Genomic DNA, 208,185 nt, shown 5'->3' with positions numbered 1-208,185 from the left:
TAGATGCAGGGAATCAAGGTATTCCTAGTGACTGGGTGACAACAGAGTCTGGGGAAAGGAGATGGACTAAAGGTAGAGTGGCAAGGAGGTTGGGGCAGGAACCAGTGGAAAACAGATGGAGCAGTGGCAGATGCTTTTGGCTTGAGTCTGTCTTCTACATTATCAAAGCAAAATTCAGGGGATTGTCCTTCTCCCTTGTACATATGTCATAAGCTGCTTGTTGTGACTTGGTTTCCCTTAATAGGATGATTAGATGTACACTGTAACTTAATTATACCTGAATAAAAATTTTGGAGGTAAGCAGGGATAATGTGCACAGAATAATTTGCATAAGACCAGAGGTATAATTAGGAATATTTTCAGCTGGGGCAAAAGTCTGGGGGCGGGGGGAGTGGTGGCAGCTGTGCAGGGGACAGTCCCATTATAGATCTAGTCATACTGGGAGAGACAACAGTTCAGTTCTCACCTGCATTGGGTCTGGGAGAAGGGGAGGTGGCCCCAGGGGAGGCACCCAAGCAACAACACCTAGGAGAGCAGGGATGATTTTGGCATGGTTACATCTCTGGCAGCTAAGCTAGTAGGACAATTCATGGGGATGGCAGTCACACTAGAGAGAAAACATGTTCCCATGGATGAAGCATGCCTCCCAGGGGAAGAACCACTCCTCATCCTAGATCTTGGTACCCCTTTGCCCTGGGATAGTTAAGGTTCTGCATAGGACCCAATGCCTCTTGAGAATTTTTTTGGTCTTCAAATTACTGCTAGGGATGACCCTACCTCACACCCCTGTCTCTAAGACCAAAATGACTCTGGGAATCCAAATTTTCCAATGTCATCATCTCTCCATGATAATCTTCTCAACCTCCAAATATGACTTTGTTTTGAGGATCTGGTGCTGAATGCTCTGGCCAATTTTATTCAGTCAGGCATCAGGTAACTTTCACTCCTTAGAAGAGGGGTGATGCTGTTTGGGTTACCTAACATTTAACCACTACTTATTTGTTTTTTCTTCCTTTCATTTAATTTTTTTCTTCTTTTGTTTCATTTACAATTATCTTCCTTTCATTTAAAATTTAATTTAATTTTTAAAAATGAACAAAATTATTATTTGTAATATGGATGACTTTCTTGGAGGGAGAGAGGGAGGTATGTTGGAAGAAACTCTGGTGATGTAGAAAAACAAAAGACATCAGTAAAAATTCATTTTAAAAAAACAATGAATAAAATAAAGAAAAACAAAATATAACAAATATGAGTAGTCAAACAAAACAAATTCTACATTGGTAATGTCAAAAAAAATGTTTCATTTGATACCTGAGATCATCACATCTCTGACAGGAGGTAGGCAACAAGTTTTATGACTGGTCCTCTGGAATCATGGATTGTCATTACTTTGCTCAGAGTCCTAAGGTCTTTAAAAAGTATGTCTTTATACTGTTAGTTGTTTTACAAATTATTCTCCTAGGTCTACTCACTTTACTCTGCATCAGTTCATACAAGTCTTTCCAGGTTTCTCTGAAACTATCCCTTTCATCATTTCTTTTTTTTTGTTTTTTTGTTTTTTTGTTTTAGTGAGGCAATTGGGGTTAAGTGACTTGCCCAGGGTCACACAGCTAGTGAGTGTTAAGTGTCTGAGGCTGGATTTGAACTCAGGTATTCCTGACTCCAGGGCCGGTGCTCTATCCATTGCGCCATCTAGCTGCCCCCCTTTCATCATTTCTTATGGCATGATTACATTTTTATGTGGTGATTTGTTTAGCCATTCTCCAGCTGAAGGGGACTTATAGTTTCTAGTTCTTTGCGAACTATAAAAAGAGCTGCTACAAGCATTTTTGTATATTGGATCCTTTTCTTCTTCTTCTTCTTCTTTTTTTTTTTTTGATCTCCTTTGGTTACAGGTCTACTAGTGGTATATAGGTGGCTCCAAGGGCACCTTTGTTTAGGAAATTTGGGAGTATAGTTCCAAATTGCTTTGGAGAGTTGCTGAATCAATTAATTCATAGTACCATGCAGCCCCTCCAATATTTGTCATTTTCCTCTTTTGTCATCTTTGCCAATCTGATGTGATGTTTGATTTCCCTGAACCTCAGAGCTATTTTAATATTTTCTCCTAATTATTAGTAATATGGAACATTTTTCCATAAAGCTATTGCTAACTTTAATTTCTTCCTTTGTTTGTTTGGGGTTTTTTTGTTATTTTATTTTTTTGGTGAGGCAATTGGGGTTAAGTGACTTGCCCAGGGTCACACAGTAAGTATTAAGTGTCTGAGGCCGGATTTGGACTCAGGTCCTCCTGAATCTAGGGCCAGTGCTCTATTTAATTTCTTCCTTTGAAAACTGTTCATATCCTTTGATCATTTCTCAAATGGTTCTTATTCTCAAACATTTGAATCAATTTCTTACATATCTTAGAAATTAAACTTTTATCAGAAGAACTCGATGCAAAAGAATTTTTTTTTACCCAGTTACCTATTTCCTCTCTGATTTTGTCTACATTGGTTTTGTTTCTATAAAAGCCTTTCAAATGTATGTGATCAAAATTGCCCATTTTATCTTCTGTGATCCTCTCTGTCCCTTATTTGGTCATGAAATGTTCCCTTATCCATAAACCTGAAATGTAATTTATTCCTTGTTCTGCTCATTTATTCAAGATGTCACCCTTTATGTCTAAGTCATGTACCCATTCGAAGCTTATCTCTGTATACAGTATGAAATCTGCCATAGTGCTTTCCAGTTTTCCCAAAAGTTTTTGTCGAATAATGAGTTCTTACCCTAGGATTTAGGGTCTTTGGACATATCAAAACACAAATCCACTAAACTTATTTTCTTCAATTTGCTGTGTACCTGAGCTGTTCCTCTGCAACTTCTCTATTTCTTTTTATTTATTTATTTGTTTGTTTGTTTGTTTGTTTATTTGTGGGGCAATGGGGGTTAAGTGACTTGCCCAGGGTCACACAGCTAGTAAGTGTCAAGTGTCTGAGGTCAGATTTGAACTCAGGTCCTCCTGAATCCAGGGCCGGTGCTTTATCCACTGCGCCACCTAGCCGCCCTGTTCTCTATTTCTTAATCAGAAGCAAACCATTTTGATGATTACTGCTTCATAATATAGTTTGAGATCTGGTCCTGCCAGGCCCTTCCTTCCCACTTTTTTCATTATCTCTCTTGAGATTCTTGACATTTGTCCCATCCAATGAATAATTATTATGGTTTTCCTTAGCTCTGTAAAGTAATCTTTTGGTAGCTTGATTGGTATAGCACTGAATAAGTAAATTAATTTAAGTACTATCATTTTTGTTATATTAGCTTGGCCTACCCATGAACAATGAATATTCCTCCAATTATTCTGGTTTATATTTCTGTAAAGAGTGTTTAGTAGTTGCATTCCTTTGTGTGTGCATCTTGGTAGGTTCACTACTTGTTTGTTAAAGCAGGTCACCCCCTTCTGTGAAGATAGCATTTGTTCATTTATTGACATCAAGATGGCCCTGATAGGGGCCTTCCTAGATAATTATCTGAATCATCTCAACTCCTTCTGATGGACAGAAGTCATCCTTATTTCTTCCTCTTTTAAAACTCATTTGTTTTGGTGTCACCCAAAAAGTTCCCATTTCTTTTATGAAGGACATCTCTAGCACCTAGTTCCTTGGCAGATATAGTATCCACCTCCACCTGTTTATGCAGCAAAACCTTCCAGAATATGACAAATGGTGGCATTGAAAACCTACGTATTCTGGGGCAGCTAGATGGCGCAGTGGATAGAGCACCGGCCCTGGAGTCAGGAGTACCTGAGTTCAAATCCAGCCTCAGACACTTAACATTTACTAGCTGTGTGACCCTGGGCAAGTCACTTAACCCCAATTGCCTCACTAAAAAAAAAAAAAAAGAAAGAAAACCTACATATTCTGAAGAGAGTGTAACCCTGTCCCAAGTCCTTTGGCATGCAACTTCCTGCTGATTGGTGGAGAGGAATACCCTCCCCGATGTAAGGGCAGGGCAGAGTTGGCAAGACCAGGAGAGCTCCATACAGTCTTCTTTGGTTTTCTTTGGGATACCTCAAGCTTTAAGTCTTCAGGTTTTGAGTCACTTTGGGCTCTCCTGGCTTCCAGCTTTTGGAGAGAAATTGGAAGAGGCCAACCCCACTTCCTGTTGCTGAAGGAAAAGACTGGCAAGACTTGAAAGGAGGGGGCAGTTTTCATCATGACATTATTATCAGCTTGTTACACTAGAGACTTTGGGGATTTTCCCCTTGGGTGAGATCTAGGACTCTCTCTCTTGGTTGAGCTGAGTTATCTCACTCCCAATGAGAGAGCTCTTTTACTCTATCATTTGGCATCTAATTTTTTTTGTATACCTTCTCTGATTTCTATTCTGCTATGGTTTGGACAAATAGGTTTCTTTGCAATTCACTGTATGTTCATTGTGGAACTGGTATTAGGTAGGAAAAGGGTTAAACCCAGGATCCAGAGCTTGGGGTCTTTTACCCCCAATAATGACACAGCAATCAGGAGTTAGATTAAATCCATATCCCCTAGACTAACAATATCTAAAGGAGTAGGTAGATATAACTCACCTCTCTCTGAGAAAAGCAGAGCAGCCTCTGGTCCTAGCTTCCTGCTTCCCTTCCTGGCAGGAATTAAAAGTCTACCTTGGAGAAAGATGACGGAAGAAGAGACTAGAAATGGCTACTCTGCCTCCCTTTGAGCCATACAAGGACATTTCCTTGCTACATATGAGGGTCAGCCTCTAGCCACATATGGGGCCCCCAATCTGTTACAAAATCCTAGCTCATTAGGAACCACTGGGGACAGAAAGATGAGGACTGGAGAGATCCACATGGGACCTCTGAGAAACAGCCACCATGCCCAAATGCCATGGTATACATAATGAGAGACTGGCATTTTAAAGGAAGATTGGATTTGGTTCTGTATTTAGGTCAGCGGAAAAAAATGCTATTAGCCCTAGATATGGTATCAGGTTCCTAACACCCCTCTAGGGACATCTGAAGAGTAAGAAGGTGTCTCCAATGAGGATAGTGGAGAGATATATGACTGAGATGAGCCAGAGGTGGAAGAAAGTGTACCATTTGTTTTGTTAGAGGTCTTCTCACCTAGACCGCAGATACTTGTTACTGTATCATCAAGAGCCAAATGGAATGTTATGAAAATGGCCATTTTTAACTGTCTATTTGGAGAGACAGTTGAGAGGGGGGCTTAGCTGTAAGCTCTTTGAGGGCAGGCACTGTCTTTTCCCTTTATTTGTTTCCCCAGTGCTTAACTCAGATCCTGATAGTAGGTGTTTAATAAATGCTTGTTGGTTGAGGAAATCTAGAGGTGCTTTCACTATCATGGCTGGAGAGAATTTGGAGAAGACAAAGAGAAAGCAGATTGGAGATCCCTCCTTTCTGGATGAAACTGAGGATGAGGAAAATTATTGAAAAGAGATTTTGTTTAGCACCTTGAATGACTGAATGGTGATCTGTTTCCAGAAGTGAGATGTCATATGCAATAATGGTGATGGTTAAAGGTGACGCTGACTCTAACTTTTTGCACAGCCAAAAGATCTTAGTTATTTATGGCTTTATTAATTATATTGTTAATGTAGAGCGATAACTTTAATATTGAGTTAATCATAGGAGATTAGGGATTTTGATAGAGAGATATGAGCAACTACTATTAGGAAAGGAAGTTTATCCAATTTATTAAAGAAATAATATTTGAAAAACTGAAGGTTATATCATTGACTTCCATTAAGAAATTTGTTATAATCATATTAATTGATCAGAAAACATACAACAGGGGGCAGCTAGGTGGCACAGTGGATAAAGCACCGGCCCTGGATTCAGGAAGACCTGAGTTCAAATCCGGCCTCAGACACTTGACATTTACTAACTTGTGTGACCCTGGGCAAGTCACTTAACCCCCATTGCCCCGCAAAACAACAACAAACAAACAAAAAACTCATACAACAGGCTCTGGATTACCCTACATCTTGGCATGAAAAAGATTAAATATTGGAATGAGTCAAGTAACCTAAAAGGCAGGTTGGTGACATATATGACTAATTCTGTTGCACAATGAAACCATGCCTGCAGCAGGGAGTTGAAGGGATGCTAGGTGCTGACACCAGCATGGTTGTTGGAAAGATAATTTTTAAAAGATTTTTAAAAAATTTAATGATCCCAACAAACACAAATATTTTAATATACAACAGAGACCAAGAAAGAAACTTGTACAAGAAATTATGAACTATTATCTATAGTTTGTCTTTTAGAAAGTATAAACAATTGCTGCTGGGACCAGGGGGTTGGGCTAATAGCCCATTCCCTCTCCACTAAGGAGCTCTGCTAAATTCTACATTCATTGGACATTATTAACTCCTGGAGGAGTCTGGTATCTATAGAGGAAGATTAGGCTCTTTCTCAAACTCAAACTACCCCAGAGGGCTAGGGGAAAATTACATAAAATTTAATTGTCTTGCTCATGTCTGGGGTCTCTTCCAAAAAAAAAAAATGATTCGCAAAAGTACTTAATTTATAATGTATAACAAGTATAGGGCAGTTATTTCTTCCACACAAAAGATAGTCTAACATGAGACTCATAATTAGGCATTAAAAGACTTAAACAAATAACACTACCATAACTATGGTTACACTTCTGGGAATATAACAAGAACAACAAAGGGACAAGTGAAATATTATGTTCACTTTGTCTTTTAAGAAGTATTTATAGGGGCAGCTAGGTGGTACAGTGGATAGAGCACTGGCCCTGGATTCAGGAGGACCTGAGTTCAAATCCGAGCTCAGACACTTGACACTTAGTAGCTGTGTGACTCTGGGCAAGTCACTTAACTGCAATTGCCTCACATAAAAAAAAAAAAGAAAAGGAAAGGAAAAGAAGTATATATAAAGTACACAAACTGCTTTGGGGCCCAAGGGGCTAGGAGCACTTCACTTAAATATTTCAAAACATGAAGCTTTTTGTGGGACTTCTGAATTAGCATTTCACCTCAGCTCTGCACTGTCCAAACAATTTTCTTCACTTCTGTGTCTTCTGGAAAGTCAGACTAGGGCTTGGCTCATCATCCTGCTGGTGATTTGTCTTGATGAGAAAGATTGTGTAATAATCCTGCTCCTGCCAGTCAGCCATTACTGAAGGACCCAGAATCTCTCAACCTTTTGAACACACAAGGTTATCTCTAAACCTAGATACATACTGTGCTCAGAGAAGGATCACAGAAGCCCACATCCCAGGCTCAGGTTTACCTTTTCAGGACTTGTGCCCACTGCTACGTGTTGGGGTGGGGAAAGGTGCCTACCCTTCCCTAACGTTCCTGGTACTACTCAGAAAGAGAGTCTTATACATTGGATGGTCCAGAGATAGGAAGGAAGAAATAGAGAGACACAGGGAGATAGAAAGAGAGAGAGAGAGAGAGAGAGAGAGAGAGAGAGAGGAAGCAGAGAGTGGGAGGAGGGGGGAGACAGAAATAGACTTAGAGAGCTTTCTTTTCTTTTTCATTGATGTAGAACCCTGCCCCCGCCCCCCCCCAACTCCTGCCATTGACATGGGATGGAGGAGAAGAGCAATAGACCATCCAGGGTTGCCACATCACCTCAAAGGTCAGGCCTCTTCTAGGCTGATCCACATGGATGCCTCAAAGTTGTCAGGGGAACTACACTTGTATTGCATAAGACATCCCCTACAGATCCATTCCTATGTATGTTTTGTGGGCTATATTCCAAACCATCTCCCGCATTATGTGTGTCTATATCTATCTGTGTGTGTGTGTGTGTGTGTGTGTGTGTGTGTGTGTAATTTAACAAGATGGTAACAATACTTCTTTACCTGGAAAGTGTCCTCTACTATGTTTTTTGTTCTGTTCATTTTTTGAAGCGTTTTAAAGATGCTTTTTTTTTTTTTTGCATGTGGCTACCCATTAACCCAGCATCTCCACCATCCAGAAGAAACACTTTCTGGTGATAGTCATATATAGTTCAGCCAAACAAACCAACACAACAACCTTATGCCCTGGTGTTCCTGAGGGTTAAACTGGTCTTCCCATGGGGGATCAAAAAGTAGCTGGAGGTGCTAGCTCCCTCCATGACCTTGAACACAGGTAGGCACTTAATAAATGCTTGCTAACACATCATCATTTGTGTCAGCTCACCCCCTACTTCTAGATCATTCATTTTCCAGAATCCTATCTTATGGTCATTTTTTTTAGCAGACTCATGACTTTATTAGTGATTGGTGATTTTCCTTGCAGTGAGGAAACTAATTCTACCAACACAAATCAGTATGATGGCACAATGGATAAATAGCTGAACCTGAAGTCTGGAAAACCTGATTTCAAATCTGCCCTTAGACACTTACTAGCTGTGTGACCCTGAAAAAGTCACTTAACTTCAATTTCCCTATTTGTAAAATGGGGATAGAAATAAGACCTGGGGCAGCTAGGTGGCACAGTGGATAGAGCACTGGCCCTAGAGTCAGGAGTACCTGAGTTCAAATCCGGCCTCAGACACTTAACATTTACTAGCTGTGTGACCCTGGGCAAGTCACTTAACCCCAATTGCCTCACTTAAAAAAAAAGAAAGAAAGAAGACCTAACTCTCAGGGTTGTTGTGAGGATCAAATAAGGTAATAATTATAAAGCACATAACACAATGCCTGGCACCCAGTAAATCTTATATAAATGTTAATTCTCTTGCCTTCTTCTTCTGACTACAGTCTTTTTTTTTTTTTTGGATGAGGCAATTGGGGTTAAGTGACTTGCCCAGGGTCACACAGCTAGTAAGTGTTAAGTGTCTGAGGCCAGATTTGAACTCAGGTTCTCTTGACTCCAGGGCGGGTGCTCTATCCACTGTGCCACCTAGCTGCCCCCTGACTACAGTCTTAAAAGAGAGTTACCTGGGGGCCCACCCTCCCTTCCCCACTCCTGAAGCCAGTAAGCAATTTTATATAGGTTATATATTACAATCATGTTAAACATATTTCCACATTAAAAAACACAAGAAAGGGGGCAGCTAGGTGGTACAGTGGATAAAGCACTGGCCCTGGATTCAGGAGGACCTGAGTTCAATGCCAGCCTCAGACACTGAACACTTACTAGCTGTGTGACCCTGGACAAGTCACTTAACCCCAATTGCCTCACCAAGGCAAAAAAAACCCCAAAACAAACAAACAAAAAACACAAGAAAGAATAAGCAACAACAATAACAAAAAAGCAACAACAAAAGTGAAAATAGCATGCTTCGGTCTGCATTCAGACTCCATAGTTCTTTTTCTGAATGTGGAGAGCATTTTTCACCATAAATCTTTTGGCATTGTCTTGGATCATTGCATTGCTGGGAAGAGCCAAGTACATCACAGTTGATCATCACAAAATGTTGTTGATACTGTGTACAATGTTCTCTTGGTTCTGTTCATTTCATTCAGCATCAATTCATGTAAATATAGAGGAAGGGTTTAAATCCATTTACCTCTGGTTCCAAGGCCAGATCTTAATCCCCTTCCTTAGGCTGCCTCCCTCTTAAGTTTTATGATATCAAAACTGCTTTTAATATACAGTAAAAAGAAGAGAAATGGGGAGGGATGTCATTCCTTCACAGAGGGAGGTAAGATCTAAAGGCTGATGATATACACATCCACTTTCCTTCCCTCTTCCCTTCCCTTCTCTTCCCTTCCCTTCCCCTCCCCCATAGGCTGCCTCTCTCCAAAGTCATTTTCAGTTCAGGTTAAAAAGCACTTCTGAATTTGTGTTAACAACTTAATGGGAAATCCTTGAGTACAAGCATGGTGTTTTCTGTGGCTCTGTATTTTTCAGCAGACCAAGCACAGTACCTTATTCACAGGATCAAATGAGATAATGTGTGCAAACCTTAAAGGATATATAAATGTGAACTATTAAGAATAAATCACATTCTTTGGTAGCTAAATAATCTCATGGGCAGCTAGGTGGCACAGTGGATAAAGAACTGGCCCTGAAGTTGGGAGGACCAGAGTTTAAATCTCATCTCAGACACTTACCAGTCATGTGACCCTAGGCAAGTCATTTCACCCCAACTGCCTTAAACATCCTGGGCCATCTCCAGTTGTCCTGATCTAGATCTAGATCTTGCCACTGGACCCAGATGGCTCTGGAGGAGAGAGTGAGGCTGGTGACTTTGCATAGCCCTCCCTCACTTAAATCCAATTCACTGCAAGTCATGACATCGTCTCCCTGATGTCATGGTCCTCTTCAAAACTGAAGGACAAAGGGGCAGCTAGGTAGCATAGCGGATAAAGCCCTGGCCCTGGATTCAGGAGAACCTGAGTTCAAATCCAGCCTCAGACACTTGACACTTACTAGCTGTGTGACCCTGGGCAAGTCACTTAACCCTCATTGCCCCCCCCCCAACAAAGGACAAACAACAACCAATAATCTCATGCTAGCAAAGAGATATGGAGAAATCAACGAGTGTTGCTGAATTCAGTCTTTTCCACTAGCTTCCTGACCTGAGATTAGTAGGAAGAGAGGGTGAAGCTGAGACATCCATTTCCCCTGCACATGAACTTGTCCTGGAGGGAGAGATAGACAGCCTAGCTTTCTCTGCTTCTCTGGTGAGGCAGCTCTGTCCCTTGAAACCTAAAGCAGTTTGCTTTGTTCTGGGCAGATCTGGTTAAGACATTCATGAGGGGTGGCTCCTTTTCAAACCCTGATTTGGGGAGAGGGGACAGATGTCAGGAGCATTTAGGGAAATCCTTTCCTCATCATTATTAGAAAAGAGGGACTGGAGAAGAGCAAGAGAATAGGAGCTCAACCTTAGTAGCTTCATCACCCAGGGAACCCTATCAGTGGAAAGCAAACACAGGTCAGGTGGCACCTACCTGCCCTGGTCTTTCCTGTTCAAAGGGCCACCCCGCCCCCACCCCGCCCTGCCACTAAAGAGATAACATCCCAAGCAGAGAATTAAAGCACTAAAGACGGTGTCAGCTTTTGTATATTTTGTGTTCACTCCTCTGCGTCATGTGTTATGGCCTACCAGGGCGGGTGTGGGCTCCTTCTGGACTCATCTGGTTTCTCTTGATCATCATATGTCTTCACTGAACAGGTGCTTCCCAGTGTTTGTTGTATTAAATGGAATTGACTTAACAGCATCTTAGGTAAACAGGGGATAGAGTAGAGACTCCATCTTTTCTCCTTTTCTGCTCTAACCAGAGATGTTTTGGAAGGCTGGCCAGGAAACACAAGGTTCTCAGGGTTCCTGTTCCAGGGATACTGGGTAAGTGATTTGGCCTAGCAAGGGGAGGTAAATGTTCTGATAAAGCACAGGGAGAGAGAGAGAGGAAGGCATGAAGCCTGTGAAAGGGCCAGAACAGGGCTGCAGGAACCCAAGGACCTAAAGGCAGACTTTAGGTGCCAAAGCAATATATTACTAACAAGTAATCATTATCTCCTTGTCATCTTTTATGAGAAAGTTCAGGTAGAAATGGTCCCAGAACAAGTCATTATTTTGTTCTGGACACTACTGGAGTAGAATGACCAGATTTGTGTTTCTGGGAGAAGGAAGGAAGGAAGGAAGGAAGGAAGGAAGGAAGGAAGGAAGGAAGGAAGGAAGGAAGGAAGGAAGGAAGGAAGGAAGGAAGGAAGGAAGGAAGGAAGGAAGGAAGGAAAAGATGCTGAGAGGGAGGAAGGAAAGAAGGGAGGGAGGGAGGAAGGAAGGGAGGGAGGGAGGGAGGGAGGAAGGAAGGAAGGAAGGAAGGAAGGAAGGAAGGAAGGAAGGAAGGAAGGAAGGAAGGAAGGAAGAGTGGGAGGCAGGGTTACTGGAAGGATGGTGGTAACCTCAGTAGAAATGGGTTAGTCTAGAGGAAGAGGGTTTTGCAGGGAACATACTGAGTTAGAGATGCCTATGAGATGTCCAGGTAGAGATGTCTATGAATTTCTCTTGCTCCTTTTCTCACATTTTCATCCACAATATATAAAATAAATTCATTGAATATTTTCATCACGATTTTCCAAAAATGCTAAAGGTTATGTGTGGGTCAGCAGCTGCTGTTGTTTTCTCGGGGGCTCTTTTGAGATAATAAAACTATCAATGTTCTCCCCACCCCCATTTTTCTGGTACTTTCCCCTATTTAACAGATCCCCTTCCACAAAAGGACTATTTTGGGGGCAGCTAGATGGCACAGTGGATAGAGCAGCGGCCCTAGATTCAGGAGGACCTGAGTTCAAATCCAGCCTCAGATACTTAACACACTTACTAGCTGTGTGACCCTGGGCCAGTCACTTAACCCCGATTGCCTCACCACCCCACCCCCCAAAAAAAAGTCTAAAGAAAAAAAAAAGGACTATTGTGGCTCTTCATCAAAGCACGGGTTGGCTTCTTGAAGGCAATCCAGTGAAGTTCAGATTCTGGTAGATTATGCCACGCTGGGAAGATTGATTAGGATCTCCGTGGTGAACAATCTGTGTTGGATGCCTGAGGACCAAGCATTCTCCCAGGTGTGTTGTTTTTAAGCTTTACTAACTCCTTTTGTGTTTCTGCTGGTCTTCCTGAAGAATAATTCCATTTCTTGGTGGATCCCTTGTTTTATTTATAATCCCCATGGGTATTTCCAAATTGCTAGGTTTCATGTGCATTTTAGTTTTGTTCCTTTGCTACTAATTCATTTCCTCCTTTATCTCTTTCTGTGTATTTATCCCCATTGATATGTTTTGCAATAATTCCAGGTTTGTTTCTGGTCTTACGATTAGTGTTGTTTATTTGTACTATTTTTTTTACCTACTTTGGCATCTTTAAATAAATATTTAAAAATTCATTGTGTTTTAGCCTTTCTCTCATTAATTTCTTCCCTCATTCCTTTTCTGAATATACGTTCTCTTTTTGCAGCTACTTCTGTTGCCATTTTTGAAAAAGTCAATGAAAAATTATCTCCTCTCCCCCTCCCACCCCCAATGACCTCTGCCATCTTACTAGAAGTTACCATTTTGGTTTAGATTTCTTTTTCACTTTTTGTGTATTTAACTGGGATGAAAGAAAACAGACACACAGATAATTAAATACTGTATGTGTATATATAACATATATATGTTATACAAACACACACACACCACCACCACCACCACCACCATCACAACCACTGAGAATAGCTTTGAAAGGTAGTTGTCTGGCTGACACCTGGAAAGGTACGGAGATTCCCTTTCCAGACCCTGACTGTCTCCTTCCTGGGGGTGGTTTGGGACATAATCTTTTCTTCCTTCACTGCCCTTTTCTCCATGCCCCTCTCCTCTCTGTGATTTAACTGGCCACTCCACATTAGAACAATCAGTTCACTTTTAGCCCAGGGGCAATATAACAGCCTTCAGGTCTCTGTGATTCCTTTCTCTGTTATTTAATGGAATTCACATTTAATAAAATTAGTAATACGATCGCAATATCTCAGAGCCCACAGTGGGGGGGGGGAGGAAATTCCAAACATCCTGGCATATTTAAATTATCAGCCATAAATTAATTTTTTTTTTGGATTTTCAGGTAAACTCTGGCTTTCTCCATTCCCCTTTTCTCAAGACAGACTCTACAATATATGCCTTCCTAACTGACCAATGGTTTCTTTACACATGAGGCAAAATCAAGATAGAGAAAATGTTTAAATAAAAAAAATGAGAAGAATATAAAACAGTACTTGTAAATGGAAAGAGATGGGGAGGGTAAGTTGAGGAAAGGGTAGACTTCCTGGAATTTCCCTGACTACTTGAAGAGGTGATTCACTTCTTCAGACCAAATTGTGTCTTCTAAGATGCCTGCAGGGACTCAATGACCCACCTCAATCTCTCCCTTCTCTCACTAACCATCTCTCTCCTCAACCCTTCCCTTCTTTCCCTTCCTTCCCTCCTCTCCCTCCCTTCTTTTTTCTCTTGCACTTCCCTTTCTCTTCTCTCTTTCTCTCTTCCCCCTCCTCTGTCATTGTCTCTCTTTCTCTTCCTTCCCTTCCTTCCCTCCCTCTCTCTCTCTCCTCTTCTCTCTTTCTCTCTATCACCGTTCCCTCCTTCTATCTCGCGATCCTTCTATCACCCTCTCTCTACCTTGCCTCCTTTCTTTTTTCTCTTCCTCTTCTCTTTTTTTCTCTCTCCTGTTTCTTTCTCCCCTCCCTTTCTCCATCTCTGCCTCTCTTGCTTTCTCTCCCTCCCCTTTCTTCCCTCCCTCTCCTTTTCTCTCTGTCTCTGTCTCTCTCTCAGAAGTGTTCTCCCCTACCTAGTCCCAAAGTCTATGTGTTCCTTAAAGTAGCCTAAAATCCCATGAGCTTTCTTGGCTGCCATTTTGGAGAAGATGATGCAGCTACATTCTAAAGATTAACAATGGGGTAACTGGGAAGAAATGGTTTAGATGAGCATGGGGAGGAAGGGAAAATATGATGATAAGAAAGAACTAAACTGTCAAAGGGATTAAATGCAATAACAGCTAGATGTGAACCCAAGGTTGAATATATCACATGAGTGAAGATCAATTTTGCCCAGACAGAAAGAGGGCTAGGCTGTCCTAATGATACTTGTTAATGACCTCATAAAGAGAGTCAACAATAATGAAGGAGAGATATCTGGGACTCACGATTGATAAACATTGTTAGCACTATAGTGCAATGTGACTTACTACATATAATAGCTGCTAGGGATATTTGGACGATGCATACCCACAAAGTCCATTCCCCAGAACTTTACATCAGAGCTATGGAGGCTCAATAAAGCACTTAGGTCACTGGGTTTGCTCTAAGTTGCTCTTTGGGTGAGGCCACAGTGAAGGGAGATCACGTATCCTAAACTAAACTCATCTCTCCCCCTCAACTTACCTCTCCTCTTCATTTGTCTATTTCTTTTGAAGACCCCCATCATCCTGCCAGTCACTCAGACTCAGATCTTTGGAGTTCTCTTTGACTCTTCCTTCTGTCTCATCTTCTCACCCCTAATTCTATTATGGCGGAGTCTATCTCCACAACACTGCTGGGTCTCATCTTGACCCACACTACCCCTAATTCAGTACCTCATCACCCTTGTGGACTATTAGTAGGAAAACCACCCAATTGGTCTTCCTTGTGTCTAGTCTCTCCTCTCTCTATGTTGTTCTCCTGCTTAAAAGTTTTTTGTGCCTCCTGACTGCCTATGGAATAAAGTAAAACTCCTCAGTCTTGCATCTCAAGGCTCTATGATGGGGTTTCACTCGATCTTTCCAGCTATATTTCACATCACCCCACCTCCTGTATTTCATGCTCCAACTGAAGTGGATGCTCAAATTTCTCAGTAAAGGCAGAGGCAAAGCCATTTGCTGGGATGGAAGGGGTCAGTGATGAGGACTTTAGGAGAGATGAAGAGTCTTTTAACAGCTACTAAAGAGACCTGGGTAGATAATCAATCAAAGGAAAATAAAATCATTTCCCTAAGGCAGTGTGGGTCTGGTTGAAATGGGATCACATTCATTTGTAGTGAATTCAGTTGTCATGGTTGCACTTATTCTGGAAGCAGTAAGCATGGGAATAAGAGAAGAGAAAGTGGATGGTGGGCGTAAGGGAGGGTTAAGTATTGTGAGCTTGTAACCAGCAGAATGACAAAGGAGCATAGATTCAAGACTGTGAAGGCAGAAAAGTGAGGCCAGACAAAGGCCTGGGAGAACAGACAGGGACTGCAGGTTGTGGCAAGGATAAAGGAAGGAAGGAATAAGCACGCATGAAGTGCCTACTCTGTGGGTGCCAGGCCCTTTACAAACACGATTTCATTTGATATCCACAACAACCCTGTGAGGTAGGTATTATTGCTATCTCCAATTTACAGAGGAGGAAACTGAGGCAGACAGAGGTTAAGTGACTTCGTCCTGGGTTGCATAACTAGTTAAGTGTCTGAGGTTAAATTCTTCCAGGCTGAGTGCTCTGCCCACTGTGCCACCCAGCTGTCCTCATGAAAACATGGATTTAGGAGGAATGAGGCAAGGAAAGAGGTAAAAAGTTAGGTGATTATGATCACAGAGGAGAATTTCAGAGTTCAAGATCATGGAGGCAGTCCACTTATGGGTGATGGCTTGATATAAATTTAGTCATGCTGAATCATATCCGAAGGTATCTGGAGCCTCTTTGGGTCCATTTTCCATTCATCACAAGTCCTTATTTTCCCTCAGAATCTCAACTATCCAGAGTTATACATGACAATTTATACTGAAGGATATTCAAGTAGAAATGCATGGAAATGGGGCAGCTAGGTGGCAGAGTGGATAGAGCACTGGCCCTGGAGTCAGGAGGACCTGAGTTCAAATCTGGCCTCAGACACTTAACACTTACTAGCTGTGTGACCCTGGGCAAGTCACTTAACCCCAATTGCCTCACAAAAATAAAAGAAAGAAAGGAAGGAAGGAAGGAAGGAAGGAAGGAAGAAAGAGAGAGAGAGAGAAAGAAAGAAAGAGAAAGAAAGAAAGAAAGAAAGAAAGAAAGAAAGAAAGAAAGAAAGAAAGAAAGAAAGAAAGAAAGGAAGAAAGGAAGAAAGAAAGAAGTGCATGGAAACAATAAGAAAATACTAGCTAACATTTATGTAGTGTGTACTATGTGCCAGGCACTGTGCTAAGTATTTTACAATTATTATCTCACTGGATGCTCATAACAGCCCTGTGAGGAAGGTGCTTTTATTATCTCCATTTTGGAGTTGAGGAAACTGAGGTAAGCAGAGGTTAAGTGACTTGTCTAGGGTCACACAGCTAGTAAGTTATCTGAGGCCAGATAACTCAGGTCTTCTTGCCTTCAGGACCAATACCTCAATAACCACAGGACTGGAAAAATAGCAGAGGACTGAGACCCACACTCTTGAGTGTCCGCTGATGATGATGATGATGATGACGACGACGATGATGATGATGTAGGGTGTTAGATATTTGATATAGATAGATAGTTGATATAGGTGTTAGATACTCAAGTACCAAGGAGCTGGGAGTAGAGATGGTGGGAAGTTCAGGTCTGGGTTAGGAAGACTGGTTAGAGAATGAATGAATGAATGAGAAGAATTTATTAAGCACTCGCCATGTGCCAGGCACTGTGCTCAAACAGCTTACATTCCACTAGGGAAAGACAACAATCAGGGAGCTACATTCGGGTTTGGCCAGGAATAGCAAGGTGACCTGGTTTGGGGCAGGACAAGGTGAGAGGTCACCTCTCGGAGCCATGGGCTCCCAAGGCCAGAGTCTGAGTTCTGGTTGAGATTTGCCTGGGAAGGGTGATTAACAATGGGGTAACTGGGAAGAAATGGTTTAGATGAGCATGGGGAGGAAGGGAAAATATGATGATAAGAAAGAACTAAACTGTCAAAGGGATTAAATGCAACAATGGCTAGATGTGAACTCCAGCAGCTCCCCAAACTCACACAGGTGCTGGAGTTCAATCTCAATGTGGGGAGAGCTGAGGTGCACCCACCTACCCAGAAAATAGCGTGTAAGTGGAGGTTGGGCTTAGCTCGTGGTCAAGTCTGGAGTTTGGGGTCCTGACCCTCTCTATGCACCTGCTGCCTTATGCCTTATTCACTTCTCAGCTCTTTATACCAGACCTGACTATACTCCTCTGGGACGTTACTAGTAATGTTAAATCCAAAGACCTTTTCTCATCCTCCTTTCCCTGTCAGCTACTTTCAACTAACAACCACCCCCTCCTCCTGCACACTGTTTCTTCCCTTAACTTTCATTAAATTAGGTTTTTTTCCTATTTTCCCTCCCACTTGTTTGACGGTGTTTGTTTCCCTTGTTGGTTCTTCATCTATTTCCCAACCCTTTAGGGTGGGAGTCCCTGAGGGCTCTGTGCTAAGCCATCTTTTCTTTTCCCCTCCACAATCTCTTCAGCTCACATGGGCTTAGTGATGACTTCCAAATCTATCTATTCATCACTAATCTCTCTATGGAACCTCAAGTTCTTTATTATCATCTGCCTTCTGGAATCTCCAGGATATCCCATCTGCATTTCAAATTCAATATGCCTGAGACAGAACTGATCATCTGACTTCCTCAACTTCCCTTTTTCTTTTGAGAGAATGACTGTCCTCCCAATCATCTTTATTCTTCCTGCTCTCTCATCAGTCCCTCTCTTTATACTTGTATTACCAAGAATTGAGCCAAGGTGGCAGAAAAAGGGAGCATTTTTGTCAAGTTCTCTAAACATTCCCCTCTAAACAACTTTAAAAGTGTGTCAAACTAAATTATTTTTTAAAATATTTTATTTTCCCCAATTACACATAAAAATAATTTTTAACATTCATTTTTTTTCATTTTAAAAAATTTTGAGTTCCAAATTCTATCCCCTTCCTTGTTCAACTCTCCTCTTCCTGAGATGGCAGCAGCCTGATAGAGGTTATACATGTGCAATCATGTAAAAAACTTTCATTTTAGGCCATGCCAAATTTGAAGCTGGATAATCCAAAAAAGTCACAGCAGGTCATTTTTCTAGCCCAGGGCACCTTAGGAAGACAGAAAGAGGTCTATAGACACTTGGAGGTGGGGAGGTGGGGAGGAGCTGGTCAGGAGCATAGGGGTGAAGAGGAAGGGTCACTGGGTATGTGCCTTGGAGGAGGCAGCAACAGTGGCTGCAATGGTGGCAGAACAGCAGGAGCAGGAGCAGAGGCAGTGAAGATGGCACATGACACAAGCACTCAGTGCTTGAAAGAGGATTAAAGACTTATTCAGGAAGGGATTCCAGGGGACCCTGTGCTAGCACTGGGTGCAGGACAGGGACCCATTTAGAAACTCCATTGCCTATTACCCAGTTTTAGGTCACATCTCCGGGGCAGAGAGGAACACTTGTAGTCCCAAGTGAGAAGGGGCTCTACCTGGTTTACAGATTGAAGTCCCAGGGTGAAGAGGAGACAGAAGGGGACATATCTGAATAAGGACCAGAGTACAGAACAAAAAGGCAGTGATCAGACCTCTCCCTGGATCACACCACATTGGAAAACTTATAGGCCCCCAAACCTACCTGAGAAAGCACCAGGACATAAATATTAGACCAGGCAAGATATCCCTTCCACTCCCAGAAGTGAGCAGAGCCCAATTCTAACACAAAGTCCAAAAGTCAAGAAATAGTCTGTGGGAACAATGAGCAAACAACAAAAAAGGAACCTGACAATAAAAAGCTACCATAGTGATAGGGAAGTTCAAAACACAAACCTAAAAGACAATGACTTGAAAATAATGTAGATGACACAAGCCTAACAATAATTCCTAGAAGAGCTAAAGAAAGAGATTTTTTTTTAAGAAGAGCCAAAAAATTATTTTAAAAATCAAATAAAAATGGTAGAGGAAAACTGGGAAAAGAAATGAGAGGAACATAAGAAACTCATGATAAAATAATTAACAGCTTGGCAAAAGAGGCACAAAAAATACTGAAGAAAATAACTCCTTTTTAAAAAACCACTTCTCTTCTTTTCTTTATTTTTTCCAGTTATATATAAAGGTAGTTTTCAACATTCATTTTTATAAGATTTAGAGTTCCAAAATTTTCTCCCTCCCTCCCTTTTCTTCCCCCTCCACAAGACAGCAACCAATCTGATATAGGTTATATATGTACAATCCACAAATACTCTTTTTTTTTTTTGAGTCTGTGTTCAATCAATATCAGTTTTTTCTCTGGAGATGGATAGTATGCTTCATCATTAGCCCTTTGAGATTGTTTTGGATCATTGTATTGCTAAGAGTAGTTAAGTCATTCACAATTGTTCATAGAACAATATTGTTGTCATTGTGCATAATGTTCTCGTGGTTCTGCTCACTTCACTATACATCAGTTCATATGAGTCTTTCCAGGTTTTTCTGAAATCATCCTACTTGTCATTCCTTATAGCACAATAATATTCCATTACAATCATATACCACAGGTTGTTCAATCAATCCCCACTTGATGTACATTCCTTTAATTTCCAATTCTTAGCTACCATGAAGAGTTGCTATAAATATTTTTGTATGATTTTTTCCCTTTCCTCTTTTTCACAATTATTATTGTTAACTGTTTCCCTCCATCCTATTCCCTTCCCCATGATATTTACTCTATTATCTATCTTCTTTCACCCTATCCCTCCTCAAAAGGGATTTGCTTCTGACTGTCCCCTCTCCCAATCTGCACTCCCTTCTTTTGCCCATCCCTGAAAATAACTCCTTAAAAATCAGAATGGGGGGGGGGCGGTGAAGCTAGGTGGTGCAGTAAATAAAGCACTGGCCCTGGATTCAGGAGTACCTGAGTTCAAATCCAGCCTCAGACACTTGACACTTACCAGCTGTGTGATCTTGGGCAAGTCACTTAACCCCAATTGCCTTACCAAAAAACCCCCTAAAACCAAAAAAACCCACCTCACTACTAGGTGGTGCAGTGGATAGAGCACCAGCCCTGGAGTCAGGAGGACCTGAGTTCAAATTCGGCCTCAGACACTTAACAATTACTAGCTATGTGACTTTGGGCAAGTCACTTAACCCTCATTGCCCCACAAAAACAAAGCAAAAACAAAACAAAAACAAACAAACAAAAAACCCCAAACACCTCACTGAAGGGGGCAGCTAGGCAGCACAGTGGATAAAGCACCAGCCCTGGATTCAAGAGGACCTGAGTTCAAATCCAGCCTCAGACACTTGACACTTACTAGCTGTGTGACCCTGGGCAAATCACTTAACCCTCATTGCCATGGGCGGGGGGGAAAAACCTCACTGAAGAAAAGAACTTCTTTTTTAAAAATCTGCTAACATTCCCACCCTCCTAATCCAGACCCTCATCATTTCATGCCTGGACTACTGCAATAGCCTTTCTTTCTTTCTTTCTTTCTTTCTTTCTTTCTTTCTTTCTTTCTTTCTTTCTTTCTTTCTTTCTTTCTTTCTTTCTTTCTTTCTTTCTTTCTTTCCTCCTTCCTTCCTTTCTTTCAAGGCAATGGGGGTTAAGTGACTTGCCCAGGGTCACACAGCTAGTAAGTATCAAGTGTCTGAAGCTGGATTTGAACTCAGGTCCTCCTGAATCCAGGGTTGCTGCTTTATCCACTGCACCACCTAGCTGCCCCCAACAAATAATATTTTTAAACAAAAAAGGAAAAAAAGAAAAAAAAATCAGCAAAACCAATCAATACCTCCAAAAACAATCTGAAAATACTGGCAGTTGTCCAGACTTGTGGAGAAAGGTGGCTTCTCATATCATTTCTTTGGGTTCATGCTATTTTGCAATAGCCTTCTCATTGGTCTCTCTGCTATGAGCCTTCCTACCACTTGTATGTAAAGTTGTTATCTAGCTATACTGTCTAAAAATCTAATGAGTGGTCGCCAATAAATTAGAAGCTTTAGCAAGAGCTTAGACTTTTAAGCATTTATTAAGGAGTTTAAGAATTTGGTGAAGAGAGAGAAAGAGGTCTAGATGCCTACATCTATCTATCTCAGGTAGCCAGCATTTCTAGCTCCACTCCCCACGAGGTCCTGACGAAAGAAAGAGCCTCACCCCTTCTTCATCCCACAAGCCTCCTGTCTAAACCAGAAATATCAAACGTCACTTCCTGATGCCAAGGAACTGACCTTCCAAGCCACATGCCTTGCCCTCAGATGCCTTCTCTTCATGGAGGAGCTTTCCTACAGTAACTCTCCAGCAGGTGGCGTCACTCCAATTGTCACACACTCCAATCCATCCTTCACACAGTTGCCAAAGTGAGTTTCCCATATCACTTTTCTATAAATGCCAGAGGTTCCTTACTATAACTAGGGTCAAATACTGGCATTTATACCTTTTATAAATTGTCCCCTTCCTACCTTTCCCATGACCTTATACATTTTAACCTACTTTCAGGTCAGTGGTTGTTGAATCATTTCAGTCACATCCAACTTTTTGTGAGCCCATTTGGGTTTTCTTGGCAAAGATACTGGAGTGGTTTGCTACTTCCTCCTCCAGCTCATTTGACAGATGAGGAAACTGAGGCAAACAGGGTCAAGTGACTTTCCCAGGATCACACAACTAGTAAGTGTTTGAGGATGGATTAAACCTTCAGCTATTCCTCTCCAGACCTGCATTTGCACCTGCTGTCATTGATGCCCCCAGTGAACTCTCTTCTCATGTCAGCCTCTCAAAATCCTGGTTCTTCAAGGATTCTCAGATTTCACTTCCTCTGAGAAGCCTGCCCTTCCCCCAATCACTAGTGCTCTCTATAGCCTCACATTAACTAGTGTTGTCTTATTTGTATACACATATCCCCCAATAGAATGAAAGATCCTTAGAGGCAGATACTATTTTGGTTTTTGTCTTTGTATGCACAGTGCCTTGCACATAGTGGGCTTTTTTTTTTTTTTTGGTGAGGCAGTTGGGGTTAAGTAACTTGCCCAGGGTCACACAGCTAGTAAATGTCAAGTGACTGAGGCCAGATTTGAACTCAGGTCCTCCTGAATCTAGGACTGGTGCTCTATCCACTGCACCACCTAGCTACCCCATATGGTTGGCTTTTAATCAGTATTTATTAAACCGAATTGAAAAATCAATGTGGTACAGTGGGAAGAGCACTAGATCTGGAGTCAAGGAACCTGGGTTTGAATCCCACCTCTGACAGCTTCTGTGGGACCCTGACAAATCACTTTCCCTTTCCAGGTTTTAGCCTCTCTCTACTGTAAAATGAGGGGTTGAGGTCCCCTGCATCTCTAGATCCAGGATCCTAAGGTATAAATGGAGTGATCACTGATGGCTACAGCGTAAGGATGCAGTTAAAAGATGTGCAGAATATATTACACCAGAGGGCACTATCGGTATGTATAGAGGCTAAATAAAACACACATGCCATGTGATCACAGTTCATGCTTTGTGCTGGGGCTAATGGCCAAGATATTTCTGGGGACTAATTAAATTTTACACAGACATTATTTATTTTCATATCTCCCATCAAGGAAACTAGACATAGAGAATATTTTATTATCTGTATCTTACAAATGGGAACTCCAACGTCCAAAGCTCTAGACAACATAATTCCTTGAGGGGCAGTTAGGTGGCACAGTGGATAGAGCACCAGCTATGGAGTCAGGAGGACCTGAGTTCAAACCTAGCCTCAGACACTTGACACTTACTAGCTGTGTGACCCTGGGCAAGTCACTTAACCCCAGTTGCCTCACACACAAAAAACAAAACATAATTCCTTGAGAGAAGTCAGGTTTTCATCTTCCCCTCTTCTCTGAAAGCAGCCCCCACCCTCACCCCAGCTAATCAATAGAGTTAGATTCAGGCTAGAAGATTTCTCTCAACACCTCCATCAGTGCTTTTCTGTATTCTATTCCGATTCATCCTGGATATAGAGGGGGGGAAATAAAATTGAATTAATTCAGTCATGCCATTAAAATTCTGTTGAAGGCCAGCCTCAAAGTTAATAAGGTGAAGATTGTATGTTTATTTTTAGTTTCTTGCCCGGCAATGAGGATTAAGTGACTTGCCCAAGGTCACACAGCTAGTAAGTGTCAAGTGTCTGAGGCCAGATTTGAACTCAAGTCCTCCTGAATCCCGGGCCGGTGCTTTATTCACTGTGCCACCTAGGTGCCCCAAAGTGAAGATTGTTAATGCCTACTTCTGGATGTCAAGGAATTGTCCTTAGTGGGAAAATACTGAGGATGAATATGTGTTATTCATTTATTCAACTAAGCATCACCCCCAACATTCCCTCTTTTAAAAATATTCAGGGGTGGCTAGGTGGCACAGTGGATAGAGCACCGGCCCTGGAGTCAGGAGGACCTGAGTTCAAATCCGACCTCAGACACTTAACACTTACTAGCTGTGTGACTCTGGGCAAGTCACTTAACCCCAACTGCCTCACTAAAAAAAAAGAAAAAAATCCAGAAAGTATTTTTCTTCATATCCTGATCTGAAGCCTTTGGATTAATTTGTATTTGACTGTGGATTGAATTCAGTGGAAGATAATCAAATTGGATTGATTTGAATTGAACTTTATCCGTCTTTCTTTAACTATCAATTCTGAAACACTCTCTAGCACTACAATATTTATATAATATCAAAAGCCTAACCAGTTTCCAAATCTACTCCTAGACTCCACTTTCCTAATCAGCTCAGGAAAGGCTCCTCCTCAAAGTGATTAAGCAATGAATGATCTGATTGTTGTTCAGTCATGTACAATTCCTCATGACCCCATTTGGGGTTTTCTTGGCAAAGACACTGGAGTAGTTTGTCATTTCCTTCTCCAGCTCATTTGACAGATGAGGAAACTGAGGCAAATGGGATTAAGTGACTTGCCTGGGGTCACACAGCTAGTGTCTGAGGCTGGATTTGAACTCAGGTCTTCCTGACTCCAAGCCAGTGCTCTACCCACTGCACCACCTAGCTTCCCCCAAAACTTTATCAGTGACACAGAAAAAAAGGACAAGAACCTAGTAAGAATGATAGGACAACAAGTTAAATGGTTAAGAAATATATAAATATCACAATAAATTGTGGTGGCATCCACAGGCTCAGGCCGGCATTGGGTCTGCACCCAGGCCCACAAGGAGTACACCGGGCTGGCAAAGTTGATGACTATGGGAGAGGGGACAGCCTCAGGCCAAAGGTCTAGCACATTTGGGTGGAGTGCCTGAGTATGGGATAATCCTCTGCTCAGCGCTCTTACTGTACCAGAAGACATATATTACTTTATTTTGAAGAAGAAAAAAACCCCTGAAGTTTGCTTGTGGAAGTGGGCTTCAGATGGGCTGAAGCTTTTGGTTATACCATTGTGAAGTGGTGCAATTTTCAGCATTTTCGCTTTTTCAAAGACAAAATTGAGCATAAATAACCCCAAATTTGCATTATGTTCATGTTGTTCCCTGATATATCAATCATGCTGGCACAAATTTGAGTTTTTGAAATAAGCATTATAGCATAGTCAAGGGTATCTCCTCTCACAGAAAAGCTGGCCCCAGGCTAAAAGTATTCTGATCCACTCCCACTCCAACACATAGCTAAGGAGCTACCTACCATCAATGGTTCATCTTTACTAGTCAGAGAAAGAATTAGATCAAAGCAAAGTCATTTAATGTCATAGAATAGGAAGAAAAAGTGTCAATACTTCAATAAGCTTGGGGCATACTCGCCCACAAATATACATGCCGTATGTGGGAAGAGTGAACAATCCTAGGGGAGAACAATTATGGGGGGTGGGAAGGGGAAGACTCTTGTGTCAGGATCCTGCATGGCCAAGGCACCCAAGTGAAAGAAACACTCATGCCCCTGATTCTGGAGCCTAGTGCTTCTGTTCTGGTGAGGAAACCCGGCTATTCCACCCCAATGGGCATCATGTTTCAATATCTCCCTCACTCAGGCATACCATGTGTTTCTGGGACTTCCCATCTCTATCTGCATTGGACTATTCTCCCAGCTGCTCCCTATAGACAGCTGTAGTCTTCAGCTGAGATGCTCCCTCTTCAAGTCAAAGGAGGCTATTGACTGCCATCTCTGTCTCTCTCTCTCAGATAAGAGACTTAAACTTACTCTGGTTGTATGTAAAAAAAAAAAAAAAAAAAGCATTTAACTGTGAACTGAAGCCCTGCCAAAGACCAAAAACTTCGTTCCAGAGGCCAAGTCTTTTTGGAGCTCAGGGCAGCCAGAGGGCAGCATGGCCCCTTGGAGAGAGGCCTGACTTGGGAGACAGTAGCCCCGAAACCTATCTCTCCTGTTTACTACTTGTGTGAGTTTTGGTAAGTCATTTAACCTCCTGGAGCTCAGTAAAATGGGGTTGGACTAGACAGTCTCTGAAGTTCTTTATAGTTATATGGCTATGATTAGAACCCATACTTTTGTTTTTGATGTGACTCCCATTCAAAGTCTGTCCTGAAATAAGAAAGTCCCTAATTGGGGTCTGACCAGAGTTAGAAAGACCCTTTGAAAACATCATTCAGTTATTGAATGTCAATTTGCATTTCCACTTGTCACTGGGAAGAGGTGGTGGTTCTTAGGTATTCCTCAATAGAGAATTTCATGGGGCTGCTAGGTGGCGCAGTAGATAAAGCACCGCCCCTGAATTCTAGGAGTTCCTAAGTTCAAATCCGGCCTCAGACACTTGACACTTACTGGCTGTGTGACCCTGGGCAAGTCACTTAACCCCCATTGCCCCGAAAATAAAGAAAGAAAGAATTACATTCTCACACACAGTCCAATTAGAATTAAAGTGGTCTTTTATTTGGCACTAGAGAAAGTGGAAAGTCAAAGATTTCACCCCTGGGGAGAAAAGTTTAGAAACATTCTCCTCCTCCAACAGAGAGAAGGCAAAAGCTTGTGTAGAGGATAGATGGGTATCCATTTGAAAACTGGAATGTTCCCATTTGGGGCAGGTGGGGAAAGCTTGGACGCTTTTAGTGTTCCTGAGAATCAAGGGGGATTTTTTTTATAAATGATGGTCTCTGTCTCATAGTCTGGTCAGATAGTAGCCACACCTAATTAACTTTTCTGCTATAGAATTTTATTTCCCCTTACTTCTTAGGTATGTCGGTCCTGTTATCTAGTTGAACAACCTAAACTTTAATAGTTCCTTGATTTCTGGATGTCTGTCCTGTTAGCTGGTCATTTTTGGTTTTGCTTTTCACAGGAGAAACTTCTTCTAATTAGTCCTGAGCCCCATGTCACCCACAAACCATTTGGGGGGAGCTGCATTCCAATAAGGACAAAAGTTTGTAAGGGTCTAAAGCATTAAGCACTGGGTAGCTCAGTAAACCGGCCTGGAGTCAGGAAGACTCATCTTCCTGAGTGCAAATTTGGCCTCAGACACATACTATCTATGTGACCCTGGGCAAATCACTTAACTCTGTTTGCCTCAGCTCTTCATCTGTAAAATGAACTGGAGAAGGAAATAGCAAACCACTTCAGCCTCTTTGCTAAGAAAACCCCAAATGGGGTCATGGAGAGTCAGACACAGCTGAACAGTTGCAACAACAAAGCATTAGAACTTCCCCCAGCACCCTCTCCTCTCCCTCCCCCAAACCTCTGGGTAAGACATGCAAATGAATAGATTGGGGGAGGCGAGCTGGATCTCAGATACTCCACCTCAATCCTTTGTCCTAAATTCTTGCCTTTCACATGTAAATGTGGTTTGCGGCCGACTTCCTCGGCTTTCTGCTGTCCTGAATTAGCTTCTACATTTATTTAAGAAGGGAAACACGGATTTAAAAATGAGAGAGGAAGTTGCAAAGGGACAACTCGTAGGTCTGTATCCCTGGTTTTACTTGCAATGACATTAGACCCCTTAATCATCAGCCCTTATTAACTCAAACAGTTTGGTTTTTCTGTTCTTGTTCTTAACCCTGCCTGGACTGAATGGTAAAGCCAAGCTATGAGATTTATTACCCAGTACTGAGTCCAAGGGGCACCATTGCTACTTTGGGTGGGATCCCCAAACCTTTAGAGAACTTGCTTTCTAGGTGTCTAAGAAGGTATCAAGGGGCAGCTAGGTGGCGCAGTGGACAGAGCGCTGGACCTGGATTCAGGAGGACCTGAATTCAAATATGGCCTCAGACACTTGACACTAGCTGTGTGACCCTGGGCAAGTCACTTAACCCCAATTGCCTCACCAAAATAAATAAATAAATAAATAAATGAAATAAGAAGGTATCAGAGGGCAGCCAGGTGGCTCACTGGATGTCAGGGAGACCTGAGTTCAAATTTGACTTCAGATACTAGTTGGGTGACCCTGGGCAAGTCACTTACCCCTGTTTGCCTCAATTTCCTCATATGTAAAGTGAGTTGGAGAAGGAAATGGCCAACCACTCCAGTATCTCTACCAAGAAAACCCCCCCATAGGGTTAAGTGACTTGCCCAGAGTCACACAGCTAGTAAGTGTCACAAAGAGTCAAACCCAACTGAAATAAGACTTGACATTTATCCTATCCATCTTCAGTCTCATGTTATTAGGTTCATTCAGCACAATGGTTTAGCCTGTCAAGATCTTTTTGGATCCTGACCCTGTCATCTGGTGTGTTAGCCATTTCTCTCAGCTCTTTGTCATATGCATTTTTGCTGAGCATACCACAAATGCCTTTATTCAAGTCACTGATAAAATAATTGAACAAATCTTTGCAGCAAATTTCTCTTATAAAGATATCATTTCAAATATACACAAGGAACTTATTCCAATTTCTAAAATAAGAGCCATTCTCCAATTGACAACTGGCCAAATGATATGAACAAGTAGTTTACAGAAGAGCTCTTTAACGGATCAATGCAAATCAAAACAACTTTCAGCTCCTTCCTTCCACCCAACCTTGATAAACTTGACAGAAAAGGTGTGGAATCCAAAACTGACTCCATTTTGCTTGGTTCTTTCCATTTTATCATTGTCTTCTACTTTGTGAGCTAGGCCTTGCTTAGCTATAAATCACACGATTACGGGGAATTTAGGTACAGTTAGATGGTACAGTGGATTTCAGGAAGATTACTCTTCCGGAGTTCAAATCTGGCCTCAGATACTTCCAAGTTGTGTGGCTCTGGGCAAGTCACTTAATCCTATTTGCTCCAGTTTCCTCATCAGTAAAATGAGCTGGAGAAGGAAATGGCAATTGACTCTAGTATCTTTGCCAAGAAAATCCCAAATGGGGTCACAAAGAATTTGACACAACTGAACAACAATAACAAATGGGGAAATTGAGATGTTGGTAAAATTCTGGGAAATTGGGGTAGCAGGTCTGCCACAAGATGATCCATACATCTTGTGGTATGTTTTTGTAATAACCACAGAATATACCAGGATATTCTTGAAATAACCACAAAATTTGTTAAAAACTCTGACCAATCAGAAGGAGAGAATGCCCATGTTACTCAAGATTATAGGGGCAGATAGGTGGCACAGTGGATAGAGCACCGGCCCTGGAGTCAGGAGGACCTGAGTTCAAATCTAGCCTCAGACACTTGACATTTACCAGTGACTTACAAGTAACAACCTCAATTTCCTCACCTTCTCCCCCCCAAAAAAGATTGTATAAGATGATTGGTTCCTCATTATTGATAAGAAAGCTTTGTTAAGTTCCAAATGATATCTGTGTGCCTACTGAGGGGCCTTGGACCCAATTTGCTATGCAACTGCAAGTCTAGCTAATAAATCAGTATCCTCAGATTTAATTGCCTCAGCTCTTATTAGTTTCATTCTGGACAAATACTGGAGGGGTTACTAGGAAATAGATACATTAAGGGAGCAGCTAGGTGGCCCAATGGATAAAGCATCAGCCCTGGATTCAGGAGGACCTGAGCTCAAATCCGGCCTCAGACACTTGACGCTTACTAGCTGTGTGACCCTGGGCAAGTCACTTAACCCTCATTGCCCTGCCCTCCCCCCCCAAAAGGTACATTTAATAAATTGTTGGTGGTGCTATTAACTAGTTTAGCCATTCTAGAAAGCAATTTGGATCTATGCCCCCCAAACTATTAAACTGTGCATACCCTTTGACCCAGTGAGAGTACTACTAGGTTTACACCCCAAAGAGATCAAAGAAAGAGCAAAAGACCTTATATGTACAAAAATATTTATATCAGCTCTTTTCATATTGATGGATGGGTACCCCTTAACTGGGGAATGGCTGAACAAGTTATGGTATATAAATGACAAGATGCTATTGTGTTATAAGAAATAATGAGGGAGGGTGCAGCTAGTTGGCACAATGGATAGAGCACTGGCCCTGGATTCAGGAGGACCTGAGTTCAAATTCAGCCTCAGACATTTGACACTTACTAGCTGTGTGACCCTGGGCAAGTCACTTAACCCCAATTGCCTCATCAAAAAAAGAAAAAAAGAAAGAATGAGGGAGATGGTTTGAGAGAAACCTGGGAAGAAGTATGAATTGATACAAAGAGAAGTGAGTGAAACCAGGAGAACACTGTCTACAATGACTACTGTTATTACTATGTTGTTACAAATAATTTTGTAAAATTTACTCTGATCAACACAAGAACTGAGGATGGAATTGATAAATGGCCACAGGATGTAAATAAGTGGATGTGAATCCAACAATCCACAGACATGTGAAAAAATGCTCCAAATTCCTAATAATTAGAGAAATATGAATTAAAACAATTTTCAGGTACCATCTCATACCCATAGATTGGCAAAGTTGATAACAAAGGAAAATGATAAATGCTAGAGGGGCTGGGGGGAAACAGGTACATCAAAACAGGTACCTTATTACATGATGAAACATGCTACCCACATCCAGGTAGAAAGGTAATCTACATGACATAGCTAATGTAAGACTCTTTTGCTTGACTGTAATGATGCCACCTGCTGGAGAGCTACTGTAGGAAAGTTCTGCCATGAGGAGAAGGCATCTGAGGGCAAGCCATGTGGTCAGTTTCTTGGCGTCAGGAAGTGACGTTTGCTCATGGGTACTGTCTATCCAAGCTACCAGCCAATCAACTTGAGGAGCATCCCATTTCTGGGAGGAGGACATGAAGTGGGAAGAGGATGCTGGCAGAGGGGTTCTAGCTCTTTTTGGTTCCTGACCTCACCATGGCAGGTCGGATGATGGGGTCTCTTAGAAATAGTTAAATTTTTACCTTTCTCTCTGATCCTAATGCTCTTTAATAAATACATAAACACTTACTCTTGCTAAAGCTTATAATTTATTGGCGACCACTCATTAGATTTTAGATAGTATAGCTAGAATTTTAGCCCCTTACATGACTGTACAAGATTGTAATGGGTTCCATTTTTCTTACTTTCTCAGTTGGGGGATGGTGGTAGAGAAAAAGGTGGGAGGGGGGAAATGTGAAGCCAAAAATAAAATTGAATATAAAAAATAAAATTGTTTAAGAGCACAAATCCCTGGGATTTTTTGCCAGAACTCCCTTCTAAGGCAACTAGGTGGCACCATGGATAGAGCACTGAACTTGAAGGCAGGAAGACTTGGGTTCAAATCCAACCTCAGGCTCTTATAGCTGTGTGCCCCTGGATAAGTTACTTAACCTGTTAGTCTCAGTTTCCTCAACTGTAAAATGGGGATAACAATAGCACCTACTTCCCAAGATTGTTGTGAGAATCAAATAAGATAAAATGTGTAAAGCACTTACCATATCTCTTGACATATTGTAGGTGCTTAATATTGATTGATTGATTCCATTGAATCATTCATGACCATTATTTGGGTTTGACCATATTCAAACAGTTTCAAATCCATCTAGTTATACTATAATCTTGCCTATATCACTCTTGTCCATCTTTTCCTCAAGACTAGCATACAATGAATGCTCTTCTAAAGTCTACATAGTTGTTTGGGTAAGTGAGCCCCCATTCACCATGCCTAGTTTTCTTTGATTACAATAGACTTCTGTTCATCCTTCCATTAACCATTACCTGAATGCTCCCAATCATGCTTCCCTCCTCCAGTTCCTGAAGTTTTTTCACATAATATTACCCCAACCCACCTCCCTTTACCTATACTGTTTCTTTTGAATAAGGTAGAGCCTATAGGAGGCATTGTCCATTCAGGGCTCTAATTCTATCAAGTCTGATTGGTTCCTAAGAAGTAAAAAATCCTCTCAGTATTTGTTAGAATTTCCTCCCCTTGATTATCACTGTGTGATTTAAGATGATGGGTTTTATGGCTCCTTCCTTTCTTAAATTTTCTCTCCTCTCAATTTCTGGGCATCTCTATGGTGATTTTTCCTACATTGGAGGTATTCTTTAAGTTCCCTCCCTCCCTCTCTCTTTTTCTTTTCTCTCTTCTTTCCTGTTTTCTCTGTCACACACACATCTTTATCTATATATGTATACATATGTATATACACACACATATAGGTATATATACAATTAGTTCCTCCTTCCTCTGCAGGGAAAAATTCTTTTGATTAGATTTGCGAATACACAGACCTCTTTTTACTGTTATCAGATTAATTTGCTCCTCTAGAATGCTTCTTACTTTCTCCTCTGTACCATATTATTCTACCCTTTAACCTCCTGACATAGATTGGGATGCCCCTCTACTTCTTCAGATTGTTTTTCCTTCATTTTTTTAAAAAGAAAAACTTGGGGGCAGCTAGGTGGCTCAGGAGGACCTGAGTTCAAATTCAGCCTCGGGCACTTGACACTTACTAGGTGTGTGACTCTGGGCAAGTCACTTAATCCTCATTGCCCCACCTCCAACAAATAGTGTCGCAAAAAAAGAAAGAAACACTTGGGCAGCTAGGTGGCACAATGGTTAGAGTACCAGCCCTAGAGTCAGAAGGACCTAAGTTGAAATCTGGCCTCAGACACTTGACACTTACTAGCTGTGTGACCCTGGGCAAGTCACTTAATACTAGTTGCTTAAAAAAAAAAAAAAGGAAAAAGAAAAAAAGGGAACACTTCATTTTCTTTGATAACCCACTACTACTATTCTTATATTATAGCTATCCTTTATGGAGAGTTGGAGATGTGCTTTTTAATCCTCTTTACCTAGCCTATCTTACTCATCCACATGAGACCATGAGCTCCATGATATCAGATACTGACTTTGCTGCTATTTAAAAAAAAAAAAATTTGTCATTACATCCCCATTGCTTCACACAGTGCCTGGCACAATAAATGCTTGTTTACTTGACTTCTAGGAGGGAAACCAGGCTGTATTTTGAATACAAATAACAGTTACTTGACCACTTAAGAAAAAAAGCTTCATACACTCTAAAAAGTCACTGAGGGGGCAGCTAGGTGGCGCAGTGGATAAAGCACTAGCCTTGGATTCAGGAAGACCTGAGTTCGAATCTGACCTCAGACACTTGACGCTTACTAGCTGTGTGACCCTGGGCAAGTCACTTAATCCCCATTGCCCTGAAAAAAATAAAATAAAATACAGTTTTTAAAAAATTAGTTTTTTTTAAAAAAGTCACTGAATATGCCTTTTGCTTTCCATACTTGCTGGAAGAGAGATACTCAGTCCTGTGTCATTTTTGTTAGCATCTCTCTGGGGAACTCCTGTGGGAGGCTGCTGGAGGTAGGGGTGGAAAGACTCTGGAGAGGAAACTCCATTTACCTTGTTAACATCTTACTAATCTCTTACCTTATCATATCAACTTCTCTAGTTTTATCTTATCCTAGAAGCTTCCTTTCTTCCTCTTTCTTCTGTCTATCTACATGAGTAGCCTCCTCTCTTTCAGTGTAAGACCGTTTCTTTCTCCTTTAGTTCCCTTACTTATGTCTCAGGTCTTTCCACATTTCCCATTAATCTGTGATCTTCACAAGTCTAAAATACATTAAATTTCTTCTTGAATTCTTTCCTTCTTCTTCGAGTCCTTCAGCTCCCTTTCCCATACAACTTTCTCCCATTAAAAATGGTCTTAAATGATGAGCAGGCAGATTTCAGAAAAACCTGGAAAGACTTAAGTAGACTGATGCTGAGTGAAGTGAGCAGAACCGGGAGAACATTGTACACAGTAACAGCAATATGATGTGATGATCAACTGTGATAGACTTGGCTCTTCTCAGCAGTGCAATGATCCAAGACAATTCCAAAGAACTCATGATGGAAAATGTTCTCCACACCCAGAAAAAAGAACTGTGGATTCTGAATGCAGATTGAACCATACTATTTCTACTTTTTGGTGGTTGGTTCCCCCCCCCCTTTTTTGAGGTTTTCCCCTTTTGTTCTGATTCTTCTTTCACAACATGATTAATGCAGAAATATGTTTAATGTGATTGTACATATATAACCTATATCAGATTGTTTGCTGTCCTAGGGAGGGGGGAGGGACAAGAGGGAGGGAGAAAAATTTGGAACCAAAAATCTTAAGAAAACAAATGTTCAAACTATCTTTACATGTAACTGGAAAATAACAAAATACTTTTATGAAAATATATATATATATATTTTTAAAAAGATGGTCTTAGAAGATCACCAGCATCAGTGAAACTCAGTCTGGTTCATGTGGTTCTTTCAATCACCTCTTCAAGGGAACAGTTGAAGGTGGCTGGGTTCCAGCTGGATGCTCTATTCCTTTACCTTTATTTCTAAGTTGACAGATTTTCTTTGCTGTCATGGGGGACTTGACCAGCTTTGTTTAATAATGCTACGCAAGTAAAGCCAACAAACATCATTATTATGTGCCAGGCACTGTGCTAACACTGGAAAGACAAAGAAAGGCACAAAATAGTACCTGCTTTCAAAGAGCTCTGGGTCCAATGGGGAGACAGCATGCAGCCAACTGAATGCAAAGAAGACAACCAGGCAAGAAGGTTTATTGAGTCTATGCACATCATCTTTGGGGCCTTTCAAATCTATATTACCTCTAGCCGGCAGCTAGAAGGAGACTGCTACTTCTTCCTGATTCAACACCGGGTGGCGGCCACAACTCCCAAAGAATTCTGGTTTCCAGTCTACAGCAGTACTACTAGGTCGCTCCTGTGCAGTGATTTTCCAAATACCTGTTATGGTCATGCACATTCCACTGCCCCCCAACCCCCCAAAAAAACAAAAGCCCTCTGGTTTTTCTGGGTCTCTTGGTGGTCCATAAGGCTCATTTGTGACAAGCTGCCTCTGCTCTAGATATCCCTCTTCTGCACCTCTCCACTCCTATCCTTTCTCTTTTTCTGCAACCTCTTACATCTGGACTTTCTCATGCTAGAATTACCTATGCTAGAAAATTTCACTGAGAGGATCTATCTCTTAGACACTCACTAGTGTCACCTTTTATGTGATAAAAGGCAAGAAGTCAATAAGATGTGGCTGAATGAGACTCCACCCCTTCCTATAAAACCCAAAGGGCAACAGAACTGGGAGGAATGACCCATCAATCAACAGGCATTTAATAAATCACTGCTGGGCAGCTAGGTGGCGCAGTGGATAGAGCACCGGCCCTGGAGTCAGGAGGACCTGAGTTCAAATCCAGTCTCAGACACTTAACACTTACTGGCTGTGTGACCTTGGGCAAGTCACTTAACCCTCATTGCCCAACCAAAAAACAACAACAACAATAAAATAAAAAAATAAAAAATAAATCACTGCTATGTGCCAGGCACTGTGCTAGGTACTAGGGATGCAAAGACAGAAATGAAATCATGTTTGCTCTCAAGGATCTTACATAGTATACTGGGAGGTAGCGTGTACTTATATGGGAATTTTCAAGATGTAAACAAAATAGGGGCAATTAGGTGGCACAATGGATAAAACACCAGTCCTGTATTCAGGAGGACCTGAGTTCAAATTCAGCCTCAGACACCTGACACTTACTATCTGTGTGACCTTAGGCATGTCACTTAACCCTCATTGCCTCCCCCCCCCAAAAAAAAGATGTATACAAAATAATTGCAAGGGGAATGTGAGGTAGAGCACTAGAAACTGGGGGATCAGGAAGTGCTTCACGTACAAAGTGGCACCAGCAGTTGTTGTTGGGGTTTTGGGTGGTTTTTTTTTGGGGGGGGCAATGAAGGTTAAGTGACTTGCCCAGGGTTACACAGCTAGTAAGTGTCAAGTGTCTGAGGCTGGATTTGAACTCAAGTTCTCCTGAATCCAGGGCCGGTGCTCTATCCACTGTGCTACCTAGCTGCCCAGCAGTGATTTATTAAATGCCTGTTGATTGATGGGTCATTCCTCCCAGTTCTGTTGCCCTTTGGGTTTATTTACTGCACCACCTAGCTGCCCCTCACCAGCAGTTTTGAGGAAACAAAAGCTTCTAAGAGATGGAGATGGGATAGGAGTGATCCTGGGCATGCGGGACAGCCAGTGTAAAGACTTAGAGATGGGAAACAGAATGTGGTATGTGAGAAATAGTCAGAAGGCCAGTGGGGCTGGACTCTGGTGGCCAAGAAGGGGAGTAAAGTGGAATAATGTCAAAAACAGAGGTTGGGACCAGTTTGCAAAGGGCTCATTTTCCATACTAGAGGCAATAAGGAGCGACTGGAGTTTGCTGAATAGGGATATGAGGGGCTCACAACTGCATCTTGGGAAAATCAGGAGGGCAGCTGTGTAGAAGACAGATTAAAGAAGGAAAGGCTCGATGCAGGGAGATCTATTGGCTAGAGCTTTCCATAACTGAATGTGCCAGGTCCAGAGGGGAGTCTCTTGCATGATCATCAATTCTCTTGTCTTCTTGTTATGATTTGAAGAGCATTGCACTATCTCCCCTCACTGACTCTAGTGACTGAGATCTAGTTGTATTCTTGACTCTGTTGACTGAGATCCAGAGGTATCTTTCCCTCCCTTTATCACCTCCCCCACATGCTCTTGGCTGTCTCCGATTAGGCTTTATACCCTTCCTTTGTGTGAGTTCCAATGGGCCCATAGGAAAGATCTACTGCTTTTGAGTATCACTGGGAAAGCTTTAAAGCCTCAAAGCAGCTGCAACAGAATAGGACACCTGTCCTAGTGGTTTTTCAATAGACACAATTTACATATCCATAATAAGAGCCAGTCGTGACCACAAGTAAAAGGGCAGGGATGCTCATCCTTACACCATGCTAAAGAAGTTACTTATATAACTTGTTTGGGAATGCTTGTGCCATGAGCCCTTCCTGCTATATGGATAAGCTGAGATTCTGCAGCTTGGGGGAGCCGGTAGAGATTCCTTACAACTGTGTAGCAGTTTCCCCCTCCTTTTCTCCCAGCTGATCCCAGGAGTCCAGCCTCTGTTCCTTTGTTATCTTGGGAGCTGAGCCACAAGGCCACATTCCAGGGATGACCTGTATGCAAGAAGTGGTAGGAGGAATTTCACCCAGGAAACGTGGGATGGGATAAGGATGTGTTCTGGTCACCAAGCAAGAGTGAGGGGGAAATGAATGGAAAGTCCAAAGACTGTAAAGACACCAGTAAAATACAAGAGATTCTGAAGGCCTGCAGCACACAGAGAGAATCCTGGGGGAGAATATGGACAAGGACAACACAGGAAGAGAAGGCACGCATGGCTTGAGATCTGCACTCATGGATGAAGTAACAGTATTGATGAGATAATCACAATAACCAGCATTTATCTAGTGACTTAAGGTTTTCAAAGCACTTTACAAATGTGACCTCATTAGATCCTCATAACAACCCTGATGGGTAGGAGCTATTATCATCATCGTCATCTTTCCTATAAGGACAATGAGGTTGGAAGAGGTTACATGATATCTCCAGGATCACACAGTCTGTCTCTAAATCAGGATTTGAATTCAGTTCTTTCTTTTTTTATTATCATTTTTTTATTTTTATTTTTTTGCAGGGCAATGAGGGTTAAGTGACCTGCCCAGGGTCACACAGCTAGTAAGTGTCAAGTGTCTGAGGCTGGACTTGAACTCAGGTCCTCCTGAATCCAGGGCTGGTGCTTTATCCACTGAGCCACCTAGCTGCCACAGAATTCAGTTCTTTCTGAACCCAAGTCCAGAACTCTATCCATTATTGGATATATCTGCCTATACTACAGATCCATTAAAATATTAAAGTACTTGGGGCAGTTAGGTGGCACAGTGAATAAAGTACCGGCCCTGGATTCAGGAATACCTGAGTTCAAATTCGGCCTCAGACACTGGACACTTACTAGCTGTGTGACCCTGGGCTTAATTCCCATATCCCCACCAAAAAAAAAAGTGAAGGAAAATATTAAAGTACGATTATTTATAATAGTAATAGCTTTGCCTATGTTAGCTCATTTGATTTAATCCTCAAAATAACCTAGCAAGGTAGATATTGTTATTATGCCCAATTTATAGGGGAGGAAATTGAGGCTCAGAGAGGTTGTAATATTGTTTCTCTCATTCTTCTCATCTTTATGTATGAAATTCAGATAAAAAAGTCATAGGACAAATTGCTATCACATGATTGTTATTGTTCTGCCGACTGTTAGCAGGTTAGGTCAAATGTTCTTGTTAAGTCGTTTTTCAGTCATGTCCAACTCATTGTGACCCAATTTTGCAAAGGTACCAGAATGTTTTGCCATTTCCTTCTCCAGCTCATTTGAAAGATGAGGAAACTGAGGCAAACAGGGTGACTGGGTCACACAGCTAGTGAGTGTCTGCAGACAAATTTGCACTCAGGAAGATGAGTCTCTGACTTCAGGCCTGGCGCTCTATCCACTGTGCCACCTATTTACTGTTAGGTCAGATGACAGCAGCTTGAGTAAAATGTAACATTCTGTAGGCTCACTGAAAGTTTCTTGAGGATGACTCAGTAACTCAGCTGACAGGGGGATACGGAGGATGATTATGTGGTCCATCCTGTCACCATTGTTTTAATTTCTTCTGCTCAGTCTCTCTGTTCTGAGAGTTTTTCATTCTGTATAGCTTGAAGATCATAAGCCATTGGAATTTAAACATCTATTTGAAATATTGTTCTAGGGGGCAGCTAGGTGGGGCAGTGGATAAAGCACTGGCCTTGGATTCAGGAGAACCTAACTTCAAATTCGGCCTCAGACACTTGATACTTCCTACCTGTGTGACCCTGGGCAAGTCACTTAACGCTCATTGCCCTGCCCCCCCCCCAAATATTGTTCTAGAAGCAAGATTTTAAACTTTTTATTACAAATTCAGCGATCTTCCAACAAACATTCTAACATATGCAAAGAAGGACAAAAAAAGAGCAAAGAATTTGAAACTATGAGCCTCTAATAATTATAGTTTGTTTGGTGTATTTTTTTTTAACAAGTATCTGGTAAAATTAACCAAGTGGCAACAAGATTGCCCTTATAATTTGTGTCCCCTTATGAACTGCTTTGGGTTTTCTTTGATGTATTCATGAGCTATTGATGCTTTTTTCTTCTTTCTTCTTGTGAATCATTATCATTTTCTATTAATTTGCCCCAACAAACAAGTATCATCAAACAAAATGATCAATATTGGTTGTATCTGAAAACCTAAGTCTCTTTCCTGCCCCTCTCCTGCTGATGCTCCTCTTCCAGTACTGGGTCCCTCTTTTGGGTAGTTACTTTTAGTTGGTGAGCCTTGATTTCCATCAAACTGGCAGAGTGATTAGTACTAAGTCCAACTCCACCAAGGCAATTGCACCAGATAAAATAAGAGAACACAAGCACAGAAGAAAGGAAAGGAAACCCTTGCAGGAAGAGCCTAATTAACTTTATTTTTATTTTTTTTTAATTTTATTTAATTTTATTTAATTTAATTTTTTTTTTGCAGGGCAATGGGGGTTAAGTGACTTGCCCAGGGTCACACAGCTAGTAAGTGTCTGAAGCAGGATTTGAACTCAAGTACTCCTGAATTTAGGGCTGGTGCTTTAGCTACCTAGCTGACCCCCTAATTAACTTTAAGTAAACTAATCAGCAAAGTCAATCACTCTCATTTAATTCAATCAGTTTAGATTAATCTCCAGGTGGACCTTTGAGTATCTGCTAAATCCCATTATTTTATCACATTGGCTTAAGTGACTTGCCCTGGGTCACACAGCTAGTTAAGGCCCAATTTGAACTCAGGTCCTCCTGAATCCAGGGCAGGTGCCAGTGCTCTATCCACTTCACCACCTAGCTGTTTGTTTGTTTGTTTGCAGGGCAATGAGGTTAAGTGATTTGCCTAGGATCACACAGCTAGTAAGTGTCAAGTGTCTGAGGTCAGCTTTGAACTCAGGTCCTTCTGAATCCAGGGCCGGTGCTTCATCCACTGTGTCACCTAGCTGCCCCTAACCCAGATTTTATAAACCAGATTTCATACTGTGGTCTTGAGTGTCATTTCACAAAGTCTCATGTATCCCTATGAAGTCAAATTTGTTTCCTTATATTTGGCTCCCTTGTTCATCCTAATTATCACCCCATACTTCATGTATTTGGATAGAGACATCTGAGATGATATACTAAATTGCTGGTGTCTTCTTGAGATGTTTTCCTATGAACATCAAACTTCCTAGAAAAAGAAAGAATAGGAGGATTAAATTTCTTTGGGGGGGGGCAGCTAGGTGGCACAGTGGATAAAGCACTGGCACTGGATTCAGGAGGACCTGAGTTCAAATCCGGCCTCAGACACTTGACACTTACTAGCTGTGTGACCCTGGGCAAGTCACTTAACCCTCACTGCCCCACAAAACCAAACAAACAAACCAGTTTCTTCCTGTGCAAGGGAAGTAATAGCACCTCAGATATAGGACCCACAGAGTAAGATGACAGAGTTGGAGCAGGAGGGGACCTTAGAGGCCATCAGGACATTTTACAGGTGAGAAAATGTGTTCCTTGATTTGTCCGAGGGCATTCAACTACAACATGTCTTTCTCTGAAACTGTAGGAAAGAATGGGTATAAAGATTGATGTATTAGTGTTAAAATGCAGCTTGGTGGCCCAGTGGGTAGAGCCTTAGGCCAGAAGTTAGGAAGACCTAAGTTCAAATCCAGTCTCAGACACTTACTGGCCATGAGACCTTGGGCAAATCACTTAACCTTTGATAATATTTGTAAAATGCTTAGCACAGTTTTTGGCACATAATAAGTGCTTAATAAATTTGTTTCCTCCCTTTAAAAAGAAAGAATTGTCTTGTCTAATGTCTGCCTTGCACGTAGACAAAATAAATATTTGTGGAATTGGCAGTAGAGAGCTCAGTTGGGACTGGAGACTTGAGAGCATGTAGAAGGTTTGCAATAGTTACTAGGCAGAGTGCACTAGGCAGTCAACAGGAGGTCAAGTAAAAGGAAGGAACAAAAGATACGGTATTACAATACAAGCACAGCTAGATGGTATGGAGGATAGGACTTGGAGACATAAATTCAGATACTTCCTCAAGTTGCTTAACAGCTATATTACCCAGGACAAGGCACTTTGCTTGGGTTTCCTCATCTGTAGTTTCTTATCTGTAAATGAGCATAATAATAGCAGCTGCCTCATAGCATTGTTGTGAGGATCAAATGAGATAACACATGTAAAAAGCTTTACAAAACTTAAGGTGCCATGTAAATGCTAGCTATTATTATAAATCAGAAAAATGTTCATATTCTTTCATTCTGCTTTCCCATTATTAACTTTTTTCCTTTTTTTTTTTTTAGTGAGGCAATTGGGGTTAAGTGACTTGCCCAGGGTCACACAGCTAGTAAGTGTTAAGTGTCTGAGGCCGGATTTGAACCCAGGTACTCCTGACTCCAGGTCTGGTGCTCTATCCACTGTGCCACCTAGCTGCCCCAACTTTTTTTTTTGCAAGATAAAAAGACCTATTTTTACAAAAAAAATAGAGCAATACCATTTGGAATAGCAGAAAGCTAAAAACAAAATGTGTCCAACACTTGGGGAATAGCTGAAGAAACTGTGCCATATGAACATTTTAGGCTAAGAATGCTCCCCAAGAAGCTACAATCCCCCCAAATTCTAAGCTATATGGGAAGACCTCTATGAAGTAATTCAGAGCTAAGGGAGTAGGAGCGGAGGAGCAATGTACATATGTTGATGACATCAACATCAAATAGCAACAAAACTCTGATGAATTCGGATGGCAACAATGATGTTACAACGTGAAAACAAAAGCCCAGCCTTGCTGTTTATAGCTGAAGTCTATGGTTGCAGACACAACTGTTGGTGATTTTTTTTTTCATGTTGTCTTTTCCAGGATTGTAAGTTTCCTTTTTGTTTCTCCTCCCACCCTGCCCCACTTGGTACTGTTTTGTTGAAACAAAATTTTATCAAAAAGGAAAAAAGGGAATTGCTGAGCGAGGCAGGGGCAGGTCCTTCCTTTCCTCTTCTATTCCTTAACTGGTCATAATGTTGCATGGAAACACTGTTTAGCTTTTATGGAATGAGGCCTTATGCTCCCTTAATTTCAAAAAGCAGCCAAATCTAACATTTTATATGTTTCTTTACGAAGGAAATAAATTAAATTTCCCATTTATTGAAGGACTTAATTTTCCTCTAATAATTTTTAGTCTCGGTATTGATAATAACTTCTATTATAAAGGGGCTTTAAAATGTGCAAAATGCTTTATGTTCAATTATCATCCCTACTTTAGATCATGGCTGTTTGGAGTACAAATGAGCTGAAATTTTAAGTATGAGAGAAGTAGACAGATACCTAATGGCTCTACACAAAAATGCAGAACTTCCCCTTCCCAAGCATTTTAATAATTAATTAACTAAGCTTTCCCTTTATTCTTAGTGATCTGTGCAAATAGGGTCATCTGTTCCAAGGTGAGACTCCTCATGCCCAAACTAACTAGAGATAAAACAAAGGGGAAAGGATTAAAGGCCTGAAGACAGCTAAAAGTGAATTGAACTGATAACTAAAGAGTTACCCAAGCCATGTTAAGTACTGTGCTTGAAGTAATGATTTAGTTTTTGTCTTTATTATCTGACTTCCTCTTGTAAGTCATTGGCTACTCTTATTTGTTGTTATGTGGTCTTAAGTGAGAAGACCTGGGCTCTACACAGAGTGCTACTAACTATGTCTATGCCTTTGGGTGACTGACTTTATTTCTCTAGGCTTTGTTTCCTCATCTGTAAAAAGAAGGGTTGGGGGAAGCTAGGTGGCACCGTGGATAGAGCACCAGACCTGGAGTCAGGAATACCTGAGTTCAAATCCGGCCTCAGACACTTAACACTTACTAGCTGTGTGACCTTGGGCAAGTCACTTAACCCCAATTGCCTCACTTAAAAAAATAAAAATAAAAAGAAGGGTTGGATTAGCCCCCGCTTTGAGGTCCCTTCCAGCTCTAAATATATAATTAATATGAGATAATAACAGACAGGGGCATTCAAAAAATGCCATATAGCCTCTTCTGTCCCTTATATTCATAATGTTTTATTATACAGTAATCAATACATTGGCAGTTTACTTAGATGTCCCCTAACTAGGTGTTATTACATTCATCACTCTTATGAAGGTTGAACACATCTTGAAAAATTGGTTTGTTCATTCATTCATTCAATCAGTCAGCATCAATCCTATGTAATGCACTACTCTAGGGAGAATATAAAGAGAAATAAGATGAAGCCTCTGTCTTCAGAAAGCTTACAGTTGCTGAATATTAAAATATAGCTTTTGTATCTGCCTGTCTCCTACAAACAGAATCAATAAACAGATCAGAGAAATTATAATATCTTATTATATCTCCTACAATTTGTTCCTATACCTGTCCTCCTACAAAATATAATAACAGATCGGAGAACATGGTTAAGAACCAGATCTTAGAATTCAATATCTACTATGAGACAAAACCAGATCAGAGACAGACAGAAAAAACATAATATCAATTTAATATTTTATCCCAAGAAGAAAGACTTAACATATGATGATGTGAGACTTCCCCCTAAGAGAGAGAAGCTCAAAGCTCCCTTCTTTCTATGGGTTTTTAAGGTTTACTGGTTATAGGATGATGTCAGTTTTATTAGTATGATACAAATTAAACTAAAGCAAATACTATAACAGGCAGCTTAAAGACATAGGAAGGGTTTACCAAGGACAAGGATGTCTAGATATTTGCTCTATTTTACTCTTTGGGGGAAAGAAGATAGTGAATGGGGACTCATTAGTTGAAGTTTAGTCAAAAGGGGCATTTTGATTTGTTTACTCTCTTGGGGAAAGAAGTTAGTAAATAGGCACTTATCTGCTAGCTATCTGGGTTCAGCCTGAAGTTTTAGCCAATGGGCATTTTCCAGGGTCTCATAAAATCCATTTGGATAGTGTAGGGACCAATTTTTAATTGGGGAGTGTTAGGTAGGCAGCTCGCCACAATATGGGGGCAAGGAAGGAGACCAACAGCTTCCCTCAAAACAGAGCAGGATTTATTTAACAAGAATGAACTTAAAAAACCACAAACAGGATTAAGGGAAAGGAAATAAACTGAGGAAAGGGAAAATGATACAACATGAACAACACCACTGCCCAGGAATCAACTGAAAACACACAGCAGCATCCTGTCGCCTTCCAGCTTCAAGCTAGAATGGTGAAAAACCTCCCTTCTTCCCAGCAGACCCCAGGCTGACCACACACACACACAGCCCCCAGCCAATTGGCTGGCCGCTCTGACAGTCACATGACTGCCCTCACTGGGCTTCCAATCATTATAATTTTGCCAGGCCCATGTAGGCGTCCGAGAGTGGTGATGACATGAGGTACCAGCGCCATGGCAACAGCTATAACCAGTGGGTGGAGCACTGTGCAGTTTGCAGAGCCCCAAACCAGTGCCTGCACCAAGGTTTTAAAAAATTCTAGCCAAAAGATTGGGTCATAAAAACCTCAAATAACAATTCTTTACAATAGTAAGGTATCTCCATCAAATCCAGGTGATCCATATATTCATATTAACACAGTTTATATTTTATTATACTTACTTTTATATTATAGTTTACTATTACTTATATCTATTATAGTTTAATTGACCTGATAAAACAGGTACACAAAATACGTGTGACATGAATATAATAAGAGCATTTGAGAAATTAAAAGTATTTAAAAAATCTTAACATTGAACGTCAACAATATAATTGATAGTATTTTGTAGTAATATTGTTTTAGAGAGTGTTTCAATTTTTATTTTTATTATATATTTCATGTGTAACAACTGGACAATAATTGTAAAATCACTAAAAGATTCTAAATTTCCTTAGACATGTTTTTGAGAAGTCTCATTGTTTGATTTGGTTATTGGCAAAGCTATTTAAAGTTATGTTAAGATCAATTTTGTAGGAAACTTTCCATATGATTACCAGTATCTGAAACACCTGAGAGACTTTACAATCATACCTGAAATGCTACAGCTGAGGCTTGTTAGTTAATCATCAGCATCCACACCTGAAAGACTTTCACTCCACAACTACACCCAGAGGACATCCCAAGAATCATCTGAGAAAAGACTTCTCAAAGACTTAAATGGACATTTTCCTGTTTTCCTTTTCCCCATTGCATACACTGTTTATAATGTCCACTTACTAAAGGGGAGTGTCCCCTTTAGTTTTTCTCTGTTTGTAATGTCCACCTGCTAAGGGGGAGTGCCCCCTTTAGCCACTGTTAATGTGTCGCTCTCAATTTCTTTTCTCTCTTTTCATTCCCTTTATTTTGTTAGTCATAAGTATCTGTAATGTTATGGCTTCATGTAAGGAAACTCTGTTTCTTCATGAAGCACAGGGGAGAGTGTGAGAATCAGGATGCCACCGCCTGCTGAGAAAGACATTGTGAGAACCATGGCGACAGCCCCCTGCAAAGAAAGCATGTGACTAGTGTCCGGAAGCTGCCTGGTGTCTGGAAGTTACCTCTATTCGTAGATCATGTCAATTCATAAGTCATGTCAATCAATGGACCAGCCAATTAGCTTGGAGCTGTGTGTAGGGACTGCCTTGCTTCCTGTTCCACAGGGGACTTGCGGGAGAATTGGCTGAGAATCTCTCTTTGGTTTGGAAAGGAGTTGGTGGTGGCAGAAAAAGGAGGAAGGTGGCCAGGTTTCCTAACTTGTGGAAATTCACTTTCTTGGATAGCTAGGTGAAGGTGGCTTTCTCTTTCTCTTTGCTAACCCCTAATATACTTTAATAAATGCTTAAAAGCCTAAACTGTTGCTGAATTTAAAAGTAAACCTTAGCTAATTCTCCCCCTACACTGGGGGGGGGGTAGGTAAAGACACACACATTAGATTTTAAACATCACAATTTCTATAATGCTTTAAGGTTTGGAAGATGCTTTACAGATATTATCTCATTTGGTCTTCAACCCTGAGAGATGGGTGCTGTTTTTAGCTTCATATGAGGAATCTGAGAAGTGACTTGACCAGAATTTACTGTTAAATACAGTTAGTTAGGTGGTGCTATGAAAAGCCAGGCCTGGAATCATTAAAACTTGAGTTCATATCCATTCTTAAGCACTTACAACCTGGTTGCCTGTTCCCTCATCTGTCAAAATGGGGATAAGCACCTTATTATCTGTAACAACAACAACAACAAAAAGTGGTGGTGGGGAATTAGAGGACTATAAACTCCCAGGGTAGAAGAGAGGATGAAATGAGATAAAATTTGTAAAGTTCTTTGCAAACCTTACAAGACTATAGAAGTGCTAGCTAATATTATCTTTAAAAACAGTTGATGTGTTGGTTAGTGTAAGGAAAATTACCTCAACAATAATTTTCTGGAACTCAGCCATGGCGATGTGTCAAAGGTTCATTTATTGTCATTCTCTGGAGAATGGGTCACCCTGTGTGCAGCTGGTGGGTGACCAAAAATGGAAGCTGGAAGGCCACTTTTATCTCCTAGTCCCTAATGTGAATGGCCCATCCCCTTTTTCATCATTGGTCTGATTACTCAAGGGTTACAAGCTATGTGCAAAAACTAGCTAATTGGAATGAAGGATTTCTTAGCCAATGGGGGAGGTGATATGGGGACAATTCTTCAATTCCTCCCTTATATGGACATAGCTCAGGAGCAGACCTAATCTGGACCAGCTCAGGGTTTCCCTGAATCATGTGATTTTGTTTGCCAGATTTTAGGGGGGTGGGAGGAGACCTTTTTCCTCAAACAGGTTTTGATGAGTGTAATTTGAATGGTGACTATTATATTTTTATTGAGAGGAGACCAATCCCCATTTCCTCACAGTTAGTTTTGTAGAACTGATTTTTTTTCCTTTCTTTTTTCTTCCTTGGCACAAAGGGATGTTTTGTAACATATTTCCCATTCCTAAACCTTCCCACCTTTGCCTTTGGAACCCCTATTTCCTTTTAAGATTTAGCTCAAGTGCCACTTCCTTAAAAGAAGTCCTTCCTGGATCTATGAGGTTGGGTTTTGTTTTTTTAATGAGTGTTTCTTCTAAATCATTGTGTATTTATTTTATATTGAACCTGTACTTACCCTTCTGTGAATATGTTGTTTGCCCTTCATACAGAAGTCCTTAACTTTTTGGGGGCCAGTGGATTTCTCTGGCATTTTGGCAAAACCAAAGAATCCCTTCTCAGAACCATGTTTTGTCACCTGAATTTAATATGGGAGGAAATGCTAAATTTCAGTTAATGGGGAAAATAATAATTTCCCCCCCCCATCCAAGTTCATGGACCTCCTGAAATCTATCCATGGATCCCTCTGCCACCCATGGAACTAAAAATCCTATGAAAACAAATGTTGAAAACTATACTTATATGTAACTGGAAAAAATAAAATACTTTTATGATAGAAAAAAACACAAACGAATCCTAGTCTTAGGTGAATGTAAACTCCTTTGAGAGCAGATTGCTTTTGCATTCTCAGTGCCTGGCATATTAAACTTGGTGCTTAATAAATGCACGTTGACTGCTATCTGACCTTAATGTTTCATAGTTTATATGCATTATTTCATTTTATCTAGCCTTCCTGGCAAGTGTGTAGGATGTTTCAAACACTCAATACATGCTTATTGATTAACCAGAGGAGGAAGAGACTGGAGGCAAGGACACTGGTTGGAGTATTCTGTTAGTCCCCCCCCCCCCCCAGTTATTTGGATATTGTCTCCCCCATTAGAGCAGAGTTCTTGGAAGAGTAGGAACTGTTTCCCAGCTTTCTTTGCATCTGCAGCACTTAGCACAGGGCCCAGCACAGAGTGGGAGCTTAATAAAGGTTTGTTGGCTGGTGAGAGTGAGAATGAAGAGGAGACAGATTCATGAAACATTCCAGAAATTGAACTGCCAAGAGTTAAACACTGATTGAAAGTCTGCAAGGAGGGATGAAGGTTCAGGGACAATCCCCCAGCTTCTAAGCACTCATTTGAGAGTAGGGAAATGACAGTCTTACCAGCAGGAACAGGAACAGCAGGAAAAGAAGCAGGTTTTGGAGGGAAGATGACAAGTTCAGTTTCATAACAAATGAGGTTCAAGTTCAAGTTTTTCAGGTGGCTACTGCCAAAGACCTCACCATTTAGTGGTAAGCAGATGGGCAATGAACCTCTCCAAACTTAGCTGGGGTTGGGGGGGGTGTCTTTGGAGAGAAGTCTATCACCAGGGTTTTAGGACAAGCTTTTAAAACAAGCTTTTAAGATAGAACTGGGTATAGTTGGGTATAGGATCCACTTGCAAAGCTTCTCAGATCTAGGGTTCTTTTTGCATTCAAACACAGGATTTAAGGACACATCAGTGGTGGAAATGTCCAGGGGGATATCTTTATTGTCCTATCCCTAGTACTGTACTATTTTTTTTTGGTGGGGCAATGAGGGTTAAGTGACTTGCCCAGGGTCACACAGCTAGTAAGTGTCAAGTGTCTGAGGTCAGATTTGAACTCAGTTCCTCCTGTATCCAGGACCAGTGCTTTATCTACTGCACCACCTAGCTGCCCTGAGTACTGTACTATTGTAGAGTCAGCAAGACAACAAATATTTATTAAATGCCTCCTCTGCCTTAGGCTCTGTGCTAATCACTGGTGATACAAAAATCAAAAGACACTACTCTCTAGGAGCTTACAATCTAATGGAGGGAGACAATATGCAAACAAATAGCTGAGGGAAGGCCCTAACTTCTAGAGGAGTTGGGAAATGCTTCCTATAGGTGGGGTTCTAATTGGGACTTAAAGGAAACCAAGGAATGAGAAGAAGGACCTGAGGAGGGAGAGCATTCCAGGAATGGGGAACCAAGAAAATACCAAAAGCCAAGAGAAGGAAGCCTTTCACACTCAGTAGGAAAGCAATTGTTCTTTTCACCTAAGACTCATATAAGGTCAAGTGAAGTCATTCCCAGCTTCTTGCTACTTTCCCTCAGGGATCCTACTTAGCAAGAGATGAAAAGCTCAGGGTCAGACAGAGCAGAGATGTCCTTTAGGTAGATAGTTGAAAAATATGGTTCTGCAATCGAGGAGAAAGATTCAAGGCCTGGAAGCTAGATAATGCTGCTAATGCATAACTTTTTTTTTTAAGCTAACCTAGCTAACCTCTCAATAAACTGTTCATATAAACTTTATTGAGCCATTCCCCAATCATTGGGCATATACTTTGCTTTCAATTCTTTGCTATGACAAAAAGTGTTGCCATAAAGATTTTAGTGTGTATGGGGCTTTTCTTATCATTCCTCTCCTTGGGGTATAAGCCTATGGTCAAAAGGTATGAATATTTTATTAATTTTATTTGTAAAACTCCAAAATGGTGTACTGATTCACAGCCCCACCAACGGTGCCTAAGTGTATCTATCTTCCTATAATCCCTCCAAAATTGGACTTTTCCTTTCTTTTGTTATCCTTGTCAATTTGCCAGGTATGAAGTGAGATCTCAGGGTGTTTTTTTTTAATTTCCCCTTATTATTACAACAAATGCTTTTTCATTGCTTGATTAACTATAGGGAGAGGAGCAGAAGAACCTTAGACTTAGTTCAAACTCCTCCTCTTGGGTTGAGGCAGCAGAGTTTGGGATAGGGATCTTGACGTAAAACCATGTTGACCTGGGTGTATGTTAAGTCAACAAGTAAACAAGCACTGTAGAAAGGCATAGTATGTGTCAGGAAATGGGTGAAGTGCTGGTAATACAGATATGAGCAGAATGATAATTCCTGCCCTCAAAGAGCTTACATTCTAATGGAGAAAAAATTCTAAAAAAATTTTTTAAAGCCAGGCATTCCAGTGTTTCTGATAAAGGCCTCATCTCTAAAATATATAGGGAACTACATCAAATTTATAAGAATACAAGTCATTCCCCAATTGATAAATGGTCAAAGGATATGAATAGGAAGTTTTCAGATGAAGAAATCAAAGTTATCTATTACCATGTGAAAAAATGCTCAAAATCACAATTGATTAGAGAAATACAAATTAAAACAACTCTGAGGTAACACTTTACACCTATCAGATTGGCTAATATAACAAAAAAAATGTTGGAGAAGCTGTGGAGAAATTGGGATATTAATGCATTGTTGGTGGAGTTGTGAACTAATCCAACCATTCTGGAGAGCAATTTGGAACTATGGCCAAAGGGCTATGAGACTGTGCATACCCTTTGACCCAGTAATACAACTACTAGGTCTACATCCCAAAGAGATCATAGAAAAGGGAAAAGGACCCACATGTACAAAAATATTTATAGCAGCTTTCTTTGTGGTGGCAAAGAATTGGAAATGGAGGGGATGCCCATCAGTTGGGGAATGGCTGAACAAAGTTGTGGTAAATTAATGTAATGGCATACTATTGTGCTATAAGAAACGATGAGCAGGCAGATTTCAGAAAAACCTGGAAAGACTTAAGTGGACTGATGCTGAGTGAAGTGAGTATAAGCAGGAGAACATTGTACACAGTAACAGCAACACTGTGTGATGATCAACTGTGATAGACTTAGCTCTTCTCAGCAAGACAATTCCAAAGGACTCATGGTGGAAAATGCTCTTCACATACAGAAAAAAAAAAAAAACCTGTGGAATCTGAATTCAGATTGAACCATACCGTTTCTGCTTTTTGTTTGTGGTTTTTTTTTTTTTTGAGGTTTTCCCCCTTTTGTTTTGATTCTTCTTTCAAAATGTGACTAATGCAGAAATATATTTAAGGTGATTGTGTGCCTGTACACACGTACACAATCACCTTAAATATATCAGATTTCTTTTTTGTTGTTGTTGTTGGGTTCTTTTGTGTGTGAGGCAATTGAGGTTAAATGACTTGCCCAGGGTCACACAGCTACTAAGTGTCAAGTGTCTGAGCTCGGATTTGAACTCAGGTCCTCCTGAATCCAGGGCTGGTGCTCTATCCACTGTGCTACCTAGCTGCCTCTATCAGAGTTCTTTCTGTCTTGGGGAGAGGGGAAGGGAGGGAGAAAAATTTGGAACTCAAAATCTTATAAAAACAAATGTTGAAAACTATCTTTACATGTAACTGCAAAATAACAAAAAAGCCAGGCATCCTCTGACTGGAAGTCCAGTGTTGTTCATTCATGTTGCTTTTTTTAAAAGTAAGGAAGTAAAAGTGAGGAGGAAAACAAGGAGGGAGGGAGGGAGAGAGAGAGAGAATAGAGGTAGTGGGATCCAGGAAGGTATTTATTTTCTTTCTGTATGGGAGATTTGATGTTATGTGTAGGCAAAGAGGAAAGAACCAATGGAAAGAGGGGAGATTGAAGATTGCAGCAAAGGAGTGATGACTGAGCAAGCTCCTGAGGAAGATGGTTGGCCAGGGAATTAAGGGCATAGGCATAGTAGAGGATAGGAAATATGTTCCCTCCCTTCCTCCTTCAGAGTCGGAAAGAAGACACAAAGTTCTGAGATGAAGATTATAGATTTAGATCTGGAAGAGACTTGCATAGTTATCTAGTACTATTCTCTTTATTTTACTGGTCAGGAAGCTGAAATGTAGAGAGATTAAGCAGTTTGTATCAGTGGATCAGTGGTAGAGTCAGGATTTGAACTAAGGTCCTTTGCTCCTATTCAGTTGCTGCATGACACTGCTCAGACTTCTTCATAAATTAATAAATACAATTTAGATACAGTGCTTTAAGGTCTGCAATACAACAACTCTGGAAGGTAGGTGCTCATTTTCTTTATTTCACTGATAAGGAAACTGAGGATATGTCTTGCCAGAATCACACAGCTAGTAAGTGCCTGAGACAGGATTTGAATTCAGGTCTTCCAGACTCTAGGTTCATCAGTGTATACACTGTATTACCTACCAGCCAATAAGTGCTTCTGGTTGTTGTTGTTTAACATCACTGTAGTTGGGGCAGCTAGGTGGCGCAGTGGATAGAGCACTGGCCCCGGAGTCAGGAGGACCTGAGTTCAAATCCAGCCTCAGACACTTAACACTTACTAGCTGTGTGACCCTGGGCAAGTCACTTAACCCCAATTGCCTCACTAAAAAAACCAAACAGACAAAACAAAACAAACATCACTGTAGTTTCCCCCAGTATTCCTCCTCCCTCCCAGAGAGCCATGGTATATAACAGAGAATACTTTTTTTAGAGACAAAAAAAGAGAAAAAAGAGAGAAAACATATCAGTAAAACTGATTTTGGAAAGTCTGAAAACATGTGCAATATGCAATACCTGTGAACTCCCATCTCTGCAGAGGGTTGGGTAAGTGTGTCTTTTCATATCTATTTTTCAAGACATGCTTGTTATTTATAATTTTGCAACACTGACTTTTTTTTGCAGTTGCACTTATCATTTACATTGTTACAGTCCTTGTGTATATTGTTTTCTGGGCTCTGCTCCCTTCATCTGCTTTAGTTCAAGTAGACCTTTCCATGCTTCTCCAAGTCATCATTTCTTGCTACATAGTTGTATTCCATTACTTTTTTTAGCAACAATTTGTTTATTCTCCTATCAATGGACATCCACTTTGTTTCCAATTTTCTGCTGTCACAAAAAGTGCTGCTATAGGGGGCAGCTAGGTGGTACAGTGAACAAAGCACCAGCCCCAGATTCAGGAGAACATGAGTTCAAATGCAGCCTCAGACACTTGACTGTGTGATCCTGGGCAAGTCACTTAACCCTCATTGCCCTGCCCAAAAGAAAAAAGTGTTGCTATAAAGATTTTGGCTTTTCTTTGTATAAATGGTTTCCTAGGGTTATTAAGTTAAGGTCAAAGAGTGTGGATATTTTTTATTCCCATTTGCAAGACTCCAAATTGTTTTCCAAAATGGTTGTACTGATTCACAGCTCCACCAACTACAATGAATAATGGTTTAAGTCAAGAAGTCAACAAACATCATGTGTTCTCAGTTTTGAGAATACAAATGCAAACAGAATTGACAGTCCCTGACCTCTAGGAGTTTATGTTCAATGGGAAAAGATAATACATAAAAGGAAGCAATCAAGCTGTGGAAGGAGATGAAGGTGATGGTTACAGGCTGGGGGTATGGCAAAGAAAGTCTGGTGAGTCATCAGTTGTAGCCAGAGAAGGAAATAGGACATGGATAACTTGGGCTTCCTCCTTATAATTCCATTAGAAACCAGTCCCTTGGAAGAAGAGGCTGCTCAAGGGAGAGGTGCTTCCAATAAGATCGAGTTGAGGGGGAGGGGGCACTTCCAGGTAGAGGGATAGAAATGTCACTTCTACACACCTCTCAGGGATAACAAGTTGCAAAGAATGTGCTAGCCGATAGGGCTAGAGGGAAGGAGTTGACTTTGTCAGTGAAACCATAGTCTGGTCCCTAGCTTTAGTGACACAATTTCTAGATGCTCAAGGGCTGAAAGGAGAAAAGTTGTAATAGAAGCATCAGGGACTTTAATAGTGATGGATCGATTCCTAAAAACACTGGCTTCAGCAGGTGTGGGGCTCCACCTGAGAACATCAGCATAAATTTATAATAGCTAAAATTTTATCCCATTGGTCAGAACTTCCATTTGTTTCTTTAGATCCTTCCATTTGAATGAATAGGATGAATGAATGAAAAAAAATATTTTCTATGTGTCTGTTACTCCACTAAGTGCTGAGACCTATTTACTAAAAAATAGAGAGTCTTTGGCCTCAAGGAATTTACATTCTAATGGGTAGAAGTGATTCATATAGGGAGTTGGTGCCCAAGGAAGGGAGTTTTGGTTTGGAGTGGCACAAGGATGGTGAACTGATTGCATTCAATTGATTGAAACCAATACCTCTTCTCCTTCCATCCCCATTCCCAATGGCAATTCTTCCTGTGGTGTGCTGGAAAGCCACACATGTTCCAATGTTTGTATAGCCTTCCAATCTACCTATTTTGATCCATTTTTTAAATACAGGATCTAGAGGGTGTAATAAAATCCCATGGCCAATTACAACATGAGTTTTTATATTGTTATTCCACTTCAAGTGACTTTTAAAGAATTTTCAAGCTCAGTCTAAGCTTGTCTGATCCATGCATGGTTCTAATGAAGGCATCAAGGCACATAAAATGTGGTGGTGGTGGTGGGGGGGTGGTTTTAACCTCAACCATGCATATCTACCCACTTATTTTGGTTTTTTCCATTCTTAGTTTTGACTACTCTTCCTAATTTGGAGGTTTTTTAGTACCTAAGCTAGAGTTATTTACCTTGTTACTATAAATTTCCTCAGAGAGGGAAATTCCTTACTCCTGAGGTATAAGTATAAGACATCTACATTAGGGAATCACAAGAAATGTGAACATTGAACGAAGTTTTTTTGTTATCTCTTCATGAGTCTACTTTTATAATACTTTTAGAATAATGAAAATGAGACAACTTTCAATTTGTTAACTTAATGCTTGAGAAAAGGAAGATGGAATTTAACATCTAAGTGAGAGCTTAAAAGTAATCTACATTTTCCTATATATTTCAAATTGATCAGTTTTCTTCCTTGCATATTGAAATCCTACCCACTCTGGCTAATTGATTTTTACCTTATCAGTGGACCTTCCCCTCTGAAATCCTATAGCAATTGATATAGTGGCAAGAACTGCAGACTGAGAGTCAGGAGATAGGTGGGGGTCTAATCCTATTTCTGTCAGTCACTAGCTAGGTGACAAATCACCTCTTTAAGGCAGTAATTTGACTTTTCTCAGTGCAAACGACTATTTTGTCATCTTTGCCAATTTTCTGGGTGTCTGAAAAAAACTTCAGTGATGTTCTAATTTGCATGTTTCTTATTATTTGGAACAAATTTTCACACGACCATTAATACTTTGCAATTCTTTTGAGTCATTTGTTTATATCCTTTAACCATTTATCCACTTTAGAAGGCCTCCTAGTTTTTTTTTTCTTGTTTTGTTTTGGTTCTCTTTGTATCATGGGTATCAGATGCTTTGCAGATATTTGACTCCAAAATTATTTTTCCTGAATGAACAGCATTCCTTATTATTCTAGTGGCATTATTTTAAATTCTGTACAACTAAAATGATCTATTTTATCTTTTTATGATCAGCACTATCCCTTGTTTAGCTAAGAACTCTTCCCCCTAGCCATATGTCAAAGTTACTTTACCAAGTTCTCTTTTCATTTTAATGGTGTGACTTTGGGTATTCATTAATATTAATTTTGAACTTCTTATGGAATAACTACAGGTCTACACTTATTTCTGCCAGATTCTCTTCATTTCCCCTGGAGTTTGTCAAATGGGGAGTTGTTCCCCAAGTACTTTGTGCTCTTTAGTAAGCACTAGCCTATTTTTCCTGATTCTCCTCTTGGCCTGTAGCACTAATGCTCTTTAATTCTTTTTTGGCTAGCACCAGGCTGCTTTGCTGATTGTTACTTCACATTTAGTTAGATACACGGTCTTGTCCTGTAAGGTGTGCGCCCAACAGCGGCCCGCTGGTGGCAGGGTCATGCCTCTTTCCTTTGTCCTTCAAAATCAACTCCTTTCCCAATTGACTCCCATTGCATCATCCCGGTTACCCCCAGCCTTCGCCTGTCCTGCCCAATGCCACTCTCCCGAGGATCTCGCCTTTCTGCTTCCACAAACAAGTCCACTGCACGACACGGACTCAAGTTTGCACGACTCTGCCCTTCAAACGCCGCAGGCCCCACCAGGGCTTGGCCATTCTTCATTTAGCTCAAGATGGCGGGCCGTACACGTTCCAAGACCAGAAAGCTACGTATGCGCCTGCGCCCCCGGACGCCACCTGGCTCAGCGGCCTTCGCTCGTGTCCCTGTTCCGCCCTCACAAAGCCGGGTGCGCTTGCGCCGGGTCCGCCCCTCCGGACCGGGCTCACTCCGCCCTCTTTCTGAGTACGCCTGGAACCGCACGTAGAACTCTTCCCCGGCGGCTTTCCCCTCCCCCTTCCGAGATCCTTCCGCCCCCTGTGAGGCGCGTCCTTGATCCTAAAGAGCAAAAGGGATTAGCCCCTAAAACTTTATAGGTGATTCTTCCCTGGGGGTACCACGACTTCCTTTTCTGCTTTCCACAAAGTTGAACGTTTCTGCAGGGGAGAACTCCTTTATATAGTCCTCGGGTCCCCGTAGGGAAAGAATAGGCCGCTGGCGGAGGGATCTTTCTCACTCCGCGCAGTCAGTCTGACGGAGAAGGGGGGGTCGTACTGGAGTTGGGAAGGGAGGGGGCGGGAGGGACGCGAAGAGGGGTGGGGGAGCCAAGGAATTGTTTTCCCCTTCGCCCCGCCTCCGGATTCGCGACCAGTAGCAGGAGCCGACTCTCCCCGGGGCCCCGCCCATCCCCCTCGCGCCGGCCAATAAACGGAGGCAGCGGCTGGAGGGGGCGGGCACGGGCTCTGTGCGTGTCTGGCTAGAGCGTTTGGACCGAGCCGAAGGGAGATCACGGTCGGAGGCTCCGCCGTTCGCGGAGCGGGAGCACCGGCTAAGCGGCCCAGCTTCGGGCGCCGGGGGCAGGCGGGAACACGCGGCCCGAAGAGGCCGTTGAGGAGGGCGAGAGTGCGGGACGCCGGCCGGTAAATCCCCGGCGGAGCCCGGGCTCGGCCGGGACCGGGTGGGGCGGGAGGGACTGACTGGAAAGGGCGGGGTGCGAGGGCGGGGCAGTTGGGCCGCCTCCCCCGGGACCCAGGGGCCGCCGCCGTTCCGCCGGATCGGTTTTAAAGCCCCGCGCGGCGAGCGGGGGCCGCGTGGGCCGGGCGGCTCCCGGGGCGGGGGCGGGGGCGGTGCCGCCTCCTCCGGGCGGCCCTCCTGACGGCCGCCTCCCCTCCCCCCTTCCTCGGTCCGCCCCTCCCTGCGCCGGCTCGGGCCCTCCCCTCCCGTCCGCGCCCGCCGCCCCCGCGCCCCCCCGCCCCCCCGCTCCCCCTTGTTTTCCTTTAAAGGGAGGCGGCGGCCGAGCCCGCCCTCCGCACGCGCCCGCCCGCCCGCGGACATGGTGCTCACGCTCGGAGAAAGTTGGCCGGTCTTGGTCGGCAAGAGGTTCCTCAGCGTGTCGGCCTCCAAGGAGTGCGGGGGCAGCGGCCACAGCTTCGACGTGGAGCGCGTGGACGAGTGGCCCTGGGTGTCGGGCACCATCCGGGCCGTGTCCCACATCGACGTGTCCAAGAAGGACCTGAAGGTGAGCGGGGCGCGGGGGCCGGGGCGCGCGCTGTCCGGCCGGCCCCCAGCCGAGCCCCGAGGGGCGGGGAGAGCCCCGACTCTGCGGAAATGCCGCCTTCCTAAAAGACGTTTAAGGACGTTTTTCTGGTTCTTTGGGGAGGGGGGGCGCAAGTGGTAAACTTCAGAGGCGTGTTCGAGATTAAGCATGACTTTTTTGGGGCGGAGTTTGGTTCTGCTCGGTGTGTTGGGGTGGGCGTTTGTCCATATATGGTGGGTCAGGGGTGGGTTCCTGATTGCATAGGTTGAGTCTATAGGTGGGTGTGGAATTTGCCCACATATGGTGGAGTAGGGGTGGAGCTGTCCTGGAGATGGTAAGCTGCAGAATTGGCTTTGAAGTGCCCTACTTTGAGATCTTCTGGCTAGGGCCCTGGGGAAAAGGGGAGCCAGGAGTCCCCGTGGTATTTACCAGGACCAGGCTTTGACCCTTTTATCAGTTCGAGCTCTTCCAAGATGAGTGAATTCTGGCATTCTCTAATGGAATCATTGGTGTGAAAGGATTCTCTGGAACACAACAGAGTCGAAGCCATTGTACCAACAAAGACTCCTTTGTGCAAAAATAGCTTGCAATAAGTGCCCATTACGAGCTGCCCAAAGTGATGACTTTGGAAGAAGCTTCTATCGAAAGGAAAGATAGTTTAATTTTCTCTTCGCTTGGGCATCTAAACCTAGCTTTTAAAATTGTTTTGAAGATTGATTGAAGGCATACAAATGAATTTAAGGCGGTAACGATTGAGTTTTCAGTATGTTTTACCTGGTAGACTAATCAGAAGATAACTTTCATATCGTCAAACCAGTATTATTCAAAGAAAAAGTGTTTGAATAAATGGACGCTGAAAATTCAATCAGTAGTTATTAGGTCCCTACTATGTGACAGGCACTGTGCTAGGCATTGGGAATGGAAAAGACCAGGGTATAATCCATGGGGAGAAACAGTCAACATATACTAAATGCCTGCTGCAAATATGAAAAAATCCGTGCTCAAAAGGAGTTTATATTCAAATGAAATAATGTGTAAAATGGTTTGCAAACTTGAAAACTTCATGGGGTTGCACATACATATGCTTACAGCATAGATATAAAGTGAATAATTACAAAGGAGTTAAATGATTGGGTTGTTAGGGAGAGAAAAGGCTTTTAGTGCTTGGGGGATCTGGAAAGGTTGGTGCTTGAGTTGCTTATCTGGAAATAGAGCCTTGGTTTTGGAAGGTATGGACTATTATTATGAATATCAAAGAAGTGGAGTTGGTTGTGTACCTGAATGCTAGAGATTGGAGTACTAACCCTTTCAACTGGGAAGGTAGGTTGGGGCCAGGTTGTGAAGGAAAGGCTTTAAAAGTGAAATGGAGAGTTCATACCTTACCCTAGAGGCCATTGGGAGCTTGTAGGGAAGTACCTCCATGTGGCTGCAGTAGGGAGGATGGGTTGTAGTTAGGTGGATGCTGTCTAGAAGTGATGGGAACCTGTGGTAGCTGGATGTCAGAAAGGGTCAGATGGGAGAGATGTCGTGGAGTCTACTGGTTGGCTAAGTGTTGAAGTTACAAGCCTAGGAGATTATCTTCAACAGAAATAGTGATGTTTGGAAGAGGGGAGGGTTTTTGAGGAAAGATAATGGCTTTGGGTTGGACATGTGAGTTTTAGGTTTCTCCAGGACATCCAGTTTGAAATGTTCTATAGGCAAGGACTAAACTTAGGAGGGAAATGGGGCTGGGTATATATATAGATATGGATATAGATATAGATATAGATAGATAGATCTATGAGTCATCTGCATAGAGAGGAGTTAATAAACCCATGGGAGGTTATGAAGTTACCAAGGGAGAAGAGAGTCTGTAGGGTAGTGGGTATGATGTAGATGATGAACTACTGAATAAGACACAGAAGCAATCAGACAGAAGGAAAGAAGAGAGGGGTGTCAGGAAAACCTGGTCGAGACGCTTAATGGTTGTCTTGTGGTAGGAGGACTGGGAATTTAAGTTTGCAATTGAGGCTGTTGATTACTTTGGAAAGAGGAGTTTTATTTGAGGTTTGAAGGCGAATTATAAAAATTATAAAATATATAAATTATAAAGGAGTGTGATAGGACAGGAATCAAAGGCTGCAAGTGTAGACATTTTTCCAAGGAGTTTGAGAGGAGAGACATAAAATAATACTATTCCTAAATGTTATATAGTATGTAACTATATGTATATAGTATAAGTAGATATATAGTATAACTATAAAGTATATAACTAATACCAAATGTTATATAGTATATAACAAATTAATATAATAACAACGACAGTTTGAGGGAATGGTAACAATCTAGAAAAAATGAATTGGGGAGATGTGGGCATGTTTTGGGGTTAGTAAGGAAGGAACCAGTAGATTAGAAGAGATTGATTTGAGAGGGTGGATGGATAATTGAGTATGCAGTCTATTGCAGAAATTGAATGGGATGAGATCAAGGGCACATGAAAGTGATTGAAGGGGGTGATCCATTTGTCAGAGACTAGAGGCAATGAGTAAATTGGGAGAGGTATCTTGGGCTTTTGAGCTGAGGAGAATGGAAGAGTTAGTTCTGATCAACTGTCCTCTTGTTTTCTTAGTAAAGTAAGATGGTCCTTATCTTGGCAGGGAAGTGGAATAGCGATGGTTGGAGTCTTTTTTTTTTTTTTGCAGGCAATGGGGGGTTAAGTGACTTGCCCAGGGTCACACAGCTAGTAAGTGTCAAGTGTCTGAGGCTGGATTTGAACTCAGGTACTCCTGAATCCGGGGCCAGTGCTTTAACTACTGCGCCATCTAGCTGCCCCAATGGTTGGAGTCTTAAGGGGAGAAAAAAAGATTTGTATTATCCTTAGTGGGAAGTGAGATAGGGAATCTATTTGGGTGGAATAAAGTTTACCTTGCTGCATATACATATATAATATGTAAAGTACTTGGGGGTGGAATCAGATGCAACCAGGGTGGCATTTACGCCCAACCTTGAATAAAACCTCCTGATTTCAAGAGGTGAAGGTGAGGTAGCAGGGAGAGCCCACAGAGAATAGCCTTTCGTGCCAAACAGAGGCATTTGTTTTGGATCCTAGAGGTAATAAGGAGCCACTGGAACCTTCTAGTCAGGGGATTGGCCCAGAAAGTCATCTGTGCTTTAGGACTGCCCTTTGGGCAGTTGGTTGGAGAATGGATTTTAGAGGAAGATATACAAAGCTAGAGACCACATAGCCCTTGTCTTCAAAGGGTTAGAGTATATCAATCACATGTCTTGTCCTGTACCTCTTGGTTTATTTTTTTTCTCTCTGTCCCTTTCCAAACCACTTATTCTGATTCTGGTGTGGAAGGTAAATTAGTTTAAGCTGCCTTCCCTATGTTATAGTATTGAATGTAAAACAGAGGTCAGTAGTCCAATACATTTGCTGTCTCCCATCTGTCCCTTGCAGTAGACTGTTTAGAAGACTGCTGAGCACTGTCTTGATGCTTAGCTGTGGGGGGGATGTCTTTGAAATTAAACAGCTGCCAAAGTACAGCATCTGTGTGGATCAAATTGATTTGATCAGCTGATTAAATATCAGAAATCTAAGTGTAAGGCTATGTCTGGATGCTCCCTCAGGTGGGTGAGAGCTGCAGTTGATCTCACTGAGCTTTCAGCCTTGTGTTTTGGTGGATTCAGTTCTCTAGAAGGGCTTTTCATTGTTCAACAACATAGTGATGGGAGGTTATAGTTGAATAGGTTAGATAGTTTACTGAACAGCTTTACTGGGTTAAATATGTTGATACCAGTTTTGATCTGTGTATTTGAGCTAATTTTGCACACAGTGTTTCAAAGTAACAGATACTTAATGACCATGTCAAGACCAAAATGTTACACTGGGGGCTAGATGGAGGGTGGGCTTGGATGAGCATCATAATCACTACTGAAAAAACAACTTAATGGCTACTAGCATTTATGTAGTGAGTGCTTCAAGCTTTGCCTAGTACTTTACAGATTTATTCATTTAACTGTCAGAACATCCCTGGGAGGTAGGTGCTGTTTGTCCCCATTTTACAAAGGAGGGTACTGAGGAAGGCAGAGGTTCAGTGAAATGCATGGATCACAAAGCTGGTGCTGAGGTGAGATTTGAACTTGGCCTTCCTGATTTCAAGGCCAGGGTTCTATACAGTGCACCACCTAACTACCTTCAAATTTTGAATCCTACCTCTCCAACCTCAATTCCCATCCAAAGAGAGAAGAAATTCTAGGTTTGGAGACAGAGGACCTCAAGTTCAAGCACTATCCTTGTGACTTTCATATTGTGAATGAGCAGGTCACTTGTTTTTTTTTCAGCCCTAGTTTATTCATTTGTAAAATAGGGCTAATTGTGTTTGCAGGATTACAGATACCCAAGGGGGTGGGTAGAAATACACATGTATAAAGTTAGCTGTCAGGAAGACTACATGGAGTGCAAGTGCCTGTGAAGAGTGGAAAACGAGTTGAAATTGCAGAGGGCTGTGGAAAGACACATGGCTAGTATGAGCAGAAAGTTAACTTGTTGTTGTTTGTCCTTTGTTCTTGAAGAGGCCCATGACATATGGTGGGGGTGGGGATGAGGGGGTAATATCATGACTTTCAGTGAATTGGATTTAAGTGAGGCAGGGCTATGCAAAAGTCATCAGCCACACTCCTCTAGAACCTTCTGGGTCCAGTGGCAATATATATATCAGGATAACTGGAGATGGCCCCTGATGTTTGAGGCAATGGGGTTAAGTGACCCATAGCCTGATAACAGGGTGACACCCTCTAGCAAACTTTTGGGAGGACTTGGACAAGGGTCTTACAAAATGGGTTTTGTGTGATCTGCTTTATTAGAGAAAACTTCCGAATTGATGAGACCATAGACTTAGAGTTGGATAGCAGGAGTCTCAGAGTCTGTCTAGTCCAATTTTCTCATTGAACAGATGAAGAATCTGGGGCTAAGAAGAGTGATGTGACCTGACCGGGGTCACATGGCCATTAAGTATCAGAGGTAATATAGCTTGAACTTAGTTAAACCTGCCTCTCATAGACCACTAATAGGACAAGCTGTGCTCTCTTTCACAACTATTCCTTGGATTCTGTTTTGAGACAGAATCCTGGGCTCAATGAGTCACAGACTAAGAGCTGGAAGGGACCATAGAAGTCATTTGATCCTACCCCAAGCCCTCTTGTTTCCAAAGTCAGTTTTCTTTTTTAATCATTTGGTGTTTCTTTCTGAGAACTTGGGATTTAGTTTTTCTGTCCAACTAAATCTTTTCATACTTTTTCTTTGTGATCAATTCTTGAGGCATTCATTTTGTGACTTATGCATGTAACTTCACTTTGAGTTATTTGTATGTGTTAATTTCATACTGTGACTTTGAAATATGAGAGTGAATTTATAAACAATCTGGAAATTCTGTTTTCTTATCAGTTCACAGGATTAATAGCCTGGAAATTAAAAGCATCCCACATATTTAAAAGGTTTCACTAACCTTATTTAGGTTGTTTTGAACATCTGGGTTGGGATCCTTTTGTGATTTTTAAACCTGTTTTGTATTATGTCCAGCATATAAAACTGCTACTCACCAAAAGCTAAATAATAATTGAACTCAATGTGAAGATAGTTTAAAAAAAAAAAAAGATGTGTGCGATTAAGAATATATTGTCTGGTTAAACTGTAAAGTAATTCTAGAGATGACAGACTTTCAAACAGTTCAAATACATTTTTCAATTTTATGTGTATTTAGAATATTTTCAAATACTCAGGCATATGGGTTTAGGTGTTCTTTCCAGTAGTACAGATCACTGCCCATCCTTGCTTGCCTATTCTGTATGAATTTGGTCCTTGCCCATAGCAAGCCAGGCCCTTTTGTCTTCTGTCTCCCAAAGTCTGTCCTAGCTCATGTTTGTCACTTCCATGACACCATCTATCTCATCTTTTGCCATCTCTTCTCCTTTTGCCTTCAATCTTTCCCAACATCAGGGTCTTTCTAATGAGTCCCACCTTCTCATTCATCTGTCTCCCTCCTGTCTAAGAGTTCAAGCTGCAGCCCAAAGAAGTGGGGAATTTAAAGTCTTAAGTCAGACCTTCTAGTGTTAAGTAAGTCTCAATCAGTGATACAGAATAAAGTAGGGTATTAATTTTCAATTTCATAAGGATTAGAACATAAACTGATCTTTTCCATAGTATTTAAGTTTCAGCTTCAGCATTTGACCTTCCAATGAATAACCTGAACTAATTTCTTTAGGAATTGACTGATTTGATTTCCTTGCTGTCCAAGGGACTCTCAAGTCTTCTCCAGTACCACAATTCGAAAGGGTTGATTTGCAGTTCTCTGCTTTCCTTTTATAGTCCAATTCTCACAACCATATATTGCTACTGGAAAAAACCATAGGATATCTCTGCTTTTTAGTATTTTGTCCAGATTTGCCATAGCTTTTTTCCCTTTATACAAATGGGAGTGTATTTTATTCCCTCCCTAAACCAAATCTGATGAGAGTAAGGTTGAAACAATGCTCAACCCTCCCTTCTTTCCCTCTGTTGTAATGGGTTGTTTTTGTGCCTCTTCATATGATGTAATTAACCCCATTCCATCTCCCCCTCTCTCCTCCCCCCCTAGTCTTCTTTTATTCTGCCCCTTAAGTTTCTTTATATCATCACATCAAAGTCAATTGTATAACAATACCTTAATAGATACAGATCCCAAGAGTTAAAAGTATTATCCTCCAAAAAAAAAAGTATTATCCTCCCTCATAGGGATGTAAGCAGTTTAACCTCATTGAACAACCTTTTTTAACCCCGTCCCACCCCTCTCCCCTCCCTGTTTACCTATTTATACTTCTCTTGAGTCTTGTATTTGGAGATCAAATTTTCTGTTCAGTTCTGGTCTTTTTCTCAGGAAACCTTGGAGGTCCCCTGTTTCATTGAATGTCCATCTTTTCTCCTAAAAGAGAATGCTCAGTTTTGCTGGGTAGTTTATTACTGGTTGTAGTCCAAGCTCCTTTGCTTTCTGGAATATCATATTCCAAGCTCTGTGATCCTTTAATGTTGAAGCTGCCAGGTCCTGTGCAATCCTGACTGTGGCTCCATGATATTTAAATTTTTTCTTTCTGTCTGCTTGGAGTATTTTCTCTTTCACCTGATAATTCTGGAGTTTGGCTACAATATTCCTTGAAGTTTTCCTTTTGGGGGTCTCTTTTAGGAGGTGATTGGTGGATTCTTTCAATGATGATTTTATCCTCTGATTCTATAATTTCAGGGCAGTTCTCCTTGATAACTTCCTGGAATATGATGTCGTTGTTGGGGTTTTTTTTTTTGTTTGTTTGGTTTTTTTTTTAGATGAGGCAGTTGGGGTTAAGTGACTTGCCCAGGGTCCACATCAGCTTAGTAAGTGTCCAAGGTCTGAGGCTGGATTTGAACTCCAGGTCCTCCTGAATCCAGGGCCAGTGCCTCTATCCCACTGCGCCCCCTTAGCTGCCACCTCTGGAATGAAATAGTCTAGACTCTTTTCTTTGATCATGGCTTTCAGGTAGTCCAGTAATTCTTTAGATTATTCCTCCTGTATCTATTTTCCAGGTCAGTTATTTTTCAATGAGGTATTTCACATTTTCTTCTATTTTTTCAGTCTTTTGATTCTGCTTGACAGATTCTTGGTGTCTCATGGAGTTATTAGCTTCCATCTGCCCAATTTTAATTTTTAAGGCATTATTTTCCTCAGTAAGCTTTTGCACCTCTTTTTCCATTTGGCCATTCTTTTCTTTTTTTTGTTTTGTTTTGTTTTGTTTTGTTTTTTAGTGAGGCAATTGGGATTGACTTGCCCAGGGTCACACAGCTAGTAAGTGTTAAGTGTCTGAGGCCGAATTTGAACTCAGGTACTCCTGACTCCAGGGCTGGTGCTCTATCCACTGCGCCACCTAGGCTGCCCCTATTCTTTTTCCTCCCATTTGGCCAATTTTCTCTCAAATTTCGCGCAATTTGTATTTAGGAATTGTTTTCCTCAGTCAATTTTTGTGCTTCTTTTTCCAACATAACTCATTTCTTTTTCAGTTTTTTCTTTACCTCTCTCATTTGTTTTTTTTTAATACTTTTTTGAGCTCTTCAAAGGAGGCTTTTTGGTCTTGAGACAAGATCCTCTTCCACTTGAGTCTTCACTTGTAGGGCATTTTGACAAACTCATCTGAATCTGAGTTTTGGTCTTCCCTTTCACCATAGAAGCTGTCAATGGTAAGGGTCCTTTTTTGTTTCTTACTCATGTTGTAGCCTATTTTTAAACTTAGAAAGTTGAAGTCTGCTCCTTGCGCACAGGGGTCACTGTTGCTAGCTTCTTAACAGCTCTGAGCTGCCCCACTCCCAGCTGTGTTGAGCTGCTTGCTGAGCCAAACTGTGCTGAGCTGCCCTCTCCTTTCACTCAAGTGAGACAGACCTTTCCTGACATTCTCTAAATTATCTCAAGTAGGAGGATTGTGTCTCTGTCTTTTTGTTGTAGGTTCTGTAGTTCCAGAATCTGTTTAGAGGCTTGATTTAATGTTGTTTTTGAGGGAAACATGGGAAAGCTCAGGCAACTTCCTGGCTTCTCTCCCATAGCTTTCTTCCCAAGGAGCATCTTTTAATTTTATGACTGCATTGCTGTCCACAGTGATATTTGAGCCCAAGGATATAAGATCTGACTCTGCTTCCATTTCTTCTCCCTCTGTTTGCCAGGAAGTGATGGAACCAGTTGCCAAAAATCTTTGGTTTTTTGATGTTTAGCTTCAAGCCAGCTTTTCCATTCTTTTCCTCCCCTTCAAGAGGCTTCTTAATTCTTCTTCACTTTCTGCTATAGGGGTGGTATTGTCTGCAAATCTGAGTGTGTTGCTATTTCTCCCGGCAACCTGAATTTTGGCTTTTGATTTGTCCAGTCTGGTATTTTGATTGATATACTCTGCATATAAATTAAATGAGGTGACAGTGTACAGCCTTATTGTATTCTTTTTCCAATCTTAAACCAGTCAGTTGTTCCATGTTCAGTTCTAACTTGCTTCTTGGCCTGCATATAGGTTTCTCAGGAGACAAGTTAGATAATCCGGTACTCCCATCTTTTTGAGGACTTGCCACATTTTGTGATCCACACAATCACAGGCTTTAGTGTGAGTAATCAGCGAAGCAGAAAACAATGTTTGCTTTCTCTGTAACCCAGAAAATGTTGGCAATTTGGTTTCTACTTCCCCTGCCTCTTCAAAAACCAGCCTGGTCTTCTGGTAGTTCTTGGTTCACTTAATTGCTGAAGCCTAGCTTGCAGAATCTTAAGCATAACCTTGTTGACGTGGGAAATGAGTGCAATGAACATTCTCTGGTATTGCCCTCCTTTAGGATGTTGTGTTAAAAATCTTCCAAGGAAGAGAAACTGAGGCACAAAGTCCAAGCATGATCATTTATTAGCAAGGCTAGCAGTTGCCAGTAAGTGAAATCCTGAGTCCCTCGGTGGCCAGGGATGCATAAAGAGCAGCTATAAATATTTTTGTACATGTGGGTCCTTTTTCCTTTTTTATGATTGATCTCTTTGGGATATAGACCTGGTAGTAGTATTGCTGGGTCAAAGGGTATGCAGTTTTAAAACCTTTTGGGCATGGTTCCAAATTGCGATCCAGAATGGTTGGATCAGTTCACAGCTACAGCAAGATGTTTTCCCTACTTTCTTCAATTTAAGTCTGAATTTTGCAATAAGAAGTTCATGATTCTGAGCCACAGTCAGCTTTTCAACTGACTATATGGAACCACTCCACCTTGGGCTGCAAAGTATATAATCATTGTGATTTGGGCATTGACCATCCGGTGATGTCCATGTGTAGAATCACCTTTTGGGTTGTTGAAAAAGAGCATTTGCTGTAACTACTGAGTTATTTTTATAAAACTATTAGTCTTTGCCATGCTTCAGTTTGTACTCCAGTTATCTTTTGACTTCCTATTTTAGCATTCCAGTCCCGTGATGAATTTTTTTGCTGTTATTTATAGACGCGTTGGTCAACTTTGGCCTCTTCAACACCAGTGGTTATAGCATAGACTTGTATTGCTGTGAGGTTGAACAGTTTGCCTTAGATTTGAACAGATATCATCCTGCCATTTTTGAGAGTATACCCAAGTATTACTTTTTGTACCCTTTTATTTTATTTTATTTTATTTTATTTTATTTTATTTTATTTTATTTTATTGACTTAGCTACTCCATTTCTTCTTCTTCTTCTTCTTTTTTTTGTGGGGCAATGAGGGTTAAATGACTTGCTCAGGGTCACACAGCTAATAAGTGTCAAGTGTTTGAGGTTGGATTTCAACTCAGCTCCTCCTGAATCCAGGGCCAGTGCTTTATATCCACTGTGCCACCTAGCTTCCCCTACTCCATTTCTTCTAAGGGCTTTTTGCCCACAGTAGTATCTGTAATGATCATTACTCACCCATTTCCATCCATTTAAGTTCACTGACATTCAAGATGTTGATATTTGGTCTTTCCATCTCCTGTTTGACCACATCCAGCTTACCTTAGTTTATAGATCTTACATTCCAGGTTCCAATGCAATGTTGATCTTTGTAGTGTCAGACTTCCTTCAGTGCCCAGACACATTCACAACTGAGCTTTTTTTGGCTTTGGCCCAGTCATTTCTTTCTTTCTGGAGCTGTATGTCCTCTGCTCTTCCCCAGCAGCAAGTTGGACACTTTCCATCCCAAGGGACTTATCTTCTAGTTGTCCTATCTTATTAGTATTTTAATACTGTAGATGGGGTTTTCTTGGCGCTATTTACTTCTCCAGTGGATCACCTTTTGTCAGAACACTCTACTTCATGACCTGTCCTTGGGTAACCCTGCACGGCATAGCTGATAGTTTCATTGAGCCCCTCCACCATGACAAGGCAGTGATCCAGGAAGAGCTGGTACCATTAGGTCCTATAAAATTGCATATCAATTATGTCTTGCTTCCTACATGACCTGCCTTCTTTCATTTCCTATTATGAGACATTCTTAAATGCCTTACACTGCTTCTTCTTGAACAGTTGCTCACATCAACCATGGGCTTGACCATTGCCCTTTGGGGGAACCTATAATTTAAGTCCCAGTCCCCACCCCGTCCTCGTCCCCTACTGCATCATCTTGATATTAAATTTAGGCTTTTGTTTGAGGGAGAAGTTTGGGACCACTTAAAGCACTGTGATGTTTTCCAAAGGCCAGCCTAGTCCTCCTTTTTAGTTTTACTTATTTTCCATTTTCATTGGTGGGTGTGGGTGTGTTTAGACACAGCTCTCTATATCTCTCTCTGCTGCTGGAACAACTCAGTGGGTTGTCCACCCAGCTGCTTATCGTAATCTTTATAATAAACATTATCCATTTTTTCCCCTTCATGAGCAACTAGGTCAAACAAGAGTTGTCATTATAGATCTTCTTTTAAAAAGCCTTGTATTGTTGGGGACTTGATACAATTAGCCAGAAGTCATGTACAATCAGCCTAGCCTGTTGTTGTGTAGTCAGGAGGTGTGCAACCTGACCATCCCACACAGAGAAACTTTTTTATTTGGTCTCTGTGCAGGACTTTGTGACTGTTGTGTGTGTGTGTGTGTGTGTGTGTGTGTGTGTTGGGGGGTGGGGGGAGGCAAATATATGTCTCTGATATGTGAGCATTTCACTTTATTTTGTCTGTAACTAGGCCTCTGTGCAGCTTCCTGGCCATTCCCAAACCCACTCCCCACCCCCTTCTACTTCCTCTTTGTGTTGTCTTCCTCCATTAAAATGTAAGCTCCTTGAGGGTAGAGACTATCTTATTTATATTTGTTTCTCCAGAGCTTGGCACATAGGAAGCATTTAATATTTGTGTTATCTGTTTATCTCCACATCTTCCTGTTTTACATCTTAACTTGGTATTAATAATAACCACAGGATTGTCTGAACAATGCTATGTCAGCTACATCTTGCAGGCCTTTTTTATGATTTTTTGACATGTTCGTGGGAGACAGCTTATTTGAGCAGAGTCTTTTGCTCTACCAAATCAAATGGTTATTTGTAGTAAGCAAGCAAGCACAGTAGGATTGGTGTTCTCTAAGCCAGGCAGCGAAGTGTTGTTGAATTAGATGTGGTTTGCTATAGAATATCATTGGGAAAAACCCAATCAAAGATACCCCTTCCATGCTTGTATCAATTTCCTTAAAGTCTTTTCTAGGAACATTCATATCAATTTGCATGCTCTTTCTAATACTTGCAAGGATCATTCTGTGCAGCTTTTGTTCCTCTCTTCCCACAAGTCCAGTGGGAGCCTTCTCCCCTTTATTGAACTTGCTCAGCCCATCTTTTGTTTTAAAACATACATTGCCTTAATATTATTTTAGAGTCCTGCTTTTTGAAGTTTTGTTAAATGCTACTTGCCTGTTTGCATCCACTATATGCCTCTTTATTGTCCTTTGAGTAATATATTCATTTCTCCATAGTTGAAGGTTGTTGGGTTCCCTATCTGTTTCCTCACATCTGCCTGGTGACCCTTTTTTGTGGCAATACTGTAATTAAATAAGGTAAAAAATGATATTTTAGAGAAATGCTCTGATGCCATTATGTAATTTCTAGTCCAATTTCTTCATTTTACAGATGAGGCAGCTACAGGTCAGAGAAATGTCATTTGATGTAGGCAAATAATTGACAGGAGTAGAACTAAAGCCCAGAAAGGTGTCCTGACTCCTGTTCCAGAGCTTTTTCTGCTCTTTGTGTGTGGGTTGTTTTTTTTCCCCAGGGCAATGTGGGTAAGTGACTTGTCCAGGGTCACACAGCTAGTAAGTGTCAAGTGTCTGAGGCCAGATTTAAATTCAGGTCTCCTGAATCCAGGGCCTGTGCTTTATTCACAGCACTACCTAGCTACCCCCTTTTCCTGCTCTTTCTATACGCTGTTCTAGTAAATCCAAATCTGGCTAGACCCAAAGCTAAATCCAAAGGCTTTTTCAGACCTCTGAATAGCATTTTGACACTGAATATTTTTTCATTGTATCTTCTTAATACTATAGTAATTTTTTGGTTTTTCTTAGTACCCTAAAAGACTTCTTTCTCTGAACTCACCAGGTATCCTAGAATTTTGTTACATATATGTATCTATCAATTTAAGACTTCGCAACAGTAAAAGGTTACGTATGCCTATTTTATATACCTCTATTCCCTGTCCGAAAAGGGGAAGCCCTGTTCTAGAGAGTTACCTGGAGCATGAAAAGGTTGAATGATTTGCCCCAGGTCACATGGCCAGTGTGTCTGAGTCTGGACCAAGCTCCCAGGCCAGTTCTTTAGCCACTGTGCCCTGCTGCCTCTCTAGTTAGAGCAAATATTATTTTTCCCATTTTACAGGGAATGAAACTGGTCCAGAAGGCTGAGGGCTCAAGGGATTCTGGATCGGAAGCTTTTTTTCCTTTCTATTTCTGAAGTCTTTGTCATGATGCTTGTGTGCTACTTGGTTTTTATCTATAGGCCTAATAACTTCATTCTTTTTCCATCTGCCTGCAGGCTTCTTCTTTGGGGCGATCTTGGGATCAGATCCTGTCCTCTTCCACTTCCCCCTTTCTTTTACTGGCACTAACAGCCTTTTAGGCTCGAGGCATTGGCAGGATGGTTTTGAGTATCCCATTTCAAATGCCCCTTCTATTCCATCAGTCCAAAGTCTGGTGTTTTTCCTTTTAGATGGACGCTTTTCCTTTGATGCACTGCTTCAGTCATACTTTGGCTCCAGATCCTTAGTAGATTCCTGTAACAGACTCAATTAAAGTGACTAGCAGGGTTGGGGATTGCTTAAGAGGCCACACTGTCCATCCTGCTTGCCTCCTATCAGTTAGCGTGCATTTGTTTGTGAAGTGCTTCTTGTGTACAGTGCTGAGGTACAGAGATGAAATCAGATCAGTCCTTGCTCTCAAGAAGCTTACATTTTAACGAGGGAAAGTAACAGTCACATTCACAGACATAATTGCATAAAATGTACAACATAAATACAATGGGATTTAGAGGCTCTCAGCAGATGGGAGTGAGGGTGCAGGTGGAGAAGATAAAAGGAGAAGTATTTAGGAGGAAAAGATATTTTGTGATATCTTCTAGGCCTTACTTGAAAAGCTTAGAGAGAGAGGGAACAACTTCTTCCTTAGGCAAACTGCTTTGGGGTATTTGGTTGTTAGGAAGCTTTTCTTTACAGTAAGCTTAAGTGTAGGGGTCCAGGCACTTGGTACCCTTTCTTCTGAGTTTGGGTGGGTCTGTGCAGAACAATTCTAATTCGTCCTCTGGGTGACAGCCCTCGGATGAGTTTGGACTAGATGGCCACCAAGCTCCCTTCGATCTCTCAAATTCCCTGTTAACTGTGCTTGGCAAGTTTTCATGCCTTCTCCCAAGGTTTTTTTTCTCCTTCGATAAATGACAGGCATTTTACCAAATCGACACTTAAGGACTGTCATCCTGGTTACTCTACTTATCCTGAATGATTGAAAACATTTTTGAGTAAAGATTTATGAAGTACCTCTATGGACCAGGCATTGCTAGACACTGGGAATAGAAGGCAAAAGACAATCCCTGCGCTCAAGGAGCTCACAATCTAATGGGGGAAGAAAACACATAAAGAAGTTGAAAAGGGGGGTGTGGAGACAGAGAGGAGGGAGGGGAACAGGAAAGATGAAAGGCAATGTAGGTGCCAAGCAAGGGGTATGATGAAGTCCTGTAGTCAGGTGGGAAATGATAAGACGGCTTCCCTGGGCACCCCCATTTAAGAATGGTGGCTCTTTAATGTCTACCCAGTCAGAGGGAGGGAGGAAGAGCAGGAGGGAGCCGTCCCAGGGTCATGGGGTACATGCTGCTTATTAAATGGTTACTATGTGACAGATCACTGTGTTAAACGCTAACAATACAAATAAAAGCAAATCCCTGTCCTCAAGGTTCTCACATTCAAATAGGGGAAGACAATGTGTATAGAAGAACTGGAGTAGAAAAAAGTGTGTATTGAGCTGGTTAGCATAGTTCAGAGAGGCCAAGTTGTTGTGTGGTGGCCTGGTTTCTGGGCATGTGAAGTGAAAGCTCCCATCTCTCAGAACTTGGGGCCCCTGACATGTAGTGCTTAGCACTGAATATAATAATCTTGCTGTGCTCCGGCTAGGGCAGCCATGACAGGTCACCTTCCTGAGACAGCTCAAGATGGCATTGGCTTTTTTGGCTGCCTCTACAGGCACATTGTTGTGATTAAATTGCCAAGTGCATACAGATGACAGCCAAAGGCAATACAGATTTAGACTACAAACTTGCTTTTAAATTCTTCTGAAGCCTGATGGATAATGCATAGTATCATCTAGTAAAATAGATCCATCAGAGAGTAAAACTAGCTTTTTAAAAGTTTGGCAACTCTTACTAAGCAGCAGCATCTCCAGGGTAACAAAGGATGAATATGGAAGGCCAACAAGCAAAGAAAAATAGAAAAGATCTGTAAAGTTTTGTAACAAACATCAAGCACCAAACAATGAAAGTACCACACTGGACACTAACATCGCAGTCCTGTATGGAAGAAACAGCCGCTGGGGCAGACATTTCCTATGTAGAGGAGGGAGGAAACACAACTGTAAGACATCAAAAACATTGTGGGCAGTATCAACAACATTGTATATGTTGATCAACTGGGATGGACTTGACTCTTAGCAATACAGTGGTCCAAGATAGTTCCAAAGGACTCATGATGGAAAATGCTTTCCAAATCCAGAAAAAAAGAACTGCGGAATCTGGATACAGATTGAAGCATACTATTTATATATTTTTGTTGTTTTTCTTTTTTGAGGTTTTTCCTTTTGGCTCTGTTTCTTCTTTCACAGCATGACTAATGCAGAAATATGTTTAATGTGATTTTACATATATAACCTATAGCAGATTGCTGTCTTGGGGAGGGGGGAGGGAGAAAAGTTTGAAACTAGAAATCTTATAAAAACAAATGTTGAAAACTATCTCTACATGTAACTGGAAAATAATAAAATACTTTTAAGAAAAAAAACATTGAGGGATTGATATGCAAGGTAACTTAAGGAGGCGAAGCTATCAGAGCATAGAAAACACCTTGGACCTTACTAATACCAAAAAAAAGTGACAAAAGAGAGTAGTTGTAAATAGTTTTTTGTGCCTATTCTCTCACACATTAAACTATCAAAATAATCTATATATGAATTGAGCACATCCTTGATTCATATATGTGGGGGAGGGGGAATGGGCTTTTGTAATGAGTATTGAAAAGTGGACCACATTTTTACAGTTTCACAGTTGACTGAAGGATATAGAGATTATCAAGTCTCATTTGTGTTTACTGCTGATTATGGGAAAAGTATCTAATTTGTTATAATGAAATACTGCCTTAAAGACTTTTTTTTTTAAGTATCTCCCATTCATATATCAAAATCATTCAAGATTCCTTGAAAGAGCAGAAATAACCCTGTTCAATGCTTTGGCATCAGACGCTAGGTGTGTGCTCACCAAACATGTGCAGAAAAGCTAGTCTAGACTTCAAGCTGAAGAGTGATTCATTCCTAGTGCAAGATGGGGTCTACCAAATGCCCCTATGTGTGGATATTTTCACTGGTTGCATTAAGCCCTGTTATCTTGCAGAAGATTCTGGAAGAGATTTGTGACCACTCAAGTGTGGGGGCTGATCATCTACACAGAAAAGAACTAATTGATGAAGAATTGCCAAATTGTGATGTTCATTTGGGTGGACAGCCTGTTAAGATTGTCTATTTGTGCAAGTGTAGGTGAGGTATATATATTGGGGGACAGACAGAACAGATGGACAGTGCTTACTTAGGTTCAGAATTGAAGATGAGGATGAGGAGAGCAATCTGGATTGCCTTTAGGAAATGACGGAGTTGGCTCTTTTGTGATTCAGAAACAAAATACCCAACATTCCTTGCTGTGTTGCTGTAGCAATGAGACAGAGGATAATACAATATTTTTTGGAGAATTAAAAATGAATGTCATATGGTGGGACATTGGGGAGGTACATGATGGGTGTGAGTTGGCTACAGAAGAACAGGAGTAACAGGATAGATCATCAGGAAAATATGATAGGATGATGGGGTGATTGTGTACCGAGGGTGTGGTAGCATCTAGATTTTGCCCCTTAAGTTTGATAATACCCAGAGCATTGTCCTAGACCATCTTTTCTTTCTGTTCTCTATCTTGGTGATCTCATCAACTCTTAGGGATTTATTTTTAATCTCTATGAAGATGATTCATCATTATATCCAGTCCTATTTCCTGAGTTTCAGTTCCATATCACCAGTAGCCTATTAAACATTTCAAACTGGATGTGCCATAGGCATCCCAGACTACAAAACAATTCATTATTTCATTCTACCCCCAAACTTTCCTATTTTCTTTTGAAGACATGAACCATCTTTCAGTCACAAAGGTTCACAACCTCTGAGTCATCCCTCACTCATCTCTTCTAGCCTACATAATCAGTTTGCCAAGTCTTATTGATTCTACCACTACAGTAGCTTTTGGATCTATCTTCTCTCTACTCATATTGCTAACGCTCCAGTTGAGGTCAGTTTTTGCCTTGTAGGCTTCCTAAGCTTCTCTGCTCAAAACTCCTCTTTCCAATGTCTTTATCAGTGAGTCTAAAAGCACAGGCTTGATCCTGTCATTTCCTTGTTCATTGAATTTTTTTTAATTTAATTTTTTCTCAATTACATGCAGATAAAAAATTTAACATTCTTTTAAAAAAAATCTTTGATTTCCAAAGTCTCTCCCTCTCCTCCCTTCTCCCCCTTCTTGAGAAGGCAAGCAATTTGATATAAATTATAAATGTGTGGTCATGCAGAACATTTCCATATTACCCATGCTGCAAAAGAAAATGGTGACCAAAAAAATCCCCCCAAATAATAAAGCCCCCCCAAATGCTTCAAATCTTCATTCAGACTCCATCAGTTCTTCAAGTCTTCAGAATTGTCTAGCTAAGTCAATCATAGTAGATCATTTGTACAGTATTGCTATTATTGTATACAGTGTTCTCCTGGTTCTGCTCATTTGACTTTGCTTCAGTTCATATGTCTTCACAGGTTCTTCTGAGGGCATCCTGCTTGTCATTTCTTCTAATACAGTATTTCATCACAATCATCTAACAGAACTTGTTCAGCTATCCCCCAATTGTTCGGCATCCCCTTGATTTTCAATTCTTTGCCACCACAAAAAAGCTATTTTGTATATATAGGTTATTTCCCCAAAAAAACCTCAAACAAACAAAAAACCAGCCATATAGGTGCTTTTCCTTTTATCTCATTGGGTTATAGACCTAGTAGTGATATTGCTGGGTCAGAGGGTACACAAGTTTTATAGCTCTTGGGCATAGTTCCAAATTGCTCTCCGGAATGGTTGGATCAATTCACAACCCTACAAACAATGTGATAGTGGCCCTATTTTTCCATATCCCCTCCAACATTTGTCACTTTCCTTTTCTATCATATTAGCTGTTCTAATAGGAGTTAGTACCTGAGTTGTTTAATTTGTATTTCTCTAATAGGTAGTGATTTAGAGCATTTTTTTCATATGACTATAGATAGCATTGATTTTTTTTTTTGTCTGAAGACTGCCTGTTTATGTACTTTGATCATTTATTAATTGGAGAATGAATTGTATTCTTATAAAACTGACTAATTTCTCTATTTGAGAAAGAGGCCTTTATTCTATAAAATTTTTCCCCATTTTCCTGTTTTCTTTCTAATCTTGGTTGCATTGGTTTTATTTGTGCAAAACCTTTTTAGTTTGATTCAATCAGATTATTGATTTTACATCTTAAAAGATTTCTATCTCTTGTTTGGTCATAAATTCTTACCCTATCCATTAATTGACAGGTAACATTTTTCATGCTTCCTCAATTTGCCTATTACATCACCCTTTATGCCTAAATCATGTACCCATTTTGACAGTATCTTGGTATATGGTGTGAGATGTGAGTTTCTACTAAACTGCTTTCCAGTTTTCCCAGCAGTTTTTGTCAAATAATGATTTCTTGTCCCAAAATCTTTGTTCTTTGGGTTTGTCAAACATTTTGCTCAGTGAATTTCAGTAAGTTTTTTACCTTTGTGTCACATATGTGTATTATGTATGCATGTATGTTTGGCAGTTAAAACCTTTCACTCTCTGCTTCCAAACTTAACCTTTCTAGGTTTATTGTACATTGTTCCCCTTAATACTGCCATCCTGACCTATTTATTTTGATCTCTCCTTCTGCCATTTCAGTGCCTTTAAGGCCCTATTTTTAATTATTAAGAACCAGATATACTTGGTGTACTGCTAGGTGCTGAGGGTGTGAAGACAAAACGTGCAATAATTTGAAATTTTCAATAATTGAAGTTTACAGTCTGGCTGGGGGATGGAGAGATGTGTACATATAGAAGTACAATAAAAAGGCCTTTTTAAAGTGGAGTGTACAGCCTGTGGAGAAGAATAAGGCTCAGAAGCTAGGCTGGGATCAGCTCGTGAAAGACTCCAAATACCAAAGGCATTTCTATTGGATCCTGGAGGCAGTAGGGGAGGCTGGAGTTTGTGTAGGTGGGGTGGGAGGTGGGCATTGGCAGGCTGCATTTTAGGAACATCACTTTGGCACCTGGGTGGGAGATAAATTGGAGTGGGGAGAGAAGGATGGCAGGCAGAAGACCAATTAGGAGGCTCTTGCAATAGTTTAGGTGAGAGGTGATGAGAGCCTAAATAAAGTAGGGTGGGCTGTCAGAGTGAGTGGTCACATACTTTAATAGATATGTGTTGTTTCTCTCTGCAGGGAATGTTTCACCAACATAGTGCCTGGCACACAGTAGCTGTTTAATTGGTGCTTGTTTAAGGTGATTGAGTTATGTGCTCAGTGGAATGCTTAGGTTCAGGTATATGGACAGTTTAGTTTTTGTGACTTTCCTCACTTTTTCAAATCTAGAATGGTCGAACCATTTTGCTGCCACCAGTGGCATTAATGTACTTATCTTCCTGTAGCCCTTTGTCTTTTACCAGTATTTTCTAATTTTTTGGGGGGGGTTATAACTTGATTTTCTTATTAGCGTTTGGCATTACCCCCATACCCACCTGTTTTTAAGACCTAGCTGAAGTATTCCTTTCTTATAGAATTGAAAAATTACAATATCCCCATTGCTTGTTGATCACTGTACTCACTTTTTTCACTCGTCCCTTGTACAGTTGTAACATGTGACTAGTTGTAGTAAAGAGGTCAGTTTTTGTCCCATCCTACACACTGTTGGGTTGACCTGGGTGGCTAAACAGTATCTGCAACACTTAGTTAAGTGATTGTTGAGGTCTTTCCCTTTTCCTTTTGCCATTTTTGTCATGCCTCCTCAACTAATGATTAGGTGCCCATTAGGGATTAGAGGCAGAAGTCAAGAAGACACGGTATCACGTCCTGCATCAGTCATTTAAGAACTTTGTGGCCCCGGCCAAGTCACTTCCCTTTCTGAGCCTCAGTTACCCATCTGGAAAATGAACAAGTTGGCCCCTGATGTCCATAATCATGTGACTTCCACTTTGAAGTCTCTCTGGGCTTCATAAATGTGTCTTTGGGAAATGTTTGATTCAGAAGGAACATCAGAGATTTAAAGCTGGAAGGGATTTGATGGGTCACAGAGGAGGAAACTCTGGGATAGAGGTACAGTGACTTTAAGTTATATGATAACTAACTGGTTTTAGAAATAATAAGTAACATTTACATAGGGCTTTAGTTTTTCTAAGGCATTTTATATCTACATTTGATTTGATCCTCACAGTAATTTGTTATAAAGTAATAATTAGCTCACACATTTTTCAGCATTTTATTCACGGCAAAACAAATCCTTGTAGGTACAAGTATTCTCTTAATTTTTTTTTAATCTTTGCCAATTTACTCTTCCCACCTACATCTTCCCAGAGAGCCATCCCTTAAACAAAAAATCAGTGGAGACAGAGACAGCTTTGAACACCTAGTGCTGCTGCCCCTCCTTCCCAAATGCAAGTCTTTTCTTAGGCCCTCACAAGAAGCTCAGGCCCCAACAATTGGGCCCTCCTGACTCCAGGGTATTTTCTTGCACCGTGCTTCACATTGAGGTTGGTGGTGCAAATACTGTTGGCACTTTTTTTACATGAGGGAATTGAGACCCAAGGTGATTACCTACCTTAAGAGGCTCCTCACTAAGGGTGAGCCTTAGGAAGTGATTTGTCCACAGTCACAGCTAGAGAATGGCAAAGAGAGGTCCAGAGACTGTGCTTTTTCTCCATTTTCAGCTCAGTGAAATTAAACATTGGAAGATTCTGAAAACCAATGGCAGTTAGACTGTTAACATTTGCAGGTTTGCTTCAGCATATTCCAAACCCTGCCATATGCCACGTGATTCTGCTTAGGTCTAAGGGAGGAAGAAAGGTGAGATTGGCCAGTAGCCTCAAGGAGTGTAGAAAGTCCTAGGACAATCTCATGGTACACCTAACTTGCAGCACTAAATTAGACCATGCTTTTTTTCATTTGATTGACTGTGAAGGGACTTGGAGTTATTTTCCCTAGTTTGAAGGTTTTGCAAATCAGAAAGCCTGGTTTGTTTTCCTTATTCATCATGATCAGGGAGACATACTATAGTAGTAGTAAGTGGGGAAAGAACTAAGAAAAAGGAAAAGTGGGGAAAAAGAAACTGAGATGTGCGTGTATGTGTATGTATAATTTTAGGGTACAACAAAGGGCCAGTACCCATGGGGTCTTGAACTTTATATTGTTGATTGGTTTATATTTGGTTTTCAGTTAAATTTTTTCTTCCCCCCTCTTTCCCAGGTATGTGTGGAATTTGATGGAGAATCATGGAAGAAGAGAAGATGGATAGAAGTATATAGTCTTCAAAGGAAGGCATTTTTGGTAGAACATAACCTGGTTTTGGCTGAGCGGAAATCTGCTGAGATTGTGCAGTGGCCTGCAATAGTGAGTAAATCTTACGAACCTTCTCAGTTGACATGTAACAAAATAGAATTTCTTTAGTGTCTCATAGATGTTGTCACTGTGCTGATTTTGGAGGGGAAAACAGATATTTGAAATCACCCTGCTATCCTACTTGATTACTCAAGATACATTTCTTCTTAATTGATAATAAATGAAATTTAGGGATCAGGTACAAAATCATTAGGAAATATTTTAATTAAGATTTTCACTAACTTTTCTTCCTTGTCTAAAATAATTTATTTTTACTTTATATAGCTTCTTAAATCTAAGGTTTAAGTCTGAGAGTTTCTTGAAATCTGGCAGATCTTCATAATATTCTAGACTAAAAAATATGAAGCCTCTGTTGGTTTATGGAACCTACAAATTTAGGTAGGCTTCTATGGCCCATTCTCAGGAATGTCATTGCTCAAGTGTGTATTCTTGTACCCACCCCTGCCTTTTCTGGACAAGGATGTAGAAGAGGTAGAGAATAGGGCTCCCTTTGAGCTTTGAGCTTTTTTTGTCTTTCCAGGGAGCTCTGTGACTCTGCCACAGTTGAAGTGAATGGAGTTAGTTGTGTGATTTCAGAGGAAGGTCATGATTAAGTCAGATCACCAGTGTCAAAATTGGAAGAAATTTCAAAGGTCACCTTGTTCATAGGCTGTCTGGTCTGTACTGTTTAGCTCAGGGTTTCTTAAACCTTTTCCACTCAAAACCCCTTTTCACCTGAGAAATTTGTACATGACCCTGGGTATGTAGGTCTATATAACCTTTTGTTGTTTGGGGTTTTTTGTGGGGCACTGGAGTTAAGTGACTTGCCCAGGGTCACACAGCTAGTAAGTGTCAAGTGTCTGAGGCCAGATTTGAACTCAGGTCCTCCCGAATCCAGGGCCAGTGCTCTATCCATTGTGCCACCTAGCTGCCCCCCCTGTATAACCTTTTACTGTTGCCAAATATGGCTTGAGTCCCACATTCACCCTCACAACCCCATATGAGGTTCCACAGTTTAAGAGTCTTTGGTCTAGCTAGTAATGAGTGGTTCAGAAAAAATGGTGAAATTTGTGCTAGGCCTTGAAGGATAAATAGAATTTAGATATTATTGGTGGTGTATGGGGATGGCCCTGGAGAATAGTGAGTCAATAGAATATGCTGCAGTAGAAATAGCATCTGTGTCTGTCTGTCTCTGTCTCTCTGTCTTTCTGTGTCTTTTTCTCTATGGAGCAAGAGAATTACTGCAGTCTGAAGAATTGGGTTCATGTTAGAGAAGGTGTTTAATAGAATGTTGAAAAGGGTAGGTTGAGAGAGCAGATTGTGGAAAACTGTAAAAGTGAGGTAGAGATTACAAAGGCAGACTCAGTAGGAGCCAGTTAAGGACCAGGGGAAGGGCTAACAGAGACCCAGGAGAATACAATGTTAGGATAGTTCCGATTTCTACAAGGATTCAATAAATCTAAATAAAGATCCCTCTCCTAAATCCTGTAAACATAACAGAATCAGAAAATTGACAGAAAAAGTCAAAGGGGGAAAATAGCTAATGGGTCTGTTTTAGAGGGTAGCATATGCAAATAGCTATGTTCTAGTTGGGTCTCCTTAGAAGTCTGAAGCTAGGAATTTGGACCTCAGCTTCTAGAGACTGGGAGCTCTATGAGGACAGCATCGCATATCCTCATGGACCTCTCATGGTGTTGTAGCCATGGTGTTGTGGCTAGGGGATGAATGTTCAGTAAGGTTAACTTTGCTGATGGAGACAGTAATTGTGCATGGCATTGTGGGAGGAGAGATAGGGAAATGATGCCAGAGAAAGCAGCCAGTCAGCTGCCTCTTTGAAAGACTGTAGTAGTAAGTGGAAAGAATGAAGTGAGCGGGAACACGCTTTACTGGAATAGGTGAGTTGGGAAAGGAAGATGCGAAAGATGGTGTTGGGACAGCTTATGGAGGGACCGCGTGGGCCCGAGTACAATTCTATGCCTCTTCTCACTTTTCTTTTTTCTGAAACTCCAGGCTCATTCCCAATAGAGAAGCTTCAGCACAGAAGCTTTACCCTGCTCTGCTTTTCCGACCTGGGCCAAGTGTGACCCTCCTTAGGCTTTTTGCCTTGTTAGCCTTCTGATCCTGCTCATGGGAACAAACTATATTTGTTCTAGAATTGGTGCTGACACATTTATCAGCTTTAGCCAAGCTGCAGCTCAGGACTCGCCAGCTTGCGATAGGTACCAGCCCCAGCCTCTCCCAGCAGCAGGGATTGCAGGCACAAACCACCATCTCCCCATAAGCCATACCCCCCAGCCACCTCACCAGGTACCTGCTTGTCTTGTCAACTTAGCTTCTGCCTATTTGAAGCTTTCTGCTGTCACCTACTGCTGCCGTTCCTTGTTAGGACCCAAATTCTCAAGCTATGTCTCCAGGGTAACTGTCAGCTGGTTGCTAGTCGGCCTCTGAATGAAACAAATGTAGTAATTGAACCTGAGGTGTGAACAAACAAGACATAAGTAGCCCTCAATATATATATATATATATATATATATATAAAACTATTTTATTATTTTCCAGTTACATTTAGAGATAGTTTTCAACATTTGTTTTTGTAAGATTTCTAGTTTCAAATTTTTCTCCCTCCCTCCTCCCTCCCTAAGACAGCAAGTAATCTGATATAGGTTATATATGTGCAGTCACATTACACACTTCTGCATTAGTCATGCTGTGAAAGAAGAATCAAAGCAAAAAGGAAAAGCCTCAAAAAAGAAAAACAACAAAAAACAATAGAAATAGTATGGTTAGATTTGCATCTAGATTCCACAGTTCTTTTTTTTTTTCTGGATTTGGAAAACATTTTCCATCATGAGTCCTTTGGAACTATCTTGGACCACCTCAATATATTTTTCATGCTCTTGGGGGGTGGGGGAGACAATATGGGTTAAGTGACTTGCCCAGGGTCACACAGCTAGGGTTAAGTGTCTGAGGTCAGATTTGAACTCAGGTCCTCCTGAATCCAGGGCTGGTGCTTTATCCACTGTGCCATCTAGCTGCCCTAACCTCAATATAATTTTAAAAGATACTGACCTAAGGTGAGTCTTGAAGAATATTTGGGATATCTTTTTAGCTGGTGGAACAGGAAGCTAGCTCTTGGTAGAGAGAGGCTCTTGAGTTGTTCCTTTGTCCCTAGTCCTAGATTGCCTTACATTTGCTGACCCCTTCCTTAGAGAAGGTGCTAATTGAAAAAAGTTCCTAGGGCAGATGGAAGGGAAATTGTAAAGCTGGTGAAAGATGGAGGGAGGGTTTTTCTTTTTCTTTTTTTTCCCCCAGGGCAGTGAGGGTTAAGTGACTTGCCCAGGGTCACACAGCTAGTTAAGTGTCAAGTGTCTGAGGCCAGATTTGAACTCAGGTCCTCCTGAATCCAGGGCCGGTGCTTTTTCCACTGGGCTACCTAGCTGCCCTCTTTTTTCTTATTTTTGACAAGAGGTGAGATCATCTCTCAGACATACAGGATTAGGAGATGAAATAGGGGGCTTAGTGACAATTTGAAGCAATATCTAGAGAGTCCAAATGAGAGAAATCAAAGAATTTTTATACTGTGGGCACTTAATATTTGTTTTAATTAATTAAAAGGACTGCTAAGCAGTAGCTTTTGGACCCAGCAAAGTTGGAAAGCCTGATTCCCCCCACCCCCATTTTTTTAGTGAATAAATCTTTATAATTTTGTTAACTGTGTTCTAGCAAGGCCCTCCAGGAATTGACAGAGAAAGATGGGCACTAAAGTTGGTAATCTTGTTTGGGATGTATGAAGTAGACATGGCACAAAGTTGTAGTCTGTACATATAGCTAAAAGGGATCTTTAGAGGTCCTAGCCTCCCCTCCCCCAGTCCCTTTATTTTACATGTGAGGAAATTGAGGTGCAGAGAAGTTAAATGAGTGCCCTAGGACCTTGTGATACAGGAAGGAAGCAGAAAAGCTGGTATTTTTGAACCCTGGCTCTCTGCCTCCACATATTATATTTCTTTTCGTTGAGAGCATAAGTGAGGACAGTATTGAAGTGGGTGCCCAGGAAAGGCTAGGGGAGGGGGAGAACTTGAAGATGAGAGACCAAGTTCAGAGGAATGGGGGGAGGAATGGGACAAGGAGGAAAAGGTAACAGGTAAAGGTAGTCCAAGAAAGGGAGCATCTCATTGTAGACCACTTGTTGGTGTAATGGCTGTCTTCCAAATGTTAGGCTGCTGCTGGTGGATGCACAAAATAGGTGTGGAACCCACATATTGAATGGGTGGTAAAGTGAGGTGTCTGATGCTGTATCTGTGGGCCTGTTGGTTTCATGATATCAGAAAATGGAGGTGGAGAGGAAGAAGAAGCCAGGTGTCACCCAGAAAGAAGAACACTTACATTTGTGAGCTTGAAAGCATTCCCCAAAATGGTTGTCATGCAAATTGAAAATTTGAAGCAGTTCATAGGCTGGCATGGCCCAGCCATATGAAAATCCGACTAAGTGGCCATTTATTTACTAAGAGTTATTTGAATCTGTTGGAATTTGTTACAAGAAGGAAACTACATTATATCGCGGATTGTTTTTGCTTTTAAAAATTTCTTCCTGTTTTCTGGGGTTATGGGCACATTAAAATGGCTTTAGTTTGTTTTTATATATATATATATATTATAAAGGCGTAGTTATGCTTTGATCCTCATAGCAGCCTTCCTAAACAGGTAGCTCATTTTCATCCTCTTTTTGCAAATGGGAAAACTAATTCAGAAAAATGGAGTTGTTTGTCCAAGTTCACATGACTACAAAGTGGTAGACTTGAACTTGGGTCTTCTGCACACTCTTAGTATCTCTTACTAGCTTGTTATTGCTTATTAGGAAGTAGTGGCATCATATGTCACCTTTACATGATAAACTTGCTTATGTCTCTCCCTCACTATCTTGGGTAATTATTTTTATTGGAACTTTTATAGACATGTATATCATTCATATATATATATATATATATATATATATATATGGACAAAAGAAAAAGGGGAAAACCCAGATTTAAACTTTGTGAAATATTTCCATTTCTCTATCATGTGTTTCTTTGTTCTTCTGTACATTTCCATAAGTGCAGCATCACATTTTCCATTAATTATAGTCCTAGATTTAGAGTTCTAAAAGATCTTAGGTCATCTAGTCCAGGGCTTCTGAAATTTTTTCCACTCACAACCCCTTTTTGCTCAAGAAATTTTTTTGCACCCCTGGGTATATAAAATAGGTATATGTAATCTTTTACTGTTGCCAAATTTTTTGTGACCCCTACAATATGGGGTCTCAACCCACAGGTGAAGAAGCTTTGAACTACTCCAGTTCTTCATTTTACAGTTAGGAAAGCCTAGAGAGCTTGCCCAGCATTATACATGTAGTCAAGAGCAGAGCCAGGATTCCATTCCCAGGTCCTGGAATGACAGATCGGTGCACTCTATCATGCCTTTCAGTAGCACCAGTCCTGCTTGGGGTTTTTTCCCCTTTGGGAGATAACTACACTCATGTTGTGGTTCCCTTTCCTTTAAAGAAATACTGTTGATTTTTAGGGTAGTCTTTTTTTTTGGCGAGGCAATTGGGGTTAAGTGACTTGCCTAGAGTCACACAGCTAGTAAGTGTCAAGTGTCTGAGGCTGGATTTGAACTCAGGTCCTCCTGACTCCAGCGCCAGTGCTCTATCCACTGTGCTACCTAGCTGCCCATAGGGTATTCTTTTTCAGATGGATTTGCCAGGTTTTCTAGAAGCAACATTTTTAGGTTTTAGAAAAGACTTTTAGGAGAACATGATTGCTGTCTTCAAAATTTTTTTTTTTTGGCACATGGCAATGAGGGTTAAGTGACTTGCCCAGGGTCACACAGCTAGTAAGTGTCAAGTGTCTGAGGTCAGATTTGAACTCAGGTCCTCCTGAATCCAGGGCTGGTGCTTTATCCACTGCGCCGCCTAGCTGCCCTCTTCAAATATTTCAAGGGCCATCCTGTACACTCCCAGGAAGGCAGGTTTTTTTACTCCATATATGAAAGAAGTTCCCCCAAATTCTACTTAATTAAAAATAGAATGGACTGTGTTTTGCTATTGGGCTTCTTGGTTGCAGGCAGTATGTGTTGACAAAGTCTGCATCAAGAATGATCATTTTAGAATAGGAAGGGATGCTTTAGTTTTCCATAATTTAAAGATGAGGCCTTAGGGAAATGTTGTGACTTGATTAAGTTTACATGACTTGTTAATGGTAAGAGAACAAACTCCTGACCTCTCTTTCCTTTAATTCCATTATAATATTAACAAATCAGCACTTCATTTTTCAATTCCAGCTTATTCTTGTTTTCTTTAGAACTTGACTTCATTGATTTGACTAATTGTAGTTGTATCTCAGGACTCAAGACAAGCCCTTTCATCAATTTCACCTAGTCAGTAAATTAATCAATAAACATTTATTAGGCCTCTACCATGTGCCAGGCTCTGTTAAGTACCAAGAATACAAGAAAAAGCAAGAAAGTCCCTGCTCTCAAAGAGCTTACAGTCTTATACCCTTGCAACATTGTACTTCCTTCTCTCCTCTGACACTGCCCCCACTCTAGTGCAGCCTCTCATCATACCTCAATGACTGCTGTAGCAACTAGTGGATCGGCCTGCCTGCCTCAAGTCTCTTTCCATTCCACTCCATTCTCCATTCAGCCACTAAAGTGATTTCCCTAAAATTCGGGCCCGATCGTGTCACCCGCCTCCCACTCAGTAAACTCCAGTGGCTCTCTGTTGCCTCCAGGAGCAATACAAATCGCTGTTGGGCTTTCAGAGCCCTTCCTAATCCAGCCCTCTCCTACCATTTGAGTCTTCTTACACCTTACTCCTTGACTTTCCTCTTCAATCCAGTGACACTGGTCTCCTGACTGCACCACAAGCAAGACCCTTCATCTCTTTGCTTTGGGCACTTTCTGGCTATTCCTCATGCCTGGAACACTCATCTTGTTTTTTGGTTCCTGGACTCCTTGGCTTCTTTCTTTCTTTAAAACAACAGCACCAAAAACAAAAACAAAAAATAGTATGGTTCAATCAGCATCCATTTTTGGGGGGGGGGCGGGGCAATGGAGGTTAAGTGACTTGCCCAGGGTCACACAGCTAGTAAGTGTCAAGTGTCTGAGGCCAGATTTGAACTCAGGTAACTCCTGAATCCAGGGCTGGTGCTTTATCTACTGCACCACCTAGCCACCCCCAATCAGCATCCATATTCCACAGTTCTTTTTTTTCTTCTGGATTTGGAGAGCCTTTTCCATCATGAGTCCTTTGGAACTTTCTTTTACCATTGGATTGGTGAGAAGAATCTAGTCTATCACAGTTGATCAACACATAATGTTGATGATACTGTGTACAATGTTCCTATAGTTCGGCCCATCTCACTCATCATTAGTTCATGCAAGTCCTTCCAGGTTTCTCTGAATTCCTTCTGCTCATCGTTTCTTACAGCACAATAAAATTCCATTACATTCATATACCACAACTTGTTCAGCCATTCCCATTGATGGGCAGCCCCTCAATTTCCAATTCCTTGCCACCACAAAAAGAGCAACTATAAATATTTTTGTACATGTGGGTCCTTTTCTGTTTTTTATGATCTCTTTAGGAAAAAGACCCAAAAGTGGTATTGCTGGGTCAAAGGGTATGCACAGCTTTATAGCCCTTTGGGCATAATTCCACATTGCTCTCCAGAATGGTTGGATCAGTTCACAGTTCCAATTTTTCCACAGCTTCTCCAACATTTATTATTTTCCTTTTTTGTCATATTAGCCAATCTGATAGGTGTCAGAGTTGTTTTAATTTGTATCTCTCTAGTCAATAGTGATTTAGAGCAATAGTTAGCTTTGATTTCTTCATCAGAAAACTGCCTGTTCACATCCTTTGACCATTTCCCAATTGGGGAATGACTTGGATTCTTATAAATTTGATTTAGTTCCTGATATATTTTATTTTTTTATTTTTTTAAGTGAGGCAATTGGGTTTAAGTGACTTGCCCAGGGTCACACAGCTAGTAAGTGTTGTGTCTGAGGCCGGATTTGAACTCAGGTCCTCCTGAATCCAGGGCTAATGCTCTATCCACTGCGCCACCTAGCTGCCCCTTGTTCCTGATATATTTTAGAAATGAGGCCTTTATCAGAAGTACTGGCCATAAAAATTTTTCCCCAGATTTCTTCCTCCCTTCTAATTTTGGATGCATTGCTTCTGTTTGTATGTAGCTCATTTGTGCTTATTTTTCTTTGTTGCCTACCCCATTAGATTGAGAGCTCCTCGAGGGTAGGGACTGCTTTTTTTGTTTATTTTTTGGGGGGTGTGGGATGTTGGTTTTTTGTTTTTTTTTTTTGGTGAGGCAATTAGGGTTAAGTGACTTGCCCAGGGTCACACAGCTAGTAAGTGTTAAGTGTCTGAGACCGGATTTGAACTCAGGTCCTCCTGACTCCAGGGCCGGTACTCTATCCACTGCGCCATCTAGCTGCCCCGGGAGGTTTTTTTTTTAATATCCCCAGTGCACAGTGCCCAGAACACAAAGAGATGCGTAGTATTTATTGACTGACTCTTTCCTGGACTCCTTTTTCTGTATATCCTCTCAGTGACCTTCATATTAATCCCTATGCAGGTAACTCACAGGTCTGTTTAGCCAGCCCTAGTGTCTTTTTAACTTCATTTTTACATCAGGTGCTGACTGCCTAGGGGACATTTCAAACTGGATCTCCTGTAGGCATCTCAAACTCGATGTGTATAAAGCCCAGCTCATTATTGATGTCATCTTCTTCTCTTTACTCTTATAGATCTCACTGTTTTTTCCACATCTCTCTTCTATATCCCTTCCTGTCCACTCCTATAGTCACCACACAACTTGATTCCCTCTTGATTGGTTGCCTAGACTACTCACAGTGCCTCCTGGTTCATCTCCTTTCCTCAAGCATGCTCCGGTCTGTTTTCCACACCGCTGCTGCTCCTACTGAATAAATTTGAGTGGTTTGGTTTTGATTTTGCCTTAAAGATGAAATAACCATAAACTCTTCCGTTTGTGAGGTAAGGGTCTTCCCATCTTGCCCATCCCTGCCTGGCTAATTTTTTCCATTTGACTTTGTGTCCTAGCCACATTGGCCTATTGGCTTTTTTGCACACATATCACTTGACTCCCCTGGCTCTATCCTATGCCTGAAATACCTCACCTCCTCATCTTGGAATCCCTGGCTTTTCCAAGAGGCAGTTTAAAATGCCAACTTCTTGATGAAGTCTTTCCAGGCCCCCCACCTCACCTCCCCAACGGCCTTGAATTTAGTTTACATGTTTTCCTTATTATACTGCTGTGAGGTTCACATCCTCCTAACAATGTAAGCTTCTTAGGGGCAGAGACTTAAAACTCTTCACTTGAGTTTCTGTAGCCAGAGCACTTCAAACATTTGGTAGATTGATTATATCAGCCTAATTATACAGAAGCAACTTGGTATATAGTGAAATTTGAAAGCATTGAGTTCTCATTCAGGCTCTTCTAAGTAGCTTTGATACTTTTATAAAAATCTGTTTCTGTGATTAAAAATGAGGCTAGAATTTTTTTAAGCCAGTAGGTAAATGGTAGACTTTTGGAACCAGAAGACAGTGTTTCAAGTTTGCTGAGTGTTTTTCATAATAAAATAATTTCTAAACTTTTCATACATCTTCATTGAACCTCACACCCATTTTAGAGAAAGCAGCATGCTGTAGTGGACAGAGAAGCTGGTCTCAAGGAAGAGAAAGCTGGGGGCAAAGTCACTTAGTGCCCTAGATAAATGTTGTCAATTTCAAATGTTGCAGGCTGCATATTGACTGAGAAACAAATTAACACTAGATTGTACATTTTCCTGTTGCATTGTAATCTGGTCAAAGCAGATGAGTTTGATACCTTTGAGACTAAAAAGAGACAAGGAAGGTGCCAACCTGCATTAATAGGAGAACCGTCATATTAGACCAATGAAATCACAGGTCCGTTCTCTATCCTTTATTTTACAGGAGAGGAAATTAAGGATTAGGTTAAGTAGCTTGTCCATTATCACAAAGCTAGTACCTTATGAGGTGAAATTTGGGCCCCTTCCCCTTAAACTCATTTCTCCATCACACTACATAGTTTTCTGTTTTCAAAAGTCTGCCATTTACTTACTAGTTTAAACTTTATTTTAAAAGTCATAATTTTTCCTTTGATCTTATTCTGGTTTGGAATACATGTAGACATATGCACATTCATGGTTTGTTATGTTTGGCTCCATAGACATTTATTGCTTTTGCAGTAAATAAATTTGCCATAAATAAAGCTATAAAGATTATATAAAGATTTTCTCTTAGTAGAGAATTAGCACTTGTAATTTTCAGAGTTCTGCTGATGTCATTTGTATTGATGCCTAAATAAAGAAGTATATGTGTGTGTGTGTGTGTGTAAATTTTGCTTTGTTTTTGTGTGGTTTTAGCTGTACAAATCCCTATTGGACAAGATTGGTTTAGGATCTGTTACCTCTATTCGTTTTCTTGGAGAAGACAGAAGAGTATTCATTTCTAAAGACCTTCTGAAGCCTATACAGGTAAATTTCAAACCAAATCTACTACAAATATGTAATATTAAAAAGGGGATCTTACTACTAGGTTCTAGCAGTGGTTTATTATCATAATTAGTTTATAAAAGTCAAAGCAGTCCTTAAGCTTCAAGGCTCGACAAGTAGAGACTTTGCTTATGGGTTCTTCCCCTCAGCTGCTGCTATTATTTTGGGAGAGAACAGATGGGAGTTAGGGGAGTTCGTTTCCCCAGCTAGTGAAGACTACAGGCTCATTTACATGTAACATATATAATTCCACAGACTTCCCTTTCTCCCAGTAAAATGGAGGGTAAGGATTATTTCCTGTATCTCTTATGTTTCATGCTGCCATTTTGCTTTTTTTCCCTATAAGATTGCCATGTTCATTTTCATTTGACTTTACCTATGTGCTAATATTAGAAGAACTTGCAGAACCCCTGTGATGTGTCAGTCCTTGGGAGAAGTTTCTTCATTTACAAAATTCAATGGTTTATTTTCTAGTTTCCAGCAGTTTTGTCGATATGAATGTCAAACTGCGTTAACTCTTTATTTTTGGAGGTTAAGAATGCTAACATAAACATATAAAACCTACCCAAACTCAGTGATCCTTTAACATGGCAGAAGCAAGCAAAGGAATCATGGAGGAACCAATAAACACACAAGATGCTTGCCTTTGGGCTTTGTCTATTTCCATGATGGTTGACAATTTCCATCCCATCTTCCACCTCTGCCCTTCTTTCACTTCATCCTCCCTTCTCTTTGCTACTCATTTCTGGTAAGTTCTATTTATCCAGCCAGTGAAATTCAAATACCTGAGATTCACGGCCCTCAGCAATACTGTTCACACCTTCCCTCATTATTACTAGCGCTTGGTTTTGGACCCTGGAGTTTTATCCAGTTAGGGGACTCCTATTGCCTTTCTCCCCTTAAGTTGATTGGCAGCTCATCTGTCATTTCCAGTCTTAGGAAGTGCAGAGACCCTCAAACAGCCAGTGTATGCCAGAGAAAGGACTTGAACCCAGGTGGTTTTTTTAACTTAATTCCACTGTACTGTATCTCACCTATTCTTTCTCCTATGACTTTGGCTCCCAGCCCATTTGGGCTGTTAATCCTCCCTCAGAGATTCCTTACCTCTTCTCCCTGCCCCCCAACTCCTCTTTGTTCATGTTGTTTCCTTGAATAGAATTTTTCCCTCTCTTGTCCCAGCTCTTTAGACAGCTTTCTGGTATCCTCCTAAGTTCACCTTTCCAGATCTCCCATGGTACTTTTTTATTTAAATGTTTTTATTCGAAGCTTAGTCATTATCAGTACCAGTGTTCAAATAAAATAGATGATCATTCATGATACCATAAGTCCCGAATTCATTTTTTAAACAAATATATATTTATTTAAGAAAAATAGTCCATTTGCATCCTCACTCCCTCTTTGCTTGTACATCTCTTATGTGTACTTGTATTACTTACTGTTATTCTCCTTCAAGACTAGATATTCCACAAATGGAGGAAGTATGTCTTATGCCTTCCTTTCACAACAACATATAACCTGTTGTTCTCAGCTGCTTAATTTTGGAAAAAAATTTTTTTTTTAAGTTGAAGAAAAGATTGAACATACTGTGTACTTTCCACATGGGTGTGACTAATGGTACAAATATCTGAGCAGTACTACTTCTTTTTTTTTTCTTTTTTTGTGTGGGGCAGTGCGGGTTAAGTGACTTGCCCAGGGCCACACAGCTAGTTAAGTGTCAAGTGTCCAAGGTCGGATTTGAACTCAGGTCTTCCTGAATCTAGGGCTGGTGCTCTATCCACTGAGCCACCTAGCTGCTCCCTTGTCCTGCACTTTGATGTTAGAACAGAACACATCACCAATTTAACACTACCTTAGATTTGATTGAACTAGACTTTGGTTATTGTTTTCAGTCACATTTGATTTGATTCTCTGTTACTATGTTTTCTAGTCTTAGCAATTCCATATTGTCAAACTGTAGGGTATCCTGTAACTATTTCTCATCTTTTTGCCTTGTGGCAGTCCTAATATACCTTGCTGTGATGTGGCTAAGGAATTTGATGTCATCTCTTCCCTTTGCAATTCATTTCTTTTGGTCTGCGCAAGAAACATGCTAATATCCACAAGAAGATGAACTTTATCCTCTTAAGAGTCCTTGTTTGCTTTGAAGTAGGTAATGTAGGAAGCTGTAGGAAGTAGGTAATGAGTATTTATTTCAGAGATCTCTATTTTCTCAGGATGTAAATGGTCTTCGACTTTCTCTTATGGATCATCAGAATATCAGTAAAGAATTTCAAGCCTTGATCGTGAAACATTTAGATGAAAGCCATTTATTACAAGGTATGTATATGTATGACTTGGATGTTATGAAATGTTAAGTCCAAGCTCATCTTTTGTGGTTTTGTGGTTGACCTCTCTCACCATGATAGACTTATCAAAAATGACATTGCAGACCGCATCTTCTTTCTTCTTATGCTTTATTTGTCTCACATTACTTAGCAATGTCTTACCTGCCTTTTTGGATGCAGACTTAAATGTTCTGTAGTAAAACTTCAGTAATTCATTATTACTAGAAAGGAAATTGAGAATATTTGAAATTGTCTCATTTAAGTAGTTAGAAAATGAACACATGGCTAGTCTTGGCTCTGTAGCAGCAAGATGACACTCAGTTTTAGTCCTGTGAAATTAATTTAATGGTAAGAAGTTTGGTGTGCACAATGGTATATTCCCAATCACAAAAACACAACTATCTTGTTCTAGCAGAACCCAGTGAGATCCCCTAGATCCTTACCTTTTCCTCAGTAATCCAACCAGTCAGATTTGCTCATTTAAACAATTCCTCAGTGTTGCAGATACATCAAAATGATCCAGATCAAATGTGTCTTTAGGATGTCAGTGGGAAAAGGGAATTCAGTAGAAATTGTATGTACCGATGACCAATTTTACCAGAACACACCCATCTGTCGCATACATCCCACATCTGGGGGGATTTATATTACATTTCACTCCATTTTTCTTACATTTAAGGCCAAGGAAAAGATTATGCTGAGAAACTATTAATGGAATAAATAGACAGATTTGAAGTTTTAATTTTTCTTTTTCTCTTTTTAAGGTGATAAAAACTTAGTTGGTTCAGAAGTAAAAATTTACAGTTTGGATCCATCCACCCAGTGGTTTTCAGCAACTGTCGTAAATGGCAATCCCGCCTCAAAAACACTGGAAGTGCGCTGTGAAGAGGTAACTTTAAACCCCTAGATCGGGACCTTCTTCCCATGCATTGAAAGAAATGCAGGGGGGCAGCTAGGTGGTGCAGTGGATAAAGCACCGACTCTGGATTCAGGAGGACCTAAATTCAAATCCGGCCTCAGACACTTGACACTAGCTGTGTGACCCTGGGCAAGTCACTTAAACTCTCATTGCCCAAAACAATACACAGAGAAAAAAGAAATGCAGACCCATTGTGGTGGGAGGCAGGCTCCTGTTCCAGTGGTTTTTTCATTCAGTAAACATTTGAGCTCCCCTAGTGTGCTAGGCCCCGCTAGTAACTTGAGGAATTAGGCTTGGTTCTGCACTCTCAGTAAGCTCCTAGAATCATTTGCTAGATCTTGTTCCTGCCTTCCCAGCACTTCTCAGCTGAGTCACCACCTTCATTTATTCCCTCCTCACCTCTCTCAGACCTATTTTTAAAAAGAGTCTCATACTCGTCCAGCCCCCAAAGCGGTTTCCCTAGAGCAGAGATCAGAGATCAGAGTGCAGCACTCCTCCCCTGTGGAGCCCTGGATCTAAAACCCTTCACAGCCAGCCTCACTCTTCCCTGCCTGTCCAGCCTCATGTTACCCCTCCTTTTACTCCCCTCATTTGTCTCTGTGCTGGCACTGGTCACACCCTCTCATGCCACACTCCCCCTCTGCATCTTCCCTCCTCTTGATTTCCTTGGAGACCCACCCCAAGTGCCACTTAGCACACCAAGCCATTCCTGGCCCACTTCTCTCCTCACTGGTAGCCCTCCTTCCCAAGTCACTTAGATGCCCGTCATTCCCTGAAAGACGGGGTTTCTGGGCAGGGACTGCTTCCTTTCTGTCTCTTCCTGTCACTTCCCTGCTCCTTGGTTCATGATTAGGAGCATTTGACTCCTGCTTGAGGATTTCATTAACAGGGAGTTTCCTAACAATTTGAGATGCCATTATCGTGGACTGTGAGCTTAAAGATCATTATTGGCTCCCTGCTAGAGTTCCACAATTGGCATTTGCCCTAGAGTAAAAAGGTTTAGAAAATTTCCTCCAAATAAAAAACTTGCTTTAAAATTTCTGCTTGCTTACTCTTTTTATTCCTTGTTCAAAGATTCCAGCTCTAAAAATTGTTGATCCAGCACTGATTCATGTTGAAGTTGTACATGACAGCCTTGGGAATTGTGGTAAGAGTTATTTCATTTTTCCCATGCATGACTTGCCTTCATTTCTATATTAGAAAAAAAGGAGACTCACAGTCTTATTTTTTAATATTTTATTCCCTTCCCCATTACATGTAAAAAAAATTTTAAAGTTTTGAGTACCAAATTCTCCCCTACTTGCCATCCCTCCCCCCCCCTTTCCCCCCGACATAAGCAATCTGACAAAAGTGTTGACTTTTTTTCAGGAAAAGCTAAAAGAGTAAGTGCTGTAAAACGAAAGTCTTCTGAAAACAAAGGAGTCCTTGTGACAAAGCATCCAAGATCTTGCTCTGAGGTAACCCAGGATTTCTTTTTACTAGATATTAAAAATGGCAAGTGCCATGAAGTGCTAATGTTTAGGATTTCTCTTTTGCCCTCTTATTTACCAGGCACAGATTGTGGCTATAATTCTTCAATACCTTTAGGTGGTGATAACACAGATTTCTAGTTATTTTCTTTGTATAAAAAGGTCTTTTGCTGGCAGGTCTAGTATCACATAACACATGCCTGTCCTCAAGTCAACTAACTAAAATTCAAGCTTGAATTGCTTAAAACTGTACTATGACTTTAGGACTACCCTGTATGTTAAATGGTTGGCCCTGTTTTGCCTTGTGTCCCATAACAGCACAAGGGCTGTATCAGAAGCCTCCCTCCAAATAACTGGTGATCTTGAGTCTTGAAATTTAATAAGAACAATGATCAAATCCAGTTGGAGAACACTCACAAAGTTACAAACTACCCTTGTAATTAACCTGTACCAGAGCTCAAAATTCTCTTTTGTGTTCAACTAGCTTTCTGTTTGAACTCACAATGCTTGTTCTTTTTTTTGGGGGGGGGGCAGGGCAATGAGGGTGACTTGCCCAGGGTCACACAACCAGTAAGTGTCAAGTGTCTGAGACTGGATTTGAACTCAGGTCCTCCTGAAACCAGGGCCAGTGGGTGCTTTATCCACTGTGCCACGTAGCTGCCCCCTCTTTTTTAAAACAAGAAATCATATAATGCCAAGATTTCAAAAAACATTACCCCAGTACTAGCTGTGTTATGTGGGTAATTGCTTATAAAGTCATTATCAGAATCACTTTAGTGCTCATGGTGTTTAGCTGGGTTTGATACAAAGTCCCATCCTATAGGAACTTTGACCTATAGCTAGCTACACTGATACAATTAGGACTGTTCCTTGGGTAACAGCCAGAGTTTGAATGAAGGGCGAGGAGCTGTGTCCAGACAGTCTAAGGAAGGCCCCAGGAAATGGTCAGGTGTGGAAGTGGAGATGAGAGCCCCAACTCAGACCTGCATGTGAACCTAGGGCCATTTTAAATGGTGGGATGCACCCTGGTATCAAAAGTTAGAACCAGAACACAGTGGGGTATAGAGTTGAAATAATATCAGTCTGGCTATTCAGACAGGACATCAGGAGCCCAGGACCTTTGGCAAGAGAAGAGCCAGGAATTCCTAATTTATTGATCTGAGTGTGATTGAGTCTGACTGAGAAGTTAAAGGAAAGTAGGGAAATGTGAAGGTTAAATATAACAATAGGGGTGAACAGTACAGTTATTGACAACTGAATAACACAAAACGTAGAGAGAATAAAGAACTGTCCAACAGTCTAAGCAAGCAGTTGATGATACAAGGAAAGGTATATGTCTCATAATTAGAGGATTTTTATATTAATACTTTTGAATATTTTAATTAGGTGCTTAAAACAACTCTATAAATAGGGTACATATTTTTATCTTTATTTGGTATGAAGACCAAGATCAGAAGAGGTTATGACTTGGAAGATCACACCAGGAATGGAAAAAGCATTGACATCCAGCAATTCATTTATCAAGAGTAATGACATGGGCAGCTAAGTGGTGCAGTTGTTAAAGCCCCGGCCCTGGATTCAGGAGGACCTGAGTTCAAATCCGGACTCAGACACTTGACACTTATTAGCTGTGTGACCCTAGGCAAGTCACTTAACCCCAAATGCCTCACCAAAAAAGAAAGAAAGAAAGAAAGAAAAGAATGGGGGAAAAAGAGTAATGACACTAATTTCATTAGGGATCTTAATGAGGATGGTTTTTATGGGAATAAGTGGCATCATTGGTATAATCTGGTTGCATGTATTTGTTTAGGGGAAGGAGTTGGTGGGAAGCAATTTCATAGAAGGTTAAGGAGTGAATATGATAGTCATCTTCCCAGTGTGGTATTTTTATTTTGTTTTCATATGTTAAGTTGCAAAATGAGATCCTTACCTGAAAGTAAAGTTGATAGTGTGAAGAGTCAATGTCTTTTGGCAAAGGGAGATCATGAAGAAAGTACAATTTGGGTCTTAGATTATAAGATTCAGTAAAGAGTCTGTAGAGGTATTGTGAATGAAAATAGATAACTAATAACATATTTGAAGGAGGGTTAGTAAGATGTAGAATTAAAACCAGCATGAATTTTGTAGGGGCCAAATTTAATATGGGGAAAGTTAATTGGGTGGCTCGATGTAATATTGGAGTTCAGAAAATAATGAAAGGGGCAGCTAGGTAGATAAAACACTGGCCCTGGATTCAGGAGGATCTGAGTTCTAATCCAGCCTCAGACGCATAACACACACTAGCTGTGTGACCCTGGGCAAGTCACTTAACCCCAATTGCTGCACAAAAAACAAAACAAAAACAAAAGTCCTAATAATAAGATAACCCTCATTGCCCGGCAAAAAAAAGAAAGAAAGAAAGAAAATAATGAGGGACCTCTAGGTCCAAAGTTTCCTCCCTTCCAAACTGCCTTTTTTAGTTATTTCTCCCAGGCCAAGAAGAAAGGAGCTTCACGGCCTCTTTTACACCAACAAGCCAGGCTTTATTAATGGGGATAAAATATACAGCAAAGGTGAAGTTAATAAAGCCCGGGACAAGGGAACAGGGGAAGAGAAAACTGGATAAGCTCCCTGGCTCTAGCAAAGACTGTCTCAATTCCTAAACTTGCTTTCAGCTCAGCTAATTTGAAGAGCTGGCCTTGTTAACTCACCACCTGGGGTACTAGTTTCTATGGGAGTCAGCTGTGCAGCCCCTTTCCAGTCCGGTCCTTCAAGTTGTATGGCTACGATTGGTCTCCCTGCCTCAGGGCAGGCCAGGTGTGGCCTATATCTAATCATCCAAGTAGTTACTTAGTTTCTCAAACAATACTAAATCAATTAGGTGGGACCCCTGGGCATCTGCCAAATTCCATTATTTTATCACAATTTGTTAGGTGCCTTAAGGTGACCTCTGCCCCCCACTTTAGTCCAATTTAAAACAAGTTAAACTAGATCTCTGATATCATTAGCTTAGGTCAGTGGCAGGCTTTGTGCTCTCACAGTGGAAATTATGGATATCTGACCTCCGTGGAAATAGAGTAAATCCTTTCATTGTACATGTATGGTGAGTGTGCAGTAGAAATCTGTCATCTTTTCTCTCAAGCAGATTTTGTTGAGAGTTTGTAGGTTGAGAGGACCACGTGGGGAGAACTTATAGATCTAGTATGTTAGAAAGCACTGACTGGAGGCTAATTTTTGATTTAGTTTGATGATTGATTTCAGTGCCATATTATATACTGTAGTGAAACTTGTAGTATGATGGAAGTTACTTCCCCTAAGGTGTTTCTTTTGGTGTTTAAGATAGGATCTTGAACCCTTTACACTATTTTGAGGAGTTCCAGCATCAACTTTTCCTGAAGGTCTCCTGCCATTCCTCAAATTGATCAGGTTTGCTTGGTTACTAGGGAAAGAATCTGCTGAGGAATGTGAGCCAACAATTTCCTATTTTTAAAAGTGAGATCATGTACTCGCATTGTGAGTCTCTGTGTGCTGGCAGGGCTGAACTATTGTCATGAAAAGTGTAGAAGACCACCAAGAAAAAAATTTCAGGTAATTAACCCCTTCACTAACCAGAGACTAGTGCTTCGGTTCTTGTTAAATGTATATGAAAAATGATTTGGGGATTGTCTGCCTGCCCTTGTTGATAAGCCTGTGGAAATGTGAATATTACTTTAGTCCATTTTCTGTTTAAGAGAAAATCAACCAGTTTGGCTAGATCTGGTCTATGTTAGCAGAATAATATTTTTACTGCCTTTTCTTGTCCTTGAATCTCATCCAAGGTCAATGGTAATTGACTCTTCCACTTAAAAACGGCTGAGCTCAGTGATGTCCATCTCTTGGGAAGTTTCTTGGGAAGAGATTATCCACAATTGTTTCTCAGTATTGACCACTTGTAGCTTTATATTGAATAAGCTCAGTAAAAGTTTGTAGTTGATCTTTCTAGACATGGCAGAGGCCTGGAAAAAGAAAAGCGTTGGAAAAGATGAATGGCGGTCTTACGCTAATTGTTAGGCATCCAAGTTGTCATTGCCAGCTCTAACAAACTAGGGTGCTCAGGACAGGCGAGCCTTCTTGAATAAAGAAACATTGGAAGTGACTTGATGTCATCCTTAGGTGGCTTATTTAGTTGGGTTTGGGGGGGGGGGCAATGAGGGTTAAGGGACTTGCCCAGGGTCACACAGCTAGTATGTGTCAAGTGTCTGAGGCCGGATTTGAACTCAGGTCCTCCTGAATCCAGGGCCAGTGCATCACCTAGCTGCCCCTAGGTGGCTTATTTAGGAATGAGTAGCATCCTAGAATCATTGGAATCTTAGAGTGGACATAATTCCAGTTCAGTGAATACTGTCCTTTTATAGGGGAGCACCCTTGAGGCCAGAGGAGGTGAGTGAGCCACTCCAGAAGCACACAGTTAGCCAGGGACAGATCTGCCACTAAAATTCAGATTTTGTAGCTCCTAATTCAGTATTCCTCCCTTGTAGGAAAGTAATAACTAATTAATTAAAAGGTTCTGAGAGGAAACTTAGCAGTTGTGAAGAACGGCTCCTTCAAAACATAAAAGGACTTGATTCCCTATTAATGTTAAATAGGAACATGTCAAATGTTTTTAACAATGAGAAAAGATTTGATGATGATTTAAAAAGAGAATCAGGTGTAAAAAAAAAAAATCCATATACTTCTGAGGTTTATTTACTAAGCAGCTGCCAGGAAGCTTTTCTTAAGACTGGAATAGATGGTACCAGCAAAATATTGATTGTCTTAGTCAACATTTGGTTTAAATTAAAAATATTCTTTAGTACATTTGTCGCGAAAAAATTTTTAAGTCCGACGGAAGAATGAAAATAACAAAAGTTTCCAGGCTGAAACAAATAGGTTTATTGAGAGAGGGCCAGTCCCTCAACAAAACCGGTCATCCAGGCTTTGGGCCTGAAAGACCCAGAAATACAAACTACATAGGTTTATATACCCCGGGGGGGGGGGGGGTATCTAAAATTAGGACATAGTCTTGAGTAATAACGAGGGATCAGCACTATTATATCAATAGGGTGGATCATTGTTAGGCCAGTGTAAAGCGGCATGAACAGTAGGCCAGTGTAAAGCGGCGTGAACAGTATTACTGACCACCTACAGACCCTGTGACATTTCCTAGGGCGGATATCACAAGATGTACTACACTATGTCATAGGAAAATTGAGAAACATGGAAAAAGGACTTGACCTACTAACCTTATGCAATCTATATGAATCACAATTATTTTTTTGTTAATATATTGAATATTATTTTAATTAAAGCACTTAAAACTATAGTAAATCTCTTATAACTAAGGGACGGGGAAAATCTCACTCACACATTAAAGTTTTCTTAATGTAATCTTGTAGTTAAGAAATAGCAGGGGCAGCTAGGTGGCGCAGTGGATAGAGCACCAGCCCTGGAGTCAGGAGGACCTGAGTTCAAATCCGGCCTCAGACACTTAACACTTACTAGCTGTGTGACCCTGGGCAAGTCACTTAACCCCAACTGCCTCACTAAAAACAAACAAACAAACAAAAGAAATAGCTAGCCCACTGAAGACTCTCGCCATCATTTCTCCTTTAGATTTATTCCATCACAAAAAGACACATGAAATGGTGGGTTGGGGATAAAGAGCTAAGTGACGGTGGCAGAAGAGAGCTTTGTGAGACTTCTGGTCACTTAAAGCAGTCAGAGATATGGGGTATGTAGCCGTCTCTGCTTTAGCCACAGATCGCGCAGCTGTGGCTTAGGACTCACTTTATTCTCTTACTACCAAGTTCTTTGGTGCTGGGGCATATTTAGACTGTGTCTGAGTTCATTACTAAATATAGAATACTTTTGTGAAGCCAAGTGTACCCTACTTTGGATCGGGCAGCTGTCGCTGTCTTTGTTGGCTCTAGGCCGCTGAGAACTAATATCTCTACCAGGGTACACATCTTTTGTGAACCAGGGTTCTTCAGAGCTGTGTCCATTAACTCTTTGTGGATCCTATTCTAGTTTTAAAATTTTTATTTATTTATTTAGGATTTTCCCCAAGTTACATGTGGAAAAAAAACAAAAAACGAATTTTTTTTCCACATCGATTTTTTTTTTTTTGTTTTGTTTTTGTTTGTTTTTTGTTTGTTTGTTTGCAGGCAATGGGGGTTAAGTGACTTGCCCAGGGTCACACAGCTAGTAAGTGTCAAGTGTCTGAGGCCGGATTTGAACTCAGGTACTCCTGAATCCAGGGCTGGTGCTTTAACCACTGCGCCATCTAGCTGCCCCCTCACATCGATTTTTTTAAAACTTTGTGTTCCAAATTTTCTTCCTGCTCACCCCTCCCTAAGAAATCAAGCAAGTCATTATAAGTTATATATGTGCAGTCATGCAAAATATCTTCACATTAGTGAGGTTGTGAAAGAAAACAGACAATATAACTTTAGAAAGAGGAACTAACAGGGGCAGCTAGGTGTCAAAGTGGATAGAGCACTAGCCCTAGGTTCAGGAGGACCTGAGTTCATATTTGGCCTCAGACACTTGACACTTACTAGCTGTGTGATCCTGGGCAAGTCAACCCCAACTGCCTCACCAAAAAAAAAAAAACAATTAACAAAAAAATTTATGCCAATCTATTCAGATACCATCAGTTCTTTCTGTGTAGATGGTTTACATTTTTCTTCTTATTTTTTTTGGGGGGGGTGAGGCAATTGGGGTTAAGTGACTTGCCCAGGGTCACACAGCTAGTAAGTGTCAAGTGTCTGAGGCCGGATTTGTACTCAGGTCTTCCTGAATCCAGGGCCAGCGCTCTATCCACTGGACCACCTAGCTGTCTCCAGTTTGCATTTTTCAAATGTCCTTCTGATAGCATCCTGCTCATCATTTCTTTTATATCCTATTCTATTTTTTTTTAATTAATACATTTTTAAAAACTCAGTATTTTAAAAACTCAGTATTTCCAATTACATGTAAAGATAGTTTTCAGCATTCATTTAAAACATTTTTTTAAACATTTTAACATTTAAAACATTTTTTTTAATGGGGCAGTGAGGGTTAAGTGACTTGCTCAAGGTCACACAGCTAGTAAGTGTCAGGTGTCTGAGGCTGGATTTGAACTTGGGTCCTCCTTAATCCAGGGCCAGTGCTCTATCTATCCACTGTGCCACCTAGCTGCCCCCAGCATTCATTTTTATAAGATTTTGAGTTCCAGATTTTTCTCCCTCCCCTAACCACTCCCGAAGATATCAAGCAATCTGATAGGTTATACACGTACAATCATGTTAAACAAATTCCCACATTAGTCATGTTGTAAGAGAAGAATCAGACCAAAAAGGGAAAACCACAAGAAAGAAAAAAAACAACAAAAAAAGTGAAAATATGATTCAATCTGCATTCAGATTCCATAGTTCTTTCGATACGGAGAGTATCTTCCACCATGAGTTTTGGAATTGTCTTTGATCATTCTATTGCTGAGAAGAGCTAAGTCCATCATAGTTGATCATGGCACAATGTTGCTATTACTGTGTACAATGTTCTCTTGGTTCTTCTCACTTCAGTCAGCATCAGTTCATGTATTTTTTTCCAGGTTTTTCTGAAATCTGCCTGCTCATCATTTCTTATAACACACTTGTATTCCATTACATTCATATACCACAAGTTGTTCAGCTATTCCCCAGTTGATGGACATTACCTCAATTTGTGGGTCCTATAACTTCTCTGCCTTCTGTTATCTTATTTTTATAATGTAGGATGTAATGAGCATGTGATTACTTTTTTCCAGTTGCCCAGGGGGAAACCTTAATTCATCATGATGTGTATTGTGGGAAGATTTAAATGTCATAACAATCTGAAAAAATTTTAAAAGCTTCTGGAAAAAGATTCTTGCCATCAGATGATAGCACTTGATCAGTTCACAATCTTTGTAGGCTTTGACTATTTCTGTTGCTTTGAGATATATTGCAGTTTCTGTTTGTAACAACTTCTGGTTGTCAGTATTGATCTGAGGTAGCATTTTGCTGAAAGTTGGAGATCATTTCCAGAAAAGTCATGCTAGCGTGATTGTTTGTGTTGGTATCTTTCAGGCGTCTTCCAGTCCAGGTCCTGTGCAGTCAGTTCCCACGACAGTTCTTAGGGAAGTACTTCCTGGGTGCACTGCAACAACTCCACCTAGCAAGAACCTCAGACAAAGCACTCCGCGAGCAGCTAATTCTCCACCTAATGTTGGAGCAAAATCTCCTCAAGGGTAAGTAGGTTAAATATCAACATTTGAAAAACAGTGGTTCCCAGTGCCCTGATCTTATTTTGACTGAGGAGGCCACAGAGGAGATAATACCCAAGGAACTGTCCAGTGTTCTGAAGATCAGGGAGACTACAATAGCACTTGAAAAATGCTAGTCTTGGGCTCTTTTATAGCCATTCCCTAGGTTGCCTCAAGAGAACCATGTTCTTGGGTTGGGGAGTTGAGTTTTAGGAGCCGTGCTTCCATTTATAGCTTTTCTGGTTCCTGTTCTGTATTTATGTCCTTCAGAGATCACGCACAGAGTTTACCTGAAGGGTTTTCTTCCTGTTTAAACATAAAGACCAAGATAGCGAGAGAGAGCCCAGACGGAGAGGCACTTTGTGAGCAGTCGGCCGACACTGGAGCAGAGGACCTGCCAAAACTGAGCGAACCCACAGTGAACTATACCCAGTTGAAGACTTTGAACCGACTTCCTTTGACCAGTACACAAAATTATAATGAAAGGGACAAGAAAAACACAATTGACTCCTTGGTCCAATCCTCTGTGGATTTTCATTTGGAGGATTTACCGCCCCTCACACAGAAACTACAGGAGTCTTCCCAGGAAGGATCGGAGGCAACAGAGACTTCTGAATCGCAGAAGGACCTGGACTGTAAACCTTCCACATCGGCTGTTTGTGCTGCCCCTGCCAGTGAGCCTGCAGGGAAAGCCCCTCTGCCTGGCCAGCCAAACAGCCCTGAGAACTCTCCCTTTGTGTGTCCTTCCCTCTGGGGGACACCCAAAGAAACTCTGGCCAGTGGGAGGCAGGAGAGTGATAGCGGGCATATGGGAAGTGGCAGCAAAGTCCACAATGGTGAGTGTTCGCTCGTCCACTCTTGGGGGATGGACCTTTTTCACCTCTTACCTCTCTGACTCCCTTAGCCCAAGCAGCCTTCCTTAAGTGAACTGCAAGCTCTTTTAGGGCAAAGACAGTCTTACTCATCCTGTTCATTTTTGTGTTTCCTCTTCCTTGTACTCTTGATTACTGTGAACACCAGTGAAATGTCTCTGGGAAGACTGACCACATTTCACAATCCCATTTAGTTCAGCACATTAAGCTCTGAGTGCTATGCAAGGGAGATGGGAGATAACAGGAGGAAATTATCCTGAAATACCAAAATCATAATAATTTTGGAGTAGTGAGGTAGAGTAGAGTGTGGGTTCATGGCCCAGCCTTTTCACTTAATACCGTGGGCTCTTGCACACTCTCTTTCCTCTTTGGGTTTTCAAAATGATGTCATCTCCTAGTTCCTCCATTTAAAACTTCCCATATCATTCTTCTTAGCTGGTTCATCAACCACAGCATGCTCCCCAATTGTTTCTCAAGGCTTTGTTTACTTTAAGATACACAAAATGTATTGAAATACAGTTAATAAAAATATTTTTAAAACGATTCACTGAAAAAAGCCAAAAACCGATTCACTGACACTAGGATTAGACCCATTATTCTGTTCTCTGATTAGCTCCCATGGGTGTAATTCTCTGTATGCAGATGGTTCACAGATCTAGACGTCCGGCTCTACACTTCCCTCTGGGACAGTCCCAGAGACATCTCCAGCTCACTGTGTCTCCGCATAAACTTCTTGTCCCCACTGTTCCCCCGGCCATCTTGGCTTCCACTCCTCACTTTTCCTCACCGCTTCTCTCCTGCTAGTTGTCACATCTTGCTGTTTCTACTTGGACACATACCCTCCTTCCCCCATTTCTCTCCTTGTTCAGCTCTCACTTTAGGGGAGGCCTGTTTGGTTTAGCAGGAGGCGAGAGGGAGCAACATTATCTGCTGCCTCATAGGTTGAGAAGGAGGGTTTGGTAGTGGAGAGCTAGGGGTGGAAGGAGTGACTCAGAGCAGCTGAGAAAATCAAACCCCAAAAACACTCATTAAGCACGTACCATGTATTGGCTGAGCACTGAGGATAGAGACAGGCACAACCAGTCCTGCCCTGAAGGAGCTCACCCTCTAAGGAGAGGAGACAAACCCCGGGGACAAACCAGGGTCTAGACAGGATTGATTCATGAGAGAATCTCAGAGGGAGAAGGGTTTGAGCTGAGCCTTAAAGAGAAGCGGGCAGGCAGAGATGGAGAGGGAAGATGCTTCAGGTTGGGGAGGGGGGGCGGGACAGCAGGAAGAGGCCAGCGTAGCTAAGCTAAGTCTAGAGCAGTCGAGGATCTAGAAGGGGATGGAGCTGGAGGGGTCAGCGTCAGGGCTGATGAAGACTCTTATTGAGGATGGGGAGATCCTCTTTGGAGGCAGCAAGGAAGGAGCCACTAGAGAGGGGGAGGGTGAAGATCTGAGTTTGGGGAGGGTGAAGATCTGAGTTTGGGGAGGAAGACTGGTTGAGGCTGTAAAGCCCCCTTTGGGGCAAAGAGATCAGCACCAGGCTCCCCCTCAACCTCTCCTCTCTATGCCTGTTCTTATATGAGGGGCCCAGAACATTCACTCCAATCCTGGTGCCTCCTTGAGCCCAGTGACTGTCCTTCACTCCACCCCATCTCCATGTGTGGTGATCATCACCCCTGCATTTCACTATGACTCACAAGTGTTCTCTCTTCTTCCCTGGTCACCAGTTCTCACACTGCCTTCGCTGATTAGAACCCACCACTCCACCCCTCTCTGACTCAGCTCTCTTAACCCTGTACTCTCTCCATCCCCACCTCAGGCCTGCCGTGCCTCCACCTGCCTCCCTTTCCAACCTCAATTGCATAGCTCACTATTTGAACTCCAAACTGTTCCCTTGGCCTATTGTTGGTCATCACTTGCCAAACCCCTCACCCCTCATTCACTCCCACTATTCATGTCATCCAACTCCCAGCAGGCCCTCACTGGGGCGAGGCCCTCCCCCAGTGTCTCCCTGACAGAACCAGAGAAGCCGCGTCACACTCTCTTCCCTCTTCAGACCTCCTCTCTAAGTCTCCCTCTCTCAGAGGAGGCCTGTGTGAGGACATTCCACAAACTCCCTCATCTCCAAAGTCTTTGGCTTCCTTGGCTACTCTCAAGTCTGATGAATGACTCACCCCAACTCTCTTTAGCTGGGGCAGTGAGGGTTAAGTGACTTGCCCAGGGTCACACAGCTAGTAAGTGTTAAGTGTCTGAGGCTGGATTTGAACTCAGGTACTCCTGACTCCAGGGCCAGTACTCTATCCACTGCGCCACCTAGCTGCCCCCATGGTGATCATTTTTGACCTGTATTATTTTATTTGTTAACTTGGAAGTTTTGGATCCATAATATATGTTAAGGACATTGGTCTATACTTTTTCAGCCTTTAATTGTAAGGTTTGAGACTCATACCATACTTTGCCTGTGTTTATAGACAGTCTGTGTAACGGGTTAACTGTTACTTGAAGGTTTGGTGAATCCTTCTGGTGCTGGTCTTGGGGAGGGGAGGGGAAGATATCCGTAACAAACGATCTGAGCTGTCCTGAGCTTCCTCTGTTTGTTACCTGTTTCCTGTTTTTTGAGCATTAGAATCCCCTTTTCCTGGATGTTGTGTACATTGCAGTCCCCCTTTTCTTCTTTCTAGTTTATATCCACTTGAGCTCTTTTATTAAAAAATTAAGTTTGCTAATGGTTTATTAGTTTTGATTGGTCTCTTAAAAGCCACTTGTAGCTTTTATTTCAATTCTTTGGGGGCTTTGTCCTATTTAATCTTTCATTATAATTAGCATTACCTTTTTCTGCTTTCTTTGGGTTATTTTATTCCTTTCCTATTTTAAATGCAGATTGAGTTCATTCAGTTTACCTTAGAATTTAGGCATTCCCTGCTCACCAAGGCAAGAATGTCTTATCTTGATCTTGATGTGTACTATTCATTGTAATATTTTCTTTTTTTTTTTTACACTCTATAATTCAGAAGCTTAATCCTTTTTTTTCCTATTCCGTGTACCTCTTTATTCTTGATTTTAATGTATTGTGGGCTGACAACACAGTATGTAAATGTTCTTCCTTTAAAATTTAAGTGGTTTTAATATTCTGTATAGTTGAAAAGAAGAGTCCTTTCTTCCGTTAAATTTTCTATATGTCTCTAAGTCTAGCTTGTTAATTAATCTCTTCAAGTCTTCTAATAATGTGTTTGAGATCTCCTACAGTGATTTTTATGTAGCTTGCAAAATTATAAGTTTTGCTCTTATTTAGCAGGCAGAAACTTAAAATAGAAATTTTCATTTTTAACATTTCATAATATGCTTGAGCTATTAATGTGTTCTGCTTTGAATCCATGGGCCTCAGTTTTTATCATTGCTATCTCTGAGGCTGCAGGATCTGTATTAGACCAGTTTTTCAATTGAAATATTTTTAAAGCTTTTTGTCTTAGCTTGCTTCCTGCTGCTGGCAAAGAGTTGTATTCTGTTTTAATCAGTATCCTCACTGTTTTTTCCTGTGGGTGAATTCAGTTCACACTTAGTGTTACAATTGGTAGAATTCAATGTCTGCCATTCAATTTTGTTGAAAGGGAATGTACATTTTCTTTTGTTTAAAAAATAAGCACAATTGCTATACTTTCTACTGTTAAATTTTAGGTTTTGACACTCCCTCACTGCTACTTCTCCCGTCTCCAGTTAACTGACTTCTTCTTTTACACTTTTCTTAACACTTCTTTGTTTTATTTTTTAAAAACTGGCCTTTTAAATTGTCTGTTTTACTGTCTTTTTTCTCTCATGGTTCATCTCTTCTCTCCCCCCCCCCCATCATATCTGATACATTTTATAGTTTTAATCAGTTGCATTCTTGGTTTATTTCCAATCTCCAGGGATTTGGATCTCAAGGATTATGTTAACAGATATTAAGTAGTTCTTATCTCTTGGGATGGATCTTTAAGTTAAATATAGATCTGAATGCATAGTTTTGGGAGACAATCTGGAATCAGTCATTAATTATGATTTATATATGTTTCAGCCTTTTGTCCTTTTTCTAAACTTTAGTGTAGAATTGTTTTATTTCTGGTGACTTGAAGGGTTTCTTTTTTTCCTTTAAAGTGTGATCACAGCTGACATGGCATAGTATGTGTGTGTGTGTATATATATATATATATATATATATATGTGCTAAGAGAGTTGAATTGTAAATTTCTTTCTTGATATTCTGTGGTCTTTTCTGTTTGCAATATGTTCTAGATGAGTCTGGTAAGAATTCTAACATTCCTTCTTTTAGTTGGAATTTATTTGTATATTTCTGGAAGACTTTTTTTCCAGTTCAGCAAATTTCTAGACTTGTCCTTCTGTTTGGATTTTATTGGAGTCTGTTTTTTGCTGCGACCTGAGGGTCAGCTGTTGTAAATCTTCCCTGAAATGTGTGTGTGTGTGTGTGTGTGTGTGTGTGTGTGTGTGTGTTCAGATATTTAATTCAATTTAATTCTTATCTAGTTGACTAAATCTTGTAAGACAGTACAATTATGGCTTCAAATGTGTGGTTATCCATGATGTATCAGATGTATCTTGAGTTTGTTTATTGTTTTTGTTGACATTTCCAGGAAATTTTTTGTTTATTTTATTTATTTTTGTGGGGCATTGATGGTTAAGTGACTTGCCCAGGGTCACACAGCTAGTTAAGTGTCAAGTGTCTGAGGCCAGATTTGAACTCAGGTTCTCCTGAATCCAGGGCTGGTGCTTTGTCCACTGCATTACCTAGCTGCTCCCAAAATTTTATTTTTTATGTTCTGTTTGCTTATTTTGAGGAGCAGTGTACCTTTGGCTTTCTTTAAGTGAGGCAATTGGGGTTAAGTGACTTGCCCAGGGTCACACAGCTAGTAAGTGTCAAGTGTCTGAGGCCGGATTTGAACTCAGGTCCTCCTGACTCCAGGGCCGGTGCTCTATCCACTGCGCCACCTAGCTGCCCCGTTTGGCTTTCTTTTTGAAATGTATGTGGGGTTTTCATCTTTCTGGAAATTCAGAATAAGAATCTTGATATTATTAATTTTAGCTTGCCTTAAACCACTATATTTATTTATTTTTTTGTTTTTATTTTAATTTTTTTTTGTGAGGCAATTGGGGTTAAGTGACTTGCCCAGGGTCACACAGCTGGTAAGTGTTAAGTGTCTGAGGCCAGATGTGAACTCAGGTACTCCTGACTCCAGGGCCGGTGCTCTATCCACTGCACCACCTAGCTGTCCCCTCCTTAAACCACTATAGATTGAGAGAAAGTAATACACCTGTACTTTCAGATTAAAAGTTATTTCTTTAGGTAGCCCTGTTTTTTCACATTAGCAGTATATGAGAAACCAGGAATCACACAGGGCTGAAAATGAAATTGGGTGTTCAAAAACAGAAGAAAAAAGTTTGACCTCTGCCCTCTCCAGCTCCCTTGGTCTTTGAAATTCAGGATGGCATGGACAATTTTCCTACAATACCCACTTTCTTTAGAATATCTACGATACTGGCTCTTGACTGTGTGGAGCCTAAGCACCCATGCTGCTTGGCATGACTTAGTAAAGTTTTCATCAGTTTAACTTGTTGCTACACAACCCCGATGTGCCTAGGCTTGTGCCTGTCTTGTCGAGAAGGGCTTTCGTTTTGAGGCTTTAACTCTAGGCCAGATTCTTTCTAAGCTGGCTTTTGAAATGAACAAAGCCATTTAGATTCAGGGTGATTGCAGACACATATGATGGAGGCCCAGCCTGGCTGTATTCAGGTGAAGGGGCCCAGTCCCTTGCACTGCTTTTGTGTGTCTCCCTTCTTCCTCCCTTGATCATAAATAAGCAGACACCCAGAGTAGGGAAATGACTTGCCCAGCCTTGTTTTTCTTGCTTCCCTTCCTCTATCTTGTGTTATCTTGTTAGTCTGTCCAGTTAGTTAATCTACCCCTTCTCTAGATAAAGTTCCTAGAAAAAAGGCCCTTCCCTCTTTGGTTTCCAGGTTTTGCCCTTTAGAACTCAAGACAAAGGGGTCATGCTTTCTGTGTGCTTGGCTGGAAATAGAACCAGACCAGGTTGTAAAATACTTTTAGTCTCTTCATTTCTAAATAGGCCTTTTCCTGTAGTTGGCCTGAACTGTTTTCTATTTTTCTCCTTTTTCCTTATTTTTAATGCTAAAAAAAGTCTCAGTTTATCCTTCTTATTTTGAATCTATAGTTGTCTTTTCTTAGAGGAAACCCCTTAAACACTTAAATGGTATGTATTTGGGCAGCTAGATGGAGCAGTGGATAGAGCACCGGCCCTGGAGTCAGGAGTACCTGAGTTCAGGTCTGGCCTCAGACACTTAACACTTATTAGCTGTGTGACCCTGGGCAAGTCACTTAACCCCAATTTGCCTCACTAAAAAAAATTAAATTAAATTAAAAAAAATAAATGGTATGTATTTACATGGCATCCAGACACAAACACCTCGAATAAACACTATGTGAAGGAGGAGAGACAAGGGCCTTGAGAGAAGTTTAAAAACAACAACAGCTGTTTTGAGTTTCAAGCAACAGTGATACTGTATTTACACTTTTATTTTTGTTTTTGTTTTTTAGTGAGGCAATTGGGGTTAAGTGGCTTGCCCAGGGTCACACAGCTAGCAAGTGTTAAGTGTCTGAGGCTGGATTTGAACTCGGGTACTCCTGACGCCAGGGTTGGTGCTCTATCTACTGCGCCACCTAGCTGCCTCATGACTTATTTTTGAGGCAGTTGGGGTTAAGTGATTTGCCCAGGGTCAAACAGCTAGTATAAAGTGTCTGAGGCTGGATTTGAACTCAGGTCCTCCTGACTCTAGAGCCACTGCTCTATCCATTGCACTGCCTAGCTAGCTGCCCCACACTAATTGTTTATATATGGGGGAGACATCTGTAGAATGAATGTTGTGGTTAGTTTCTATTGGAATAATGTGGTACTTGGAAAGTGTTTTGGAAAGTATAAGTTCTTAAATTTGATTTTTTTTAAAGATTGTTCTATCGTTTACAAATAAATTAGCCAAACTCATAACATGTCATTTCTAGCTGCTCCAGTGTAGTCCAGCCCCCTCATTTAACAGGTGAAGAAACTAAGATTGAAGGGAGAAGTGACTTGCATAAAGACTGCACCAGTGATAAGTGCAGAGCCCAGTTAGAGCCTGTGTCCCAGTGTTGTTGGTGCCACACCTGATCTTCCTGACAGGCCATTTTTGTCCTAGAACTGTCACGCTGAGACATCCTTCCAGTCTCAAGCTGTGAAAAACCCTGGTGATAGTCTAGTGCTGTGTGTAAGGAGTATTGATTTTCAAGTAGTATTGGATCCAATGGTGATTGATGGGTTTGGCTCTATAAATGAATAGTGGGGAAATCAGAAAGAGACAATATCGTTTCAATAATTAGACTCCCATGGATCATGTAAAAGATTTTTAAAGACTGATGCTCAACATCTGAAACTTTGTTGTGAGGAGTTGGCTGATGCACAGAGCCATCTGTCTCAAGCTAGTGCTTAACTGACTATGTCAATCATGGGTCCTCATTTTTGTCTTTGTTTTCCTAGTCCCTGCTCGGAAATCGGTGTTGATGGACCCAGCCAAGGTCAAGAAACTACAGCAAAGTGGTGAGGCCTTTGTGCAGGATGGCGCCTGCGCAGCTATTACCGCAAATCTGTCCAAGTGCCGGGAGTGCCGTCTAGATAGCTTCCGGAAGGACAAGGACTCCCCTGTTTTTTGCCGATTTTTTCACTTCAGGAGGTGAGTCCTGTTGGGAAGTAGGCTGAGCAACCTGGTATCTATGGTACTAATACATGGAAGATACAATTCTAGAAATTAATTAAAACAAAAAATAGACTTTAATCTATCATCTGGGGAATTTAATATTTGGCTACATATTCTTTTTCATCTTTCCTTTTCTGTTTTTTTGTTTTTTAAAAAAAATTGCTCCTGAGTGTAAGATAAAAGGTTACCTTGTTCATTGATGGAATTTTCTAAGGCCGCTTTCATCTCTTAACTCCTATGCTTTCTATGTATACATTCCTCAAAAAAGACTATCCTTTATCTTGATGTATTTGACAAGCAGAATTCTTTTTACTGATTTTTCCATCAAAGCACACAATGATTTACATCTGTCAAAAGGGGGCACTAGGGGTTTTAGCTGAGAAATTATTACAATTTAATGGTATAGCAAGCTTGCACAAAGATCGGCTACTATTTTCCTTTCTGAGAATCTGTATAGTAGTGTTTGATAATTAAATTTGATCATGTAAGGCCAGAGGTGACTGTAGGGACCTTTTTCAATTTTCCATTTTTCCTCTTTCAGTTCCCCTTTTAATAGCAGTCCAAAGTGCCAACTGATAAAGAGCAGGAGCCAGAAGTCATCAGTGTCACTTACCAGAGGATCATATCAGCCATTCACTCAGAAAGTGTCATTCCTCTTGCTTTTGAAGTCTTCGTCTTCTACCTGTTTTCTTGATTTAGCACCATTTCACTTCCTCTAGGGTCTTGTCCTGTTCATTTCTACCTCCTTCCTCTAGCAGCATTAATAATCTCTTCTTCTATTAGCTTCTTTCCTCTCTGCTTATAGATAGGTTTAGGTCTCCTAGCATCAGAAAATTCTTAGTTTAACTCTTTGTTTCAGCGCCCTCATTTCTCTTTCCTTTCTGTGAGGGGTTATTACTCAGTTTTTCTCTGTATCCCTTCAGATGTCATCCTCACAATTAATTGTCATCTCTGACAGTTTATTCTGAAGTTCTGTGTCCCTCCTTGCTGAATACTGCCTTCTTGGATTGCTCACAGATTCAGCACATCTAGGACCAAGACTGTCCCCTTTTCTCCTCCCCAATCAGACCAGGTGCCTATCTTAATTTATTGGTTTACTTTCGGTGGTACTTCATCTGGATTCAACTCATTGCTCTTCTACCCATCCTCCCAGAAATGTGGGCTAAACCTTAGTGATTCATTTCTGGGTAATGCCTTTTTTTCCCCCCCTTTTCAGGGCACTTGGGGTTAAGTGACTTGCCCAGGGTCACACAGGTAATAAGTGTCAAGTGTCTGAGGCTGGATTTGAACTGAGGTCCTCCTGAATCCAAGGCCGGTGTTCTATCCACTGCGCCACCTAGCTGCGCCCCGGTGTAATGTCTTTTCACATTCATTTATTATTTTAACTTTTCTTCTATGGAAACTTCTTTTCTCTTAAAACCTTCAAAACTATCTATCCCACTCTACTGAGGAAACAAAGGAAAATGTGACTCATCATCTAGTCACAGGCAGCCCCTCCATCTGGAGCTTGAGCTTGCCCTGTTGATCATCTTTCTTCTTCCAACTTCTTTCTCTGCCTGTAAAGATGCTTAGGTATATCATCTTCCTTGAAAACAAAACAACCCTCATGTGGACTGGCAGTCCTCCTCTGTGTCACTCACTTGTGGGTTTTACACTCCAGCACTTGACTAAAATGGTTCTGAGGTTTTAATAGCATCTTTGAGTTTTAAGCTTCCTTGACCTCTTCAGCTCTTGCCTCCTTTCTCCACTTCTCCTGGTCTGAATTTGCTCCTTGGCTGGGAAGCATCATCTATCTCCCTGTTCACTTGACTTATGTTGTCATCTCCAATGGGTATGAGTGTTGTTTTTCTTCAGGGGACTCCTTGTTTACTGTCTTTTGGCTCGAGCGCTTGCTCAGTTATCCTGGGCTCCTGAAATCGAACATGTTCTATACAGAGTTTCTCTCTTTGCTAACTCAGCCCAGACTGTTGAAAGTACTGCTCATGACCCACAGCGCCTGTTCTCCAAAAGATGTTGCCCAAAGCCAGTCCTCTCTCCTTCTGGGCAGGCCCACAAACTGCTCTCATGCTGGAGCAGCCTTTCTCCCCTTTGTCCTCTATACAGTTGTCACTTGACTCCTCTCTGTGTGTACATGTTGTTGGCTCCCAGTATAAGGTAAGCTCCCAGAAGACAAGGAGTGCTCATTTTCCCTGGGCTCTAAGTAAATGTTGAATTGAACTGAAAATAGACCTGCCTACAACCTGATCAAGAATGACTCAGATCTCTGTTTGCCTTCTCCAAGTGCTACAGATCACCTTCAAAAGGCCTTTTTTGTGGGTGTGGTTCACCATTTTCTACAGGAGTGATGTCAGATTCAAATAGAAAAGGGGCCTCCCTGCAGGCTGCTTTTTGACTTCGTTCTCAATGAAGTTATCTATGTTGTTGTGTTATTGATTTTGTTAAATATTTCCCAATTAGATTTTAATCTGGTTTTGGGAGTATTGTAGGCCACATGGGCTTCCTTTTCGACACCTCTGGCCTAAATGAAGAACCCCTCCCACCCTCCAGCATTTATGGCGTGGCACAGTAACCATCAATGTAGATGTGATTTTCTGCCTTTCAAACTCATTTAGAACCTTAAGTGGTGATGCATCTTAACCCTTTTACATTGGATGTAATTACTGCTAATTGAATAAAGTACATCAGAACCTTTGGTAATGGTAACATTTTTCTTTTATTTCATGCTTCATTTCAGGGGACTAAAGAGTAGGGGTGACTGTCCCTGAAATAGACTCTTTCTCTGTCAATATAATAGGCTACTTACCAGCTTAGTTCTAAAGTCATTTGCGTATCTCCTTTTGTTTACTGTCCACTTTCTTCTGTGATAATTTTAATTCTTTATTAACCTTCTACTAGAAACCTGATCAGAAAATCTAACAACTTTGTCTGAAAAAAATTACATGATCGTCACTTGATATTATATGAACTCAGAATGAGTTAAAATGCATAAAATAAAATGTAAAAGATCACAAAGTAAACCAATTAATATAGAAAAAGTTATTGAAATATTTTTTCCAAATTAAGTTGTCAGTATCTTTTTTTTAACCCCCTTCAATGTAAGTCACCAACAGACTTATAAACAAACTATTGAAGGTTAGGAAACACTTAGAAATTGGAGTGTATTGTAAAGAGGGATAGCAGAATGTGCACCAAGATGGCGAACAGGCTTGATATAACTGCTTTCAAGTATTTGATCCTGTGATTAAATAATCCTAAAAGGCTATGAATTTACTAATTTTATTGTCTCTCCCCATAGGTTACAATTTAATAAACATGGTGTGTTGCGTGTAGAAGGCTTCTTGACCCCAAACAAGTATGATATGGAAGCCATTGGTCTGTGGTTGCCTTTGGCCAAAAATGTGGTGGGTACTGATTTGGACACTGCAAAATATATCCTTGCCAACATTGGAGACCACTTCTGCCAAATGGTGATATCTGAAAAGGAGGCAATGTCAACCATTGAGCCACACAGTAAGAGCATCTTTTAGGGAGTAGGGCATTTTGAGATGCCTTGACCCCCACTTTGATAATTTATCACTAAAAATAAATAGCCAAAGTTCTAAGGAGAATATGTTTTATTTCAATTGAGTGTGACTTCTTGCTTGGATTACTCACTATCAGTTACCAGTGAGTTATGTGTAATTGCTTTGTTAGATTCAACAAGGGACAGTAGTTCTGTTTTCATGAGAAAAGGTACTGTTGCATAAAGAAGCAGGCTGGACCCAGTTAGAAGTCTGGCTAAGAGTCCCATCTCTGCATCTCCAGAGCTGTGTGAACTTGGGCAGATCCTCTGAGCTTTAGTTCCTTATCTCTGAAGTGGGATTAAAGGCATAATTTCCTGCTCCTCAGTCTCTCTTGGGTTTATCTTGAGAATGAGGTGAATCCTTTATGTGAAGGTGTTCTGTAGAGTGTATAGGATTAGACCAGTGTAAGTAGCTGGTTTATTCCTCTCTTGAGGAATAAATGCAACGAAGGGAACAGAGAAAACATTTTTCATCTGGGATAGCCAATGTCTGCTTTCTCGGGCTATGGGGAAAGCCAGACTCTGGGAAGAAGCCCTCAGATTCAGATTTCAAGGGAGAGTTTTCTTTTTTTTTTTTTAAATAATTTGTGGGGTTTTTTGGCTTTGAGGTTTTTGATCCACTTGACTTTTATGAATGGGAGTATTGATGTCAGACAAATAGGAAAGCTGGTCCTAGAGCTGCATGAGATATAGGGAGTTTCCGAATTCATCAGAGAACCCAACAGAAGAGTAGAAATAGCAACCTGAAGCAAGCTGTCTGTTGTAACCTCAGATCCAACACGTAGCAGGTGCTTAATAAATGACTGACTAGTGTGACATGATAATAGTCAACCAAATCCCACATGATTTTAGGCTTTATTTGAGGTCTGATGATCAGAATGGGGGAAGAGGGGGACAGCTAGGTGGTGTAGTGGATAGGGTTCAGTGGCTAGAGCTCTGGCCTTAGACACTGATTAGCTGTACAGTCATGGGCAAGTCAATTTAACCCCCTTTGCCTTAGTTTTCTCATCTGTCCAATGAGCTAGAGAAGGAAATGAGAAACCACTCCAGTTCCTTTGCCAAGAAAATCCTAAATGGGGTCATGGAGAGTTGGACAGAATAACAACATTGATCAGAATGAGGTGGTCACTATACTCTGCCCCAGTCAAAGACACATGAAGATTACTGTGCTCAGCCCTGGGTGCAGCAGGGAGGACATTGACAGCTGGAGACTTACCCAGAGGAAATTAACCTCAGAAGTCAAAACTGGGGGCAGCTGGGTGGCGAGGTGGATAGAGCTCGGGCCCTGGATTCAGGAGGACCTGAGTTCAAATCCGACCTCAGACACTTAACACTTACTACTTGTGTGACCCTGAGCAAGTCATTTAACCCCAACTGCCTCACCAAAAAAAAAAAAAAAGTAAAAGCTGGAATTGCCTCAAGAGAAGCCCATCTCCTTGAGGGAAGGTACTGTTCCCTTTTTCCTCCCCATGGCTTTTGGGTGCTTAATATTACTGTTAAGCTCATTGACTTGTCATCAATGCCATATGTGGCTTGCTGAGAGGAACTGCTGGAGTCATTAGCCTCAAGTAGACAAGGGTTTGGAGAGAGGGCAGGGCTTGGTGAACAGAGCAAGGTTTTGATTGGCATAATCAAAGACTCGATGTGCCTGCTGTGCCACAAAATGGAAATGTTCTTATTGATGTCAATCTCTTGCTAAATGGGGGGCCTGCTTTATATCCGGTAGTTGAATGAACATTTCTAGGTGTCCTTTATCTTCCACTTCACATTAAAAAAACTGTCTTCAGTCTCAGCTGGAAATGTGAAGAAATATATAATAAGGTCAGTCCAGTGTCTTACCAAGCACCAGCTTGGCCAGCTGGCTGCCTTCTGAGAGTGCTGGACATGAAAATGGAGACTAGACTGGTGGAGTCAACCACAAATAGAAACAGATCCCCCTGCACACTGACTTAGAAAACTACAAATGAGCACTCCTTGTTCTGTTATCTTGTTTGTCTTGTTAAACATTTCCCAGTGATGTTTGGTTTGAGTCTGGTTTGGGCCCTGCGGGAAGAGCTCACAACCTCTCCCCCTTTAGTAGTTTTCAGGGGACTGAACTGAGATGAAGGACACTCTTGTATCTTCTGGGTGTCTCATGGCCACATATCCTTACTGGGGTTTTTTAGTAGGGATCCAGATTAGTCACACAGTTTTGGAAGATAACCCTGCTCTTGTTTGCTGAGTCACTGTAGCATTGACAGTGCAGAAATTCAGATGATAAGATCACCAACCCTTAACTTTAAGTAAAAACAAACACACAGTCACACAGAGAACTCACCTGCTAAATTAGTGTTGAAATCCTGAATTTCAGGAAGCTTTGACAAAGCCGCTACTAGGTGAGGTGCCAGTCATTGTACTAGGCACTTGATTGCTTAGAAGCTCTGGAAGAAGAGATGATATGGGAGTGTTCTCAGCACACCGTACTTGCAGTTAGGAATGACCTGGATTCAAGTCCTTCCTCAGACACTTAAGACTTTTCGTGACCCTAAACTGTGTCTTACTTTCCTCCCTTGAAAAATGAGAGAGTTGGTTGGACTTGATGAAACCTCTCCAGGATTTCATCTGGCTCTAAATCTGGGTGCTGATAATATAAAGAAGACTGGATAAAAGGGTTGTTCTTGCTAAGGGCCACTAAAGTTCTAAAATTCTGATAGCCATAAAATGTTGGTACTAATTCTGCAATTCTGCCTCTGTGCGGGACTTTGGGCAAGGCACTTTTCCTTTTCCACATTTATAATTTTTCCAGGGGGGGGGGCACTTGATTTAGGGCCATTCTTTGGAAATTTCTTGTATTTTTCTATGAACAAAAGGAAACCAAAACCTAATTAAAAGATAGGAAGTCCCTTTGCCTAATGCCTTAGTCATCCTCCCTACTCGTTATTTTAATTCTAATGTTCTTTTACCTATCTCAACCAATTTGGAAGGTTCAGAGAGGGGAATACAAGGCATCATTCTGATTTTGATGAAATCACGAGCCTAAAGACATTAAATGCTTTGGTTTAACCTAAACGAGAAAATTACTATTACTATCGAAACTGACAAATTACAGATGTTCTAAAAAGTCCGTGTCTACTCTGGAAAACCAAAAAACCAAATACTATCTGTTTGGTGAGTTTCCTGTCCCAGCCTCTAAACCTAATGAAGCTGGGTTTCCCCCCCCCCACCAGGACAAGTTGCTTGGAAGCGTGCTGTTCGTGGAGTTCGAGAAATGTGTGATGTGTGTGACACTACAATCTTTAACTTGCACTGGGTATGCCCTCGCTGTGGGTTTGGGGTTTGTGTAGACTGCTTCAGGATGAAGAAAAAAAATGTCCAGCAAGGTAAGGGCTTGTTTTTTGCTCTTAAAATTTTTCATTTTTGCCTTCATTATTTTCTGAGAACATTCGCTATTATTTGAGGAAAGGTTTTGAAATGGTGATGGAAAGTTGCAGTGTCAGATGCGTTACTAAGAGTTGATTGCTTGCAGGTGGCACATACAAGACGTTCTCTTGGATTAAGTGTGTGAAGAGTCAAATCCACGAACCAGAAAACCTCATGCCCACACAGATCATTCCTGGGAAAGGTACTGCAATGCACTCATTTTGGAAGGCTTGTTAAGGTTTATGAGTCATTATAGTGGGTAATAATTGACTTGTGGTTTTATTTTGTTTTTAAAGATAAATCCATATAGTGCTTTATATCAACTTGGCCTCAATAGAACAAATGAGTTAGTCATGTCTCTGAAACAATTTGACTCTAGGTCAAACATGTTTTGGGCCATCTTGGCAGTATTGGGGGTGTGTGTGTGTGTGGGCGCGCAGAACATAGACATATACCTGGAAGAAAGATGCCTTGTTAAATGCAACAAGATTAAAGATAGAAATGTCAGTTTCTGTTTGCAGTGCAACCCCCTGGAATATCATTCATTGCTCGTCATCTTGTCTAACTTTCTCTGTAGCTCTGTATGACGTAGGAGATATTGTTCACTCTGTGAGAGCAAAATGGGGAATAAAGGCAAACTGTCCTTGTTCAAATCGGCAGATTAAACTCTTCTCCAAGCCATCCCCAAAGGAGGACACGAGACAGGTACGGCTGCTGTCCCAGGCCTCACCTTGGCCCCCCTGTCTTTTCAGACAACATGAGATGCTTTGCTGCTGCCAGAGGGGTTGGGAAAGGAGCACAGGCAAAGAAGGATCATCATGTTTTGTGTAAAAATTCTTACACGGGGCCCAGGAAGGAAACAGCTTTTCAAGCCAGAAAATGGGTTTTTTGAAATGTAATACTGCACTTTGGAGACAGAAGTTCTCTTTGAAGTAATAAAGCAAGCCAGTAGTATGTGAAAAAACGAGTGAAAAAGTCATCTGCATTCAGTATGGGATATAGTATGAACCCAAGACTTCCTCACCCCAAGGCTGGTGCTCTTGTCAGCTGAGACACCTCTACCTGGCAGAACTAGGAGGAATGGCTGGGAGTTGCTGGAGTAGAGTTAGGCTTGACGAGAAGACAAGATTGCTAACAAAGGGCAGTGGCCTGTCTTGGCAGATGACGGTGGGCTGGGACATCAGTGTTTGGGGTGAGGTCTACCATTCTGATCCTTAGGTTTGTTTCCTTGCCTTCTCTTCCCATAAGTCTTCATTTTTCTTCACCCTCCTCACTGCATTTTGCCTCTAAATCGATGTAATATAAGCAGTCTCCAATTTTACAGACTGAGCCAAACATTTGCCTGTGTGTCAGGGGTTTGCTATAGAAACAGTGCTTTAAAATGTACATGGTGGGGTGGGGGAGAGTATTTTTAAGGGGTGGAATGGGTAACAACATTTTCAGAGAGTTGGTTTGGAGTCCTCCTCTCCCCGTGCCCCAGCCCAGGTCCCGTGTTTATATTTTCTTGAAAGCTAAAATTAATCCCTCTCTTTTTGCTTATAACGTCAATGCCAGAAAGCTTTGCTCACTTGCCTTGCATTGGCCGACACTGTTGGACAGCTTGTTGGACTAGTTTGAAGAGGTGGCGAGAAGAAAAACCTTACTTTGGAAATTATTTTCCATTACTTTTCATATGTTTTTTTCTTAACAGAATTCTTTAGCCGGAGAAAAGCTTAGTCTAGGAACAGCCCTCCAGCGAAATAACTGTGTATTAGACCCAGCAAATGGGAGCAGTGACCCTGCTGCAAAGCCAAGCTGCGGCACCAAGCCTGTCTGTCCAGTTAGTCCTTCTCCTTTAAACTGGCTAGCTGACTTAACCAGTGGGAATGTTAACAAGGAAAATAAGGGTGAGTAGAGTCCCATCATCTAGGACTTGGAAAGGACAACTGTGCTGCAACATCCTTATTCTGTCGATGATTTTTGAAATCCAGAGAGATCAAGTGCCCGCGGTCCCATTGCCTTTGTTTCCTACTTGTAAATGTGTAAATGTGGCTGTTTTGGCCATGAACCTGAAAATCCCTGTTGATGGCTGAATAGACTTGTTTCAAAGGAAATAGTTGTTTGCTACAGCCATGCAGGAAAGGAGCACCGACTTGCCAAGGGGGAAGACTACAGTGGCTCTTAAGTCGGTAGGCCTGCCACATTTTGTCCCCTTCTTTCCACCTTTACTTATCTCTGAACATAATTAGCATTGTGTTCATCTGAATTGTTGTCCCCAAATCTGTGGAATGATCCTTGGTATTTTTGTCAAATTTGGTTTGAATGCTTAAACTTTTACTTGGCTAACCTCATGTAAAGTTGTTGTTATACTTTATCCCAGAATCTCTCCCTCTCCTCATTTAAAATATGTAATTTAATATGTCCCATTTAACTTTGTTCCTCTGTGCAGGAGGAGTAACTCCAGCCCTTCAGCCCCATAAGTAAGCTGCTCTCTGAGGGGCCTTAAAGTGTTAGAGCCATGATTTGGGAGCACAGGTGCAGCTGCTTTTCAGCAGCTACATGATACAGGCAGTGGAAAAGTCAAAAGTCAAGTGGCCGGGTGCCCCCTTTTGGGGATTGGGCACGGTTCAGGGCCTTACTGTTCTCCTTAGCTCTCCCCCTTCCCGCTTAGTCCACTACGCAGAAAGGCCATGAGCTATTGGACTGAATTCATAGTGCATGCCCCAGCGTCTGAGGGGGCTAGGAGAGGAAAAAAGACTATGGGCTGAGAACTCTTTCTGCCATTTTGGTTTTCCCTGTGCTTTTGAGACACAGAAATTAAAATTCCAGAAGTGTGTGGGAGGATTTTTGGTTTTGATTTTAAACTTTTAATTTGTTTTGGGCAGGGTTTTTTAATTTGAGTATAATCTATACACTTTTTATTTCAGTCTTTACATTACAAATGAATTGTATTATTAAGAGGTTGGTATGACTTTTTGAAATAGATTGCTTTCTAATTTAGGTTTGTATCTTTGTTTTTAGAGAAACCACTCACAATGCCAACTTTAAAAAATGAAAACAAATCTCTCCAGTCTCTGCCCACCTTGACCAAACCTCCTACTGTTCTGCACACCTTTAATAGCACAATATTAACACCTGTAAGCAACAACAGCTCTGGTTTTCTCCGGAATCTGCTGAACTCTTCTGGAGGGAAGGTATGCTTAACTTTTAGTTGTATCAGGAACAAGAAATAAAAAAACGACAGAGCATGTACATGGTCACTGGCTGCTTCGCAGACCTTCACTGCTCAGGATCTAGCAGTAGAAGATAATGGATCTGCAGTGGTCTCATCTGAATTTATGCTACCTGGGCTAGAACCAGTTCTGACATTTTACATCATAATCTCAATTAGTGTGGACTTTAATGCATGCAGACCACTTCATGGGGTTTGTTCACACTCGCTGTTGACCTTTAGAGGGTATAACTGATGAGAGTTCAGGATGGGCAGGGTCCCAGGTAATGGGAAGCCTTTCCAGACTAGTCTAGTTATCTGGCCAGTGACATCAGAGTGGGATAGATCCCTTGCTGTGGATCCTCAGTATCCTTTCCTAACCTCAGCCTCTAGGTTTCGGGCTTGATTATGTCCACACTGGACACTGCATTTGCCATACAGTACACCAGGTTCCTTTGGAGGCAGAGAGCTACATATTTTTAATCCTTTTGTTTTTCTTTCTGTAAGTTTAGACTGAAAATGGCCTCAAGAACACACCAAAAATCTTGGATGACATCTTTGCCTCATTGGTTCAAAATAAGACTTCCTGTGATATCCCAAAGAAGCCTCAGGGATTGGTCATCAAGCCCAGCATTTTGGGATTTGATACCCCTCACTATTGGCTGTGTGATAACCGCTTGCTGTGTCTGCAGGATCCTAACCATAAGAACAACTGGAATGTCTTCAGAGAGTGTTGGAAGCAGGGACAGGTAGGGCGGCCTTTGCTCTGCCCCTTTTCATGTGCCTCTTGTTTGACTGAACCCTCCCCTGGAGCCAGCTGTTAATAGCCCAGTCCACACTAAGGTGTTCTCTTCTAAGTGGAGACCTTTGGTACCATTAATTTTTGCACTTGGTTATATGAAATATGTAGAATTGATGTGGAATATAGCAGCATTTGTTTTTCTTTTTGCCTTCAGTACTAGGATTTAGACTTCCAAATGAACACTGTTCACTTGAGATTAACAACTTTGGGTGGTTCTATACTTAATCCAAAAAGATCATTTCACCAATGTACAAATCATCCTTAGAAAGCCTTTTTGAGAATTTGCTTTTCTTGAGCCTTTGGTTCACACTTTATCCTATCATTGGGGCAGCTAGGTGGCTCAGTGGATAGAGCACTGGCCCTGAAGTTGGAAGGACCTGAGTTCAGATGTCACCTCAGGTACTTACTTGCTATGTGACCCTGGGCAAGTCACTTCACCTCAGTTGCCTTAAACATCCAGGATCATCTCCCAGTGTCCTGGAGCCAGATGGCGTTGGAGGAGAGAATGAGGTTGGTGACGTTGCACAACCCTCCCTCACTTATATCCAGTTCACTGCAAGTTATGACATCACCTTTTGATGTCAGGAGAACAAAGGACAAGCAACAGCAATATCATTAATGATGACACATCTTTGTCTTCTAATGGGTAAATTTAATTTTAATACACAGCCAAAAGGCAAAATGGTTGGTTGACCAACTCTAGCACCATTTTTGAAGAGTCATAAATGAGTTGGAACTAGGCTTTCTTTTCTTTTCTTCTTTTTTTTTTTTTTTTGGTGGGGCAATGAGGGTTAAGTGACTTGCCCAGGGTCACACAGCTAGTATCAAGTGTCTGAGGCTGAATTTGAACTCAGGTCCTCTTGAATCCAGGGCTGGTGCTTTATCCACTGCACCACCTAGCTGCCCCCATTGGCTGGCTTTTAATGGCAATGTGTGGAAAAGCAGCACCCCTTAACTATCTAGATGCCCACTTTAAAACACAACACAATGCTCATTTACATATATAAATTTTTGCAATGCTTAAAAAAGTAAGTTTGAAGATAAAAAACTTAGATTCTTTACATAGTGATCACACAGTTGTTTGTGCCTCAATTCCATCCACTTCTTAGTGCTATAATTATGATAGCTTCATTAAAGGAGCTTGTGAAGTATCTCCTTCCCTACACTCCATATATAAGCTCCTCAAATAAATGAGGGGAAATTTTTTTTTCTATTGATTTATAGAAAACTAAATACACTTAGGCTGTTTTGATGCAACTTGCTTTTGAATTTGTTTATGGCCAGAGTTGCAAATACCATTTTAATTGTATATAATAACTGAAGAGAAAGCCTTAGCAAACAGGGTTATACCATTGGATTTCAATACTCTTCTTATAGCAAAACTTCTTTTGTACTGAGTAAAGGTTTGGGTTAGTTTTTGTTTGAGTAGGGTTGGACATCAGATTGCATCATAAAAGTAGCTTTCTCACACTTGAAAGTAAATTTCATTGTGCTTAAATTAACTTTTATTTCTTTTGCTCATGACTGGTATTCTTGAAGATTCATGTGTGTGTGTCTAGGACAAAGGGAGCTTTTCATTTTTTTGTTTGGGGCAATGAGGGTTAAGTGACTTGCCCAAGGTCACACAGCTAGTAAGTATCAAGTGTCTGAGGTCAGATTTGAACTCAGGTCCTCCTGAATCCAGGGCTTAGTGCTTTATCCACTGTGTCACCTAGCTGCCCCCAGAGCTTTTTCATTCTTTTTTTTTTTTTTAGTGAGGCAATTGGGGTTAAGTGACTTGCCCAGGGTCACACAGCTAGTAAGTGTTAAGTGTCTGAGGCTGGATTTGAACCCAGGTACTCCTGACTCCAGGGCCAGTGCTCTATCCACTGCGCCATCTAGTTGCCCTGCTTTTTCATTCTTTAGTGGGAAGTTAAGGCTTTTTGTGTTTAAAAATCAATTCAGGATAAAGCACTAAAATTTAGAACTATCAGTAAGCGAATATTAATGAATAGGATACAAAGTATTTTGGAGAGAGACTTAGAAGACTCTAAACCTACAAAGATAGTATCAGGCCCATAGATAGATGCCAATTTAGTCATACTCATGGATGACAGTTCAAAGCAGGGAGATAGTATTCTGAGATGAGGTAGAAAAAATTGTTTTAAAGAGAAGATTATTGAACACTCTTTTCTTTTCCCTTTATAGCCAGTGATGGTGTCTGGAGTGCATCACAGACTGAATGCAGAGCTGTGGAAACCAGACTCCTTCAGGAAGGAGTTTGGAGAGCAGGAAGTAGATCTAGTCAATTGCAGAACTAATGAGATCATCACAGGAGCCACAGTGGGAGATTTCTGGGATGGATTTGAAGATATTCCAAGTAGGTATCATAGGGTCCATCTGAAGGAAGATGATGTAGTGCAGTCATACAAAACCTGGTAGCCTTATATTGGGTGTGGTGTTGTTGTTATTGAGTTGTTTTAGTTGTATCAATTCTTCATGACCACATTGGGGGTACCTAGCTGCTCTACTGCTATAGAGGAATTTTCAATACAATTGATGCATTTTAAAAATAAAAATGATTTCATTGTATTATATTAGATTCTGCATTAACACCACTTAATTGATGTCCAGATGAAATATGGGCCTAAAAAGATCTAGCTGAGAAATAGCATCTCATTCAGTTAAAAATATAATACATGCTTCACTTCATTTACTAAGTTTGACACTTAGTAACTTAAGTTACTAAACTTAAAGCAAGATATTTGTAAGAGGAGCTGCATAGTTTTTCCAGTTGTTAAAAGTAACCAATTTAAAGATAACAGACCATTAAGAGAAAGGCTCTTTATGAAACTGATAGTGTCAGAGCATAATGTATTGCTGTTTTCGTGGAAAACACCAGCAGAATGTGAGGTCCCTGAGGACAGGAATATGTTAGGTTTTTCTCTCTCCTCCCCCCCCCAATATCTTTTGTGTGTGAGCACATGTCTGGCACATAGTAAGCAGGCAGTAAATGCCTATTGATTGGATTAGCTTGTGGCACACAGGGTTGGTTTCATGCTCTTATCTAGAAAAGTAAAGTGACAAATTTATAACAGAGATAGAACTGTTAACATTTTTTAAACACATCTGCCCTGCAAATGAAATAGAAGAGACTTGTTTATTAAGGATCATGTGACCTGTCTACAGAAGTCATTTTCATTTTAAAGATAAAACTATCATAAAATATGAATAGATAAGGAAACTCAATTTTCCACAAACAAATAAGAAACCCTTGGTCTTATTTCTTGAATAAGTATGGTTGTTTAAAATTGACTTGTTTTGTGAGAGCTCCTTGAAACAAGTGTTTGAAGCTGAAAGTTAATTATGACATTGTTAGGGCTGGTTTTCTGATTCATGAAAGTGATGAGACTTTTCTCCTGTTGATGACATTTTATTATAGTATCAGTGATAAGAAGTAGTGTCCCATAGTGGTGTGAGGGGGCCCTGGACTGGGAACCAGACTTGGCTGTTCTTCCTTCTAGCATTACCTGATCCAAGCAGGGAGCCTGTCTTTGTGCTGGTATCAGGTGACTGAGCACTGACCACCTGTGTCATTGAACTAAGAAGCGCTGTTCCACTCTTGTGTGTCAGTGTTAATATCCTGCTGATTCCATAGTATCAAGTGGGGCTTGATTTCAAGGAACATCAGAATGAAGGGCAGACGGGATCTGAGGAGAACCTGTTTGAATAAGACTTATTAATTGTCGAAAGTAGCAAGAAAAATAAAAATGTGAACTAGCTGGTAGTTTTATCTAGGAAACTTAAGGTTATAAAATCTCTATGATACAGTTTGTTAGAGGTCCCTCTAGAATTTTGCTTTCTGCTATTAAAGTGTTAGAGACAAGAACAAGGATTAGGCAAGCTCAGTGTATAAAAGAATGTGCTTCTGGTGTCAGAAGCTTGGTGTTAATGAAATTCTGGAAAGTTACAGAATACGGCAACAGTGAATTATTGCTTTTATTTCCCTTAAGGTCGCCTGAAAAATGATGATGAACCAATGGTATTGAAACTGAAGGACTGGCCTCCAGGAGAAGATTTCAGAGATATGATGCCTTCTCGGTAAGATTAGAGGTGCCAGCCCAAGTTCTGTCAGTATATTTAGGGCACTGAAATAATTGTTTGGAGGATGGGGAAGATGCTTTTCACTTAAACATGAGTCTTTGCTGGAAAAATGCCAACTCCACAAGCATTTATAAATAAGTGCTTGTTATGTGCCAGGCACTAAGCTAAAGTGCTGGGCCTCCAGAGGAAGACAGAAAGAGCCCCTTCCCTCAAGGAGCTTACAATCTAATGTAAAGCAAAAGATAGGGCATAAAATGGAGATAATCTCAGAAGGAAGGTGCTAGTAATAAAGAGGAACAAGAAAGGCTTCTTGGAGATGTCGGGATTTTAACTGAGACTGGAGGAGATGGAAACCCTGCCAGGCATATGTGGGTGGGCAGGGGGGCCAATAATTAAAATGCAGAGAGGGGGATGGGAGTGTGTTTTGTGAGCAACAGTAAAGAGAAGCCTGAGTCACTGGATTGTTGAGGACAATGAAGTGTGAGGAGACAAAAAATGTGGGAGTTGTAGGATTGCTTCAGGAGATGGTAGGCCCTAATGAAAGTTATTCTTTGTAGGATAGGGAGACTTTGGTAGTAGGGAAGGAACTAGCAGATAGGGATAGCTTGTGGATTAGTGAGGGAGGGCATGCTTGAGGTTTCAGTCTGTCAGAGAAAGGAAGGAAGGAGGGAATGGGACCAAGGGCACCGTGTGAAAGGTTTGGCCTTGGCAAGCAAAAAGGGCCCCATCTTGTCAGATACCAGAGAAGAGAGTGCTAGATGATGTCAGTGGGGTTTAAGATGGAGAGAAGGGAGGGAAGGTCATGACAAATGGCCTCACTTTTGTAAGAATGAAATAGAGAGGGGCAGCTAGGTGGCGCAGTGGATAGAACACCGGCCCTGGATTCAGGAGGACCTGAGTTCAAATCCAGCCTCAGACCCTTGACACTTACTGGCTGTGTGACCCTGGGCAAGTCACTTAACCCCAGCTGCCTCACCAAAAAGAATGAAATAGAGAATAAATTAACAAGGAACTAAAGGACTGTCTTATTGCGATATGAATTTGTAACGTAGCCTGAAGAGGCAGGTGGTTTGGCAAGAGGTTCTCGGTGATGGGACAAGGGAGTAGAATGCAGAGAACAGCATAGTATTAACATGGCTAACTCCAGCTTCAGGACCAGAGAGGAAGTGAAAGGGAGTTCTGACCTAGGAAGGTACTGAGGGGTGGAGGAATTGTAGGTCTTGAATGAGGACTGTGGTTAAGGGTGAGGTGTAGGGAGGGATGGAGTTTGTTGGAGATCACAACTTTTAATTTGGGAAAGGGAACACGTCTAGTTAATGGATGGTGAGAACCAGCATGTGACTGGTGGAAGTAAAAGGGAAGGATCCCAGGATGCAAGAAAATGTAGCCAAATTGGGAGGTTAGAGATGGGGTTGAGAAAGTGTCTCTTGCTCTTAAAATCCATGAGTAGAAAGCAGGTATTGGAGGAGAAGAGGACAGTGAGACAGTCAGTCAGGTTGTCTTCAGACAAGAAGAAGGAGAAGACATGAGAAGGAAAGACATTTACATCATTCCAGTTATCTGGAAAAGCTGTAAATTAGCATCACTGTCCCCTTCCTTGGTAGAGATTTGTTGGCATTTTACAAAATTAGAAAATAGAAACCAAGCGGCTAAATTTAGAAATTCACCACTGTCCAACACTAGGTTTGAAGACTTGATGACAAACATCCCACTGCCTGAGTATACCAGGAGAGATGGCAAACTGAATTTGGCCTCCAGATTACCGAATTATTTTGTGCGTCCAGATCTGGGTCCCAAGATGTACAATGCTTATGGTGAGTATCATTCTGATCCTTTCTCTGTCACATTAAGTAAGTTTTAGTCATGTTCCTTCTAATTTCACAGCAGTGATTTTAAAAGGACAACTGGTGCCACCTCAGCAGTTTTTCTTTGCATTGTTTCAGATGGGGTCATATGACCCCACTGGTCTTCTCAGAATAAAGGTTGTTTGTCTTCCTATCCCATATTATCTTTTTTTTTGGGGGGGGGGTGAGGCAGTTTGGGTTAAGTGACTTGCCCAGGGTCACACAGCTAGTAAATGTTAAGTGTTTGAGGCTGGATTTGAACTCAGGTCCTCTTGACTCCAGGGCCAGTGCTCTATCAACTGTGCCACCCAGCTGCCCCTATCCCATATTATCTTAGCCACAAACAAACAAAACCCCACAAACCACACTTAAGAGTTGGAATTGTTCAATGGCAGTTTTTGCTAAGGAGCAGCAAATGGTATTCATATACTCCCCAAGCTACAAATGCAACATACCCTACTCAAATTGACAAATTAAAAATAATGGATTTTATTTGTTGAAAATAGTGAAATTGAATTTTGGGGATAATGTCACTCAGCTTCCTGAACATATTTACTCATGTTTTTCAGCAAAAGGGGGGCAGTTAGAGTTGTTGAAGGGTAGTCAATGATGCTTTGTGATTTGCAGCCCCTGCCTGCAATGCTGCCACTTTGGAAATAAACTCCTAACGGGAAGCATCCCCTTGCCCTAGCCTCGGCACTCACTGTGGGACAGACCCTACGAGGGCTTCTTGTTCTGGCTTTACCTCAGTCTGGGCTCTGCTCCCATGGAAGAAGAAGGGGTCTAGAGGAGATTCTGTAAGGGCTTTGCAGCTGTCGAATTGTATGCACTCTTCTTGAGGGCAGGAACACCTGGATTTTCTAGCTTTTGTTCCCTCCTCTATAGCAGGGACTTGAATGTTTGGGTTGGACTTAGGGGCAGATTTCAATCAAATACAAAAAATATTTGAAATTCATGTTGGAGAAGGTATATGAACTCCAGGTTAACTTCTCTGCTGGAGTTAATTTGTATTTCAGCAATGGAAACTCAATCTTATCGACAACACAAGGCATTGCCAGGCCTTGGGATGACATAGTTATGGCAACTTTTATGTGTAAGCTTTGAGCCCACTGAATCTCATGAGTGGGAGGTGAGGTTGGGGGAGGTAGTGTCTGTGAGGAACATTCTGGATTTAGTCTTTGATTCCCAGGGGTTGGGGTGTTCTGGCCATCTAATTCAACCCATACCTAAGGAAGGGGCCAACCAAACTTTAATTAAACTACCCCGTCAGAGAAGCCAGAGCATCCTGATGCCCGTTTTTGTTTTTGTTTTTTTTGGTTTTTTGCGGGGCAATGGGGGTTAAGTGACTTGCCCAGGGTCACACAGCTAGTAAGTGTTAAGTGTCTGAGGCCGGATTTGAACTCAGGTACTCCTGAATCCAGGGCCAGTGCTTTAACCACTGCGCCATCTAGCTGCCCCTCCTGATGCCCGTTTTTATAGTTGTAATTGTCAGGAAATTTGTGTTGACATCAAGCCTGTGTTTGCCTTTTTGCATCTTCTACTTGTTCCTATTTCTGCCTTCTGTGGCTAAGCTGAACAAGTCTGGTTCTTTCTGTATGCATCAACCGTTCATATACTTGTAGACCAACCACAATTACATCCCTTTACTCCCCCAAGTCAGTTCCTATTCCTTACAGATGCTTAGATGGCCCCTCCCTATACTGGTTCCCATCTTCTGCACCCTCTTCAGCTTACCCACTGTTGTTCCTAAAATATGATATAATATCTAGAACTGAACCTGAGGTTTCAAATGGGTTCTGATCAGGACACAAAATTCAACTGGACTGTCTCACAAGTCCTACACCCAGTACTTCTCATTACATTAGCATTTTGTACTGATAGACTGTTGATTCAGTGAGCTTGCAGCTAGCTTACTGAAACTACGAGGTCTGCAGGCACACCGCTATCTAACTAACCCACCACCTTCTTGTAAATGGGAGGCTGACAGTGTTGACTATCAAGATAGATAGATCTCTGGATCCTGACTCATGGCTCCAGTTGCTGAGCTTTGTGTCTTCTTCAAACTTGCCCTGTGTGTGTGTGTGTGTGTGTGTGTTTTGGCGGGGCAATGAGGGTCAAGTGACTTGCCCAGGGTCACAGCTAGTAAGTGTCAAGTGTTTGAGGCTGGATTTGAACTCAGAACTCCTGAATGCAGGGCCAGTGCTTTTAGCCAGTGCGCCACCTAGCTGCCCCCGCCATTTGTGCTTTTTAGGGCTTTATATGCAGGTCATCATTGATAATGTTACATAAGCCAGGGCCAAACCGAGGTGTACATACTGAGGCACATCCCTGGAGCCCTCTGGATGGAGGACCACCAGGCCTTCCTCTGTCCTCCTGGCCTTTATCTTATGCCTCTGTGCCATAGCGACCTCCTGATGTCATCTGCATATGCCCGGCATTGCCATTTGCCCCTGCCTCCACATGCTTAGGACTTGCTGGCCTTTCCAGTCATCTGACAACCACACTTCTTTCTATGGGTTGTCTCCTCTAATTAGAACGCAAGCTCCTTGAGAGCAGAGGCTGCCTCTCCTTTTCCATGTGTGTGCCCAGCACACAGAGCAAGCTCTCAAACACTTTTTCGTTCATTCTCTTGTGACATCAAATTATTGGCTTTTGGGGTCGGGATACTCAACTCATTTGGGTCTACCCAACATCTCTGATGCCCAGGAAAGGCCTCTTTAATCTTACAGAATTACAGTGCTGAGAAACAAGCATGTTGTGTGCTTCCTCTGTAGATTTATGCACATTTCCCACCCCCATCCCCACAACAGAATAGAAATGTGGTCCTGGTGAAACAACTATTCAGAAAGTGAAGTGTACTCCAGTGTAACTTTACACAGGCCTATTGAGAGAGTTTATTAATACAAAATTGGCCTGGTTTTATGAGCTTATGTACTAATTGGGAAGGCCCAACTGGTTAGGGAGACCCTAAGATGTTGTCCTATTTTTATTACTACAAACAGCCTTTATTAAGATTAACATTTGGCCAATCCTTTAAAACCTCAACCTACAGGGAGGCTAAGGAGCCAAATTTTGGAAACCCCTGTATAATGTGTACCCAGGGCTTGTGAGATCAGAGGGTGGGTGCCCTCTGCTGGTTGAGAGCTGGGTGACACCTTCAGGCACAGTTGGGGCCTGAAGCTTTGTGGCCACAGGGCAAAGCGGCCTCTCTGCCTGCCACCCAAACGCTGACCGAGGATGAGGATGGCTAAGAGCAGAGGCAGGAGTATCTGTGTGTGATCTTGGGTCACAACTGAAGTTACTGATGAATTTCTCTGGGGACAGGGATCACACAGCCCAGTGACCTTGGCCTAAATGAGGAGTTCTCTTCCGAAAGCTTTCTTCTCCCATGAGTGCGACTTCTTTTTGTCTTCTCACAGTGATTTCTCTTCTTCTCAAATGTCCCCCTTTCCGTCTCACTCTTACTCCGCTCACCTGTTTCTATGATCTCCCAAATATTTTTATATGCATTTATCTTGGTTGCCAAACAAGCATGTTAAGGGTGGTGGGCAGACATAGTTTTGCTGTTTTACAGATAAGTGGCACGAAGGTCCATGGGGGTCATACCAGGAGACAGTAGTGTTGGGATTTGAACCCAGATCTCACTAACCTACACTTAGGAGAAAACAAGCTTATTTCTTTCCTCATAGTTTGTCGAATGAAGTGACAGGCTAGCCCCTCCACCTTAACTTGGAAAGGTCAAGTGAGGTGAAAATGGCTAGAATGTTCCAGAAGAACACAGCTTGTGTGTGACTTAATGGCTTTGCCAGCTGCTGCTGCTGTAAGGCAGGCACATGCCTAGAATCCAGCAGAGGGTGGAACACATAAACATTCCCTTTTCTCCCCATCTTTGGCTTAGAGCTGCCTGTATCAGGAGTAATTTGGTGGCTTCCTAGCCACCCAGCGCAGTAAAATGTTGAGACCAGTTAGATTTGTGTTTTCCGGAGAAGTTTCTCAGTAAGCACAGACTGCGTGCCCAGCAGTGTGTGAGGTGCCCTCTCCCTGAAGGCAAGGCAGCATGGACAGTCATCTGTGCACATGTCTACACAATATGAGGTAAAGGATCTTCCTGGGGAAGAAAGCTTGAGTGAGCAAAGGGTTTGTGTAGAAGGCCCTGCTCAAGTAGCATTTTGAAGGAAACGAGGGGTACTGGGACACAGAGGTTGTGGGGTGGGGGCGGCAAGTGCACTTGAGGCACGGTAATAGCCCATACACAGGGATAGAGATGGAAGTGCTGGGGCTTGGTCTGCCCTGGAGTGTCTGCACACAAAGTAGAGTAAGAAACGCAGAGCAGGAGTTTGATGTGACCTCAGAAATGACAGGGAACCACAGAGCGCATTGAGGAAGGGAGAGGTGTGGTCAACCCTCTGTTCTAGGACAGTAACTTTGGTAGCTGTGTGGAGGGGAGACTGGAGATGGGGGAGACTGGATAATTAGTTCCCTTACCCCACCTCCCGGACAAAGGAGATGAGAGTCTAAATTAGGGTGCCAGTTATGGGGCGCTCCAGCAAGCCTGAGGGAAAGAGCCCAGCAATCCAGCATGCATCTGGGCCAGTTCTGTCATCCCCCAAACCCCTAAGTCACCTAAATCAGGCTTCTTACCTGAGCATTGTCCAGCTCGGGAGACGGCTGACATGCTTTGAGACCCTGGACACCGTCATCTGACGGGTCAGAAAGTGAGCATTAGGAGGGAAAAGGGTAAATTGGCTGATGGGACAGAGGAGAGCACCCTAGAGATGCTGAGACAAGAAAATGGGTGGAACAGAAAGCCTCCCCAAAGAAACAAACAGGAGAGTAACTGATTGGGATGAAAACAATCCAGAAGAAGCCAAAAACAACGTCATGAAAAGAAAGCTTAGAGTTCCTGTGATCACCTCCCAGTGAAGGTTTGGGACAGCCTCTGCAGGCAGGAGGACAGGAAGGAGGGAAGGGATTGGCTCTGAAGCCTTTTTAGGTTAGATAACGTGCTGGCCTGGTCACGTGATGCCCTCCAGCTTTGTTTAGCAGTACCCAGGTAGGAATGGAAGAATCTGAGGAGAGTCCTGCAGGAGTAACGCCTCTGGGGTTAGGGCTTGCCTGAGCCTCAGTGGGACCTGAGCAAAGGGTTGGAGAGCAGAAGCCATCTGGAACTGGTCAGCAACGAGGAGAAAGGGGCATGGGGAAGGCAGGAGAGCCTGGGCAAGTACTGCAGGCTGGAAAGGTTGGTGTGGCCTGACGTCCTCTGGATGAGGGAAGCATATGGCTAGAGGACTGAACGATTGCAGGTTATGTACGGCCTGATAAAGGGATTGTGGGTGATGATGAGACCCACTGCTGCGAGCCAACGGGTCATGGGAAAGACAGAAGGAAATAAAGATTAAACTCCTACCCACTATGTGCCAGGCACTGTGCTAAGCACTTTTTACAAAAGTACTTGATCCTCACAATCACATTGGGAAGTAGTGACTGTTACGAAGCTCTTAACCCTCATTACCCTGCAAAACTAAAGAAATAAGTTGCAGTCCTTACTAGGACAGGCTTGGCAGGGAGGCTATGGTAACAACAGGAGCTGACATAAGGACACAAGCAGCTGAGCCTGAGTATCTGCTTAGAACGTGTTGCCTCCACCTTGGAGTTGGGCTGAAAAAACTGTAGTCACGTGAGGCTGAACTGATGCTGGGTCAGTGGTTGAGTGTCCGCTTTTCATGTAGCATTAAAAAAGTTTCTCTCTCATGCAGGGTTAATCACACCAGAAGATAGGAAGTACGGAACGACAAATCTTCATTTGGATATATCTGATGCAGCTAATGTAATGGTCTATGTGGGCATCCCTACAGGACAACTCGATCAGGAAGATGGTAAGATAGATGATCCTGTACAAACATGCGCAATGAAGCTTCTTGCCTCTGCAGTACAGTGTCCTTTTACATCTCTTTCTCGTCTCTCCCCCAACAGAAGTACTTAAAACTATTCAAGATGGAGACTGTGATGAACTAACAATAAAGCGGTTTATCGAAGGCAAAGAGAAACCAGGAGCACTTTGGCACATTTTTGCTGCTAAAGACACAGAGAAGATCCGATCCTTCCTTAAAAAGGTATTCTTTAATTGTCATTATCATAAACAGAAGGCCAGCTTTAAAATGTTTTCGAAAACTAACATGGCCTTCTCCAGGTTCCCGGTAGGAACAGGCTCAATGCATCTCTGCTTCTGCAGTCACTGCTTGATGCCTCATGCATTGCCCTTCTAACTGTGGAAGTGGAGCAGGAGAGAAAGGCCTTAGGATGTGCTGGGGCTTTCCCGAGGCCTTTGGAAAGGTTGGCCAATAGGGTTTTCTAAGCTTTGTCAGCATCAGCTTACAAAGCAAAAAACTAAGGATGAGTGGTTTGGGGCAATATTTATCATGTTACTATCTATTTAAAATAATCATATCCTAGGGAAGGCACTATTGGGTAGTGGATAGAGCTGAGTTCAAATTGTGCTACTCTGTGATCCTAAGCAGATATTTTTATTTCTCAGTGGTCTAGGCAATCCTTCAGTCTCTAGTTGGAGCGAAGGGCCTAAGCTGTACTGGTCAAGCTATTGACTCACCTGGCAGGGGAGGACCCTCCATCGATGGTTCTTGGTGTTGGCCCTCAAAGTTCCATAGAAAACCAACGTACGGATAAGGCCCATGGTGCTCTTTAATTTCCTCTGAGATTTCACTTAGTCGCTTTATTAGAAGCTAATATCAAACTTGTTGGAAAGGAAACAAAACTGGTTATCTCATTGGACTCCACAGGGATTCCCTCTATAACAGGCAGACCAGGAAGGGCTTTCTTGTGCATTGGAGAGAATAAGAATAGTAAGTGGGGAGGGGTAATATCTTTTTGACAGACCAAAAAAAATCTAGAAACACCATCAAAGGTAGTCTTAGAGCTTGCTTTTTAAGTACTAAGGCTACTTTCTAGAAACTATATCTTCGCCCTTAGTGGTCTCGTGGAAACAATCTGGTTGAGAATCATTCACTGTCAGTCACAGCCTCCTACATGACAGCTGCAGTCTGAAGCCTTAAAGGAAGCTGTGCTTGGACCAAATTAAACTGTACTACTCACTTTGAAGGACAAATAGGACTAATCATAGTGGAAAGAAGTTTTTTAGTAGAGTTTTTCTTGTCCTGTTAAAGCATTAACCTTTAGAGAAACCTTGTCCTGAAGGATCTCAGACATAAGAAATTCAGCTGAAAATAAAACATTCTACAAGGAGCAATGATTTTTGCAGTTAGCTATCGCCATTCAAGAGGTACAAAGCACTATTAGGCAATATCTAGTTCCCTACACTCCAGGCCAATAAGGAACTACAGTGAGGGAAGGCTTGAATTACTGACCACAAAGTGTGGATTTCATTACTTTTAGAGGCAACATTAGTGTGAGAAAAGATATTTAAATTTGATTTTGGAGAATTTTGCTTATGGTCAAGCACTCATTTTGGGTTTTTTGCTCCTTGTTGTTTTTGTTGTTTTCCTTATTTAGAATTTTATTTTTCCCCAATTACATGTAAAACATTTTTAACATCCATTTTAAAAACTTTGTGTTCCACATTTTTTCTTCCTCTCTCCTCACCCTTCCCTTTAAGAAGGCAAGCAGTTCTCTGGGAATGGATGGCATTTTTTATCCTAAGTCCTTCAGAGTTGTCTTGGATCATTGTATCACCAAAAATAACTGTCATTCATAGCTGATCATCTTATAATATTGTTGTTACTTTGTACACAGTACAGTTCACTTTGTATCAGCTCATGTGAGTATCTTGCTCATCATTTCTTATAGCACAATAGTATTCCATCATAATCACATACCAGTTTGCTCAGCCATTCCCCAGTTGATGGGTATCCCCTCATTCCAATTCTTTGTCACCAGAAAAGAGCAGCTATAAATATTTTTTGTACATATATGTCCTTTTCCTTCTTTTAAATTTTTTTCCTATCTTTTTGGATACAGACCTAGTAGTGGTATTACTAAGTCAAAGACTATGGATGCTTTTCTAGCCCTTTAGCCATAGTTCCAAATTGCTCTACAGAATGTTTGAATCAGTTTACAACTCCACCAACTGCATTAATATCCCATTTTCCCCACATCCCCTACAAGATTTGTCATTTTCCTCTGCTGTCCTATTATTCTAATAGGTATGAGGTAGTACCCCAGAATTGTTCAGACTTGCATCTTAAGTATTCATTTGTTGAAAGGTATTCTGGATGTGTTCCAGGTCTCAGAAGAACAAGGTCAAGAAAACCCTGCCGATCATGACCCCATTCATGACCAGAGCTGGTATTTGGACCGCCCGCTCAGAAAGCGTCTTCACCAAGAGTACGGCGTCCAGGGCTGGGCCATTGTACAGTTTCTGGGTGATGTGGTTTTCATCCCAGCAGGTGCCCCGCATCAGGTTCATAACTTATACAGCTGTATAAAAGTGGCAGAAGATTTTGTTTCTCCAGAGCATGTCAAACACTGCTTCTGGCTCACTCAGGAATTTCGCTATCTATCTCAGACACACACTAACCATGAAGATAAGCTACAGGTGAGTTTGGAAGATGGGGGAATGGGTTAAACTTTTTTAAGGATTATAGAATATTTTATGGAATATTAATGTTTGGAATATAACTTGGTTTTTCACTCAACCTAACTGTTACATACATCCACACCTAGAGAGACACTTTTATTGCTGTGTCATCCGTGAACTCAGATGATCACACGTCAACATTTAGGCATTAAGACCAGGATGAAGGACAAAACTTGGGAGTCCTGACCATATCCATTCTCAATTTATCTCCTCAGATACTTTTCAGCTTAGTGTTGTACACAGGAGACAGTGTTGTGAACAGGAAATGGTTGTTCGTAATGGTGGAAAATATTAATGGCCCTCAGGTGCCCCTGAGACAAAGCACCTGCAGTTAGAGAACTGTGATTTAACTAGTTATATTTGTGTTTGAAGTGAGCTCACATTGCAGGCTTAGGTTTTGCTTTTTATCGATTAAAAATTGTAGGGGGATAAGAAAGAACGTAACTTCCTGTCACTTATCAGAAACGCGAGCACGTGCACGTGCGCGCGCACACGCACACGCGCACACACACACACACACACACGCTGAAATCTTTTGGTACTGTTCAAGTGCCTATGAGACATCGTATGTCTAACCATAGAGAACATGGAAAAACCAATTCCACCTCCTAGGTGTACATTTGAAGCTGATCTTGGGAACCCTAACCTATCAACAAAACAACTGGGAACCAACAGGAACCTTAAGATACTGTCAGAATTTATGCACTGGGAGTGAGCTCCAAAGTCCTTCCCAAAGTCTCGGTCTCCTAGGCCCGGGATAGCCCTGAGTGTTCACTAGACTCACCTCTAGATACACACAGCGTCTGCACCTACTTCATGAAAGTGGCTACAAAAATCAACTACATCACGCCTTAAAACAGCATTTAAATGTCTCCTGATGGTGGGAGGGGAGGAAACCCTTCAGGCTGGCTTGGCTGCCTTCCTGGACATCACTCAGCACTTTAAACGCGGTGCCTTGCACTGACCACAGCTCTCTAGACAGCTGTGCACTGTGATCCCACTCAGCACTAACTCATCCATTGAGCTTGCTGTCCATAAAACCCCAGGTCCTCTGTAGAGCTCCTTGTCTCTCCATATTCCTCCCTCATCTTCTATGAAGGAAGCTTTTATTTTTTTAAACCCAAGTATAAGACGTGACTTACTGAATGTCAAACCATCAAGATCTTTTGGGATCCTGACTGTGTCTTTGACAGTCATTGTCACCTGCAAATCAAGTTTGTTTTAAGCTCCTTTAAAAACCATTTAAATTCAGATGGGATGGGGCACAGTGGAAGTACTGGCCCTAGATTCAGGAGGACCCGAGTTCAGATCTGACCTCAGACACTTGACACTTACTAGCGTAGGGGCCAAATTTTAATTGGGGAGTGTTAGCTAGGCGGCTCGCCCCAATATTGGGGCAAGGAAGGAGACCAGCAACCTCCCTCAAAAACAGAACAGGGTTAATTAACAAGAACAAACTTAAAAACATAAGCAAGATCAGTAGAATTAAGGGAAAGAAAAAAAATGGGGGAAGGGAAACAATACAACCTTAATAACACCACCGACCAGGGATCAGCTGAGAACACATGGCCACATCCTGTATCACTTTCTAGCTTCAAGCTAGAATGGTGAAATTCCTCCCTTCTTCCCAGCAGACCCCAGGCTGATCACACACAGCCCTGGGGCTTCCAATCAATTGGCTGATCTTGCTTGTGTTTTTAAGTTCGTTCTTGTTAATAAACCCTGTTCTGGGTTTTTTTTTGGGGGGGGGGTTGGGTTTTTTTGTGGGACAACGGAGGTTAAGTGACTTGCCTAGGGTCACACAGCTAGTGTCAAGTGTCTGAGGCTGGATTTGAACTCAGGTACTCCTGAATTCAGGCCCAGTGATCCATTGAGCCACCTAGCTGCCCCAACCCTGTTCTGTTTTTTAGGGAGGCTGTTGGTCTCCTTCCATGCCCCAATATTGCAGCGAGCCACCTAACTAATACTCCCCAGTTAAACTAGCTGTGTGACCCTGGGCAAATCACTTAACCCTCATTGCCCCACAAAAAGAAAAAAAAAATCAGATGGGAGCCAGAAAAGTGATAGAAAATTATTATAATAAATCGAGTTTTAGAGTGGCTGTCTTAACTTGCTGTTTGTTGTTTTAGGTGAAGAATGTGATCTACCATGCGGTGAAAGATGCGGTTGCAATACTGAAAGCCAATGAATCTGGTTACAGCAAACCTTAAGATCCAGAACCTAACTGGACTGAACTACTGGCAGCTGTTGGGAGCAGACCTTCTGAATTTCTGTGGACTTGGAATTCATGTTACCTCATCCTCCTTTTTAAGCAGTGCCTGCCTTGGGAAGGTACTTTGTCTAATGTACGTTTCTAGTGTTTACAAACACTCAGTGTGTATATGTAGTGACTATTCACTGACACCGCGGCATCCTGAAACTGGGACTTCTTACCTGCTACAGAGTTTTAAACCAAACTGTAAAAAAATTACCTCTTATCGAGCTCTGGAAAACATCTACGACTGTTCCCCACCTGTCTGTTGAGCTGTCAACATGGATTTGTAACTACTACTCTTAGGAATCTTTTTTTGGGGGGGGAGCGGATTTTCTTTTATGAATATTGGGGGATTTTTTTTTCCCCTAATGAGAACAGAGGAGGAGCCAAGAATATAGTGGCTGATGCAGTTCTTAATGCATTACCATAGGACTTGCATTAAGCGACAACAACAAAAAAAATCTACTGTATAATTCATGGGATTAACCATCTTTAAGCAAATGAAATCTAATTTAATTGAGGCTTTGCTAATTTCTATGTGTTAAGCATTTTACATTAAACAATATTCATTTAATATTCCGTGTTGTCTTCTCTTGGTGATAAAACTTACACTTTTGTCTACTCAACTTCCTCTCCTGCTATCAAATTAAACAAGAAAGAGTACAGGAATAGGATATTTTGGTGAACTGTAAAAAGGTAACCACTACTTCATGGAGCCTATTTCCTTGGAGTTTGGGCCCAAGTTCAGACATTAGCCTTTCTGGATGGATGTTAACTAGGCAGAAGTGAGACACTGAGAAAAGAAGCTACTTCTAGAAGTGACTGAATTGCTACCAGAGGGGCTCACTTAAATGCTGCCTACAGCTAACTTTATAACTTTGTAATTGGAGGAACTTTACAACAGTAATGGCGCCTTGTTCTCACCAAAAGCCAGACTTTGGAGAAGTGGGTTATGATTGAAGCACAAGTGATTCGTAAGTGTTAATTATTGAGGCACACACTTGACTGTTCCAATAGAAGAAGAATCCATGGAAATCAAAATCAGTTATTAAACACCCGGGACTTGAAGAGCCATCTGAGAAAACCCAAATAAAACCCAAACTAAAAAGAAGTCTAGAGAGCCAGAAGAGATACTAGAGGGCATCTGGTCCAACTCCTGCTCCCTCATTTTACAACTGAGGCCTAAGGATATAAAATAACTTAAGGTCACAGTAAATAAAGGGTGCAGAGCTGAGGATGATCAAGGAATTCCAAGTACTTTACTTTGGGAACATGTTGCTAACTTAAAACTGAATCCCACCAACTCAAACATAGAAATTGGAAAGTCTTTGTAGATGAAGAGAACGTCAAAAATGGCAGCAGAGCCGGGTATGATGCTTATCGCATAGCACCCTGCCTCCTCAGTCATTCAGGAGTTCTCCAAATTAAAAGGTGCATCGTAGGTATCACAGACTTATTAAAACTCTAGAGATAAGAGTGCCCTGTTAGCCCAAACGTTTCTTGTCTCAACAGGTAGAATTTTAGAGTGATGTTTTGGGGGGCAAAGGAAGACTTGTCTGAAGATCAATTCCTTTAAGCCGTTGTTTCTATTGTACTGTAAAACTCTGAGATTCTAGGCAAGAGCTCCCAAAAAGATGTGTGCATAGAATATTAGCTAGCATCTTATCTAGTTCATGAGGTTTGCAAAGCACTTTACAAAGAGCTCACTTTAGCCTTACAATAAAGCTTGGAGGTGGATGCTATTTATCCTCATTTTAGAGATGAAGAAACTGAGGCCAGTTATGTAGTTTGCCCAAGGTCACAGTTCTCTCTAGTGTCTGAGGATTTCAACTTGGTTGTCTGGGGGCAGAGGGGGGCATTTTATTTTGTAATTTTTGTGTGGGGGGGTGTTTTTTGGTAAGTGCAAGTTCAGTGCTCTCTAGGGCTCATCTATCATATTCCATGCCAATATACACATATACACACACCTATACACATAAGCATTGAGGGAGTGCTATGGAAGATCCCTATCACGTTTGCCTAGGGAACTGGAGAAATAAGAGAAACATTAGGAGAGACTGGGGACAGGGCTCAGATGAGTAGTGGGGCTCAACCCAACTGGATGTGTGTCATACTTCTTCCACACCAAAATGACCCAGGTCAGAAGTGGGCCAGGTCAAAGCTGAGCCCATTGGCAGTGAGAGGTGTCAGGCCACAACCGCGCTTGCAGCCTGGATGTAAAGTAAGACAGACACAGATGGAGTATAGCCAGACTTTTGGATAGTGGTGGGTGGGGAAAGAGCTCCCAGCCTGACTTGTTGGAGGGGGTAAGGGGTGGCAACAGCAGTAGCTCTGGTCCTGGGTGTCTACCTCAAGGAAGAGCTACATTCTGACTCCCGTGGGCACCAGTGGTCAGCACTTTTCTCCCCGGCAGTCTGTGATCCAGTGGCCAGGGCCCAGCTGCTGTCTCCCTTCAAGTCTCAACTAATTATTTGCAGGCAGGTCTTGCTGCAGATTAGTGTGAGCTCCCTGAAAGTAGTTTTCTTTGCCTTTCTTTTTTGAGGGGGGAGGTTTGGGGTTTTTTTGGCAGGGCAATGGGGGTTAAGTGACTTGCCCAAGGTCACACAGCTAGTAAGTGTCAAGTGTCTGAGGCAAGATTTGAACTCAGGTACTCCTGAATCCAGGGCTGGTGCTTTATCCACTGCACCACCTAGCCGCCCCTCTTTTTTGCTTTTCTTTGTATGGCCAGTGAATGCATCCCCAGTGGCACTGGTAGAGCACAAACCAGGCACACAGTAGCTGTTTGACCTCTCTGGGGGAGGATATGGCTGCAAAGGAGCCTCAGGTTGCTTAGGCACACAGATTCAGTGTCCCAAAGGGCCTTAAAGGCTAGCTCAGACTTCTCATTTAACAGAGAAGGAAACCAAGGTTCACAAAGGGTAAGTGGCTTGCCTGGGATCACATAGGGACTAATATCAGGAGCAGGATTTGAACCCAGATCGTCCTGGTTCCAAGTCCAGCACTCTCCATTATGCCTGCATGTTCCCTAGAGAGGAATCCTGCCCCCTATTACAATGTCATTTGTCAGTGTAAACCTTCCAGGCTCTTGACAGATGATACTACCTACACATCTGGCGGGCATAGATGAATGGACTGGAGATTAGCCAAGTCATCATGTTTCCCTTGAGGGATGGGGGGAGGAGGAACCTTTCCCCTTGGCCCCCAGACAGCAGGATTTCACCCTAATTCCATATAGCTTTAAGACCAGAGAGTGATGAGACTTCGTGTCGCACACAGCTCTCGATTCTCACAGGTGCCCAGGCAAGGGACTGCCTGGTCAGAACAGGAGGTTGCTGGCCTGCTGCTGTCTGTTACCCAGTGAAAGGAGTCCTGGGCTCACCAGCTCTGGCAAGTCGGAGCAAGGCCTCATACACAGGGCAGGGCAGCCCAGCCACATCCAGAAGAAAAACGAAGCCCAACAAACCCGACCTCATGGACCCCAAGGCTGGAGAAGGGACCTGAGCACCCTGGCAAAAGCCCTCCCACTTCTGCCCTGCCCTGGCTGTTCCAAGGTGTAAAACCCTATTGACTCCACACTGTGACAGTGGGATGAGCACGGGCTTTTGGACTGGAGGCTCAGCCAGTATTCCACCCGTGACGCAGAAAAGCAAGCTGATGGCAAAGTCAATGACGAGAAGCCTGGATGTTCCCTCTCTGTGCAAATGCTAACAAACCAAACCCCTCCTGTGACTGATTTCTGGCTGTATTTGAAGACCTTTGTTCACAGCAGCTATTCAGAATGGATGACTACATCTCACCTACCAGCTTGTGAGCTCCTAAGGAGGCACTGATAAGTGGCACTCTATCCCTCTTCTGCTGGAGATTGCAGGCTATCACGATAGGGAGAGTTCAGAGCAGAAAGCAAGCCACCTATCCCAGACAGACAATAAAAGCAAACAGCGAGGTAAATTCAAGGGCAACAGCCAAGCCAAGCCTGCCCAGTGTCCCACCTCCGCCCCGCCCCCGGGTGCCAGGAAAGGGATCCTGCCGATGTCGGAGTCCCTCAGGCACAACCAGCGGGTCCCAGACTGCCGACTTCATTAGCAGCAGCAATTAGCTTAGTGTCCTCACCATGCCATCACCCACAGAGAAGCATCCCTTCCCCTTTCAGGGTGAACTAGCCCGAGGAAACAGCTTGATAGCTTTTCACAAAGGACAGAAGAAACAGTGGGGTTGGGCTTAAAGCGGAAGTTTATTAAAATCCATTTATAGTGTTTTTCAGAAAAATCTACAGAACACTTAACATTCAGGCAGCAAAATACTTCAGAGTGCTTTGTGGGAAAGACTACTTGTTTCAAGGGATTTTTCTCCACTCTAAACACTTTTATATCTGGAAATTATACACTAACATAACAATCACCTCAGGTTAATTATCCCCTCTTCCACACCTGGGACAGCCCCCTTCCCCTCTGTAGGGAGTTCAACAGAAATGAGTAGAAAAAACCCTGTGTAATGCAATAACAAATGCAAAAAGTATTACAGGGGACGTCCTAGCCGGGGTGTCCACTAGGTGGCCAAACAAGCCCTTGCTGACAGGACAGGCGCACCCACCTAGCTTCGGAGGGTGGCTAATCGGGACTGCATGGCTTCAAGATCATCCTCCTCTTCTTCTTCCTCCTCGGCAGCAGCTGTCGCCCCCGCAAGCTCAGGCTCTGGAAGAGCATCCGTCACTTTGCTGGGTGCTTTGCCTAAGGCCCCTGGGAAGGAAAGAGATTGTGAAGAAAAGGGCAAAAGATCCTGACTTGGGCAACAGACTGATCAAAGACGGTGGGGACACGCAGTAGGTTGAGTAAGAGGGAAAAAGGAGATGAGAAAGGATGCACGGAGGTCCTTACCTGCTGTAATCTCAAAGAGAATTTTGTCGATCTCCATTTCTGCGGCTTCCTCCATTTCCTCCTGATCGTCCATGCTTTCAAAAGTGTCTTCTAACATCTCCTCTATGATCCCCGCCTGAACACCAAAGGAAGCACATTCCTGACCTCGTCTGCTAAAGCTCTGCCCCACAGCTCCAGAGAAGGATCCTGAAAAAGCTTAGTCTAGGCACTGGGACACGGTGAGCCATTCACCCACTTAATCTCTGGGGTCTTGGTCTCTTCACATATAAAATGAGATCCCTGAAACACTCTGCAGTTCTAACATTCCATGTTAGCCTATAGCATACCAGAGGACCTAAAGGATAAGTGGTATCCCACTGAGACTAAGTTTCACCTTAAGTGCTAGTAAAATGCTAGAAATCCACTGTTCCCTGACAAGCAGAAATCAAGATATACCTGGTATCCTTTTTCTTCTATTTTTTTTTTTTTCAGGGCAATGAGGGTTAAGTGACTTGCCCAGGGTCACACAGCTAGTAAGTGTCAAGTGTCTGTGGTCGGTCTGAACTCAGGTTCTCCTGAATCCAGGGCCAGTGCTCTATCCACTGCATCACCTAGCTGCCCCCTATACCTGGTATCCTTTACAATTATATTAGCTTTTTAAGATCTGCACAGTACTATGAATTTTCTCATCTGATCCTTACAAACTTAGAAGGTGGGTGTTATCTCCATTTTACAGATAAAAAAAACCGAGGCTGGAAGATCGTAAGTGACTTGCCTAGAGCAATACAGTTACAAAGTGAGGCAGGATTCCAACTGGACGTAGGCTGGAAGAACGAGCAAATAGAAAAATGAATCCCACCATAAAAAACTATTAAGGTGACAGGGATGTTTCAAGATACCAACAGAAAAGAACAGAATGACTCCAAAACATCTAGAATCAAAGTCTCATAAAAGAGGTTGGGCACAATTTCAACTAGAATTCCTATGGGAGATGAAAAACTTTAAAATGTTTTTATAAACAGGGGGGCAGCTAGGTGGCGCAGTGGATAAAGCACTGGCCTTGGATTCGGGAGGACCTGAATTTGAATCTGACCGTAGCCACTTGACAAGCTTGCTAGCTGTGTGACTTTGGGCAAGTCACTTAACCCTCACTGCCCTGCCCTCCCCCCCAAAAAAATGTTTTTATAAACAAAATGAGAATATCAGAGGAAAAAATTGGTAAAGAAAAGAAAGCTACAGAGGAAATTAACAGTTTAGCACACAAAACCTTATCCAAGCAACAAACTCCTTGAAAATTAGAATGGGAACCAAAGAGAAGCCAATGACTCCAAGTGAAAACAAGAAATATTAAAACAAAGTTAAGACAGAGAAAGAGGAAAAAGATGAAGAAGATGTAAGGTTACCTCAGCAAAAACAAAAAACCTGGAAAATAGAATGAAAAAAAATTTTTTTTAAATCACCGGTAGAGTGCCTGAATGCCCAGGATAAAAATGAAGCCTAGACATCAGCTATTTAAAAGTGGGTGTACATGCCCAGTCTGGTCCTTACTGCTTGGATACTGGAGACAAGAAAATACAAGAGACCATCCCTGCCCAACAAGGCAGACAACATGCAAACGACTCTACAAACAAGAGGGCTATAAGACCCACTGGAGAGAATCAACAGAGGGAAGGAACTGGCATTTACGGGCTTTGGGTTAAGGTGGGCTTTTAGGTAAGCCTTAAAGGAAGCCCAGATCAGTTAGAGGCAGAGGGCTCAGTGGAAATAGAAGGGATCCACCAGCCACCTCCTAAAATGAAAGCTCCTTAGTAACAGCATCATAGCCCAAGTCTGGAGCTTTCCGGTCAAAGTCAAAACACCACAAGCAGCCAAAAGGAGGATTTGAGTACCAAGGAGCCCCAGACAGAAGCCACCATGATCAGGGAAGAGAGAGCTTGAATGCGACAGTCCGGAAGGCAAAAGATGCACTCATCGGAAAAACTGAGCATAATCCTACAGAGGAAAAAATGGATTTTTCATAAAATAGAAGTCTTTCAAGTACTCCCGATGAAAAGACCAGAGCTGTGCAGAAACTGTGAACTTTAGACACAGGAGTGAAAAGAAACATTAAAAGAGAAACATAAGGGAACAATGACAAGGGCCTAAACAAGGATAAGCTGCTTTCATTCAAATAGGGGAGATGATACAAGTGTCCACTGGAAATGCTGTCATCCACAGGGTTCAGAAAGGGAGTCTAATTGTAGACAAGTGGTTCTGTTAGGCCTTCATGATCTCTGGAGATAAGAAAAAGAAGGGAAAGAAAGGCTACAGACAATGATTTCATAATCCATGTGTACAAGGAGATGTCTGTCCAGACAAGGAGGGAGGAGGAGAAGGAGCAGAAGATATCTGAACCTCACACTCATCTGGAGTAGTCACACACACACACACACACACACACACACACACACACACACACACACACACACACCCCTGACACAAATACATTTTATTCAACAGGTAAACAGGAAGAAAGGGGGAGAAAGGGAAGGAGAATTGGAGGGAGGGCAGATTAAGGGAGGGATCAGCCCTAAGGATGTACAAAAACATTGACGGCTCTTTTTGATGTGGCAAAGAATGGCAATCTGAGGGGTTGGGGAGCACCTATCAGTTAGGGATGGGATACTACTGGACAGACTGTAATCAGTGATGACAAGGATGTCATCCTTTGTGAGCTCTGTCTCCCCCAAGACTCCATCCCCAGGCCCTCTTTCCTCTTCTCTTGGGTGATCTCATCAGCTCTCATGGATTTAACAAGCATCTCAAATCTACTTTTCCAGCCCCAATCTCTCATGTTTCCAACTGCCTTTTGGACATCAGACACTGGACAATGGATGTTCAATAGACAACTGAAACTCAACACGTCCAAACCAGAACTCCTCTCCTCCTTCCTACACCATCTGCTCTTCCAAACTTCCCTGTTGTCAAGGGTACCACAACCCTCCCAGCCCTCCAGGCTCATAAGCTAGGTGTCATCCTTGACTCCTCATCTCTTCCCCCTTCCCCAACAGATGCCAAGGCTTGTTGATCTCACCTCCAAAACATCTGACCTTTCCTCTGACATGAGCCAGCCCCTGGTGCGGGCCCTCATCGCCTCACAGCTGGACTATTGCAATAGCTGCCTATGCCTCGCTCCGCTCCAGTCCACCCTCCATTCTGCCACTAAAGTGATTTTTCTGAAGTGTTGCTCTGACCATGTCACCGCCCTCCAAATAAACTCCAGGACCAAATAAAAATCCTGTTGGATGTTCAAAGTCCTTCATAACTCAGCTCTTCCCCTTTCCAGTCTTCTACCTCACTCCCCACCACACAGTCTTCCATCTGGTGGCCTCCTTGGCTAAGCCCCTCCCCACCCCACACACACCTCTGCCAAACCTGGGCATCTTCTCTGGCTTACTGGAAGGCCAACTAAGCCCCCACCTCCAGGAAGCCGTGCCCAGTCTCTCCTAGTGCTATTGCCATCCTTCATTATCCCCAGTTCATCCTGCACAAAGCTCGTTTGGACGTGGTCGTCTCCTCCATCAGACCAAGGACTCGTGTTTGCCTTCTGAGTCCCCAGCCCTGACCACAGTGCCTGGCACACAGTAGGTGTCTAACAAACACATATGGACATGTGATCACTGCAGAAAGGTCACGTGACAATGGCACGTTCTCTCACCCTCACTTGTAAACCCATCTGGTCTTAGGATGTTTTCTTTGGGAGCTCATTTATGACTAGTTCACTGCCCCCCCCCCCGCCCCAGGTTATTGAAAAGTCTATTCTTTTGTTGATCTGGATATTTTATATTTTCATTTGTTTCCTCTAAGCTAATAGTTTTGTGATCATATTTTATCAGCAAAATAGTTTCTAACATTTTCCTTTATTTCCTCTTCAATTGTTCTGAGTTCTTTTTCATCTTTGATATGACCAATCTAGTTTCCTACTCTCTTTATAAAAATCACATTAGCTATTTTGTGTATTTTTTTGTTTGGTTTGGTTTTTTGGTTTTTTTGCAGGGCAATGAGGGTTAAATGACTTGCCCAGGGTCACACAGCTAGTAAGTGTCAAGTGTCTGAGGCTGGATTTGAACTCAGGTCCTCCTGAATCCAAGGCCAATGCTTTATCCACTGTGCTACCTAGCTGCCCTCTATTTTATGGTATTTTTTTTTAAGTGAGGCAACTGGGGTTAAGTGACTTGCCCAGGGTCACACAGCTAGTAAGTGTTAAGTGTCTGAGGCCAGATTTGAACTCAGGTCCTCCTGACTCCAGGGCCAGTGCTCTATCCACTTCGCCACCTAGCTGCCCCTCTATTTTATGTATTTTTAAAGGGGTTTTTTCCCTACCCAAAATCAGCTCCTACTTTTATTTATGAATTCAGGAAATTGCTTTAAATTTTTTTAATCTCTTCAATAATTTTCAGAATTCCTCCTTCAGTGCTTAGTTGGGAGGTTTTGATTTTTTGTTCACTTTTTGTTTTTTTAAAGCTGTGTACCTAATCCATTGATTTGTTCTTTCTTTTGTTGATGATAGCATTCAGAGTTATAAAATGTCAGCTGAGAACTGATTTAACTGCATCCCATAAATTTTGATATGTTGTTTCTCTTGATGTTTCTTTGATGAAAATTTCAAATTATTTATCTAATTTGTTCTTTGAACCTAGCAGTTCTTGAGAAATAAGTTATTTAGTCTCCACATTTTAATTCTTTAACCTAAAGCCCTTTAATGAGCGTGTTTTTATTGCACTGTAATCAGTAAACAGTGAGATTAGTATTTCTACTTTTTTCTCATTTTTTGATGAGGTCATTATGCCCAAATACAAGGTCAATTTTTGTAAGAGTGCCAATTACAACTTAAAAAGATGTAAATTCCTTCCTATTCCCATTTATTAATCACCTCAGACTTATATCTTTATTTTTTCTAAAATTGTTTTCAAGTCCTTTTTTGTATTTAAGTTCAAAGAAGAAAAAGCATTTTCAATATGTCTGAACAGAACCATTTAAAATAACAGACTTCCAATGATTTTCTCATACATTATAGAATTTAAGACCACATATTTATATTTTAACACCAAGCTCAGCCCCTGGCCTAATGGTGGCCCTTCAGTTCATCTCAGACTTGGCCCTTTCCCCATAACTCTCAGGAAGGAACCAGAAACGTAAAAAAGAAAGAGAGTGACTGAGCACTAGAATCGTGCTCTCGAAAGGAGACTGGATTTGAAGTCTTTGGGCCTGGGTTCAAACCCTAACTCACCTCCCTGGTCTCCCAGTTTCCTTGTGTGTAAAATGAAGGGAAGGTTGGAGTGGAGATCAGCGGCTCTCTTAAGGCACACTGTGGCAGGCTGCCTTCCCAAGGTGTATCTCAAAACTACCTATAAATCTCTGAAACCTCCACGCTGCCCAGCTTCAGGGGCTGACTCTTCTTCCCAGAATGGTGTTGGGCAGCCACCAAGCAAACAAAGAAGGAAGTCAGGAGGTGGTGGTGGAAGCAGAGAAGGAGGAGGAGCTGCAATTTTCACAATAAATACTGTACCAGAAGGAAAAACGTCTGAGAAGCGCTAGGCTGACCGGCCCCTAAGATTCCACTTGGGTCTAAGTTCATGACCCCATGACTCAAGCTTCACCTTTACATAAACCATACACCTGGGTGCGCCCTGGCACTCTTCAAGGACCTAATTCCAGGCCTTCCCTTGGAATTCGTCTGGAACTTTCCCTGCAGTCTCCAGTGTGGAGGGTCACCCCGAGGTTCGGTAACCAAGCCGCTCACCTTCATCATCTCTTTGGACAGGTCCCTCATGGTTGCCTGGATCTCTGGGATCTTGACCAGGCTTTGCATGGCCCTCATCACTTCTGTGCTCTTCTGCAAGGAGCCCGCCACTCGAAGGACAGCTGGAAGGGGAAAATGTTTTCGCCGTGAGTGCCACAGTACACTCTGCCAAGGGACTCTTAACCACACTAATGGAAAGCCAAAGTCGCTTCCTGGATCAGAGTTCCCTGCTGGCTGCGTCCCAGAGCCCCTTCCAGGGACAGTGGGGGTAGGAGTAGCTGTCTTCTTCATGGATGCTGTTCCTGCGTGACAGCATCTCTCCTAGGGAGCACTTTCCTCTCTTTCTGCACTGAGGAGAATCAGGAGAGAAAAATGTCATGCAAACCCAAGGAGAAGGTGACCATGCCAGAGGGTGCAGAGAGGCCAAGAAGGCTGGAGACTAAGAAAAAGGCCACTGACTATGGTAAGTAAAAGACTTTTGGTAACTACAAGGAGAGCAGTTGTAGCCAAATGATGATGCTGGGAACCAGACTGCCAAGTTTAGAAGCGAGGGAGAGGAAAGGAAATGAAGAGAAGAAGTTGTGAGCATTGATAAAATACGGGGTGTCTATGGTAGTAAAAAGGATGGGTTTGGGATAAAAGACGACATAATGAGATCTGTGACACTGATCGTAACTATCTAGGTCTGTTCATGTGGTAAGATGCACTGTCTTTCCCCCGCCCCAAAAAAGGGGGAGCGGGAAGGGTTGAGGCTTTGACAAGTTACTAACTAGAGTGTGGAGCCAGATTCTTAGGGGCCTTGCCAAAACCATGTGGGGAAAGGGGAAAGCCTGAATATGCTGGATGGCAACTGAGGGTGAGCAGGTAGCTGAAATCTAAGTGCCAAGGGACACATGCCCAACTCAGAAAGAAGGAAAATGGGAAAGGGGAGAAAGGTGGTGGAATGGGGAAGGCGGTGGGTTCAGGGGAGGTGTGGCGGTGCTGGAGACAAAGCCCACGATGGATTCAGCTAGGTTTTTATCCTCAAACACTCCTTTGGGGCAGGCCACCATTTTACAGACCACTACTTTAAAGTATACTCCTATCTCAGTTTCTTCACAAAAAGGATTGAGAAGCAAAATCGCTCTCTGCCCACTACATTTAAAAATCCTTTGAAAATAAAAAGATTTACAGATTGTTATTATGACATAAAAATATATTGATATTAACATAATAGTCTGTATTGATAAAAAGAGAGGAGGGAATAGATCATAAATATAAAAAATTATTCATTAGAACAAGAAAAAAGGAAAAGAAAAAATGAAGGAAAATATTTAGGTAAATAAAGAACAATCTACTGATTATAGAGTCCTAGCAGATTTTACATAAGTCTGTTGATAGAAGCAAGAGAAGGAAGATTTGGATAAAAGAGGAGATAAGAGAAAAAGACACATAGAACTGAAGATCTATCATTAAATGTAAAAGGACATCCTTTCATAGTTATTTAGAAAAGATGGGGGAAATTGATCCTTAAAAATTTGTACTTCAAAACGTCAATAGCCTGTGATTTAATTGGTGTGGCCACTACACCCACCACTGTAGATCACAGCTTCTGGGATAGACTCAATAAATAAGTCTGAAAAAAACCTGAAGAAATAAAATAAACCCCACATAAACAACTCTTAAAAGTCAGAGTATTGAACTGGCAATCTTAATGAAATGGATATTAACAAAAATAAAAATTTCCCAGATTAACACAAGAGGAAAGAGAATATTTAAATAACCCTATTTTAGGGGGAAAAAATTGAACAAGTGATAAATGAGCTCCTTAAGGGAAAAAAAAACCCAACCCAGGACCAGAAGGATTTATAAGCAAATTCTACCAAACATTTAAAGAACAATTAACTCAATTGTGATATAAACTGTTTATAAAACTGGGTAAAGGAGTCCTAAGAAATTCCTTCTATGACACAAATATGGTTTTGCTACCTAAACCAAAGAGAACAAAAAGAAAGAAAATTACAGGCCGATTTCCCTTATGAATATCAATGCAAAAATTTAAATAAAAGAAGATTACAACAATATATCACAAAGATCATACACTCTGAACAGGTTGTATTCATATCAGAAATGCAGGGCTGGTTCGATATTAGGAAAATTGTAAGCCTGAGTATATCAATAACAAAAACAACAAAGATTATAATATTTTATCAACAGATGTAGAAAAAGGTTTTGACAAAATACAACACCCATCCCTATTTAAAAACACTAGAAAGAATAGGACTAAGTGGAGCTTTTAAAAACATATATGGGGGTGGCTAGGTGGCACAGTGGATAAAGCACCGGCCCTGGATTCAGGAGTTCCTGAGTTCAAATCCGGCCTCAGACACTTGACACTTACTAGCTGTGTGACCCTGGGCAAGTCACTTGACCCCATTGCCCCGCAAAACAAAACAAAAAACAAAAACAGAAACAAAAACCCACCCATATATATATGTGTGTATGTATGTATGTATAAAATATGTATGTGTGTATATATGTATATATTACATATACGTTATATGTAAATATCTATCTAAAGCCAAGAGCAAACATCTGTAATGGAAATAAACTATAAGCCTTCACAATAAGATCGGGGTGAGGCAATGATATCCATTATCACCATTATTATTCAATACTGTACTAGAATTGCTAGCTATAGTAATAAGACAAGAAAAAGAAACTGACGGAATAAAAATAGGCAACAAGGAAACAAAACTATCACTCTTTCCACATGATATGGTTTCAGCACCCTATACATTCAACTAAAAACTAGTCAAAACAGTGACTTTAGCAAAGTTTCAGGACATAAAGTGAATCCATACAAATCAACACCATTTCTACATATTACCAACAAAACACAGCAGAAAGAGAGAGAAAAAGAAATTCCATTTAAAATAGCTGCAGACAATATAGAATATCTGCCAAGACACACACAGGAACTATATGAACACAATTACAAAACACTCTTCACACAAATAATGATAACTGGAGAAATATTAATTGCTCAAGGGTAGGCCATGCTAATATAATAAAAATGACAATACTACTTAATTTACGTATTCAGTGTCATACCAATCAAACTACCAAAGAATTACTATTTAGAGCTAGAAAAAAGAACAAAATTCACCTTGAGGAACAAAAGAATATCAAGAGAACCAATGGAAAACAGGAAAGGGGGCTTAGGAGGACCTGATCTCAAACTATACTATAAAGCTATAATCAAAACAATTTGGTACTGGATAAAAAATATAGTGGCTGATCAATAGATCAGACTAAGTACCCAATATACAGAAGCAAATGAACACAGTAGCCTAGTGTTTCATAAACCCAAAGATCCCAGCTAATAGGCCCAAGAACTCACTATTCGACAAAAACTGCTGGGACAACTGGAAAGTAGTCTGGCAGAAACTACACAGAGACCAACATCTCACACCACATATCAAGATAAAGTTAAAATCAGTACTTGATCTAGACATGAAGGGTACTATCATAAACAAATTAGTGGAGCACGGAAGAAATTATCCATCAGATCTATGGACAGTGGAAGAGTTCATGCCCAAACAAGAATAGAGGGGTTCATGGGAGATAAAATGGATAATTTGGATTACATAAAATTGACTTTTTTTTTCATAAATAAAACCAATGCAGCCAATATTAGAAGGAAAGCAGGAATGGGGCAGCTAGGTGGCACAGTGAATAGAGCACCGGCCCTGGAGTCAGGAGTACCTGAGTTCAAAACCAGCCTCAGACACTTAACACTTACTAGCTGTGTCACCCTGAACAAGTCACTTAACCCCAATTGCTTCACTTAAAAAAAAAAAAAAAGGAAAGCAGGAGAAGGAGGTGGCAGAAATCTTTGCAGCACGTTTCTCAGATAAAGGTCTCATTTCTCAATTATATAAGGAACTGAGTCAAATTTTTAATAGGAACCATACCCCAATGTTAAATGGTTAAGAGACATGAATAGTTTTCTGAGGAGGAAATCAAAACTATTAACAGTCACATAAAAATGCTCTAAATCACTATTAATTTGACAAATGCAAATTAAAACAATTCTAAGTACCACCTTATACCTATCAGATTGGCAAACATGACAGAAGAGGAAAATGGAAAATACTAAAGGACACTCATGCACTGTTGCTGGAGTTCTGAACTGGCACAACCATTATGGAGAATAATCTGAAACTATGCCCCAAAAGCTATAAAATTATGTACACAGCCATACCATTAGGTTTGTATCCCAAAGATATTTTTTAAAAAATATTAGGAGCTGTTCTTTTAGCAATGGTGGCAAAAATTATGGGGATGCCTAGCAAGTGGGGAATGACTAAACAAGTTATGGCATAGGATTGTGATAGAAGACTACTGTGCTATAAGAAATGATGAAGGGGGTGGTTTCAGAAAAACATGGGAAGACTCATATGAACTGATATAAATTGAAGTGAGCAGAAGCAGAACAATTTACCCGGTAACAGCAACAATATAAAGATAGGAAAGACTTAATAACTCTCATCAGACAATGATCCACCACAATTCCAAAGGACTCATGAAAAAAAATGCCAGCCACTCGCCAGATAGAAAGCTGGTGAATCCCAAGTGCAGATCAAAGCATAATTTTCCCTTTCTTTGTTTTTGGTTTTTTTTTTTTTGTAATATGCCTAATGTGGAAATCTTCTGTATGACTTCATATGTATAATAAGTATTGTACTTCCTGCCTTCTCAATGAGTAGGAGATGAAGTAAAGGAAGAGAGAGAATATGAAATTGAAAATAAAATTTAGGGGGCAGCAAGGTGCTGCAGTGGTTAAAGCACCAGCTCTGCATTCAGGAGGACCTGAGTTCAAATCCGGCCTCAGACACTTGACACCTACTAGCTGTGTGACCCTGGGCAAGTCACTTAACCCTCATTGCCCTGCAAAAAAATAAAATAAAGTAATTTTTTTTAAAAAATCAAAATTTAAAAACAAAAAGCAAGTTCTACTATGCTACTTAACTCTTGCTCTATTCACCAGAGCCATTTAAAAGAGTTTGGTTTAACCATATACATAAAGAAAAAAACTGTAAGAAGAATGCTTATTGTCCAAATCATGGTATATAATTAGATGGACAACCTATTCATTCATTGGGCTAAATATCTTGGATAAACACTGTAAATGGTGAATGCATTGAACTGAACTGGAGAAAGAGAGCTAACTGTATTGCCTTTAAGAAATTACAAAGTTCCTTATGTCCAAAGGGCTATAAAACTGTGCATACCCTTTGACCTAGTAATACCACTGCTAGGTCTGTATCCCAAAGAGATCATAAAAAAGGGAAAAGGACCCACATGTACAAAAATATTTATAGAAGCTCTCTTTGTGGTGGCAAAAAATTGGAAATCAAAGGGCTGCCCATCAAAGGGATGCTGTACAAGCTGTGGTATATGAATGTAATGGAATCCTATTGTGCTGTAAGAAATGCAGAAATTATAAAGTTCCTTTAATGACTGCAACCTTCTCCATGAAAGAGAGGCCCATCATTTCTACTACTAAGAGTGCAAACAGCAACAAGAGCGCCAGCATTTCTTTAAATGGCTGGAGTCACGGAACAACAATATAGTCCCTGAAGAATTAAATATGAGGACCACTCAAGAGGGCAACAGAAAGGTATATAGTGGACAGAAATACACTGTGAGATATTACAAACAAAAAACTAAGAAGGAAACCTGAGTCAAGGATGTCATCAGAAGATGATCAAAAAAGAAGGTGGACTGGGCTCCATGTGATGTGAAGAGAAACTGAGACACGTTTCCAGTCCTTTGGCTGGGCTCTCTATGACAGACAAGTCACCAAGAGGAGCAGACAGGTTGTGATTTGCATTGACCAAGACAACACAGATACTGATGAGCTCAGAGATCTAGCTGAGCATTTGATAGTTAAAATCCCACAAATCTGGTTTTCAGGCAAACTTTTTTGTCCATGTCACTCATACCATATACTTCCAAGGCTGATTTTCTGAACCCAAGTTTATGAACTTATATTAATTCTTAGTGACTTCTATCTTATTAGATTCAGGCCAGTGCTTTCAGCCTGTCACGTTCTTTAAAGATCCCACTCTGGGATGCAATCTTTTAGCTTAGCCTCTTAGCTTCATAGCATTTGAAAATTGTCCAAGAATGACTCTGGAGACCCACATCCAAATTCTGTCTCAGATAGTCAGGTAAAAATGAGATGTATACAGCACTTTGCGAAACTTAAAGTGCTATATAAATGCTAGCTAATGGTTTTATTATTATTACTTACTAGCTGTGTCATCAGGGGCAAATCATTTAATCACTCAGTGCCTCAGTTTCCTCATCTGTAAAAGAGAGAACATAGGTTTGGTCTCTTGGTAAGCCGAGCAATAGAAAAAAAGAAGGAAAGGCCCTATCTAAACATCTGACTCAAATACTTTTGTAGATGTGTCAGAAAAATACCAGAAGCCCAAGTTTGCGTTTCCTTATCCAGACTGTCCTTCATTTAAATTCTACTATAATGTAATTCAGCCAAACTAAAAAACTCCTATAAATAGTTGTGTCCCAATACACTCTGCTGTTAGCTGACTTAAACCACTAAAGAAACATTAACATAATGAGCATGTCTACAAACCCATCATTGAGTTTGGGACAAAGGGGAAATGTTCTCTATGGTCTAAACCAAAAAGGAAACAGAAACTAGACAAGAGATTCTCTCATTTGGAACAGAAAAACAATCATATGCACATACACAACCAAAACAGATATTCTAGAGCTAATATAAGTTAGGAACGACTGGCTACAAAAATCAGCCATCTGGACCAAATTGGTCAAAGAAATCACAAACTTCTCCCGTGTCCTCAAAACAACCCTGCCAACTTCAGATTAATAAAGGCAGAGATGCTAAATGCTGGTACATTTATTTTATTAATGCTGTATTGTTTTTCTCTTTTGGTATCAGTCTTGAATATAATATACAACGTACTAAAGCAATTTACATTTTATTTACTATTTCAACGGATCTGTGATCTTACTGATGTGGGTGTAACTCTCTCTTTCTTGACTTTCCATGGTCCACTCATAGAGCATGCAGGTAGTTCGCTGTTTGTTTCTACTTATCACTTTTTGGCCAACTTAATTCCTTTTTCCGTCATCTCTTTGTCTTTCTAATAATATCCTTAACATTGCTTCCCCTACAGAGTTCTCTATTAATAACCTGTTGTGGCCCACCCATGCCCATGATGAGTCTCTCCATTGCCTATTGGGTGACCCAAGAAAGACTTTAACCTTTGGAGGCTGTGGTGTTCCACAACTTGAAGCAACAACAACAACAACAACAACAAAAAGGCCGTTGTTTCAGGGAAAAACTCAGGAGTAATTCAAGCCAATGTAAGTTTCCCCAGGGACACACCAGCCAACACACACACTGATGAAGGAGTACTGTAGACTGCCCGTGCGACTGTCTATCACAGTCTGTACAACAGCTGTTCTTCATCTGCCTGGCTTTTCCTGTGTGGACAGTCGGGCCAAACTCCAATCAGTGGTCACAGGTTTTACTTAGCAATGTCCCAGGGCTTAATATAATGTCATCTACAAAAAGAAGTGCATGAAGGACCTTACCGTCTAGACAGAATTTCTCTTCCATTTGGACTCTGTGCTAGGCAGCCAACACCTATCTGGTTCCTTGGTAGCTATTAATAAGCAGTGTCTCATCACATCTTTTAAGAAATCATGCCTTTACCTATATATGAGTGACTCCTTGTTAAAGAGAGCCTTTAAGGCACTATTTTCCTCTAGTCAATCAAATATTTCTTATAGTCAATAAACAATAAAGTATGATTATGAATTTTTACCCTTTTCAGTCAGTTATGGGAATGTGGTCTGTGGTAGAATCTCTCGTAAGAGACTCTCTATTCTCTCCTGATACCCTAAAAAAGGACAGGTTTGCACAACTAGGTCTATCCCCCAAAGAGATAAAAGAAAAATGAAAAAGGACCCATATGTACAAAAATATTTACAGCAGCTGTTTTTGTGGTGGGGGCAAAAAATTAAAGAACAAAAGGATGCTCAACCGTTGGGGCACAATTGAAGAATCTGTGGCATATGAATACAATGGAATACTGCTGTGCTCTAAGAAATGATGAAGGGGGTAAACCAGGTAATACTTATATGAACTGATGAAAAGTGAAGTGAGCAGCATGTACACAGTAACTGCAACATTATAAAGACCTGTGAAAGACAGTAATTCTGATCCATAACAATAATCCATCAATACCAATGGCTCGCTCTCTTTTACCTCTATACATCTCACTTGGTGATTACATCTGTTCCTATTGGTTCAATTGTCATCTCGGCAGATAATCTGCAGATCCATTCATCTAGCTTTCATCTCCCTGCTGTCCTCAGTCTCTACCTGCCTACTGTACATCTCATACTCATTATCCTTCCCTAGCCCCAACTTCCCTATTTACTTTTTTTTAATTAAACATTATTTTTTCAATTATCAAGCATTTTTTTTTCTCCTTCCCACCTCCTCACTCCACTGGGAAAAGAAAAAAAACTGCAAACAAATACGCAGGATGAGATCAAGCAAATTCCATCTTGTCCATGTTCAAAACTGTTTTGTTCGGCACATGTGTCAGTTCACCTTTCTGTCAGGAGGCTCCCCATTATGGCCTAGGCTCAGGCTAAGCATCCTCCTCAGCTCCTCGTTCAGCTCGCCCAAGCCCAGCTCCGACTTGTTGCCAGGTCTCCAATGGCTGCCGCCTAAGGGCGGGCCCTCAGCACCTGACATTGCTGGACTATTCCTCAATGGGGCCTTCGTGGAGTGTTGGTCTGTAAAAGGAGAGGGGTGAGCCAGATGCCCCCTAAGTCCAGGCCTGTCCAAGAGTTAAAGGCTTACTCCACCTAAAGCTAACCTTTGGACTGTGGGCCAACTTCAGCCATTTGGTGATGAAGCAAAGATGAGTCAGGCCCCCAAAGATCTGATCACCAGATGCCCAACCCAATCTCCCTTCCATCCCAGGGTTCCAGAGAGAACAAACTAATAACACTCTTCATCAGCACAAGATTTTTGAGGGCAGACTTCCATTCAAATGGTCTTACACCCCCATCTTAGGTCTAGCAGATTCCCACCTCCCCCTCCCCTAATCCTTGTGATATTTATATAAACGGCCGCCCAGGCGAAAAACCACCTTCCTAATTTCTCACGGGGGGAGGGGGGGGGCCCCCGGCCCTGGAGCCAGGACGATCTGGATTTAAATGCTGCTTCAGACACACTGTGTGACCCTGGGCAAGTCACTTCACCTTATTTGTCTCAGTTTTTTCATCTGTCAAATGAGCTGGAGAAGGAACTGGCAAACTACTCTAGTATCTCTGCCAAGAAAAAACCCCCAATGGCCTCATGAAGAGTCAGACACGAGTGAAACAACACTCTCTTACACCAAGATTCCTGGAGTGCTATCGAGCTCTGCCCTTCCACTATGCCTTCTACTGTTAGCAACCTTTGCTTTGTCTCAGACCTTTTCCTCTCATACATGTTCCATCTTGTACTCCCAGAAATCTGGCTGAGTGGATAAAACACAGGACTTCAAATCAGGAAGACTTGAGTTTGAAATCTGCCTCAGACATTTATTAGCTAGGTGACCTTAGGCAAGTCACTTGAATCCTTGTACCTCAGTTTCCTCATCTATAAGATGAATAATAATAGCACTTATCTCACAGGATCATTGTGAGGATCAAATAAGTTAACACACATAAAATGTCACATAAATGTTAGCTATTATTATTATTATACCTCAACAAGCATTTATTAAGAGTTTATTGGGGGCAGCTAGGTGGCGCAGTGGATAAAGCACTGGCCCTGGATTCAGGAGGACCTGAGTTCAAATTCAGCCTCAGACCCTTGACACTTACTAGCTGTGTGACCCTGGGCAAGCCCTGCCAAAAAAAAAAAAAAAAAGAGTTTACTATGTGCCAGGATGCATGAAGTGCTGGGAATACAAATACAAGTAAAAACAATGACTTTGATCCATCAATGCCTCTACTAGGCCTATACTACCAAAAGATCAAAAAAGAGGAAAAAAATCCATATATACAAAATTACTTTTGTCAGTTCTTTTTGTAGTGGCAAAGAACAGGAATCTAAGGGGGTGCCCAAAAATTAGGAAAAAGCTGAGAAAATTATGGTATATGTCATACTACATTACTGTGCCACAAGAAATGGTGAAAGAGATGGGTGCAGGGAATCCTGGGAAGCCCTATACCTCTCCCTGGTAGAGCATGAAATGGGCAGACCAGAAAAACAATTTATAATAATGACAACACTTTTAAAGACTGGAGAACAATGACCAACCACAACTCCAGAGACTGATTATGAAGCCTGCTATCCATCTCTTGACATAGAGGAAATGGGTTCAAGATGCATCACAAGAAATTAAATTTCAGATGTGAACAATGTGGGTATTTGTTTTGCTTGACTATACATAGCTGTGATGAGGCTTTTGTTTCTTTTTTTCTTTTAAGTTGATGGGTGGGGCAGGATGAAAGGAAAATAAATGCTTATTAATTGAAAACCAAAATTAACTAGGAATGCTTGTCCTTCAAAAACATGAACAAAAATTTAAAAGGGGTGGAGCCAAGATGGTGGAGGAGAGGCTGTGACTCCTATAAGCTCCAGATAAACCCGTCCACTCACTCCCAAATAATGCGGTAAAAAAAACAAAACAAAACAAAAACCTAGAGCAGACTAACGCACATAAGAAAAGAGTGAGACTATTTTTCAACAAAAGAGGGGAACTGCAATGACCTACTGATCAGGCACAACAGCTCAGCGAGCCGTCTGGACCCCGCCAGGAACAGAAAGTGCTTCCAGTGCCCGTCAGAGTCTTCAGCACTAGCAGTCTCTGCTGGAGTTGGGGAGAAGCGCCCTGGGTCTGAACCAGTGGGCTGAATTGAGTGGTGGTGGCCCAGTGGGGAAGGGGCACAGGCACACCAAGCTTCCAACCATAGAGAATCAGAGTTCAATCAGACTTCTTTTCCCGGATCAAAGAGAAAGCAGCCATGGTTACTCACAGGCCAGGCAGGCTAAGAAGAAGCCCAATCACCCCCTGGGCCACGCTATAGCTTGAACAGTGTGTCCTGAAAGCAGCACTACACTTTAAGAAGGAGTTAAAAGCCAAGAAATAGCCGGCCAAGATGAGTAAGCAGAGAAAACAGAAGACCATCAAAAACTTTTTTTCAGGAAAGGCAGACCACAATACACCCTTAGAAGAAGAAGATAATAACAGGGTCAAAGCTCCAACATTCAAAGCTTCCAAGAAAAATATGAATTTGTCTCAGGCCTTGGAAGCTTTCAAAACGAACTTTGAAGAGAAAATAGGAGAGATAGAAGGAAGATTTAGAGAGATAGAGGAAAGAATGGAAAGAGAAATGAGAGTGATGCAGGAGAGTCATGAGAAAAAAGTCAACAATTTGAAAAGCCAAATGAGAAAAGAAATAGAAAAGCTCTCTCAAGAAAATAACTGCCTAAGAATTAGGATCGAACAAATGGAAGCCAGTGACCTTATGAGAAATCAAGACACAGTAAAGCAAATCCAACTGAATAAAAAAATAGAGGGCGATATGAAATATCTCCTTGGAAAAGCAGCTGACCTGGAAAACAGATCCAGGAGAGCTAATTTGAAAATCCTTGCAATACCTGAAAACCATGACCAAAATAAGAGCTTAGACACCATCTTCCAAGAGATTGTGAGGGAAAATTGCACTGATATTCTAGAAGCAGAAGCTAAAATAGAAATTTAAAGAATCCACTGATCACCTCCTGAAAGAGATCCCTAAAGGAAAACCTCCAGGAACATCATAGCCAAATTCCAGAACTCCCAGGTCAAGGAGAAAATACTGCAAGCAGCTAGAAAAAAGGAATTCATATACTGTGGAGCTCCAATAAGTCTAAAACAGGATCCAGCAGCATCTACATTAAAGGACCGGAGGGCATGGAATATGATATTCCAGAGGGCAAAGGAACTGGGACTACAGCCAAGAATCATGTACCCAGCAAAACTGAGTATACTCTTTCAGAGGAAAAAGTGGGATTTCAATAAAAAAAGAGGACTTTCAGGCATTTGTGATGAAAAGACCTAAATTGAATAGAAAACTTAACTTTCAGGGGCAGCTGGTGGCGCAGTGGTTAGCACACCAGCCCTGGATTCAGGAGGACCTGAGTTCAAATCTGGCCTCAGACACTTAACACTTACTAGCTGTGTGACCCTGGGCAAGTCACTTAACCCCAAATGCCTCACCAAAAAAAGAAAAAAAAAAAGAAAGAAAAAAAATTTGACTTTCAAATACAAGACCCTGAAGAAACATAAAAAGGTAAACAGGAAAAAGACTTCATGAGGGATATTAGAAGATCAAACTGTTTACATTCCTACATGGGAAGATAATACTTTGAACTCATAAGAACTTTCTCAGTAAGGAATTCACAGAAGGCACAAGTCTGAACTGAATATGAAGGGATGATATCTGTAATGCATTTATGTTTTGTTTCTTTGTGGGGCAGACAGGGTGGGGTGTCTTATGTCTGGGGCTGGATTGGCTTGGGGCCTCCTGGGTCCAGGGCTGATGCTTTGTTCACTGCGCCACCTAACTAATCCATGATGACATCATTAAAATAGGGTTGAGGTGTAGGAGGAATAATCTGGGAGAGGGAGAAGGGGAGAGATGGTCTGGGGAGAGGTATTTCACATGAAGGAAACAAGAAAAAAGCTTATGGAGGAGAGAAGAGGGGGAAGGAGTTGGGGAGTGAGTGAACCTTACTATCATCAGAATTGGCTCAAAGAAGGACTAACATACATACTCAAGTAGGTATAGTAATATATTTTTGCCCTGAGGGAGGGGAGGGAGAAAAGGGGAAGGGGGGAAGAAGGGAAGGAGGAAAGGGCAGATTGGGGGAGAAAGTAGTAAAAAGCAAAACACTTTCAAGGAAGATGAAGATGTTCTGCATTACTGCACCAGTATGACATATTGAATTGCTTGATCTCACAGGGAGGGTTGAGGAGGGAAGGAGGAAGAAAAATTTAGAACACAGAATTAGCTCAGGAACCTTGATCTCAGTGAAGTGGGCTCATGGAGGGAATAGCATCCATACCCAATTGGGAGGAACAATGTATTTGACTGTGCAGGAAAGTAGGAGGGGAGGAGGATAAGGAAGGAAGGGTGAAAAAAGGGAGGCAGAGCGAGGGAGAGGATAGTCAGAAGTAAGGCACCTCTGAGGAGGAACAGGTAAAAAGAAGATAGAGTAAATGTCATGGGAAGGGAGTGGGATGGAGGGAAATAGTTATGATGATTGATTATAATGGCAAACCACATGGTACCTACTTTGCTGGGCTTTTATGAAGAAAATTCTCTGTCAAGCTTAAGGTACTATATGCAGGTTATGATGAACAGAATACTATCAGAAAAACCTGGAGAGACCTACATGAGCTGAAGCAGAGTGAAATGTACTGTATACAAAATAACAGCAATAGTGGGGGATGATCTGCTGGGAAGCATGTGGTTATTTTCAGCAAGTCAATGATCCAATATAACCCTGAAGGACTTATGAAGATTGCAGCCCATCTGCAGAGAAAGAACTGATAGTACCTGAAAACAGATGGAAACACATTAAAAAATTTTTTTCTTTTCCTCTTTGACAATTTCTTAATCTGAAGTTTTGGGTTTTTTTACTGTTTTCTCTCACAACTAGCTAATGTGGGAATTTTTCCATGACAACTCATGTATAACTTGTTTTGAATAGCTTGAGTTCTTGTAGGTGGGGGGTGGGAATGGAGCGGGGAAGAGAAGTTAGAACACAAAGTTTTTTAAAAATTGATGTTAAAATTTTGTTTTTACATATATTTTGGAAAATAAAATTCTATTAAAAAAAAATTAAAGCCTCCCAAAGCACCATCCACCAAGAGAAAAGAAATATAACCCACCCCTGAGAATTCCAGTAGGAGTCCAAGGGCCCTGCCTCCCAGCAAAAGGATTGGTGCCCTGGGCGTGGTGGTTCTTACCCAGTTGGTTCTTCATGCCCATGAGGACAGAATTCATGTGTGCCTTGGATGCGTACAGTTTGCTCACGGCCTTCCTCGATCTGATCATCTCCTTGGCTAGGATCACACAGACGTCCTTCTGGCCCTTTTTGGCAGCATCCTTCACAGACCGCTTCACTTTTTCTTCTTCCCTCTGGATATCTGGATTTTGAACAAGACAGAAACACCAGAATCAGACAGAGGCTGACTACAGAGTATACAGCTGACACTAAAAGCCATAATTTCTTATGGTGGTTTTTATTTTCAGAATCAATACATAAATTTACAGAAAAGAATAAATGAAATAGAGTCCATACCATATCATAAAAGGTATAAAGTTTTATTTTTTCTAATTCTATCATTAGCCTCTGATGATTTTCAGACATGCCTTGGTGTGGCCTACAGCAATGGTTTTGATACCAATTCCAAAGAATATAAAAACTATGAAAATCCCCAAACTATAAATTCCTAGTACTCTGAATTGGAAGACACTGCAAAGTTAGTAAAGTGTGAGTTTCCATGCTTTATAGTGATGCTTCATGTATTTCTACCTTTCTCCCTTTCAAAATGCTAGGCAATCTGAGCTTCCCACGTTCCCAGGCGTTTAGGTCTCAAGTAGACACCTGGTTCCAATCTGAGTCTAAATGAATCTCCAAGATAACACAACAGGGAAACCTTCCTAAAGCATGAGGCTCCTCATCATCCTGGATGCCTGCTCTGGATACTCTTGAGCTCAGATCATTGTCCTTCTCACCCTGCAGCACCCAGAATGAATCCCAACACTCCAAATATAACCTGACCAATACAAAAGTCATCTGGCCCAAGCCTACAATTTTACAGACAAGAACATGGATCAGGACATGAACCCAGGTCTTCTGACTTCAAGTTCAATGACATTTCTGGAGGAAACAACATCTGGTCATATCTGAGTACCAGGGACAGTTTATGTGAGGGCCTGTATCTATTCTAATTTCTAGCATTTTTATAAGCACTTTAAAGTTTACAAAGCACATTACATTATCTCTTTTGATCCTGACTTGAGGATCTCATTTGAAGATGCTATTATCACCCTCCTTTTACAGATGAGGAAACTGAGGCAAAGAGGGGTTAAGTGACTTACCCAGAGTCACACAACCGGTAACTGCACCTAAGGCAGGATTCAAATTCAGTTCGTAAGGACTCCAAGGACTGTACTCTCCCCACTGCACCACCTTGCCATCCTAGTCTCTTACCAAGAATATGGTAGCTAAGTCACTGAGAGACCTCAAAAGTCTTCAGTTTAGAGCCCTATCTGTGCACCTATACTTTTTACTGAAGGAGGCAGCATTTAAAATGGATCTTAATGAATCTGATTACATAAAGTTCTGCTTTACAAAAACAGGATAACCAAGATAAAAAAATCTATTAGAAAAGTATCTGTTCAAATATAATAAATAAAAACTGTAGTAAAAATTATTTGTGGTAAAGATTAATATTCCCGGTTTTAGCTAACTCATTTGGGAGGGGCCACACCTGGCCCACCCCGAGGTTATGTAGGCTACTGAGCTCAGAAAGGCAGCTTTTGAAAGACCTCCCCTTTTGGGGGAGAAGAGATTGAACGCTTGCTGAAAGGAGGCAAGCTGCTTCTTGAAGGGTAGGTGTCTTCCGGAATTCGGTCTTTTTCCTTCTGGGCCCTTGTGCTGGTGGCGCATGTTCATGCTCTGTCTCGGGCGACCGATGTTCTGGCGGCACATGTTCATGTTCTCGGTGTGGCGACTGCGGTCCAGGTGACATGCGAGCAACCTTAGACTAGCGGGCTGTTCAGGTGTTTGGTGAGTTTAATTAGGAAAAACCCTAATAGGCTAAGTTTAGAGTTAAGAGCATTTCTCTGTATTTCTATTTTCCTATTTCCTTATCTTTGATTTTTATTAGTTTCACCTTTGTTGTTTAATTAATTCCCAAGTAGTAAAATCTGATCCTTTTGTCAACTAAAGCTTAGAGGCTCCTTTCTTACTGGCCTGGGAGAAATATCTAAAAAGGGCAGTTCAGAGGGGAGGGTTAAACCTAAAAGGTCCCTCATATTTCCGGGACCCCAATATTAAGGCGAGTCACCCAAACAACACTCCATATATCAAATTTTGGCCCTCACGAACTTAAAATAGCTAAAATTTGCCTCTATTCATTGGATAAACGGCCAAAGGACAAAGCCAATTTGCAATAGCAGACTCACTAATGGATTAAATAACTTTAAAAAAAATCAACCTCATTAGGCATCAGAAATGAAAATTAAAACAACTCTAATGCAGTACATGTCATACCAGCCAAACTGGCAAAAATAACTAAGTGAAAGACTCAATTATAATGAAAATGTGGAGAAAAAGATGTATCCAAATGCTGAAGGAAGAAATGCAAGTCGATAAAGAGTATTTCTGGAGGACAATCAGATAACATACACTGAGTCATATGAGTTATAAAAATGACCACACCTATCACTGACCTGATCCATACATTACTGGGAATACACCAAGGCATTTTAAAGTCTTGTAAAGGGAAAAAAGATATCCATTCAAAAATATATTAAAGAGCAACATTTGTCATTGCAAAAAATTGCAAAAAACCCAAAACCATGAATGAGTCAGAGTTGCTGAATGGCTGAAATAACTATGATATGTCAATGTAAGATAATACAGCACCACCAAAAATGATAAATGAAGGATATCAAGGCATTTTAAAAGACATATGAAATAATGAGAAACAAAGTAAAACAATACACAAAATAAATACATAGATTACTTTAAGGAGCAATAAGGGTGTGGAGAAGTAGGAGAGTGAATATGTTTGTTTGGCTCAGGGAAACTCATCCCCAACCACTGAAAACAAAACACCAAGTATGTGATGCACTGATGTTGAGTTAGCAGCATCTAATCTATCACCTTGACAGAGGAGAGATGATCCCTTGGTACATAGGAGATATTATACAGTATCCAGTAACGTACCAAATCTTTGTCTTGCCAAATATGTGTTCATACAAAGGAAGAAAAGAGGTTGTTATCAAATTATTTTTCTGGTGTACTTTAAAGAGATTTGGCTATTCATGGAGAAAATATAATATGGGAAGGCTATAGCTAGAGGCATGCAATGTTCCTTCCAGGCAGAGATATTTTCTACGTCTACCTTTATAACCTTAGGCAAGTCCCTTACCTCATGGACTGTTTCTTCATGTAAAATGAGAGAACTGGATTAGATAATCCTTATGGAAAGGAAAATCATAAAAGCTAAAGGAGATATGAGAAAACAGGGGCACTAATCCATTGCTGGTGAAGCTGTGAACAGATCCAATCATTCTGGAGAAAAATTTGGAACTATGCCCAAAGGGCTATAAAAAGCACATCCCCTTCAACCCAGCACAGAGATTACCCGCCCCCCCCCAAAAAGGGAAAAGGACCTATAGATACAAAAATATTTATAGCAGCCTTTTTCTGGTGGCTAAGAATTGGAAACTGATGAGACATCCATCAATTGAGGAAAGGCTGCACAAGTTGTGGTACGTAATTGTGATGAAATATTACAGTGTTTTAAGAAACAATGAATAGGAGGCTTTCAGAAAAACATGGCAAGACCTATATGAACTCATGCATGCAAAGTTAAATGAGCAGAACCAGGAAAACATTGTACACAGTAACAGCAATATCATACCGTGATCAACTGTGAATGACTTAGCTGTTCTCATCAATACAATGATCCAAGACAATCCTCAAGGTCTCATGATGAAAAATGCTATCCACCTCTAGAGAAAGAACTGACAGAGTCTGAATGCAGATGGAAGCAGACCTTTTAAAAAATTTTTATTTTGGGGGGAGTTTTTTGGTCTGAGTTTCTTTCACAACATGGCAAATATGGAAATATGTTTTGCATGACAACACATGTATAACCTATATAAAATTTCTTGCCTTCTCAATGAGGGGAGAGCAGAGGGAGGGAGAAAGAGAATTTGGAACTCAAAATTAAAAAAAACAAATGTTAGAATATTTTTTACATGTAATTGGGAGAAAATAAAATATGTGAAAAAAACACCTTAATAATCCAATTTTTATAATGTGTGAGTCTACAACTCTTGTCTATCACACACAAATCATAGTGGGGGGAAAGGAGTTAAAGATACAAAAGGAGAACTGAAACATTCTCTCCTAAGATGTTTTTTGAAAAAGAACTACCAAAGTCTTCTAGTATCTGTGAAAGAAATGATGGAACAATAGACAATAATGGCTAAATAAGACAGACATTCACTACTCTGAAAACTTTCAGGATTATGTAGTTTTCATGTTCTTAAATCATTTCTGAACTAGTCCTACTTCACATGCAGGCTGCTTTATGGGAACAAGGAGCTGTTTGTAAGAATGGCTCATTAAGAGGCCATTTCTCTGGATTTGAGCTATTTGGAAAAAGTGGTAACAAATCCTAGTGGACAGAGAACCACTTATGGTTTATGGGATTACAATTCTATCACCTAATGTGTTAGCTATTAGGCTAATAAGGCTCAGTTCTGTCTTGTCTGGACACTTTTTTTCTTCTACTCAAATAGCAGTAGGTCCTTACTATCAGTGGAATCAAATGTAAACCTCTGTTTATCTTTGATCTTTTCAAGTATATAAGAAATTTGATATTTACTATTCAGTGCCGCCCTGTGTTTGGCTGTTTCTGGCCTTCTACTTTCTTCTCATTTTGGAAGGGAGGGATAATCTCAAGCTTACTATCTCCTGTCCATTCCCCTTGGCTGTGGGGAAGAGGGAGGCCTAATAACAAATTTTCAGAGCTAAACCAAAAAAAAAAGTCCACACTGGTAATGTAGCATGCTGCCTCATTGGGGTTGTTGCACTGACCCGCATTTTTTAGACTTTTCAAAGGTGTTTGTCTTTACATTCTGTTCTGATTCTGCTCAATTCACTATGTATTGATTCATACAAGTCTTTCCATATTTCTGTGAAATCTCCCTTTTTTTTATTTCTTACAGCACAATCATATTCCATTATGTTTATTAGCCACAATTTGTTTCCCAACTGACAGGCACACCTTAGTGATCAGTCCACTGCCACTACCAAAAAAACGACTATAAATAGCTTTGAAGAAATGGATTCTTTTCCTTTTTGGGAGATCTTTGGAATAGGGACCAATTAATGGTAGAAAGGGTGTTGTTGAGCCAAGTTCAAAACTGCTTCCCAGAATGGCTGCACCAGTTCACAGCACCACCAACAATGCCCTAATGTGCCCTTCCAACATTTGCCGTTTTCCCTTTTTTGTCATCTTGGCCAATCTGACGGGTGTAGTAAAGTGGGACCTCAGAGTTGCTTTACTTTGCATTTCCCTAATTATTAGAGATCTGAAGAATATTATTCATATTGCTGTTGATAGCTTGGATTTCTTCCTTTGAAAACTGCCTCTTCATATCCTTAGGTCATTTATCAATTGGGGGAATGGCTCTTGTCTTTACAAATTTGAATGTGTTCTTTAGGTAGCTTGAATATGAGATGTTTATCAGAAAAACTTGCAGTAAAATTCTTTTCCCCAGTTACCTGTTTCCACCTGGTTTTGTTTGTGTAAGAACTCGTTAATTTTATGTAATCAAAACTTTCCATTTTACCTTCTGTTATTCTCTCAAAACCTTGTTTGGTAATGAACTCTTCTCCAATCCATAGATCTGAAAGGTGGCTTCTTTTCTCTCTCCTCTGATCTGTTTATGATATGAGCTTTTAAAGTCATGTAACTATTTAGAGCTTCTCTTGGTATATGGTGGAATGCATTGGTTTTGGGGGTTTTTTGCAGGGCAATGGGGGTTAAGTGACTTGCCCAGGGTCACACAGCTAGTAAGTGTCAAGTATCTGAGGCCGGATTTGAACTCAGGTACTCCTGAATGTAGGGCTGGTGCTTTATCTACTGCACGCCACCTAGCTGCACCCAGAATGCATTGGTTTATAATGAATTTCTGCAAGACTACTTTTGTGTTTTCTTGAATTTTTAAAAAATCAAATAGCTGAGGCAGCTAGGTGGCGCAGTGGATAGAGCACCGGCCCTGGATTCAGGAGGACCTGAGTTCAAATCCAGCCTCAGACACTTAACACTTACTAGCTGTGTGACCCTGGGCAAGTCACTTAACCCCAACTGCCTCCCTAAAAAAAAAAAAAAATCAAATAGCTGAGTTCTTATTGCAGCTGAGGGCTTCACACATATGGAGCAACAAGCTACTGTTGTTTCTTTAGGTTGCAAATCTGTTCCATGGATGTGCCTTTCTTGTTTAACCAGCACAAGCAGCTTTGGTGACTACTGCTCTGTCATAGACTGAGATCCAGCACTGCTAGAACTCCTTCCTTTCTGATTCTTTTTTCATAATTTCCATTGACCATTTGCTCCTCCACTTAAGCTCCATATTTTATATTTTACAGCATTATAAAAATGATCATTTGATAACTTAATTGACATGGCACCAGTAAATTAATTTCAGTATTACTTTAATTTTTATTATATTGGCTTGGCCTATCCATAAGCAATTAATATTTTCCCAATTATTTACGTATGTCAATTTCTGAAAAGTGTGGTAAAGTGGCTTTTAAAGGACTGCCCCTTTTGGGGAGGAGACCGTGACAAACAGCCATGCGCTGGCTGCTGCCCAGGAGAGCATGGCCAAGCATGCGATACTTCTGATACTTCCGGGATGCCAACTTAAAAATTGGGTAGTAGAATGGAAGTGCTGGCTCGGTCTCACTCTCTGGCTTGACGGCACGTTCTGGTGATCAGCTCTGGTTCTCAGCCTGAGAGGCAGTTTTGGGATTAGGTGAGTTTTATCAAAGAATATAGACTAAGCTTAGATCTAAGACTATTCATTTGTATTTCTACTTTCCTATTTCCCTAATCAGTATCACCTGTTTGTTGTCTAAACAATAAAAGCTAATCCCTCTCTGATTAAAGCTCAGAGGCTTTTTTTTCTTACTGGTCTGAGAGATATATAAGGGAAAAAGTTAAAGGGAAGTTTCTATATGCATCCATATAGTACCTCGATGGATAAACTCCCTAATATTACATACAATATGTAGTTATTTAGAAAGGAATTTATATTTTCCTGATGGGTTTTATTAAAAACACACAGAAATACTGATGATTTATTTTTTATCCTGCAAGCTTGATAATATTATTTTTAAAATTAATTTTAGTTAGTTCTCCAGGGTTCTAGAAGTATGCCATAATATCACATGCAGAAGTGCTAAATGTGCTTCCTTTTGGCCACTACTTATTGCCTTAATACCTTTTTCTTCCCTTAGCTAACATCTCTGACACGACACCAAATGGAAATAATGTACAACCTTGCTTTATCTTTTTCTGAAACTAGGTCATTTAAACTCCATTTCTTGTTTTCTTAAGTACTTTGTCTCATTGAATGTGACCAGGGATGACATCGGGGTTCTGAGGAGACCCTTGCCCCTCTTCCTCCTATTGGAGCACAAACACTACATCCTTGTTCACTTCCTCCCAGTTGCTCAATTTACCTTTCTCTTCCCTTTTCAGGATCTCCAACATGCTGCAGAAGCCCCCTCCCCCTGTAAGTTCACACCACCTCTGTAGTCCCTCCTCTGATAGGCTAGTTCCTCCCAGAACCTAAATTTTAAGGAAAAGGCCCAGGCCAACCACATCTTTATTCCTCTCCAGTGTCTACTCCTAACTTTCTAGGCTTTCTACCATAACCCTGCCTGGGTACCTTTCTCACCCACTCTGACTCCTGCTTCTCAGTCTCCTTTTATGTATTATCCTCCCCAGTTAGTATGCCACCTCCTGCTTGCATTTGTATTTCTGGCATTGAGTAACAATGTCTGGCAAACGGTAATCATCTGTTGACTTTATCTTGTTATGTTTCTCGATTCCTCTGTTTCCTTTTGAAATTTTCTATTTATGTTCTTTTCATCGAGAATGTTTGAAAAGTACTTCTATTCCGCTAATGCTCTATTTTTTCCACTGTTTGCTGGTCAGGTTTTTTGTGATCACCTCTACCTCTCGCCTCCTGTCACACTGTATTCCAAGATCTTTCTTCCCTTGGCAGTAGCTGCCAGATCTTATGAATGCTGACTGTGGCTCCTTGGTATTCTGAACTCTCTCTGGCTGCTTGCAGTACTTCTTCTTTGCCCTGGAATTTCTCAATCTGGGCTAGGATGTTCCTGAGAGTGTTCATTTTAAAGTTTCTTTCAGAAAATAAATCATAGTTCAGGGAAGTTTTCATTCAAAATTTCTTGAAATATGGTATTTTGCAATTTTTTGTTTGTTTTTGTGGAGCAATGAGGGTTGTCATTTGCCCAGGGTCACACAGCTAGTAAGTATCAAGTGTCTGAGGATGGATTTGAACTCAGGTCCTCCTGAATCCAGGGCTGGTGCCTTATCCACTGCGGCACCTAGCTGCCCCCAGATTTTTTTCTTTTTGATGAGGTTTTCAGTAGGAAGGAAGAAAACAAGCATTGTGCCAGGCCCTGAACTAAGCACTTTTATGAATATTCTGTCATTTGATCCTCACAACAACCCTGAGAAGTAGGTGCTATTATCACAACCATTTTGCAGATGAGGAAACTGACACTGAGAGAGTTTAAGTGACTTGCCCTGGTCACAGAGCTAGGAAGTGTCTGAGGAAGGATTTGAACTCAGGCCCAGTGGTTCAAGCCATTGTGCCACCCAGCTGCCTGGTTAGTAGACCAATGAGTCTTCTCTTTTTTTGCCTGACCTGTTTTCCAGGTCATTTGTTTTTTATGAGATGCCTTATATTTTCTTCTTGGGTTTTGGTTGGGTTTTTTGGCGGGGGGGGGGGGGGGGGGGTGTCTTTTTTGTTTTAATGTTTTCTGTCGTCTCATGGAGTCATTAACCTCTGTTTGGTCCATTCAAATTTTTAGGGAATCTGTTACTTGGATCTTGTGCTAAGTTGTTAATTCTCCTCCCAAATCTTTCTTCTAGAGTTCTCATTTCAGTTATAAATATGCTTTTAGACTCTTGCTTTACTTCTTTTTTTCCCATATAAATTTTTTATTATTTTCCAGTTACAATTAGAGATAATTTTCAAAATTTGTTTTTATAAGATTTCTAGTTTCAAATTTTTCTCCATCCCTACCTTCCCTCTCCCCTCCCCAAGACAGCAAGTAATCTGATATGTTATATATGTACAATCACATTAAACATATTCCTGCATTAGTCATGTAATGAGAAAAATCAGAGCAAAAAGGAAAAACCTCAAAAAAGAAAAACAATACAAATAGTATGGTTCGATCTGTATCCAGATTCAACAGTTCTTATTTTTTTCTGGATTTGGAGAGCATTTTACATCATGAGTCCTTTGGAACTCTTGCTTTACTTCTTCCAAGAATTCTTGTTGACCCAGTGGCCAAATTATGTTTTCCTTTGAGTTGTAACGATTGGAATGACGCCACCTGCTGGAGACTTACTGTAGAAGAGTTCCGCCCATGAAGCGAAGGTCTTTGAGGGCAAGACCAGGAGTCTTTTCTTTGGCGTCAGGAAGTGACACGGGCTAGTGGGAGGAAGAAGGAAGAGACTGGCGCTCGGTCTCACTCTTTTTCCTTTGGACTCTGGTGGAGAGCAGAGCTAGAAATGTGCTCTCCCTTTAATAGATAAGAATCTAGGCCTTTCTCTCTCTTTACCAAATTCTTATTCTCCTTAATAAATGCTTAAAAGTCTAACTCTTGCTAAAGCTTATAATTTATTGGCGACCACTCATTAGATATTTTAGACAGACTAGCTAGAATTTTAGCCCTTAACAGAGTCTTTGTTTGCAGATCTTTCAGTTATTTTCTTCTTTTGGGTTTGTACCTTGGGCATTCACAACTCCTTAGTAGTCATTTATTATCACTGATATGTCTTTTTTTCTTTGTTTAGATAGTTGTTTGGGTGGTAGAAAAAGAATGTATTAACCACTTCCTATGTGTTAGGCATTGTGCTGGGGGTATAGATACAATTAAACATGACAGTTCCTGCTCTTGAGGAGAGCAGCTGGATGGCACAATAGATAGAGTGCTGGGCCTGGAGTCATGAAGGCTAATCCGTGTAATGCTAAATCCGGCCTCAGACACTCCTTGGACAAGTCATTTAACTCTATTTGCCTCAGTTTCCTCATCCGTAAAATGAGCTTAAGGAAATGGCAGCTAGGTGGCACAGTGGATAGAGCACCAGCCCTGGATTCAGGAGGACCTGAGTTCAAATCTGACCTCAGACACTTAACACTTACTAGCTGTGTGACCCTGGGCAAGTCACTTAACCCCAACTGCCTCACCAAAAAAAATTAATTAATTTAAAAAAAAAAAAGAAAAAAGAAGGAAATGGCAAATCACTTCAGTGTCTCTACCAAGAAAACCCCAAATAGGGTCATGGAGTCAGACATGACTGAACAACAATTCTTGAGGAGCTTCCGTGAAAAGAGAAGATAGGGGCAGCTAGGTGGCACAGTGGATAGAGCACCGGCCCTGGAGTTAGGAGGACCTGAGTTCAAATCCGGCCTCAGACACTTAACACTTCCTAGCTGTATGACCCTGGGCAAGTCACTTAACCCCAATTGCCGCACTTAAAAAAGAGAGAGAGAGAGAGAGAGAGAGAGAGAGAGAGAGAGAGAAGATAAAACATAAAGAAGAGCTGGAAAGCTGGGGGAGAGGGAGGATGGTGAAGAATGGAGAAGGGAGAGGGCAGGGCCAAATCAGGGTTGGCACTGAGGATGTACAGCAGTCCATATAGGGAGCTGAGCTGGAAACAAGCAAGCATGGCCTTGGGCTGAGTCTGAAGGGTGGGCAAGGTTGCCAGTGAGGGGGCAGAGGAGTGCAGAGTGATTACAGGATGCGTTTTTCCAAACTTACTTCACAAACTGAGAGTGTGAAAGTTTGCCTCCCCTGAGATCCTGAGATTCAGCACTTGACCCCAACCTAGCTTCCCACCCTCACTCTACATCAGTCCCTTCCCACACTCTTCAATCTGGTCTAGGAGGACTTCTCTCCTTCCTCATACATGACAATTCACCTCCAGTCTCCATGCTTTTGCATTGCCCCAAGCAAGTGCCCTCCCTCCCAAACGACCTTTTGTTTATTCTGTATCCAGTCTCGTACACAGTCTGTACACATCTGTACACAGTCTCCTCCCCCGTTAGAATGGGAGCTTCTTTCTTCATAGCTGTATCCCCAGCACCCAAGCACAGCAGAGCTTCTTGCTACATGTTGGCTAAGTAGTAAACTCTTTCTCCAATGGTACAGATCACAGTAGAAGGTACATGAGCAGAGCTACACTTAGTTGACCCTGTAGCAGTTAGGGCATACATACCTCAGGAGAATCCACGGCATCATGACTTTATAGTCATAAGTTAGACTGTCTTGATCTACTTTTTCTTCTTCTTGTCTTAGTTTAGCTCTTTTCCTCTATCCCACCTCAATGTCCAAGAACTTGAGACAATTAACACGACTCAAGGATGACCAAAGAAGGGCTCTGTTGGTCTGGAGCCAAGAGACCTTTGAGCAAAGAACCATGGAGCCTGAGTAAGGCTAGAAAGCCTTATGAGGAATGTGTCAAGAACTGATTTCAATTCATGTGTATGGCTGGTCTGGTACAAGCACCCAAAGGGGATACAACTATCTAAGGGTGTCAGAACAAAACCCAGAAATCCGGATCACCACAATGCCAAGACTGCCCACCTGTGTTACCTGCCCTCATCTACAGGTATACAAAACATGCTTTGATTCTCTGTGGGAGCCTGGCCAATCCAGACTTCTTTGAAAGTCACATTTCCCTGCTATCATCACAGCTCTTTGGCTTCCATGAGTCAAAAGGAAAACTGGTCTCTACTTTATCAAGGGCTAATCATACAGCACAAACAACAAATAAAGTAGCATGAATAGGAGGGGAAGGGAATAAGCATTTTTTAAGTGCCTACTATGTGCCAGATGCTTTACAAATATTAACTCATGCTGTGATTATGTCCACTTTACAGTTGAGGAAGGTTCCTAAAATAGGAGTGAAAGAAAAGAGGGAGAAAGGGCATTCCAAGGAAAGGCAAGGGCATCCACCAAAAGTCAGGTCTGTATTCAGCCCACTGCTCAAAAGCCTGCAGGCACTCCCTACTGCTTCTTGCATCAGGTGCAGGCTCCTTCAGCTTCCCCCAACCTACCTCTCTCCAGTCTTCCTTCCCATGAATTCATATGAATCACTCTCACTCTACAACATGCTCCTAATGTCTGAAATCCTTAGCTAACGATATGATTACATTTATTTTGGATGCATGGGATTTTTGCCTTCTATCTCCATTCAAGTGAATATACTAAAGAATACTAACACTGAAGATCAATTTATTTATTATTATTTTTTTTTTACAGGGCAATAAGTGACTTAAGTGACTTGCCCAGGGTCACACAGCTAGTAAGTGTTAAGTGTCTGAGGCCAGATTTGAACTCAGGTACTCCTGAATCCAGGGCCAGTGCTCTATCCACTGTGCCACCTAGCTGCCCCTGAAGATCAATTTAAACGCTATCAGAATCTCTCCCCTTTAATAATCTATTATGCTATGGATTAGGTCCTTATACTTACCAATAATATTTTCATTGGATTTCTTTTTCAGCCTTTACTATTATGCACTGCTCTAAGACCTACAGAAAAAACTTTCCTCAAACAGCTGTCAAGTAGGTGTTGTGAGCAATATGACGATGAGGAACCCAAAGTGTCACAGAGATCACTGTGAGAACATCACTGAAGAACCAGAAAGACGTCGTCACTGACACCATCTCACCCATTACCTGGTCCCTCCATGTCAGCACCATGTACAGTGTTAGTTTTACAGATGGATGAGAATTCAATGTTTGGTAATGCTCTAATCAATCAACAGATTTCAGGGTGATGAAGTTTTCTGTAAACTGTAGAAAATTATCTAACTGTTACTAAGTTTTTAATAGGTAGCTTAAAAAACGCTCCCCACAAGGATACTACATAAATAGCCTACTTTGATAAAAGGACACTCCTGATCTGAAGCACATTTCCAACTCTTGTCCATATCCATTCACTGCACCAGTTTTTTTTAAGGGGACACTTGGGAATATCTTGACTGATTGATTGATTTACTTTTAAAAATAAGAAACATTTTTATTTAAAGTTTTGAGTTCTAAATTCTATCCCTCCTTCCCTTCCTCCCCCTTCCTTCCCCTTCCCTTAGGGTAGTAAGCAATCAGATGTAGGCTATACATGTGCAAGCATGCAAAACATTACCATTTTAGTCATTTTCTACAAGAAAACTTGAATAGGAGAAAAAAATGAAAGTAAAAAATAGCATGCTTCAGTCTGTGTTCAATCACTATCAGTTCTGTGTTTGGAGGTCTTCATCATTAGTACTTTGGGATTGTCTTGGATCATTGTATTGCTGGAAATAGTTAAGTCATTCACAGTTCTTCATAAAACAATATTGCTGTCACTGCATAATGTTCATACATCAATTCATTTATCAGTTCATATATCAGTTGATACAAGTCTTTCCAGGCCTTTCCAAAACCATCCTGCTTGTCATTTCTTATAGCACAATAATATTCCATTACAATTATATCACAGTTTGTTTAGCCATTCCCCAATTGATGGACATTGCTTTGATTTCCAATTCTTAGCCACCACAAAAAGAGCTGCTAGAAATATTTTTGTACAAATAGGTCTTTTACTCTTTTAGGACATAAACCTAGCAGAGGTAAATCTGTGAGAACATCACTATCATTCATCAAGTCACCTCAATATTTTAAATCTCCTGTATCAAGAACATAATAGCCTCAAATTATAACCAAGCTATCTATGACAAATAATTTAGGTGCAAATAACTAACTGTCTGGCATTCTTTTTTATTCATGCATATAAATTTTTTCATTTAAATTCTACAAAAGGCTTACTTCTTTACAAAGTTTTTTTCTTCTTTTTATAGATTAGACAAAATCCAAAGTTTCTTTGAATTTATTTCTTCATTTTTATAATACCCATCATAAAATAAATAAGAAAACCTAACAAAATCCATCTCCAAGTATACCGTCAAGGAATTTTTATGTTATTATTACACCAAAATACAGTCTATGAATCAGGGTCAAGAATGGGTAAAAGGGCAAAATCATTTACCTCTTATTTGCCTGTCAACTACTCTCATCTCTTTTCTGATCTTCAACGACCATTCATTGACCTGAAGGGGGAAAAAACTACCATGAGATGCTAACACTAGGAAATTCATCAGTTTTTAAAAATTGAATATGAACATTAAATTATTTTGCATGAAGATGACTCTACAGGTGGCACATACATAAGACCATTTTCAAAGTAACGACTTTAATAACAAACTAAAGCTCTTTTCCTTACACCCCCTTTTTTATTCACCTGATAGGCACAAAACCCAAAATGGAGTAAAGGGCTATTTAACGCAGAGAAATAATACTTTGACTTGATCCCACAAAACTGTTCCTTCTCAAATCCCATCCAAGCTTTTCAAGCCATCTTGGCCTTAGCACTAGAAGGAAATCTCCTGAAGCCACCTAGTTCATCTAGTCCCTCATTTAAAGATGAGGGAGCTGGAGCCAAAGAAGTTAAGTGATCGCCCAAGGTTAGACAAGTGGTAAAGTGGCAGAACAGGGATTCAAACCTAGGCTTTCTGCCTTAAAGCAGTAGGTCACTGGGAGGAAATCCCCAAATTTTGGAGGGTTCTTTATCCACTCATATTAAAAGTTACAAATCAAAAGAACTCTCGAGCTTCTGCCCCATTCCACAAACTGAAAAACATGGCAGAAGAATGGAAAAGCCTTTGCTGGACAGAGACAGCCTAGAATGGCTCCTTCACCGCCCTGCCCCAGCTGGCCATGGGTCTCTGCTCACCACTATTGCAGGGCAGTCCAGTCATGCTTCCCTTCACTCCCTCCTCTCCGTGGGCTCCTTGCCGAGAATCTCAGTGCCTGTGATCAAACCAACTGTGGTATTCACCTGTGGTCCCGCCCACTGTCCTGGTAGTGCCCCTCCTCTCATGGACTCAAGGCATGGAACATACATTTTTGTATGAGGAAAATAGCTTTATTTCTCCTTGAGTGGGTTTCCATGTTATTCCAAAGGGGGAAAAAAGACAAAGTGCTCCTTCCTGCCCACCATTCCCCTATTTGTGTTGCTTCTTCAATTAGGATACAAGTCCCTTACGTGCAGACACTAACTCTGTTTTTGTATTTATATCCGGAGCTTATTGTTGTTGTTCAGTTGTTTTAGTCATGTCTAGCTCTGTGACCCCATTGGGAGTTTTCTTGGCAGAGATACTGGAGTGGTTTACTATTTCCTTCTCCGGCTCATTTGACAGATGAGAAAACTGAGGCAAACAGGGTAAAGTGACTAGCCCAGGGTCACACAGTTAGTAAGGGTCTGAGGCCAGATTTGAAATCAGGAAGATTGAAGTTTTCCTGACTCCAGGCCAGGCAGGGGACTCTATCCATTGCACCACTTAGCTGCCTATATCCCCAGCTCTGCAGACAGCAAAGGTTTAATAAATTCTTTCCCATTCATTCATTCATTCTGGAAAGCAATTTGGAATTATGCTAACAAGATGGCTAAAACGTCCCAGCCCTCTGACTCAGGAAGACTTGTCTAAGACAGAAAGAAAGGTTCTAAAATATTCACAGCAACCCTTTTTGGGTAACAAAGAAATGGAAACAAAGTTAAATCTTATCCACTGTAGAATTACTAAACAAATGATAGTATAGTGGAGTACTGTGCCACAAGAAACAATGAATGTGCAGAACGGAAAGAAGCATGGGAAGATATCTATGAGCTAAGGAAGAGGGAGGCAAGAAAAGGCAAAAACTCGAATGGAAAGAACACTGCAGTAAAAGTAAACTTGATGATATGTAATTACAATAACTTACTCACCAAGTTTATTCCTGAAGAAAAAGACAAGAAAAAGTTCCATCATCCCCTTTCTCCTTTGTAGAGCTGAGACAAGGAGCACAGAACACTGCAGATGTGACCCGTATGTTGGCTGGTTTTGCCCACCTTATTCTTTCTTATTTTTGGTTACAAAAGGAAAAGAGGAAAGGATTTACTGAGAAGGGGATGCAGAAACAAGAGACTGCCTGACAAGGTATGTCAGCAGAAGACTAGGCTGTAGCCTGCTACGAGAGTTCAGCCAGGGCAAGAGCCTCCTTAGCTGATAGTAGTCCTCCTTCTCAGCTCAGACCTTTATCTGACTGCTTCCTCTCCCAGACAGTCAGATCCCATTATCTCTCTCACTCTCATTAGTGAACCAGGCTGCAGCATAGAGCCCCCAATGGTCTCTGCCTCTGACTGGGCCAGTATCTTACTCAGTTATCAGCTCTCTGACTGCTGGTACCTTAACAATGAAACCTCTGCCTATTAATGATTCAGTTTAAGAAACATTTATAGGGGCAGCTAGGTGGCGCAGTGGATAGAGCACCAGCCCTGGAGTCAGGAGTACCTGGGTTCAAATCCAGTCTCAGACACTTAACACTTACTAGCTGTGTGACCCTGGGCAAGTCACTTAAGCCCAACTGCCTCACTTAAAAAAAAAAAAGAAAGAAAAAAGAAACATTTATCAAGTGCTTCCTGTGCACAAGACACTATGCCAGGACATGAGCCAGAGCTATAAGGACAGAGAGCCAAGTGCCTGCCTTTAATGAGCTCACAGTCTACCAGTGTAACATGTGTCTGAAGAAGGATGATACAAGTTAGAATGTGACAGACACAAAAGAGAGATCCAGGGAATCCCTCTTTATACTCAGCATGTCTAAAACCACCATAATTATCTTTCCTTCTACATCTATTCTCTGTCTAATTTCACTACTTCTGTCAGAAACATCTCAAATCCAACCAACTGCTACGTCCTATACTGGGCAATATCACTTATATACATCCATCCATCCCCACGCCCTCCAGCCCTAAGGCCACCACTTTAGTGCTGACCAATTCAGGACCAACACCTAGAGGGAGCCCTAACAGTTCTTCCCTCTTCCACCTCTGCCTTACCCCATCTAGTCTTCAAACAACCACCACAATAATCTGAACCATAAATCTGATCATACTGAGGCAGCTAGGTGGCGCAGTGGATAGAGCACTGGCCCTGGATTCGGGAGGACCTGAGTTCAAATCCAGCCTCAGACACTTAGCTGATAGCACTTACTTACCCTGAACAAGTCACTTAACCCCAATTGCCTCACAAACCCCCTCCCCCCAAAATCTGATCATACCAAGTCAAAAAACCTCCAGTGCTTCTCCCTTTCTTATGATTAAAATTCCACCCTCTGCCTGGTATTCGGTGTCTTCCACAATCAGACACCAGCCTGTCTTTTCAGGCTCATCTCATACTGTTCCCCGCCAGAAACTGTTGTGGTTCACTTGTATCCGGCTCTCCATGACCCCTTCTGGGGTTTTCCTGGCAGAGATACTGGAGCGGTTTGCCATTTCCTTCTCCAGCTCATTTACAGATGAGGAAACTGTGTTCCAACAAAAATGGGGTTTCTGCTTCCTGAACAAACCCTGGAATCTCTGACCTCTGTGCCTCTGCTCACACTATTTTCTATGCCTGGAATGCTTTTCCTTCTTCTCTTCACCTGGTAGATTTCTACCCACATGCTTAAAATTAAAAGTACATTTCAAGTGTGAGTGAGATTTTCCCCACCCCTTAGTTATAAGAGAATTAAAGGGATTTAATTATGCTAATAATTAGCATATTAACTAAAAATTGTGATTTCTTATATTTAGATATCCTATTTTATTGTATTAGCAAATTAAGTCTCTATCTCACTTAATATCAGATGATATTTTCCAATATTAAGCAATAAGTAATATCAGATGATATTATAGTCAAGTTAGCAATAGGATTTTATAGTCAGCAATATATTTTAGAAATCACGAGTCATATGCTTGACAAAGGGGTCATGCATCAGAGCTATGATCTGTTGATGCAAGAAGATTGATAAGATTATTGGAAAATGATGATGACTGTCACGTAGGCAAAAATACTATTTGCTGAGCATTTAAGACCTGTAGGGGTATAAAACCCTGTTGAGTGCTTAGCTTGGGGTGTTTCACTGACCAGCTTTACTGGAGACGAGTACCCTCTCTCAATAACCTAAACCTATATTCTATGGCTTGGAGACTTTGCTCTGTTTCTTTGTTGGACTTAGAAATTTTCACGACCCAAGTCCCACCTCTAGAATGTTCTTCCTTCAGTCTTCCCCAGTCAGGAAAGGCCTTTCCCTCTGGACCCCACACAACATTTTATTTTGCAAACTTCCAGTGCCCTTATCAGGTAAGGGGCATTACAGTCACTTGTGTTTTGGCCTTACCATCTAGTACATTAGAAGGTCCGAGAGGGCAGAGCCAATGGTAGCCAGCGTTTATAGAGCGCTCTACATGTATCATCTCACTGAAGCCTCTCAACAACCCTGGAAGGGAAGTACTCTAGTCACCCCCATTTTATGGATGAGGAAACTAAGGCTCAGAGAGTTTAAGTGACTTGCTTAAGGTCACACTGCTACTAAGTGTCTGAGGCTGGACTTGCCCTCAGGCGGCACTTGATTCACAAACACTAAGGGTACCGTGCTTGCTTGGTACACAAAACAGCTTAAGCTCTGTTGAATGAATACATGTTTGTGTGCATGCTGAACCCCCTTCCCCGAACCCTGCCCCCAAATAGGTCATAAGCTCGCTGCCAGGGACGGTGGCGCTCTGTCACCTCACAGGGCCAAAGCTTCCACAGAGGAGTTACCTCACTGGACAGCTGCTGAATGGGCTGTCCTCCTATCACTTCAGAATCACCAAGTCCCAAACCAAACCCACTCTGCCCCCAGCGCCTTCCTCCACAACCGGCCAGCAGCCAGATCCCATGATTTCCCCATCAGTCCCTTGCAGACCGCCCAGGGTTATGCTACTGGGTCCAGTCTCCTTACAGTTCCCCGAGAAGAGTCTAACCAATCTTCCTGCCTCACATCAAGAGAGTCAGAGACCACAGAAACAAAATCCCTGACTTTCTTCTGGGATCAGTACAGGTGCCACCTCTTAGAGGAGACTTCTTCTGACTCCCCCAACCCAGCTATCAACTTTTCTGTGTAAATGTTCTATTAGCCCAGAAGATTTAAGGTCCTTGAGAATGCTGGGAATGGTCTCTTTGGTCTCCACCGTCAGGCTCACCCTTCTATACCCCTTCCTGTGTCCTACTTTCAAGCTAAATACACCACTCACCATTATCTGAAACTGTCCTGCCCTTTTCCACCTCCTGACTCTTGCACACATGGCCCTCATGCCTGCAAGTCTTTCCCTTTCTGACAGGTCACTCTGAGGTCCCAGCAAGTCTATGAAATCTTCCCTCATCTCTCCTCAAGAATCAGTGATCTCTGTTTGGTCCTCTCCTACTCATGTTTAATATGGAGTGTTAAGATTTGCCCTACTAGATTCCTTCCCTGAGGGAAGGCAGTGGTTAATATCCCTTTTTATCTTTGTGCCTAGTACAATGCACCACAGAAAGGTCCTTAATAAATGTTCACTGAATTCTGCAACTTCCTGCCTTAGAATTTTTCAATGGCTCCCAGACAAATAATTTCCAAGCCCTTCCCAATTCTGACAACAAGCTACCTTGTCATGCCCCCAGAATTGCTCTACGATAAGCCATTTACTATAATAGACAAACAAGATCACTAGGCATCCCCCAAACATTCCTTCCACCTATCAAAGTCTCCCAATATCTGTCTATAGACAGACATGGTAACTCAAAGATTATCAACCATTTTCATTCCTCACATCTCTTGGCTTTAAACTTCCCATACTCCCTATTCAATATGTGAGAAAATACTGGGATTTGGCAGATACTCAAAGGCCCCACCTGGAGATTAATCTAAACTGATTGAATTAAGTGAATGCCTGACTTTGCTGATTAGCCTACTTCAAGTTAATTCGACTGTAACCATACCTGGCTAGCCCTTAAGAAGGTATTGTTCGCAGAAGCTATGGACTTTGAACTCAACTGGAGACCACCTTCAAGTCCAGTGAACCAATGGATTTGGATGATGCTAACCAATCAGCTTGAAGCAGTGTGTAAGGACTGCCTCTATCCAGACCTATAAAAAGCTTCCACACTCAGTTTGAGAGAGTTCATGCTTGAAGCAGGCTCGTGGCAGAGGACTTGAGGAAGAACCAGACCAGGCTGGAACTCTAGGCTAGATAGGCCTTTCCTTAACTTTCTGAACTCCACGTGTTTTCCTTTTTACTAATACCTAGTATGCTTTAATAAATGCTTAATGCCCAAAGATTGGTACTAAAGCTTCTGATTTAAGGCGACCACACATTTAGATTTTAAACCTCACAAATAGAAAAGTAAAATTCTAGAATTTATTGTTAGCATTAATAACTAATAAGTCTATTGCAAAATGCTTTCTATATGTCATTGGATTCTCACAGCCACCCTCTGCAGTAGGTGCCAGTGCTTTTTCCACTTTATAGATAAGGAAATTGAGGCTGGGAGAGGTTAAAGTAACTTGCCCAGGGTCACACAGCTGGTAAAATGGGGTTATTCTAAGTCAGCTCTTCCTGCTTCCTAGTCCAGCCCTCTATCCATAGTGGCCACTATCGGTAGGCCAGGTTGAAAACTTCTGTCTCAGCTATTCTGTAAGTCCCAGTTTAAATGTGAGCTCATCCCTGTACCTGACCTGCTGACCCCAGACATCTGGGGTGCTGCCTTAGATGGTACTTATTCATACATATCTAAATTATCTCCCCCGACTCTCCACCTGCTGTATTCCTACTAAACCTTTAAAGCCTAACTCAAAGTCATCTCTTCTAGGATGCTTTCTTTGACTGTACCACTAAATAATATGCTTTTTGGGGGGCAGCTAGGTGGCGCTGTGGATAAAGCACTGGCCCTGGATTCAGGAGGACCTGAGTTCAAAGCCAGCCTCAGACACTTAACACTTACTAGCTGTGTGACTCTGGGCAAGTCACTTAACCCTCACTGCCCTGCAAAAAAAAAAAAAAAGTTTTAAAAAAATAATAATATGCTTTTTTTCTTCCCTAAACTTTATATACCACTTTGTTTGCACCTCTCAAGCCTTTCATGTTAGAGGACACCCCAAAAGTTTTAGTCTAGTTTTAAGCTGTAATATCCGGGTATGTGTCCATTAAGACTGCATCTCTTCCAATGGACTACAAGATCCAAGAGGGCAGGAGCCATGCCTTATACCAATGTTGTTCTGTACTTGGCACCTAAGACACTCTCCTCAGAGTAGGTTTTCAATCAATTTCTCCTAAATTGGACTGAATTCTCAATTCCTTGAAGAACAGAGCCTTGCCTTGTTCATCACCCGATCACTTTTTTGTTTGTTTGTTTTTGCAGGGCACTGAGAGTTAAGTGACTTGCCCAGGGTCACACAGCTAGTTAAGTGTCAAGTGTCTGAGGCTGGATTTGAACTCAGGTCCTCCTGAATCCAAGGCCAGTGCTTTATCCACTGCACCACCTAGCTGCCCACCTGATCACTTTTAAAGAGTCCAGGTCATAACAAACAGTCACCTATTTGGTGAAGGAGAGAAGTAGCTGGTAGGCTTGGACAGGGTAATTTTTTTTTTCCAAATCATCATCATCATCATCATCATTATTATTGCAGGGCAATGAGGGTTAAGTGACTTGTCCAGGGTCATACAGCTAGTGTCAAGTGTCTGAGGCCGGATTTGAACTCAGGTCCTCCTGAATCCAGGGCTGGTGCTTTATCCATTGCGCCACCTAGCTGCCCCCAGACAGGGTTATTTTTAAGAGCTCCTTCTTAGTTCAGATATAGTCCCCAAGCAGCTTCTCAATCTTAATCTGGCTGACCAAGGAGATTTTCCTGCTGGCAAGTGAAGGTATAGGACACGCTCTCTGGAGAGTTCAGTTACACTCCTAGAAGCAAATGATGACATCAACCTTCTGCTACAAATCAGCCTCACATGAGCCGAACAGGACTAGCCAGTTTTCTTACAGGCTGATCACTGAGCCCTAACAGAGCTGAATTACCAAACCTTGGCAAGGCCAGTATCTTTCACATAGTGGACATTTAGGAAATGTCAGTCAAGAAGCCTTTATTAAGTGCTTACTCTCCCTGAAGCACCGTGCAGAGCACTGGGGATTACAAAGAGAGCCAACCACAGTGCTTGCCCACAAGGAGCTCATATCTGAATAGCAATGACACGAAGTAAATAAACACACATAAATAAGATAGTGAAAGGAGAGCCAGGCACAAGCAGCTGGGGAGACCAGGAAAGGCCTTCTCAACAACATGAGGTTTAATCAGAATCTAGAAGGAGGCGGGGAAATAAAGGAGAGGTGAGGGGCATGAGGTTAGCTAGTGAGCAAAGGCACTGAGGCAGGTGATGGAACCAGCTCAGCCCCAGACAGCACAGAGAGAAGCTGGAAAGGACGAAGGCGGGGTTAAGAGCAATCCATTTTGGGGACAGCTAGGTGGCGCAGTGGATAGAGCACCGGCCCTGGAGTCAGGAGGACCTGGGTTCAAATCCGGCCTCAGACACTTAACACTTACTAGCTGTGTGATCCTGGGCAAGTCATTTAACCCCAATTGCCTCACTAAAAAAAAAAAAAAACACAACAATAAAAAAGAGCAATCCATTTTTTGGTCTAACTACAGCCAGCCAAAGGCTATTTGATCCTGGCGGTCCCTGAGCAAGAATATGAGGTGGCTGTTAGGGGCTGTGTGATGATGGGCTGCAAAGGACCTCAACAGGGGCAGCACCGCTGTAAACTGAGAGAGCAGGATCTCCACACTCATAGGTAAACTCGATGAGGGAGGTCTACAGGCCTGAGTGGTGGCCTGAAGAACAGTGGAGCCCTCAGCAGCAAGAAGGAAAGCTGGGAGCCCAGAGTGTTGGGTCTGAGATCCAGATAGATTAAAAAAAATGTCCAAAGGGGACAAAGAGATCATCGAGTGAGACAGATACTAAGGGCGGGATAGAGCCCTGGGGCTTAGTTAGTGGGTGTGACCTGGATGGATGGAAATCCAGCAAAGGAGACTGAGCAGTCAAACAGGTGACAGACCCAAGGGGGAGCAGAGACAGGAGAGAGCAGGGTCAGGAAAGCCTAGAACAAATTTTTAAAAAACCCCCGCAGCCTTTCCCACCCATCAACCTAGTAACATAACTTTCCAGATGAAAGTTCTAACAATGTTTCTGATTAGTGAGCAGCATCTATTCCTCTAAATTCTTCATGTTAGACTTGGGAGTCAGAAAGACTCGAGTTCAAATCCTGCCCCAAACACTTAGTAGCTGTGTAACTCTGGGCAAATCATTTTAATCTGTAGCTTCAGTCTCCCCATCTGTAAAAAGGAATAATAGCACCTCAACTTCACAGGGTTATTGCAAGGATCAAATGAGATCATGTAAGTAAAGTGCTTTGCAAGCCTTAAAGCACTACATAAATGCCAGATATTATTATTATTGCTGTTGTTGTTATTATTAGATAAGAAGCTGACCCTGTCTTCATGGAGTTTAGAGTGTCATTGTGAATTAGACCCCAATTCTTAGAAACTGCTAGACAGCTCCTCAGGCAGGAGCCCCACTCTGCCCCTAGGCCCCATTTGTACCCTTTCCAGAACAACAAGGTCTGTCAGAGCCGGAGCCCTTTGGGCACCTGGTCATGTCCATGCGAAGAGGAAGAGGAAACACAGAAAAGGAACTGTTGTAAAGTAGGGAGGGGAAGATAGGGCACATATATAGGGAGGGCAGACCTTCTTATGGGACAGGTATTATATGTGCTTCTAGTGGAGAAGATGGGAGGGAAGGGGAAGGAGAAAATATTATCACAAGGACTGGCAGTATTGGGGGGGGGACGGACACAGAATGAAGGGTATCACGGGCTCTCTCACAGGCAGGACCACAAATTTGGAGCAAGAGAGATCCTCATGGTCTATCCCACCCTCTGCATTTTCGAGGCCTGAGAACTAAGCCACATTTAGGCAGCACTTCATGGTTTGCAAACCTTCAGGGCACTGGCAAATGCACAGGCTAGAGGACCCACGTTCCATCTGACCTCTAACCCCTCCAGGTCACCTCGAGCTCTGCCTCTGGGACCCTCTTTGTGTCTCACAAGCCTGTTGAGCCAAGTCCTGCAGGGGTTCTCATCACAGAAGAGCAGACACGGGAGCAGGGAGGGTTCCATGGCTCAGCCTAAGGTGGTACCTCCCATCCACAACCGGTCCTGTGAGGTAGTGAAGCTCTGCACCATGCCTGACCCCGAGCAAGGGCTTAATATTGACGGAACTGACAGATGAGGACCCAGAGGCTGAGCTATTCCAATGGGCCAGCGTCATCAGTGCCAGGACATTCAGGGGTCCCTCGGGTACCAGCTCTGTAGCCCTGGGCATCCCGGGGGCTGTTTCCTCACGTGGAAAGTGGGAGGAATGACAAGGGCACTCATGGGTCGGGGGTGTAGAGGATCAAGAAAGAGAGCGCTCACCACGTGGAGCCAGAGTGCCCGACCTCAGCCCCTCAGACCTCGCGCCCCTCTCTCCGGCCCCGCCCCCTCCAGGCCCAGGCCCCGCCCCTCCCGCTCTGATCCCGCCCCTCCAGGCCCAGGCCCCCGCCCCCCAAGCCCTCTCTCCTCCCTGCTCAGGCCCCGCCCGTTCTCGCTGGGGTCGCTCCAGGGCTTCGAGGCGGAGGGGGAGTTGGGCCATACCAACTCCTAGGACGGGGGTGTAGCGCGGGCCGGGGGAGCCCGGGGCTGGGGGAGCGGGGGCCTCGCTCCGCCCGCGGCGGCACCTCCGCCGCCTCTCCCCACCTCCGGCCGCAGTGGCCTGGCCCGGGCCGCCCCTGAGGCGGGGGAGGAGGGTCCAGCCGTTCTTACCAGCTCCTTGGGAGGCTTCTCTTGCGTCTTGCCGAAGAGCCCCATCGCGAACTCTCCTTTTCCGGCCCCTTCCGCCTACTTGTCACCGGAGCCGCGGCCGCCTGGGCGGGGCCCCGAAACGGGGCCAAGGAGCCGGGTCCAGAAGAAGGAAGCGAAGGCTGCGGCGGCAGCGAGAGCTAGGGCTAGGGCTAGGCGCAGGCGCACGGCGCAGGCGCAGGCGCACGAGGCGTTGTGTGCTCAAGGGGCGGGGTCGTACCGGGACTTTCCGGCTGGAAACAGATTGTACTGCGCATGCGCGAGCGTGCGCCGCGTGGCTGCGGGATTGGGCAAAGTTTATACTGCTGGCGGGGCCGGAAAGCAATCTGGCAGAAAATAGAGTTAGCACAGCAGCTTACACCTCAGACGGGGTGTGCTGGAGCCAGCTCTCGCCCACTCTCGCTATACCTAAATTCTCGGTGTAAATATTTACAACATTGATTTATTGTCACATTGAGGAAATTATGGCGAGTATGTCAATCGTACAGGTGGCACACATTAAACTGAAAAAAAATTTACATTAAATTGTAAAAAAAAGATACATGACCTAAAGGAGATCATAATAGCTAACGTTCTACTAAACATTTTTAAAAGTTGTATTTATTGGGGGACAGCTAGGTGGCCCAGTGGATAAAGCACTCAGGAGGACCTGAGTTCAAATCTGGCCTCAGATACTTGACACTTACTAGCTGTGAGACCCTGGGCAAGTCACTTAACCCTCATTGCCCTGCTTTAAAAAAAAAAAAAAAAAAGGTTGTATTTATTTAAAGTTTTGAGTTCCAAATCCTATTCCTCCTTTCCTCCTTCCTCCCTGAAGGAGTAAGCAGATCTAGGTTATATATATGTAATTATGTAAAACATCACCATATTAGTCATTTTGTATAAGAAAACTCAAATAAAAGACAAAAATGAAAGAAAGTAAAAAAAAGCATGCTTCAGTCTGTGTTCAATATCAGTTCTTTCTTTGGAGGTGAATAGTAACAAACAATTATCTGAGAACTGACTGACTTAATTTAGTTTCCTTTCCCCAGACGGATGAATCACCTGGGGCTGACCAAACTTTGCCATTTCCAGCCTCTGATTACTTTGTAGATATCCCAAAGAATCTCAGTACTCTCAGCTTATGTAAAAAACTTAACAGGTGAAACAAAAGGTAATCAACCCCAAGGGCAGCCTTTTCGTACTCTGTTTGTACCCTATAAAAACTGTTTTCAGCAACACTCTTTGAGTACTTCAAGCTTGCTATGGTGGTATCATGAGTTATATATCTCCTCTGACCCAATTAAAGACCTTAATTTTGTTATATTGATTGTTTTAATAATTTTTAGGTTGGCAATAGTATACTTCATCATTAGTTCTTTGAGATTGTCTTGGATCATTGCATTGCTGAGAACAGTTAAATCATTCACAGTTCTTCATCAAATAATATTGCTGTTTCTGTGCACAATGTTCTCCTGGTTCACTTTACATCAGTTCATATAAATCTTTCTAGGCCTTTCTGAAATCATTCTTGTCATTTCTTATAGCACAATAATATTCCATCACAATCATATACCACAGCTTCTTTAGCCATTCCCCAATTAATGGGCATTCCTTTTATTTCCAATTCTTAGCCACCACTCAAAGAGTTGAATAGCTAACATTTATATAGCACCCTACAAATATCTCTTTTTGCCCTCACAACCACCTAAGAAGGTAGTTGCTATTATTGCCCCTACCTGTAAAATGTGAAAAATAGCATTTATTTCCCAGGGTTGTTGTGGGAATCAAATAAGATCATATTTGTAAATTGCTTAGTACAGTACCTGGCATAGAGAAGGCACTTATTAAAGCCTTCCCTCCTTCCTTCTGACATAGGAGTTGGGGCATTAAAGTTTAAACTGGCCTACTAGCTAAATGAAAGACAAACCTAAGAAGGAAGATAAGCCCATTAGGTGTAGCTGCTGACTGATCGGTGTCAAAGGACGGAGATAATTCCAGAAGCCAGGACCACCACCCTATTCAAACTTTACCTACCCCCAAAGGGAACTTTCCATAGTCAGGTGGTCACACCATCCGTCCTCTATAAAGGTTTTGGCCTCCCTCTCCAGGAGATAGGTATCTCAGAGAATTATGTCTCTGAACCATCTCCCCTTGAGGTGAAGTCTTTGACTTCCCTCTTGGTTTCTTTCTCTAACACCTAAATAAGAGACTAATTGTATTGTGTACAAGAGGGTATAATTCTTTAAAGAGGAATACCTACAGACCCCCAGCACCTATTTCCTTTGTGACACTTCCCTTCCTCCTTTTCTTCCTTCCTTCCTGTTAGAGAGCAATTAATTAACACTTAATTAAGCAATTAATTAGCAATTAATGAGGGCAGCTAGGTGGCACAGTGGATAAAGCACTGGCCCCGGATTCAGGACTCTCTGAGTTCAAATCTGGCCTCAGACACTTGACACTTAACTAGCTGTGTGACCCTGGGCAAGTCACTTAACCCTCATTGCCCTGCCCCCCAAAAAAACAAAGCCACCAATTATTGGGGAGAGAGTTAAGATTGCAGACCTGTGCTCTTTAAGGTCCCTCTCTCCTTTTGGCTCTTGTCATGAACAAAAGGACAAGAGCAAAAATAAATATATTGTGAATCACAATTACTTATAAAAAATAAAATTAGATCAATCCATTCAGTCCTTAACAGAATTTTTTTTTAAGTACCCAATTAGAAATGTATACTATGGGGCGGCTAGGTGGCGCAGTGGATAAAGCACCGGCCCTGGATTCAGGAGTTCATGAGTTCAAATCCGGCCTCAGACACTTGACACTTACTAGCTGTGTGACCCTGGGCAAGTCATTTAACCCCCATTGCCCCACAAAAACAAAAACAAAAACAAAAAGAAATGTATACTAGTCACATCCACCTGAAGTAAGGCAATGGTGGGGATAAGGTCCCTAGCTCCTCCTGTTTTTCTTTCAGCACTCCATCTATCAGAACTAGCATATATGATTTTAAAACACCCATCCACCCCCCCATTGCTGCCTCCCCCACCCCCCAAAACACACATTCATGTCTCTCTGCTTGTCCATTTAAAGGCCATTTTGCTCTCTTGGTCTCTGTTAAAACTTGGGTTTTAAGAAGGGAACTACAGATGTTTCTACAGGGTGAGCCAAAAGTCACAAAGGGGTTTTAGTGTTTAATAATTCCTTTATTTTTTTTAACTTACAATACCATAGCATCGTATACAGTATATATAGTAAATGAATTTTCAGTATGTGTGAAAAATCAAATGTTGTAAATGTCAAAAAATAAGGAAAACATAATTTTCAAAAAATTATTAAAACCTAGTGACTTTTTGCCCACCCTATACTACCAGCAGCTGCCAGGGTGATGATGCTGTTTCACTGGAGGAGATCCCCTTTTCTTCCACTTGTCCTCTCTTCTCTCCCTCTTTAGAGTCAAGACATAATTGCATAGAGTCAAAGATTAGGATATTGCTTGCACTGTGCTAGAACAGATGCTGTATCCATATTGGTGAGGGGTTGGAGGCGGGGTTGGGGCAACACTTCCCTACAATTCTGATTTTTCATTAACTTCTTCTCTTCCCAAGCTGGAAAAAGTGCAACAACATCCAGGGTCTTAGTGTCCAGTCTAAGCCTTGTGGGGAAGTTGCTAACACTGATACTACATGCCTCATTGGATCATGAGAAAAATGTTTTATAAACCAAAAAGCACTAAGGAAATGAGAGAATTATTCATGCATACAATTCAATTAGGCAAGCATGAAATATGTGCTATATACCTGACACTATGTAAGATTCTGGATGTCACACCATTCTACCTTTCCCCTTACCCCTCCCCCAGTGCAATCCTCTCCCTCCTCAATTTTACCCTAAAGATGTCATCATAGCTAGCTGGCACAGTGGACAAAGCACCCACCTTGGACCCAGAAGAACCTGAGCCCAAATCTGGCCTCAGGCACAAGACACTCAGCAACTCCGCAACCCCAGGCATGACACCCAACCCCAACCGCCCCACAAATAAATAAACAAACAAATAAATAAATAAATGCTTTACAGATATCATTCCTTCATATTCAATTCACACCTGTGCCCTATGTCTAAATTTATTCCTATCATTTACCCTAATACTGAGAAAGTTCTTACGAGTTAGACATATCATCTTCCCATGTAGGAATGTAATAGTTTAACCTTGCAACATCCTTCATGATTTCTTTTTCCTGCTTACCTTTTTATGCTTCTCTAGGGTCTTGCATTTGAAGGTCAAATTTTCTATTCAGTTCAGGTCTTTTCATCATGAATACCTGAAAGTTCTCTTTTTCATTGAAGTCCTATTTTTTCCCCTGAAATATTATACACATTTTTGCTAGGTAGGTGATTCTTAGTTGTAATCCCAATTCCTCTGCCCTCCAGGATATCATATTCCATGCCCTCCAATCCTTTAATGTAGAAACTTCTAGATCCTATGCTATCCTGATCATAGCTCCACAGTACTTGATTTTTTTCTTTCTGGCTGCTTTTTTTTTTTTAAAGTGAGGTAGCTGGGGTTAAGTGACTTGCCCAGGGTCACACAGCTAGTAAGTGTTAAGTGTCTGAGGCTGGATTTGAACTCAGGTACTCCTGACTCCAGGGCCGGTGCTCTATTCACTGCGCCACCTAGCTGCCCCCCAGGTGGTACAATTTAAGGAGGGAAAGGTTCTTCACTTGCCTGGCCTGTGCTCAGGTCTGTAAATAACCCCAAGCCTACTTACTATCCAACCATGAAACAAAACTTTCGCTGGGTTAATAGCTCCGGTGAGCCTGTACCCTTCCCCCACCTGGGCTTCTGCCACTCAAGATTGCTTCCTGGTTCCCAGCAGATGAGGTAGAACAACCAAATTCTGCCTCAGCTCCAGCAGAAACTACTGTATTCTCCCCCGAGCCAATCACTCAGCCCTCTCACCAGACTGTGAGCTTAGTTCCAGAAGACACCTGAGGGTAAATTTCTCTGGCGCAGTCTGCTTGGGGCTAGATCTCTGTTGGCGTGATCATGGGGTTGGGTTCCACTCCCACCCCAGCACATCAGACCCCTCCTGCCAAATTTCTAAGCCATCTTTGACTGGAAAATGATCTCAGGCCGTTCTTTTGTGGGTTGTGCTGCTCCAGGAATTGTCCTATGGCTTTATTTGGAGGTTTTTGGAGTGGTTGTGTCAGGAGCTTCAAGAGCTTACTGTCTTTCGTACACCATCTTGGCTCTGCCCCTTACCTTCTTTGTTCTGAGACCTATAACTTCCCCTTCAGGAAGGTAGATCTTTGGAATCTCACCCACGGATAGGACACTGTGCCTGGGACCTTCATGAATGGGACCCTGACAAGCTGAACCCAGGATTCCCCAGCTTTGTGATCAGGAGCTGGTGCTGCCCCATTTCTGATGATGTTGTCTCTACTTTCTGTTTCTTTAATCATGGTTGGTTTATTAGTTAGTGCTATCTGTCTAAATATAGCTAAATATAGCTGCTTCTTTCCAATTTATAATAAAATGTCGGGGCAGCTAGGTGGTGCAGTAGATAGAGCACCAGCCCTGAAGTCAGGAGGACCTGAGTTCAAATCTGGCCTCAGACACTTAATACTTACTAACTGTGTGACCCTGGCCAAGTCACTTAATCCCACTGCCTCACCAAAAAAAAAAAAATCATCTTCAGTTGCCAAAGTGAATGTGTTTTTATTGTGCTTCTTGAACCCAAACCAAAACCCTATTTGCTGCAGCTCACACAAGTAACAGCTTTGTGTTACACTTCCCCATAAGTTCACATTGGTGTGATTCTTATTTACACAAAATAAGTCTCTATCATACCATTAATTCTTTTAAAGACTGGATGTCCCCATCTTGCCAGACTGTATATACTGTGGAAATTTATTTTGATTTGGGGACCCTACCTTTGGGCTGAGATTAGAAAGCCTTAGGCCCTCAGGGTCTCTTCTGTGTGGCAGGTGCTGGTGCTCCCCCTCCACTTCAGCTGAGCCAAAAAGCCCCCTGGGCTATATGAGACGCCAGGTCAGACAGCTAGGGGGAAAAGCCCCCAGCTCCCTCCGCCCTGAGCAGATCTATCCGAGAGATCCTGGGCTTGTCCAGGCCGGGTTCTGGCATAGCCTGTGCTGAGGCACGTGATGCTCAAGCATACCCCCAACCCCAGCCGCAGCCCTGGCTGGTGGATTAGCTTGGTCTGTGCGGGCACAAAAAGCCCCAAGATTTGAGGGGAGAGAAGAAAGATATATATAGACTTGGGAGTCAGACAGAAAGGGGGACTGACAATATTAGAAGAACAGAGAGGAGGACTGACAAGATTTTAAGGGAACAGAGAAGGACACAGGAGAAGGCTAAAGGACTAGAGCAAGAGGCAGATGTACAGAGCTTGGGAGTAGCCAAAGGACTAGGAAGAAGGGGGATTGACAAGATTAGAAGGACAGAAAGGGGCTACAAGGAGGGAACAGAGACTAGAGACACTGAAAGGAGGCCAGAAGATTAAGAGGAAAGTTAGAAGAAAGTAGCTGAGCAGTGAAAGTGGAACATACCCGAAGGCAAGAGGCCACTAAGGCCCTTATTGTATTAAAAAAATTCTAGGCCCAGTAGGTAGAAAGAGATGCCCGGATCGAAGTCAGGTTGTACACTTTATTTCCCTGTATTCTTAATTTTAAATGGTATCGCATAAATAAACTCTGCTTTGATTATTTAGTTAAGAGGCTTCTTAATCTTTTGCTTATCAATTTGGGAGTGGAGCAGTGTGGTGGAACTTTATAAACAGCCCACATTAAATTAAAGAGCAGTCAGATAGCCAGTTAGTCAAAAGTCCCCAGATTAGTCCTCCAATAGATTAGCCCCCCAAATTAGGCAAGCAAGTTAAAATATTTCTACAATACAGAGGCTACTCACAGGTCTAGTCCTGCCTTGATTGGCATGACCTCCTCCATTTCTGACCTGGGGCAGTCTGCCCCTCTTTAGGCAACTTGATGCCTGCCCCCTTTCCTTCCCCCAAGGGACTCCTATCAACGCTGAACTTTATGTGGACACCTGATTGGCTTAGTCCACTAAGTTCAAGAGATTCATCGGCCTCACCTTCCCTGAAATCAGAAATTAGAGGCATGCACCCTAATGCCCCAGTCACTACTATTTTTCTTCTTTTTAAAAAATAAACTTTTGTTGATATTTTCTGCTTTTTTCATCACCATAGTGTCCCATGCATCATTCCTTCCAGAGAGCCAGCCCATATGATAAAGAGTGTTTTTTGGAGAGGAAAAAAATTGGCATGGCTGACCAATACATTGAGATAGAGACAGAGAGAGAGAGAGAGAGAGAGAGAGAGAGAGAGAACATAGCTGCATGCCCAAGAGCTTCAGACCAGTGGGAAGTAAATACCCCAACATACCCCTTGATCCCCAGACCTTATACCCCTAGAGACTACTAATAACACATTTCCCTAGTAAGATCATTCTCTTCTTGGTCTATACTGAGATTTTATCTTGCTCTTGGGTGGAAGAGATCATTTGCTCTTATATAGTCTATCATTTAATCTGTCTAATTCCCTCAATTTCTGTCTACTGTTTGCTTGGATAAATATGTTCTCCTTTGTAATGAACATTTGGTGGGAAGGAGCTAAGCTGACTTGAGAGTCAGCTAACTGTCGCCCTTCCCTTGAGAGTGACCAGGGAAAATAGCTTTATTCTAACCTCCCTAAAGGACATCATAACCTCCACTCAAATGTGTGTATATGTATATCTATCTATGTATAGACACAAATAGATATAGAAGTCTCTCTTTTTACTCTCTCTGTCTCTCTGTATGTCACTTCTTTCCCGGGTACACTGTTTCCCAATTCAAATGGTTCTTTTTTTTTTCTTTTGAAGGGCAATGAGGGTTAAGTGACTTGCCCAGGGTCACATAGCTAGTAAGTGTCAAGTGTCTGAGGCCAGATTTGAACTCAGGTCCTCCCGAATCCAGGGCCTATGCTTTATCCACTGCATCACCTAGCTGCCACTTATATGACTCTTTGACCAGAACATTTTGGAAGATTTTTGGGAATGGTCCTGAGTTAGGCTTTATCCCTTTCACTAAGTGACTTGACTTATTAGAAATAAGTAAAGTTGGAGAATGCTGCATTTAGCTGACCCAGTGGATACAGGGCTGGGAAAATGGGGAAGAGCTGAGTTTGAAGCCTGGCTTAGATATTTATTAGCTGGGTGACCCTGGGCAAGTCACTTCACCTTCCTGCCTCTGCTTTTTCATTATAGGAATAATAATAACACTGATTATAGGAACAAAATGAGTAAACATAAGTAAAGTTCTTAACAAACCCCAAAGTGCTGCACCAATGCTAACTGATCATGAGGACAAGGATTGGGATGATGATATATTTGTACCTCCAGTGCTTAGGAGTGGCATTTGATTAATAATTAATGCTTTTTTTAAAAGCCAGGCAATGGGGGGCAGCTAGGTGGCACAGTGGATAGAGCACCGGCCCTGGAGTCAGGAGGACCTGAGTTCAAATCTGGCCTCAGACACTTAACACTTACTAGCTGTGTGACCCTGGGCAAGTCACTTAACCCCAATTGCCTCACCAAAAAAAAAAAAAAAAAGGAAGTAAGAAAGAAGGGAAGGAAAGGAAAGGAAAAGGAAGGAATAAAGCATTTATTAAGTGTTTACTATATGTAAAGCTCTGTATTAATAGCTGGGCGTGCAAATAGTAAGAGCCCCTGCCTTCAAAGAGTTCCCATTCTATGCAGGAGAGACAACACATTTAGAAGGTTTCAGCTGCAGCTCAGATTGAAACATCTTTAGGGAGCAGTAGTAAAGCAGATGTTAATATTTCTGCTTTACTGTCATTTCCACTGACAAATCATACCACTTGGCCATTTCACAGTGTCAAGGACTTTGGTGGCAAGAACTTTCTTTTCTGGGTCTTCACTAGATATGGCAGTAATTGGAAAGGACAGTTGCCAGGTTGTGTCTCTGGAGAGGTTGTTTCCATGGCTGATGACTGTGGGCACTGAGCTGGGGTCCTGGGTGGTCTCCGTAGCATCTGAGGGGAGATGACCAAGATGATGAGAGTAATCTGACTTGCCTGGCCCACACTGCTGCCTCCTGTCTTTCCCTCAGGGTGCCTGGTTGTGGACATTGTGCCATAAGTAATGGTAAAAGGGATGGTTTCAGAGAAACCTAGGAAGACTTGTCTAAACTGATGCAGAGGGCAGTGAGCAGAAGCAGGAAAATGATTTCTACAATAAAAACAACATTGTAAACTTTGAAACACCTAAGTACTATGCAATGACTAATCATGATCCAGAGGACTCATGATGAAGGAATCCTGGCAGAAGGATGATGGACGGGGCAGCTAGGTGGCGCAGTGGATGGAGCACCGGCCCTGCAGTCAGGAGTACCTGAGTTCGGGTCCAGCCTCAGACACTTAACACTTACTAGCTGTGTGACCCTGGGCAAGTCACTTAACCCCAATTGCCTCACTAAAAAAAAAAAAAAAAGAAGAAGAAGAAGGACGATGGACTCAAGGATCAGAATGATGGGTACTTCTTCAGACATGGATAGGGTGGGAATTAATTTTCTAAACCAGGCCTATTTGTTTACAAGGATTTAATTTTTAATTGTGGGGTTTGTGGGAGGTAAAGAGAATAAAGCCTTATTAATTGGAAAATGTAAAAAGTGAATAAGAGGGGGCAGCTAGGTGGCACAGTAGATAAGGCACTGGCCCTGGATTCAGGAGGACCTGAGTTCAAATACAGCCTCAGACACTTGGCACTAGCTGTGTGACCCTGGGTAAGTCACTTAACCCTCATTGTCCTACCAAAAAAAAAGTCAATAAGAGCCGAATAAAAGGATTGCTGTTGAACAAGTGATAGCTCGGTTGGAATTAGATAGCATGAATCTATAGCAGGCTGTCAGCATGGTCGCACGACTTTCTCCTGCAGAGTTAATTAGCTCAGGGATAGGAACAGAGAAGGGGGACAGTAAGCCAGAGCTGAGGATTCATTGTTGTTTGTCCTTCATTCTCTAAGAGGACCATGAGATCGGGAGATGATAGCATAACTTGCACTGAATTAGATTTAAATGAGGGAGGGCTGTGCAAAGTCACCAACCTCACATCTGGGTCCAGTGGCCAGATATACATCAGGACGACTGGAGATAGCCCTGGATGTTTAAGGCAATTGGGGTTGTGACTTGCCCAAGGTCACATGACTAGTAAGTGAAGTGAGATTTGAACTCAGGTCCTCCCAACTTCAGGGCCAGTGCTCTATCCACTACACCACCTAGCTGAGGGTTGGTACAATGTGAAGGAAGGAAGAACAAAGGAGCATGAGAATCAAGAGGGGAAGGCAGTGCTTTGTTTAACTGGAGTCAAGACTGTGAAGCAAGGAAACTGAGGCCAGAACAGTGTTGTCCTATTGGGAGAACAAGGAGAAATGGAGGGACTGGAGGTCATAGTGAGGACAAAGAATAAATTTAGGAGGAACGAGGCAGAGGGAGGGATGGAAGGAGAGAAAATTATAAATAGAAGAGAATTTCAGAGTTCAAGATCACAGAAGAGGCAATTATGAATGAGTGAGATCTGAGGTGGGTGGCTGAGGCAGAGTGGAGATGGAGGTCACGGGAGTTGAAGAAGCTGATGAAGTTGGAGGGAAAAAAGGAAAATAACATTAATAATAAAATCCCCAAGTATGAGAGTGGAGGTTGAAACAGCGCAGGTGGCCAGGTGGTACAGAGGATAGAGCTCGGAACCTGGAGTCAGGAAGAGCTGAGTTCATAATTCGGCCTCAGTTTTCTCATCTGTAAAATAGAAGTAATAATAATAGCACCCATCTCCCAAGGCTGTCATGAAGATCAAATGAGATAATATTTGTAAAACGCTTTGCAAACCTTAAAGCATTTTCTAAAAGCATTCTAGTTATTGTTGTCACTTTTATGACCCAAAGACTAAATTCATTGAGATGGTCAATCAATCTGGATGAGGGGAGATGGCAGCGACAAGGATCTGAACTGTTAAGCTTTATTTTAATGACATTGCCTGGGTGTAATTATATTATTTTCTTAACAGAATCTGAATTTTTATTGAGGATATCCAATTTAAGATTTTGAGATTGTCGAGACAAGTAGCTTTTTTAATCCTAAAAAAAATCAGCAGTCGAATGTCATCTTTGGAAGACAGTTGATGATGGATGTTCCTCAGGTGCCTCCAAGCTAAAACTTTCTTCACCTGATGGGTCTTTCTCACAGTTACTTGGGATAACAGATTCCTTTCTCCCAGATCCACCCCAGTGAGTTGCCTCCAGAAAAATCAAGTGGCAATGAGGAAGGCTCCAGGCCAGAGGGGAGATAACTTTGTTCATTGATCCTCACAATCGGCTTAGTAGAGGATACAAACACCAAGGGGGTTCATGCCAATCACAGCAGAAATAGGAGACCCCTAGGACTGCTCCCTTTCTCTCACACGCCCACATCCAAGCTGTTGCCCAAGCCTGTCAACTTCACTTGTGTAATATCTCCTGAATATTTTCCCCTTCTTTCCCCTGACATACCCAGCCTGATCTGGCACCTTATCACCTGACACCCAGATAATTGCAATAGCCACTGCTGGGTCTGCCCACATCAATTCCCCATTCCAATCCACCCTAAAGTGATTTTCCTAAAATTCAGGTCCAACTGTGTCACACACCCACCGCCCACAAACCCTAGTGGCACCCTATTACTTTTCTTTTTTTTTGCGGAGATATGGGGATTAAGTGACTTGCCCAGGGGTCACACAGCTCATGATCCTATGACCCACTGAGAGACATCATTGTGTTGAAGATAAAATGCTGGACCTAGTCAGGAAAGACCTGGGTTTGAATGGTGCTCCTGATACTAGGTCTACCTCTGTGTGCCTCAGTTTCCTCACCAGCATAAAGAAGAAATTCATAACTGTAGGACACGCCTCCAAAGGGGGTTTTGGGGACCAGACACTTCCTTCCCCTGCTGTACAAATGCCATCGGTTACTATTGTTAGTTCATCTGTGTTAGACAATGAGCTGGGCCCAGAATTGAATAGGAGGAAGGGAGGGGGCAGGTTTGCATTTTGGAAACTTTGTGGGACTTTTAACAATACCAAGCTTTTGCATTAAACAAAAACTCATCTTTTCAACATCTACAGTCTCCCAGGGAAGTCACATGGCTGCAAGTCACGGGATGTCACTGCCCCTGCAAATCTGGCTGGAGTGGGTGGGTGAGGTCAAGGTTAAGGTCAAGATTCTTCTACATTCCTGCCAGAAACAAAACTGACAAGGTCACTGCTCTCTCTCTACACTTACTGTGTGACCTGGAGAAAGTACTCACCCTCTGTGGGCCTCTGCTTCCAGTTAGCAAAAGAGTACAGTAAATGGAATCAGAAAAGGCAAATTCACTTCCTGGCTCTTGCCACTTGTGTCCTAGGTGATCTTGGTAGGTCCCTTCACCTCTTTGAGACCCCCAGCTCCTTTTCCTATATATTGAAAGTGAATTCAACAAGTCAACAAACATTTATCAAGAACCTACTATGTGCAGACACTGTGCTAAGCATTAGAAATAAAAAGAAAGGTGATTTAAAAATAGAGATAAAAATGGGGATAAAAATAGTCTCTGTTTTCAAAGAGGTCACAGTCTACCAGGGATGACAACAAGTGATATATACAGGATAAACACACACGCATATAATTTATGTGAATATAAATACAAATATACAGGAGATGACCTCAGGGGGAAGACACCAAGACAAAAGAGAATTGGGAGAGGATTCTTGAATAAGGTGGGACTTTAGCTGAGACCTGGAGGAAGCCAGGGAAGCCAGGAGGTGGAAATGAAGAGGAAGAAAGTTCCAGGCATGGGGCACAGCCAGTGCAAATGCCTGGAGGTGGGAAATGGAATGTCTTGTATGAGAAACAGCATGGAGACCAGTGTCACTGGATTGCAGAATACAGAGGGGGAAGTAAGGTGTAGGAAGACTAGAAAAGGAGGAAGGGTGCTGGCTATGAAGAGGATTTTATAATGAATTCTAGAGGTAATAGGGAAGCATAAGAATTGATTGAATAGAAAGCTATCTACAAGTCTAAGTCCCTAGTTCTATTTTTTCTTTTTTTTTAGTGAGGCAATTGGGGTTAAGTGACTTGCCCAAGGTCACACAGCTAGTAAGTGTTAAGTGTCTGAGGCCGGATTTGAACTCAGGTACTCCTGAATCCAGGGCCGGTGCTCTATCCACTGAGCCACCTAGCTGCCCCCTAAGTCTCTAGTTCTAAATCTCATTTCCTGAATGACCACCAGGTCAGTGGCTCCCAATGTGTGGCCAGCAAATCCCTGAGAACTATATAGTAATTGCAAAGTGGTTCTTGAATTCATATGCACCTCAAACAAGTGATTTAGGGGAGAGTGCCCCTAAAGTGTTGGTGAGGAAAATGTTTATACGCCTTTTCTTGCTATATCGTGGGAGCAAATATCCCTTTGTAAAAGCTAATTTGTTGTTTGGTTTAATGGAACTGGGGCATTAATTACTGGTGGCCAAAAGTGGAGAGAATGTATAAGAATGGGACTTGAGTCAACAACATGAGAGAAAGACACTCCCAATCCTTCAGAGGTACCCCTAGAATTTTGAGGGGGAGAAAGAGCTGGCCTTGCTTCAGAAAAGTGAGGTCAGAGTTATCACCATATTATTATAATAACTAAGCAAGCATATTTTCTTTATACTAAATAAATCATACAGATTACATATATAGGGGCAGCTAGGTGGCACAGTGGATAGAGTACGAAGCCCGGAGTTGGGAAAACCTAAGTTCAAATCTGGCCTCAGACACTCTGCAGCTGTGTAACTCTGGGCACTTAACTCTGTTTGCCTCAGTTTCCTCATCTGTCACATGAGCTGGAGAAGGAAATGGCAAACTGCTGTAGTAACTTTGCCAAGAAAGCCCCAAATGGGGTCATGAAGAGTGAGACAGGACTGAAAAATGATTGAACAATGCCCCGCTTATATGTATGAGTACTTCCCAAATTATATAAAAATGCTCCTGTGATTAATAAAATAAAAATTGCATTGTAGCTTTAAAGCTGGAAAAGACCATGTAGGTGAGTCTATCCAACTCCAATTCTACAGATGAGAAAATGGGGGCCCACAGAGATGACTGAACTCACCCCAAATCACCTAGAGAGGGAGAAGCAGAGCCAGCATTCAAACTCAAGCTCTTTGATTCCAGTCAGCATTCTTTTGTTTCTTTCCCTTTTTTGGTTAAAATGTATGTTTTTTAGTCAGTAAAAATCTACCTTCTGTCCTTCCCTCATCCTAATTGAGAATGAAAGAAAAACAAAACCCCTATTACAAAAATGTATAGTTAAGCAAAACATATTTCTTCATGGGCCATATTTGAAAGGAAAAAATGCATACACTAGACATGTATATGTGATATATATATAGATACATATTTGTGTGTATAGAGAACATATGTATATATAAATATTTATGTGTATATATTATACACACATAAATATATAAGTATATATACATTTCTTTACATACATACATATATACACATTTCATAAATATGTAGAGAGAGACAGTGACAGTGTGTGTGTGCGTGTGTGTGTATATATGTGTGTATCTCATTCTTCACTCTAAAACCTTTGTTTATCTCTCAGGAGGTTGGTAGCATGAGTTCTAAAGCCTTCCAAAGTTCTTTTTCTCTAGATCGTTATACTGGTTCTGCTCACTTTACCCTGCTTCAGTTCATGTAAGTTTTCCTAGGTTTCTCCAAAACCACCACCTTCATAATTTCTTATAGCCCAACTGTATTCAATCATGTTTTTATATCATAACTTGTTTCATTATTTTCCAATTAGTGGGCACTGCTCTTTCCCCTCCAATTCAGATTCTTTTACAACTCAAAAAGAGCTATGAATATTTTTATACATCCTTAGTTTAAGTTTATTTTGAAAAGGACTAATCCCCTACTTAATTTATCCTCCCTCTAATTCTTCTCCTTCCATCTACCCCCCTTTCTATTTCTCTTTTTGAGTGAAATAGTATTTCTGAACTAAACTCTGTTTATGTATGTAAGTATATTCTTCCCTCCTTTAACCAGTTCAAATAAGAGTGAGGTCCAAGTTCCACCTGTTCCATCCCATTCCTTCTTCTTTGTTGTATAGACCTCTACTTCTGTATCTGGATTATATGAGATAATTTCCCCTAATCTTCTCTTTCCATTCCTCCTTTAAGACCATCAAGACAAAATAGAATCACTTCCAGACCTTCTGGGACAGGGTTCTGAGATCCTCTTCCCATATTGGAATGTAAACAATTGATCCTTACGCTTAATTATTGGTCCTTATTGATCCATAAATCCCTTATGATTGTTCGCTCATGTTTACCTTTTTATGTTTCTCTGGCCTTTTGTGTATGTACTTCAGTTTCTCTGCAGCTCTGGTCTTTTCATCAGGAATTCTTGGGAGCCCTCTATTTTGGTAATGGTTCATTTTTCCCCCTGTAGAAATATACTCAGTTTTGCTGGGTAAGTTATTTTTGGCATTAAGTCTGTATTTTTTACCTCTTGGAATATATTTCTAGTTCTCCTTTTGTTCTTTGGGAGTGGCTACTAAATCATATGTGATCCTGACTTTAGTATTTGAATTCTCTCTTTTTGGCTGCTTGAATTGATCTGGAAGCCCTGAACATTAACATTATCCTGGGGGAGGTGGGGATATAATGTTCCTGGGAGTTTTCATTTTGCGGGTTTCTTTCAGGAGATGACTGGTGGATTCTTTTCATTTCTACTTTGCCCTATAATTATAAGAGATTTGATTGAGTGATCATTGAGTGATGACTTCTTGAAATATAATATCTAGGCTCCTTTTTGGTCCTTGGTTTCAGGCAATCCAGTGATTTTTTTTTTTTTGGCAGGGCAATGAGGGTTAAGTGACTTGCCCAGGGTCACACAGCTAGTAAGTGTCAAGTGTCTGAAGCCAAATTTGAACTCAGGTCCTCCTGAATCTAGGGTCAGTGCTCTATCCACTGCGCCACCTAGCTGCCCCAATCCAGTGATTCTTAATTCTTTCTACTTAATCTGTTTTCCAGCTCAGTTGATTTTGCTACATGATACCTTACATTTTCTTCCATTATTTCATTATTTCAATAATATTTGATATTATTTTTACTTTGTTTTAGTGTTTCTTGTTGCCTTGTGAAGTCATTGGCTTTTAGATAGGCTTTTTTTTTTTTGGCAGGCTTCTTTTTGGTCTGGGATTCTTGCCCTAGTTATCCCTCTTCAAGCTTCCAACTGGGTTAGAAGCTGTAACTGAAACCCTGCTCTGCTCCTGGGGTACAAGCCATATAACTGTTGCTTCCTTTTGAACCTGATCACTACACAGCCTAGTGTCTATGACTAGGCCTCACCCTGGAATGCTACCCCACAGTGCAGGTCCCCTCTATAGTCTGCCTTGGATCCATGACCTATCAATTGGCATTCCAAACATACACTTGCCTAAAAGACTATTTTAATGGGCAGCTCACACAAGACAAGCCCTGACATGCAGGTCAGAAGAAGTGATACAAGGATACTCTGAAGGTCTCTCTGAAGAACTTTTGGAATTGATTGTATGACATGGGAGATGCTGTCACAGGACTGCCCAGCATGGTGTGCTGGTATCAAAGAAGGTGCTATGCTCTATGAGTGAAGCAGAATTGCAATCATCTTTTTTAAAAAATTATACTATGTTATGGAAATGTTTGTTTTATTCCATAAATTAAAAATTGTTAAAGTTAAAATTTAAAAAGAAACAAACAAAACAAATCCAATGGCTTTTTCTCAAGCCTCATCTTTCTTTTTTTTTAGAGGCAATTGGGATTAAGTGACTTGCTCAGGGTCACACAGCTAGTAAGTGTTAAGTATCTGAGGCTGAATTTGAACTCAGGTACTCCTGAATCCAGGGCCAGTGCTCTATCCACTTCGCCACCTAGCTGCCCCAACCCTCATCTTTCTTGACTTCTCTGCAGCCTTTGACAGCATCTATTACCCTCCTCTCCTTGATTCTCTTGATGTTCCCATGACCCCGTCCTCTGCCCTCTTCTCCCTCTTTCAGTAATCTTATCAGCTCCCATGGATTCAATGTTCATCTCTATGCAGGTTATTTTTAGATCTATACAGCCCTACCTAACCTCTGCCAAGAAAACTCCAAATAGGGTCACAGAGTCAGACACAACTGCAATCACTCAACAACAACAATGCCCAACCTCTCTCTTGACCTCCAGCCTTGTATTTCCAACTTCCTTTTGGACATCTTAAGTTCAATACATCCAAAATGCAACTCCTCTTTCCCCCAAAAAACTCTCCAATTTTCATAACTTTCCTCTTCATGTCAAAAGTGCCGCCATACACCAGTGACCCAGGCCAGCCATTCGCATTCCTTCTTCCCTTCCTGGGCTTTGCTCCTGTCTCTCTATACTTATTTCTTCGCTATGACCCAGCGTCCTTCTCATCCTAGACAATCACTCTATCTCATATGCCTTCTCACCCTGCAAGATCAGTGCCCTTGTGGCCCCTTCCTCTGGTTGATCAGCTCCTCCTGGAACCTCCATTTCTCTCTCTCCTCCTTTTTTTTTTTTTTTTGCGGGGCAATGAGAGTTAAGTGACTCACCCAGGGTCACACAACTAGTGAGTGTCAAGTGTCTGGGGCTGGATTTGAAATCAGGTGCTCTATCCACTGCACCACCTAACTGCCCCTTAGCACCTCTTAATTTCAGTGTCTTCCCTCTGTTCTTTCCTACTTATCCTTTACATAACTCACTTTGTTTGTATTTGTTTTCATGTCATCTCCCCCTTAGATTGGAAACTCCTTGAGGGCAGGGACTGTCTTTTGCCTCTTTTTGGATCCCTGGCACTTAACATACTGTCTAGTGCATAGTAGGAGCTTAACAAATGTTGATTGATGAATGTAGCTCCTTGGTGGTCTCAGACCATAATTGATGTGAGTTCCTTGTCACCTAAGGCCCGCATGGAGTCGGACCTTTCAGAATTGGCAGATGTCCTAAGTCTGAACAAGTGACTACACCCTGCCTAGCTCTAAATCCATGAAAGGAACAGAAAAGGAATAAGAATTTATAAAGAACCTACTATGTGTCAGGCACTGTGCTAAGTGGGTTTAACAAATATTATCTTATTTGACCCTTAAGAAGGAAGTGCTATTATTATCCCCATTTTACAAGAAACTGAGGCAAACAGAAGTTAAATGACTTGACCAGGGTCACACAGCTAGTAAGTAGCTGAGGCTGGATTTGAACTGTTCCACCTACTTACGTCTAAATGAGAGGTCATATTAGTGAGAGATCACAACAGGAATTTGTCTCCCTTGACTCTTGGATGTAGCCAGAATATACAGGGTGGGGTTAGGAGATGAAGGGCCGGGAAGAATGGACCCAGGACAGTAGAGCGATGGTCATGGTACCTCGGGGAATGGTAGCCCTAAGGCCACAGAAGGGACAAGGATGGTCACATCTATCTTCAGTGTAGGGGAAGTGTGCTGCTCCTTCATCATCATAGGACAAAACCCCAGGCATCGGGCTCTAGACAGCTCCGGCATTGAATGAACAATGGAGTGACACCACCAACCACCGGCTGTCCTAAGGATAAACTGCTAATCAGCACAGCCTACAAGCTGAGGGCTCTGGGATAACAAGAGTCAGCGATTCATCGTCCTGCCTGCACGGAACCTGGGGCAGCGGATAACGCTAAACGAGCAGGAATTCTGGCTCTGCGCTCCTGCCAAACACAGCAAGTGTTTCAGAGTCTCACTCACCCCTCTGTATGCTCCCGAGCTTATCCTGACACATTTAGGAAGGTTCTGGATGCATTCTCCCCGTCCTCCAAGCTTTAAATAGATGCTTATGTTTTCAAGGACTCACTTAGCCATGCGATGACAATTGTGTCCCTCCCACACCCCAGGAGCCGGGTGGGAACAATTCATTCCTCACCTACATTCCCTAGTTGACCCTTTACCACTACATTTCCTAGGTGCACCCTGCCCCCCCCCCCCCCCGCTCTTTCTAGACGACCCAGAAAATGACCAATCATTTCATATTAAGGTGGAAGCATCCTGAGGCCTCACCTGTTCCTTCTTTACGTTACAGATGACAAAATAATACTAAGCTAGTACTTTGATATAGAGGCAGCTAGGTGGCCCATGAGAGCCCTGACGGGAATCAGGAAGATCCAAGTCCAAATTCTGTCCCCCTAGCTTTGTGGCCCTTGGCAAGTCACAGGATCCTGTTTGCCTCAATTTCCTCATCTGTAAATGAGCCGGAGAAGGAAATGGCAAACCACTCCAGTATCCTTGCCAAAAAAACTCCAAATGGGGTCAGGAAGAGTTGGACAAGATAGAAACGACTGAACAACAACAAGGTGTCACAAGATAGAATGCTAGTCTTAGGGTCAGGAAGGCCTGAGATCAAATCCAGTGTGAGGAAAACGACTCCTGCTCATTAATCCTCTGGAAATCAGTGGCAGTGATTGGTGATGTGCCAAAGACTCATTTATTGTCACTCTCACAAGAATGGGTAACCTAGGGGGCAGCTAAGTAGCACAGTGGATAAAGCACCAGCCCTGGATTCAGGAGGCCCTGAGTTCAAATCCAGCCTCAGACACTTGACATTCTCTAGCTGTGTGACCCTGGGCAAGTCACTTAACTCTCATTGCTCAGCAAAAAAAAAAAAAAAAAAAAAAAAAGAATGGGTAACTCAGTGTACAGCTGGTGGGTACGAAGAGAATGGAGGCTCACAGGCCCCATTTTACCAAGTCCCCAGTGCAGATGGACCCTCCCCTTTTTCATCACTGGTACTCAAAGGTTATAATCTACCACAAAAACAGCTAATTGGAATGCAGTATTCCCAACCCTAATTTCCATAATTATTCTTTGGTTTCTTAGCCAGTGGGGGAGGTGATACAGGGACAATTCTTGAATCCTCCCTTATATGGACATAGATCAGGAATGGACCTAATTGAGACCAGCTGGGGCTCCTAG

The 208,185-nt window shown here is 41.8% G+C and overlaps 2 protein-coding genes across 3 annotated transcripts; one reads left to right on the top strand and one right to left on the bottom strand.

Moving 5' to 3' along the window:
* Window positions 1-55,836: 55,836 nt before the first annotated feature.
* On the top strand, window positions 55,837-139,098 carry KDM3A (lysine demethylase 3A). The gene is made up of 25 exons (XM_043983033.1): window positions 55,837-56,027; window positions 56,391-56,626; window positions 78,429-78,572; window positions 89,025-89,135; window positions 91,367-91,469; window positions 92,242-92,366; window positions 93,471-93,543; window positions 93,765-93,853; window positions 101,950-102,110; window positions 102,396-102,961; window positions 110,563-110,755; window positions 114,075-114,289; window positions 117,548-117,700; window positions 117,847-117,942; window positions 118,318-118,445; window positions 119,431-119,626; window positions 120,741-120,913; window positions 121,443-121,679; window positions 123,920-124,091; window positions 125,725-125,812; window positions 127,499-127,629; window positions 133,416-133,535; window positions 133,633-133,772; window positions 135,917-136,228; window positions 138,400-139,098. Exons 2-25 carry the CDS (start codon window positions 56,441-56,443, stop codon window positions 138,478-138,480), a joined length of 3,993 nt encoding a protein of 1,330 aa, XP_043838968.1. The 5' UTR covers window positions 55,837-56,027; window positions 56,391-56,440; the 3' UTR covers window positions 138,481-139,098.
* Window positions 139,099-142,736: 3,638 nt separating this feature from the next.
* CHMP3 (charged multivesicular body protein 3) lies at window positions 142,737-188,326 on the bottom strand. 2 transcript variants are annotated; one of them, XM_043983036.1, is made up of 6 exons: window positions 188,112-188,326; window positions 177,371-177,431; window positions 163,226-163,405; window positions 149,160-149,281; window positions 143,399-143,513; window positions 142,737-143,260 (listed from the first exon to the last, which is right to left on the bottom strand). In XM_043983036.1, the coding sequence occupies exons 1-6, from the start codon at window positions 188,154-188,156 to the stop codon at window positions 143,115-143,117; spliced, it is 669 nt and encodes a 222-aa protein (XP_043838971.1). In that variant the 5' UTR covers window positions 188,157-188,326; the 3' UTR covers window positions 142,737-143,114. The 2 variants fall into 2 exon arrangements, with proteins under 2 accessions (XP_043838971.1, XP_043838972.1); XM_043983037.1 differs by lacking the exon at window positions 177,371-177,431.
* Window positions 188,327-208,185: the final 19,859 nt, after the last annotated feature.

The sequence above is a fragment of the Dromiciops gliroides genome, chromosome 2 (genome assembly GCF_019393635.1).
Source record: "Dromiciops gliroides isolate mDroGli1 chromosome 2, mDroGli1.pri, whole genome shotgun sequence".
Lineage (NCBI taxonomy): Eukaryota > Metazoa > Chordata > Mammalia > Microbiotheria > Microbiotheriidae > Dromiciops > Dromiciops gliroides.
This window is presented reverse-complemented; position numbering and strand designations above follow the sequence as displayed.

What these genes read in the sequence shown, in the direction of transcription:
- KDM3A (XM_043983033.1), top strand. Translation starts at nt 56,441, where the DNA reads ATGGTGCTCACGCTCGGAGAAAGTTGGCCGGTCTTGGTCGGCAAGAGG. An exon ending in TGTTAACAAGGAAAATAAGG is followed by an intron (nt 119,627 to 120,740) that starts GTGAGTAGAGTC and finishes CTTTGTTTTTAG; the next exon opens with AGAAACCACTCACAATGCCA. An exon ending in ACAACTCGATCAGGAAGATG is followed by an intron (nt 133,536 to 133,632) that starts GTAAGATAGATG and finishes CTCCCCCAACAG; the next exon opens with AAGTACTTAAAACTATTCAA.
- CHMP3 (XM_043983036.1), bottom strand. Translation starts at nt 188,156, where the DNA reads ATGGGGCTCTTCGGCAAGACGCAAGAGAAGCCTCCCAAGGAGCTG. An exon ending in AGTTGACAGGCAAATAAGAG is followed by an intron (nt 163,406 to 177,370) that starts GTAAATGATTTT and finishes TTCAAAATCCAG; the next exon opens with ATATCCAGAGGGAAGAAGAA. An exon ending in GGGCATGAAGAACCAACTGG is followed by an intron (nt 149,282 to 163,225) that starts GTAAGAACCACC and finishes TTCCCCTTCCAG; the next exon opens with CTGTCCTTCGAGTGGCGGGC.